The 288358-nt window shown below is 37.2% G+C and overlaps 1 protein-coding gene and 2 long non-coding RNA genes across 4 annotated transcripts; 1 reads left to right on the plus strand and 2 right to left on the minus strand.

The window, feature by feature from the left end:
- Positions 1-58370: 58370 nt before the first annotated feature.
- Positions 58371-221843, minus strand: LOC123275683 (uncharacterized). Its single transcript, XR_011505891.1, has 4 exons — positions 220727-221843; positions 183839-183882; positions 99306-99417; positions 58371-61442 (listed from the first exon to the last, which is right to left on the minus strand). It is a non-coding gene; the product is annotated as an uncharacterized lncRNA (long non-coding RNA).
- On the plus strand, positions 220508-226927 carry LOC106833043 (uncharacterized). Of its 2 annotated transcripts, none has more exons than XR_001398544.3 (3): positions 220508-220645; positions 221143-221244; positions 224972-226927. It is a non-coding gene; the product is annotated as an uncharacterized lncRNA (long non-coding RNA). The 2 variants fall into 2 exon arrangements; XR_006511712.2 differs by lacking the exon at positions 220508-220645 and adding an exon at positions 220839-220947.
- Positions 226928-272303: 45376 nt separating this feature from the next.
- FAM170A (family with sequence similarity 170 member A) lies at positions 272304-276674 on the minus strand. Its single transcript, XM_014844078.3, has 3 exons — positions 276605-276674; positions 273901-274041; positions 272304-273076 (listed from the first exon to the last, which is right to left on the minus strand). The coding sequence occupies exons 1-3, from the start codon at positions 276672-276674 to the stop codon at positions 272304-272306; spliced, it is 984 nt and encodes a 327-aa protein (XP_014699564.2).
- Between the last annotated feature and the right edge of the window lie 11684 nt (positions 276675-288358).

The following is a 288358-nucleotide window of genomic DNA, read 5'->3' on the forward strand; positions in this document are numbered from 1 at the left end:
AGTTCATGGAAAAAACCCTGTTGTAGAGAGCAGGCAGATTCCAAACAGCCTTGTAGTTGAAATGAAGTAGGTCTCTGGGAGGAGCATGCTTAGTGCCCAACCTTGAGATAGTCCAAGAAAGATTCTGTTTCAAAAGAACAGAATTTGGGCCACTCGCTGTTGAGCCTTCACTTTTACACAGGTGAGTCTTGTTGATAAACTCAGAGAGCAGACAAGAAACTTTACCCCAACGATTTTCCCCCTAAAAAGGTACAATATATAAAATATGACCACCAATTTCCTCCTGAAGCTTAAACTCTTAATCTATTTAATATCCTGGTCCTACAAAAAGCTACAATGCCTCTGGAAAATGAGGGGAAAAGAAGAAATTGTCTTTGGAGGCAAACAACAATGACGAAGTTGACATCTACACTCTATTGCCATAGGGAACAAATTCTAAAACTTTCCACTATGGGAAACAACTTATAACATAATAGTTCTCCAGACCTGACAGATTCTAAGAGTGAAAGAACAGTGGGGTGAAGGCAGAGGACCCGGACTCTAGATCCAACATCAGCATCTTCTGTTCTCCTGAGCAAAGCACCTGACGGACCTGCTCCTCCAATTCTTCATCTGAAAACTGAGAGTGTTGAACGACATGATTTTAAGATTCTTTCAAGGTATATTATTAAATAATTCCATGTTTGATTTGTTCTTTTTAGAGAATAAAAATAATCTGGAGTGAAATTGCCCATAAAATGTATTAGTATGCACAAGTTTGGAGTGATGCTTGTGCTGCACTGCCCAGATCCCACTCTCAAGACCACGACTGAGATCTCACAGCTTTATTCTTGCAGATAGTGGGAGTGCTGGTTGCAGATGGCTCACAGCTGAGTCCCTCTCGAGGAATTATCCTCAGGTACAGGGAGTTGACTGGCAGCAAACACTTCTCCCCAAAGAACAGCTTGCCTCCAGCAAGTGATCAATGCATAGATACAAGGACTCAGCCCTCTTGCCTCAATTTGGGACAACTCTGAAACATCACTCTGGGTGTAGGGCAACCTAAGGATTTGACTGAAGCCTGTTGCAACTGCAGTACGTGCAACTTCTCTCGCACCCTAGTCCTGCTTCCCTCACTCCCATATAGGTATTGTGTCCAAGGGCATTCCCCAATATCCTCCTGCCAGCACATCTCCCTCTCAAGTCTGTGTCCCACCTAATCCAACTTCAGATAGTTGGTACTACAAGTGGTCCTAGGAAGGAAATTATAAAATGGAATTTGGGGGATCTGATAATGAGGATCCCTTCATTGGTGGTAGCTAGAATACTTATCATTCCCGGCATGCTGTAATAGTGCAATTATTAAAATGTTTACTTGTGGTAAACTGGGAGGAGACATCAATGTATCAGAAAGCACTGGCAGGTACAATGTCTTAGGTATCTGAGAGGCTTAGGGGGAAAAGTAATTATAAGAGCTATAGAGTTAGACAATTTTTTCTAGCTACTAGTGATGCACTGCAGAAATTCAGTGACACTCTGAGGGGGTTAATCTCAAATTTCAAACCAAGCATAAAGGCCAGAGGGTCTCCTTAGAAGCATGTAGAGATTCACATCTACTGAAGCCAGAGGGCAGAAAAAGTTTAAGATCGGGGCAACACTGAATTATAAGAAAAGTAGAGGGGCCAGCCCTGTGGCCGAGTGGTTAAGTAAGTTCCCCCTCTTCACTTCGGTGGTCCAGGGTTCACCAGTTCAGATCCTGGGCACGGACCTAACATGGCTCATCAAGCCATGTTGAGGCAGTGCCCCACATAGCACAACCAGAAGGACCTGCAACTAGAATATACAACTATGCACTGGGGGGCTTTAGGGAGAAGAAGAAAGAAAAGAAAAGAAAAGTAGAGATCCAGAGAAGAGAAGTTTCATTCTCAACCACAACAAGTATGTCACGCAAGGTGGGATCCTGAGACTTGGAATGGGGACATCTGGGTTGAGACACTTGAGAATCTTGACCCTTCAGATCCTACTGCACTCTCTAGCAGGGAGATCCTACTGCACTCTCTAGCCCTGCAGAAATGGCTTACTCTTCCCAAGGCTTAGTACCCTGCCCTTGTTTGAAGACGATGCAGAGCCTTGAAAGAGAACAGACATCCCACCTCCACTCCTGGCTACAGACTAATAACTAGGGTCAAATCACAGCATAACCCAGGCAAGCTCTTGGCCTCCTAGGGGAGAAGAGGGCTGCAGAAGGAGCTGCAGGCCCTGGTGAACATGATTCAGCAGGAGCCAGGAGACTATGTATGGGGCTGTATCCTGAGGGTCCTGGATCAAGGAGTGTGCAGCATGAAGTTGGATAAAGAAGAGTTTATCAATATGGGGACACTCTCCTGTGACACAGGAGTTAACAATCTGACAAGAACCCTGGAAGATGGTGCTAATACACTGCTAGGATGGTTCTTGGAAGCCTGGAAAAAGCAGTGGTCCAAACTAATAAAACTAGAAATGTTAGAACAGCTGTGACAGTGGAAAAAGGCTCAAAATTATCAGAAGAGGTAATATGTTAAGGAGGACATTCTAATATAAGGCAAAAAAAGTCCCCAAAAACAAAGAAAAACACCCACTACTCACTGGCCAACTGTGTTCCTTGGATGGGCTTGAAGGACAGCACCTTGTTTAGTGAAGTAATGGGGAGTGTGTTGGTGAAAGAAGCAGCAGAAATGGTGAGAAACTTATTGGTAGCTATTCTTTCTAAGACAGGAATAATCGTAGGAGATGCTGTACAGTATTGGCCTACTGGATAGTAATAGGAATTTTACAACCCTAAAATAATAAAGGCTAGGAAGAAATACGTTAGAAACAAAGGATATACAATTATCAAGATGAGTGGCAAGGTGGAGTTGTGAATTTCACCTTATCAGGTGCTGGTTTTTTAAAAGTATTCCTAATCTCTATTCTAGGATGCAATTAAATTGCTTTGAAATGGTTTTATCTTTGTAGGATTTATTTTAAACTTTATTAAAAGGAGCAAAAGCAGCCTTTGGTCTAGAGCTAATTTTCACTCACTAATGAGAGAATAAAGACCCTTCTGAGTACACTACCCCACCCCACCCCCATCCCCGATCTGACTGATGAGAATAAGAACAATTCTTGGCCCTCTTTGTGCTCAGGGGATTGTTTTGACTGCTCCCTTTTGGTGGTTCTTTTCCCAGCCTTGAGTAGTCAGCTGAAGACCCCAGGGGACTCTCACAGATGCCTGGAGCACTCTCTCTCTCCCTCTGTACAGCTCTCTCCTCTCCAGTACTCTTCCCTGAGAACTCTAACTATGTTGGCCCTCCCAAATTCCCAACTCTGTTTCCTCAGCTCAAAATATTTACCAGTGAGAGCACAAGACATATGAAGAAAATGTAGCAAGATGATCAAATTGACCAAGTTTATGCATCAGTCCATGCAAATTCATGTGAATTTTCTCAGATAATTACTGGTTGATGTGTTCCCCCTTCCTAGAATTTCCAGACATGTCTGAAATACAGAACAAGTACACTTCTCAGGAAGTTTTATTAAGATGCTTAATTAGCAGAAAATACTATGAAACACACACATACACACACACACACACACATAACCATTGAAATTTCTTGGGAAATTTCAGTCTGCAAAACGCAATACTCTTACACCCCAGATAAACAGCCAATACCTGAGCTCCCAGCTTTCTTCCTGTGACCTCTATATTGCATGTCACGGTAGTAAACAAAGACGGAAGACCTGGACAACAAATACCACTATTTTCAGAGGACTTGTTGCTTACCCACGGTGGTGAGTCCCTGCAGTCTTGTTGGAATCACATAACCTTGTACCTACATGGGGTAGATATACAAGTCAAGATAAGCCCAGAAAAGTCTATATCCACTAGAAATTAGGAATGGGATCTAGAGATATCAGTCAATTTCTTTGCTGCCTGAACTGAAATGATCTTTAAAAAGTGCCTGCAGCTGTCACATGGAAAAGCAAAGAAAGCTCATCAACAGAAGAGAGTGAAGATGAGATACAAAGAGAAACAGAGGCGATTTGGAAGGGAGTAAACGAGGTTGTAGATAGCTTTCCAATTCACAGTGATCTCCCCATGAGATACTTCTGTGTTTCCTGACATTAAGTTCCAATAAGAAACCGTTTTAATAAATTCTCCTTTATCACTTAAACTAGTATAATAGAAAAATTGACCTAGCATGCCTTGTGGGATGTAATCAAAATGCAACTTTATTTGTCTCCCATTGTCCCTTTAAAATTCATTCATGAAGGAAATTTTTCTCTTGCCCGTGGATGAAATTCTTTCTCCAGTAAGCCTCATAAGTTTTTGTTCACATTTAAAATATAAAATATCCTCTAGTCACTTTAAAATCCAAAAACTCTCACTTCTCTAAATTGCCCAAGCTTAAATAATAACCCAAACTCAATTTCCCTCTCAGGCTACTAGTGAAGGTTAGCCACTTGCAAATGGAAAGGGAGAGAAGTGACGGGAGCAGACCGTCTTTCCTTCTACACTTACCACGTCTCCTCCTCCACTAACTGCAATTTCTGACATCCTCAGGGTTGAATCCAGAAGGGAAAGGGGGCTTGGAGTCAAGAGCAGTCATACATGGTGGGTGCAGGTATCTCCTGGCAATGACAATGGACCTCTCTAAGTGACAGATGTACAGATGCTGACCTATCTCATCAGAACCTTTGTGAACTTTCCAGAGAAATACCCCTTCCCCCATGCTAAATCCCTCTAGTTGCCATGTAACAAATACACATATTCTTATTCTAGCCCGTTCCTCTTCAACTCCTAGATTCCCAGTAATCCTTGCCACACAAAACTCCCTCTTGGAATAGCCAAGCTCTCTGAGGGGTTCTCTTGGGCAGAATTACAAATGGATCCACCACTTCTGTCTTTCCTGTGAGGTCCATCCTTGGTGCACAGGATGAACACATTCTTTGCACAGCTGCCACTGGGAGTGGGTTATATTTCAAACAGTCCTCTGTTCTCTTTCTTTGCCCTGCTGCCACTAGCTGATAGCAACAGCCTCTCACCTAGACCAGCAGATATATGGTATGTTTTCTGAGCTGTCTTACTGAGGTAGCACCGCCCTCACCTCCTCTTTCTCAAGGAGAAGTGGGAATCAAGACAAGAGATCACAAATCCCTTCTTTTTTCTTCCCTGGATCCTTTTATACAATTGACCTGAATCATGGTCCCTGCGAGGGGTCCACAAGTTGAAAAAAGAATTTGCCCATTTACTTTGAATTTTATTTCAATAGAGCACATTTTCTTTGTGTGTAGCATCCATTGCATGTTGGTGTCATAGTCAAAAGTTTAATTTTATCATGTAACCTTAACATTAGTTGGTTTCTATTACAAGCCCTCCCACTCCTGCCAAGGAACCATTAATGAAGCACTCCCAGGATTCATAGTAAATACCTGCATTATAGGCTTTATGAATCTGAAGGTAAATCTCACTACTGAATGATTGTGAAGGCTCGTGGAATATAATAATTTGCTGAATCAAGAATTTGAATCACATTAGCTAACAAACAAATGAGCTAGCAAACCATTCAACATCCTTATCCATAGTTCATCTGGGATTTCTTTACCCATGGTGGAATAGAAAATAACTCTTGTGTAATGGCTTAAGAAAAAATCATTCTTATTTAGAAAATAGAAGTTTAAAAAAGTAAATATACAAGTATAGAAGGCTGGAGTGTAGAATATCTGTGGCTTAAATCTATGATTATTAGAACCACCAAATCATTCATTCATTGAATAAATATTAATTGAGTATCTAGCATGTGCAAGCCATCATCATGGGTGCTGAGTATCAATGCCGAATAAAATGGGCATGACTCCTGCTCTTTTGAGGCTTACTATCTATATTTGTTTCAGCTAAAAACAAGACAAAAAAATTCATGAAATTATTTCCACCATGCCCTACTTACTCATCAAGGGAGAAAGAAAATTGTGATGAAAGGTAAAATCTGCTTAATTTATGGTGTGAAAATATGCACAGGAAACATGTGCCTTTAGTCAAAAATGTGAATCTTCAGAAAACCAGGTGCCTATGTAAGTTCTTTTCACGAGGCAAACATAAATGAGCTGACCTTTAACAGAGTAAAGGTAAAGAAATATTTTTGCTGTGTATAATATGATGTTAACAGGAAAAATAGAATAAAGAAACCACATTTCTGCAGAATTCCTCTCTCCCAATCTGAACAAACTAATGGCAGATCAGGGTTGAGGCCCAGGACAAGTACTCAGTGTCTGTTGGAGGAAAGCGCCTTCTCAAACGCACACACATATGTCACGTGGACAGCAACGGGCCTCCTCATTCACCAGTGCTGCTTTCATCTTGTACCTTCAAGGAGGTTAAAGGTTAATATTATAATAATGATGAAATGTAAGACACTAGAGGGCTTATAAACTACTTTATTTACGGGGTTACTTGAACATTTCATTTACGTTTTGTTGTATTAGAGAGCTGTATATGGCATGGAGATTCTAAAGAATTATTCCTACGAATATCAAGAGACCTAACAGTTGTCCTTATATATTGCCTATAGGTACTTGTTTCAGTCAGTGCTGGTACCTAGGAACAGTCAGACAAAACTCTAAGTCCTGAATATTTAGAAACCTACTTAAAATGGCTTTACTGGAAATGAGTGCTGGTAACCTGCAGTGGTATTTTTGGGTTCTTTGCATGAACCTTGCCAGGGCCTACTATGATTTAATACTTATGGGCAATTCCTTTCTGGATTTCCTGTCTAGAAACCAAAGCAGTCTCCTGAGGAACAACTTCCTAGCAGGGCTAATTTATAATCCAGCCCAGGACACTCATGAGGCCAAAAGGGGGCGCTATAAATAAATATGCCAAAACAAGAGTTATAAACCAGCAAACAGCAGCTTACAGCCACCCTAGTTGAGTTTTCAGTCAAACTACCTGAATGCAGAATCTAGGATATTTGCTGCTCTTGAACCACAGAACAAAAATGTAAATCCAAAGGAGGGAGAAAAGATGATGTCACAATGTGAGGAGGTACAATGTGTGGAGGCTCGTGGCTGAGCCATGTGTATCCTCAACTGCTTAAATGGCTAAAGATGGTAGCAACTGAAGGGAGGCAAAAGACTTGATCTGACACCTCACCACCCACACATTGCCCGCCTCCCACAGTCACAAGTAGATAACTCATAGCCTTTCTCAGTTAATAACTAGAGTGTTTAGGATGAGTACAACATCAACTCATGAAACATGCAATCCCATAATAGGAACAACCAGACTATGTGGGAGCAACAGCAGATTCTGAAAGACCAAATTTTGCCAACTCACTTATCTAGGAACTGTGACTTTAGGGGATTGCTTTGGGGGAATTTAAACTGTATAATTTGCCAATTATTCATCTTTAAATACAATTTATTTTCTACACTACAGAACTTTTTGAGTCAGCAAGACTCTGACATTAGGGTTATTTATGTAACCCAAGGTTATCACTCTGATATACCCAGCAGGATCTTAAATCATCTCCCATACCCAGAATGCTAAAAATAAGTGAAGTTTTCTCACTAATGACCTATCAGAAATTCTTGGGTTCTGCCAAGAATATTGATGTTTATTCCTGGACAGAGAAGCATAACTGTATATGAAAAAATTATTTGGGAGGATTATCTCTCTACTGATGCACTATCAATATGGAAAATAATGAATTTATAACACATATTCTTTCTACCATTCGTTCATTCTTTCATTCATTCATTTATTCAACCAATATTTGTGCCTACTATACACTGGGCATTGTGCTTGGTTGTAAGGACACAATGATGAAGAAAGTACAGCGTGGCTTCTGCCCTTACAAAGTTTTCCACTTCGTGAAGGAAACAGATTACAAACAGCTGCAAGGCTATGGTCTGAGTCACCAGAAAATAAACTGAGGACAGGTTTAGATGGAATGGTCAAAGGAAGCCCTTGAAGAAGGTGAAATTTAAGTCAAGACCCAAAGGGAGGGAAAGTCTCCACTTGCTCCATTCTTTGTTATTCCTCTTAGATTGTCTCTCTTTTTTTTCTCATTTCTTTACATTTCTTTTTTTATTTGTAATTAATTTTTTTGAGGAAGATTAGCCGTGAGCTAACATCTGCTACCGATGCTCCTCTTTTTGCTGAGGAAGACTGGCCCTGAGCTAACATCCATGCCATCTTCCTCTACTTTATATGTGGGACACCTACCACAACATGGCTTGCCAAGCAGTGCCGTGTCTGCACTCGGGATCCAAACCGACGAATGCTGGGCCACCCCACAGCAGAACATGTGCACTTAACCACCATGCCACCAGCCTGGCCTGTAAATTTCTAATCTTAAGTGTCATACCTTTATTCACTCATTTTCTTTCTCATCCATAATTAGTTGGGTGCCTTGTTAATTTATTCTACACTCTTACTCCCTCTTATCTTGGTCACTGTGTGTGGGGCCTCTCAGCAAAGAATTCTTAAGGAAACCAACCATTTTTCTCTGGTATATGGAACTTTAAGTCAAGTCTTTGTTCATCATTAACCTTACGTTCATCACTTCATTACATTATACTAGAAAATACTGTCTAAGACATAAAACAAGGATCAAAGCATATTCTGCAACTTTTTATTTGAAATTTCTCATAAAGCCAGAATTGTTTTTGATAGAAAATATAATTGAATCAGTTGGTTAGGCAACTTGTCCCAGAAACACAACCTGGGTTTCTTTCTTTCTTCCCCTCTGGCTCAAAATTGTTATGGGAGACTTTTAAACAATGGCAAAGCATCTGAAACACCAAGTCTAGGCATAAGAAGGTATTTCAAATCATTTTATGTAACCTATTCAACAAGTTCATTAAACTGTATGTAATGGGGAATATAAACGTAGCCTTATCCCTCCGAGCTCACAGGCCACCAGAGCAGAGAAATTTGCTTTCATCACTATGTAACACAAATTCATCCAGGCTTTACTAGTCTATTGGTAATAAATGGAGTTCATATTGATATTAATAACTCTAATTTCACTAATTCTTATCTAATTGCTGAAGCATGATCTTCAACTGCTTTCTGAGACCCCACTAATATTTCTGCAGTGGTGCCTACCAGGTACTCTATTCTGTTATTCCCAGGTGGCGTTGGTGTTCTGCAGTTTCTGACCTCTATGGTGATCTCACAGAGGGAACATGGTTCCTACTGTTTTTACTTACAACCCCCTCTCTTCCTGCTACCCAGCTTTGTTACTGACCTGTGTTAGTGTGCCTGTCTCCTTGTTTCTTCAATGTGAGTCCTCTCCAAAGAGACACCTCAGGCCCCAAGCAAGCAGATGTGAGCTGTCACGTCATCTGAGCGGTTGGTTACATTTGGCTGAACACAGCATAGATGGCCTCTGTTTATTCAGACCAGGATATCCGTAGGTCTTTCATAGCTGTCATCGGGAATGAAGAGGGGCAGCACAGAGTGATGCTCAGCTTCCCCATAGCTATCAATCTTATCAAAGGGAGTAAGGTAGAGCCTCCACATTTGGTTGAAACTCATTGCTCAACTAAACGACTTGAATTAAGCCCTCTTCTAGATCTTCTACCCCCTTTATAGAGGTCAAGAGGAAGTCTGTATAACGAGACTAAGACCACATCTCAAGATGGCTTTAAATATCGTCTTGATCCTCTATCAGTGGATGCAGAATAAGAAAGCACTCCAAAATCCAACCACTCCCCATCCCCTAAACTCACACCTTTGCCACAATCTGTATTGATTCCAGTAGGACTAATCTCATTATGCCCTTTATCCCCCACAATGGGGAACCACTGGAGGATTTTGAGCAGAGTAGGTGACAGATACCATATGACTTCTGTTTTACAAGGATCATTCTAGCTACTGGGTTGAGAATAGACAGGAGGGAAGCAAAAGGAAAAGCGGAAATCCATGCTAGGAATGATACAGAATGAAACTAGAGTGGTAGCAGTGGATGAGGTCAGAAGTGGTCACATTCTAGTTATATTCTGAGGGATGTGGCAATATGACTCGGTAACATGGATTTCTGCTTTTCCTTTTGCTTCCCTACTGTCTGTTCTCAACCCAGCAACTAGAATGATGCTTTGTGAAACATAAGTCATAGAGTGTCTGTCACCCCCTCTGCTCAAAGTCCTCCAATGGTTCCTCATTTTTCTCAGAGTAAAAGCCAACATCCCTGATGATCTGTATGGCATTATATGACATGGCGCCTACTACCTCTCTGACTTCATCTCTAATTTTTCCCCCTTGTTACAAGCCAGGAACACTCAAAACTAGGGTCTTGCACTATCTGTCCCCTTTCCCTGGAAGTTCATTTCCCAGATTTTCATGTAGCTAATCCCGTCATTTCCTTCATGTTTTTGCTCAAATTATCCCCTCAATGTGGCCTGTTTTACCCATTCTATTTCTAATTTAATCTTCCTCAAAATACCACCCCAAACCTCCTGATTCCCTTTGCTCTGCTCTCATTTTTCTCTTTTCTTTAACATTTGTCATCTTCTAACATACCGTATAACTAACTGATTTATAACGTGTGTTACTTGCTATCTGTCTCCCCTGCCCCAACGGGCAGGAATTTCTGTTTTGTTCACTGCTATATTCCACGTCCTCAACACATTCCTCGCATATAGGATATGCTCAACAAATATCCGTTCAATTAAGTTAAATGTGAGATCACAAAAGAAGTACAGTAAAATGTGGTATGTGTTTTCAAACAAGGGGTAAGTAAAATATTCCAGGGACAAGGACAAAGGAGATGGTTTTTCCTCCTAGAAGCATTGTGTAAAGCTTTATGACAAGGTAGAATATGAGGTGAAGTTTGACAGGTAGGTAAGATTTTTTGTAAGTGATGATGGGAGAAGGACAGTCCAGCATAAGAAAAAAGATTCATCAAAAATTGTGCAACAAATAACACAGAATATAAGTATGAGGTGGAAAGTATTTTGGGTTGGCCAGAATGTAGACTTTTAGAGTATGAAAATCGAGACACACAGCTGGAAAAACAGGATGGGATTTTGTAGTCAATGGATTTTAATATCAAATGCAAAGTTTAGACAATTTTCTATATACAGTATGGAGCTAATAAAGGATTTTAGACACAGAAAGAGTAATATTGGATTGGGAAGATGTATTGGAGTATGGAAAAAACGGGAAGAAAAAGACTATTCTGGAAAGTTGTAATTTTCCATATGAGAGATTATGAGGTACTTAACTAGGCAATACTGTAAGAGATTTTTTAAAAGGCTATAAACTTGATATGTTCAGAGAGAGTAGAAGTAACAAGTTTTGCTAACTGAAAGAAATAATTAAGAAAGATAAGAGAAAGAAATTGAGAGGGCAAGGTTTCTATTATGAGTGACTTTAAGTATAACAGAGAACACAAGATAGAGAAGATGTATGAGAGATCTTTGATTTGGAAGTATGTTTGAGAAATCCAGGAAACATGTTAGAAATATGTGTCCCATGCTCAGGAGAGAAATTTAAGCTGGAACCATACATTTGTGATTTTGTGGTTAATGAGCACAACAATAATGTATCTAACCAAAGAGTTCAGAATTTACACAGAAAAGCAAATGATAACGGAAGGAAATATCTTGGAAATATTCAGAGAGTTGAGGGGAATGATGTCATAATGCACTTGAAGAAGAAGAGGAAGAAAACAGAAGCAGGAGAAAGATAAGAGTAGACAGGGATGAAACGTCAATGTTCCAGATCCTTGGTAGGTCAAATATGAGTGACAAACTCTACGTGCTGAATGAAGACTAGATCAAGATCATTAGAGTGGAAGATGCAAAAGATTGGTGAGCTCAGAGTGATCATGAATCATTAACATGAACGCTGAAATCTGAAAGAAGAATGACAGAGGTTCAGGCAAATACAAAGTCCTATATATGCACAATGTATTAGGGCTATGAATGCAGAAGTTACCAAACAAATTGATAGAAAAATGTGGTTTATCTTTGTGTAATTACTTAGGCAGATGATACAAAAGTATCAAAAATCGTATACATTTTTAGGTTAATGGTCTGACAAACATATTAAATGGTGGTTCCCTGAAAGGGTTGCAGGGCTCTACAATGTCAGATACATGAGAAAATAATAAATTAGATACGTGTAGAATCATAAGGAGAAATTACCATCCACTCATCTTCAGTTACCATACATTCAAAAGTCAAAGTTTTGTTTCATAGGATTTAATTTCTTATTATGTGGTGTTTCATTTATGTGAAATATTTAGCCTTTCTTAGTGGGATAGAAATAACTGATATGAACATTACTTGCTATTTAAAAAAACAATGAACTTGATAGTGATTAATGTCTTCCATTACATTCAGAACCTAGGTTCAATTGCTGGCTCTGGAGATAGAAGCATACAAAGACTACAAAAGATGACCCAAAATTTTAACATGTTTTAGAAGTCCTAGATTTGTATTATGTGAGTATTTCACTTGTACTTCACTTCTCTGTATCTATTTTAAATTATTAAGTTCTTTTCCCATAAAGAATTTTTAAAAATTCTTTCATCCTTGTTCCCTATAAAAGTCATTCCCCAAGTTGTTTTTATGTCATAAATCCATTTTCTATTTGATGTCTTGGGGTTCAACTATATGATTCCCTACACTATGAAAGATGATTTTACAGCTAAAGATTAGAACCATCTCTCCAAAAACATATCTCAACATTAAATATTAAGACATCACATTAAAAGGTAAGAGATACAAGCAGCAGCAAAGATGATTAATGTTACAAAGAAAGAACTCGTAAGGAAAATAAATGATCTAACGATTATTCTGGGCTGTCAAGAATTTTTTTAAATTTCCAAAACCAAAAAAACTCCAGGTCCTTTTGCAGTCATTTCTCTTTTCCCTTACTCTGCTGATCTAATCTGCTATCAGTCAAGGCAATCCTTGGACCTCAAATGAATGTAGTATATGGATTTTCTTTAAAACTTTTGTTTGTGATTGCTTTGCCTTCAGAACAGAGGAAATGGGAGTTGCCAGTTGTCAAGTACTTTTATGTAGCAAATGTTTTGTTTGTGAATATCTTGCCTTAAGAAAAAAAGAAATGGGAGTTTTGAGCTGTCATGCTAATTTTAGTGTTGAATATATTTCTTTAAGAAAACAGATATAAGCTTGTATTTGTCAGCAATTGCTAGCAATAAAAATGGATCTATTTCTAACGTGGCTGTACTTTATCTCAATAAGAAGTCAAAAGTTAATGAGCTGATAAAAAATAAATCTCCCACTTCTGGTGATTGAAGTAGAAAAAGACACTTGAAGAAAATCAAAAGGGTGGAACTGCACCAAAGGGCCCAGGCTGTTGGTATGAAACCTGTTGGAGATCCAACATAACTCTCCCACTTTTGGATGAATGTTAGAACCATGACCCACTAAGACAGTTCCAGTCCAGTGAAATTACTCACCATCATATCCACTACCATGATACTTAGATGCAGATCACTGGCCCCTTCCTGAAAACAGTTTCATCGTTGCAGCGGAAATAACAAACTGGATGATCCCACTTTGAATTCTGTATATTAACATCCATATTCCAATATGGATTGAATATGGATAGAAATTGAGAAAAGTGACACTTGAATTTGCCTAAGTCCCTTGGTTTTGGGAGGTTAAAAGGAGGCTTCTATGATCGGAACATTTATTGGAGTAGCATCTAAACTCCTTATCAGGACTGTAACTTAATTTTTGGTAGTACACCCCAGAGAGGTCAGCAGTGTACTTAGCTTCCTGAGTCTAACTGATGGCAAGTGACTGCAAAAGAGCCCTATGCTCCCCAAGGGGCTTCTACTAGTGCATGAGGCTCTGTACGCAACAGGGACCAACTTCAGAGGTTGCAAAAATTATTCCTATATTTGGTATGGTTCATCTGGAGACTCTCTTGGATCAGCCCCTGCCTCTTTTTTATGGGTCAGCTTCATACTCTGAGAGGGAAGCCCTCCAGTTTTCAGTATTTACTCTTGAAACCCAACCAGGTGAAGTAGCTACTCCAACAACAAACTCCTCTCAGGAACAAGAATTTTTATTAAGCCCTCCCCTCTGCTTTTACTAAAGTTAGAAATCATACTCAAGTGCGAATTTACTATTTTTTTCTAATCACAAAAATGAAAATAAACTATGTGTAAATCCACAGGATTAAAGAGCTCTTTCAAGAGTAAAGGACACAGTGTTTCAAATTGGAAAATTATTTCATTACACAGCAGTGTTATTAATCTTGCTTGCTTCCTCACCAAACTTGAGTGATCAGGCATCCTGTATGTTGCTTTCATTATAATGTATTCTTCAACAATGAGCCAAAGACGGATGTCAAGCCTGAAGTAGAGGTTCATTTACCTTCATGCACTTTGCAGGGAAAGCCTCTGATGATTATATAAGATGCCATCACAATTAATTGTCAAACGGATGAATGAATTTAAAAATGAGGTTATAATTCATTGACCAGATTCTTGTTCACCATTCTTCAATTAGGGTGGGACTATTCGATCTTGGATTAACAGTCTTCTTTCTCCTTAATTGATCTCTTGTCATCCTTGAACGAGAAGTAATTTGTTAGTGCAAAAAGCAAAGTTAAACAAGGAGCCTACTGATGTTGAAGGAATCTGTCTCATAGGAAACATGGCATGTAGAGTGTTTGCAATGGATAGAAATGGAAAAGGGTGTGCACGCACACTCACAAACACACACACAAAAGATGCCACGTTGGGATTATATTAATCAGGGTTGATATTCAAGATATTTAACAACTAGTACAGCATGGACCCAACGATCAAAATGAATGAAATGCCTAATCGTAATGAATATGGCATAACCTGCTGGTATAGCTATATTGATATATTTTGATTGAATATTAGCTTTGAAGACTATTAATGTACTTTCTTCATCTTTATTTTACTTTAAAATTAAAATATCATTTATAACCCTCAAGTAGGGAATTCTATAATTCTGTAATCTTTATTGACATTTACAGCGTAAACTGGGAGATGTGACCTTAAACGCTATGGGAGCAAAGCAGGAATAAAAAGCCAGGAAGTGCACAAGCAGCTGTGAGTGGCAAAATGTAAAACAGGAGAGTGCACTCCTCCACCAAAAATATTCAAATTCAAATAATTGTATGTTCAGACTCTCTCATTGGTTCAAACTTATGAGGATGCCTAAGTTCAATAAATATCTTCTAATGTTATAATATTTTCCAATCTAACCAGGTACTTCTGAAAGACATTTCATTCCTCATGATGGACTATGTCATTATGTCAAGAAAGTGGAATCATTTACAATAAAAATTAAAGACAAAAATTTCCCTAGGGTATTTCTTAGACTATAAACTGGGAAGTCAGGAACTTTGTCTTATGTCATCCTTATGCCTAGCATGGTGTTCTTAATTCGATATGTTATCCAATGCAAAATGAATAAAAAAAGTTTCTATTTACTTGTTCTTTTACTACTTTAACATAAGAAGGTTTTAATTTTTCTGAGTGAATGATAAATAAAGTAGAAATAGAAAACTACTTCACAAAAGCCATTATAAATTCTGAAGGGTAACAGAAAAGTGTTACATCATTACTAAAATATGGGTCAAATTACTCAATACTTGATAAAAACTATATGGAGAAAGAATAAATATGATCACAAATACCACAAACAATTTATTTACCCTCTCAGAAAACTGCCAACTCTATATGACTAAAAGCTTCTGCTAGCACCTTGAAATCTACAATGCCATCCAGATTTGACAAACCAATATGTTATTCATTTGTTCAATGGAATTTCATGAGAATGACAGCAAGTTCATTAGAATACCATGGAATCACTGCAGAAAATACTAGAGTATGCCTCAATCCCAAAAAGACTTCAAGGAAATTTTTTCCATCATGGAATGAAGGTGAAGAAACTCACAATTCAGGAAGGATCACTGGAATAGAATATAGCACCCATTTCTCCTTGGGCTTGATAATTCTCCAGCAAACCATGCACAAAGGGATCATTCCTCAAGATCATGTATTTATTAGAAAAAAATACAATGCATATTATATATACCAAGTTCTTAAAACCAAAAAGTCTGAAGATTTCTTCATTTGATCCCAATGTCCTGCTTTGTGTTCTCAAACCTCAAATCTGTAATTTTGTGGCTAACAATTAATTCAAGAATTTGAAGAAAGTAGAGTGGGAGAAATAGATGTAAAAAAAGGCAGGAGGATTAAGTTAGCATAACAGTGACATTCATGCTTGATCATTGGATAAATGTGCAGCGATGACACATCCCAAGTTTGCTGGACAACTGATAAAAATAAAATGCAGACACTAATGGGAGGTCTCTTCAAGGCAACAACAGTTAGGACGCTGACCTCAAACCAAGAAAATGTACCAAACAACGCACTTTATGAAGCTTAATGGTACAGAATTAGAAATTACGCCATATACTAGCTGTGATTCACATCTTAAAATGCATTTTGAGATAACACTGGTCCATCACACTAACTGATGACAGTTCATTTCTCACCGCTCTGGCAGCCTATATGTGAGGCAGTTGATTAAAGACCAGCGTCTCCCTGTTTTGACATTTGATGAAGTCTGAAAATATTTCTTATACAGAATGTGTAATAGCAACATTAATCAGCTTTCCAAATCAGTTGATTCTCAAGATGATAGCACAGTTTTTCATCCTTCTCTTGACTATTAATTTCTTATGGAAAAAATGCCATATAATGAGTAAAATGTATGTTTATTTAAGTTTCTACTCTTAAATAGCCACCAACTTTTAAACACATTGACATAAGAGAAACTACTAATTGCTTCAAGAAAATCTGTCTTAAAGTTTTAGCTATAGAAGACCAGTATAAACCAAAGAATAAATATATTTATTCAAAACTATTTTTAAAAATTTGCTTAGAAGCCCAGTTCCAGCCTGAAATAGGTATAAATACCTATCTTCATAAAAACAATAACTCAGATTGGTTTTTATTCATGTCAATGAACTCTTGATTAAAAAATAAAATCTTCACATGCATTCTCCATTCTATCAGAAGATATCAAGAATATAATTCCATCTCTGTAATTTAAATTAAATAACATGATAACTCTGGTATAACCAAGGATTTTACAGTCAATCCTAATTAATTTAATCTCTCAAACTTCTGTGGATTGAGTAAAGCAAAACTTTCTACAACCTAGAAAAATACAGACATTGAAAGCTACTGACTAACAAGAATAAAAATTGTCTCTTATTTTTTAGGATAGAATTCACCATTCTCATCAAATGACCAAACCCTAACATATAGAAATAGCAATACTTTGAAAAGTATTTTCTAATACATAAAAGGTGATTGAAATACACGGAAAGACATTCTATGGTCTTCTGAAGATTCAAATAACTCCAAATTAATGTGTAAATTCAATGAAATCCCAGTGAAAATTCCAGTTGGATTTTTTGTAGAACTTTAAATATTCTCCAAAATATATGCTGAGGAATAAAGTCCGGAAATAGCAAAGCCAACCATAAAAATGCACATGGCCCACTTAACTTACCGGATATTAAGAAATACTACAAAGCCACAGGCGCGAAGCTATATAGGATTGGTCCAAGCACACACAAATAAGTAAGTGGGATATAAGAGATAACTGAGAAGAAAGAAATGTTTGGATAAATGCTGGTAACAATAAAGGCAGAGAGAGATTCTGAACTGTGAAAAGAATCAAGACTGAATCTCAAAAGAGTCTATGGCACCAGAATAAGCTGAGTTGAAGCATGATCAGCCAGGAAATCCCACTGAGAGTAGGACTTAAGCCAAAAAAAAATTACACCAACAGTCCACAAGTCACAGATGTTTCTGGAGGCTAGCAAAGCTCCCAGCAGCCAGCATCCAAGTGTGGGACTGCTATAAAATTTGGAAGGCCCAGTGCAAAATGAAAATGTGGGTCTCAAAATGATGGAAAAAATGTGCCATTAAAAGTACTAAAATATAAAGCTTATCCCTCCCTTCCTTAGTCTCTCTCTCTATTTGTCATGATGTTTTTATTTGCTATATAATGTTATTCTAGTAAAGAAAAATTACAATTATTAGTATAAAGTTTGCCAATTATTAGTTAAATTTTAGTATAAATTTTACCAATTATCTTTACATTGTGCAATACCACTCTTAAATGCAAATATAAGAGCATTTAACTCATACATGGAATTACCAAAATTATAGAATTATATTTTTTTCATAGCTTGTATATGAATATGCATTAAATTCTCACCAAAACAGTGGAAAATCCATACAAAACTAACACAAACATTATTATTTCGCTTCTTGATACACGCACATTCTTTAAATATTTCTTTAAACCAACGTTCTTTACCTTTGTTTACTGATGAGTAAGAAAAGGAATTACAGGTTACACTGTCTTTCCCTTTCTTTCTCTCTTATCATTTTCAGCATAAATGGTTGCTCATCCAGGGAACTTACACAAGTAAGAAAGAACATAATAGGTTTTTGGATGTTTGTGTTTCTTAAGAGTCCACTGACAGACTTATTTTCACAATCAAAGCAAGTTCTGGTTTGTAAAGAAAATATGGCCCTTGGGGCTCTTGGGGCTCTTGGGGCTCTTGGCACGCCTGCTGTCTCATTTATAAATGGAACATGTTTACCGTGTATTCACCTTGAGTCTTGAGGAACTTCTCCAGATCATGGACTGTGGTAGGTAGAATGTTAAGATGGGCTTCCCCTTGGTGTATCCCGTACTTAAATATGGTGGGACCTCTGAGTATGATGGGATATCACTCCTATGATTATGTCACATTAAATGGAAAAGGTGAAGGGACTTTGCAGATATAATTAATGTCCCAAATCAGTTGACTCTAAGTTAATCAAAAGGGTGATTATCCTAGGTGGGCCCTACCTAATCAGACAAGCCCCTTGACAGAGGATTTAGAAGTCAGAAACTACAAACAATAATGTCTCTCCCTCTCTTCCTTCCTCTCCTTCCCTCTCTCTCTTTCCTCTCCCTCCCTCTCCCCTTCCCCCTCCCTTTCTCTCTTCCCTTCCCTCTCTTTCTCCTCCCTCTCCTTCTTCCACTCTCTCTTCCACTGCCTCTCCCCACTGCTTCGAGGCTTTGAAGGAGCAAGCTGCCATGAGCTTTACTGTCACAAAGAAATGAATTATGCCAAGAATCAGAAGGAGCTCAGAAGCAGATCCTTTCCTCATCAAGCCTCCAAGTGCGAGTGCAGCCAGCCAGCCTTGAGCACAGCCTTGTGAGCCCCTAAAGAGAAAACTCAGACGATGCCTAGACTCCTGACCTCCCGAAACTGTTAGATAACAACGTGTGTTTTAAACGACCAAGTTTGTCATAATCTATTACACAATCTACAAAACTAATATATGAATCCACTAGAATTATGTGTTCATGGAGAATTGCAGATGCCGTGTTACAGAACAGTGGCAGAAGCGCATATTGTGTACATCTTCCTTTTCTCATACATATGCTCCATTGTGCCATATGCATTTGCTTACAAAACACAAGATCAAAGACAAAATTATTAAGAAGTTCAAATTAAGAACAGCAGAGCATTAAACCAAGCATGGACCCTTCTGATCATGGGGCCCTGTGCAACTGCACACTCATGAAGCTGGCGCTGTCCAAGTAGAGAAAGACCGGGGACCAGGAAAGGTACTCCCTAGGACAACATCTCCTCCTCTGTGTGATAAAATATTTTATACTACATGCTTTTCCCTCCCCCACCCCCAATGAAAGCAACACCATCACAGGGAGAGTCGTGAGCAACTAGGATAGTAATCTAAGTCCTAAGCATTACCCAACTGAACTGTATAAACGGTGACATCAGAATTGCTTTACACTGAATTTTATACTTAATTGGTTCACTGCTTTCTCTTCTCAGTCCCAACAAATGAGCTCCAAATGGAAGACCAGCTTTCTTATAAGCAAAATTGCAAAATTGCATTTTCTCTGAGATCCAAGTTGTAGTGTGAATAATATATTCTGGCCCCATTTCACTTATATCACAGCTCTTAAACTATCTTTTAACAAATCCTTTAAAGTTATACAACACCTTGAAGAGTGAATCCCTTCAACTCACTCTCTGGGACTGCGTTCAATCATCTTTCTAAGATGCCTTTGCCTCTAGAGACTCAATAAGGACAGAGACTTTTTGAAAAGATTCATTGAAGAATTTTAAGTAAGATTACCAATCTAACTTCATAAAATCAACAATTTCTAAATGCCGGAAAGATCACAAGATGCTATCTTCTAGCTGCTCTGAGGGTAGAATTCATACAAAAGTTTTGTTCTCAAACTGCCTTGACATTTAGAAAAACGTAAGCGCTAAGCTCTAAGTTATTTTATCCTCCCAAGGGAGAGGAAACAGCTGAAGGAAAGGCATTCTGATGAAAAGTAGGCCAAAATAATTTTAGTCCCCAAACCTCTCTCAAGAGTTGCAACCCATGTGCAACAAATCCTAGGTGGCTTGAAAAGTTCTAAAAGTCCATACTTTACACTTCACTAGGAGTTAGTTCCATCTGCAATGAAAGTGAAGGGGCTCAGGATCCATCCCAAAGGGAATTCTAATGTCCTATGCCTAATTTCTCATGCCTCAAGTCTTAGAGTCAACTTTCATTTTTCCTATTTTTGACACTTTTTTCTTCCCTTGACTCAATTTCCCTGTATCAAAGCATCTCTATTTCCTCTTCTATTACCAAATTCCAGACTCTAATAACCTCACACCGGAATCACTTCTAAACGTCTTTACCTTTCCAAAGTCCTTTTTCCTTCTAGGACATTTAATAAAACACTGCCAGATTAATCTCTCTAAAATACTATCTCTAAAAATTAGCAAAACTAAATTATGCATCAAAATCTCTCTCCAGTCTGGGCTCTACCCCCCTTTTCACCCTTGATGATTTCCTATGCAGAGAACATCAGAAAATAGACCAGAAAGTCTAGCCAGTTTCTCAGAGAGATTATATTTCTTACAAGGAAATTCAATCCAGTTCCACATTTTTGGATTCGACCAAACAAACATTTTTGAGTTCACTACTATATGCCAGGCACCATGCTTGACACTGAAGAGGCAACAATGAATAAGATACAACCTTGCCTTGGAAGAGCTCCTTATGGTTCAGAGGAGAGTTTGAAGCTCCCACCACCACCACTACCACCACAAAACATGTGGTAATTACTAGAGAGGATTATGCATAAAATGCTGTAAGTATATAAATGAGAGGAATAGTGGGAATAAGATTAGAGACAACGGGGGCCAGCCTGGTGGCATGGTGGTTAAGTTTGCACATTCCACTTCAGTGGATGGGGGTTCACGGGTTTGGATCTCAGATGTGGACCTACACACCACTCATCAAGCCATGCTGTGCTGGCATCCCGCATACAAAGCAGAGGAAGACTGACACAGATGTTAGCTCAGCGACAATCTTCCTCAAGCAAAAAGAGGAAGATTAGCAACAGATGTTAGCTCAGGGCCAATCTTCCTCATAAAAAAAAAATGATTAGAGAGCATGGACCTAGAAGACCATGTAGGAGACACAACAACTGGGTCATTCATTAGTCATCCTGATCAGGAAATTGGGGCTTCCATTCCTAAATAATATTTAAAATAATAAGGGAAACAAAGGCTTCCTTATAGTGTATTCAGAGTTGTGGTTTCAATTGGAAGATGGTAGATACCTAAATTAGAGCAGAAGCAACAAAGAGGGAAAGGCCAGAGATGAACTGGTGTAACAAAGAACTTATAAGACTGTGAATAACAACATGGGAGAGAGAATGAGAGAAAGGATGAAACTGGGCTCCAAGTTTTCAGGTCTGAGTCTCCAAATCAAATACGATATCATTGGTGAAACATTCAGAACAGAACCAGGGCTGGAGAGGAGGCGGAAGTACGGCATTTGAGATATACTGATTGAAGAGACGCCTCTACTTGCACCGGGCATTTATGACTGACACCTAGAATACGGTGTTGGTGTACACTGGGGGACAAGACAAGAACATTAAAGAAGAGGTGCAAAAAGAAGAGCAGGGAGCCAAGGATTGAATTTCAGGGTTCATCGACATTTGAATGAGCAGAGTCTGGTGAAACCAAGGAAAGAGAAGAAAGAGGAGCAGCCAGAAAATTAAGAAGAGAAACATGATGTGATCTAGGAAGTGTCAGTCTTATCAGGTATTGTTTTAAAGTAAAAATTATGAATTATCCTCTGCTCTAGCAGATTCCCCCCCAAGAGAACTCTTTTGGCCATTTGTTTGTTAGTGGGCATGGAAATTGAGGTTAGCTCCTGAAAATTCATTTCAAACCATGAAGCAGGGAATCTTTATAGTCTGCACAAGGGTATGTTTTTAATTACGAAGTAGCAATATGAGACAAAATCTGATGAAATACACTATAATTCACTTATACTTTACTGAGAAAACTGGATACACATGGCTTCTCTCCAGCTGATTTGACTGCTCCCAAGTACCACACTGCTGTAAACTGCCACCAGCAAACCTTATACTTCAAAATGATCAAAATAAAAGACCATATAAAGTTCTACATAATAAATATAGGCCTGCATTTAAAGCCAATGTGTTTTATATTTTTAGTCCTAAGCACAGGTCTCTTTCTTATATTAACATTGAAATGACTTACCAATAGTTCATAAATCCAAGTTTGTAAAACTCCATGCCTCCCACTGATGCTCAATATTGGAAGTTTTTATGAGCCCTCTCTGGGGCAGAGCCCCCAACTGCACAGGCCACGAAAAGAGGTCAACTAGGACTGGCCTGTGACCAAGGGACAAACAGTTCAAATAAATTTAACTCAAAACATTAGCAATAAACTATTGAAATGTAGATTAACCAACCTATTATACATCAGACTTATAATTGTTTTTTTTCTTAAACTGGAAGCAGTAGTATTTGGAGTCAGAAAGACTGCTGTCCAAATTCTGGTTCTGCTACATAATAGTTACATGACCTCGAAAATGTTAGGGAATCTCACTTTCCATCGATGAGAAATGGATGGTTGGATATAACTTGCAGGGTCATTGGGAAGGTTAAGTGAGGTGGCATATACAAATTATCTAGAACAGGATGTGGTACATATCTGTACTATGTAATTGGGTGAGATTAGTTTTAAAGAATAACAATAATTTTGTTTTATCTCCTTTTTCTACCACAATTTTATCGACTTGTTCTAGCACGAAAGAGTAGCATTTTTGTAATCTGACATTTTCAAGATTCCACACGATTAATGCAATTTCCAGCAAACTGTATTGTTAATTTCTCTAGCTTTTATGACCATCTATGATTAATGCTCCTTAGCCAGGAATAAATGTGATAATGTTATGAATTCTGTAATGTGAAGCATTATAAGTAGGACAAAATGAGATGATTTATGCAATCAAAGACAGGTAGGACAGCACAAACTTGACCCTCATTCAAGAAATATAAAATAATTTATGATAGGAGTTCAGGACTATTTAGGAGAGAAAAATACATCATGCAAAGAAAAAGAAATTATGGTTTTAAAAGGTAGTATGACTCTTAAGGTAATTATGAAATACAGCATGATCATGAACAACCACTTTTCTTGAGTCAGATGTGCCGCAGGCAAGTCATTGCTGTTCTCTATACCTGTTTCCTCGTCTGTTAAAAGCCAATAGGAATATTTAATTCATAGAGTTTCAAGGATTAAATGAGTCAATATATATAAGACACACAACTGTCAAGAATACAGTTACTTCTCAATAATTAGTTATTGTTATTATTGTTTCTTGAATTCATTGGGGTCCTGGGAATAAACAGAAAACACACTCAGCTGGGATTATGAAGAGAATTTAATTTGCGGACTATTTTGAGAGGTTTGGGCAGGGAAAGGAACAATAAGAGATATTGAGGGACCTGAGGACTGTCAACAATCAGTAGTCATTGTCACAATCAGGTCTGTAGAGGCCAGCGAGAGGAAGACAGCGTTACTATACGCGGTAGTCATAAGGGACAGAGAACCAAAGCATGGAAAGAGGAGGGGGAAATGTCTCTCTTTTCAACTGACCAAACCCAACAGGAAACCCGAGGGCAAGGGAGTCAAGGCGCTGTAGTCCATGGTCATCAGCCCCCCAGGGCTCCAGCTAGGGCAGAGAAGGTCAGAAAATGGATCTGGAGGGATGGAGGTTAAACAGAGACTACTCAGTCCAAACAACGATTGGATAATTGAATCAAATCCCTTATTTCTCAGAAATAGTCAATCTTAGCTCAGAGCCTTTGTTTTGCTCACTGCATTCCTTCTTCAGTTCTCATCCATGCCAAGTCTGTTTTTATTTTTAGGAGAGAGACCTAGTGTGACAGCTGTGTCACATCTGATATCTTCGGGGTTTTTGACCAGTGAAGTGTATGCCTTTATTTTGAGATGCATATTTCTCTTTCACTATTTCAATTCATAGCCAAAAGGAAGAAATTTCTTTTTTAAAGATTTGCACCTGAGCTAACATCTGTTGCCAATCTTTTTTTTTTTTTCCTCTTCTCCCCAAAGCCCCCCAGTACATAGTTGTATATTCTAGTTGCGGGTTCATGTAGTTGTGGCATGTGGGATGCCGCCTCAGCATGGCCTGAGGAGTGGTGCCAGGTCCACGCCCAGGATCCCAACCGTGGAAACCCTGTGCCACCGAAGCAAAGCACGCGAACTCAACCACTCGGCCACGGGGCTGGCCCTAGGAAGAAAATTTTCGATTACTAAAAAGCCCATAGGGGCCAGCCCCGTGGCCTAGTGGTTAAGTCCGCATGCTCCGCTTCGGCAGCCCAGGGTTTCACTGGTTTGGATCCTGGGTGCGGAAACGGCACCACTCATCAGGCCATGCTGAGGCAGCGTCCCACATACCACAACTAGAAGGACCTGCAACTAAAATATGCAACTATGTACTGGGAGTATTTGGGGAGAAAAAGCAGGAAAAAAGGAAAAGATCGGCAACAGTTGTTAGCTCGGGTGCCAATCTTTAAAAATAAATAAATAAATAAATAGATGAAACAGCCTTAAGTGGCCTGGTGGCTGGGTTCATACACTCTACTTCAGTGGCCCAGGGTGCACAAGTTCAGATCCCAGGCACAGACCTATGCACCACTCATCAAGGCATGCTGTGGTGGCATCCCACGTAAACAATACAGAAAGATTGGCACAGATATTAGCTCAGGGCCAATCTTCCTCACCAAAAAAAAAAAAAAAAAAAAAAAAGCCATAAGCCTGATAAATCTAAGTTGCCAATTTGTTCACACAAAGGACAGAGGTGTCAAAATCTAATGAACCTTTGAACATTTTTGGTGACTGCTGAGCAAACAGAGCAAAGCCTCACTTTATTTTTGGTCATTTAATACGCTCTCTTCTATAGGGTGATTCATAATTCCAAGACCTACTTTTAACCAAAGATTTTACATTCAATCAGCAAACAGCATAAATGGATCAGCCTGAATCTGGATATTCGACAAAGACTCTGTCCTTAACGAAACTTTAGTCAGCCTCCTCTGAGCTCTCTTTTTGACTAGGACTTGCCATTGGGCTCCATCCTTGGTCTGTTTAATCAAGTTGTAGCAAGAATCTTGCTGGGTTAGTTTAGCTATCCCCAACCCTTGATATCTGATAACATTTCTTACCCTCTACCCTTGGTATCAGCCCACCCTCGATATCTGATCAAATTCCTTATTCTCCACCCAGAATCTCTTATCACCCTGGTCTCTCTTCAGCTATAATCCTGTCAAGTCAGCTTAGCCAGGATCCTCCCTCACCCCTGATCTTTCCTCTTACTATTTTTCCATTCACTGACACCCACCCTGCTTTTAACTATAAATCTCCACTTTTCTTTGTTGTATTCAGAGTTGAATCTGTCTCCCTCCCTTAGAAAACCCCATATAGTACTCTCCCTGAATAAAGTCTGCCTTAGCATTCTTTAGCAAGTGTCAAGAGTAGTCTTTTCTTTAACATATTAGTAGTCTGAATGAACTGATATAAATTTTTGTTTTATTTGTTAATAATTGTTTTATATTTATATAAAAACATTATGTGATTTTGCAATAAACTTCTCAATAACCTCTCAAATTATATATTTAGGAAAAAATTGTGGAAAGTTTTGAAATAGACCAAAAAAGATTGGTGGGAGTCTTCCATGGAAAACTAATCACTTTCTAGGGCACACTCTTCCTAGTTATCTAATTCTAGTAAATCTATGCCTTTCATTGACTTTGAGCTTTTCACAGCTTTGTAAGTTGTAGATAACTGATTGAAAGGGAAATTATCCTTGACCACAGACTTGCAAATGATCCTTCCAGTAGAGGGACACCTGACCACCCACATCAACTTGTGGGAAAAGCCAACAATTGCACTTTTTTATAAATTCATTAAAATATTCCTGATTTTGAATTCTCCATTGAACTTGTTGTAACATCCTTCTGATTTCCTCAATAATCAATTACTAAAAAACCTTTGGCACATGTTGATTTTATATTTGTATAAGAGTCATGATTTTACCTTCTTTTTTTGTTCAGGAAGATTAGCTCTGAGCTAATATCTGCTGCCAATCCTCCTCTTTTTGCTGAGGAAGACTGGCCCTGAGCTAACATCTGTCCCTATCTTCCTCTACTTTATGTGTGGGACGCCTACCACAGCATGGCATGCCAAGCAGTGCCACGTCTGCACCCAGGATCCAAACCAGCGAACCCCAGGCCACCAAAACAGAACGTATGCACTTGACTGCTGAGCCACTGGGCTGGCCCCTGATTTTACCTTCTTAAAAAATTATTCTTTAACAGGTATTATTATCATTCCCCTATTTTACAGATGGAGAAACTGAGGCTCAGAAAAGTTAGGTAACTAGCCCATAGCAGTACCACTAATAATCTGAACTCATAACTGTTGAAGTCAAAGTACATGCTCTTCCCATACACTATAATTTTATCAATGTAAACAAAATCACATAGAGTTTATATGCTAGAGCATTTAATAGAACACTGGATCATAATCAGCATGAAAACCCAACCAACTAATAATTACTACTGATTAGATAATTAGTGACTAGAATTGCTAATTGCATTTCAACATAGTTGCTCTATGGTAATAAAAACAAAAATAATAACTTAGTGAAGCATAAACCAAATAGCACAATGCAAATCCAGCCATCAAATATCTCAGTTAATCATTTCAATTAATGATTTATATTTTTCTTCTCTCTACTGAGTCCTAGGATTAGCAGAGACCATTAGTTGCTTTCGACTGGTTTCATGCACAGTAAAACAAAAGAATCAGAGAAGGAGGAAAAGAAAGTGGAGGAAGAAGAGGAACAGCAGGCTTCAGCATGGATAGACTAAAAATTGCATATGTGTGAGTCCAGATTTCTGTTTTGCAATTCTATGACACGGGGAAAGCTATTTAATCTGAGTCAGGTCCTTTATATATAACATGGGCATAAGACTACCTAACATTAAGCTATGTAGATAAAAATGAGATGGTGACTGTAAGCCATCTGGCACATAAGTAAGTTTTCAATATATTTTAATCCCCTTTGTTCAGCTCTACCCCTGCCTGAGGTCCTTCCATAACCCTCAAAGCACAGTGAGGCAGGACACAACAAGAATTTAGAATGCACTTTACTATTAAGTAGTGCCAGAGAGCAGATGGTGAACCTGACTGTTCAATTAGATTTTGTTTCTGCACCTGTACGATATGAACTATCAATGACACATTTACAAAACAAGTGATTCCTAGACATACATTATGAATGTGATGGGGTTCAGGGCAGGCCGGCCTAGAATGGGCCACTTGGCAGGTGTATTATTTTGAGCTGAAGAAAATCAACACCCATCAGACCCAAGAAGAGTTTGTTACTTCCCGCTTAACTGCCTAAAAGAATTTAGGCAAGGAACTGGTACTAGGAAGAGAGCTATTATCAGAGAGAGCATTTTACATCACAGTTATCTGCAAGACACAGCAGACATTTGTTTACCAGACTTTTGCTCTTCTCATCTTCCCATGAATTGTTTTCCTCCCCTTTGAAGTCCCAAACCCCTACCCCCTTCTCCTTAGTGCAGGATGGCATATAAGCATCAATTGCCTGACTGTCTTGGAGCCTCATCTTTGAGCTTCCTGTATGTACAAATTAAATTTGAGTTTTTCCTCCTGTTAATCTGTCTTATGTCAATTTAATTATTAGACCTCAGCCAAAGAACATAGAAGGGAGAAGGAAAAAGTTCTCCTCCTCTATAAATGTAATAAAAAATGTATTTGCCTTAAAAAAATATAAGACAAGCAAATGCCATATGACCGAGAAGTTCTGATCTCCATCAAATAGTGTCTGAAAGGAAGACTCCTAGTGGTAACACTGCGACATCCTGGAGGGACAACTTTTACATTATGGTTATCTTTGTACACAGCTGAAGTGACAAGCTAATATATAGTCTTAAAACTATTGAAGACGATATGATGCTCTGCATTTCCTCACTCAGCTACATTTTTTTGTGAAAGAAGGGTATTGGAGAGTGTTTGTTTTAAATCACATTCCCAATTTAGTTCATGGAGAAATGTGCTAAAACATTGAGAACATCAATTTTTATTTTCCTAGCTTCTTGTATCTTCCTCAGTGACTTCTCTAATTTCCTCTTCCCCCAACTATTCCAGAATGTTTCACCCTCCTGAATCCCTCTCTGAATAAACATACAAACTAAATATAAGCTTCCTGCAAACAAACCAAAACTATCTTCATACTCTATACTAAATAGAAAATATAAATATAAAGTACTAAGTAAAAAAATTATTATTATTTTTGAGTGGTCAATTTATAAATTAACAACTGCTATAAAGTAAATGGAGCTTTCTTTCATACAGAGGGGGAAAAAATGCCTTAAATAGAATACAAAAGGAAAGCATAGACAATGAGCCATTCCCTGGATCTCTGGCAATCGACAAGAGATTAAAAAGCCATCTTGGATATAGAGATATTAAACTTGAAGAAGTTTCTTTGAGCAGATGTCTATTTCAGGCTTGTGATTCAACTGAGTTTGAACACATAACCATGAGGCCACCAAAGGACACCTTACAGGTACATTCAGACTGCATGGCCTGTATCTATCTTTTCAGGCATTCTTGTTCATCCGAATAGTAAACAGGATCAGTTACACAGTCCCATCACCAGCAAATGACAAGGACCAAACCTCTGTCACTGGCACCTATTTTCTCAGTTACCAAATATCGCAGCACATTCACATGGGCACTTAGTCTGATGTCAGTTGTACTCATAATGCTGACGGCATCAGTTAGTTCAGATGAAACTATCCTAGCTATATCCAGTCAGAGTTAGTCCTACAGACAAAACTTAGCCCAGTAAATAACTGAGATCACAGAAATATAAAGTTCCAAGACTTGAAAAACAGCTATATCTGCTAAACGTATTGTTACTCTCAGTTAACAAAAGATATGTCAGGGGGTAATTTAATAATACATCATTCCTTTTGGGGTCCTCTGTTTCAACCCCAAATAGTCTAACATCAGCTAGTATATTGAAATTCAGTTCCAGTACTAACTATCTGGAATTAGCGTAGACCCTACAAGTTAAGGCCTCAGTACTCCCAAAACTATCCCTACTTCAGCTACCAGCCACAAATTCAGATAATCTTCATGTCACTCCCACTACTGACCAACTGGCTACAAATTTGGAGGTTTCCATGACTCCCCTCACATTCAATAATTTGCTAGAATAACTCACAGAACTCAAGAAAGCACTATACTTACAATTACAGTTTTATTATGATGGATACAACTCAGGAGCAGCCAAATGAAGAGACACATAGCACAAGGTCTTGGAATTTCCCTAACACAGAGCTTCCATGCTCTCAACCCACAGAATCAGGGCGCATCACCCTCCAAACACACTGATGGGTTCACCAATCAGGAAGCTCCATTGAGCCTCATGTCCTGAGATTTTATTGGAGTTACATTAGATCGTTGGCCACATGATTAAAATCAATCTCTAGTCCTCTTCCCCTCCCTGGAGATTGGGCTGGCTCAAAGTCTCAACCCTCTAATCATGTGATTGCCCTGTTACCAGCCTCCTTCCTGAAGCTGTCTAGGAGACTACCATGGGTCACCTCATTAGTGTAAACTCAGGAGTGATCCAAGGGACCCATGAATAACAAAGACACTCTTACTATCCAGGAAATCCCAAGGATTTAGAGTCTCCCTCCCAAGATCCAGAGATAAAAGCCTGAATCCATGGATAAAATGTTTTATTTTACAACACAGGGACAATTGTACATGTTGTAATATCAAATGAGCCAAAGATAAGTTCTGAATGTGGAACTTATGATTGAATAACGTATTGGAAAACATAAGTGACTTGTTTCTCCTGCACTGAAACCACAGATCAGCTTTGGTTCTTAATTAAAACTGTCAGCTCTCTCATAGCTTACCCCATTTTTAGAAAATAATGGGACTTGCAGCCTGAAAACTGAACCCCTCCAGGGGCATTGACACCATGTGGATGAACCCAAATAATCTACAACATTTACATTTAGCACTCTCATTTTCCCATTAGGAGGATATTTTGCAGTCTAAAAAATTCCTGATCATTAGCCAAAAGGGTTTTCTCCCTAGATACTGACAGGCTTAAATGATGCCATTCTCTTAGCGTATCCAGTATGTAATAGTGATGCTCTGTAGCAAACACCTCTGGGAAATCAGTATAGCTATGAAATCTCCAACAGAAAGGTGTCAACTCATCTGATCTCTCACTCAGGATGGACAGGACGCCAATCCTTCCAAGGTGTAATTTGTCTCAGATGCTGTCAGTACCTGTTCTGGAGATGAGCTCTGTTAAATGGTTTATCTCATCCATCCCTCCTGTTCAGATAAAGCATAAAACACTAGAGCTAGAGTTGGCAGAACTAAAGGCTAAGTACTAGCTACACCACTCATTTTGAAAATTTTACTTAACCTCTCTGAACTTCAGATTCGTCATCTGTAAAATGAAAATAACAATATTATAATTATACAGTAGTGATAATAATACATGTATGACTCTAAGGCACTGTGGAAGATGAAGTCGTTAAAACAGGGAGAATGCTGATTTGCTCTGAAGTCATCTTGTTCAAGGAAACTGCCAATGGTTTTTTTCCTGATATACTGTGTTTGGGGAACAATTTACGATTTACAAGCGCACACTCTGTATGCACTGATCTTCTCTCTTGGCTCTAACAAAAGGCTACTTGCATTCAGTTGCTATATCTCCACCCTTGGCAAGGTAGGTAGGGACAGACAATAAACCTGCAATGTTTCAAAAGACAGCCAAAAGGAATCCAAACACTATACAATGCCCGTATCTTGACACTGCCCACAGCTCCTTCAACTAATCTTCGTGCAGAGATGAATGGCTCTCTGCAGTAAGATAGGTACTTCAACTTACACCCTAAAAATGCCAAATTTGTCCCCCTGTACTCCAGATTGCTAAAGTAAAACATTCAGAAACACCAAATACATATATTTAGAGCATTCTTCAAAGATTTCAATCAAGAATTGACAACCAAGTGGTTTCAATGTAAAGACTGGATGAGACAATATTTGAGAGTGAAAGTCAACCAGTGCATTTTGATCTTCTTTAACTCATGCCTCTTTCTGTGCTTTCTCCCATAACTTCTGTGGCTTCATACAATCCAAAGACATTTAAAGAAATCTTTGCTTTCTGTTGTTTGCAAATTATAATCAATAGATATTGAATATGCTTGTTCAAAGTGCACACACTATCTCCAGCTACTCCCTCTCAGAAATAGGTTATTGTCCTTCAGCACCTCCTCTCCCACCATTTTAAATTTACCAGAATCTCCAAATTCCATCACGGTATTCCTAAAACATCTTATTTTTGCTTCTAATGAAAACGCTTCCAGAGATTTGTATTTTAATTTTGTATCCACAATTTATTTGATTCTTAAATGCATATCCTTAGTCTAATAGTCATATTTCTTTACTCTTCAAATGTTGTGTGCCTGTGAGTGACCAGCACTCCCCTAGCACTATGCTAGGCCTCAGGGTGAAGAAATGGTGAAAAAAACTGAACATGGTACCTGCCCCCATGAAGCTCACTTTCCATTGGTGAAGATACACAATAAAAAAGAAAGCAACTGATAAAATACTTTGATTTGAAATAGGTGCTACAAAGGAAACAAGTGAGGCCTGAGATACAGAACAAGGGGACAGGATAGCTATTTTAGAAATAGAGGTTCAAGGCAAGATTGTGTGAGGAGGTGAAGTTTAGGCTGAAGAATAAAGGATGAGAAGGATCTTGCTACTGGAGAGTAGCAGAGAGAACCCACCAGTGAAAGGAACTGCATATATATGTCTACGAGATAGGAAAGAGCGGAGACGGTTTAAGGAACAAAAAAAGGTTCAGTGGGGCTAGGGGATAGGGATTGAAAGCAGAGTGACAGATAACAATCTGGAAGTGACCGTGAGTAGGTAGGTGACTAATGAAACTATTTTCAAGTCCTGAGATAGGAGGATGTGAGAGGAAACCTGCCCCCACAGAGAGTACTGCAAGAAACCCAGTATCCTCTGAAGATAGTCAGGTTTCGGTTCAGACAAGGAAGTCAAAGGAAAGTTTTGTGACAACATGAGAGTGAAGACAATTTGCTGACAAACAGGAAGGGATTCCAGAGGCATTGGGAAAGTTTGGGTACAAAGACGGGGGTCAGATCAGGGCTGCGCAGAGCCTTCTAGGGGAAAGATCCTAGTGGTGAGAGACATTAACTTCTGGAGGCACTATCATGCAGAGCAACAGTCCATCCCAGGGGCAGCTCCCAAAAAGGACACTGGCCGTCGAGATTGCTGAGATGGAGGAGGCAGGAGGGCCAAGGTAATAGTGCTTGTGACCAAAGGCTCATATTTTATGTATTTTCTTTTTGTTGCAGGCCAGCTTTCAAAATTATTCCTCTAATTTGATGGTATCAATAACACATAAGGTAAAAATTACAAAGATTTTTTAACTTACGTAAAATTCTTCTACCTGTATGCTTTCCAACAAAGAAATTTAATAAATTTGGTAGGTTAGAAGGATTTACCACCTAAGAGCTATATCAGCGGTCACTTAAAAGGTTGCAAAATGGTTAAGAAATATATTCATCAATGCAAACTTCCCCATAGAAACAAAGAAAACACTCTGAAGTTAATAGGAAAAGATATAGTGAGAAACCATCATAGTTGAGGGAAATGATGAGGCTGCAGTTCTGGAAATTCCCAGTTCCATTAGAATCAAAAATGTTCAGTAGCACGTATCTCATTCAACACTTACACTATATAGGTCTCCTGAAAAACACATTCTGTTCCCATCCCCCCTGGACTTGTTTTAACATATGTTCCACACATGAATGTTTCTACCCTGATCAACACTTATCATCAGTTTTCCAAAACGGAAAAAATGCGAAAAATATGTTTTCACTCTTTAATTTGGTATATTTGTCAACTTAGGAAAGCTCTTGTGGCTTTATGCTTGTATAGGGGGACAGTCTACCTAGACAGCTAACTCATAGAACATAAATTACAGCATCATTGTGTAACTCCTATTGGCATGGTGTTTGGTGTTAAAAAGAGACCTTTTATATTACATACATAAATGAATGCAGTCGGACTTGAGCATCTGTGGATTTTGGTATCCACAGGGGTCCTGGAATCAAGCCCCCATGGATACCAAGGGATGACTATATATATATATATAAAATGAAAAATGAATATATATGGAGAGAGAAAGCACCACAAATGACTCAAATTATGAAATCTTTGTTGTCTCTCTCTGAGACCCCTGCTGGGTCAGGCTGCCCTCACCCAGGCTCCTGTTTTACCTAATATCCCATAGCACACATTGTGAGGTCAGAAAGGTGCAAAGGATGCCTCATGTAATTGAGGAAATAGGGTCTCTGCTTGTCATCCTCAGCAGCACACATTGCCTCTGCCCCATTTTCCTTATAACAACATTATGAAGCAAAACCTTCACAGCAATTACTTGACTTACAACTGTTAGGTCCCATTCCTCCCCTGTCCCATGCCCCACCCTTAAACATGGCCCTATTACCAGGGACTGAAGCAGTCAGCCTGTGCTAGCCCACACTAGAGAAGACCTACAGGCAACTGAAGAACTGTATCCACGGATGCAGGGAAAGATGCCACTGAATTCGGCTACTAAGGCTGCACACTGGCCAGATGGTGTTTGCATCCTTAAAGAGGGAGAAAACTAAAACTACCAGGCTGGCATCTCTGTAGGAAGGCTGATAGGCATAACGTGGCTCTAATGTGGCCAGAGGCATCAAGATGCACTCCAAAGTGCAGGGTTCTGGTAGTATTACTTCCTAATTACTGCTATACTGGTGGGACCAGCTGCTCCCACAGAGAAGTCTTCAAACATCAAATGGGGAAAGTAATACTTTCCCCCACACCAGACCAGCCTTGCTGAAGTGACTGGTGATTAAGGAGGAGAATCCTATCCTCTGAGCCGCTTGTGGGCCAGGGGTAAAGAGAAACAGACCACCATGGCAGTTGAGATACAATGAGACCAGAAGGTGTAATTGCAGCAGGGAGGGCAGCAGAACCGAAGCCCTGAAGCATGACTATAGGCTTGCTGGATAACCAAGTAGCCAACAGACTTGTAGCGCAGCCTGTAGAATGCGGTTGCCTCTTTTGAGCCAAGCTTCAGGTTAGTTCAGGGCCTAAGTGTTAGAGCACATGTAACAACTGACTCTTTAGGAAGTGGAACATTTTAACCACAAAATAAGCTTCAGATGCACAGAGGGAGGAAGAAAAAACAAAACTAACGGAGGAATCACTGACAGCAGCCTTGTCTTTGCAAGTGAAAGAAAGCCAAAGGATCCAAAACAATGCTGCTTTATGACAATCTGAAATTCCGCCAATACCACCATCTAATGGGGACATAAAATAACTCTCACTTTCAAAAAAGAAATAAGTAGATGATGTTGTTGAATTGAAAAGGCTATAAAATATAGTTTCCATTACACTGAAAGAAATTAGTGTTGTTAGTAGAAAGATTACAAAGTTCAGAAAAGTACGAAAAAAGAAACCCATGATTCTACCTCCCAGAGGCACTACTATTATTTTGTCACTTCTCTCTTCTATTTTCTATGCATATTTTTAGATCATTGATATACTAAATATGAAACATTAGGGGCTGGCCTCATGGCCGAGTGATTAAGTTTGAGTGTTCCGTTTCAGCGGCCCAGGGTTTCATCAGTTCAGGTCCTGGGCGCAGACCTAGCACAGCTCATCAAGCCATGCTGAGGTGGCGCCCCACGTAGCAGAACTAGAAGGACCTGCAAATAAAATATACAACTATGTACTGGGGGGCTTTGGGGAGAAGAAGAAGAAAAAAAAAAAGAAATATACCCTGCTTTTTCAGTTATTATAATAAGTATTTGCCAACTGACTTTATATTTTAATATACCTGGTTTACCTGTTACAAATTATTTCTTTTATTTAGGTCATATAAAGTGCAATGTAGCCTACCTTGTAGATGTAATACCCAGTGATAAATTACAAAACTGTTTATGAGCTCTTATTAGATTCAAATCACTGGCTAAACAGAAAACTCCAATGAGAGTGGAATTTCTGCTTCCAGCTGAGTCAGAAGGCTGGAACACCAGCGACACAACACATAAATGAAGAGTTAGGTGGAGCCTCAAGCAGCTTCCACCCTTGCTTTGTGCCAATCATTATTTTGGCTTGGCCATTTGCAAATGAAAGAAAGCAGAAGATCTAAAACAATTCTTTCCTGGTCGCCCCTTCCCTCCTCTACAATCCCCTGGTGTCTATTAAGATCCACTTTAAATAGCACATTTCTACAACTCTCCCTGATTCCTTCTCCTCTGGGAAGACCCAGTTGTTTCCCATTTGTGCTCCCATGGAGCTTTAAATAAAGCTCTATAATTTATCACACTTACTATATTATTAATTTACTGTAATTGCTTGACCCCTTCATGAGTCTATGACCTCTTTGAAGATAAAAATATTTTGCTTGTTTTTTCCTCAGAATCTAGCAATGACTAGTAGAGAGTAAGAGCTCAATAAGTACATTTTTGAGTGATTGTGATTGAACAAATTTAAAGTGAAACCCATTTTTCTTAAAATTTGGTAAAGTAATACTGCACACATTTTATTATTCACAGAGATAATATATCTGAAGCATAAAGTTGTTTTTAAACTATGTTCATGTGTGTGCTTCTGTAGAAGTCTCAAATCAATGTTTAGGATCTCATCTCTCCCATTTCCTGAAGCATGCAAAAAATGCATAATAATATTTTTGTTTCCAAAAAATGAAATGCCTATTTTTTTTCTTTTTTTTTTGAGGAAGATTAGCTCTGAGCTAACATCTGCTGCCAATCCTCCTCTTTTTGCTGAGGAAGACTGGCCCTGAGCTAACATCTGTGCCCATCTTCCTCTACTTTATATGTGGGATGCCTGCCACAGGATGGCTTGACAAGTGGTGCATAGGTCCACACCTGCGATCTGAACTGGAAAACCCGGAGCCATCGAGACACAACATGTGAACTCAACCACTGCACCACTGGGCTGGCTCCCAAAATGGCTATTATTTTTGTTAGTGTATTGGTCACTTGGTATTGTGATGGTTAAAACTACAAATAGAGTCAGGTAATGATAGAAACAACAAGACAGACAAATACTCTGCAGCTTAACAGAGATTTAAGAAGATTTCCCTTCAAATCAAGAGTGCCAAGGAGTACTCTAAAATTATTTATCATCCTTTTTCAACTGTCAAACATCTATGTCAATAAATTATAGACCCTATTCAAGGGGACAGCATAAGAGAACAGAGGACAGCTTAAATGGTTCATCCACAATCACATAACAAATCAGAAAGGAGGTGGCAATCTGTGATTTTACGACATTTCCTCTTAAGGATCTGGGACGTCTGGAGATTATTTGATAAGCTTTCTAATCCTTGGAGGGAAAATCTGCTCTAAGATTTAATAGGGAAGATTTCATGATTGTTTCCTGATTCCTTTTTTTCTTTTTTCTGATTTCATGTTCTTTTCTGTTTATTTTAAATTTATAGAAAACATAAAAATAATTTTTATGTCAACTGCCATAAACTACAAATGCATGTTTTATAAATAACATCACAATGTTGGAAAATTAAAAATATGCTCAATACGTATGACATACTGTGCAGGAATACATGAGTTTCCTCATAGACATCAATTCAATTTAAATCTTACCACATAAATTCCATTTTAATTTTGCTCAGCATTGATCCCAAGTGAAGTTAGTTCACGCTCTCTGGAGGGGAGTTATCTATTACAGCAGTCACCACTCTGGAGAGCCAAAGAAGCAATTGAATCAGAGAAACTATTTGAAAATGGCCAAACAAATTGATAATTTTAAAAGAAATGGATTCCAACACAGAAAAAGCATAAGCCCTATTTGTTTTTTTCTGCTAATAACAGTGGTTTCTCTTTAGCCAGACAGTATGAGGCTGATTTTGTTATGGCAAAGCCATTCAGAGGCTTGGCAAATGTCTTTCTGGAAATATTCTTTCATTCACCAGCCCTGGAACAGCACAGACATCCCTGTGCAACTGGTGCTGAGACAATTCTTTCAAGCTACCTACTTTCCTTAGGCAGCTTTCTGCTGGGAAGATTATGAAGACTCCCAATCTCGCAAGTCACATTTTCAGGGCTCAATAAAGACACAGCTCTCCCAGTGAGGAATGATTGCCCTAGAGCAATCACTAACGTGGGGAGGCGTTTGGGCAGGGCAAATGGAAAACAGAGTGCAGACTGCTGATTAGAAAGCCCTGAGTAACCATCCTGGCTTGGTTTAAGCACAGAAGGTCATAGCTCTACTGTTGACATTTCAGATAGAAGAAAGCATAAACCAACAAACAACTCATCCTTTTTGTTACAACTGCAGCCATTCTCATTGTCCGCTTGAAACCCAAGCTGAAAAGTACAGCAATCTGATATAAACTGTTTGAAGTTACATACCATGTTCACCACTTTTGAAAAATCAAAAAGATTTTTTTTGTCCTTATGTAGCCTTTAAAGGAACTTAATTTTTTTTTAATTTCCGATAACAGAATTTCCAGTAATGCCTCATTTAACTCTGTTTGGAAACCTATATTCAATGATTTCCAATTCTACCAGCCTTGGAAAGAAGAACACATCATTACTCCCGTTTTTGTTTATAAAAATGTTTTATCAAATACATACAGGAAAGATTTATAAGTATATATTTTAAAAGTTACAATAAAATGAGCATTGCTTACCCTCCACCCAGCTTAGAAATAAAACACTACAAATCCCTTTGAAGCCTGCTGTGTACCCATTCCCAGACCCGACGCCTTTTTTCCTTGGCACTTAAGGTAACCACCAACTTGAATTATGTATTTATCATTACCTTATTGATCTTTATAATTTTACTGCATGACTATGGATTTCTAAACAACACAGCAGTTTTGCACTTTCCAAAATGCAATAATTCTGTATGTGTATTGACAACATTTGGGGTATTTTCAGTTTTTTGGTATTATAAGCCATGCCACTTTGAGCTTGCTTCTGGTTGACAGTGGCAGTAAATTTTCAAGGATACATATCTGGAAGTAAATTTTCTAAGTCATGGAGTATGTGTCTCTTCAATTTTATTGCATAATGCCAAATATGGGTCCAGAGTGTTTGAAATAATTTATATTCCCACCAGCAGTGTATACAAGTTTACACTTTTCTACATCTTTATCAACACTTGATATTAATAAACATTTTAACTTTTGCCAATTTGGTAGATTTGAACTATTATGTGATTGTAATTATCATTTACACTTGAAGTTGATCGAATTTGTATTTGTTTAAGTTGTTGGTCATAAGTGGTTCATCTTCTTTGAAATGTCTTTTTTTTATTTTTTTGCCCATTTCTTCTTATGTTATTGGCTTTGTTATAATTTATATTTATTTCATAATGATTGTTAATTATCACATCAATTTTATATTCTAGAAAAATATTCTTTTCCTAGTTTTACATATCAGAAATATCTTCTCCCAGTTTGTGGCTTTTTTCCCTTTTTTTATTCTTTCCTTTTATAAAGTTTTTAATTTTAAAGTAAATGAATTTATCAATGATTTTCTTTACGGTTTGTGTCATTTTTGTCATCTTTAAAAAATTTCTTCTAAATCCCGAGGTCATAAACGCATTCTCCTGTATGTTCTTCTACAAATGTTTCAGCTTTTCCTTTCTCATTCAAATATTTTTCCTTCTGGAACTGACTCTTTTGAATTATATAAATTAGAGATCCAACTTTATATTGTTCATATGGATAATCAATCCAGTGCGATTTATTAAACAATCCATCCTTTACCCACTGATCAGCAAGCTACCTCCATCATAAACCAAGTTTTCCTATACATAGGAGCTGTTTCTGGACTCTTTATCCTGATTTACTATTCAATTTGGCTTTGTGTGAGTGACTATAATACTACCTAATTGAGTTTTAATAAGTCTTGGTTTACGGTAGAGAAAGGCCCCTATGTTATTTTTCATCTACATCACTATTTTAGCCAGTCTTAGCCCTTTACTCATCCATAATTATTTTTGAATGAGATTTTCAAGTTCTATAAAGTCTTTTGTGGTTTTGATTCAAGTTGTGTTGAATCTATAGGTCAATTTGGGGATGAATAATAATCTTTCCTCCATAAACATGTTATATCTCTCCATTTATTTTGACAGTCATTACTACATTTAAAGGACTTTCTGTATCATTCTACATAAAAGCTTTGCACATCTTTAGTTAGATTTGTTTTTAGGTATCTTACAGTTTTTGTTCCTACTTTAAATAGTAACTAATTTTAAATTCAATCTCTATTTCTTCCTGGTGTACACAATTAAATTTCTACATTGATTTTGCACGTGGAAGTTTTGCTAAAATTTCATTTGTTCTTCTAATTTTCTAAGCATACTTCTGTTTTTTATTGTAGACTATTGTAACACCTTTAATGATACTATTTTTGTTTCTTCTCTTCTAATATTTAAAGCCTGTATTTTTTTCTCTTGACTTCTTGTGTTATTTAGGATCTCCAGTACAATGTTGAGTGGAGATGATGGAATGAGTCATTGCCTTAATCTTAATTTTTAAGGAAATGATTTTAATATTTCAAAATTATACACGATATTTTCTTTAAAATTTTTTGTCAAATTCTCTTAGAAACTTCCTCTATTCCTATTTTTCTAAGAGCTGTTAGTGTAGCGTATTACAAATTTTATTGCAGGATTTTTCTTCATTTATTGGGAAAGTGTTTCCTCCTTAAATCTATTTAGGTAATAGAAATAGAGTTTCTAATGTTAAATAACCTTGTACTTCTGGGTTAACCCCAACTTATCACCATGAATTATCTTGTTTACACAAAACTGGATACAAGTTGCTAATAAATTATCGAAGATGTTTGCACCTTTGTTCACGTATGAGATCAGCCTGTAATTTTCTTGCCTGCTGTATTCCTTTTCTGGTGTGTATCAAGGTTATATTAGCCTTATAAAAAGAGTTGGAGAGCGTTAACTCTTTATTATTCTCTGGAAGAGTTTGTAAAAGATTATAATGAAACATTTCATGAATGTTTGATGGAATTTGCCTATAAAATCCTTTGGACCTGAGGTTTTCTTTCTGGGAAGAAGTGTTAACATTGAATTTTATCTTGTTGATAGTTATAGGACTCAAAGTTTTATCTACTTGAGTCAATTTTGGTGCCTTTTTTTGAAAAGTTATATTTTTCTAAAAATTTTCTATTTCATTTAAGTTACAAAGTTCTTCATGGAGTTGTTTATACATATGTCCTCTTTTCCATTCCTGACACTGTTGTGTATTCTTCCATTTTACTTAAGGAATTTTGCCAAAGGCTTGTCATATATCTTAGGCTTTTTAAACTACCAAAGACCTTTTTGATCTTTTCTATTATATTTTTGTTTTCTTTTCATTCATTTTGCGTTCTATATTTACAATTTGCTCTGTTTGTTCTACTATTCTTTAGCTACTTATTTTACAAATTTTCTAATTTCTTAAGTTTAATGTTTAATTTCCAGCCTTTCCTCTTTTCTAATACAAGCGTTTAAGGTAACAAATTGACCTAGAAGTATTTCTTTAAGATTTACTTTTTTTATTGATATATAATTCCACAGAATAAAATGCACAAATCTTCAGTCTTCATTTTGATAAGTTTTGACAATTGTATACGTCCCTGTAATACAATTGATATCAAGATCCAGAAGATATCCATCACACTAGAATATTCCATCATGCCCCCTTTCATCAGTCTTGCTCCCAGAGGCACTCTACATTCTGATATCTTTCACTGTATATTAGTTTTGCTTGTTCTTAAACTCCATATAAATGGAATATTAAAGTATATAGTCTCTTGTGTTCATATTGTTGTATGTATCAGTAGGTTGTTTCTTTTCATTGCTGAGTGGTAATCTATTATATAAATTATCACAACTTGTTTATCCATTCTGCTATTGATAGATATTGAGGTTGTTTCCAGTTTAGGGGTCTTATAAATAATATTTTTTGTATAACTTCTTACTTTTGTCCATTTCAAAAGTTGAGTTTATTGTCTTGGATTAATTGTTAGAATTTTTTATATTTTCTGGACACAGTTTTGTCAAACATATGCTTTGCAAATATTTTCTCATAGCCTCTGCCTTGGATTTTTATTTTCTGAATGATGTATTTTAATTAGCAAAGTATTCCATTTCAAGGAAGTCCAATTTGCCCTTTTGTTTCTTTTTGAGTTACTGTTTTTTCCAGTCTGCCAAAATATCTTTGACTACCTCCAAGGTCATGAATATATATTCATATTTTTTTCTTTTAGAAGCTTAATCATTCTAACTTCTATGTTTATGTAAATGATCCATCTTAAATTAATTTGTGCATAGAATGAGATATAGGTCAAAATTTTAACCTGTCCAGTGAATTTTTTTTTTTTTTTTTTGGTGAAGAAGATTGTCCCTGAGCTAACTTCTGTGCCAATCTTCCTCTATGTTGTATATAGGATGCTGCCACAGCATGGCTTGATGAGTGGTATGTAGTTCTCTGCCCAGGATCCAAAACCGCGAACCCCAGGCCGCCAAAGTGGAGTACACAAACTTAACCACTGCACCACTGGGTTGGCCCATATCCAGTGAAATTTCTATTTCATTATTATATCACATTTCTAAAAATTTTACTTGAAATATTTTTAATGTACTTAATGAATTTAATATCTTCATTAATATTTTTGATACACTCTTTTTTTTAATATGTAAAACAAAGTTATTTTCTATTCTGTGGCTGTTAATTTCAGTAACTGAATTATTTGAAAGCTCATTCTTCTCATTTGTTTCTGCTAGCCTTTACTCTGACTTTAAAGGGCCTTGTGTTTTGTGATTTTTTTTCTTTTTTTCTTTTCTCCCCAAAGTCCCAGTACATACTTGTATATCCTAGTTGCAGGTCATCCAGCTCTTCTATGTGGGATCCCGCCACAACGTGGCTTGATGAACAGTGCGTAGGTCGGCGCCCAGGATCCAAACTGGTGAACCCCAGGCCATAGAAGTGGAGCATGTAAACTTAACCACTCGGCCACAGGGCCAGCCCCTGATTTTTTTCCTTTTAAAATTTGAACTAGATTTTCATTTGGGAGAATTCTTGGAGCCTGTGTTGAAAGTGTGTTCCTTAAGATAGACTCTGTTCTTGTTTCTGTTGGGTGCTTAAGAGCATTACTAATCAAGTAACACCTAAAATAAAATTTTAGATGAAGATTGTTGTTCCTAGATGGATATTGTGAATTTTGACCTTAAACCCACATGAAGACAGGATTTTAGTTACAGACTTTCTCCTTTGTATATTATCATGATTGAGATAAAGGAGTTTCGTTCCTGTCTCCCTCAGTGGGTGAACTTTTCCTTTCACTGAGCATATAGCCTTTTGGGGTCTCGGGTCTGCCTAAGAGTCTCCTTTTAGATTTCCCAACACGTGCAGGCTAGACTTTACATTCTTTTCCTCAACTTTTGTAAGATTTTTTTAAATGGATCAGGGTCATCATTAATTGATAGTTGCCCCAGGATAACCAGCTGTTTTGTACTTGCTTAATTTTCTGGATTCCTTTTATACTTTGTTTTCAGCCTCTGAATTTTTTCCTTACTTGCTAGTTGGCCTAATAACGCATTTAAAATATACCTAATATTTTTCAGTGTCTTATTTTATTTTGAAGTGAAAGGTTTGTCGAGGATATCTAGTCCACTATATTGTCAGAAATTGAAAACCCATATTTTCATTCAAGGTGTTTACAGCTTCATCCGCTAACAATGATGCAATTCATATAATTGGCAACAACAGAAGACAAAACTAGGTGTATTAGATGTATACTGGGTAGATTAACCGTTCACTAATTTTGATCTAAATATCTGAGGTTCCAATTATCGTGAAAGATATATAAAAAATAAAGGATCGTTTTCTGCACTCAGTATATCTAAAGATGATATTTAAAAATGGCCCATGTACCAGTTGATTAAGCAGGAGAGAAACCACAACCAGACAATAGTCATACTGGTGCATATTTGCTGAATGACAGCCTGAGTGCATGAAGTATCATTGTGGACAAACAGTGACCAGAGATTTCTGTTGATTAAAATATTACACTCTATTTGATGCTTAACCCACCTAGAAATGAATAGGCTGCCCTTCAATATTTTAAGTTCACGGCCTCTTACCAACCTGACTGCAAGGATTTCCTAGAAAGTCAGTACATTTGTAGACTTAATGCCCACTACCAGAAAAGAAACAGAATCAAATATCCTTCAGAACTGAGCAAAAACTTGGTGAGTTTAAGATTGCAGATGATTGGTGGCAGGGATGTCTCAAAGGAAGAACTCTGGTAGAACTAATATTTCTGAATAGCTCATTGAAACAAGCCATTGACAATCAAATGGTTCACACATTTCAATTAGCCCACTTAATTTTTTTAAAAAGTGTTACCAAGTTCTCACTAGTGCTCATGTGGTAGCAATAATGTCAAACCATCACAGACTTCTCTTTATCTTCCTTTTTTTTTTTCCAAATCCTGCCTGATAGTATGTGCTTTCCAGAATTCAGTGACTTAACACATTCTATTTCAACTAAATGAGCATAAAACAGAAATATGAACAGAGTTAGCCATATATTTTTACCTTTCCTTTAGCAAAACCTCTAAGCAAATATATTTTGTTTATATCTGCTACTCAATTTTTTATATTTTCCTCCCTTGACTTAATACATTTCTTCATTATCAATATTATTCATGCTTAGGCGGCCTTCGAAGTCTGTTTTGTAGATGGTCCTTTTGGTGCACATTTCTCCTTGGAATGCTCTGCCTCTTGATGTTTTAATGGACTTTCCTCTCCCACTTGAGTGTGATCTCTCATCCAAAGGCCTACAAATGAGCAGCTTATATGTTCTGCTTTAGACCTCAAGAAGAACACTGAAAAGAGACTCTATTCCTTTGGTCTACATTCTGCGACCTTCTGAATACTAAAACTATTAAGACCAAGATTAGGATATGAATATAAAGGAAATGTGCAAAGAGGTCTGCTTTTATATGAGGTGAGAAGAAATGCTCTTGGTTCACATGCGCATTGGCCCAAGTAACCAAGGCCAGGAAAGCTGTCTAGGTCTTTTGTTTTTTTGAGGAAGATTAGCTCTGAGCTAACATCTGCTGCCAATCCTCCTCTTTTTGCTGAGGAAGACTGGCCCTGAGCTAACATCCATGCCCATGTTCCTCTACTTTATGTGTGGGACACCTGCCACCACACGACTTGACAAGCAGTGCATACGTCCGCACCCGGGATCCGAACCGGCAAACCCTGGGCTACCAAAGCAGAACGTGTGAACTTAACTGCTGTGCCACTTGGCCAGCCCCTGTCTAGGTCTTTAGACTCAAAGCCCTGTAGCAATATTTCTCCACTGGAGGAGTAGGAAAGTGGAAGGGAGGGGGCACTCTCCTGCATCCACTCCCCTCCAACTCCAGAGATTCTGACCATGTAAAGAATTTGGGTGTACACATGTGAATAAAGGTGACAGAAGAAAAGCAAATGAATAGTAATTTTGCCCAAAGCCTCATTTCTACATGCCACAGGAACCTGAACAGGACGTAGAAGACCGACGGAGGACTCGCAGCTTCAGGGTCTAGGTTTATCCCTCCCTCTCTTTCATGCATCATCTACGATGAAAAGACGAGTCCGGGTAATAACAAGAATAAAATAAAACTATCTTCACTGAATTATTACACACATAAATAGTTACTCAAATACATACCTTAATTCCCACTTTTGCATTCATTTTTGCTTAAAAACATTACCTCGAGTAATTAGGACAATTAACATTCTAAATCTAAAAGTCCCAACACTCTTAACGTTTTACGTTAAGAAACAAACAAACAAGACTCATCTTACTATGTTCTAAGATGGTCTCAAAAGACACTATCCCCAATTCTTTCTAATCGTCAACTAGCTCACTGTTGACAATCAATTAACTTTTAACTCCCAAGAAACATTTATCACCCAGATCACTTTCTGAGATATGCACATCACAGTCAGGCAATGCTCATTTCTCTCTTTGCATTATACTTCAGTTCTGCTAACAGGACAGACGTTTGGGGAGTTGCCACATTCCAATAGGAAACTGGCAAGGTTTAATGAGGATTTTTCACAGTAGCCCAAAGTCCAAGATACCACTACACCTCATCATCATGCTGAGAAGCCAACACTAATTATAAGCATGCTGCTATACTTGAAACTGCAATATAAAGATTCAAGACTGAGCACAGCATAGCGATCAGTGGACTCAAGTGCCACCTACAGGCTACACCTCTATTTAACTCTTTTCTTAGGACAAAATTCAAGTCAATGTACCAGAGGGGTGATGAATAAGTCTGCTCACCAGAAACTAAAGCTGACTCTTATACTTTGGCCCTTCTGGAGTTTAACTTTATTTTAGAGGCCCATAATTACTCCATGATGGGCATAATTTAAAATATAACAGAGACTGAAGTTTTTATATTATTATCAGAGGAAGTGAATTAATTATCTATTCTATAGTATCTGGTAAGACTACAAGCTGGTATGTTTAAAATATGACAAAATATTGAGATACTACTATACTGACACTAATATTAATATTATTTCCTTCCTGTGCTTTTTAACCTGCTTAGATCATTAACCTTTGATGCTTAATATAAAGTATCTCATTCCATGTGTAGACTATGTCTGTACAGTAGTCAGTGAGGTGCTTAGATGGTATTAGAGATAATTTTCTGTATAATAATTACCACATATCATCAAATATTCAATAAGCACCTCCTCTGAAATGGGCACTATGATAATAAAAACTCTATTCTGAAGACTTGCATTATGCAGTTTGTCTATCTAACTTAATTGAAATTACTTGCATTATAAAATTTGCCTACCTTAATTGAAATTAAATGATTAAAATTGAATGAAGAAGCAAAAATTTGTTGAGCTTCTACCATGTCCCCAACACTGAGCTAGTTAGGGGTCATATGAGGATATGAAAAGTCCTTATCCCAATCATCAGATTGTTAACAATATAATTGAGGAGAGAAGACATCCACAGATGAAAACATAAAGGAGAGTTCCAGGGAGTAGGTGGTATAAGAACAGAGAAACATAAGAGATTATAGAAGAACTAAGATTTTAATTGAGCTTAAAATGGATAGATTGACAGGGAAATTATAGGGGAAAATGGAAACAGAGGTATGGCAGCACAAATGCATGAGGTATACGGGCTCAAAAAATATTCTTTGGCATCTGCTCTGTGATATAACTTCTACATATTTCTTTAGTTCTCACAGAAATGATGTGAGGTGGCTACTATTACTATTCCTATTTTATAGATGAGGATATTGTGGGTGAGATATGTTGAGTAACTTGATCAAAATCATTGAACTGATAAGTAGTAAAATCAGGATTCGGACCAATGCTTCATCATTCCAAAGTGGGTGTTCTGAACCACTATGCCAACAATAAATAAACCATCTGTCTTTAAAGGATGCAGTGTATGACATGAGATAAATTTAGGAAGTATAACAGCCGGGCAACAGATGGCACATTCAAATTAGGTTATTCAAGTTGAGTTTGAGAGAATATGTACAAAGGTATGTGCAAGATATAGGGAAACTACAAGAATAAGGCAGGATCCCAGCACTAGTAAGACCATTTCCACCCCCCAGCCTGAAAGGTGGAGCAGAGAGTGGGAGCTACCAAACCTCAGACAGACAGAGTCTTATGGACAGGGATGCTGGACAAGATGCAAGGCTTTTAGTAGAAAGAAGGAATCTGGGGGAATAAATTCCATGACTTCATTCTTCTCTTTCCTTCCTATTTCCTACTAGGGTTCCCATTGATGGAGTTCATGTAGATCAGCCACCAGGGCCACAGAGAAGTTAAAGAAGGGTGGAGAATAGATCTGGGGAAGCAAATGGAAGATAGGAGACGTTAGGATGTTCTGAGAGGTTCTTGAGTGTTAGGCTAAATTATTTAGACTTTATTCTGTTATGAATAAAGGATCAATAAATGTTCAGGGGTGAGGAAATTGCGTATGAAAAGACTGCTTTAGGAAAACTAAATTTTCATTAATGCAGATAGAATGAAAACTGAAGCAAGAACACTTTGGAAGTCTCTGCAGAAAGTTCTGGTTGGAGACTTTATGAGCCTAAAAGTGAGTAGTGATAGCAGAAGGGAAAGGAAGAAGCTTAGTGAGCCACCTATGATATCTAAAAGGAATGGACTTGACTCTTAATCACACAGACAATGTGGTCCACTGATCAGAAGCCTATCTTCTATTTTCTATTTTGTCCATTTTGGAATTTATTTTAATGGATTCATGCATTTCAGTCCATCGTCAAAGCCCTTAAGTAACAAACTGACGTCATTCATTACAAGAGTAACATAAGCTGAGGGGTTAAGACAATAGATTTCAGAAGTGATGACAGTACTTGAGATGTTGAGGGAGAGGAAAGAGAAATGAAAGGATAACACACACTGAAATCTTATCACAAGCCAGTGACTGTGTTCAGCAATTTTACATTTAAATTTCCCCATATACCTGGGAGGTAGGTATTATTACCATTTCATAGAAAAAGAAACTGGTTGAAGTTCACATAGATAGTAATCATTATAAATGATAATAATAGTAATAATGAGCTGTTACATAAAATGCTGTAGAATATGTAAATGTTAATGCAATCTGTGTCTACATTCTTGTTTGTTTTACTTTGAGACTTACTAACCCTGATCAACACATCCTCAGCATCACAATTTATGGCTCATTTTAAAATAAAAATAATTTTTCAAAATATATCAAATTGATCCTTCAGATAATCAGTTAGGTAAGGTGATATAAATAAAAGAGGCCCAGGAGATAAAATGGCTTTCCAACAGAAGAGTACATCAGAGCCATTATCAAACTTTGCATCTTATCTGACTTCTTTTGGACCCATGCTGTTACACTCTCCTGATTTAACTTTTATATCAATATGTAAATTTTATGCATAATGAAATTTAAAAGGGATAAAAGCATTAAAACCAATGCTGTGGGTTAATGCCTAGAAAAGCAGCTTAGTTCCATAGATATTTTCTAAATTTACACCAAAAAACAACAGACTAATGATGGAAGTTGTGAAAAGAAAGGAAAGAAAAGTGAAAAGGAAAGAAAGTGAAAGGTTCATCTCCAGATGATAGCCTTCACTACTTTCCACGTCTCTGACGGATGCTACCAAACTGAAGAGGTTGCTGGAACAGCGAGTAAAACAATAGGAAAATGAGTGGGCTCAAACCAATTAGTCTGAAGTGCTATTCGTTCTAAGTTCCAGACACTTGGAAGAGTGACCTTACTAAGAAATGAACCGAAAGAAATAACACTTGAAGAGAGCACTTAGGTGGCATTTTCAGCTCAAGTTCAGCAAATTCAGCAGGTGTCAGAAAAATTTTTGTCTGTAGAGATAAAAAAGGAATGAAGTTCTCCAAGTTTCACAAAAATTGAAATCTGAGACTTACATTCGTAAAATTTCCCAGGTAATGTCCATACGGTGAGTGTACAGAGACAGAATCCCAGGCACATAGCTATACTCTCAGCTTTATCAAAGAACCTGATGCTTAAGTGTAACATTGAAAGCAGAGCTACCTAATTTCAAAGGACCGAGTGTGACCAGACAGTCGACATGTCAGGGATAACCAGTATGAAGTCAAAATGTGTATATTATTATGCATGTGACAAGATTTCAAAATAAAGCTATTTGTGACATTGGATTATAACTCAAAACATAAAGTAAATATACATGAGTTTATACTGATATAAATAAATAGTTTAATAAATAAATCAATGGGAAAGAATAAACATATCTTCCTTACAGAAGAATTGTAAATAATATACATAGATACTCCCCTGCCTAGGAAGTAATTTAAGCCCTCTTCTCAAGGGTGGGCTAGAATTAGTAATTTGCTTCCAAAGAATTATTTAGGGAAAGGGAAACATAGCAACCTTATAGTAGAGAAACATGGCAAACAGTATCTTACACAGGTGATGAATGTTAACATCACCAATGATTTCATGTGGATATCATGTACCCTGATATGATGTGACAAGGGAGGGCTTCACCTTTGTGGTATTTTTTCCAAAAACCAGCCCAAGTCTAATCATGAGAAAAATATCAGGCAATCTCAGACTGAGGGACAATTCTACAGGACACCCAGAAAGTACTCCCCAAATCTGTTAAGGCCATGAAAAACAAGAAAAGACTGAGAAGATGTCACAGAACAAAAGATACTGGGGACACGTGACAACTAAATACAGTGTGGTGTCTCAGGTTGGGACCTAGAACAGAAAGAGGACATCTCTGGAAAAACTGATGAAGTACAAATAAATTCTGGAGTCTGTTTAATATTAACATACCAATGTCAGATTCTTGGTTTTGACAAATGTACCATGGTGATGTAAGGTAATAACAATGGGGGAAATTGAATGAGGACCATTGAGAAACTCTCTGTACTATCTTTGCAAGATTTCTGTAAATCAAAACTTATTCAAAAATGAAAAGTTTTGTGTAAAAAGATCAAGTTATGGCTAAGAACCAAAAGCAACATAAATATAAAAATAAGATCACTGTCAAGAAATTGGACTCCCTAACATTAATGGGGATGGTGAAATTTTTGAAATGTCCAAAGGCATGTAGGAGTACTTGACCATCCAAGGCAAGATGTATGTGGTTATCATAATGGGCAGCCATTTACCAGGGTAACCATGCACTAAGAAAGGGAAAAACTGATACTTTTTTATATATAGCTATTGATCAAGCAAATGCTTACTTCTATACCCATCAATAGAGATGATCAAAATCAGTTTGCTTTTTCAAGCAAGGACAGTAGTAAACATTAACTTTTGTGCCACAAAACTATATTAACTCTCATGTTCTCTATCATAATACAGCCTATAGAGATCTTAATTGACTTGATGTTCCCCATAGCAGCAGGTTGACCTACTACGTTGATGATATCATGCTAATTGGTTCTGATGAGTAAAATGTAAAGTAACCCAAATGTCCTAGTGCTTACATGCTGGAGGGTCGGAGATTAAATACTATGAAGATTCATGGGCCTGACATAGTGAAGCATTTATAACTACTTGACTGAAGAACGCCAGGACAGCCCTAATAAAGAAAAGGTAAATTGTTGAATGCATGTCTCCTACTACTATAAAAGTGGCAAAGCATTTGGTAGGCTGAGTCAATTTTTGAGGTAGAATATATTGCACATTGGAATGTTGTTTTGACCCATTTATGGGATGGCCCATAAATATGCCCATTTTGAGTAGAGCAGAGAGTGAGAAAAGGCTTTGGAACAAATCTGGGCTATGGTGCAAGCTGATGCTGTGTTGGCTCTCTATCAAGACCCAATCATAGAATCCAAGTGTAAACTCAAGGACTTCTACTTCTGGCCAAAATGGAGTAATCAGGGCCAGACTTACCCTGTTGCCAGAAATCAATTAAAATATCAGACAGAATAATTGAAACAATGGCTTTTAAAACTTAGGTAGCAAGCAAAAAAACCCAGTGATCTCTAGAGATATGAAACAAATTATGAGAACACTACAATTGCCCATTTTACTGCCTGCAGATGATTTACAGACCAGGATACAAGGACAGTAAAATCAGGCAGAGGTTAACAGAGACAACTGAATCTCTCTGAATTGTGGGAATAAATATGGAAGTCTGGGGAAGCAAAACTGGCTAAAAATCATGGTCAGAGTATACAAGAGGAGAGAACTTCAAAGAGAGCGAAAGTTTTGGAGATCTTCAGAGGGTTACCCTCAAGTCTCCAGCTTATTAGTGATCAGTACATGCATGTGATGGATCTACTTGAGGAAAGAACCAACAAAAAAGGATGCAAGGGACAAATCTATGGAACTCATACAGGGCCAACAATATTTCCTATTCTCAGCAGCCAGAGTAGAAATAGTCCACGGAGCACTGAATGGAGTATACACAAGGAAGTTGCCTCAATAGTGGGGCAAAATTAGTACCAAAATAAATTGTGCTTTGGTCCCATATGACAGATTAAAAGCAAGATCCAAAATAATCAACCTATTTCCAAGTAACTTAATTGCAATAACATTTAACAAGGTCAGTTAAAAAGGGACAAGAATAAGTATAGGCATACAAAAATATCCATCTCCCAACAAGGTAAAATTCACAATTTTTGGTATCCAATAAAAAAAAAGTTGTCAGGCATGCAAAGAAGTGGGAAAATAAGACTAATCATGAAAAGAGAGATCGATCCATCAAAATGGACCCTAAAATCACATAAATGATTGAATTAGTAGATGAGGACATTATAACTGAATTATATATGTCTAAGAAGCTGCATGAAAGATTAAACATATTAAGTAAAGATGTGGAAAAAAATAAAAATACCTAAATTGAACTTCTAGAAATGGAAACTGCAATGCATAAAGTGAAAAATACAGTGGATGGGATTAACATCAAATAAAACAACGCAGAAGATAATTGGCAAACTTGAAGAAAGCAGTAGAAACTATACAAAATGAAATACAAAGGGAAAAAGACTTTAAAAATAATCAGATAATTAAAAAACCGTAGAAAAATATCAAGCAGACCAACAAAGATGTAATTGGAATCTCCAAGAAGAGGAATGAGGGGAAGACAAATAATTGAAAACATAATTGCCAAAAACATTACAAATTTGATGACAACTATAAGCCACTGGATCCTAGAAACACAACAAACCTAAAAATAGCACAAAAATATGAGCAAAAGTATACCACGGCATATAATAATCAAATTTATTGAAAGAAAAAAGCCAGAAAATCTTAAAAAGGAGAAAAAATATATATAACGTACAGATGAACAAAGATAGGAAAGACAGGAAAGGAAGAAGTAAAACTGTGTTAGCATACGTATGATCATCTAAGTACAAAATCCGGTGGAATCAAAAACAGCTGTAGAATTAATAAAGGAATTTAGCAATATTGCCAGATGTAAGATCAACATACAAAAATCAATTGTATTTCTTCATTCTAATAACGACCAATCAGAATTTGAAATTGTAAAAGTAATGCTATTTACAATGGAATTGAAAATATATACTGCTTATGGCTCAATCTGCCAAAAGATGTGCAAGCTCTGTTCCCTGAAAGTACAAAATGCTGCTGAGTGAAATTAACGAAGATCTGAATAAGCGGAGGGATATGGTGCGTTCACGGATCAAACACTAAATATTGTCACTTCTTACCACACTGATCTGTAAATTCAACACAACTCCAATTAAAAACATCAGCAGATTTCTTTGTTAAAATTGACAAGCTGATACTAAAATGGAAGTGCAAGACCAAAAATAGTCCAGTTTTGAAAAAGGAGAACAAAATTGGATTTCTTACACTATCCGATTTCACAACTCATTAAATAGTAATAGTGAAAGTAATCAGTATAGTGCGGTATTGGTGTAAAGATAAACAGATCAACAGAACAGAGTTCTGAAATAGCCACACACATACATAGTCAATTGATTTTTGACAACGTTACGAAGGAAATTCAGCAGAGAAAGAATAGTCATATTTAGGAGAGAAAGAGTTGTCTTAAACAGCGTTGGCATAATTAAATAACCATATGTAAAGTAAAAACTCTGCCCTAGGTTTCAGGAGCACAGAAGTGCCCTATTGATCAGAGAACAACTCTGGTTTTTCTAGTAGAAACTTGGTACCTGACCATGATGCATGAAGTAATTATGTCATCTGAGTGCCTGTATGACAATTCTATTGAATCATAATGTTAGAGAGTTGAAAAGGCAATCCATTTTACTATGAAATACCCAGCCTTGAACAGATCCCTGAGTTTAAGGAACCAAATTTTTTATAATGTCCTTTGTTCTTAGAGAGACACTATCTCTATCTTCCAAGATTGTTTGCTATACAAATGTGATATCCAGAAACAAAAATATGTCCAGAACAAAGGCAGTCAGTGCCTCTGCTCATAAGATGTGCAGAAATATGAGACCAATGAAGAATTATCCCCCAACACCCAGCTATGCGATGGAGAGATTCTGAAGAATTCACCAAGTGCCCTATAATGGGAAAATATTTCTTTCTACATAGAGCTAGTTTACAACTGTGCTTGTCAAATATGATTTTTCCCATTCTTCTTAACTCCCCTATCTCAAGCATCAAATCCATAAGGGATCAGTAACAGAAGCCAGAGGGAAAGAATGGTGGAGGATGTTCACGAGAAAGAGAGAATAAGCTAGCAAGATCCCACCCATTCTCCAGATCTTTCTAGGCTTACCCCACTGCAGCCTTAGCTGAAGGGAGGCAGTGTGACATCTATCTCTAAATGAACATTGAAGTATTGACTATTATATGGAACTGGGTATTCTGAATCTAGACTGATATTTATATCTTAAAATAAACCCAAAATTCATGGAATTTCCTAAGTTTCCATCCAGGAAAAGACTAATCACACCGAGCAAGTTAAAGGACCATGAGAGAAAAAATAGTTTCCTTTATACTTAGATCCCAATAAGAGTCTTGATGTTAGCATGCCACTTAATACGCACAACTTATGCATAGAAAAAGTATCTGTTAAAGAGAATTCTCCTAGAGAATTAAAATTTCACTATTTTACCTTACAAGTTTCAGCAATGCTTAACTTTTTTTTTTACAGATAACTTATGTTACCTTGTTAATTTGGAAAGAAATCAATATAAAGTTAATATAAAGAAATAAAATTGAAAATAGAAAAATTGGGGAGCCCAAAATGGATTCAGGAGTCAAACAACACCCTTTGAAAAATCACTTTAGTTCTTCAAACATCATAATCTAATATTAAAGGGTCCTTAAGTAGATCCAGGGACATATTTTCTCAGCCCTCTTCAAGAAGCTAAACTATATCCAACACACCCATCTGTTAGATACCAAAAGAATAGAGCCTGGTTCTAAGAGGGCAAAAATCAGCTTCTCCATGGTAGCACTTTGGAGAAACGGATTCTTGGAAAGAGGCAACCGAGGACCAGAACTCCATTATTAGTTGGAAAGCCATGATGCAGAATGCAGAGAATCTAGAATCACAGTATGGAAAATAGAGAAAGCAAAGCAAATGTCTTTGGAACAAGATTCCATTCTGACTGCAGCAGTCAGAAACAACTTCTCTCTGAGCAAAAGTAGAGATTCTCAGATAAATGTCTATGGGAATCTACTCATCCAGTGGGCTACTTTAAATATTATGCTAATCAACCATACTATATACTATTATTCAATCTGATTTCCTGAATTAAACTAAACCTTAATGAAGTAGTACATACTTTTGGTACCCAGATTCACTCAGTGGCATTGTATTTAAAATATCAATAAAAATTACTCACAAAAAAACAGCTTCCGAAGGATTCAATAGGACACTGATTTTTCTCCTACCTTGAAAGAAATTGATAAGAATCATCCTGTCTAATTGTATTAAATGTCATCACCTCTAGATAATCCATATACAGTAAATTGATAAGGCAAAATATTTTTCTTGCAAATGAGGCATATCTATTGAAAGTCTGATCTGAATACAAGTGTTTCACAAATGCCAGAATTTCTGAAATGTTATCAAATCAATGTAAACTGTGCTTACGATGTCTCACCCAATCAGGTTTTAACTAGTATTCAGGAAGATAAAAAAAATAAACAGGCGTTCCTGCTTTTGGGGATTTGAAAATTGTCAGTAAATTGGGTATTTAACAACATAAAAGAATAATCAAGGACATGAAAATTTCAATAACATATGTGTTAAGAAAAAAGAAAAACATTGCATCAACGTTTTCTCAAAGATTAGGAAAGTAAGTATAGTGGAACTCATAAATTGATGAGAGTTAGTTGTTTAGAAAAGCTGAAATTAAATTCCCAGTATTCATTTGGAAGCAGTCCTATCTCTTGTCACGGGAAGACTTGAGGCTGGTCTCCCAGAGGGCAGTTTGTTTCCTAGATCTAGAGATGGAAGGACTCTCTGGGTGCAGTGAATCTGATGTGTTACAATTAAAAGAAGGTGCAAATCCAAAAGCACGAAAGATATGACCCAAAAAGGCAGGAAGAGAGCCTAGAAGCCTCCCTAAATCAAAGAAAACTAAAGGCAGATCGAAAGCTCAGGCACAGTAATAAGCATCTGAGCCCAAGCTGCTGAGAACAATTGCAAAGCACTTGAGCACAAATGATGTGGGGTGGGGGTCCTGAGTAATTGCTAGAATTGTCAGACAGGGTTCGCTCTGGACATCTACTGGTGTGTGATGAAGTGTGGTGCTTTCTCTACAGCAGGCAGGGGTGTGGGATGTGGCTTCAAGAAGAATTACACACATTTACCAAAAGCTCAAAGAGGATTCTTGGCTGGTGTTTCAAGAAGTAGGTTAAAGAAGGAGCTCTCCAGCTGTTTTCACAACCTAGCACAGGATAGGTTTGAAATTGCACATAGCATAAACATTAATAGAGACTTGTGTTATCCACAGAACACAAAATATACATTTCATATGGGATATATGGTCTGATAAGGTCTTTTAATTAATAGAGCTATTTAGGCCAAATTTTCTTTCTTTTCATTCTGAGGATAAGTGGACTTTTATTTTTAACATGCACTGGTTATAGGCAAACACAAGTGAGTCACGGCCCATTGCTAAAAAGCACAATTTCTGGAAGCAGTGCATGCTAATTACAGTACTTATTGAAAATCACCATTTTGACAACTATAATTTCGCCTCCACCTTTCCAAATCCTCAATTGAACAGTATCTTGTAGCAAATATATTTTAACTAAAATATACTACATTGCAGCCGCTAAAAATCTCTGAGGCTGAGTCCCCTTTTACAAACAATGTGAGTTGTTCAGGAAAACAAAATAAATCATAGTAAGGAATATCATGGGACATTTTCAAAATACTCTGTTTAATGATGCAACTGCCCAATAATTGTTTTATTTTTAAGATGAATACTTCCCCATGGTGCATATAGTAATTATTAATAACAAACTTTATAAAACAATACCAAATTAATATTTATTGAGGGCAAATGACATGCCAGGCATTGTGCTAAGCAGTTTGCATGCATCTATGTGCTTTCCCGGCTATCTGTCCATCTATCTATCTATCTATCTATCTATCTATCTATCTATCTATCTGTCCGTCTATTTATTCTGCCTACCTAGCTATCAGACCAAGCTATATAACTCTATTCTAAATTATACTCTTTTCAACTAACATTATGAGCAATTTGAAAAGAACTAAAAATATAAACGACAGAAATTTAATTCACTATACATAAGTTAACAAACATATTACAGAAATCCACTAATAAAGACAAAGTTCAAACAATCAGATATTCAAATATGCCAAGTTACTTAGCATGATGATTACGTGATAATAAACTACACCTCATAATCAATTTAAAAGAGAAGGGTTTGCAAAACACTTGAAGTAGTCATAAAATATTACAAAATAATAGTAAACATTTCCATTGTTTATCTCCTAACAGAATATAAATAATCTTGGAGAAATGGAGGTATTTTGCATTCTTATAATTAACTAAGGGTTCATTCTAACACCTAATGGGAAAACTATTATCACTATATATAAAAACTAATTAAATAATTAACAAAAACTGAGGGAAATTAATTATTTGTTGAATGGGGTATGCCCATTAGCTATTGTTCCAAAACTCAGCGATTTAAAACAAAGAGCATTTATTAATGCGAATAAGTCTACGGCCAGTGAGGTGCTTCTGCTCAACTGAGCCAGACTCAGCTGATCTTGGCCGGGCTCATTCATGCATCTGCAGGCAGCTGGTGTGTTAGCTGGGAACTGGTGCTCTAAGAAGGCCTCAATCACATTGCAGTTATTGGCTATAGGCTGTACAACAGGGTTGTCAGGGTAATGTGTCTTTAGCATACAGCAGGATAGCTTGGGCTTTTTCACATGGCATAAACAGAGATCTAAGAAAAAGAATAAATGTGTTAGACCTCTTGAGGCCAGCCCTCAGAACTAACATAGTATCACTTCCAACGTCTTTTGGCCAAAACAAGTCACAAGGCCAGCCCAGATTCAAAAATACTCTCTTGATGAGAACTGCAAGGTCACAATACAAAGGGTGCAGATTCAAGAAGTAAAGTATGTTGCCCTCTTTGTAATCCATTTATCACATGGTGGAAGGAAAGGAAAAGAGCTTTGATGGTTTCCCCACATGTAATGTCAACATAGATCATATCGAGATGTATAACAAGGCTTTTTTCTCTGAGAACTGCCCACCCCAGTTGGGTAGAGGTTTCCTATCAACGGCAAGGACTTTTCTTCCTTTATAAAGGGAACATGGCCTGGACATATAATTCAAGTGGGCCAATCAAATTATCGCTCAATAATTTGAATTGGCTGCTTTAGAGACTAGTATTTGAGATTAAGGGCTGAGCTCTAGAATAAGGGAATATTAAACCCTCCGCTGAGATTCAAGGACCTGGTCTGGACTCCATCTTCCATAAGATCTGATTGTTAATATTTCCTTAGATGGTGTGACATAATCCAGGACCATTCAGATCAATTCCCTTTCTTGCATACGCTTGCTTATATTGGTTTATATTACCTAGAATCAAAGTAGCTTTAAAAAAAAATACATGGTGTTGAATAAGTTTTTTTCATTCTTTGGTCTTCTCTTCATTTTTAAATTTTTCTCCTATTACAAAGCATCTCCATAGACATTAACAAACAAACAAAGAGAAAGAAATATCTAGTTATTTCATCTATTTTTAATCTCTTTTAGGGATGATATTTTTTTTACCCTGGACACCATAATAGAATTCACTTATAGCATTTTGTTACTAAATAATTATAAATATTCCAAGAGTTACAGCCATAAAATGGGAGAATTTCATAAATGCATGGAACCTTAGTGATTACAGACAGGAAAATCTAAGTAATTTGCCCAGAATCACCTAAGAGATTGGTGGAAGAATTGCCTTGTATTCAACTGATGTTTCCACTATCATCTTGCAATGAAGTGGTTTTTATAAGCCACTGAAGGATTTGACAATTAATTTGGCAACTAAAAATAAACTGTGTTGTCACAACTACTCTTCACTTTCACTACATGTAAAACAAACTTAATAATAAAACCTAAATTTTGTTTGAGATATATAAATGTTTTGAGATATTTTGAGAATTATAAATGAGTTAACATATGTAAAGCTTATATAACAGCAATAGTTTACACACCAAGTGCTCAACACATGTTAATACTAGGCATTTTCACCTGTTATTTAAACATCTTATTTTTAAAATCACCTTTATTGAGTATAATTTACATACAATAAAATTCATTATGTTAAGTATAAATTTCAATGAGTTTGGACAAATTTTTACACCTGCATAAACACCACCACAATCAATACAAACTACATTTCCATCAATTCGGACCATGCCACAATATCATGCCACTTCCAAGCCATTCTCCACCACAGAAAACCATTAATCTAGTTTTTGTCACAATAGATTAGCTATCTATTTTTTAGAGTTTCATACAAATGGAATCATACAGTACTCATTTATGTCAGACTTCATTAACTTAACTTTAACGTTTTTGAGACACTCATTTTTTTTGTATGTTGAGTAGTTAACTCCATCTAATTGCTGACTTATGTTACCTTGTCTGAGCAAACCACAATTTGTTTAACCATTCACATGTTGATGTATAAGCCCTCCAACTTTGTTTCAAATTGTTTTAGCTATTCAAGCTCCTTTATGTTTTCATTTAAATTTCAGAATCAACTTGATAATTTCAGAAAAGAAAATTCTGATGGTTTTGATTGGAATTGTGTTGAAACTATACCTCAATTGGGAAGAATCGAAATCCTAACAATACTGAGTCAGTCAATACATGAACGCAGTATATCATCCTACTTATTTAGGTCTTTATAAAATTTCTCTCTGCAATATTTTCTAGCTTTCATTGTACGGGTGTGGGATACATTTGCTTTAATTTGTCTTTAAACCTTTCATACGTTTTCTGATGTTATTGTAAATGTTTTTATTTAATTTCTAATTGTTCATTGCTTGTATACAGGAATATCATTTTACATAGACCTTGTATATTTCAACCTTTCTACAATCACTTGTTAGTTCTAGCGTTTTTTTGTGAATTAAGACAATTTTATTCCATTTTCTCATTTGTATCCCTTTTTAGAATTTTTTTTACCATATGATACTAGCTAGGATCCCAGTAAAATAATGAATCACAGTGGCATTACCCATGTTAGAGTGTAAGCATTCATTATCTCACCTTTAAGTGTGATGGTTGTTGTGGGGTTTTCGTAGTGCCCCTTATCATATTCAGAAAGTTCTTTTCTGTTCCTAGTTCACTAAAAATTTTTACCATAAATAGGTGTTGAATTTTTGAGCAAAAACTCTTGACATTGGTCTTGGACATGATTTTTTGGGTATGACACCAACAGCCCAAGTAACAAAAGCAAAAATAAATAAGTGGGACTACATCAAAGAAAAAAGCTTCTGCATGGCAAAAGAAATGATCAAGAAAATGAAAAGGCAACCCATGAAATAGGAGAAAATATTTGGAAAACATATAGCTGATAAGGAGTAAATATCCAAAATATATAAGGAACTCATGCAACTCCATAGGAAAAATACAAACAATCTAATTAAAACATGGACAATGAAGTGTAGGTGAGAATGAGGAGAAAAAGGAAGACTTGTGCACTATTAGTGGGAATATAAATTGGTGCAGCCACTATAGAAAACAGTATGGAGGTTTCTCAAAAAATTAAAAATAGAACTACCATATGATCCAGCAATTCCACTTCTGGGTATTTATCCAAAGAAAATAGAAGCACTAACTTGAAAAGATATATGCACCCCTATGTTCACTGCAGCATTATTAATAATAGCCAAGACACAGAAGTAACCTGTGTCCATCAATGGATGAATGGATAAAGAAAATGTGGTATGTACACACATATATATTAGATACATACATATATGTATATGTGTATATATAAATATACACACAAAATGGAATATTATTAAGCCATAAAAATGGAAATCTTGCCATTTGCAAAATATAGGTGGACGTTGAGGGCATTATTCTAATGGAAATAAGTCAGAGAAAGACAAATACCATATGATGTCACTTATGCATGGAATCTAATAAGAAAAAAAAAGAAACCGAACTCACAGATACAGAAAACAGACTGGTGGTTGCCAAGGAGGGGGATGGGGGCGGGCAAAATAGGTGAAGGTGGTCAAATGATACAAACTTACAATTATAAAATAAGTTATGGGGATGTAACCTGCAGCACGGTGACTATAGGTAATAATACTGTATCGTATATTTGAAAGTTCCTAAAAGAGTGAACCTTAAAACTTCTCAACACAAGAAAAAAAAATTTATAAATATGTGTGATGATGGATGCTAACTAGACTTACTGTGGTGGTCATTTTGCAATATATACAAATATTGAATCATTGTTTTGTACAGCTGGAACTAATATAACGTTCTATGTCAAATATATCTCAATAAAAAAAATTAATTAGACCCCAGATATTTAATGTGTGAAGTAAGAAAAAGTAGAGGAGGAGATAAGTTAAACACGGTCTATACAATCTAAATCAGTAATCAGTTATCAAACTTCATTATGTAAAGTTTTGCTTTTTTTCTTTAAATTCAGAATTTCTCAATAATATAAGAGTGAAACAGGATGGGATCTTCTTATGCAGAATTGTGTCCTTCCAGGTCTATTTTCCATTGTTCTCAATCTCATTCACTTGCCACATGGGCTGGGATTTGGGGAAATTTTAATCTAGAAAAGAAGAGAATTTGGCATCAATGTCCTTGCAAATGCTGTTCTGAACAAGAATATGTGTAGCTGCTTTTCTGTAGACTAAAAGAACAGGAGGAGAATTCTCTGGTAAAGGCCACCGTGAAACTTAATCATAATGCTGACATACTCGGTTTCTATTGTTTTTTCTAAATCCAACATCCCCAAGTCTTTGATTCAGCTCTAAAAATAAATAAGTAGGACTGCATCAAGAAATCAAGAAGAAGATATATTGAAAGACAAAAAACCACACAGAGGAGCCGGCCCATGGCTAAGAGGTTAAGTTGGCGAGCTCCACTTGGGAGGCCCGGGGTTTCACCGGTTTGAATCCTGGGTGCGGACATGGCACCGCCCATCAGGACATGCTGAGGCGGTGGTGTCCAACATGCCACAACTAGAAGGACCCACAACTAAAATTTGGGGAGAAAAAGTAGGAAAAAAAAAGATTGGCAACAGTTGTTAGCTCAGGTGCCAATCTTTAAAACACACACACACACACACACACACACACACACACACAGAATAATCCCTGCTAAGGTGAGTGCTAGGTAGGCTAATTTGAGAAGATATTATGCCAATACATAGTGTTCTAGACAACAAATTTTAGTTTTATCAAATTGAAATGTGACTTTAATTACCAAATAAATATTTTAGTCTTTCTGAAATACACTTTATTTATAAAAATCATTTATTAAGTACCAACACTTCACAAGATTCCTTCTAATTACATATAAAAATAAAAAAGAAATCTACTTCAAGTTTATAAAACTCTTTATATCTTATTAGCAGAATATTTAATGCTAGTTATTGTAACACAGAAAAGTAATTCATAATAGGTAGTATACAGAAACATTTAATTAAATTAGAGATAGAGATAATATTTCAGAAAGTTAAATTATATATTCACCTATGGAATAAAGGAGAATATTATTATGGCAAGTAACAGTGAAACCAAGCTTTCATAGCTAATAAATTCATTTACTGTCCCTCACCTTTCTTTTTTTTTTTATTGTGAGGAAAATTAGCCCTGAGCTAACATCTGTTGCCAATCTTTCTCTATTTTATGTGGGATGCCTCCACAGCATGGCTTGACGAGTGGTACTAGGTCCACACTCAGGATCCAAACCTGCAAACCCTAGACCCCCGGAGCAGAGAGTGAGAACTTAACCACTCTGTCACCAGACCAGCCCCCCTCGCCTTTTTTTTTAATGAATAAAACTAAATTTTTAAAAATAATGTAAAAGAAAAATCAAATAGAGAGCTTCTGTTATTTTTAATGAGCCCTATGTGTGCATTTGGTTAAGCAATAAATAAAGTCAATTTCCATACTACTATCTGTGGAAACTGTTGTTAGGCCAAGGTCAAAAATAAGGAGTTTGGAAATAAGATTTCCAAAATTGTTTCAGTGCTGAAAGGTACCACGGCAGAACAAATGTGATTGTTTGCAAGATTAAAGTTGTCTTGTTGATAAAGAAATAAGCCTTTTTTTGTTCAATAAGGATGATAGGCTATTCATTCAAAAAGGGAGAAATTATGATCTTTTTAAAAAAACCTTATTCACTTAGTTTTCTTTCAAGTTATTAAAAACTATTTTTCATCTTCAATGTGTGTATTCAATGAATATTTCAACAAGTAATATTTATATTTTAAAAAGAATAAGAATATGGGCTGGCCCGGTGACGCAGCAGTTAAGTGTGCAGGTTCTGCTTCGGCGGCCGGGGAGTCCCTGGTTCGGATGCCAGGTGCGGACATGGCACTGCTTGGCAAGCCATGCTGTGGTAGGTGTCCCAAATATAAAGTTGAGGAAGATGGGCATGGATGTTAGCTCAGGGCCAGTCTTCCTCAGCAAAAACAGGAGGATTGGTGGCAGATGTTAGCTCAAGGCTAATTTTCCTTAAAAAAAAAAAAGAATAAAAAAGAGAAGAATAAATTACACATTGTTTTTATGCCATAGTTACTGAAAATGCTACAAAGAACACCACATTGAAAAACTCCTTTTTTATGTTTTATGGTCCTGAAAAATAGCAGTTAATGATGTTATTGATCAACATTAATTATTGATGAAAAGCAATTTTGGAAGACGGATGTTTATATTAGTTTTTAGTCTTAGGTCAATTTCCTTCCCAAACATATTCAATTAACATCTATCTACTCTGATAAATATAGAACTCTGGAGAAATATTTAGATAAAATTTAGCAGAGATCTGACTGAAACCAAAAGCCACTCCTACCAACATATTTTCTTCTGCAATGACTTGGAAACTGGCTGCCTATTTCAGTTGGCATACAGACCTTGAACCTTTCCCATAACCATGTGAGATATACCCTAAAATTCCAAAATTCACACTGAACTCCTTAATCTGATACAAAGTTGTGATACCCAAGAGTTGAAACACTCTTGGGCAAAACATTTGCATCAGCATGCAAAGTTAAACAATGTGAAGGCTCATAGAAACAAGGATTATCCAAGTGCTTCCCTTGAGATTTTAAGTGGGAAAACTGAGAAAACTTGAATCCAGGATGGAGAGAAAAATGCACTTTTATTACCATTCCACTCTCCTTTTTAGTAAAATGTCCATCAGATAGTACAACTTCCTCTGGCATTTTGAAGAATAGGTCTATTACCAGCAACACGTAAATGTTTCCTCCTCCCAATGAATATTTTGAAAAGCTTAGTAATTACATTACTGGAACATACCTTCCAATAATGAGAGAAAAATGGCTTTTGCAATGACAAATTGCTTAAAGCAAAACTAAAGTGTTTGTACAATATTTCTTAAACTTGATAAATATTAGGCAATTTGAATATGCAAATACAAAGTACATCTTCTGATTTTAGATTATATTTTTATGGCTAGAAGGGGGAAGTTTTAGATGAAATAATGACAATGTAAGAATGAGACTACCAATTTGATGCAAAGTACAATTTAGCCAGGGTCTAAATTTAAGAACAAGCTTTTCATAAATGCCAGTTTTGAAAATACAAATATGTGTTATTTACATTAAATTAATTCACAGCTATGTATATTTTGATGCTCCAAATTCCTAAAATTATTTAAACTATTTTATTCGTATTCTATCCATAGGGTTTACAAATTGAATCATTATATAAGTATTGAGTTTCAGTGTCTTTTGAAACTGTAACAAAAGCAGCATTCTTAATTAAACACCAATCAATCAGAAAAAAGTTAGATGTTATTAAAAGCCACTTTATCAAAGTAAAATAGTGTTAGCTTTTAACCAAGATTAATTTGTGTTGTCTCAAATCGCTTTCCTTTTCTAAGCAATTCTCCTTTTCTCACTTCTTTGAAATCATTCAGTGAATAAAAGGACAGTGTTGTAAATATGCATATTGTGACTATTTTTAAATTTTCTATGGAGTATTGTCCTAACCATTTTAACGAAGAACTACAGAAACATTAAATAATAGTTCTCTGATGACAATTACTTCTAGCTTCCCTAAGCCTACTTATTACTGGATTGAAGGTTGGTATTGGGTGATATCAGAAATGCCAACTTCTACAATTTTTCTGCTGCTAAAAATGCTAGATAAGCTAATTTTTACTATTCAACTTAAAGAGCAATATTATTTGCCTACATATAAGGGAAAATATATAGAATAGGTTTCTTTTGCTTTTTCATTTTCTCAGTGTTGGAATACCTCTTATCAATAAGTCATGACGCCAAGGGCTGAGGATGGATTCTGACTTTAAGATCTTCAAAAGCTACTAAGAAAATTAAAGAACTACACAGATAAATAAAAGATAAAGCAAAATAAAAAACACAGCCCATGAGAAACATGGGTACACAGCTATAGAAGTTTAAAGAAAAGAAAATGTTTTGCGCTAAGACGCAGGAAGAGAAAATCAGGAGACATGGCAGAAACCAGGTTGCATATGGCATTAGTAGATGAGAAGAATCTAGACATTAAGTTTAAAGATACCCAAATATTGAAGAAAATAAGAAGAAAATTTCACGGTATACATTCAAGTTATTAAAAAATGTTTATGGCTTTTCTTGTGTTTAGGAAATCATAACTTAAAATGCACATTTTCACTTTTCTCCATAAGGACAAAAACATATTTTTCATTTACGTATCTCTTACAAAGCTATGCCTTGCCTATAGTAGTTGCTCAATAAATCATTGCTAAACTAATGAATTACCTAATGTAAATCTACCTCATGGAACAATTCTTTGATGGTATAAATAAATGGTACAAACTGACCAAGAAACTGGATACTTCTACGATAGACATCAGTGTTTTATGCTACCAACTTGTATGTTAGGCAAATAAATTAGTTGTCAATGCTTTATGATACTGTAGTCCTAGTTTTTCAATATATAAAAGCTCCACATATTTATTAAGAAAACTGGCTGCTCAATTGCTCAGGCATTGTACATTTTATGTAGCATACAGTTTTATAATGAAACTGTCAACTTTTTTCCATTTTGATAAAAAGACAGCTAACTTCATTTTAAAACACATTTCCAAGTCTCTGTGTGCACCTGTGTCACAAATAGAGAAGAGCTGTGGGTAGGAGAAGAAAAAGAATGTTAGCATTAAAACATAAACAGCAATTGCAACCAGTTCAAGAGCTATAAGAGAAATTATAAGAAACTTATCCTCAATCACATTTATTACTTCCATGAAACATAAAATCTACCAAATTTGCCCTTAAGACAGCCTCCGTACTATTTCTCAAAGGGAGTAAATAAACCTTTCAGGGTGGATGCTATTTTTATTTTGAAACATCTGCAATTTCCCACTTGTTCAATATTTCAAGAGCAGCGAATAGGATATCCATTATTAACCTTAACAATAAAAGGAGAACTATAACATTTTACTAATAGTAAACTTTGGGGTGAAATAGCCCATTTAAATGGTATGTCCTTTTTCATTTTTATTATTTAAATCACTTTTTTCCCCTTAAGCTCTAGATTATTTGAGAGGCTACAATTGAGTGTTTTTGAAGAATAATCATTTCTGTATTTTCTTCCAGGATCAAATGACTCAAATGGATTTCCTTTTCAGGCTGAATTGAAGACAAGATACTATAACTGACTCTCCCACTGAAAAAAAATTTTTAATGTAGGATAATGCATTAAAAATGTGACAAAATATATTAATAACCTGGCAAAAAAAGAAGTTTGAAATGGTTAAACCCCCTCCCTAAAGGAAAAATGAATATTAATGGGACTGAGGGACAGTGAATGCAAATATTCCACAGGGGCATTTGTCATACATGGTTGCCCTTGAAATCTGGTTATCAATGACATAGTAGTCAGGGCACACAAGGGAAAAAGTAGGGCCTGCCCAAGATATAGAAGTTTAACCCAAGAAGCCCCCATAAACTCAGACCCTAGAGCAATGTTATCCAATACAGTGACTCTTAGCCACTGTGGCTATTGAGTCTGTCTAGTGAGACTGAGGAATTGTATTTTCAATTGTACTTAATTTTAATTAATTTTAATTTAAAAGTTGATACTCAATTCAGTTATTTGAAAACTTACAGCCATGTTGGGAAACACGTATTCAAATCTACTTTTCAATTGTAAATTTTTTAAAACATAAACACAGATGAAGTCTTTTAAGAAAAATTTAGTGTATGAATTGATATTTGTTCTCAGTGTAAAACAACACATTTTAAAGACTTAGTATGAGAAAAGAATGTAAAAATCTCCTTAATATTTTGTATATTGATGACCATTAAAATAACCTTAAATAAAATATATGACTAAAATTAATTTTCTCTATTTCATTTTACTTTTTAATGTGGCTACTTGAATAGTTTATATTATGAACATATGGCTCACATTACATTTCTGTTGAACAGTGCTGATCTAGAGAATTAACTTTCAATCTATAGGTAGACTGAAAATATGTCTTCCCAAAACCACCAGTAAAGAAATTGTCTGCCTTGAACTTTGATGATGGGAAGAGAAGGGGAAAAGGAAACAAAGAAAAACTTCCTACATGCAGATTTTGCAACCTGAATTCATACCACCTAGGTAGCCTAAGAAACACGAAGTCAATAATTTAATTTAAAGTTGGTCCAAATTGGTAGTGCATCCAAGAAGCTGGCAAAGATAAACACATGTCCTCTGGAGAGGACGACACATTTCATAAATAAAGTTCTAAGGAAAATGAGCTTAAATCAAGAATAACAAAACTTACCTGTAAACAAAGCACCATGAACAAGAATCAAGAGAAAGCAGGCAGGAAGTCAGACACACAAATACTTCACTGTTAGAAATATCAGACAGAGTATATTTTATCATTAATTTACCCAACAAAGAATTACCAAGTGTCTTCTATTTAGCACTCTTCTATGCTCTGAAAACTCAGCATGAGTAAAATAATCAAAACCCCCTGCCATCAAAGAGTTTGTATCAACACAGATATGTCTAATATATTTTAAAATATATTTTAAAACATGAAGTATAAAATAGTCAGACATAAAAAATAGGAACATAAAATAAATATTAAGAACAAAAGGCAGAACCAACAACATAAATAGGAAATAAGTTATAAAAATGACCAGATGGAATTTACAGAAATAAAAAATATACTAATTGAAATTTTAAAGCTGATGACAATTAAATAGTTGATTACACATTATATGCATATATATCTTTCTTTCTCTAAATATATCACTATTATTTGTGTGTGTATGATGCACACAGAGACAAAGAAATAAAAAATATAAAAATGAATTTAAGAGACATGGAAAACACAGAGAAGTTTCTGAACATAAGAGTTCTCCAGAATATGAGAAAAGATAGAATGGGAAAGAAAATTTTTGAAAAAAATAATTACTGAGATTTTTCCAAAAATTTTGAAGGATACCATTCTGCTGATTCAGGACACTCAGTGAATCCAGAACAGAATAAATAAATTTTTTAAAAAATCTGTACTACTATAACAATGTAATGAAAAAGCACACCAAAGACAAAGAGAAGGCTTTAAGAACAGTCAGGAAAATTTTTAAAAAGACAAATACCCTACATAGGAATAGCAGTGAGACTGAAAGCTGGCTTCTCAGTAGCAGGAATGAAACCCAGACAACAAATAAATGTGCTTAGAGAAAATAACTGTCAACCTAGACTTAGATTACCAGAGAAAACAACTTCCAAGCACAAGGTTAAAATATACGCGTCTTTCTGAACACCCAAAAACTTAAGAGTTTGCCACTAGTAGAGCCAAGAAATTCTAAAGTTTTCAAACAGAAAGGAAGTAATCCAAAATGGACATCTGAAATGAAGGAGTACTGACCTGAAACAAGATAAATATGTAGGTTAATCTAAACAAACATTGCCTTTATGAAATATCAGTAATGCTGTTAGGCAAAGTTAAAATCAAATGGGATAGAAATAAAAGTCACATGTGAGAGGGAAGAAGCATGATGAGCATTAACCTTCTAAGATCTTCAACTTGTTCAGGAAGAATGAAAAGCTGTTAATTGACTTTTGATTTTGAAATGTTAAGTACAGATATTAAAATGTCTAGGATAACAATAAATTAAAAGCACATTGAATATATATCCTCTACATAAATAGAGGTTTAAAAATTGAAGAAAAAAATACAAACTAAAATAAAATAGAAAAGGAAAAATAGAAAAGCAAAGAAAACATAGAAAAGGTAGAATGAATAGAAAGCTAGAAATAAGATGAAAGAAACAAATCCAAAATTGGAGTGATAACAATAAATGTAAATGGAGAAAAATGCTGCATTTAAAGACAACCTTATTAAATTGAAGTAAAAAAAAATCCAACTATTGTCATCCATTTGAAATATAATGATAAAGAAAGAAAATAAAGAGCGTACATCAGGCAAAAGTTAATCAAATAAAGCTTGTGTGCTTTTATTAATAGAAAATATAAACTTTATGGCCAAAACATCCCATTTCAAGAAATAATGTAGGTCAGGAAGATTTAGCATGTCTAAACTTAGATGCATAAGAGGCAGCTCCAAAATATATGAAGCAAACTGACAGAAATTTAAAAAATGAAATCAAGAAAACACCCATCATGGTTAGATTTTCATACACATCTCCCTTTAACTTATAAATCAAGCAACGCAGTAAAAGTCAGTCAGAGAACAAACAACATAACTTACAAATTTGAACTAAAAGCACGTGATAGACAGAAAACATGTTCTTTCAAGGATGCCTAGAATGTTATGAAAATTGATCACTGGGTCATGAAGCAAGTTTCAAGAGATTGAGAAGATTTGTATTATAAAGATCAGCTGTTTTCCTCTGTCCATAAGAAAACCAATTTAAAAATCAAATAATTCAAACATCACACTCTTCTAAAAATTTATGAATCATGGAAAAATCATAATTAAAAATAGAAGGGCTGGCCCTGTTGTGTAGTGGTTAAGTTTGCACACTCTGCTTCAGCAGCCTGGGGCTCACAGGTTCGGCTCCCAGGCACAGACCTACAGACTGCTCATCAAGCCATGCTGTGGTGGTGTCCCACATAGAAAAAGTAGAGGAAGATTGGCACAGATGTTAGTTTAGGACCAATATTCCTCAAGCAAAAAGCAGAAGAATGGCAAAAGATGTTAGTTCAGGGTCAATCTTCCTCACAAAAAAAAAAGGAAAAAATTTTAGAATTGGGTTATAATGACAAGACTACATAAAAAATTTATAGGATGCAACTATGATGAATATGCACAAAAATGTACAGTTTCAAACGCTTCTATTAGGAAAGGAGAGAGACAGAAAATTACACATTAAACATCCACATAAAGAGATTAACAATTAAACAACTGATAAAGAATAGCCCAAAGAAAATAAGAAGAAATGAAACAATAAACATAAGAGGAAAATTGAACAAAATGCAATATGCATATTATAAAAGATAAACAAAATGAATAATTAGCTCTTTGAAATCTGCAATGAATATGACTAACTTCTGCCAAAACATACCATGACAGAAAGAAAACAAGGCATAAATAAACAACATTAGTAATGAAAAAGAAAAGTCCACATAATTATAAATGCAGCCAGTATTACACAGATATAAAAGGATGTTATGACTACTTTATCTCCATAAACATAAAAAAATTTAGGTGAAATTGACAAGTTCATAAAAAAATTTAATTTTCCAAAATTTACTCAAAAATAAATAGAAACCCCCAAAATCCTATTAACATTAAGGAAAATGAACTAATAGTTTAATATTTTTCCAGATAGTTTTACTGGTGAACCCTAAATCCCCAAACCAACTTAACGGCATTTTTATATATACCATGACAAAATATAGAAAAAAAGTAAACAGTCTTCAGCTCATTGTAAGGAACTATATAACCTTGATAACAAAGCTTAATAAGAGCCTGAAAGGAAAAATACAGGGAATATCACTCATGAACATGATGTGAAAATCCTAAAAATACAATAATGAACCTAATTTAGCAATGAAAGAAAAAGATACTATATTGTGACTTAATTGGGATTTTCCCAGGAATGCAAAATTGGCTTAACATTAAACAAGCAATTAATGTAGTTTACCACATTAAAAGACTAAAAGAGAAAAAATAGTGATGAGTTGTATAGATACTAAGAAACACTTAACATTCATTCATTATAAAAAAGAAAAGAAAGCTTACTTAGATAAAGAATATTTATAAAAAGCTACGGCAAGCAACACAATGTTTAAATGTTGAAATTTTTTCTTTTGTCATCAAAAACAATATATGCACTACTACCACTGCTGTTATCCCACTATTCTTAGCAATATGTTAAGGTCAAACATTTTGGGGCTGGCCTGGTGGCGTAGCAGTTAAGTTTGCTCGTTCTGCTTTGGTGGCCCAGGGTTAGCTGGTTTGGATCCAGTGCGCAGACCTACACATCATCTGTCAAGCCATGCTGTGGCAGCCTTCCCACATATAAAGTAGAGGAAGATGGGAATGGATGTTAGCCCAGGGGGCCAGTCTTACTCAGCAAAAAAGAGGAGGATTGGCGGCAGATGTTAGCTCAGGGCTAATCTTCCTCAAAAAATAAATAAATAAATAAAAATCATTAAAATTATTGAAAGTTACAAAAAATTAAAAGGAAGAAATAAAATTTAATTTTTCACATATGACAGTATTGTCTATGCAGAACCCCAAAGAATCTACTGATAAACTCCTAGATAAACTATAATAACATTGTTGGAATTAAAATTATTATAAAAGGTATTTTCAATACGTTAGTAAGACTCAGAAAAATGTAATTAAAAATAACTGTTGGGGGAAAGAGAAATGAGGAGGTATTAGCCAAAGGGTACAAAGTTTCAGTCATGCAAAATGAATAAGTTCTAGAGATCTACTGTACTGCACAGTGCCTAGAGTTAATAATACCGGATTGTATACTTAAAAGTTTGCTAAGAGGGTAGATCTTACATTAAGTGTTCTTACCACATGCACACAAATAATAATAATAATAGTTGATAATAATAATAATTAGGACGGTGGGAGGAAACCTTTAGAGGTGATGGATGTGCTTATGGCACAGATTGTGGTGATGGTTTCACAGGTGTATACTTATTTCCAAACTCATTAAGTTATATACGTTAAATATGTACAGCTTTTTATGTGTCAATCATACCTCAATAAGTGGTTTAAAAAAATAAATAAAAGCCATTGCTAGAGGCAGCATTTAGTATTCAACTAACCCTCTCACAGATAATAACTGTGAACTCTGTTAAAATTTTTTTTAAAAACTATTTGAAGGTACTGGAGAGTAACTAAAAGCAGAGAGACACTGGAGAGAAACTGACCTTTGAAGGAAGTGAAGTATCCTCAGCCAAATGAATTTTTATGTAAACATGGGCTTTACTCCAAAGACACTCATCAATTCTCATGTTGCAGAGGTTAGAACTTAAGCTTGAGATATCAGAGGATGTATCTGAGACTGCAAATTGAGCAGGAGAATGTCAGAAAACATGCAAGCACAGAAAATCTGCATATGCACAGGGGAGACTCTAAAAGGATCAGTGGAAAACGTCAACTGGCAAGCTGAAAGAAGTCAGTAGAGATGTCAGCTGCTATTCACCACAGGGGAGACAGTTTGGAGTACGAGTTTCCCAGCTTTGAGGGGCTTGGTAAACACTTCAGGCTTCCCCAGACTCACCTTAGCAAATCAATGTGTGATTCATTGTCAAGAAAAAATCACTAGGAAGGGAATCTGAGATGACCAGATGATAAAATTAGCAGGAAAAGAAATTTTAAAACATCAAAACAGCAATATGCTCAAAGGATTAGTGGGAAAAAAAATGGTCATAAAGATTAAACAAATAAGGAATCTCAAAAGAGAATTGGAAATTATGAAAAACACCAAACGGAAATTCTAGAAATGAAAAGTACAATAATTGAGAATGAAAATTTCGCTGGAGAGGATTAATAGAAGTTATGAATGGCAGTAGAAAAGATCAATACATTTGAAGTTCAAGCAATTGAAATGATCCACTTTGAAGGACAGAGAAAAAATAGATTGAAATAAATTAACAGAGCCTCAGTGAAACTCTGGATAATATTAAAAAGTCTATCATACACGTAATTGAAGTGTCAAGAGGAGATGAGTGAGAGAATGGAGCAGAAAAGTATTTGAAGAAAAATAAACACACAATTTCCACCATGTGGTGAAAAACATAAGCATATAAAAGCAAGAAGCTTAGCAAGAAGGTAAATACAGGGAAACACTTACCTAGACATATCATAGTCAAACTGCTGAACAGCAAAGATAAAAAGTGTTGAAGTAACTTTCTAGGCCCAAGACGGAGTCGCTCCTGCCAGAGGTGCCACATCAGCAAAACAAAACTTAGATAGTTTTTGTGTCCCTATAAATGCTGTGCTCCACCAGAAACACAGTATGTATAGTCAGCCAATCCCCAAACACAGAGCCAACTCTGGGACTTCTCACCCCAGACAAGCCTGACTATACGGCCTGAGCCAATCAGATATTTCTATTTGTCTCTTCCTTGTTCTTTATTCTTTATCCTATGATAGCTTCTTGCTTTTGACCCCATTTTGCAGTTCTCTGAAAGGAGACAGTTCACTTCATGAAGCATTAAACAAAGTTTGTTTGTATTATCTAATTCATCTTCTTTAATCATTTTTTTAACAAGAGAAACCTTGAAAACCCACAGTTTTCAAAAGAACCACAGAGAATCAATGACATGACGATCGACTTCTCATCAAAAAATAATGAAGGACCAAAGACAAGGGAATAATACCTTTAAAGTGTCCAGCACAATGAACAAAAAAACACCCACAAGTCAGGTCATCATGAAATTTCAGAACCCTGGAAACAAAGACATGTCTCCAAAAGCCCTCATAAAACAAAGAACAAACAAAACAACAAATGCCTTACCCTAAATCAGAAATCTATTTGAATGTATGGTTCCAGACATGATGGAGTAACCGGTATTGGACTTACCATCCTGCTGTAAACGATATAAAATTGAACAAAATACACAAAGTCACTATTTTCAGGCTTTAAGCAATAGTAATATAAAGCTATGATCCTTGAGAGAAGGGAAAAACATGAGGTGAAATCCACATTCCCCCAGGGGGCACTTTCCGTACCACCCTACAGAGAAATGGAGCCCAGAGTGGTGGTCTTGCTGGGAAAAGAGTTTGGAGTTCATCGTTGCTGTAACAGATTACCAAAGTCAGTGACTTTAAACAATGCCCATTTTTTATATTCCAGTTTCCTTGGATCAGAAATCTGGGCACAGTGTGGATCAGCCAATTCTCTGCTTAGGATCTCACAAGCCAAAATCAAGGTGTTGGCAGGGACAATTTCCTTTCTCTAGGCTCTGGGAAGAAGGCACTTCCAAGCTCATTCAGGTTGTTGGCAAAATTTAGTTCCTTGAGGTTAAAGAGCTAAGGTCCCTGTTTCCTGGTTGGACAGCTAGGAGCTTCTCTAAGATTCTTAAAGTCATCTGAATTCCTGGTCACATTGCCCTCCTTCCATCTTAAAAGGCTGCAAGGGTATGTCAAGTACTTTTCACACTCAAATCTCTCTGACTTCTGTCACATCTACCTGATTCTAGCTGGAGAAAGTGCTCTGTTTTTAATGGCTCACGTGATTAGATTGGATATACTTGTATAATCCAGAATATTCTCCCTCTTTTAAGTCTGTCACCTTATCTGCATCTGCAAAATATCTTTTGCCACGTAACGTCACATATTCACAGTTTCCGGGTATTAGGGCATGAGCATCTGTGAGGAATTATTCTGCTCAGGTGGCTAGAATTTGAAGAGCTGGCTACTGGAAAGGAAAGAGAAATTCCGAGAAGGAGCCCAGAAAAACCATATCTGTTTCCCTTGAATTGTTGACCAAATAGTAAGCTGCTCATGTTTAGGAAAAGACTTTGCAAGGTATGGCAGAGAATATCTACCAAGGAACTGTGAGCAGAATGGACACTAACAGAGGTTGCAAAACATGGACAGAACTCACTGGAAACTCATCTCCTTCTTCTATCAGACTTTTCATACTGGGCTTCTCATTGTATGTGCCACAGTCTGTCTTCATGTGTACTGTTCAAGTCCTTCCTGTACACCAAGCTAAAATCCTCTTCATTCTCTTCTAGATATTTCCTATTGTCTAGATAGTTCCCATTCATTCTTCAAGCAATGTGGCAAAAAGAATAATGATCTCCCCCGAAGATGTCCATGTCCTAACCCCTAGAACCTGTGAATATGTTACATCACATGGCAAGAGGAAGTAAAGATGCAGGTGGAATTAAGATTATTAATCACCTGACCTTAATAAATTTATCCTGCATTACACAGATGGGTCCTATGTAATCACGAGCATCCTTTTTCACGTGAAAAAGAGGCAGACAAACCAGAGGCAGAGTAATGCAATGTGAAATGGACCTGACTACCCATCATTGGCTTTGAAGATGGAAGGGGATCATGAGTCAACGAATGCAGGAGGTCTCTAGAAACTGGAAAAGGCAAGAAAATAGATTCTCCCCTATAGCCTCCAGAAAGGAGCACAGCCCTGCTGACACTTGATTTTAGTCCATTAAGACCTATTTTGGACTTCCGACCTCCAGAACTGTAAGATAATAAATTTATTTCAGACACCGAGTTTGTTGTAATTTGTTACAGCAGCAGTAGGAAATTAATACAAGTATCAAAAGCATTATCCCACAGAAGAGCTCTCCCTGACAACCCGGAATCAGGATGGAGTCTTCTCCTCTGGATTCCCAGTTGACCTTTAACATACTCGTTGCATTCAGAATTTCTTGTCCATTAGCTCCATTCCCCAACAGATCTGTCATATTCACCTTTCTATTCCTATAATCTATTGCTAAACCTCGATGATTGGGGTGCTTAAAACATCATTGAATGAACTAATTAACAAAATGAATGAAAGAATGACAAAACTTATCTTCTTCCAACTACCACATGCTATTTTCAAAAGAGATGATTCTAAGTTACTGTTGAGCTTTTAAAAATTGAAATAAAAAAGAACATCTGAAAAAGTACATGAGGCATCTGTAATCTTTCAGTAAGAATCTGTTGTGCTTCATTTATTTCCTGATGAAAGCTTTAAGTTATTTGAAGAATAAGTGGAACTCTTTCTTTGAAAGTGAAGTGAGTGTGGTGTGAGAGAGCTGGGAAGTCACAGACTTTAGATCTTGTCTTAAAAATCCATAGTTGGTCCTTCCCTTCATATATTCTTGTGGACCTTGTTAAAAGGTATTATATGTAAACACCATACTGGCACAAAACAACCTTATTATTATACTAATATATTATTATAAATGCTACTTTTCTGTTAGTTAAGTTGGAAAATATAGTATATATAATAAATTATATTCTCATTGAAGAAGCAGCAAGAAAATAATAGTGAAGAAAGGCCCTATTATTAGAAAAATAGCATAGGCATTAGCCGTGGGTCTATCTAGGGTCAGATTTATTAGAAGTGCATTTGGTGGCAAGTAACAGAATGCCCATGTATAAACAGTGAGCTGCAAGTAATAATGGGATAAGCAACAAAAACATTTAATTATCTCACCTAAGAAAACAATCTGGAGATATGCAGTCTTTGATGATATCGTCAAATACACAGGCTCATCTATCTTTATGTCCTACCATCCTTTCAAGAATTTGCTCCCCCCATCATTATAATAAAATAGCTGCTGAAGCCCCAGGAATTAAGCCCATGTTCACTGCAAAAATAAGAGGGAAGTGGAAAGCACCAGATGCAAATGTCCATTTTATCAAGAAGATACTGTTTTCCAGAACCTCCACCAAGAGTTCTGCTTATATCTCATTAACACAAAATGTGTCATATGCCCACTCCTAGCTGCAATAGAGACTGGGGCATCAGGCACTGAGCTGTATAAGACTCGTGTGGAGGGAGAAACACGTGTAGAACACTTCCATCTTCACTTTGGGTAGTTTAACAGCCCAAGCCTCAATCTCCACATATGGAAAATATCTTCCTCTCCACTCTGTTGGGACCCTTAAATAATAAGATATATGAAAGCATTTAGAATAATGTTTGGTACAGTTAGCACTCAAAAGATATTACTTTTCCCTCTTTTCAAGACTAAAATTCTTCTTTATTACTTATTAGCTTGGGTACATAGTTGTTTGTTATATTTTTCTCTTTTCTAACTTAAAAGATAAATATTCTCTTCACGTCTTGTTACAGTTTGAAACCTGAACTAAATGAGCCCCCATGGACAATTATAGCCCAGACTCTTGTGTGTCTGGAGTGGGTAGAGCTACTTACGTAATGTGGCCTTAAACGGGTTTATTACACATTTTTTCTTTTTCATTCCTTCCTCTCAAAACTCCCTCAGATCTCAGTATTCCATTATTAGAATCCAAGTTAAATACATATGCATTGGTCACGACATCTCAGCCATATGTGACAGGAACCCAATTCAAAGTGGCTTAAATAATTTAAGTTTAAAAACAGAGATTGAATGACTCATGTAACTTAAAATTCCCAAAGGATATCAGCTTCACATAACGTGGTGGGATCTGTCTATATCTTGTCTCTGTTATTCTATGTTATGTCAATCTCAACAGCCTCTCCATTCAGGTAGATGGCAAGATGGCTACTAGCATCTCTAGGTCTGCATCCTAGCAACAAAGCAACCCCACAAATAAAGACAACCTCTCCTTTCCAATAACTCCAGCACAATTTCTAGAATTAGACTACTCAGGAAACACACCATTGGGTTAAGATCAGAGACTCTACAGCTAGATAGAAGCAAGTTCATATCATGATTCAGGACTCAGTAATTGTGTGTCTTTAATGAAGCTCTTTAACCTCTTTGAGCTTTAATCTTATCACCTGTAAAGTAGTACCTACTTCCTGAATTAACTGGGGGATTAAATTATTTATATCGTATGTAAAAAATTATCTACTTCCTGAACCATTTGAAGAATTAACTTAGTTAATACATCTAAAGCACTTAGAAAAGTGTTTGGCACCCGATAAGCACTATCTAAATATTAGTTTCTGAGGCTATCTCTAAAACAATTTCTAAGTCTAAGGGAATGAGAGTAAAATATGTTCAGTGTTGTGCCCATCCTGGAGGAGATGTGTTTTCCCATGGACTCACAGTTCAAGAGGAATGGTGTCCCCAGTGAAAAACTGAGGGACCATTATTAGAAGAGTGAGAAATGGATGCCCTTTAAGCAAATACAAGAGATTGACTACAGTCTAAAAAGTTTCTATATGGCCTCGAAAGAACTCATAGATCTCTACATTAGTTTCAGTAACTGTTCCTTAGAGCACATTCAAATTTTGTATTTCAAAGTGGGCCTTGGCAAGTATATATCTGTCCACTTCTATCATATTCACATATTAGGGAGCACCATTAAGAGACATTAGCTATTAAGGGGAAGCAAGTAGTAGGAGCCATTTTAGGGTCTTGGGCAGAGAGAATCTTGAGAAACCTGCTTTCCTCAAGAACTCTTGAAGAATGTTGAACTCCTTTGAATAATTCTGCAAAATTTAATATCATTGTCATAAGCTTAAAATCACACTCGGTATATCCGAACCATGAAAGACATTGTTCCTTCCACTCAGGCATATTTCAGAAATGGTTTCATTGCTTTTTTGTGAAGGGACAAGAATCCATATTTACAGTGCTGATCCCTGGACATCAGTAGTGACAGACTCATGTTGCATGTTTTCTCAACAGGCAGTCAGCAATTCCTCAGCTCTTCATCTGGCTCCCCAGGTGCCTCTTCCCATCCCACCCCCACCAAACACACACACACACACACACACACACACCATCATGCACACATATGTGTACAGAAAATACTCAATAACAATTTAAGGTGAATGCTCTTGGTCATTGCATGGGCTCTATGGTCTGTGATCTTTGTGATTGGTGAATACTTTCAAGGGAATTTTATATTAGGATTTCATTGGGTGCTCATATTTTGTGGGGAGCATAATATAGAGAGGCTACGTGTGTGATACGTGGTGTGGGTTGGCAGTAATATTCTTAACTAGAGGAATATGTGTTATGGTAAGTTATTTGAAAAGTGTGGATGTAGTATATGAGTAGTGTTTGAAAGAGGTGGGTTTGTGCACGAGGGTGATAGTCAAAATGTTTAATAAATAATACAACCCATTCACTGACCATCAGAATGAACCACTGACAAACTGAAGGAACAGAAGCCGTAAATACCCTATACAGTCTTATCCAATCACACTGGTTAAGTACCAATCATGAGTGTGTGCACATACTTCATGGTAGACATACAGTAAGAATTCGGTTATATGCTGGCATTTATTGATGGGCTTCCACACATTAGGCCCCGTTTTGATACTAAGTTGTGGAAAAACAAGCAGCCGTTTTTGAATGGACAGTCATCTATGGCTTACACATATATGTGCCCCAATCTGTTCTCCACTCTTCCTGGCAAAAGACCAGGTCAGTGTGTGGTCCCAGAGCTCACAGGGAAGTCCCGTAATTACCAAGTTCACACACATAGGTTATTTATTTTTTGCTCATTTGTCTTTGCTTATATCTCTAAAACTGTCTAACATATTTGTTATTTCCAGTTTCTTTCTCTCTCCTTTCTTCAGGGCACTGTAAGCTATATTTAGAGAAATGTATGTGTAATTGAAAAAATGAAGCCTTATAATCAGATTTCAGCTGTTTTCTCAATTTGTCATGCTTCTATATCCATCAAAATTTTGTCACAAACTGTAAGCTTCAATTGTTATCTAGTTTTATTAGAACGGCAATCTTTCTCTGTTTCTTATATTTAATAGTTGAGTTTCAGGGAAGGGAGTTAATTAACTCTACATGCACTCTCACACCTAAGACTTTCAAATAAACAGGGAAATTTTAAGTACTTTAGGACTCCAATATAATATGCAGTCATCACGACTTGTCCCCGAGGATAGTCTTGTTCAAGACTAAACATAAAGGAACCATCTTAAGGATCTAGTATTATTGATGTTTGTAATCAAAATATCATCATTTCCCTTCTTTCTGGTGCAAAATTAGGGGACTTCAGTAGTATTCTTATGTGAATACTTGAATATCACAAGCTGTGGTTTTGAGACCAATGAGTAGCCCATCTAAAGGTCTGCATGGGGACCCTCCATAAAGACTTGAAGTTTTTCTCACAACAGTATTGTAAATAGGCTCTATTATTTTCACAACCAAAAGTCCCACTAAAGTGCGTGTAACGAACTCTGAATACCTGAGAAAGTCAAAAGTGGCCAGTGGTTTAACTATGAGATTGATCGGAAAATGCTTCAGAGTGAGGGAAAGACGTGCAGTTGACCAGAAAGGGAGGAAGAATTTATGTAAGTAAAAGGTGAGGGGGAAGAGATTCCTGTGGGTTAAACAGCACATGCAAATGTGTAGTGGTAAAATGTTAATGATAGGTGAAGAGAATAGTGGCATGACTCAATTTCATCAGCAGTTGCTGGAAGAACTAATGGATAAGATAAGCACAAAATGACAAACCTATCAAAATGGCAAACCCACTAACAGGCACCAAGGCCTGTGAGCCATTTTATGTTCTCGGGCAGGGAGAATCTTGACGAAGGTGCTTCAGTCCAGCAGATCCTGCAAGATGTATTAGAGGTAATGAGGCAGGAACCAGGAGGCATGTTGAGAAACAAATTAGATAACAATGACAACAAGCCACTGAAGCCTTGATTGATTCAACAAAACCTGAATTAAATGCTGATCTCATTGCAGGCCTTCAAGAAACCCTGAAGATGATGAATGCAGCTTTTATTCTGCAAATTTGACAGAAAACTTCAGCTCTGAAATCTTTTCTTCAACCAAATCTTTTTTCAAATAAATATTGGCTTCGGTTTACCTTTCAATTAAGGGCCTTAGTCTCACCACAAGCTCAAGACCAGATAGAAGGTGACAATGATGGCTTCACAGAGTGGCAGTGTTGGAGTGAAGGTACAGATCTTTAACTGTGAGAATTTCAGAGAAGCGAGAGTCCTTGGCCTTGGATGGAGTGGAGGGTAACACTTGGGATGCTCTATAGACCAGATTCTCAAGTCTATCAAGCTTTTTAAGCAATGGTAATCCGATTTCTCTGCAATAAAACAGAGGTAAGTCTTCAATATTTTTCTAGTAGACTTTATGTTCTAAGGCGGAGATTCAACTCAAGCTATTAGAAAAGGAAATATCTTTGAAAGACATGTGAAATCTCATGGAAATATGAAAATAGTAATAAGGTACTGCCAATCCACAAAGAAACTGGACCCGAAAGTTCTTTCATTTCCTCCAGGGATGTCTGTTCATCTCTGCTTCTCTCTGAGCTGCTGTTCTGTTATCTCCTCACTGCCTACGCACTTTCTTTCTACGCTTCTTTGGGATGCCTCTGCTCCCCTCCACAACTTACGAGGCATGACTTTAGTCTTCCATTTTGCTGAATCTGTTTAGGTTTCATGGCCTTTTAATTCCAGTGCCTACTATCTTCGATTCCTTTTATTTTTATCTCATTTCAAACATTTTTTAAATAATGACTCTATAAATAATTTATTCTCATTGTTAAAAAAATCATATAACATAGACACATCTAAGGAAAAAAGTACAAAATTAACTAAAATGTTGAGGTAGCTCACATCAACAATTTGATCACAATATTAGTTTTCAAGAGCTGCCATAACAAAATACTACAGACTGGGTGTCTTAAAGAACAGGAATTTATTTCTCACAGTTCTGGAGGCTAGAAGTCAAGATCAAGGTGTTGGCAGGTTTGGTTTCTCCTGAGGCCTGTCTCTTTGGCTTGCAGATGGCTACCTTCTTGCTGCGTCCTCACATGGCTCTGTAAGCACGTATCCCTGATATCTCTCCCGCTTCTTGGATGAGGGCCTACCTTTGTGACCTCATTTAACCTTAATTACCTCTTTAAATGCCCTATTTCCAAATACAGTCACTTTGGGGGTTAGGACTTCGACATACCAATTTGGAGGAAATACAGTTTAACGTAACAGTGACCATAATTTAAAACACCTCTTTCTCACACGTACATGCATGTACTTATACTTTTGCATGAGCTGAATCATACAACACATGCTTTTTTTTTTTATCTCGGAACTTCCTGTTTCTTATAGTCTTATTTTTGACCTCTCTCTTCTTTTCTTTGTTTGATCAACAAACATCAAATAACCAGTGCAAATAATCCTATGTTTTTATTGCCATATTCTTCCATGAATATATAATAGGATCAACAGGCTTTTTGACATTGTTTATTTTTAATGTGATCGTATTTTATATACATTTCTGCAACTCGCATTTCTCACATAACACTACATCAAGGAAATTTATGCTAGTCAATGGGGAAAGCTATAACCCACTCCTTATAATGGATGTACATCATTCTGTGCAATACTAGCACAATTTAGTCAATCGTTCTCCTCCTTAATTGGCATTAATTTTATTTCCGATTTGTTACCATCGCCAACTGTATAGCACTAGACACACATCCACAAATCCTTATATGCTAGTGTTATAATTTTCTTAGAATAGATTCCCAAGAGTTTTATTGCTGGGTCAAAGTTAATGTGTATATTTAAATTTTACAGATATTTCCAGATTGCTCACTTAAAAGCGTATAATAATTCATATTTATACCACAATTATATGAGTGTACACTTTTCCCCAGAATCTATGCCAGCAGAAGGAATTATCACTAACTTAACTATCTGCCAATCTGACGGAGGTAAAATCAGAGCTCACTGTTGCTTTAATTTTCATTTCCCTAAATACAATGAGACGGAACGTAGGTTTACGAGCCATTGTCTTTTCTATAAATTGTTTTTTTATACTCATTGCTCAATTTTCATGGGATTATTTATCTTTTTTTTTTTACTTTTTTGTAAGAATGGTTTGTACTTTATTGACATTGCCCATTCGCCTCTTGTATATTACACAAATGTACCTCCCAATTTATTCCTTGAATTTTGATGTTGTTTATGATAAATTTGGCATGGAAAAAGAATTATACAATGTATATAATCACATATATCTATCTTTTCCTTCATAGCTTCTGAGTTGCCAGGTTTTGTAAAAGGTCTCCTCAAATATTCAATTACAATATATTGTCTGCTCTTCCTCAATTAACCAAACCAAACCATACTCTATAAATAATTTATTGTCATTTATTCTCTCATAGAGAGAAATTTAGTCCTCTGCCAACTCTTAGCCCTCTCACAAGACCGGGAAGCCCTGTATCTAAACAGTCTTATCAAAGCATTCACCCAAGAAATCCAGGCAATTCCCTGGGAGTTATTCTGCTACTTAGATAATTTTTGAACAATTTTTTTTTTTGAGGAAGATTAGCCCTGAGCTAACATCTGCTGCCAATCCTCCTTTTTTTGCTGAGGAAGACTGGCCCTGAGCTAACATCCATGCCCATCTTCCTCTGCTTTCTATGAGGGATACCTATCACAGCATGGTTGCCAAGTGGTGCCATGTCCACACCCAGGATTGGAACCGGGGAACCCCAGGCCACCAAAGCGGAACGTGCATACTTAACTGCTGTGCCACCGGGCCGGCCCCTATTTTCAACAACTTATTTTACTTCTAATTGAGTTTATCTGTTAGAAAATTTTATTGAGTGTTAACCTTATAGTTGAAAAAACCCTTGGGCAAGAAATTCAATATAAATTTTGGCCTTATAAGTAAACCTTGTAAATTATTCGTAATCAAGTTAAAGTGCTTTCTCTTATGTTAAAATATTCTAAATCGTCTTTTCAAATTATAGTTAAAATGGCATATTTCCAACTCAACTTCCCCTGAAAGGGCCACATGAATATCAGTGACCACAACACCATTGGAAAGAATGGGAAGTATGAGGGAGGGGAAGTTTCAGTAGAAAGGGACAGTGATCTCAATCAAATGCACTTAAACTAGTCTGCTATTTCAAACTTCGCAAAAGTATATGACCATCTAAATACATTGCTGGGCATCTCCAAGGGACCATGTAAGCATAAGCTTCACTGGCTTCATGATAAGCCATCCTTTGGTGATCCACCACGTGGTTTCTTTCTACACATGTATTCCAAGAGAATAAAAACTGCCCACCAGAGTGACTAATTACACTAGAAGGATATCTCCGGATCAACCTCTTACTACCATGACCTCCTCTTCCTGTGGAGTCCAGAAACCCCTGATCCAGATGTCCTCCTATCCTAGACTTTTCCCTGCAATCAGTGTCTCAGGGGTTTCTTCTCTTCACAGATCTCTCCATCTCAGCACCAACCATGGGATTTGGACCATTTCATGTGAGTTTTTATGAGAGATTCTTTTTTTCCTGAATTGTGTAAGGTACATATCTTTAAACTTCCATCTGGGGAGAGCAACAGATGTTCTGCATAAAATTGATCAGGTGCTATAGGTGCACGTGTGTCTAAAGATAGACGTATGTGTTCCCAAAGATAAGCACTTTGGTGTGTCCAGAGGCGACTGAAGTAATTCATCTTCCTCAGAAAACTCAGCCTTCATTATCCTTTTCCTTTTAGGAAGCTAAATCCACCAGCTTAGGCATTGGCTCCAAGGTCTCCATATGTCAGGGTCTTTTGTTGATGGCTGCTGGCCCATCAACATCTTGAACTTTGTACTCCCCTGGGCTATTTTACTCTCCTGAAATGGTTGGTATCTATTGGGAGCCTACTCTCACTCTGTGGTACACATACTCCAGTAGTTCTCTAGGGGAATAGACCAGGTGACTAGCCAGACATCTGAAGAAAATCTCCAGGGTCACAAGTCAGTTGGCAGCATTGGCTACGGGGTCTCTCTGCCTTGCCTAGTAAAACATTTGTGTCTTTTCCCTCAGTCTGATAGCAGAACACCAAATAACTATAGTGACCTGATAGAGTAGTATAAATGACTGACCCTGGCAAGCTGTAAGAAAGAAAAATCAACCACCAGAAATATTTTTGGTAAAGTATCTAGGGATGTGCTGGTGAAGTAGCTCTCTGAAAAAAAGAAGTCTTGACTTCTAGTGTTTTCCAATTTCCATGGTGCAAATATTCCTACCATTGGCTATTTCAGGCTACCAATGGTTTAACAACCAGTGCAAGACATTATGCTAAGTGAAATAAGCCAGTCACAGGACAAATACTGCACTCTTTCAGCTATATAAGGTATATAAAATAGACCAGCTCATAGAAACAGAAAGTTAAATGGTGGTTCCCAGGGGCTGGGAGGAGATGGAAATGGAAAGTTGCTGTTCAATGAGAACAAAGTTTCAGTTATGCAAGATGAGTAAGTTCTAGAGATCTTCTCTACAACATTGTACCTGTAGTTAATAAGACTGTATTGTACACTTAAAAATTTGTTAAGGGGCTAGTCTGGTGGCATAGTGGTTAAGTTCACTGTGCTCCACTTCGGTGGCCCAGGGTTTGCTGGTTCAGATTCCGGGCACAGACCTGCACACCACTTATCAAGCCATACTGTGGCAGCATCTCACATACGAAATAGAAGAGGATTGGCACAGATGTTAGCTCAGCAACAATCTTCCTCAAGCAAAAAGAGGAAGATTGGCAACAGATGTTAGCTCAGGGCCAATCTTCCTCACATACACAAAAAAAATTGTTAAAAGGGTTGATGTCATATTAAGTGTTCTTAACATGATTTCAAAAAGTTCTAAATATTTAAAAATTGGCCCTCAAGAGACAGTATGAATTGACCCTAGCATATCATTGAAAATATGGTTTTAGCACATAAAATAATAATATACAGTATATATAAAAATCTTAGATTATATTGTTAAATATAAATTTAAAAATAAATGTTGGAAAGTGTAAAAATTGTCTATCAATTATTTTTTGTTATTGGTTATTGTTGCCTGTATATTTGAAAAATAAAATCTATCTTTTTTGTGCTAAGATGGTGACATCTAGTCTTATATTTCACAACATGATGCATAGCACCCAATTCATTCTTAAATCCTCTAAATGGAGCAATATTTAACTTTACTCAGTTTCATAACAATAAACTATGTCTGTTTACACATATACTTCTAACCTTGAACATATTATTTGTATAATAGTTTTAACATTTAGGATAACTTCTCTTGAAAAAAAATTTTTTTAAAGATTGACACCTGGGCTAACATCTTCTGCCAATCTTCATTTTTCTTTTCCTATTTTTTAGATTTTTTTTAAATTTTTTTCCTTTTTCTCCCCAAAGCCCCCCAGTACATAGTTGTATGCTCTTCGTTGTGGGTCCTTCTTGTTGTAGCATGTGGGACGCTGCCTCAGCATGGTTTGAAGAGCAGTGCCATGTCCGCGCCCAGGATTCGAACCAAGGAAACACTGGGCCGCCTGCAGCGGAGTGCACGAACTTAACTACTCGGCCACGGGGCCAGCCCCTGCCAATCTTCATTTTTTTTTTTTCTTCCTCTTCTTCTCCCCAAAGCCCCTCAGTACATACTTGTATATTCTAGTTGTGAGTGCCTCTGGTTGTGCTACGTGGGACACTGCCTCAGCACGGCCGGATGAGCAATGCCACGTCCACGCCCAGGATCTGAACCGGTGAAACCCTGGGTCACCAAAGAGGAGCACACCATCTTAGCCACTTGGCCATGGGGCCAGCTCCCTCTTGAAAAATTTATAAATGCTTAAATTCGATTTCAGTATCAAATTTCAGTGCAGTTCAATAACTTCCATATATGTCTTCCTTTACCCAAATACCACAAATTGAAACAGGCTAACTGAACAATGTAGTTCATTTTCGTAAGTGTAGATATCCGGGAACACTTTTGGGAATCTATGCGTAACTTTCAAATTTTGCAAATTTAGTGCAGGTTGTTACTTTCATTGCTGGTTACCAGCAGCATGGTAAAGGGGCAAAACTCTCTGTTGCCAAACTATTTCCCTAATGATAGTTTCATTAATAGTAAGTAAATTGGATCCTTTCTTTGATTAATAAATAATAAACTATTTATTAGAGAAGTTTTAGGTTCATAGCAAAATTGAGCAAAAAGTGCAAAGAGTTCCCATATACCCCCTTTCCCTATACACTCACAACCTCCCCTTTTGACATCCTTCACTACAATGGTACATTTGTTTCAATTGATGAACTTGCACTGACACATTTTACATATTTTGTATAACTATTTTTGAACACATTTTCAGAGAAATGTAGAACTTGTCGAGACAAGATTTTAATATATACCTAAAAGGCCAGCTTTTTCTTTCAATCTTCAGTGTAAGCTGAGGTAAGAATGTACTCTTAGATGACATGAATAAGTTCATTTCTCCAATGGGACAAAGACTCTCTTGATCACAACACAGATAAATCATGACTGCCATATTTAACAGCTAACTCATCAGCATAGATGCTAAAATATCTATGTCTTGGGCATCAAAAGTGCATGAAGTTTACAGTGTTCCACTGCCAATTTTCAGCACAAAAAGATTCCTGTGAAACACTGCAAAAATTAACTTAGTTCTGGGGGCTGGCCCAGTAGCCAAGTGGTTAAAGTTCTGTGTACTTGCTTGGGTGGCCTGGGGTTCAGGAGTTCAGCTCCTGGGTAGGGATCTACTCCACTCATCAGCCACGCTGTGGAGGCATCCCACATACAAAGTAGAGGAAGATTAGCACAGACATTAGCTCAGGGCTAATCTTCCTCAAGCAAAAAAAGAAGATTGGCAATGGCTGTTAGCTCAAGGAAAATCTTCTTCACACACACACAAAAAGTAACTTAGTTCTACATCCTTGCACAATGTTACCATCTTGGAGTTAAGTTTTGAATTAAGTTAGGTGTTATCACTAATTATCACAGGAAAACCATGTCTAACATTCTTGCTAACTTTGAGGATTTTTTCTAAATATAAAAATAATAAATTTGTGCTGTTGGGTGTTATATGAGCTTCAATGTGCAGAAGTATTTTACTCACATCAAAATTCTCATTTAAGACAGCAAATGATTGTAGCTAAAGTGTAGATGATATAGAGATAGAGATATTAACAAGTTGCAATTATCTATCAATAATAACCAGAGCAAATTATCTAATTCTTTTATGGCATTTGTCACATAGATTTCTTCCTTAGTGACCAACAATAGTTCTGATTAGACTTATAATCATAAATTATTTTACCAGTTAGGACATGCAACTTCTGCCCTACTAACAGAAAACCTTGTATATAATCAAAATCTATAAAATAATTTGATGTCCACAATATATTTTTTTCAGTGAATCTGTGAATTCCAGTTCTGCCCAAGATGAGATAACAGGGATCAGATTCATAGTTTCATCTAAAGAAGATAAAAATCTAAACAAAATATATAAAACAAAGGTTTTAAAGACATTGGACATAAGGCTGTGAAGAAGAGATGTGGAACAAGAGTCTCTTTGCGATTGTCCCAATTGATATCCTTGAGAGAGTTTCCAGAATGAAGCCCAGGGAAGAGAACCTGGGGAAGCCCAAAACACTTCCTGAGATGAAGAGACATGTGTGACGGACCAAGAACACCAAGACACTAAATTGCACAGGGCAGAGTATCAAAGAGAAGATGTATGCAGAGAAAAAATTCCAGAGACTTGCATGAAGATTCTATTCAGTATTAAGCAATGTATGATAAACTCCATGTGATGAAACTCCATGAAGGTGGGGAGAAAACAGAAGGGTTAAAGGGAACAAGAACAGGCATTCACACAGACTGAGAATAATACCTGATACCAGAGCCAGACTGGAAAACTTCATAATTCATAGGGACATTGTGTAGAGGAATCAGAACAGTCTTGCCTCAGATGTGGAAAATAATTACCCCTTGACTAAATGCTGCTCTGCTACTGCCTAATAAATGTTAAAGACAAGATGAAAAAGCATCAAGCTGTTTCCAAATAATTTAGCCACATTTCAGAACAAAATTCAACTGTATTTATAAGAATACAAAATTTTCAAGCACCCAACAAGGTAAAAAAATCACAGTGTCTGGCATCCAATCAAAAATTAGCAGGCATAAGAAGAAGTGAGAAAATACTACACATAATGAGAAGAAAAATCAATCAATCAAAACAGACTCAGAACTGACACAGATGATGGAATTAGCAGACAAGAACATTAAAATGAATGTTATAACTGCATTCCATGTGTTCAAAAAGCTGGAAGAAATATTGAACATGTTAAGCAAACCTTGAAGATATAAAAAAGACCAAATTGAACATAAGGTAAAAGCTACAATGAGATAAGTGAGGTGAGATAAAAACTACAATATCTGAGAGGAAATACACACTTAATAGGATTAATGGCACATTAAACATTGCAGAATAAAATATTAGTGAACCTAAAGATATAGCAATATCAATGACCCCAAATGAAAGCCAGAGAGATTTTTAAAAAGACTTAAAAACAAAAATAAACCGAACACCAGTGAGCTGCAGGACAATATTAAGTGGCACAATACATGTGCAACTAGAGTTTCCAAAGAAAAGGGGAAGAGGACAAAAAAGATGTTTGAAATAAAAATAGCTTAAAGTTCCCCAAATTTGACAAAACCTTCAGATCCAAAGCTCAACAAAAACCTAAGCACAAGAAATATGAAGAAAACTACATGAAGATACATCATGATCTAACTGCTCAAAAATAGTGATAAAGAGAAAATCTTAAAAGCAGTAGGAGAAAAAGACATATTACATAGAGAAGAACAAGGTAAGAATAAAAACAAATTTCTTGTCAGAGAGAGTGCAATATCTCTAAAGTATTTTAAGAAATACTTTAAAGTATTTTAGTACTGTTAACCTAGAATTTTACACCTAGAAAAAGTATCTCTCAAAAGGGAAATGAAATATATGTTTTCATTCGTACAAAGCTGAAATACAAAACATACAAAAACTGAAATCATTCATTTGCAACAGACTTGCACTGCAAGAAATATTAAATGAAGTCCTTCAAGCATTGGAAAATTACATCAAGTGGAAATATATAACTACTCTTAGGAATGTAAAGGCCCAGAAATAGTAACTTTGTGAGTATTTATAAGATTTGTCCTACTATGATTTAAATAATTTTAAAAGAAAATTGATTGTTTAAACAAAAACAGTAAGAGTGTAGTGATGGCTTTATAACATTTATATATAAATGAAACGTATGACAACAATAGTACAAATGTCAAAAGGGAGAAATAGAAAAATATTGTTGTCATTCATTTTTTAAGGTATGTTTTTTTTTCCTTGGTGAGGAAGATTGGCCCTGAGCTAATGTCCATTGCCAATCTTCTTTTTTTTCCCTCCCCAAAGCCCTGGTACATAGTTGTATATCCCAGTTCTGGGTCATTCTAGATTTTTCTATGTGGGATACTGACACAGTATGGCTTGATGAGCAGTGTGTAGGTCTGTACCCAGAATCCAAACCAGTGAACCCTGGGCCCCCAAAGCAGAGCACACAAATTTAACCACTCGGCCACAGGGCCAGCCCCAGTTGTAGTGTTCTTATGCTATATGTAAAGTGAAATAACTATCCCCTGAAGGTAGACTATGATAGTTTTAGATGTATACTATAGAATATAAAGCAATCTCTACAATAGTACAGTAAAGAATTATAGCTATTAAGACAACAAAGGAGATAAAAAAGAAAGATAAAAATAATCAATTAGTCTAACAAAAAGGCAGAAAAGAAGAAATGATGTGGGTAAGAAGAACAGACAGGAAAAATAAAAAACAAATAGCAAGGAGCAAGGTTGCAGATTTAAACCTAACTATATCAAAAATCACATTTAATGTAAATGGTTTAAATGACCCAAATTAAAGGCAGATTTATAGGTTTGATAAAAAGCAAGATTCAACCATAAGTTACCTATAGGAAACTCACTTTAAATATAAAGACACAAATATGTTAAAAGGAAAGCATCAGGAAAAGATACACCATAGTAACAGTGGTAACAAGAAGGCTGGCATGGCCTAACATTAGGTAAAGTAAATTTCAGAGAGAAATATTTTACCAGGGATAATGAAGTTCTTTCCATCATGACAAAGTGTCAATTCACTTAGAGGACCTAATAATAGAGTCTCAAAATACTTGAAGCAGAAACTGACAAACAACAAGGAAAAATAGGCAAAACTACAAAATCATACTCAGAGATTTCAATATTCCTTTCTCAATACTTGATGGAAAACACACAGAAATTCATTACGTATAAAGAGCTAAGAAACAATACCAACCAGTTTGACTTAATTGATATTTATAGTATTCCTCACCCAATAAGAGAAGAATACACATTTTATTCAGATTCACGTGGAATATTTAGCAAGATAGATCACATTCCTGGAGATGACACATTTGAATAAATTGAAAATGACTGGAGTCACACAAAATACGTTGTCTGACCAAATGGAATTGAATAAGCCATGAAGAACAGAATTATATCTGGAAAATACCAAATATATGGAAACTAAATAACATATATCTAAATAATCTCTGCATCAAAAAATAAATAAAAGAGGAAAAAGGGAGATGGAAAAGTTTTTCTTTTTCCCCCTAGTTTTATTGAGATATACTTGAAATATAGCCCCACGTAAGTTTAAGGTGTAAAGCATAATGATTTGACAAAAAAAGTTTTCTTGAACTGAATAAAACTATAAACGTAATATACAGTGTGTGAGATGCCACTAAAGAAGTAATTAGAGGGAAACTTATAGAACTAAATTTCTACATTACAAAGGAATAAAGGTCGCAAAACAACGATTTCCGTTTCTATATTAGGAACTAAAAAATAAGAGTTAATAAACTTAAATAGGCAAAAGAAAGACTGTAACAAAGGCCAGATGGAAATCAATAAAAAACTTAAATACAGAAAAATCAATACAACCAAAAGCTGGTTTTTGAGAAGATGAATAAATTTATAAACTTATGGCTGAACTGATCAGAAAAAAAGAATAACTTACCAAAATTGAGAGAAACAAAGTTACTACAGATTCTACAGATATCAAAAGAATAATAAAGGAATATTATGAACAACTATTTCTCAATAAATTTGACAATTTAGGTGGAATGGATAAATTCCTTGTAAAACACAAACTACCAAAGCTCACCCAAGAAAAAAAATAGAAAACCTTAATAGCTTGATATTGATTAAAGATATTGAATTAATAGTTAAAAATTTACCCACAAGGAAAACTCCAGACGCAGATCACTTCACTGGTGAATTCTATCAAGCATTTAAAGAGAAATAATAGCAATTCTACACAGACACAGATAAATCGTTGAAGAGGAAATATTTCCTAACTCATTTTATGAGGACAGCATTACTCTGAATCCAAAACTAAACAATTACCAAAAAAGAAAACTACAGAACAATTTTCCTGATGAATATAGATGCAAAAATTCCTTATAAAATTTTAGCAAATTGAATCCAGGTTATTTTTAAAAAGACAATATTATTACAGCCAAGTAGGGTTTATGCTAAGAATGCAATCTTAGTTTAACATTCAAATATCAATCTATGTAATTTACTATATCAGTACATTAAGATTAAAAACATACTCTCACTTCAATATATGCAGAAAAAGCATTTAACAAAATGCCAGATGCATTAATGGTAAAAGACTATCAACAAATTATGAACAGTAGGTAACATCCTCAAACTGATGAAGTGCATCTTTAAAGAAAAAATGCAGCGTTAGTGTCATACTTAAAGGTGAAAGTCTAGTGTTTTCACCTTAAGATTGAGAATGAGTTAAGGATGTTCATGATCATCACTTCTGTTCAACACTGTACTGGAGGCCAGAACCAATGTAATAAATGAAAAGAGAAACAAAAAGCATATTGATAAAGATAGAAGAAGTAAAACTGCCTCTGCTTAGAGATGATACATATTTATGTAGAAATTAACAGGGAATCTACAAAACAACTACTAAATGTAATAAGTGAGTTTAGCAAGATCATGGAATACAAGTTTAATATTTAAAAAATAATTGGATCTTTATATATTAATAACAAAAAAATTGGAAAATGAAATTAAAAAGTCAATTCTATACACAGTTGCAACAAAAACCATGGACTACTTATTATATCAAACAGAAGATATCCAAAATCTATACACTAAAAATTAAAAAATATTGTTGGACAAAAATAAAGATGACCTAAATAAATGGAGTGATCTATCATGCTCATGTGTTGCAAGACTTGATATTGTTAAAGGCAATCTTCACCAAGTTGATCTATAAATTCAGTACAATCCAAATCAAAATTTTAGCAGCAGTATTATTTTTTTTGTAGCAAATGATAAACTGGTTCTAAAATTTTCATGGACTTGCAAGGAATCTACAATAACAAAAGATATTTTAAGGGAAAAAAACAAAGCTTAAGGACTTACCCTCCCTGATTTCATGACTAACTATAAAACTACAGCAATCAATTCATTTGGTTACTGACAAAGAGATAGACATATACATTAATGAAACAGAACAGAGAGTTCAGAAACAGACCCACAATATACTGTTCAAATGATGTTAAATAAATGTATCAGTGCAATTCAATGGGGAAAGAAAAGTTTTTCAACAAATGGTACTGGATCAACTGGGTGTCTAATGATTACCATTATGGATACTGGAAAAACTAAAATTAGAAAGACTGACTATAACAAGTGTTGGCAATGATTTAGAGCAACTAGAACCTTCATACACTGCTGGTGGGAATTTAAAATTGTACAACTACTGTTATGGACTGAATGTCTGTTTCCCCGCAAGATTCATATTTTGAAATCCTAACCTCCAATTTGATGGTATTAGGATGTGAGGCTTTTGGGGAGTGATTAGGTCATGAGAGTGGAGCTCTCATAAATGGATATAGTGCCTTATAAAAGGGACCCCAGAGAGCTTTCACCTGCTGTTTCTAAAACGTGAGGCTACAAGGAGAAATATGCAGTCTGCAACCCAGAAGAGGGCTGACACTAGAACCCAACCACACTGCACCCTGATCTCAGACTTCTGGCCTCTAGACTGTAAGAAATAAATATCTGTTGTTTATAAGTCACCCAGTCTATGGTACTTTGTTACAGCAGCCCAAACTGACTAAGTCAACTACTTTGGAAAGTCTGAGTTTCTCAAACAGTGAAATATTGCCCAACCATTCCACATCTCAGTATTTACTAAAGAGACAGGAAAGCAGAACCATCCATACAAAGACTTATATGTGAATGTTTATACCAGCTTTATTGGAATAGCCAAAAACCAGCAACAAATCAAATGTTCATCAGCAAGAATGGATAAACATATTGTGATATATAGGCATACGGTGAAACACTACTCAACAAGAAAAAGAGAACTGTTGATGCAATATGTATATATCTCAAAATAATTACACTTAGTGAAAGCAGCCAACAAAGAGTGTATACCATACGATTCCATGTATACAAAATTCTAGAAAATGAATACTCATTTACAGTGACATAAAGGAAATGTGTGGTTACCTGAAGACAGGTATAGAGGACAGAATGGATTACAAATGGACACAAGGAAACTTTTGTAGTGATAGATATGTTCATTATCTCAATTGTCATGTTGTTTTCACAAGTATACACATATGCCAAAATTTATCAAATTATATAATTTAAAAATGTGTAGTTTATTGAACATAATTTAAAAATGTGTGGTTTATATTTTAATAAAGTTGTGAAGGAGTAAAAATTAAAATTTAAAGAATAACTTTCAGCCTAGATTTCCGTGTCAAGCCAAATATTCAGGCAAGTGTAAAGGTATAAAAATAGTCAATATTAGGGAAGTTTTAAAGGAGTAATGATATTGATTCATTGTCTAGGTATGCATAGCATTTGCTGCTAATGCTACTGATAGCTAGCTAACATCTGATGGGGCTTTCAGAAAATATCAAAATAGTATGCAAAGTATATATACACAATTTACCTACCTTACTATTAGAAGACATCACTTCTATCATGTAAAGAGAATGATTTATTTATACACCTGTCTCCCAAAATGTGAATTCATCTGCAGGTAATGGTGGTGAGAGATATGAACCCATAAACCACTGCTCAGGTTCATATCTCATTTGTCTTGAGTGTCTCCATTATTGAGAATCTCCACACTTCACTCACAACCATGTATTGCTACACAGGTAATCATTGACCTTCCCTTGCTCCAAACGCAACAAACTGATTGAATTTTGCATTTTTTTCTTGTTATTTTGATATTTGTTTGTTTGGGAGAGATGCCTCCAGTTTCCCTTTGCCTAAATTTATTAACTGTTGCATTTTTCAAGAGAAATATTTTAAATGAATGAATGAATGAATATAAAAGAACTTGTTACTTTTATTGCATAGGCTATTTGTCACTTAAGTTTCCCAATATTATCCAGCAACTTTGAATAGTCGCAAATGAATTTCAACAATTTACTTTAACGTTTTCCAGTAAAATTACTACATACTTATTTTTAAAATTGTAGACACATCAAAAGCTTATCTTTATTAGCTTTGAGCTGTAAAAGACATTAATTTATTCTTTGCCAGAGAAAGGGAAATATGTGCTAAGTGGACAGTTGTTACCCACCTACTACATTGTTGTAGAGTATCAAATTACTACACTGATTAACAGTAATTAAGTTATTTAAAAAACTGACTGCAGTTATTTATTCTAACATCAGCATCGTCCTAAGCCGTTAATTATTTCCACTATGGTTGACAGCATTTCCAAAGGCTCCAACTGCAAAGAGCATATGTAATAAACTTGCCAAAGACATACTTTTATGATGCATGTTAAATGCAATGAAAACATGAGAGAGTTGGAAACTTAAAAAAAATAACAGAGGAAACATTGCAAGTTAAGGGTCCCCACATTATTGCCGATCTCTACATTACAAGTACATCAGATTAAAGGAATGAAATGAATATTGCTTAGCTATGCAGCAAATGAGGAACTTGGTATGAATGCAAAAATCTGTGAAGGGCACAAAATTCAATAAAAAGCATTATTGAGTATTATTATGAGATGAGTTATAGTTAGAAACATTAAGAGAGCACTTACAAAAACTGATGGATGAGTGCAAAGTTCTAGACTTTTCTTAAGAGCTGTCAGCAAACCCATATTCTTTCCATGCTTCTAATAAGCCCAGAAATCATGTAGACAGGTCATAGGCTCAAAGGAAGAGCACAGGATTTGGAGTCACAGAACACTGGAAGTTCCAGCCTGGCTCTACCATTTACTTACTGTGTGGCATTAGGCAAGTTACCTAGCCTCTCAGAGCCTCAGTTCTTTCACCCAAACAAAATAGGAATAATAATAGAACCTATCCTCGTAGGATTATAATAAAGATTGAATGAAATAATATGCATGTAAAGTACTTAACACAATGCTTGACACACAGAGCTCAATAAATGGCACCTGTCATTATTAAGGTTACATTGTTGTATTTTTTTCAGATTGCAGAAGCACAACATTGAGCCAAATCAGGAAGATACCTGAACCTTCTAGACCCACCATATATTCTACATTGCTAAAATATTTAAGATACAGGTGGCCAAATAAACAAACTTTTATCATTTAAGCTCATGAAAGAAAATACTATTTCTTACACTTTTCTGTAGTCCAATAGCAGGACACTTTGCACAAATTAATTTCTTAGTAAATTTTGGTGGATTCTTTTCCAAACAAATCATAACTTGTCAATTGTCTATAAACAAATATTACTCCACAATCTTACAAATTTTCTATAAGGAATATATGCATACAATACTTCAAGAACATATTTCACAGTTTCCTCAAGAATTTACTGGAAATTCAGATATGCAAAGATAAGTTGGGAATTCTATAATTCTCTTTAAGTATAAATACATGGTTTAAATATTATAAAACATTCTTTATTCTCCATTTCTCCACCCTCAACATCCAATCCATTAGAAGTTCATAAATATCTCAGACTCCACCCACTGCTCTCCAATTCCACTGCCACCTCCCAGGTCAGGAGCCATGGTTTCTCAGCTAGATTTCTATAGTAGCTTCCTAGTTAGTCTTCCCTCCCCCCTTCTCTCTCTCATATCAATTTTATATATGGTAGCTGGTGTGATCTTTGTAAAACGCATGTCACCTCTCTCCTTAAACCCTGAGGGGCAGCCATTTCCCTCAGATAAAATTCCAAAGATATCAGCCTTCACAGTGAGCAGCTCTGTACTTACATCTTCAATCATATTCATTGCCACGCCCCACCCCCACTCCCTGTCCCAAATACAAATTACACTCCAGTTAGAATAAACCGCTTGAATTCCTCAAACACACCATTCTTTCTAGCACACTCATTTTCCTCCATCTGAAAGACTCTTTTTCTTCTTCAGCTGATTAACTCTTGCTCATCTCTTAGGTCTAGGCTTAGAAATCGCTTCTTTTTAAAAAATTTCTCCAGATCCCCTTAGTTTGGATTAGGTACTCTCTTAGAAGCAATTATAGCAAAATCTATATTTCATTTATTCACTCAAGATATGTTTGTGGATTGCCTACTCCTCACAGGCTCTGTTCTAGGCACTGGGATTCAGCAACACAAATACACCCCCGGCTCTCCGAGAATTTATGTCATAATGGAGCATTCAGAAAGTTAAAAAATAAACAACTAATTTATATCAGATGGTATTAAGTGCCTTGGAAAAAAAAGAAATTAGAATAAAGGGAACAGGATCTGTCAAGTTGATGTGTGATGTTCTCTGATAGGCTGTCAAGGAAAGGGTCAGAGAGGAGATGACATTTGAACAGAGACCTAAAAGATATGAGGGAGGGAGCAAGGTGAATTTTGAGGAAAGGGAGTTGCAGGCAATGGGAAGAGCACATGGTACGGCCCTCACTCAGATGGTGAAGTGCTTGGCTGCTTACCTTGTTTGAGGAACAGCAAGAAAGCCAGTGAGGCTAGATCAGAGTAAGAAAGAGAGAAGAAATTAGGTCAGAGAGATAACGGGAGAAAGGCAGATCATTTCAGGCCTTGTAGACACTGTAAGGCCTTTGGACACTTTCCTAGACGGAAAACCAAAGGAGGGTTCGAGAAATGCCCATAAAAGGAGCATGTCACCTGACTTATGTGGTAAGAGTAGAGCACAGTGGCAGCCGTAGAAGCAAGGGGACCTGTTAGGTTGTTGTAATACATGTGATGCAAGATGATGGTGGTTCAGAACTGACTGCAAGGAGCAAGGAATGGTCAAATTCTGGATGTACTCTGAGGATGTACTCTGGATGTACCCACAGAATTTACTGATAGATGGGGCCTGAGAGATGAAAATCAAAGGTCTCCAAGTTTTTTGATCTGAGTAACTGGAAGGAAGCAATTCCCATCACTGAAACGGGAAATACTGCCAATGAAGGAGGAAGCATGGGAAAGGCATAGAAGGCAAACTGAGGTACCTAATAGTAATTCAAATGATGACATCAAGTAAGCAGCTGTATAAACAAATCTGCAGTTTGGTGGGGAATCAGAATAGAGATACTCATTAGCGAGCCTTCGGCAATCCTAGATGAGATCACCTAGAGGAGTGGAAATACAAAAGAGATGAAGCCCAGGGCGTGAGCCTTCATTTAGGAAGATGCAAAGAAACTAACAAAGGAGACTGAAAAGACCTGACTGGTGAAATAAACATAAAGAGAGAGGGATATCCTGAAAGCTAAATGAAGAAAGCCTTCTAAGTAGGAGTGATCACTGTGTCAAATGAAGCTGACACGTCAAGTAAGATGAAGACTAAGAAATAACCATTTAATTTGGCAACATGGAGGTCACTGGTGATATTTATAAGACCTATTCTGTTGGAGCTGTAGGGTGAAAACTTGATTATATAGAGTTCAGGAAAGAACAGAAGGACTGGAAGTGGAGTCGTTGAGTATTGAGGAAATTTTCAGAGGAATTTTTCTATAAAGAGACATAGAGCAAAAGAGCATGGCTAGAGGAAAATATGGGCTCAAGAGAAGTTTTCTTTTTAAATAAGAGAATTAAAAAATGTTTGTGAGCTAAAGGGAATAAATTAAAGAATATTCTGTAGTAACAGAATCATTTACAACATTTACCAAAGAACTTACTAATATCCAACATTTGTGGTATGCCAAAAATATAAGAATATTCTGCAATCAACTTTTAAGTACAAAAGGTTTTATTTGCAAAACAGTAATAGTAAGACAAAAGACAACAACAAAGAGACCACAACTTATAAGTAGTTTCAAATATTTGTATCTGTTTTATTAACATAACGGTTAAATAGTTCATTTTTTAATATTAAGGCAATATATTCATAGATTTCACTTCTACCACCATTCTCTTTAAAACTGAATGAGGAATGGAATCTGTGTATTCCCTTTTGTCTTACATAGTGAATTTTTTATTATCTACATCAATGACTTGGGGAGAGAAAGAGATCAACGGACAGGAGAACAGAGATATGAATATTCATTTACCTTTGGGTTTTATGGTACTTTATTCTTCCTAGAGATTTCTCTATGATTACCTTCAAATTTGGGTATGAAGATCAGTAGAAACATTTTTCTGAGAATCCACATGCTTCTTCTCCTAGGGGTAAGAGTGAGAAGCATTAAGGAACATCTGGGACTAGTAAGAACTTAGCTAATAGAACAACAGAATGACAACCATACCCTAACAACAACTACCAGTTACCAAATATCTGGTGTCTGTTCCTTGCTGCGCTTGGTGCTTTCCAAGCATTGTCTCTACTTCTCACAAAACCTCTGACTCCATGTTATTATCCTCATATAAAAGATGAGGAAACTGATACTTGGAGAGAATATATAACTTGACTAATGCCTTCAATTTAGTAAGATATAGAGCTGGAGATTCAAACTGAGAACACACCAGTTCCAAAACACACCTCTTTCCAACATGCCATGCTGCTTCTCTACTACCAATTTTCTGCAATTAAGTAGGTTCAATCTATGTACCATTCTAAAAGAACTCTCTTCCTCTTCATATTGTTTCCTAGTATCCATATTCCCCTGAAAACTATTTTATCATTATTGCAGATAAATACTAAACAAATATACCAGCCCCTAATAATAAGCATCCGTCCTTCTAGCTTTCCATTGCCTTGGAGAGTGTAGACTACAGGCAACTTTGTCTTACACTTGACCCAAACAAAACTGTGATGCCTAGACAAGGTATTTAAATTAGAATTCTTATCGGTATACTATGTACCCTTTGTTTAACTATTCTGAATTTTTTCTTCTTACATAATTGCACTCTGAGAAAATGCTAACAAGCATCACATTGCTGTGACAATAAAAGGCATTTTTTTATATTGGTAACAATGAGAGAAGTTGCAAAGTGGGAAAAGGAAGGTCTGAGTGGAGTCTTTTACAGGCATATAAAATTTAAATGACAGAGCCCTTTATAATCCTGCCAAATGTAAATTCCTGAGTATATTAAAGACTAAAAGCTTCGTCTGTATAAAACTGACAAAATACATCAGACTTTAATTGGCAATAGAGTGATAATGGAAAGGAGATGTGGCTTAATTGGAGTTCTCTCCCTGAAAAGACAGAGCTTAGTAGCGTCATTTTAATTATTCCTAGCCATTAATTCTGCAATCATCTATTACTGTCTCCATATATTACATCAGGAAGCACTCCCTGCTGCAAATGCTATGATATTTAAAAAGCAAATGTCCGGTGAAAACAAAAAGACCCAGACTAGATTCATGCCTCAGCAACTGCTCTGGAGAACCACAAACTGACCTTTAAACCATGAATGATCAGGACAGAGAAAATGGCTAATTTAATTATTAACAATAAACATTCTTGATTCCCACATCCATTTAATCATTACTCAAATCTGTTGCATTAATTAATTATTTAAGTAGTTAATGTGATACTTAAGATGTTTCCCTTTAATGTGAGTCTTTGATTATTCCTACACTGATTTTACACAGCTGGATAAACATATCACCAAAAACAGCTACAATAATGGCCACTTGTGGCCATTGTTGTAACTGACAGTCTTCCTCAAAATAGGAAGTACTATAAGAGGAGAACATGGTCTTAAGGCTTACACGAATCATTTCCTGTATAAGTCCAAGTAATTACTTTGTCTTTCCTGTTGCTTTTTCAAGGACCCATGGACTCATTCGTGTAGTAGATTCTTTTTTGTTTTAATTTTTACTACATATAAATATAAGCTGTGTAAGATTCTAATGCTCTCTAATCAGACTAAGCAATTAATCCACACTAAAGTCCCTGCTTTTATCTAACTTCAGGATTCCCATTTTATTCACCCATTTTTCAGAGGCTTAATTTAATTTTAATTTACTTAAATTTATATGCTTAGTCATTTTTAAAGGTAAATTTGCATAATTAGCATTTAAATTATAATCATAATTTCTAAGTACTGTGCTTTATAAACTTAAAATGAAAAAAGGCACTACAATCTAGCCCAGAAATATGCCAAAAAATATATTTTAATTGGAGTCGAATCTAACCTCAAAATTGTAATTATCTTAATTTTTCAAGTTCCCTTTCATTCCTCTAGTGCATTTGTAGAGATTTCCAGATTACATCAAGACTATGATATTAATTTAAAAGTTAGTTTATTGAGTTGCATAGATTTGACTGATTTTCCTAAGTGCTTCCAAAGCAAAAATGTATTCCATTGTCTTCACGCTGTAGCAGATTACCAAATGTGAAATGTTGATGGTCATTTGAGATCCTTTTAGGACTAGAGAGTACATAACATTAAATTGAAAACACACCATCTAGAATCTATCTAAATAGGACTATCCTCAAATAGTAATGTTTTCTAAAAATTCTTCTTTCAGGAGAAAAGTATTAGGAATTTATTTTAATAGTCAATTTTCAAGATAGCTCCTGGCATAACTACAAATTCAATGTAATTTCCTGTATGTGTGGTCTTCTAGAAGAACAGATGCCTAGATGTGAACTTTATACATGAAGAAATCTTCAATGGAGGCAAAATTGAGTGTATCAAAGAATTAAGGCACAAAAGTGAAAACATCTTACATAAATTTCCAACCACCAGGACCAAAGATATATAGGATTCTGGCCAACTAATCACAAGCAAGAAATAGAGTAGTAATTAAGAGTGTGTATTCTGGAGTTTGAACACCTGAGTTCAAAGTCAGACACACCACTTGCCAGCTGTTTAAACTTGGTAGGATAATAAACCTCCCTCTGCAGCAATTTCTTTATCTGTGAAAGAGGATAATAATTATCTCTATTTCATAGGATTAGTGCAGGGATTAAATGGGATAACAAATGTACAGCACCTACAACAGTTCCTAGCATATAAAAAATTTTCAATAAATGTTGATATTTATAATAATTATTATTATGTAATTTTCTTTTACCCAAACGCTTCATTCTGAATCTATTCTGATTCAGTCTGTGTGTGTGATACTTTGCCGGTCTATACACAATTCTTATACTTCATACTTCTGGAAATGTTAACCCATAACACATAACGTCTCTTTTACATTCCAAAAGTAGCTTATGAACATTGGAAGTAAAAAGAAAGAATTTTCCCATCCTGTCTCCATTTCTATTCTTCAGATGTAATCAATATAAAAAATATTTTTCTATGTTCTCCATTGTCCTTAAATACCTTCTCTAGGCCCTGGTTTGCTCTACAAATAACGAACAACTAAGAGAATGCTAGATAATACATGTTGGCATAGTTTACATTCTCACAGCTTGACTTTTTCTAATCTTTAGTCATTTTTTTTCATCTCTTCCTGTAACATATATGAGATAGTCTAATTGATCATGAGAAGAAGTTAACTGGATTGGGGGTATGGAGAAAGGCAGGGGAAAAGTAAGACTGTATTATACATAATATACATACATATACATTTTTATATATATAACTAAAAATAGATGCATATTACAAAGTGAGAGCCAAACTATAAAAACCAGAAATTCTATAAATAGATGATGTGCTTGTGAAAGGAACATAAGCTCACAATCACTCCAACACACTTCATCAGACATTTAATAAACATTCAACTGTTCTGTTGGTACCAGAACAAGGAACAGGAAGAAAATAGGCACCAAGGAGTACTCACTCCCACGAAATGAAATTACCAGCATAAACTTAATGATTAAAAGAAGAAATACTGCAGCACAGTGCTGTATAAATACTATAGCATAATGCTCATAATAGATTATTGTGTGGCCTGGAAAATTCATTCTCTGTAAGAAAGCGAACTGGAAGTTGGGTACTTAAATTGACAGTCACTTGTATTATTTCAAACTTCTTCATCAAAAGAAACTGGACCATAAAAACACTCTTTAAATATCCCAAGCTACAAGCGCTTACAGAACAGAAAGCAACTTTAGAGTTTGCCTTTATTTTAGCAAAGGGAAAAAATTACATTTGATGCTCAAAGTAACTCTCATTTTAAATGAATAAACAAATAGTTTAAACTATATTCTAGATATATATATATAGAGAGATTATATTATATATATCTATATATATAGATATTATACTATACATATAGTATAAACTATATTCATATTTGCTTTTAGTGAAATGCAATATCTATGACCTATTTCAATTAGTTACATAACATAGTATTTGTTCTAGAAAAATTAAATGAGCCTTTTGAGTGTCTACTTTTCATTCTTTTCCTTTAGGGTTTAGTTCAAATATGGTCCTTTTATAAACCCCAGAACCCCAGGGTTCTAATTAGCTTAGGAAGAGAAATCCTGAGAAGGTATACCAGCATTTCTTAAAGTTAAATATTTTTAAATAATGGATTCACATATAGTTTCATGAATTATGATAGTTAAAATAAATGATGGAAAAGCATTTCTCAATGTCAGCAAGTTTTTTTAGGGAGTTTTGATAAATTGGTTGAATTAAGCAGTTTTAAAGTGTTATGAAATGAGGATCTTACCAAATCTCTTCTAAGAGTTCTCTTTATGCTGTACTTATAAGGCTGACATGCCCAAACTTTGAAAGTCAGTGGAACGAACACAAATAACAGTATTAAATCTGTTAGTTCCAACAAAGCAAGTGACCCCCACAAGGCCTTATGCAGTCAATTAAAACAAAAAACAATTGATTATCCTTCAACATGCTGCATCTTGCCTTGGAATTGCCCCAAGATGCCAGCTGTTCCTCTGAGCCACTGATCCAGTGCACACTGTGCCTTTGCTATGCTGTTTGCATGGCATGAAATGCAGTTGCTTCTTTCTCCACTTTTTTGTATTGTGCTTCTTCTGGATGGCTCCGCTCAAAATGCCATCTTCTCCAGGAGGTCTTCTCACATTTCCTTCTTTGCCTCCTGGCTGAGCATAAAAGTTCATTCATTACTTTCTCTATGACTCCACAGCACTTTTGCTCATGATCGTCTTCAGGCATACCAAGGGTTTCTTTGCACAAAGACCTATAATAAAATATTTTTTGATCTTTTTGAATGAAGGGAATAAAGACTGGTCATGACATAGTCACCAGTTTTTCTGCTTTGAGTTGCATGAAATTTGAGCCAAGGTAGGTTACAGATTGGACGGGTATGTGGCAGAGAAAGAAAAAGAAAGCTAAAATTTCTTGAGCATGACCTTGTGCCACAATATGAGCCAGCTATTTTATGTCTATTCCAACTTTGTCTCTAAAAATAAGCCTATTTTAGACATCATTATATACATTTTCCAGAGGAGGAAATTGAAACTCAGAAAGTCATCTGCTTTGCTTAACCCAGTGGTGAATCTGGCTTGCTGGTTAAAGGAGTTCAATTGTAATTCACCCTAGTGAAGGCTGATAGGCAGTACGGCATAGCAGTCAAAAGCATATATGACTTTGAAAGTAAACAAACTTAGGTTTGAGTCCCAATTCTGCCACTTATGAGCCAAGAAGCCTTAGACAAGATATATATTCCCCTCAACCTCAGCTGCTCCAACAGCACTATGGGAGCAGTAGTAGTACCAGTCTCTCAGGAGTTTTGTGTAGGGTGTCAAATACTGGTGAGACTATTGGCAAAACACAAGCAATATAAGGTCAAATCCATTCTCTTGAAATTATACTATTTCCTTGTTGTAAAACTCCAAAGGAGACATTTCTGTCCTAAAGTGTGATTGTTTAAGTATGAGGGATTTTAAAGGATTGTGGTTTATAAAGTTATGGGAAGTGAGACCCAAATTAATTTTAACAAAATAAAAACTTACAGGTGTCATTACAAATTAAAAACAGTACTTTTAAGAAGCAAGGGGGAAAAATGCCCTACCTAAGGAAGTATATAAAATAAAGAAGGACTGAACTTACAATGTCTTGGCTCTATCTTTGTAACACTTAAAGAAATATTTTTATGGAGAAGATAGTTGGACTTATTTACTCATATCTATTTAACCGTGGTCAAAGTCTCTCTTTCACTCTCCACCGTTCAGCATTCATTTCTCCAAGCTCCATTTGAAACATAAACCATGACTGGGCTAATGCATCTCCCTACAATTCTTTGTAACATTTAAAGAAATATTTTTATGGAGAAGATAGTTGGATTTATTTACTCATATCTATTTAACCGTGGTCAAAGTCTCTCTTTCACTCTCCACCGTTCAGCATTCATTTCTCCAAGCTCCATTTGAAACATAAACCATGACTGGGCTAATGCATCTCCCTACAATTATCTCTTATATCCAAGTTTAAGTTATTCACAAGCTATCACATTAATTATGTCTATCTGTTAAATTATTCCCATACGTCCTACAGACATTCTTTGAAATAGAGCATTCATTTTGTATTTATGCATATTTCATTATGTTACAAAACATTTTATTAAGAAAACCAATCATAAGGATTGACTTTTATGATAAATAACCTAATATTCACAGTCCTTCCTTTATGCTTGCTTAGTCATGCTCATTTTCATAATGCTCTGGGTTGGAGAATAGGAAAAGTGCTGCTAATCCAGATTGCTAATCTTCTGCTACCACTGCCAAATTTTACTGCCATTGATTCCCATATGAACTCTCACTTGAAGCTGTAATGAGGTTGATAGATATAACTGTTTAAAAATACTATTTAGCTACTTACAACATAGAATTAAATTATTTAAAAGTCTAAAAAGACCAAGTGATTCTAATTTTTGGAGCATTTTAGACATATGATGCTTTTTGTATATTTCTTCAATGGCAGAAATGGTAAAAATATATATTTTATATATATATAATACATATATACACTATATAATATATATAATGTATAATATATGTATGTGTATACACATTTATTAATGTACTTATTTATGTACACATGTGCTCTCACATGATTAGATCAAGCATATTTGAAGTGAAAAGATGGAGAGCTTTCATTCTTTTAACCAGTATTCACTTAACTCTTACTATTTGCCAAACATTGTTCCAAGATCCAAGCAGAGGAGTTACAAAGTTGAAGAAGACACAGTACAATGACACAGATGTGCATATGATATTTGGAGAAACAAACTGAGAATTCATTTACCAAGTAAGTAAAAGAAGTTTTCTATGGCCCTTAAACTGAGATTTAAAGTTTACATAGGAACTGGACAAAGAAGTCCAGGAAAGACGTTTAAGTCAAGGAATTGTTTTTAGCCTCAAAGTTGTCAATAGTAATTTGGCAAACTCAAATTCAGTGTGAAAGTGGAGGCAGAAATCAGAAGGACAACAGTAGGAAAGTGAGGAAAAGGGGACAACAAATGAAGACTACTTCAGTTGACGCTTGGATATAAAAAATATGGATAAAGAAGACAAAAGAATGAGAAGTTTTGTGTTTGTTCGTTGAAGATGTGTATTGCTTCGGTATTTTCCTACACTGAGAGAAAAGAACCAGTAGAAAACGAGAAGTTAAAGAAGTTGTTAATTGATAAAGTTCCCAAGGATAAAAAAAGAATAGAGGGGATTGAATAATTTGCTTTTGAATTTGGAGGGGAGAAATAGAAGTAAATGCAAATAAATGAACTCATGCACATAAAGTTAAGAAACTGAACAGCTCATTTTTCATTTTAAAAAGAGGCAAAGTTATCTGCTGAGATAGAAGGAAGTTTGAATGTTTAACCAGTTTTGTGATAGGAAACAGATAAGAAACCAGAAGAATAAAAGATTGCCAGCTAGCACTAGGGAACCAAATCAACAGAGATTGTAAACCATGAATTCAAAGGGGCACTAACTTTCGCATTTGGCTGATTTCTTCAAGTCAAGTTATACTTCAACAGATGATTCATAGGGAAGATGCTTTGAAAAACTTGCGGGGCTCAAAGTTAAGGCTATTGGTAACTCACTGGTTGAAGTCATCATGGAGACATGGGTAGATGAGAAATAAGGGAAGTCGTGAAGAAACCATGGCTCTGGAGAAGAAAAAGTCCAACAAGGGACATCTTGATGAGGTTTAATGACAGAGCTGAAGAAATAAAAGTTTATGGTGAGAATATGGTTTGTCAGAATAGAAGACTTCAGAGGTGATATAACATGAGTGTTATGGACCGAGCTGTGTTTATATGTTGAACTCATAACCCCAAGCACCTCAAAATGTAACTGTTCTTGGAGATAAGGCAATTAAGTTAAAATGAGGTCATTAGAAAATGGGCCCTAATGTAACAGGACTGCCCTCCTTTTAAGAAAAGGAGACTAGGACACAGACATGCACAAAGGAAGACCATGTCTAGACACAGGGAGAAGACTGCCATTTACTAAGCCGAGGAGAGAGGCCTCAGAAGAAACCAATGCTGGACATCTTGATCTCAGATTTCTCACCTCCAGATCTATAAGAAAATTAATTTCTGTTGTTTCAGGCACTAAGTCAGCGGCACTTTGTTATGGCAGCCCTAGCAAACTATTACAATGAACAACAGGAATGCCTGCAGCAGCAATGAGGAAGTCATCCAGAAAGATCCTCCTTGTCTCCTGCCACCATGAGCAAGATGAGAGACATTCACAAAAGCAGGGATGTTATAATAAGGATGTATCAGCTGCATACTCTAATCATCAATTAAATGTAGTAAAAATGTGTTTTAGGCTATACGTAGGCAAATTAAATGTGTTAATACCACTTTGGGCCTACATGCTATTTTTGTTTGTTTATATATCTGTCTTGGTTATAAGGGTATAAGCTCCTTGAAAGCAAAGACTAGGTGCTACTATCTTAGTATTTCTGGCGTCTTCATAGGGACTGCATATAAAAAGTGTTTTGCAAATATTAGTTAAGTTAAACTAAAAGATATACTCCTAGGAAAATAAAAGATCATGTACTTTATTTGAATATATAATCCCAGAAATAATAAATGCAATAATATATGCTGAAGTGCTTATAAATTTTTTTGTCTAAGTTCTTCTTGGCAGCAAGTGTAGGCAACAGAGGTTGTAAACACACAATTTGATATTACAAACTACAATAAGAGAAATTTTAAAAAAGGTGAGTTAGCTTTTAAAACCATAACGAGTATACGTGTATTTCTTCATTCCTTTCGATGGTTAAGAGAGGAAGAAGGACAGAACGATAAAGTGGTATTTTCATTTGTGGCATGTTTCTAGGCATTCTGGATAATATGCCAAAGTAACAAGGGGTGAGTTGCTATTAAAGACATGCAGGATAATGTCAGAGTAGAATTGTTCATTAGCTAGATAGTTCGAAGACCATGTAGCTTTCTGAAGAATCATATATAATACCTTTGATCTCAAAATTTATGGCCAAAAAGTCCTTGATCATATTAATGTCATTGCTTTTTGTCTGTGTTTCACTGTAATCGTGATGGATTTTTTTAAGATGTACACTTTTCAGGGCTGGCCCCGTGGCCAAGTGGTTATGTTCGCACACTCTGACTTCGGTGGCCCAGGGTTTCGCCAGTGTGGATCCTGGGCGAGGACTTAGCACCACTCATCAAGCCATGCTGAGGCAGCATCCCACATGCCACAACCAGAAGGACCTACGACTAGAATATACAACTATGTACTGGGGAGCTTTGGGAAGAAGAAGAAGAAAGATTGGCAATAGATGTTAGCTCAGGGCTCATCTTTTTATAAAAAAAAAAAAGATGTACACCTTTCATGTTCAGGTACAAATAGTCTAAGATATGATTAATACTTGGCACTAAATTGGTCTTCTTTTCCATACACAGGAAAACAATCATAACGCACGAGTAGCCCCATTAACATTCACAAGAGAGTTTCATTTTCAAGGAATCAACATAAAGTAAAAACACTGAAAATCCAGTGCAGTGTCAAGTTATTCAGGGGAATTAGAAAGTAGCTGTCTCAGCCTAAGTCTCATGGCTTTAAAATTGTACTGCCGCTGACTCAGAAAGCTAGAGATGTATGGGAGAGGCCGGACCTCTAGATGAGAGGCAGGGCCCCTGGAGACCCTCGGAAACACTCATTTACCATCTGATCCCTGTATTTAAGGTAAAGATGCCCACAATGAACTGTTTGCTCCTAATAATTCTGCGAAACCACTGAGCTAATCAAAAACAAGAACAACCACTTTAGGGTGCTTTTCCCTCCTAAACTTGATTCAAACTTAAATATAGGAGAATAAACAAAGTTACTTTGGAAATGGAAGTTGCAGGAATTTTCATATGATTGTGGGATTTCAGCATTAGAAGACATGTTAAAAGGCATTTAGACCGCACCCTCACTGAGATCAGTGGTTCTCAAACTTTAAGATGTCTCAGAACCACCTGGAGGGTTTGTTAAAACACAGATTGCTGGTCCCCACCCCTAGAGTTTGTTATTGAGTAAGTCTGGAGTGGGATTGGAGAATTTGTATTTCTAACAAGTTCCCAGGTGACACTGATGGTGCCGGTCTGGGGATCACACTTGGAGAACTTCTGCCCTAGATCATGATTTTAGTCTTTGATCACCTTTAGTGGTAAGAAATCAGCTCAACTCAGTTCAACAAATAGTAATCAAGCGCCTGCTCTCTGATTGGCATTGTGCTAGAGTATACAAATAATAGAAAAGGTTACTAATCTTGAAGAGTTTTAGTTTAGTGGGAGAAACAGATAAATATAGGATTTCAATATAATATATTAAACAATAAGATAAACATAGACACAGGGTTTTAAGAAAGTATAAAAGAGGGTCATCTTCCCAACTAGGGCTCAGAGATGCCTTCCTGGAAGATATGTCATGTGAAAATGACCTTGAAAAGGGGAAACTGGATAAGGAACTCTAGGCAGAGGGAATAGCCTGGAGAAAGGTACAGAAACATGAAATAGCTAGGTATATGAATTGTAGGCAACAGAGGTTACAAACATACAGTTTTACATTACAAATTATGATAAAAAATTTTTAATGAGCTGCCTACCATAACCATAAAGGATCTATATGTATTTTCTTAATTCTTTTTAATAGTATTTAAAATGTCAAATATGACAGAAGGTTCTACACATCTCTATTAATAACTCTACATATGTCTAAAATCTCATTTGAAAAATTATCTGATTATGAGAATAAACTTACCATGCATATATAGCATCTATTGTATGAATGTCCCAATGGCCTAGAATATTCCTTTCTATTTAAAGGGACATGAAAGTTGTTTTTATATTGCTTTCCAAAGTAAGGCAAAAGCATTTTTTTTAAGGAAGATTAGCCCTGAGCTAACATCTTCTGCCAATCCTCCTCTTTTTGCCGAGGAAGCCTGGCCCTGAGCTAACATCCGTGCCCATCTTCCTCTACTTTATATGCGGGACGCCTACCACAGCATGACGTGCCAAGTGGTGTCATGTCCACACCAGGATCCGAACCGGCAAACCCCAGGCCTCCGAAGCTGAATGTGCGCACTTAACCGCTGTGCCACTGGGCCGGCCCCTCACCTTGTTTTGTTTTTTTTTTTTTAAAGATTTTTTTTTCCTTTTTCTTCCCAAAGCCCCCCAGTACATAGTTGTATATTCTTCGTTGTGGGTCCTTCTAGTTGTGGCATGTGGGACGCTGCCTCAGCGTGGTTTGATGAGCAGTGCCATGTCCGCGCCCAGGATTCGAACCAACGAAACACTGGGCCTCTTGCAGCGGAGGGCGCGAACTTAACCACTCGGCCACGGGGCCAGCCCCCCCTCACCTTGTTTTTAAGTGAAAACAAAATGAAGGAGCCTTCCCAGGGGCACCTGTAACAAGACATAATTATAGCTGGGTCAGGCCACTGGGACCCTTAGAAGTTAAGTAATGAGGGTCAGCTATCCTCTTTGTGAAAGTTTTTAGAAGGTAGAAGCTCTGCAGTGGGAAGCAGGTCACAGAACCTTAGCATCCTCAACATCCTCCATCAAGCTGCCTCCCACCCTACTGGAATCCCAGGGGAAGAAAAAATGGCCTCTTTATCTATGAATTTCAGTGCCATGGTGGAATTTGCTATGACAGAGAATAAAAAAAGAGCAGAAAACTATTAAATGAGTAGGATGTTCTTAGGGCCTGAGGGAAGGCAAACGCTTAACCCAATTCACACCTAAATTGAGCATGATGGTATGACAAGGAAAGAACTTGTAAAGCATACAACATAACATTGAGTAGAAGACTCTACATATAACACACTGTATGATTCCACTTATACGAAGCTCAAAAATAGGCATAACTAAACTATAGAGGTAGACGTCAGAATAATGGGTTACCTCGGGGGAGGAAGAAAGGATTGTAATTGAGATGAGGCAGAGAAAAGCTTCTGGACTGTGGCAACATTCTATTCTTTCACGGGAGTGGTAGCTACATGAGTATTATCTTTTGATAGTTCATTGAGCTGCAAATTTGTTCTGTACACTTTTTCTAAATGTGGGTTATACTTCATAATAAAAGTTTAAAAAAAAATAAAAACAGCTTGTGTAAACTTCCCTTCCTCTTACTCGGTCAGAAGCCTCTCTGCTAAGTGCACGTGTGAACTTCAATTCTCACAACTCACAGCAACCTGGGCCACAGTGCATATTATATTTGGGGTAAATATTCTGTTTTCCATGTGAAACAGAAAGCTGTTGTTTTAATTCAGAGAAGAGACTATTAGAGCTGGAATTGAGGCAGAGAGGTGGAAATCGTGAAATAGGATAAATTCAAGAGAGTTTTCAAAATAGCCCTACTAGGACTTAGTGACCAATTAAAAAGAGTTTAGGGTAGAATTTTCAAATAATCCAAGACTTCAGGCTTGAGTGACCATGTAGCTGGTGATGCTTTTAACCAGGATAGAGAAAAGCTGGCATGCCAGGTCTCCTTTCTAGGCCTTATTACCTGCTCAGCTAGAAATGCATGTAGGAAAGATTTTTCAAGGAAAGATCCCATTTTGCTGTGTTCCTGCCTTAGTTGGAAAAAAAAATTGACTGCCATCTATACAGAACCTGCAAATGTTATAGCAATGGCTAAGGAGTGTGCTGCTCAGAGGAATTTGCTCTGTTTTTCACCCTCACGTATTCCAGAGGGACGTGCTAATACTAAAACATGAGACTAATTCAAATACGAAACTAAGGAAAGACAGATGAGAGATGGCCAGGGATTGAAGAAGGAGAAGAGAAGGAGGCAGTGGACAAATAATGGCACTGAGATTGGATGTGAAGTCCCTCCCCCTAAAAATATTGCTCTACTGGATGCCTGAAGTTCCATTAGGAGAGATTCTTTCTATGCTCAAGAATTTCCTTCTTCTTAATGTTTTCTTTGAAAGTTCAAATTTTCATGACTGTGATGTGATGAGTCTATCATATGACTTTCATTTTTCATTGGCAAATTGGAATTAACATACACAAAAATTTGTGGAAATTAAAATTAATTTAAATATTTTATTTAGCATAATACCAGGGATATAGCAAATGCTATTATCTCCAGCCCAGAGGCCAGAAAGCAGCAATTACAACAATTTTACAATATTAAACTCTTAATTTACTGCCAAGATTGTTTGAATGACTTCTTCCCTGAAGAATTTAAGTTAAAGAGTAAAACAACTGCCATCCTCTGAGATTATCTGAATAATGGATTATTTGAATCTGGATTATTTGAGCAAATGGCTGGGAACACTAATCATTTATTCTAAGTTTCCACTCATAAAAATATGCAGTAAACCCTTAGCTAATTGCAAATAACTATTGAGTAGTCACATTGGGCTGATATAAAGATAACAACTAAATAAACACCAAACTAGTTTGTACACTGGCAAACTGAAATATATTGGCAAAATCTCTACAGGGATCTTTTATGCCTGCAGAGACAAAGTATAGTGTATACCAAAAGTTTGGAGAGTAAAGTAGTGGTTCTAAAACTTTGCTGCACATTAGAACTACCTCAGGAGCTTTTGAAAATCCCAAAGCCAGGTAACAGCTAATACCAATTAAGTTGAAATGTCTGGGCATGGGAGCTAGGCATCAATATTTTTTTTATGACACCCAGCTGATTCCAACGTGCAGCAAAATTTGGGAACCACTGCTGTAAGGCAACAGTTTTATATCTACCACATCTGTTTAAAAAGCATTAGAAGTTGTTCATTAAAAGTTTAGTTTGAGAAGGGAATGGGAATAATTTCTTGATCCCTTTCTGCCACTAATCTACGACCACCATGCTCCTCAGACTATTCCCTTGACTATCTAACATTATCTGGCTTTCAAGAGGAGAAGAGAAGTGAAGAAAACCAGAGAAATATCAAAGTTTGCCGTCGTTCAGCATTAGGAGGATCTGAGTATTTCAACTCTGATTCTTTTGTTATCTCATCCACAGATTATTCACCTTGTGTTCAACACTCTGATTGGGCATTGGTTCCATCTCTTCTTGCCTCTAGACCCTGGCAACCAGATTAAGGTCAAGATAAGAGACTCTAAGGCACTAATGGCTGCCCACAGGCTCAGCCTGGACTCTGAGCAGTGGGAGAGACAAGATTAACAGTAAGTACAATGAGCCATTCCTTCCCTCTTGGTACATCTCAAGGGTCCAGCTCTCCCTCTGGGTTATCACTTTCTCAGAATCTTGAGTACCATTTAGTCTTCTGCCGTCTTCATTGTGCCATCGAGTTCATTTTGCTCTCATTAACAGCTGACAGAAGCTTCCCAGGAGATGCAGAGTGAGATTCCAGTTTCTTCATTTCTGAAATCTCTTCCTTAGTTAACTACGGTTAACTCTTGAAGTGCCAGCATGTATAAACCTGGATATTTAACAATAAAATGCATGTGTCTCTCACATATGTTCACCTTGACCTTTAAAATAAAACTTTACCCATAGGATCTGGTGATACCCTATGTATCTATCCTATGTTGCATCTGAGATTTCAGCAAAGTAATTCAACCCTCAAAAAGCAGACCCTGGTTGAAAAGTTGATGAGTAAACATTAAGCATCCAGGTCAAGCAAAGGCAAATAAGTACACACAACGCTGCACAGAAACACTGAATAAAATAAAACCATCCATATTTTCAATAATTTAAAAATATTACAGCTACCATTGCCAAGTAGTATGTTCCACTTCTACTGCTTATTGGAAGAAGGGCAACAACACATATGCAGCCAGGTTAATAAAAATTTCTCTTTAGAGATGGCTGATAAATACATATCACTGCAAACTATACTGAGCAATTCACATAACTGACTTATAGAAAGTTTCTGTTCTGATTCCAGCATTATATTTAATTCTAGTAAATTCTGCTTGGCGTCCTCATATATAAAATGATAATGGTTCCTACTCCTTACCTTAAAGTCCAAAAACTTTAACTGGATTTTGGTTACTTTGCTAACTTACATAGCCAGACTCAAAACTGTTCTAGAGGGGGCCGGTCCCGTGGCCGAGTGGTTAAGTTCTCACACTCCACTTCAGCAGCCCAGGGTTCAGATCCTGGGCACGGACCTGGCACCGCTCATTGGGCCACATTGAGGCAGCGTCCCACATTCCACAACTAGAAGGACCCACAACTAAAAAAAATATAAACTATGTACTGGGGGGACTTGGGGAGAAAAAAGCAGGAAAAAAAATAAGATTGGCAATAGCTGTTAGCTCAGGTGCCTATCTTTAAAAAAAAAAAACTGTTCTAGAATCATGTGGATCTCAAGTCCATGAAATTAATGATGCAAACACTTAAAAACTTATTTGACCTCTTGGTGTCTCTACTTTTTTTAGATTAAAATTGTGAAAGACATAACACCATGCCATTTTCCACCAGGAAAGTAACATGATCCTTTAAGAGGGAATGTCTAAAACTACTTTGAAAACCACACATGAAAGTTATCGGAGGGGTCCAACATGGATATATTTGTAACTACACCTCAGATTTTATCTCAAAATATCACAAAAGTTGCATTATTGTTCTAAGAAAACAGCTTTAATAGTTATTGATACGATGTAATGTAGGGAATCAGTGTCTCTAGATCATGTTTGTTAACAAGGATATTCTTTTATGGCCATAAAAGTTCAATCAAATATAACTACCAAGTACAAAAGATGTTTATTCCAACAAATATTTAAAATAAGCAGGTTTATGACTTCTGTTTTTTGTAGCATACCTAGATTATGTTAAAATTTGGTTTGAAATATATTAAAATGTATATCTGAAAGTTATATAATGGTATAATCCAATGTTACTGCTATAAAAACAAAAATTAAAATTAAAAAAATTAATAATAACAAAACTAAAATTTGGAGGAGGACTTCTAGTTTTCTCTCTGATATATAGAAAACCTGGAAGTTGTGACTCCTATCCTTACAACAAGAAAAAGCTGAACACATTGAAAATCAATGACTTTTCTTGGATATCAGAGAAACTGAGGTCATAGAGCAAACCACTACCAGGAAATCTGGAGAGACAGGAGCATTTAAAGAGACACAGCCAAGATCTGCTCACCTGGAGAAGAAGCCAGGAACTGATAGGAATATTTGAATGTTAATTTATCAAATTGCTGGGGGCTGAGTGTGGACTACCTTAGGATAAGAAACTGCTAGGGGCTGCAATCTTGGGGTTGCAATTGTGTGGGCCTTCTCTATAGGAACCCAACAGATTCTCACAGTGAAGATCCTGGAAAGATCCTTTTGTGGCTCTGACAGAGGAAGGGGAAAAGTAAACTTGTGAAATATGCCCAGAGCTTACTCCATAACCAAGGCCTACTCTCCAGGGGAGAAGACATTGCCATAGTCTTATCCCAGCTGGAAGAAGAGAATTTCTCCCACTCCACCCCCTTCTGGTCTTCCTGTCTCCCCAAAGAAAAAAAATGTCAACAAGGGTCAGGGCTTCAAGGAAATATGTTGGGAATACTGCATGCATGGAAAGGAGTAGAGAGCCAGTGAGGGAAAGTCACACCACTGGAGAAACAATTGTGAAGATCGCAGCCCTGAGACACAGGCCAACTAAAACTCTGAGATTTCATCAGAGAGTAATAGAACACTCTCCCTCCCCAACAACTTTCTATAACATAGGGCTCTAGTATAATACTGTGATTACAACTCAGAGAGCTGCAAAACACAGAATCTCTATGAGGAGGAGTACTTAGGGAAGCCCACAGACAAGAGGGGAGACAAAAACAAGGGTAGTGGAGGAATTTGAATTCACTGGTACATATAGCTAAAGAAAATATTAAACATGAACCAAATCACAGCTATATTAACATATGTCCCCTCACTAAAGGCCAAGTTACCTCAGTTCCTATTACCCTATCCAACAAGTCTGGTTTTCAAAAAAGATTACAGGGCATGACAAAAAGCAAGAGAAAACACAGTCTATAGAGACAAAGCAATCATCAGACTGACTCAGATGTGACACAATTGTTGAAATTATCAGAAAGAGAATTTAAAATAACTATAATTAATATGTTAAGGATTCTAATGCTAAAAGGAGACAACATGAAACATAATGCAACATGCAAGGTAACATAAGAAGTGAGATGAACACTCTAAAAAAAACAAACAGAAATGCCAGAAATCAAAAACACCATGACAGAAATAAATAGTGCCTTTGAGGGACTAATCAGTAGACTTAATATGGTTGAGGAAATAATCAGTGAACTCAAAGACAGATTAATAGAAAGTTCCCAAACTGAAATGCAAGCATAAACAAGAACAAAAAAAAACCCCAGAAATTCAAGAACTGTGGGACAATATCAAAAGGTGTAATACACATAACTGGAATACCAGAAGGTGAAAAGAGAGAGAACAGAAAGATAACTGGAAAAATCTCCAAATATTTGGAAATTAAATAATACAACTCTAAATAAGGCATGCATCAAAGAAGTCTCAAAAGAATTTTAAGTATTGCTTAACTGAATGAAAATGAAATGCGTATGTTAGAAAATGGGAAAGATACAAAATCAATAACGTAAGCTTCCACTTTAGAAAACTAGAGAGAGAAGAGAAATTTAAGCCTAAAGTGAGAAGAAAATAGTAATAATAAAAAGAGCAGAAAGCAAAGAAAATGCAATCAAGAAAATAAAAGAGAAAAATCAGTGAAACCAAAAGGCACATCTTGAGAAGATCAATAAAATTGACAAAAAGGAGGAAATCTTGCCATTTGAGACAACATGTATGAACCTATAGGGTATTATGCTAAGTGAAATGAGTCAGAGAAAAACAAATATATGATTTCACTTATATGTGGAATCTAAAAATAAAAAACAAATGAACAAATAGGACTAAACATAAACAGACTCATAAATACAGAAAACAAACTAGTGGATACCAGAGTGGGGAGAGCTTGGGGGCTGGGCAAAATAGGTGAAAGGGATTGAGGGGTACAAACTTCCAGTTATAAAATAAGTCATGGGAATGTAATATACAGCATAGTGAATATAGTCAATAATACGTAATAATTTGGTATGGTGACAGATGGTAACAAGACTTATCATGGTGATCATTTTATAATGCATATAAACATCAAAATTAATTGATTTTGGAAGGTAACTAACTTTGCATTTCTGGGATAAATCTCACTCAGTCTTTTTATGCATTCTAGGCATCAATTTGCTAACATTTTGTTGAAGAGTTTTGCATCTACCTTCATAAGATATTGGTCTGTAGTTTTCTTGTAATGTGTTATCTTTTTTGGATATTATGGTAATTATGGCCTCATAGAATGATTAGGAGGTGCTCCCTCTGCTTGTGTTTTCTGGAAGAGATTGTGAAAAGTTGAAATGTAAGATATAAAAAAGGTCCAAATCAAACTAATAGAAATGAAAACTATAATATCTGAGATGAAAAATACAATGAATAGGAACACCAGCGCTGGCAACCATAAATCTGTTTACTATCTATAGTTTTGTCTTTTCCAGAATGTCATATAAATGGAATCATACACTATGTAGCCTTTTGAGTCTGGCCTTTTTCATTTAGCATAATACATTAAATATTCATCAATATTGTTACTTGTATCAGTAGTTCATCCATTTTATTGTTTAGTTATATTCAATTTTACAGACGTACCTAAATTTTGTGTAAACATTCATCAGTTAAAAGACATTTAAGTTGTTTCCAGTTTGCACAATTATGAATGAAGCTATAAACATTTACACAGAGATTTTTGTGTAGACTTTATGTAGATTTTGTGCAGAGATGTAGACCTTCAATTCTAATGGTTAAATATACACGGATGGAATTGCTGGATCATTTCGTATGTGTATACCAAGTTGTCTTCCAAAGTGGTTGTACTATTTTACATTTTCAACCTTAATGAATGATAGTTCTAGTTGTTCTGCTTACTAATCAGTATTTTTGTTTGTTTTAGTTATTCTAATATATATAATAATCTAATATAATAATTCTATAGTTTTCTCCTTGTTGTTTTAATTTGCATTTCCCTAATGCATCTGATTCTGAATATGTTGAAATGATGTTGAATAATGATGTTAAAAATCTTCTCACGTGCTCGTTTGCCATCCATATCTCTTCTTTGGTCAATTGTCTATTCAAGTCTTTTACTCATTTTAATTGAGTTTTTTGTTTCCTTATTTTGAGTTGTGAGAGTTCTTTATATATACTTATTAAAAGTCTTTTATCAAATATAAGTTCTGCAAATATTCTCTCCAAGTCTGTTCCTTTTTATTTTAGTAACATTTTATATCACAGAGGAAAAGTGTTTTTTTTATTTTGCTAAAGCCCAATTTATCAATATTTTTTGTAGTTTATTAATTTTGACTCCCGCTTTTGAAAGCTTTGTCTCACTCAATGTCACAAAGGCTTTATCCTACTAGAAGTTTTATAACTTTAGTACTTACATACAGATCTATATCCATTTTGAGATAATATTTCTATGTGGAGTGAGATACTTGTCAGAGTTCACTGCTTTGTATATTGATGTTCAATTAGTTGAGCATTATTCATTAAAAGACTATCATCACTCCATTGAGTACCTTGCATCTTTGTAAGAGAATTAGTCACCCATATATGCGCAGATCTATAGTCATGACTTGCTTAACAATCGGGATGTGTTCTGAAAAATGCATCATTTGGCAACTTTGTTGTTGTATGAACATCACAGAGTGTACGTACACAAACCTAGATGGTATAGTCTACTACACCTCTAGGCTTTATGGTACTCATGCTATAGGACCACCATCGTATATGTGGTCTGTCATTGACCAAAACATAAATATGTGGCATGACTGTATTTCTATATTCTCTATTCCAATTCAGTAATTCATGTGTCTATCCTTGAAACAATGACACATTGCCTTCATTATTGTCACTTTAGCATAAGAATTGAAATCAGGAAATACGAGTCTTCCACCTTTGCTCTTCTTAAAAAAAATCTTGAATAATCTAAGTTCTATCCTTTCCATAAAATATTAAAATCAGCTGATCAATCTCTACCCAAAAGAAGCTTGCTGGGATTCTAATTAGAATTTTATTGAACCTTTAGAAAAATTTTTGAGAAAATTGACATTTTTAACAACATTGAGACTTCCAATCCATGAAGATGGTTTATCTTTCCATTTTTATGTCTCCTTTGACTTATACAGTTGGAAATAATGTTCTGTAGTTTTCAAAATACAAATACTTTACATATTTTGCTAGAATTATTCCTATTTTTTATGTTTTTAGTGGTAGTAAAAATTATATCATATTTAAATCTGAATTTCCAAATATTCATTCCTAGTATATAGAAATATAATTGATTTTTTCATTTTTTACTTGAGATATAATTAACATAACATTGTATTAGTTTCTGATGTACAGTGTAATGATTCACCATTTGTATATATTGAAAAATGATCATCACAAGTCTAGTTAACATCCGTCACCACACATGATTACAAAATGTTTTTTCTTGTGATGAGAACTTTCCAGATCCTCTCTCCTAGCTACTTGCAAATATGCAATACAGTATTATTCACTATAGTCATCATACTGTACATTACATCCCCCATGACTTATTCATTTTATAACTGGAAATTTGTACGTTTTGACCACTTCATCATTTCACCCACCCCTCACCTACTGCCTCAGGCAACCATCAGTCTGTTCTCTGCATCCACGAGCTCAGTTTTTTTGTTTGTTTGACTTTTGTTTATTTTGGTGTTTTGGGTTTTGTTTTGTTTTCTTTTATATTTCATATATAAATGAGGTCTATGATGTTTATTTTTTTCTATCTTACTTATTTCACTTAACATAATGCCTTCAAGGTCCATCCATGTTGTCACAAATGGCAAGATTTCATTCCTTTTCATGGTTGAATAATATTCCATTGTATGTATATATACATCTGCTTCATCCATTCATCCATTGATGGACATTTAAGCTGTTTCCATGTCTTGGCTATTGTAAATAATGCTGCAATTAACATGGAGTTTTTTACACTTATACATATTAATCATGTTTGATGTGACCTTGATAAACTCATTTATTAGTTTTAATAGGTTTTTTGTACAGTATTTTTTAAGTAATTAGTCATGCCATCTCCAAATAGAGATGATTTTATTTTTTCCTTTCCCATAGGTATGCCTTTTTTTTTCCTACCTTGGTGTACTATCAAAGACCTATATTATAATGCTGAATAGGAGTAGTGATAGTAGACATTTTGGCTTTGCTCTTGATCCCATAGAGCATGCAAACAGCCTTTACTATTAAGTGTGATGTTGGAAGTAAAGTTTTCTGTAGATTCCTTTGGTGATTTGAAGAAGTTCCCATTAATTCCTAGTACACTGGGAATTTTGTTTTATTTTTATGAGTATGAATGTGTATGAAACTTTTTCAAATACCTTTTCTGCATCTACTAAGATGATTACATGATCTTTAGTTTATTTATATGGTACATTTCATTGACTGATTCTTTTAAAGCTAAACCAGCCTTCTATTCTTGTGATAAACCCCATTTTATCATGGTGTATTATCATTTCTGAATTTTATTTGATAATATTTATTAAGCATTTTTTAAAATATGTTTATGAAGTATATTTGCCTGTAGTTTTCTTGTAACGTCTTTGGTCTTGGTATTAGGGTAATGCTGAACTCATAAAATGAGTTGGCAAACACTCTATCTTCTTTTACTTCTAGAACAGTTTATGTAAAATTAGTATTAATTCTTCCTTAAATGTTTGGTAGAATTTTCAGTGAAACTAACTGGGCCTGCAGTTTTCTTTGTTGGAAGTTTCCTAAAAGTTAATTCATTTCATTTAATAGATGTAGCACTGGAGCAGGTAAGGTCCTAAGATGGCCCCCAAAATTTCCTTCCCCTAGTTAAAATGCCCTATGTATTCCCCTTAAGCATGAGTGAAACCTGTGCATATAATCAGATGCAATATGAGTGATTATGTTAGATTACATGCCAAAAGAGAGTTATCTTGAGTGAACCTAATTAATTTGATGAGCTCTTTATAGCCAGAGAGTTTTCTCCAGCTGGCGACAAAGGAGGAAGGTAGAGAGACACAATGCAACTAGTCTGCAGGGAAGCAAACATCCATACTGTATGGGAGACATATGCACCATCTAGGAGCTGAGAGCAGTCCCCAGCGAATAGCTAGTAGAAAAATGGAGACCTCAGTCTTACCACTACAAGAAAATAGTGGGGGCTGCTTTAGTTAGAGTAGTCAGGATGTTCACTCTGAGGACATGACATTTGAAATAATACCTAAGTTATGAAATAGAGGCACCCAAGGAAAGAACAGGAAGAAATCTTTCCAAACAAAATTAATGAGTTTGGCACTTTTCTGGCACTGTGGCCATAGTACACTGAATAAAAGGGAGGATAAAGATTGACGATGTCGTAAAGATAAGCAGAAGACCAGAAAACACAGGTCAGGGTAAGAAGTTTTTCACGTGTTTTTCAGGTTGCAATGGGAAGCCACTGGAGGGTTTTCAGAAGGGAAATGCCATGATTCTATTTATACATTAGAAAGATCACTTGAGCTGTTATGTTTCTTATGATCTTTGTAGGAAAGTAAAATTTAAAGCAGAGAGGTTAATTAGGAGGGTACTTAAATATTACAACTGAGAAATGATGGAGACTTGTAATTAGGATATGTTTGATGGAGGTAATAAATATTCAGCTACAAGAAATATTTTTAAAATTAGAACCAATAGAACTTATTTATGGACTGGATTTGGGATTTGAGGAAAGAAGATAAATCATGCCTAGGATGATGTCTAGAATTTTATCCTGGACCACTGAGTGCACAATAGTGGTATTGGGAGGTTGGGAAAACTTGGAGGGAAGCAGATGAGGTGGGAAGTAAACCAATAGTTCTAGGTTGAACATGTTGACTTTGAGTTGTCAATAAAACATCAAAATATAGATGTCAAAAAGGCAGGAGGATATAAAAGTCTAAAGTTCAGGGCAGAGGTTACTATTGGTGATGTAACTTAGATGAACCCCAACCTACAGATAATATTTATCACCGTGAATATAGACATGACCATTTAGGGAGACAATTAGATAAGGAAAAAAGAAGGATAAGGACAAATTCAAAAGGTGCTTTAGTATTTAATGGTCTGGTAGAGAAGGGTGAATTAGAAAAGAGGACTGAAAGAAGTGACTATTGAAATAGAAACAAAACTGAGTGTGATGTTACATAAGCCTTGATAGGCAAGTGTTTTCATAAGGAGGAAGTGGTGACTCCTGCCAAATGATACTGAGAAGTCAAGTAAGATGATGGCCTGTCTTGATAAGGGATCCCTCAAGCAAATACAATGCAGGGAAACTTTCTTTCCTTGATCATCAGATTATGTACTAATATAGTTAAAGCTTGTAGATCTTGGATAATAAAGCTGGTAGATAAAAATCCATAATAGTAAAGTTGTTGGAAGTTAGGAGCTGCTGCTACATTTGAAATGTAAATATTTGATTGGCTTTTAGCTATATGTTGAAAAAGGTTTGGTGGGTTAAATTTGTCTACACCAAAGCAATGGTACAAGCAAAGCAGATGGCATAATGTTAACAGATGGCAGAGAGAACACAGAACTTAAGTCCCATTTTTCTTTTGTCCTTTCTATCAAAGTATCCTTAAAACTGAAAATGGAAGAACAAACAAGATAATGAGGTGATTGAAGCCCAAAAGAAGGCTGGGATGTGTGATTCAGTGAATAATGTGTGGGAAGTGTTGGGTATGAGTCATTAGTGGCCAAAAAGGAAATCTATTGTTATGCAGTAGAGGAAGTTATTAGGCAAGTCATAAGTATATACCATGTGTTGGAAAAGAAACTTTGAATTCATGTTTGGAAATATTTGGTGTTACAGTACGTTAGTATGTTAATAAAAAGTAAAAACCACTGAGAATAACATGAATGAATCAACAAAAAAGCCTCAATTGTAATTGAAGACTAAGTCCTATTAATAAGGACACTACATAATTTTGACATCCTTATCACCACAAGAAAGGAGGATAAATGGGGAGTAGTTTATACAGAGGGGTAATTGAGATCAGATAAGTGAAGGTATGAGTTATTGATAAAAATAAGTTGTTTTGAGCTTCAGAACTTCTTAGTCATCGTACTTGCCTTTAATTTCTGTACAAGTGGGCTTACAACTAATGTAAATAAACTTTGGGTTTTTCAGTCCATGATGCCTTGCTGTCGTACTGTCAGTGCTTGCTTTCCTGGAAGCTAACATAATGGATTTGCATTGCTACCACCATGGCAATTTTGCCTTGTTTGTTTGCCCAGCTGGTTGCTACTGCAACAGATCAAACCCATCCAGAAGGGGAACACAGATCTTCCAGGAACTCAATGCTGTGAAATTTAAATCTTTGTACAAACATGAGCTCTTGTTGTCTTCATTAAAAGAACACATAGGGGCCGGCCCGGTGGCACAACAGTTAAGTGCTCACGTTCTGCTTTGGCGGCCCGGGGGTCACAGATTTGGGTCCCGGGTGCAGACATGGCACTGCTTGGCAAACTATGCTGTGGTAGGCGTCCCACATATAAAATAGAGGAAGATGGGCACGGATGTTAGCTCAGGGCCAGTCTTCCTCAGCAAAAAGAGAAGGATTGACAGCAGATGTTAGCTCAGGGCTAGTCTTCCTCAAAAAAAAAAAAAAAAGAACACATAGTTCAGATCACTAACCCGGATCAATTATACCCCCAAGATATTACAAGAACTTAGAGACATTGTCATAGAATTGTTTTAGATAATATTTGAAGAATAATCAAGCACACCATCAGAGTAGGGGTAGAACATTGGAAAAACCCATTCTGAAACTACTGTTGCTTAAGCTACCTATGATCTCCTAACTGCCAAGTCAAAATGCTTATTTTCAGGCCTCCACCAAATGACTATTCCATTTCCCTAAATTCCTTCCTTTCTTGGCTTACTGCATGCCTCATACTCCTCATTCTCCTACCTTTCAACTTCCTTATCCTAAGGAATAATCTTATTAAATGTTGGGATCTACTGAGTCTATATCTTTGGTTTTCTTTTCATTCATCATACTTAGCCAGTCCTCATTTAGCCTCTGAGTGGCTCTGCCTCTCCTGTAGTGAGTCCCAAAGCTTCTTCTTTCTAGACGAATTCCTTCTGAGCTACAGATCTCTGTTTCCAAGTATACCTCCTTACCCATGAACATCACAAATGTAATGTGTCCTCTAATATCTTCTCAGAAATTGCCTCTCCACCTGCGTAAATGGCATCTATTTTCCCACTAGAAATTTCAATTATTCTTGACTTCTTTTATTCCTCCCCAAATTATTGCACTTACACCTCATAAATGTATCTTGAATCTAATCTCTTCTCTCCATCTCCAGTTTTATTGCCCCAATTCAAGCCTGCAGCATCTCCCATTTATATCAACTCTCTTACCTGGTCCCTCTGCCACCGATCCTTCCTTGCTCTAGTCTATATTCCCAACCATCAGCAGTGTTCTCCTCCTCAAGTAATCTTATAATATTACCTCCTAGATTAAACTTCTTGAGGATAGGACTGTGCCATTAGTGTATTGTTTTCCCAGCATATAGAACAATGCCTATCATACACTAGGTTCTCAACAGACATTGGAAAATGAATAATTAGATGGAGTCTCCACTGTCTGTTCACCACTATCATGAAAGGTCAAAAACCTTCAAGAGTCATTGTTTCAAGCACACTATTATTCTGCATGGGGCAGGATAGTTAAGTGGGTTTGGAATCCATGCTTTAACTCCATCCAGTGCCTGGAATATGGTAAATATAAATAATTATAAACACTGTCATTGTTTTATTGTTATTATTGAATTATTCTCCTCAACGTTTTTGCCTAATACATTCATATTTATCCCCAACTCCCCCAAGCAGTGTTCAATCCTCCTTTTTTATAGTGTAATAGCACTTTCAGAACAGCACTGTAATTAATCTCTTTTCATATCAATCACATACACTGCAAAGGCTGAGTTTTCTTTATCTTTGTGTCCCTATCATCTAACATAATGCCCAGTACATAGTAATCATCCAGAAGACATTTTTTGCTACCTGAAAGTAATATCAAAGGAGCCAGAGAAGTAGAGAGTTTACAAAGGGAGGTGTTAATACTAAATAATTCTATAAATGTATCAAGAGGAATGACGATTAACAGGAGCCGTTAGATTTGGTACTAAGGAAGTCACTAAGTCATTTAGGTTAAATGCAGTACGTTGAACATTCTGGTTTACTCTTCTGCAAGCCTGCACTAAAATGAAACTACAGGAAAACATTAAAGAGATCAATAGATAAAATGTACACAAGCATAACTCAGAGGTGTTGCAGGTTCAGTTCCAGATCACCACAATAAAGCGAATATCAAAATAAGTGAGTCATACAAATTTTTTGGTTTCTCAGTGCAAATACAAGTTGTATTTATACTATACTGTAGTCTATTAAGCTTGCAATAGCATTATATCTAAAAATACAATGTATATACCCTAATGAAAAAGTACTTTATTGCTAGAAAATGCTAACCATCATCTGAGCCTTCAGTGAGTTGTAAATTTTTTTGCTGGTGGAGGGTCCTGCCTCGATGTTGTTGGCTGCTGACCAGAGATCAGGGTGGTGGTTGCTGAAGGTTGGGGTGGCTGTGGCAATTTCTTAAAACAAGACAACAATTAAGTTTGCTACGTTGATTGACTCTTCTTTTCAGGAACAATTTCTCTGTAGAATGTATGATGCTGTTTGATAGCATTTTACCCACAGTAGAACTTCTTTAAAAATTGGAGTCAACCCTCTCAAATTCTGCCACTGCTTTATCAACTGAGTTTATATAATATTCTAATTCTTTTGTTGTCATTTCAGCAATCTTCACAGCATCTTCACCAGGAGTAGATTCCATCTCAAGAAACCACTTTCTTTGCTCATCCATAAGAAGCAGCTCCTCATCTGTTAAAGTTTTATCATGAGATTGCAGCAATTCAGTCACATCTTCAGTCTCCACTTCTAATTCTAGTTCTCTTGCTATTTCCATAACATCTGCAGTTACTGCCTCCACTGAAGTCTTGAACCCCTCAAGTCATCCATAAGGGTTAGAATCAACTTCTTCCAAACTCTTTTTAATGCTTATATATTGATCCCTTTCCATGAATCATAAATGTTCTTAATGGCATCTAGAATGATAAATCATTTCCAGAAGTTTTTCAATTTACTTTGCCCAGATCCATCAGAGGAATCACTCTCTACAGCAGTTACAGCCTTATGAAATGTATTTCTTAAATAATAAGACTTGAAATTTAGAATTACTCCTTGACCCATGGGCTGAAAAATGGATGTGGTTTTAGCAGGCATGAAAACAACATTCATCTCATTATACACCTCTGTCAGAGCTCTGGGGTGACCAGGTGCATTGTTAATGACCAGTAATATTTTGAGAGGAATCTTTTTTTCTGAATAGTAGGTCTCAACAGTGGGCTTAAAATATTCAGCAAATCATGTTGTAAAAAAATGTGCTGTCATCCATGCTTTGTTGTTCTAGTTATAGAGCACAGGCAGAGTACATTAACGTCATTCTTAAGGACCCTAGGATTTTTGGAATAACAAGTGAGCATTGGCTTCAAATTAAAGTCATCACCTGCAAACAAGAGGTTTAACCCCAAACAAGAGAGTCAGCCTGTCCTTTGACACTTTGAAGCCAGGCATTGACTTCTCCTCTCCAGCTATGAAAGTCCTAGATGGCATCTTCTTCCAGTAGAAGGCTGATTCATCTACATTGAAAATCTGTTGTTTAGTATAGCCACTTTCGTTAATTATCTTAGCTAGATCTTCTGGATAACTTGCTGCAGCTTCTACATCAGCACTTGCTACTTCACATTGCATTTTTATACTATGGAGATGGCTTCCTTCCTTAAACTTCATGAACCAACCTCTATTAGCCTCAAACTTTTCTGCAGCTTCCTCACCTCTCACAGCCTTCATAGAATTGAAGAGCATTAAGGCCTTGCTCTGGATTAGGCTTTGGCTCAAGGGAATGTTGTGGTTGGTTTTGTCTTCTATCCAACCACTAAAACTTTCTCCTTATCTGCAATAAGGATGTTCCACTTTCTTATCATTTGTGTGTTGACTGGAGTAGCACTTTTAATTTCCTTCAAGAACTTTCCCTTTGCATTCACACCTTAGCTAGGTCTCTTAGCTCAAGAGGCCTAGCTTTCAGCCTATTTTGGCTTTTTACATGCCTTCCTCACTAAGCTTAATCATTTATAGCTTTTGATTTAAGTGAGAGATGTGTGGCTCTTCCTTTCTCTTGAACACTTAGAAGCCAATGTAGGGTTATGAATTGACCTAATTTCAATACTCCTGTGTCTCAGGGAATAGGGAGGCCCAAGGAGAGGGAGAGAGACAGGGAACAGTCAATCAGTGGAATAGTCAGAACACACACACAACATTTATCAATTAAGTTCACTGCTATATATGAGTGCAGTTCATGACAACCCAAAACAATTACAATAGTAACATCAAATATCACTGATCACAGATCACCATAAAAAACATAATAATAAAGAAAATCTGAGAGAAGATCGTGCATTAATTTTAAGTGGCAAGATAAAGACACAGCAATGGATGGAGATAAATGTTGGTATACAACGTAACTGAGAGAATGCAAAGGTAAAGTAAGGAAAATGTAATTCTGTAGATACAAACAGTTAAAAACTGAAATTTGTGAATATTAGTCATATGAAATCACCACACTTTAAAATAGGGAGCAGGATGAATTATCAGACATGGAACGATGGTGGAATAAAATTGAGGGAGCTCATGCTTGATCCTTTCTAATTCTTCAGAGAAGAACAACTGTAGAATTCTGCAAACATAGAGAAAAGATTAGGTGGAGCTTAAAGGAGAATAATGCAGATTAGGAACCTCTACTGTAGGTAAAGAGGAAGGAACAATTGGAGAGTGAGTAAATTCTGACGAAGCCAGCCCTTGAGGGTTCAGTTAAGTGTAAGTAATTTAAGAATATGTGAAAAAAAAACAAAAGAAGAAGTTGTAGGATTTTTTTCTATTGGCCACTTAAAGTAACAAAGAATGTACTTAACCTCATACCCTAAACAACTATGAACTGGGCAAAATACATGTAACAATTTTTTTCAGACACTGCACAATAGACAGTACTGGCATATGATTCTGAGAGTAGGAAAACAAATGAGTGAGGCTCAAAGTCTTTCTGTCTGGTAGAACATTCTGAATCATGAAGCTGGGAAGAGAATCTGAAGCAGGGCACAGAAAGTTTTGAATTTGAGGAGACAAAAATCAGAATCTGAGGACAATAAAGTAGCTGGAAGTTGTGAAGCAGAGAAGGAAGCTATGAAGGAAGAAGGAGAAGGGAGCGAGGGAGAGGCAAGGCGGGTGGGGAGGTCAGAGACGAAGGAGAAAAATAAGAAAAAGGTGAGCCTGACGAAGGAGAAGAAGTTGTCCAGAAACTTGTATAAATTCCTTTAACCATGAGCTGAGTTCTAGTTTGTGCATGTATAGATGTGTACAGGATTGCCAGGGAAAGAGAAAAGAGATTTTGGGATGATAGAATTGTTCTATACCTCAACTGTGGGGATGGTTACCTGAATGTATACACTGTCAAAACTCATCAAACTGTTCAATTAAAATGTATGTTTTTTATTTATGTAAATTATACTCCAGGAAAGTTGATTTAAAAAAAAAAGGTGAAATTCTATGAGGCACATAAAAAACAATCAAGGAGTTATAAGATGACCAATTTCCAGAACTCACACACAACAGAAGAACATTAAAATTCCAATAATCCAGAAGGCAGAGCACTTGGGTATCATCTGAGGTATCAAGGAAGATCCCAGATGGGTGAGGCCATCTCTTTCTCTCCCTCAACACAAGTAAATAGATGTCAGTGATAGATAGGTAGATAGATAGCTAGATAGATAGATAGATAGATAGATAGTAGATAGAATTAAAAATGACCTGTAAGCACTTGAAAAAATGGTCTATATCATTAGTCATCAAGGAATAAATATGAAAATCAAACTAAGATACGACTACGCACCCATTCGATTGGCTAAATTAAAAGCAGTGATATACCAAATGTTGACAAAAATATGAAGCAATAGAACTATCATACAATTCTGATGAGAAGGTAACATTTGTCGACCGTCACTTCAGAAAATGCTTTGGCATTTTCATAGAGTTGAATATATGCCTATCCTATAACCCAGCCATTTCACTTCTAGGATTTACCCTAGAGGATGAAAATCTATATCTATTCAAAGACTTTTACAGAAATTTTTATAGCAACTTCATCACGGCCAACACCCAGAAACAATCCAAAAGAAACGAATTTTGGCATATCCATGCAATAGAGTTCTATTCATGTATAAAAAGGAATAAAATTGCTTGTATACCCAACAATATGGATGAAACTTACAGACATTCTGAGAAAAAAAAGTCAGTCATAAAAGAGTACATACTATATCATTCCATTTTTACGAAACTTTGAAGTGTCTATATGAAGTTTTAATCTATAGTCACAGAAAGTAGATCACGAGTTGCTTGGAACCAAGGAGAGGGAATTGCTCAGGAAGGGGATGAGGGATTAGGGGACAATAGAATTCTTCTGCACCTCGATGGCAGGGATGATTACACGAATGCATACAGTTGTCAAAACTCATCAAACTGTTCAATTAAAATGTATTTCTTATTACAAATTATACTCCAAGAAAGTTGATTTTAAAAATAAAGAGAGGGTTTAATCGTGCTGAAAATGAGAAGATGGCCCTGCCAATATAATCAGTATCCTACCAAAAGCTTCATGTATCCCCGTTGTCAAGAACAGATCTCAGGTGTTCAAAGCATTAGAAAGTGGGAGGAGGGAGTGGTAGAGACAAGCAGACATCACGTGCCTACTGGTGAACATACACAATATCACCTATGAAGTGTTCTTGCCAAAAATAAATAAATAAATAAGATTCAATCTGACCAAACTTCTAAATCTAATCAGCAATTGGCAGGCAATGCAATGAACAATGAAGTCTGTTGAACAGACACCACGGAGACGCACAGCAACATCTAACCTATGGAAAACTCTCCAGGACAAATGACATAGTTTTTAGAACTAAAGGGGGAAATATCTAGATTAATCTCTAGATTAACAAGGAATTCAAAGATGTATCAAGCAATCACAATTATAAACTCTGTTTAGATCCCATTTGAACAAATAAATAGTAAAATAAATTTCCCTATACGACAATTGAAATGTGAAAACTATTTGATGATACTAAGGAATTATTGTTAACTTTTTAGCTGTGACAATAGTATTATGGTTAAGTTAAAAATATTTTTTATCTTAAAGAGACATATACTTAAATATTTACACATGAAATTATGTGATGTCTGGGATTCGATTAAATATAATCTTGGTGGGGAGAGGAGGATTGGAGTAGAAATGAACAGGATTAGTCATACATTGATGAGTACATTGAGTTATCATTCTCTCTGGTTTTGTATACATAATATTTTTCCATAATATAATAAAAATAAAGTTAGAGGTGAAAGTGATGACCACCACAGCTCTGAGAGAGTCAGTGGAAAAAGGCTCTGTGGAAGAGTGTGACAGATCCAGCTAGCTGCCTGGCTCATAACTATTAACCCCTTTTTTTTTTAGTATATTCATCAGAACAGATTAGGTTATGGTGCCATAACATACCTGAAATCTCAGCTTACCAAAATTTCCTTCCTTGCTCATGCCATTTGTCCCACATGAGTTGGCAAAGGGGACCTTTGAGTGTAGCGCTGATAAAGGCTCTACTCTCTTGTAAGTGTACTGTCTGAAACACACCATCTCTGGGTTACCAGAGCAGGTGAGGGAAGACTGAAGAAACTTCAATGGACTTTTGACTTCTTCATTTAGAAGTGACATATATCACTTTTGCTCACATTTAATTTGCCAAAACTGGTCACATTACCTCACTTAGTAGAAAGGAGGCTGAGGAGTACAGGCTTTGTTGCACCAAGAAGGGCAGAAGAATCATATATGGTAAGCAAATGGCAATATTTACCATGTTTACCAATGGAATCATGTTTTTTCTGACTGTGATTATGCCCAACTTTAAATATTCAGCTTTCAAGACTTCCAGGCATCTAGGATTGGCCATGTGACATGAATCTGGCAAATGAGATGTAAATAGAAGTTTCCTCCAGGAAAGCTTGATAAAGGAGGAAGATTCTGTCAGCATTTTCCTTTGTGCTCCACACACTCCTATTTTTCTAACCAGGAACACAGGCACAACTCCTGAGGACAGTGCAATCATCAGGACAAAATCATATATTAAAGATGGTGAAACAGAAGCTGGAAGGAGCTTTAAGTCATTGATGACTTTTTGAATAGCCAAAACATCACTGAACTGATCACCTCCAGATTATATTACAGACTTCTTGCTATAAACAGACAGTCAGACAAATACATAGATAGATACATAGATACACAGATAGATAATAGATAGATAAATAGCTGATAGATAGACAGGTAAATAAACAGATGGATGATTGATAGATAGAGTTTGATCCAGCCTTTATTAAGTCATTATAGCCAGGTTTTTGCTATATGCGATCAAGCTCAATCTTAAAGAATACACAGATTCTTCTAGATTCAAGAGAGGATATAAGAGAACAAAAGACTCTCACTTTTTTCCCTTTTAATTAAATAACTTAGTAACCCTCATGGAAAAACAAGTAATCACAATTTAACAGGAAATTAGTCACACAAATATTTGGAGAGAAAGAACTATACGGTCATGTGAAGGCAAGGTCTACTGCAGCTTTTGAAGGGAGGGAGAAAGTATAGGATGCACAGAACATTCTGCCTACTGAGGGAATGACAGGGCAATGGAAGCAGGCAGGTCATGGGACTGTCACAAAGAGATTGTTCACACAAGGTCACAGTCACATCTCAGTTACCATGAAAGGTGACAGGTTTTCATCACACTCTGGACTGTTGAATGATAGCCTTGTGTATGGGGCCCTCAGGGGTCACAGCCTGTTGATGAATGGGTATCCTGTTCAATAGCCTCTCTGGTTTATCATCCTGATCAAGGCTGGGCGATGCTTATCAAGCTAAACAAATTGATTGCTAACTCTCCTGGTGAGAAGGCAATTTTCATATATAATACTTACATATTCTGAAAACAGATAACTCAGATTCGTATCAATATTCAGTGATCTTGGGAAAATGTTTACAAGGCAGTTTAATGGGGAGAGAAAGCCCAGAACATAAGCTCAGGCTTTTTCCATCATCCTCCCTTGACAACTAAAAACAACTAGCAACACAAATTAATTTTAAAAGAAGACTGAGCTGTATTTCCACATACTAGCAACAAACAACTGGAAATTGGAATCAAGAAAATAATTTCCTTCATAAAAGCATCAAAAAGAATAAAATATTGAGTAATACATTTAACAATGGAAATTTAAGACCTGTACACTGAAATTTCATCTTTAACTGCAAGAAGTTAATGATGATCTAAATAAATTGAAAGACATTTCATGTTTATAGATTAGAGATCTGTCAATTCTCCTCAAATTAATCTATAGATTCAATGCTACATCTATTGAATTCCCATTAGATTTCTTTGTAGAAGTTGATAAGCTGACCCTAAAATTTATGTGAAAATACCAAGGACTTAGAATAGCCAAGACAATTTTTTTTTCTTTTTTTGCTGAGGAGGATTCACCCTAAGCTAACATCCACTGTCAATCTTCCTCTTTTTGTATTACAGCTGCCACCACAGCATGGTCACTGACAGATGAATGGTTAGGTCCACACTCAGGAACCAAACCTAGGCCACCAAAGCAGAGAGTGCCAAACTTAACCTCTAGGCCACTGGGGCTGGGCCCTAGACAAAACAAATCTTAAAGAGCAAAAGAAAGTTGGAAGATTTACACTACTCAGTTTCAAAACTTACCACAGTCATGTGTTGCTTAATGACAGGGATACATTCTGAGAAACGTGTCATTAGGTGATTTCATCATTGTGCAAACATCATAGAGTGTATTTTCACAAACCTAGATGGTATAGCCTACTACACACCTAGGCTATATGGTACTTGTATCTTACGGGACCACCATTGTATACGCGGTCCATCATTGACTAGGGAATGACGTCATTCAGCATTTGAAATGTTATTTGGCACATGACTATATAAAGCCACCTTTACCTAGACAGTGTGATATTGGTATAAGAATATGAATACAGATCAGTGGAATAAAATAGGATGTACAGAAATAAACACTTACATTTTATAGTCAATTCATTGTCAGAAAAGATGCCAAAGCAATCCCATGCAGAAAGAATACTCTTTTCAACAAACAGAGTTAGGATATCCAGATGGAAATTCATGTCCCTTACACCATACACAGAAATTAACCTCAAAATTACCATAGTCCCATAAATAATAAACCCCTATATTATGGTAAATTGATTTCTGATTAAGGTAGAAAGGTAATTAGGGGGAGGGAGGAGATAATGGCTTGTCAATTGAATATCTATTTAAAAAAGAAGAAAACTTTGAACCTTACCTTTCACTACACACATACACAAAAATTTTAATTTAAAATTTATCATATACCAAAAAGTAAGAGCTAAAACTATGAAGCTTCTAGAAGAAAACATAGGAGAAAATTTTGTGAGCATAGCATAGGCAAAGACCTTTACTTATTTTTTTATTATATTTTTACTATATGTTAAAAGTTTATTTTTCATTTTTTTGTTTTTTTATTTTTATTTTTTATTTTTTATTGCAGTAACATTGTGTTCTAACATCATATAACTTTCAGGTGTACATCGTAATATATTTCAAATTCTGCGTGGATTACATCATGTTCACCACCCAAAGACTAATTATAATCCATCACTACACATGTGTGCCTAGTCACTCCTTTCCCCCTCTTCTCTCCCCTCTTCCCCTCTGGTAACCACCAATCCAGTCTCTGTTGCTATGTGTTTGCTTGTCGCTGTTTTTATCTTCTACTTATGAGTGAGATCATATGGTATTTCACTTTCTCCCTCTGACTTATTTCACTTAGCATAATACCCTCAAGTTCCAGTCATGTTGTCACAAATGACCAGATTTCATCATTTCTTATGGCTGAGTAGTATTCCACTGTGTATATAGACCACATCTTCTTTATCCATTCATCCCTCAATGGGCACCAAGGTTGCTTCCAAGTCCTACCTATTGTGAATAAGGCTGTGATGAACATAGGGATGCATGTATCTTTATGCATTTTCAAGTTCTTTGGATAAATACCCAGCATTGGGCTAGCTGGATCATACAGTAGATCTATTCTTAATTTTCTGAGGAAACTCCATACTGCTTTCCATAGTGGCTACACAAGTTTGCACACCCACCAGCAGGGTACAAGAGTTCCCTTCTCTCCACATCCTCTGCAACACTTGTTGTTTCCTGTCTTGTTAATTATAGCCGTTCTGACAGGAGTGAGGTGATATCTCATTGTAGTTTTGCTTTGCATTTCCCTGATAGCTAATGATGTTGAACATCTTTTCATATGCCTGTTGACCATCCATATATCTTCTTTGGACAAATCTCTGTTCAGATCTTTTGCCCATTTTTTAATTGGGTTGTTGGATTTTTGTTGTTGAGACCTATGAGTTCTTTGTATATTTTGGATATTAACCCCTTATCTGATAAATGGTTTGCAAATATCTTCTCCCAGTTGTTAAGTTGTCTTTTCATTTTGTTGATGGTTTCCTTTGCTGTGCAGAAGCTTTTTAGTTTGATGTTGTCCCATTTGTTTATTTTTTTATTTTGTTTCCCTTGCCAGGTCAGACATGGTACTTGAAAATATGCTGCTAAGACCAATGTCAGAGAGCGTACTGCCTATGTTTTCTTCTAGAAGCTTCATGGTTTCAGGCATTACATTCAAGTCTTTAATCCATTTTGAGTTAATTTTTGTGCACAGTGTAAGATAACAGTCTACTTTCATTCTTTTGCATGTGGTTGTACAGTTTTCCCAACACCATTTGTTGAAGAGACTTTCCTTTCTCTGTTGTATGTTCTTGGCTCCCTTGTTCAAAATTAGCTGTTCATAAATGTGTGGGTTAATTTCTGGGCTCTTGATTCTGTTCCATTGATCCATGTGTCTGTTTTTGTACCAGCTCCATGTTGTTTTGGTTACCATAGCTTTGCAGTATATTTTCAAATCAGGGAGTGTGATATCTCCAGCTTTGGTTTTTTTTTTTTTTTTTCCGTCAGGATTGCTTTGGCTATTCAGGGTCTTTTGTAGTTCCATATAAATTTTAGGATTCTTTGCTCTATTTCTCTGAAAAATGTTGTTGTAACTCTGATCGAGATTACATTGAATCTATAGATTGCCTCAGGAAGTATGGATATTTTTACTACGTTAATTCTTCTAATCCAAGAGCATGGAATATCTTTTCATTTCTTTTTGTATTCTTCAATTTCTTTCAACAACGTTTTATAGTTTTCAGTGTACAGAACTTTCACCTCTTTGGTTAAGTTTATTCTTAGGTATTTTATTCTTTTTGTTGCAATTGTAAATGGGATTGTATTCTTAATTTCTCTTTCTGCTACTTCATTGTTAGTGTACAGAAACACAACTCATTTTTGTATGTTGATTTTGTATCCTGTGACTTGACTGTATTGGTTTATTATTTCTAAAAGTTTTTAGTGGATTCTTTAGGATTTTCTATATATAAAATCATGGCAACTGCAAAGAGCAACAGTTTCACTTCTTCTTTTCTAATTCGGATCCTGTTTATTTCTTTTTCTTGCCTGATTGCTCTGGCTTGGACTTCCAATATTATGTTAAATAAGAGTGGTGAAAGTGGGCATTCTTGTCTAGTTCCTGTTCTTGGATAGTTTTCAGTTTTTCTCCGTTGAAAATTATATTAGCTGTGAGTTCATCATGGCCTTTATTATGTAGAGGTATTTTCCTTCTATACCCATTTTATTTAATTTTTTCATAAATGGATACTGTATCTTGCCAAATGGTTTCTCTGCATCTGTTGAGATGATCATGTGATTTTTATTCTTCATTTTGTTAATGTGGTGTATCACGTTGATAGACTTGTGGATGTTGAACCATCCCTGCATCCCTGGAATAAAACCCACTTGATCATGGTGAACGATCTTTTTAATGTATTCTTGTATTAGATTTGCTAGTATTTTGTTGAGGATTTTTGCATTGATGTTCATCAGTGATATTGGCCTGTAATTTTCTTTTTTTGTCTTGTCCTTGTCTGGTTTTGGTATCAAGATAATGTTGGTTTCATAGAATGAGTTAGGAAGACTACCCTCCTCTTCAATTTTTTGGAACAGTTTGAGAAGGATAGGTATTAATTCTTCTTTAAAGGTTTGGTAGAAGTCACCAGGAAAGCTATCTGGTCCTATACTTTTTTCTGAGAGGAGGTTTTTGATTACTGTTTCGATCTCCTTACTGGTGATTGGCCTGTTCAAATTCTCTACTTCTTCTTGGTCCAGTTTGGAAGGTTGTATGATTCTAAGAATTTATCTATTTCTCCTAGATTATGCAATTTTTTGGCATATAGCTTTTCATAGTATTCTCATAATCTTCTGTATTTCTGAGGTGTCCATGGTAATTTCTCCTTTTTCATTTCTGATTTTATTTATTTGAGCCTTCTCTCTTTTTTTATTGGTGAGTCTAGCTAAAGGTTTGTCAATTTTGTTTACCTTTTCAAAGAATCAGCTCTTGGTTTCATTAATTTTTTATATTTTCATTTTAGTCTCTATTTCATTTATTTCTGCTCTGATTTTTATTATTTCCTTCCTTCTGCTGATTTGGGGCCTTGTTTGTTCTTTTTCCAGTTCCTTTATATGCACTGTTAGATTATTTATTTGGGATTTTTCTTGTTTGTTGAGGTAGGCCTGAATTACCATAAACTTCCCTCTTAGAACCACTTTTGTTGCATCCCATAGTTTTTGGCATATCGTATTTTCATTTTCATTTGTCTCCAAGTAATTTTTGATTTCTCCTTTGATTTCTTAATTGACCCAATTGTTGTTCAGTGGTATTTTGTTTAATCTCCACATTTTTGTGGGTTTTCTGATTCTCTTCCTATAGTTGATTTCTAGTGTCAAACCTTTTTGGTCAGAAAATATGCTTGGCAATATTTCAATCTTCTTAAATTTATTGAGACTTGTTTTGTGGCCTAATATGTGATCAATCCTAGAGAATGTTCCATGTGCATTTGAAAAAAATGTGTATTCTGTGGTTTTTGGACGGAATGTTTTATATATATCTACTAAGTCCATCTGGTCTAATGTGTCCTTTAAGGCCAGTGTTTCCTTATTGATCTTCTGTTTGGATGATCTATCCATTGGTGTAAGTGGAGTGTTAAAGTCCTCTACTATTATTGTGTTACTGTCTATTTCTACTTTTATGTCTGTTAATAATTGCTTTATATATTTATGTGCTCCTATGTTGGGTGCATAGATATTTACAAGTGTTATACCCTCTTGTTGGATTGTTCCCTTTATCATTATGTAGTGCCCTTCTTTGTCTCATTACAGTCTCTATTTTAAAGTCCATTTTGTCTGGTATAAGTGTTGCCACCCCAGCTTTCTTTTCTTTGCTATTTGCATGGAGTAGCTTTTTCCATCCTTTCACTTCCAGTTTGTGAGTGTCTTTAGGTCTGAAGTGTGTCTCTTGCATGCAGCATATAGATGGGTTTTGTTTTTTTATCCAATTAGCCACCCTATGCTTTTTGATTGGAGCTTTTAGTCCATTGACATTTAAAGTAGCTATTGATAAATATGTATTTATTGCTATTTTATTACTTTTCTTTTTTTTGGTGTTTTAGTAATTCTTCTTTGTTCCTTTCTTCTTCTCTTGCTCTCTTTGCTTGTGGTTTGATGGATTTCTTTAGTAATATGTTTGATTTCTTATTTGTTTACTTATTATAGGTTTCTGGTTTGTGATTACCATGAGGTTCCTATATAATATTCTACATATATAGCAGTCTATATTGAGTTGGTAGTGTCTTTAGCTTGACTACTTTCTAAAAGCTCTACTCATTTACTCCCCTCCTCCCACATTTTGTTTTTGAAATCATATCTAATCTCTTGTTTTGTATGTATTTATCCATTACCCTCTTATCATTGAAATAGGTAATTTTAGTACTTTTGTCTTATAACCTTCATATTATCTTCATAGCTGGTTCATCTGCTACCATTACTATATTTTTGCCTTTACCAGTGATTTTATTGCCTGTTTTTTTTTTGGGGGGGGGGGTTGGATAATTTTCTTATCCCTATTTTTGGTCTTCTCTTTCCCACTTAAATAAGTCCCTTCAGCATTTCTCGTAGAATTGGTTTCTTGGTGATAAACTTCTTTAATTTTTGCTTGTCTGGGAAGTTGTTTAGCTCTCCTTCCATTCTGAATGATAACCTTGCTGGATAGAGTATTCTTGGCTGCAGATTTTTTCCTTTCAGCACTTTAAATATGTCATGCCACTCTCTTCTAGCATGTAGAGTTTTGTACACATATTTTCTTCTACCCTGTGGTTTGCTACTTCAATTTCCTAGTGCTGTCTTTTTTATGGGGGCAGGGTAAGGAAGATTGGCCCTGAGCTAACATGTGTTGCCAGTCTTCCTCTTTTTACTTGAGGAAGATTGTCACTGAGCTAACATCTGTGCCGATTTTCCTCTATTTTGTATGTGGAATGCCACCTCAGCAATACACAAAGAACTCTTAACAACTAAATTATAAGGAAAAAACACAATTTAAAGATAGGCAATACATTTCACCAAAAAAGATACAGAAATTACTAGACATTTATCCAAGGAAGATATATAAATGACTAATAAACACATGAAAAGATGTTCAACATCATTTGTCATTAGAGAAATGCAAACTGAAACCACAGTAAGAAAACTATGATAAAAAAGACTGACAGTTCCAAGTGTTGGCAAAGAGATGGAGAAACTATAACACTCATAACACTCTGGTTGGATGTATAAGGATACATGGCAAAAATGATAACATTTTCAGATTCTTGGAAAGTTAATCACATACTTACCACACAATGCAGTAATTTGATTCCTAGGCATCTACCCAAGAGAAATGAAAATATATGTCCACATAAAAACTTGTACATGAATATTCATAGAAGTATTATTCAAAATAACCAAAAACTGGAAACAATCCAAATGTCCATCAATGAATAAATGGATAAAAGGAATGTGAAATATGTATACAATAGAATAGCATTCAGCATTAAAAACCAACAAACTACAGATACATGTGACAACATGAATGAATCTCAAAAACATTATGTTAATTGAAAGAAGCCAGACACAAAAGACTTTACAGTGTTTGGTACCATTTATATGAAATTTCTTGAAAGGCAAATCTATATAGAGAGAATATCAGCGATTACTGAGGGCTGGGGACTGACTACAAACAAGCACGGGGATCTTTTCGGGTGGTAGAAATATTCTAAAACTGAATTTGCAATAAGAAGACACATTGAAAGTTTTCGTGGAGGAAGAATTAAGTTTATTTTGTGCTGTCCCAAAGGGAAGTATTAGAACTGATGAACAAAAGTGAAAAAAGGTAGATTTTATTTGACATATGGAAAAATTTGCTCATCACCCTCTTCAAAAGAAACAGCCTGCATTATAAGATTGTTCCTTTTCCCTGGAAGGTTGGTACTCCTCTGTAAAGAATGTTATAAAGTCAAATTACAAAGAAAATGGAAGTAAACTAACACTGTGATGCCTTCCAAAGTTACGATGATACTATACATCTGAACCTTAATAATTAACAGTTCCTGATTTGGGTGTCCTAAAACTGCTGTATATGTAAATAAAAACTGATTTTAGAGGAAACTTCCTACGCTTCTCAAAGGACTGTGTTAAATCTGGCTGCTTCCCTGCCTTAATCCAACCTGACTTTATGCTAAACTGATTCCTTCGTAGAACAAGCTGGGCGATTCCAGTTTGTTTTACAGGTAAGGGAAGACATTCCTCCATTGTTAAATCACAGGTGATGGTGAGAGTTGATGAGTCTTAAACAGTGAAACCAGCTAAATAATTGATCTATTGATACCTGTTCTCTGAATTTCAAGAGAGCTCGAACTAGCACTAATGAAGAAAATTTCCTGAGTATCCAGTATAAGAAAGTCCTTGTATTAAGTATTACAAGGGCCTCTCAAGAATCTCACAGTCTGAAGAAAAACAGAAAATACAAGCATAACACAGAACAAATGTGATTTTGTTAAATGAGATTAAAAGTTACAAATAAAGTGTAAGGAGTTTAGCAGAAGGATCCTATCAATGGGAAAAATAAAAGATCCGAACAGCTCCAGACTGAAGGAAATATTTTCAAATGTTTGTTCAATGATTGTGGATAAAATTCAGACTTAGCCAGATAAAAATAAAAGTCCTCTAATCTCACAGAACATTTATAATTAGAAGTTACATGATGAAATATTTAGTCATTTCAAGTTCAAGTTAGAAGAAATGTTTTTCGATTGAGTTTCTGGAACATAAACCACTCTGCTTTCTGGTGGGAAACATAAATGACTATATAAGTTGAATATAAAATTCATGAACATCTGGAATCCTGCTAATTGCAGGCAGAATGTCACATAAAACAAGAAATCAAAGAACTTCTTTCTGGCTCATATGTCTTTAGGAGGGAGAAATCACTTTCCTTGGCACAAGTACACTGGCATAATTGACAAAACGTTGAGATGGCACATTTTGCCATATGTGCTGCCTTGGATCTAATCAAGTCCTATGAACACTGGAGTCATAATCTCTGCAATTGGTCTAGGGCAGTATATGGTAAATTCTTAAGTCAGCGGTAATAAAAGAGGTAGAGCAGAAGTTTAAATACAGCAAACAGACAGGAAGCTGAACTGCCTTGGCCAATTGGGATAAAGTAAATTCCTGATAAAGAAACTCAAATCCAAGTGCATTGGGGGGCAGGTCTCCAACATTTGAGATAAATATCAGGTCCATTAGTACAGTGCACAAACCACATCCAGTCTACAGACCTGTTTTAATTGTCCAAGAACAGTTTTTCCCCTAAATTTAAGCCAACATTTAAAAATTGGGAAATTTTCTATAGAAATACTTATTTCTGCTTTCCCTTAAAAATAGAAGATCTGATCATTCCTCCATAGCTACAGCCTGCTGGTGTGAGCAACGGCTTTCACTTCTTTGGGGGGGCAGGGGTACATGCTCTGCTATTCACAAAATCCCTCAACCCCGCAACTGTCACCACCACTCCCACGATGAACTCGTGCATCCAGCCCTTTGTTACTCTTTCATTTCACCTACCTGACCCTTGTAGCCAATTGAGATCATACTCCCTACATCAGAAAAGAGAGGTCGTAAGTCATAAGTCATCATTTTTATTCTGCTTTTGAAGACCTAAATCTTCCTTGTCACTGAATGCCTGAAGCACAGTGAAAGGCTTTCCCTGCTCACTGAACTGCTATCACATACACCCGCATCAGTTGGTACTTCTTTATAGCTGTCAGAGTTTTAGGATGGTAATCACATTTTTGTGTCTGCAGCCTCCCTGAGTTGAAACATAGACTAGGGAGTCAGGGGAATGAATACAGAAATTCAGCTTTATTATTGATAACATTGAACTGAAGAACATGGTTTGGATCAGTGTCTGAATGGGCCTCCTAATACATTCACCTTCATTTGAACTTAACTCCATCCAAAGCTGCAGAACTCTCTGGGGAGGGACAGAACCTGCACTGGTAAATTTCCCTCTAGTGTGTGTTTCAAGCTGCCAGCAAAAATATGAAAACAGAGAATGAGCAAAACTGATCACACCTTTTCCCAAATTCAATTCCACAAGTCATCACTTGAACCTTGGTTAGGCTTAAGGGTGTAGGGAAGGAAATTTTCCCATATTTTGTTTCCTGGGGGTTAGAATACATACTCTGTATTTCCCTTTCTTGGAAATATAAGGAATAGGGAATAAGTACCCCATACAGGTATACACATTCCCATTTTCTGTTCTCTTCACTTATTTTGTTTAACAATCAAAGAAATATCAATGAAGGGTTTGCCTCATCCCTTAGGGAAGGAGGTGAGCTTCAGGACAGTCCTCTCACTTGTTCATGAGGCTCTTCTCCATAGTTCAACTAATGCTCCACTGTGGCCAATTTAGCTTTTCCTCATGAAGGAAATGAACTGGATAAGAATATTACACTAAGTAAACATTCCAAAATTCTTTGTATCTGAGGCTAAAAATTTACTCCCTATTTTGTTTCCCATTCTAAGTTGGGTCCAGTTCCACTGTCCATCATAGCTCACTAGAGGTCACACAATGAAATCAAAAGGAAGCATAACTATTCTCCAACAGTACAGTGTCAATAACATAAAAATGACCCAAATTTGAATCTAAATACTCTCCCATTATCAAGTTCTTAGGAAGAACTTACAGCCCAAGTGTTAGGTCATCCTGGCTTTTAAATTAAAATCCAAAAATAAATAAATAAATAAATATTAGAATCTATTTTTCTCAAGAACTTTCTGTATTCTCCAGAAAAGTCCTGACTAGCTGAGTTGTAGTCTGAGTTGTATTCCAAAGAAACGGCCCCTTTACAACATCAGAAGTTAAATTCTTTTGTCCTTGGGCTCCACTATTAAGAAAGTAGAAAGAGTTAATGGGACACATAAAATTATTAAAAATCCCAGTTAAAAAACAACCTAATCCTAGCTCCAAAGTGATTATCCCCAAGAAAAAATAAAAAAGGGTGTCCCCAGAAACCTGTATTTAGTGTTCCCAAAGACCATAGCAGAGGCTCAGTGGTATCTGAGGAAAGGAGAATGAATGCAGAAAAACTTAACTTCTGCTACACCAGACTCCCAGCGCATCTGAGTCACTTGTCCATGGTCCAAAATCAGTGAATTGTAAAGTCTTCCATAAGGAGATTAATTATTTTTAACAAGTATAGAGGGGAGGGGAATCCACGTTTGCATTCTCTATTCTTAATTAGAGAGTAGAAGAAACTCCTGACAAAGTTTTGAAATTGGCAGTGGTCACAGACCCAGTCATCAGGTCTTAAAGAAGTTATTTCAATTCCACTCAGCATGTTCAAAACTTTTTAATTTCATTTGCCCTTTGAGTCAATTTCCTGCCTCTACAGCCATCCTTAGTGCTTCCTTTAAGGATAAGAATTGTCCAAGAGGCAGACCTGTCCCACAGGGACTATTGTCACTTGCTCTGGAATGTCCTGGATCTCTGAGACTTGCCTATTAGGGAAGCTTCCCATTATTACCCCCAAATAGGTTTCTGCAGGAGAATCACCCTCTATAGGCTCTGCCTTTCATTAGCTTTTGAATGTTCTAGACTTTGATCAACACTTCTTTCTGCTACATATTTTTCCACAACAGGGAAGAAGGCTCTAATGTTTTATTTCTCTCTCCTGTTCTCCTACTCCAAGAAGCCTCAAAATAGTTTAACTTGATTCTTAAATTGATTCCTTTCCTTCTCTACCACATGTATGGCTATTCACAAGATCTGAGTATCTGCTTTGCTTCTCATTCCTCTTTGTTTTTAAGCCTAATTATCTGCTTTCCTGACATAATTTACTCCAGGTTTTGTCTTGTAAGGTGTCCTATCATAAGAGAAATATAGTCAGTGAGTTCTGGTGCTGCCAAAAACATCCACTGTTCAAACAAATCTTGTCCACCTTCACCTCCTGAGTGAAACCATCCCAATCACTATCCCATCACACAAGTGTCCAACTGAGGCTGGCTTAGATCTATTATGTCTTTCCCTTTCAAGGTATACTATTTCCCGTGCATTTTCCCTTCAAGCCCTTTTTTCAAAACTTCTTTCCCTTAGGAGAGAGGCAATGTCTTTATTCCCATGTACAAGAAGTGTATCACCTTGAAAGTCAGTACTTCTTTTTCTTTCCTTAGGGTAATTTTTCAATCATTCCCTTTTAAATCGGTCCAAGTATTCTGTACCCATATGGTTAGTTCTCATTAGAGATTCCCTATTTACTACTTTAAGAGGACATCTTTCAACAGTTTGTTAGATCTGGGATCCTTCAGCATAACAATTTCAATATATTCTCTGTGATCCTACTACTATGCTACAGCTACAGTTCTTTAGGCCCCAATAACACTCTCTAATCCTAGAATAACTGAAAAAAATCCCCTCTTTATAGTCCCACTTTCAAGAACAATTAAGTAGGGCTTAGTTTCTTTAATTTATCATATCTAGTTAGTCATACCTCTAAGATTTCAATCATCTCCTAAGAATATGTCTCTCCCCCTACAATTTAATTTGCCTGTTCTACTTTATTTTTCTTTTCTTTCATTCTTCCCAAAATTCCTGTTCTCATAATAAAACCAAAGTATATTTTTAAACCAAGATATTCTTTTTGAATTCCAAATAAAGCCATTCCATAAAGAGAGTGTATAAGGTACAATCTATTTTAATTTCCTCTTTAGATTTAGGATTACACAATAATTTTGTTGCCTTTTTGCACTGTTCACTATATACTAAGAGTATCCCTCCTTTTTGTTCTTTAGTAAATTTCTCTAATCTTCTAAGGGTAAAACCAGAATCTAGGTCTCTGAAATCAAAAACCATTGTCAGAGTTGTTATAATTAGCACTTTCAGAGCCCATATGAGTCCATGAAGTGGGATGGGAGTAGAAAACTCTCAGTACACAATCCACGTGAGTCTAAGCAGTTAGCTCCTCCACAGTTCCCTCCCTTGGTGCTGAATGCAGTTCACATAAATAGGAATGGAATTTGGGGCAGCTGATCAAGCGCTGCATTTGTATGCCAGGCATAAAATTCATACTAGTTATTTGTAGCCCACATGGACTTAACTGCCTTTGCAAGCCAACTATAGACCTGACTAAGAAATACAATAAAAGCAGCACAATTATTCCACCCACCAATGACTATTAAGAATATAAGCTAAAGCTCTGCCTATTTTGACGTGAGCTTAACAAAGAGTAAAAGTTCTCTTATTCTTGGATAGGAATAAGTAATGGACCTGAGATGCCTGGAATGTTAACCTCTATTCAACTAGCTTAGCAATAAACACTTGAGAAGATTTATGGGTTAGTTTGTACCCATTTCTGAAAACGTCAGAATGAAAATGAATGTTGCAGAGAAAGATATACTAGTGCTTCATAACCCTCTAATATCCAAGTGATAAGTGGCTTTAACCAGTGAGCTAGACATATTATTCATTCACAAAAGTAAATTTCATATCCTATAAGGATTATCTTAAAATAAGAATTTTTTATCAAATTGCATCATAAGAAAGTAAAAATATTAGGTATACATTGGGGAAAATATTTGCAAACATAAAACTCAAGGATTAGTGTCAAGGATACATATTAGAACTCCAGCAAAACAATATGAAAAGAGCAAATAACCCAATGGGAAAAAGCAGGCAAAGGACATGAACAGGATTCCATAGAAGTGGAAACACATATGGCCAGTGAATTGAAGAGTTGCCCAATCTCATTAACAATCACAGATTGCAAACTTAAACCACAATAAGCTATCATTTTATATACACTAAGCAAAAATCAAGAAACCTAAGAGAACAGGTATTAGAGATTATGGGAATCAATAAGATTTCTTATGGAGTGATGTCAGCAACATGGCAGAACAGGAGGTCCCCAACCCATGTCCTCCCACAGAAACAAATACTTGGCAGCTATCCCACAGACAAAAGTGCCTTTTTGGGAGCTTTGGGATCTAAGTAGGAGATTGTAAAACCCCGATGGAGCTCAAGACTGAGAGGGTTGCTTTGAGAAGGCAGGCCCATACATCAGTGGCAGACCCATTGACTGTGGCCCTGGCTGCAGACCAGACTACCCCATATGCCTGTAGACTCGACTCTAGCCCCACTTGTCCACAGTCCTGCCACTAGCTCCTTCTGCCAAGGAACCTAGGAGGAGTCACACCCATATGTGCCACCAGTAACAGGTAACAGGTCTGCTGGCCCTGGACCCTCCTGCTGTCCCTAAAGCAGTTCTGTGACCCGGCTCCAGCCATGCTCCACCATGATACAGAGGCAGTTCTACCCACCTAGGGACCAGCCCAGTGACACAACAAGAGTACACTCAGGGACCCAGTAGAAGCCACACCCGTCCAGACCATGGTAATAGACCTGCCAAACAGAGAGTCATATTTCTAAAATATGAATATTTACATACTATAAATCCAGAAATTCTATTTCTATGAATATAACCAATGAAGATCTTATAAATATATACCAGGTAGGACGTCAAGAATTTTCATAGAGGAATTGTTCATTACATTACAAAACAAAAAACATGTTAAATGCTCACAACAGATGAATATACAAATTGTAGTAAATTCACAGTAGAACATTATGCAGTGGTGAAAACAGGTGAGCTCCAGCTTATGCAAAAATAAGAATATTAGTAGAATAACATTGAGTGAATTGAGTCCCAGAGGACTATGGACAGCATACTTTCAAGACGTCAAGGGTCTAGAAAAAATTTTAAAATAACTAAAATTAAGTAATATACTGTTTAGGTATATATAGTAAACACAAGTTCAGTGAAGTGATTACATCAAGAGGGAAGAAAGGTTAGGGGAGTAACAAATAGGTATTTAGTAGTTATAGTTAATGTTCTAATTTTCAGGTCAGATGGTGGAAATAAATAACAATTATGAAACAAATAAAAGAGGACCATGATAAGTTAATAATAAAAGTGCACCGTGGACCATGGGTCCTAAATAATTCAATTCTGTGAAACTAAAGTACAATAAAAGAAATATATACCTATCTATGTATATGTAATGTTCATATACAATAATAAATTATTTATGATAGCAGATTTTTGCTTTCATTTGTAATTTTCTGAAAATTAGAAATGAGATGTTTTAATTATGCAAAAGTTAATTTTCAACAGGCTTTTCATTAACAGTATGTTAGCAACAGAAAAACTCTATAATTACCAATAATGTTCCACAATACAAATATTTAATTGGGAAATAAAAATGATATCACTTGATCTTCCAGAAATAATGTATGTGATATCACCTGAAACAATCCAGGTATTAAATGAATCATTGAAAAGATATTGCATATTATATTTCCCTCACTCTCAAGAAATTCTACTGAATTTCTACCTGCAAACTTTGAAAGAAACATATTAAAAATACTGTTAAATTTTTGTTTGCTATGTTGTAGCTCTATATCACTAGAAAAAAAAGAAAAAAAATATGCACAGTAGCTCTGATCTCCAAAAATTTTGATGTTAGAAAAACGAAAACTTCCCAAGTACATAAAAATGGGACAAATTTCAAAGATAAACTTTGGAAGGTTCACTTCTAATAATGGAAGACTAGATAATTTGGACCAGTTTTCTTGCTTAAAAAAATAGAAACTTTGGACAAAATAAAACAAAACCTGTGTAACAGCATCAAATATCTCCTAAGGCAGTGAAGATCTATGGGGATAAGATCTAAGAAAAGAAGAAACCCCACAGTGATAACTTGGACTTTGAGAGCTACTTGTCTCCCAAAGGTGATTGCCCAGTTTGATAGAGAAGCCTGAGATGCTGAGCAGAACTTTCATTGTATTCATGAGGCTAAGAGGACGAAAATTGGAAATCAAGAATCAACCGAGGACAGAAAGGGGAGGGTTATATGATAAACCGTTCAGACTTTGCTCAAGACTGCAAAGTTTGACATCCTAGGAATTAGAAACAAAACAATTTTCATACAAACTGAAGCCAAGTTTTGAATTATTTCAACCCTTGTTTCTATTAAAGTGACGGAATTTCTAGTGTCCTTAACTACCTGCCAGAAACAAATATAAATTCTCTCTTGAAGAAGGTAATAATCATAATTATCATAATCCTCAAATTATATCAATAATTTTTGATTCATAGTATCCAGCCCTAGATCAAAAATAAACAGGCAACAGAGGAGATATTGTGTGTCTAAGCAACTTTAGGCAACATAGTATGTCTAAGATCCAAGAGAAACAATATTTTATGGGGATAGTCACTCACAATCCTGAGACAAGAGTGCTGAGATAAATATGCCTAATATAATCAAGTAGATAGAACAAACAACAAAGCCATAACAAGGCTTTAAAAAATGGAAATTTTAGTAGTGGTTTCAACAATACTAAATATAGCTATAGAGAGAATTAGTCACCTGGAAGAAAGATCAGAACAAAATAGCCAACTACAGTCTAGGGGAAAAAAAAGATGAAAGATACAGAAACAAATGTTTAATTAACAATTGGCATATTGTGGAAAGGTATTACATACATATATTTGGAGGCCCAGAATGAGAAAGAGAAAATGAAGTAGAAAAAATATTTGAAGATTTGAAGAGATATTGGCTGAGATGTGTCCAAAACTCATAAAACGTATAAAGTCACAAATTTGAAAAGCACTATGAACGCTAAGCACGATAATTACAAAGAAAATCACACATGGGCACATACTAGTAAACCTGCTAAAAACTAAACGCAGTAAGAAAATCTTAAAAACAGACAGAGTAAAAAGAATACGCAGTCTTTTCAAGTGCATAAGATTATTAACCAAAATTGACCATTGATAAGCAGCACTCGATCAATTTTTTTTTTTACTACCTTGGCCAGACTATAAATACCCTTCTATGAGTTATAGATATTCACCAAGTGAGTCTACTTGACAATGCCAGTCAAGAGGTTGATGTTTGCAGAGACAAGCCAGGTAAGAATGTCATCTTAGCCAGGGTTTGTCTGTGCAATATTTTGTAATATGAATGCACAGCAGAAAGCATAATCTTTGGCTTATTTTCACTTTGTCTCCAGCCAAAGCTTACCAATTTTCATAATTTTGACTATCAAAATCTATTTGGACTATTATATTTCCTTTATTTTTTATAGCTTTTTATTCCTTGATATATCATCAAGGCCTATTAAGAATTCCTATATGTTTCTCCAAAAAAATATCTTTTTTTTTACTTATTGCATTCTTTTCTTTCCTCCAACAAGGAGTGACTTAAATAACATCCAAAATGGTATGTGGAGCTGACATTTCAGTTGAAGATCAGTGGTGCTAATAGTTGAGAAAGAATTATAGGAGAGGAATGGTAACCCAAGTTCTTTAAGCCAACAATATCATGGAAACAGCACTGAACTGGGAATCAGGAAATTCACTTCTATTTCTGGCTTTGTTCCTAAGTCACTTTAGGCAAATTTTTTAGCCTTTCTTGGCATATTTACTCCTCTGTTGAACAATCTCTTCAGTACTTTCAAAGTCAAATATTCTATGATATAATGTAGATTAATACATACTTTTTAGCAAAATATATATGATATATATTCCAGGATATCTTCCTCCAAACTTTTCATTCAAGTTTATATCCTCCAATTCTAAAAAGATAAATTTAAAATAGATAGCAAGCAAGTACTAAAGATAGAAGTCTGAGACCATCCTAGGCTCCAACTATTATTTTCTAACATAGTTGCCTGAACACTTGAATAATATATACTTGCTGTTTCATGGTACTTCCTATTAAGTTCCTAAGGTCTTGGAAATTTATACCTTCCCAGGTAATCATTGCCTTCTTTCTCTCCCTCATATACTCTGTTAACATAGAAATAGAGGAACAGTTTTATCTATTAATTCTTCTAAGAACCTATGTCATTTTCATCTTCAAGATTTCATTGAAATTTAATATGTATAACATGAGAATCAGACATTATATCATTTTTAAATATCCTCCTGATTAGATCTTTGCACTGTATTAGTGATGTCTAGTTATTTAAACTTCAAATTCAAAAACATCTATATTTGATAGATATTTCTAGAGCTATACCATTACATAGACTGCTTATAAATTATTTGCTTAAGTTGAATTGCTTGTAAATTATAATTTCACACCATCTTGCAATAGAAATATCATTTTGAAAGATTTTCCTCAAAGAGACATTCTTTTATGTAACAGTTTCAGTGTGTTTCCTTGACAACATTGTTGCTAAGAATGTCTCTTTGAGGCAACAAAAAATCTGCGGTAAGTGATTGATGTCTGTCTTAAAAATAGAAAATGTGAATATGCCATGTGTAGTTAAACATGTCACTATAATCATACAACCAAGTATAGGTTGCCAACATACTAGTTAAAGCTGAATTAAATGTTGTTTATTTAAAAAAAATAAAATTCAACAAATATGACACTTTGAAAATTAGATAAAACAGTAAATTCCAGAATAAACAGATGTACTAATGCCACAGGTGCTTAAAGTGTAACTGATGTATACCCCAACATTTTCCAGATGGTGACATAATTGTCTAAACTGAACTTATCATTCACTGAGGCATTCATTCATTATTGAGCTGTGAAATATACTAGGTGTTGAACTTTAATTGGTAAAAACCTCCTTGGAAAACAATAACTGAAGAGAGAAAGCAGCATCTACTCTGAGCGGTAACTAGAATAAACATTCTGCCTTCATCTCATATTTAACATATTAAGACAGGGAGACATTTCAAAAGATTGCTTAGTCCCTTCTCCTGCCACAGGGTGGGACTAACAACCATCTGCTTTCTAGATAATTTTCCAAGAAGAATTGTTCTGATGCTATAAACTAATATTTAATGTATGTGGTTAATGTTCCATTTTGGAGTCATGAAAAATAAAAAACAGCTGAACTTTCCAAATGTGGGAGGAAACATAGTAATAATATATTTTTTCTTTAGATAATTTTTTAAAGCATATGCATGCTTAATCCACTACAGCTGGATGTTAACATCAAAATGACTACTCTTTAGCACACTTTCCTACCACTAGGCCTAATCAGCTGATCCAACAATTACAATGGTCAAAGACTATCACACCAAATTAGGAAGCAGAACTGCTGATGTGTATTATAAAATGGGTTAAGAGATGACACTGGCCTAAAAGCGCAGCTCTAAAATCACCTCAAAGTCTAAATTGGTCAAGATGATGCAGTGACTTCACACTTCATTAACCCTTTCTAATTCAAAGAGAGATGATGGGTAAAACATAAAAAGAGAAAGAACATAGATTTAATACATTGTAGACGTCTCTATCAACTTGAAATGGAACAAAAGCCAAAATGGCAAGCAGGAGTCAAAGTGGATTTTCTGTGCTCCAAATTTTGAAGCAAGCAATAGATGCTGGCAGTAAGAGGAATTTTAAAAATCCTCCACAAAAAAATAGAGTGCTGGATCACTAGCCCTAGCTTCGACCCAACTGTGAGAGAGAGCTGTAAAAAAATTGCTACCAAATGTTGCCAGGAGTATAGCTCATGCTGTGCTCCAGGCTTAGTGTGGCTGAACCAAATCTTTCAATGGCTTTTCAACTGGCAACTAAAGAACTGGGTTTGGAATGGAGTCAAAAGAATTGTTTGAGGTAACCACAAATCCTCTAACCAGGAAGATGGAGTCCAGAAGACCATTCTTCAGCAGCCATGAAACTGGCTAAGTTGTCAGCTTGAAGATAGGGTAAGATGCCAGTCTCTTCACAGTTCTGGACAGTCACCCCTTCATTTAGCTTATATTCTACAATATTGATTTTTATTTACTAATATGTTCCTTCCTAGTGCCCCTCAACTGAAACATCAAGGAATTTTTCAATCTGCCCCCAAGCCCTATTATATCATAAGGACATTTTTTTTAAGAAATACTTTTATTTATTGTTTTATTTAACAGTACCTATTAAATGTTTACAATGTATCAAGTACTCTTTTTACAACTTTATAAATATTCACTCTTTTAAGTAATAAAGGCCTTAAGGCAAGATGCAGGCATCACCGGATACATCCTGTGGGTAGCCAGAGTAGGATACACAAAAGGACCCCAAGTATTTGGAAGGTGGATGATTGATGGTCTCCACAAGTGTTTGGTAGGTATCTGCTATGTGCCAAGAATCCTATCAGGAAGTGGTCAAAACTATTTCCTTGTCTACATGGACAAAGAGTTATGACCAGAACCAAAGAGAGAAGGAACTCCAATCTTATACTATAACTCTCTACATATCCTATACTTTCATCTATAATGAATTGTGCATAGGTCTCATTATTGGCTCAGTCATTCTCAAAAAACTCTTGGTAAGGTTCTGAGTTCAAGAATCCCTTTAGGGATTTTTACATATACATGTAGATAAACAGATTGGTAGCCCTACATAGCTAGAGGGAGAGAGACATATAGAGACATATATATAAAATATTAATATATTAACCTGACTTTAGGTCAAGACGCTCATGGAAAAAACAAAGTAAAAAACTACCTTACAGAAGACACGAAATTAGGCTTGTTTTTGTTTGGTTTGCCTCATGTTGTAAAATTTGCATTCCATTTGAAAAGCAAGATGTGATTCTGAGAGCATTCTATAAGAATTCTACGAAGGAAGGCATTGTATGGCAACATAAAAGGAATCTTTAGTTTTATCATAAGTAATATTGTGTATCTTTTGTGCTACTATTTCACATTTTATGCTTTTCTGAACAATGAAATCTTAAGTTGCATAAAGGATAAATCATTGTCATCAGTTTTACAAGTAATTCTTCAATATAAATTGTCTTACATAGTAATTTTCCCTTGATCATTAAAATAGATTATTGACTAACACAATTCTTCATAAATACATCTATTTCACAAAGCAATGTACTTGTACACAAACCATCTTGAGAATCTTTTCGTCAGCCTGTACTTGACATCAATAGGAATGAATTTTTCTTCAGTTCAATCACTGTAGATAAGTTATATTCTATTGCTGTGCCTTGTTTTTTCCCTCCTCTGTCTAATATGGTTGGAAGGACCCTATATTTTACGTCTGCATAGCAGATTACAGGAAGCTGAGCGTTCAGCAAGTACGCTCAATAATTGTCTTCATTCCACATGCCATCTACTAAATAATACTAGTCAGTAGTCTGTCATTATTTCTTATTCATTCAACTATGCAGACAACATTTATCAACCACATAGTATGTCCCAGGCTATGGAGAGTCATCGATGAACAAAACAGTCATGGCCCCTGCCCTCATTGAGTGTGCAGACTAGTTCTTAGGAAGAAAATGACCCAAGATAAATCTGTAATTGATTTCCTTGAATTAGTCCACTCTATCAAACAGCTGCAATTATAAATTGTTTTCCCATAATACATATGCTCTTTTCAAAAACAAAACTACACAATTATTAATACAAATTGCTTTTATGATTTAGTAGAAAAGGCAAGCAATAATCAAACATTACAAAACTGCCATTTTATTGCAAAAATATACATAGACCTTGTTGCGTTCTTCTGGAGCCCATGCAATAATGTTTCCAAAATCTTTTGATCACAATATATCTCCATTGTCATCAAACTTGAGGAATAATTGCCAAAATCTCCTGAGAGTTAAGATGAGTTATCAAGACATCTTAATAAAACATGCCATCGTTTGACAAGTTTTACAATAATGTCAAGACTTCCCAATGGTTGTACCTTTTACCTGAATATAAAGCTATCTTCCCAGATAGAAAAGATTCTTTTGCTTGAAGCTACCAGCAGAAACTGAGGGAAAGATGACAGTGCATTAGTTCTATGGTGTGGCTCTCAGAATACAATGGAAAGATAAGATCAAAACTTGCGGTTTCAGTCAGTGACTTTATTCCTGGTAAAGTCAGTGACCTCTGCAACTCTCTTGTTAGTGTATAGGCTCAGGATACAAAACTCCTCAGAGGCACTTGCTGCTGCAGAGTAGCTACGGGGAACCACACATATTCTAATTCAAAGGTCATGGTCAAAAAACACACCAACATTACTAAAATCATTAATTATTCTCAGTTGTGGAAGAGGATAAAGAGAAAGGAAAACACAGATGTTTGAAATCCTATAGACCACTCTTGCCTAAAAGATACAAATTGATCTTTAAAAATAAATTCAGTTTTGAAGAACTAATGTGTGCATTTCCCTTCAAACTTTTGAATCTGTGTCCTTCCTAATTATATGTTCATGCACAGTGTCAAATTCCTCCAAAGTCTTTTGTTGGTAACAATCTATGCTGTGTCTCCTCTTAATTATTGTTCATGCACCCCTCAGTGTGAGTAATGCCTAAAGCAGATGGCATCTCCCCCATGAAGCAAGCATTTGGCCAAACAGCACGACAGAGTCAATTTCTTAAGTTTAACAGGGACTCTTCAGCCTGGTTGCATCTCTGTATCATAATTTCTTAGGTACATGGCATCTTTGAGACCATTTTGTCAGATTTCAATCTGTCTCTCACCCTCAAACAGCGCCGTCTTATAAATGCAGAAATATACTCTAAGAATTAAGAAATTTCAGAAGTTTTAACCATATTCATACAATCTTCCATATATGTTATATATGTTTAATATTGAACTCAATAAAATTCAATATACATCAAAGAAACTATTTCTAAGACTCAAATACAGGGAAATGTCATTTAAACCCTACCCTTCTGTTTTCCACCTTTCAAGGCTTTATCCTTGGAGAGTATATTGTATAATCATTTTCCATTGTTACTCTTTTCTATATTACCATGAACTATCTTTTCTTGGGTCAATGCAAAACATTACTATTCTTAGTGATTATCTTTTGAGTTGATTGTCAATAGTATTAGTCACAGTATATATTATAGTAAAAAGTTAAAAAACTATTTGATGTACTTTGTCATTTTCTAATATAGCAAGTGGAGAATTGAATGTAATCATGTCATAACAAGGTATATATATTGGACAATAGAAATTCTAATGAAATTAAATGTCCATTTTGTAAAGATAATATACAAGCCGAGTTTGGAGAAATGAATGTTTAGAAACCATAAATAATCCTTTCAAACCATGACAGGTAATTTTACTTGCACACAAATGGATGATTTTTAAATGAACAGAGATTCACTTTTTGGCAAGTACTTTACAAAAGATCTAGTTTAAACCATCAAAAACTATTCAACTGAATATAGAAATGGCCTTTAAGTGCTCCCATCCTAGGAAAATCTTCCCAACCAACGAGAATATTTTTTTATCAAGCAAAGCTTCTATATTTCAATTCTCACAATTAACTATTTCCTGTAAGTGCCCTCTCAAGCCCAAACCTAGCCCATGAAGAGAAATGCAAAACAGAATAGAAATGTTCAAAGAAGCAATACTACCAGGTGCTCTTAATCTCACTCTCTCTAACATTTCCAGTGCCAACTCATTAGACAGAGAAGGTACTCATCCTCACCAGGAGGAATCACAGGCAAATAATGAAGAAGATAAAGATCATTTGCCCTTTGCTTGCCTATATCTCACTACCTTCCCACTCTTCCAACACCCAACTTTATTGCCTTTCTTTGTTCTTCATTTATTCCAGATCTATTTATTAAGTACAAGGTATATGCCAGGGATTTTCCTAAAAAGTGAGGACTCAGGTGAACAAAAGCAAACATGGTCTGGGTACCCTTTGTGGAAATGTATGGTCTGGCAGAGAAGATAGACCTACAGAAATAGAGGTGAAACTATTACCATGATTAGGTGCCATGAAAGAAAAGCATATGGTGCCATGTTAGCTCATCACAGGAGTGCTTGCTATAATCAGGGAGCAAAGGCAAAGTTTCCCTAAAGCAATTATCCTCGAGTGAACATTGGAACTTGTCGGGAGTAGGCAAATGTGGAAGGATGGGGGCAGAGAAAAGATGAAGCATCTCAGGCAGAAGGAACAGTATGTACTGAGAGCGGACAATCAGGATGAGCTTAGTGAGCAAGTAGGCGGAAGTAGGCAGTGGGACGCAGCCTTATTGGGAAGAAGTGGGGTCTGATCATGCAGGTTCTTAAACTTTACATTAAGAATTTGGATCTTTATCATAAGAGCAATAAGAAGCCATCAAAAGATTTTCAAGCAAGAGGGTGAGGTAGTAACATTTGAAATGAACACTCTTACTAAGATTAAACAACAGAATGGAAAAAGGAGAGTAAAGAGAGAAGAAAAATAGGGAGAGGCTCACATAGAAGCCATTGAAGTGGTTCAGGAAAGAAAATGGTAACTTGAACAGAAAAATGGAAATAATAATGATCCAGAGGTAGAGAGCTATCTGTGGGAAATATTTGAGTGGTAAGAATTACAAAACTTGGGGATGAATTTGATATAGGATATAAGGGGTACAGTGGTAACTCTAGGTTTCTAGCTTTGGCAATGTGTGGAATACGGCAACACTAAGAAAGAAAATAGGAGGAAAGGACTAGGTCTGACGAGGGAGTGAGGAAGTAGGGAGGAAGACAATTCAAGAGTTGATTTGGACATGACTTTCAGATGTCACTGAGGTTAAGTTGTCCAGAAGACAATTGGGAAGATAAGTCTAGAGTCTAGGAAAGAGGTTTGGTGGGAACAGCTTATTTGCAAGTCTTCTGCACACAGGTGAGAATTAAAACTTGAATGTGGAATAGATAGTCCAGGGCAAGAGTCCAGAGGGAAAAAAAAGGGCCTAGAAGCCAGCTTAGAGAAGTCTCAAGATTTAGTGGCTTGACAGATGAGGATCAGCCTGCAAGGTCACTTCTGTCTCTTTAGCTGCCATCTTGAAACCATATGACTTAAAAGGCCAACCAGGACAGTAGGAAGCCAAGGGAAAAGAGTAGGTAAAGAATGGTGGAGAGGTAATACACATTGAAAGCCAGTGAAAAGTCAGGTAAGATAAGTCTTGATAAATGTCTCCTGGGGAAGGTCATTACTGAATATACGAGAGCTGTATCGGTAGGGTAATATGGGATCAGTGAAAGCCAAACCCAAGTGCATGGAAGAGCGAATGGGAGGTGGACAAATTGAGACTCTTCACAAGTCTGCTGTTAATGAGTGGCCTTCTGGACTCAAAGTTGAGCCTGCTCCTCACAGCCCTGGTCTTCCTAAACCTGAACGGGACTCTGACAAGACTCTACCTTTACCGTATGGCAGTGTTTCTCCACCACAAGTACTTTAAGAAGTCACACCAAGCCTACTGATTCAGACTCTCCAGCTGCACAAATGTGGCCTTGGTTGATGTACCACTAGAATTAGAAGCCAATGCTAACCTTATGCTGTAACCCAATGTGCCTCAAATTTTAGGCCTTCATATGCCACTGCCGCAATTACTATCACGCACAAGTACCTCCTGTGCTATCATTTATTTATTGTGTTTTTTCAAATTGTCCCACGTTAAAACATAAATTAATTTGTCATTAAAGGAAAATTTATGTTAAGACCATAGATAGAAAACTGTCATTTATCATAAACGGAACGTTATTGTACATAAATAAAAAATAGTGAAAGCAAAATGTTAAGCTCCAGCTAGATACTTTAGCTTGTTGAAGACTCTGAAACTGATATATGTTTTAAAATAAACAAACAAAAGGTGAGGGGGTGCTGGTTAGCAAGACACATTAAAAATACACTTACCCCAAAACACAGCTGAATGTTTTCATTAAGTGATGTGCTTATTCCTTGCACAAATTCTAAAACTGTGGTGTTTTCAGTCCACAAATTCAGAGACGTGAAAAAACAAAAGTGACTTTCTTTCCTAGCTTGCTTTACACTGTCCTATCTCATAATTGTCATGAGAACTACTTAAAGTCTCCCCCCATAAGGTCATTCATAGAATAATATTTGCCACGGCTTGCAGTTAGTTATCCATAGGGGTCAAATCTAAAGAATTTAGCAGCATATTAGAAAGCATCAATTCATTCAAGGATCATTTAGTAAGGCGTGCCCTGTCCCAGGTACTGGGGTTCAGGCAAGAATAAGAAAAGGTCCCTATAATCGAGTTTAATACCAAGAAGGGAGATGGACATGTAAACAAATCATAATTCAAACTCAAAACCACAACGATAAAGTTTAGAAAAAGGGGGAGTTGACCATTTAACTATCTGGGCTGGGTGGGAGGAGAGAGGCGGGCAGATTGTCAGGAAAGTCTTCCTGGAAGAGATTTACACACACTCTCCAGACTGCCTCTTCTTATTACGTACTGAGAATTTTTAACCGTGCATGTGCTAGAGTCACTGGACATATTTCTCATAACTTATTATTATGACTTATATGAGGTTCATTTTATTCAAGTTTAAAGGATATTTCACATGTATTAGTAGTTTAATTTTTCTCCTAAAGGAGGTGGGGTTCTCAGTTATCAGGAAAGTATGACCCGGCTAAAAGGGCACTGCCCATAAGTCGGGAAACCCAGGAGCTCTCTTCCAGACCTACTTATTATCCATGTGAACTTGGAAAGACATATTTCCGAGGTTCAGTTTCTTCTTTTATAAAAAAAGGATAATAAAAGCTGAAATACTTTGATTTAAAGTAGCCTACTAGAATTTCTATTTTTTGTGCAATTCATTGTGAAAAATGCTTAAGAAGGATAATTCAATTAAAAGTAAGTAGATTGTAATTTACAAAATGATTATCAGATAATTATGAAATGATATCAGACACATGACATCCAATATAACTATCTTGAGCGAAAGAATTAATCCAAATTTATTTAGTTAATATTGGGGGAGAAATTTATTTAACTATGACTAGAGATTAAAAACATATTGTTTCAGGGGCTGGCTCCGTGGCCGAGTGGTGAAGTTCGCGCGCTCCGCTGCGGCGGCCCAGGGTTCAAATCCTGGGCGCGGACATGGCACTGCTCGTCAGGCCACATTGAGGCTGTGTCCCACATCCCACAACTAGAAGGACCTGCAACTAGATATACAACTGTTCACAGGAGGAGTTTGGGGAAAAACAGAAAAGCAGGAAAAAAAAAAAAGATTGGCAACAGTTGTTAGCCCAAGTGCCAATCTTAAAAAAAAAAAAAAATTAAAAAACATAGTGTTTCATAGTCTTTCCAAAAATCAAGCTACATAAATAATATATGGAATATAATCCAGTTTATTATAAAATGAAACAAACCTTTATAATTATATTTGATTAAAAACACATTGAAAAAAGTCCACTAAGCTATATACCAAACTATTAACAGTGGTTATATATGAGGAGGTCAGTGGGTGGGAAAAGGGGGATACATATGGCAAAGGTCAGCTGATGAGGAAGTGATGAGGAAGCAAGAGATAGAAGCCCATATTAACTTTTTGTTCTGTGTAATTGCATGTTGCTTGAATTTTTATTTTTATTTATTTATTTTTTTTGCTGAGGAAGATTCACCCTGAGCTAACATCTGTTGCCAATCCTCCTCGGCTTTTTTCTTGCTTGAGGAAGACCAGCCCTGAGCTAACCTCCACAGTATGGCTAGTGAGTGGAGTAGGTCCATGCCCAGGATCCAAACCTGCGAACCCAGGCCGCCAAAGCTGAGCATGCAGAACTTTAACTGCTCGGCCATGGGGCTCGGCCCTCGAATTTTCATAAGAATTATTCCTATTTCATTTAGATAAATGAGACAAACTTTAAATAACCAGGATTCTGGGTTCAAGGAGACAGACTAATAATCATCCACATTCCACCCAAGACTCTCTTGAAATAACATCATAAACATACAAAATGAATAGAATAAGAACAATGCAAAGAATGGGGCATGGTCATCAGCCCAACAAGGATTTCAACAGACTTCTAGGAGACAGAAAGCAGATTCAAGTAAGTTGACAGTATAAGTTCCATCTCAGTGCAAGTCTGAAGGCAGGAGAAGATGGATGTCCCAGCACAAAAGCTCAAAGAGGGAAAGAATTCTTTCTAACTCAGCCTTTTATTCTATTCAGTCCTTCAATGGATTGGATGAGGCCCACCCACATTGGAGAAGGCAATCTGTTTTACTCAGTTTACAGACTAAAATGCTAACCTCACTTGGAAACACCCTCACAGACACACCCAGAAATAATGTTTAACTGACTATTTGGACACTCCATGTCCAGTCAAGTTGATACATAAAATCAACCATCACACTATTTAAGGAATCTCTTGGAAAACCCAAAGGCAACAGGGAAGACAAAAGCAAGGACACCAAAGGAAATTTTAGCCTCTGACACCACAGCCACAGCAAACAGTAAACATGGCCTAACGCCTAGAGAGAGAAACATAAAACATCCCACTGAAGGCCTATATACCTCAGTTCTTTTACCAATACATCATGTCTGACTTTCATAAAAAAAATTACAAAGCATGATAAAAGGAAAACACACACATACAGCTTTTAAAAGTCAGCAAGCATCAGAACCAGAATCAGATATGGCAGAGATTTTGGAATTATCCAACTGGGAATTTAAAATAACCATGATTAATACGCTATGGGCTCTAGTGAAAAAATGGACAACATGCAGGCAGAGATGGGTAACATAAGCAGAGAGATGAAAACAGTAAGAAAGAACGAAAAGAAAACGCTAGAAATAAAAAAACACTGTAACAGAAATGAAAAATGTCTTTCCTGGGTTCATCAGTAGATCTGACACAGCCAGGGAAACAAATCAGTGAACTTGAAGATATGTCAGCAGAAACTTCTAAACTTAAATGCAAAGAGAAAAAACAAATTGTAAAAGATGGAACAGAATATCCAGAAACTGTGGTACAATTACAAAAGATGTAACATACGCATAATGGGAATTTCAGAAAACAAAGAGAAGTGAAAGGAACAGAAGAAATATTTGAAGTAATAACGGCCAAGAATTTTCCAAAATTAATGACAGACACGAAAGCACAAACCCAGCTCAGAGAACAACAAGCAGGATAAATACCAAAAAACCACACCTCGGCATATCATATTTAAATTGTAAAAAAGTCAAAGACAAAAAGAAAATCTTGAAGAAAGGAAAATTAAAAAAATCCTAGGAAAATAAAACACTATACAAAAGAGTCACATGTTCAAAATGCAGCAAACTCAAATATGCATGATTTTAAGAAACTGCTGAAGTATGAGAAAAGATACTCGATTTGGCTTGGATGCTACCTTCTCCCTCAAGTGGTGTGGGGCAACGGCATTAGACCCACAGAGAGGGAAATGGAAAATACTGATATAGCCATATGATGAACAGGCTTTTCATTGGTTTTCATATTTAAGAATTAACCAATAGAAATGAACAAGATTAATTACAGTTACAGAATAAATTGTAAATGTTTCCAATTTGAAAAATGTAAAGATAGAGGTATAGCTTTCAGAAATTGAGCAATGGAAAATCGCTAAGTAAAAAATGTAGCAGCTTGAAAACATTCATTTTACAGAGCAGGAGTCAAAAGAGACTATTGAAAGCAGATAAAAAAATATATATATGGATATGATTGGAAGTTAGAAGAAGGACCAATAGAATGTATTTATTTATTTATTTATTTGTTTATTTATTTATTTATTTTGTGAGGAAGATTCATCCTGAGCTAACATCTGTTGTCAATCTTGCTCTTTTTACTTGAGGAAGAGGGTCTGTGCTGATCTTCCTCTATTTTGTGTGTGGGACACCGCCACAGCATGGCTTGATGAGTGGTGTGTAGGTCCACACCTGGGATCCAAATCCCCGAAGCCTGGGCCACCAAAGGCAAGCACATGAACCCAACCACCACACCACTGGGCCAGCCACTAGAATTTTTTAAATATTATAATTTAGAAGAAATGGAAAGGAGAAAAGGAGCAAGGACAGGAATTGTGCAAGGGAGATAAATTTTCATCGTTAGGAATGTAAGTAACGTCAGCAGCTAATCTCTAATGATCATAAATCAAAAGACAAAGGAAGAAGAATATTATTTAGAAATATGGAGGTAATCAGTAGAAGAACTAAAAACAGAAACAATTAAAATAAGATAGTTGCCTCTGCTGAATAGGCCTGGGGATAGGGTGGAGGAAGGGCAATAAACTTATTTATTATAAACTGGTCTATATTTTTTATTTTTTAACATAGACATATATTTCTCTGATAAAAATAAAACTTTAATGACTTTAAAAAGAAAGTTTTAAAATAAATTTTTAAACCTTCAATATTATAAGAATCTTTTCATGAGAAGCCCAGTAAAGGTGCTTTCAAATGGTCCTCATTCATCTGAGCCAGCAGCACAGAACCCCACCAGAGAGAGTGATGCCTCCAGGTAGTTGGTCTTTTTACTAGAACTTCAAATACCCAAAGAAGATTAAATAAACTTGACACATCCCTAGCACAGTGTGCTCACTACTGAGAAAAAAGAAGCTACCTATAAAGCAGTAAGAAAAGATGTCCCACAGTGAAAACACTTCTCAACAAAGGACACTAAGAGAGAAAGATTAACACTGGATTTTGCCCATCAGGATGAATAAAAACTAAGAAGGAAAAAAGAAACCTAGAGATACTCAGGATAAGATTGTATTGTAGATTGTGCTACAACTGAAGTAGCTATTTGGGCATCAGGAAGGGGAACATAATCATCATGCTTTAACTCCTTAAAACCTGAAGAATGTTCAAATTTGTAATGATCAGTGAGTTGCAGTAAGGAGAATAGTTCTAAGCAAGCCGTTAGTGGGCACTTGGGTGTGCCAATAGAACAGAAAAGAAAAAAAGATTTAGAGTTCAAGGATCCAGATTCAAGTCCATGCAATTTACTGAGTATGGGATACTGGCCAAGTAATGTAACTTTTCTGAAACTTAGCTTCCTTTTCTCTCTATCTCTATTTCTAGCTCTATTAGAGATAATAAATAATAAGAATAACAATAGAAACAGTAACAACAAAAAGAACAACTATCCCAACATATCTGTTAGGTTTATTCTAGAGATACTATGGTGTGCTGGTTAATTTTATATGTCAAGTTGACTGGCCACAGGGTGTCCAGGTTAAACATTATTTCTGGGTGTGTCTGTAAAGGTATTTCCAAATGAGATTAACATTTGAACTAGTGGACTCAGTGAAGCAGGTTGCCCACCCCTACGTAGTTGGGCATTATCCAATCCTTTGAGGGCCTGAATAGAACAAAAGGCCAAGGAACAAGGAATTTGCCCCCTTCTCCTGCCTCATTGATTGAACTGGGACATCTCAGCTCATCTTCTGTGGCTCTTGCACCGGGATTTACACCGTCAGCTCCCCTGGTTCTCAGGCCTTTGGACTGAATTACACCACTAGTTTTCCTGAGTCTCCAACTTGCAGATGGCAGATCTTGGGACTTCTCAGCCTCCATAATCACGTGAACCAATTCCTTATAATAAATCTCATATCCTACAGTTTATGTTTCTCTAGAATCCTGACTAATACATATGGGATAGGTACCTTAAACTTAGCAAAAGTTATGCAAATATCAGTCATGATAATTGTCTTCCAGAAGCAAGTTCCCTCTTCTGAGCCTTGGTTGACTTCTGTGCTTCTATCCCTACTGGTAGTTGAATCAAATTGAGGTGGGGAGGACGATGAACGGAAGGAGGTCGTGACAATAGCAGCCAGCGTGAATACCACCATATTGACCAATCAACATCTGTTAGAAAGTTCTGACCTATAGAATGTAAATCTCACCTATCATTTGCTGCTTAGATGTGCAGGGTACTATGAAAATTACAAAAAAACATGAATGATACAACTAATCCATCATTTTAGCTTAGAAACATAACTGACAAAACACTTTCTCATGTATCCTTGAAGAATTTATAATTTTAGAAATGGGTAAGTAATTTTAATTAAAAGAAAAATCTATTGGGGCTGGCCCCATGCGTAGTGGTTTAGTTTGGCGTACTCTGCTTCAGCAGCCTAGGTTCACCAGTTGAATCCCAGGTGCAGACCTACACCACACATCAACCATGCAGTGGTGGCAGCCCACATACAAAACAGGAAGACTGGCACAGATGTTAGCTCAGGGTTAACCTTCCTCAAGCAAAAAAAAGAGGAAGATTGGCAACAGATGCTAGCTCAGGGTGAATCTTCCCCAGCAAAAAAAAAAAAAGAAGAAGAAGAAAGAAAAAAAAAATCTATTGCATAGAAGGAAGAAACAGATGAGATTATGAAATAAGTTTGTAACGTAGTTTGTAACAGCTTTTGTAGAAGAAAAGTTATGGCCATGATTTTTTGTTTATGTTTATTTAGCAGAAACAAAATGTGTTGTCTATTGTTTCTGGAAAATATGTGCCTTCAACAGGGCACTTGGAATACAAACAAGATAGAGAAACATGCTATATGAAGATGATTTGTAGTCCTGTGCCCTTAAGCATTCAGTGAGTCAAGAAGACAATTTCAAGTTTAACTCATTAGGGTAGAAGTTTCGATGTAACGGCAAGGACAGACAAGGTTATGCTGCAGGAATGAATAAATCCCATCATCTCAGTGGTATAACATAATAGGGGCTTAGTTCTCACGTAAAGTCTTCTGTAGGTCCAGGTGAATTTCCAAGGATCTATCTTCTGTGGTGGCTCAGCAATCAGGCTCCTTTCATCTTGTGTCTTCATGATAACATGGCAGGGGAAAGGAGAGCTGGAGACTCTTGCTTACACAATTCAATTTTTTGGCCCAAAAGCAACTCAAATCATCTCCACTCACAGTCCATCTGCCATAACTAATTATACAGCCCTGTGCAACCTAAAGGAAGCTGAGAAGGGTACTTTGCAATGGTTCTGGAAGGACCGAAGAACCGGATATTCATGAACACGAGTAAAGCTTAAGTGAACAGGCGCCCTACTACTTTGCTTATAGACTACTCTCTCCCTTTAATGATATTATTATGCAAATTAAGTAAATATATATAAGTGGCAAAACATGAGGTCTAGCTAAATGTGGAGGAAGTTCTGGGGAAGAGTCTGGATTAGAGAATCCAATGTATTAAGGAAATCTTGAAAATAAAAATCTAGTGCTCTCTCATGGATGTGACTGTTATCAGTGTAGGTAATTCAAATGTTCCTGAACCTAAGTTGCATCTCCTCTTCATCACTGCCTTGAAGGAACTCATTCCTCAGTTGCTGACAACCAAGGAAGCCTGTGCTTTGAGCACTCACTCAGCACCTTGCTTCCACCAAGGAAGATCTAGCCCACCCAGAGGGAATGAGAAACCATCACTTAAAAGTCGCAAAAAGAAAAAGTAAACAAGGACAAAATGAGAAGTTGAAATGGAGGGTGACATTACTTTTTACAAGCAAAGTTTGAGGGCAAAAAAGGATTAAACTACAAAAAAAATGAAAACAAGAATTTATAGAATTTTTTCAAAGACAATTCTTTCTGTATCTTACCAGCTGCCTCTAGGCTCCCACGTAAGGCTCCCTGGATGACATTTCAAGGAAGAAATTCAAATAATTTAGGTAACCGCACTTGGTTTGTGTGTGTTTGTTTTTGAACGTATGGCTAGAAGTTTGCCTCAGTTTGTGTAGCTGATGAAGAAGAGAAGAATTTGAGGTTTGAGGGGGGCATTTTCTTTGCTATGTTTGTAAATACTGCACTTACGTGCTGGTATCTTTTATGGTAGCTTTTGATTCAAGGGTATTTATTTATTTTGATATCTGTAGCATTTGAGCTATGGGGATATACAAAAACGGTTAGTTTACACCACAAATTCCCTTCTGACTCTAAGGCATAAGTGTGTTCCCTTTAGGCTTGGTTTTTAACGTCTTCTGCAAAGGCAGAAATTCCTCTTTTTAAAAGCCCTTTCTTTTTTTAAAAAAAGTAGCCAATTTCATAGAAGTGGGCTTTTTCAGTAACAGAAGACTGTTTTCCTCACATTCGGAAAGTCATCCCTTGGCCCCCAGTGACAATTCTCCTGTCTGGTATGGAAGGACTGACAGAACTTGACATGAGGGGGACAAATCTAGTGAAACCTGAAAAATCCTTACAGTCAATGTCTCGCCGAGCCCAGTTCCTTCCTTTCCTATATTCAATAGGGAAGAAGAAGTTACAAATTGATTCCTATCATATTCTGCCTTCTACCTGCTTTATAATTAAGGAAATTACTTGGTCTGCAGTAGGCCTCAATTTCCTTACCAGTGAATTAAAATGAATAAATAAGATGTTCCCTGTGGATGCTTCCTGTAGCAAAAATCTATAATTCCATGATGTGGGACTGCCTAAAGAAGCATGTGGATCAATTGCCAGCAGCCTCCTTTTCCTGTAAGTTAAACTACCACTTCCAAATGAGTTCCCTCATTTTGTGTGATAATGGTGGTCTTATGGGATCTGGGGAGACACGACGCTCTTAGGAAGTCCGCTGCCTTTCATGAGTCTAGTAAATGACATCTAGCTTTGTCCGAGAAGAAATACAAAGAGAGTACTAGGAAGAAGGGTCAAGGCCATTGAACCATGAGAGCATATGATACTTCAAGGAACCCTCAGTCTTCTCCATCCTTCTGAAGGCAATACTCAGACCGGAGCTAACCCCAAACAGAGGCAAAAGTTGAGGTTACTATCACACACTGTGCTTGCCATTTATTTCCTCACTCTGCTTTTTTTCTTCTGTTTACTATCACCAAACATGATTTTCCAAGGGCTTCCATGCTCATTTATCCCCCAAACTAGATTGTCTCAGTGAATATAGGTCCTGCCATGCTAAGATTAAAAAAGATATAAAGCACATTCTATTTCTATTGTCATCCTCTGTTCATCCTTAAACTCACTCAGGAAGCTCCAGCAGCGTTATGACTCTCAATTAAAGAACTGCTGTTACTAACAAACTCCAAATCACTTACTATATTCAGCAAGAGCTCATTAACAAGTAAACTCAAAGTCTGACAGATTATTGCCTTCATACAAATGACCTTATTAACCAGCATAGTTAACAATATATTTGCTAGGCACTGAGCGTTTCCTTAAGGAAGGTTCTATATAACTTGATGATCTAAATTAATAGATTCCTACTGAACTGTTTACATGTTATTACTGGTAAATCTCATTAGCCAGTCAATGAACATGTTAAATCATCAAAACAAATAACCCGAACCAAACATAATATTTATACGTTGCATAGATGCTCTCTTTGTTATAACTGAATATTTTCAGTTACCAAATATTTTTCATGCTATGCCTTGCTAATCTGTAACAAATTACTGCTTTATTCTCTGTATTGGATTTGCTCATCAAATTTCACAGAACTCCCTCCACATACTCTTATTTTTGCTTTATTATTGCTTAAAAGACACATCAGTATTAACTTTGGCATTGGCTACTTCATTCATTCACCAACATTTATCAAACGCTTCTTTGGGCTAAGCACTACATAGTTCTTCCGCTCAACAACTGTAACCACCTGCTGACTTGTCCAACCACAGTAACTTGAATCTTCCAAACTATTTTACACACTGAAGCCTGAGGCTGAGGCTTCCTGAGGCTCTTAGGACAAAGACCAAAATGCTTATCTTGGCCACAAGGCTCTTCGTGGTCAGGCTTCTATCTTTTGATCGTTTAGAACCACATTTTCCCTCACTCTTTATACTCCACCTTCTTTCAAATCCTCATACTTGCCAAGTGTCCTCCTGCCCCCCAGTATTTGACAATGTTATCTGCTCTGCCTGAAACACCCTTCTATCTGAATCAGCTAGTTGAATCAACTCCAGAATCAACTCCTAAACATTTTCAAATCTCAGATTAAGTACCACTTCACTAGAAAACACTCAGCTCACCTTTCTGAGTGGGTCAATTATCCCAAGTATAAGTTCCCAACACACCGCTCTCTCTCTCTATCTAAATGATCACATTTATAATGCTACATTTATTTCTGTGATAATTTAATGTCTGTCTCTCCCACCAGACTCAAAACTCTGGGAAGTCAGGATCACCATTTTATCTCCATTCAAAAGCATAGTTAACTGGCCCAAAATGGGCTCTCAATAAATACGTAGAAAATGAATGAATAAACAATAAATATTGGAATGTTTGAAATGTTTGAAACTTCTATATGATTAAGAAAACAAAAACAAAGCTCTACACAAAATGGCAGATTGGGTGTGGTGGAAATCTGTCATCTGTGGCCATCTAGAGACCTTTGCACATTCTCCATTTTGGTAGTTCTCCATATTGTTGATCCTCACCTTTCCCAGGTTGAATCCAAAATTCACATTTCCCAGCATCCCTTTCTTCTAGCGTGTAGACTTGTGACTAGTTCCATCAAACAGACACACCAACAAGAGACTTGGAAGGCAGATTTGAAGACCATGAGGGTTCTGGGTTCTTCTGGTAAGAACAGTTGTGGAGGCATTTGATATCCTACAGCATCTCTAGCGGCTGTTTCATACTGAGTCCTGGCTTTGCTGGGATTGAGGAACAGGCAGAGGCAACAGAGAGATTTCTACAAGACTGAGCTCAGAGGAGTTTGGGCATTTCTCTTAGCTGTATCACTTCCAACTGTATGGTCTTCACTGAAGATGGTTTGCTGGCACTCCCAGAAACTGTGTAAGCTAATTAATTCCCTTTCAGCTTCAGGTAGCTAGAACAGATTCTTTTGATGCCCAGAAACCCTAACCTGATACCCTTGAAGAAAATATTTGCCATGTCTGCATAGCAAATGAAAGATTTCCATATAAAGAGCTTGCACAAATCTAATTTATAAATATAAACAATGCAAAAGAAAATGAATAGGCAACTCACAGAAGCATGCAGGCCAATAAACACATGAATATATGCTCAATCTTATGTATGATCAGGGAAATACAAATTAAAACAACAATGGGATACTGTTTTTTATTTTTGAGACTGACAAATATGTAAAATATTTAAATATCCAGCATAAACAAGGATACAGAGAAATGAGTGCTTTCATTAATTGTTAGGAAAGAGAGAGGGTCTACAGTCACATATTTAGGCATCTTCATTAAGGTACAAACGCAATAAAGATACACACTGTCATTGATATTATTCAAAATTGTTCTGGAAGTCCTAGACAATGTGATAAGACTATAAAAAAAAGAGTAAGAAGTATCAATATTGGGCACAAATAATTTTAATATGTTTAACTTGCATATAATTTTCTACCTAGAAAAGTCAGGACAATTAAGTACTCTAATTAATAACAGTTTAGCGAGGTAGCCATATATAAAGCGAATATGCAAAAAAAATCACTTTCTTATAATTCATAATTAGAAATTATAATGAAAAACACCACACCAAAAATATGTCACTATAATACATTAAAAAGTTACAAAAAATATACAAAAACAAACATGAAAAACACGTTTACATTTTGAATAACACGTATTTGTGCCTCATGAAAAACAAACTATTAAAATGCACTGATAGACATTAAGAAGAAAATCTAGATAAATAACACAAAGGTAAAGACATGCTCAAGGAAGTTTATTATGTCAATGTTTACAGGACAGAACAAAAGTGTAAACAAATGTCCGTCTATAGGAAATATGATTTTATTGAATTGTGAGACATCAACACAATGGATCCTTTCAAAAAAAATTGTTAAAAAAAAGAGATAGGAACTCATAGAAACAGAGAGTAGAATGGTGGTACCAAGGAAGGGCTGAGGGCTGGGGAAAATAGAGAGATCTTGATCAAAGGGTACAAACTTGCAGTTATAAGATGAATAAGTTCTGGGGATCTACTGTACAACATGGTGATTGTATCTAATATACCATATTGTATAGTTGAAAGTTGCTAAAGAGAGTAGATAGTAAATGTTCTCACCACAAAAAAGAAATGGTAATTACGTGACATGATGGAGGTGTTAGCTAGCACTACAGTGGTAATCATATTGCAACATGTAAGCATGTCAAATCAACACGTCATACACCTTACACTTAGACAATGTTAAATGTCAATTATATCTCAGTAAAGCTGAGGGGAAAAAAGGATGAAGTCGTTCTTTAAGTACAGACATGAAAAGTTGCCAGCCAAATTTTTGTTATTTTTTTAAGATGTAGAACAAAGTATGTGATCCCGTTTTTTGTTTAAAAGAAACTGTATGATTGTATACGTACAGAATACAGATAAAATTCTCTAAGAATATTGTATGAGACACCTCTTGTGCACACCTTCAGTCCCCTTAGCACCACCTCCTCCTACAGCCATTGCTGCCTCAGCCAGTTCCACACAGGCTTTAACCAGCCTTGCACAGGGGCAAGGTGACCAGACCTCGCTTCAGCCCACACGAGGTACGCCTGAGCTTCCTGCCCTGGGGCATGAAGTCCTGAGACCCCTTTCAAATAGCTCCTTAGAATCTCAGGGAGCGAAGTGGCAAGCCAGAAACTTTCACTTTTTGCTTTACCCACTGCGTATGGTTTACATTTGTTATTCTTTTAAAAAAGCATTCACTCTTGTAATTTTTAAAGTGTTAAGTGTAGAGAATCAATAGGACTTGTTAAATTACGAATTCAACAGAGCGGTGTGAGAAAGGAAAGAGTCTAGCCAGATGGACGGCTAGGATGAATAGAAAGATTTTGGAGCTATTTATAAAGACTGAAAACACAGGAGTAGCAGGATTAGTGAGGATGATGGAGTTCAATTTTAGACATAACGAGTTTGAGGCCCCTTCATCCAGGTAGTAATGCAATGGTCTGAAGATCGTTCTACTGACTAGCCATGGAAAAGGAGGGCCTAGGCTATTTGATCACACAAAAGAAGCTGCAGGCATTCTGATCATCTGCTTAAGTAAGATTTACTCAAAACATGAGTTTTTCAGCAATAAGCAAAATTAACTATATCATAAGATTTTGAAGGTAAAGTTACTGTTTGCTCCAGTTTTACAATTCTGACTTTATGGAAATAGGCTTATTGTTTCATTCTTAAGCATGATTGTCACTTGAATAGTGTCTGAAACCATCGTACATTGTGTGGTTTAAATACAACGTTATTCTACTCAATTGTTGAAGCAGGTCTTCCAAAGCCGAACTCAAAATGGGTTTTAGGAGCTGAGATACGTATCCACTCACTTTGACCTCAAACACCTATTCTGTTTACTCCAAATACTCCAGATGTTATCACTTTCTATGTGTGCCATGAAAAGTGTAGGACTCATTGGATTAAGTATTCATCATAAATAAATAAACAAAATTTTTTATCATTTTATAAACTTGCTCAAGATTTTTGTCCATTAATTTGTTTGAATAGCACATCAAAAACACTATTTAAGGGGGCTGGTCCAGTGGGGCAATGTGGTTAAATTCTCACATTCCACTTTTGGCCCAGGGTTCACCAGGTCAGATCCCAGGCAGAGAACAACACACTGCTTGTCAAGTCATGCTGTGGCAGGCGTCCCACATATAAAATAGAGGAAGATGGGCACAGATGTTAGCTCGGGGTTAATCTTCCTCAAAAATAATTCTATGTAAGTACTAATAAATATGAAGTATATATCCCACTTCCCACCTAATGCTCTTTTCATCTATTCTTTAGTAGAAGAAAATAGGAATGAATATTTTTCCAACATAGTGCCCCACAGGATCATGGGACAGATAATATGCAAAAGGTCCCCCTTTCTGATCTTTCCTTTGCCAACATTTATTGGAGGCTAAACTAAAATTAACTTTTTCCTTCCCATCTATGTGTGGAAAGCTGGGTCTATGATCTAGACTTGGAAGTGAGGAAAAATGTAGTAGGAGTCACATTGTGTCTTGGGATCCAAATTGCATGCTGCATTCCAACTTGAATGCTAATACAGCTGCTGCTGCTGCTGCTGCTCTTTCACTTGGCTAAGAGATGAATAATTATGTTCTCCAACACACTTCTAAACTCAAGTAAATAAAGGATAATTCAAGCTTTCAGTTTTGCACTTTAGATTCCCTAATCATTACATTTTTTGAAAAGACAGTCTTCAAAATGTCATCAAATGTTTTAAGCTATAAAAATAGGTCCAGAGTTTCCAGTTCTGGGACCAGGCTTATTCAACATGCAGGAGTATCTGCTAAGCTAGGAGGCTGCCCTCCCCTAAGCTCAGCAATGATGCAAAACATATCTGTGGGTCACTAAAGCTACTTTTGAATTGAACTGCCTGATGTCTGTAAAGAAAAATGCCATTAAAATGTCATAAAAGCTATAAAAATCCGGAGAAGAGAAAACTACTTATTCCAAACAAATGTTTCACTTGGTCCACAGTGAAGGTTTCTAAGATAAGACCCTGAATTAAAACAGCACACAGGCCAAAGTTACTGCCCATGTAATAAAACGTCAGGTTAAAAAAAGAGAATAATCAGGGAGCTTCAGTTGAACTTTAATTCCATAAATCAGTCACTGAACTCAACAACCTCATTGCATCTTAGTGGAATCAAAAAGCAGATAATCTCCTAAATCTAAAAATAAGAAATGAGGGCAAAAAGAATGTCAAATGTTAAGGCCCCCAACATCCTGCCTATCACCCCCACCCCTCCTACCACCCTACCACCGCCCCCCCCACCTCCTTCTCATCATCATCATCACCACCATACTGAGACTGTCTGGTCCCCATCTTTAGCCCGAGGCTCCTATCAAGCACGTAAAGGGAATTCTTCACAGGATTTACTCCCTCTGCTTTTTCTTTGTTTCAGATCATTTAGTTGATCTAACATTCATAGTTGGTGAGAACATTTGAAAAATCCCTAATAGGGTAAAATACTACCAACCTGATTCTGGTTAACAATTAAATATTTCTAACATCAGGCTGCTTTAACACAGTAAATGGTCTGTATATTGAAAGAATTAATGAGCAATTCTCTTTAAATTAAAATAGGCAGGAGTTTCTCCTCAATGTTCTTATAATAAAAGCAGAGTATTAACCAATACAAAAGGTTATCTGGAGTTTTCTCATTTCTTTTCAAAGATATTCCTTAAGTACCATATTTTAACAATGCAAGAAAGGAAAAATTAAATCAGATCTTCCCTATCATTGCCAATTTAAAAATTACATAAAATCCTAGTTTTAAGCATCAACTGTTGATTAGATCATTGATTTATCTTTCCCTCAGCAGCTCATCTATAAAATGGGGCTTGACCTTGTGCAGGTGATGCACGTCAGGTGCATGTGTAAGGACAAATGTAAAAATAAGAGGCTTAATTCTTCCTTTTGCAAATAAGAGAAGAAATTTCCCTTACTCCCTTTTTCTCTCAGCATTTAATTTAGAAAACTTATTGTAAGTACTTTCTTCTTTCTTTGAAATGTATACAAATCCTTCTGAAAACTAGATAGGCTTTTTGTCAGCTTTCTGACCTAGGAATATCTTTCTCAAGGACCTGGGAGACATCTCTTTAAGATGCAAACATCAAGAGAGATAGCCCCCTTATATCACAGTTTCTGTGGGTGCCTTGCTCCAATTGCAAAACTATCTCCTGTAATAAAGACATGAGAAGTTTAGATTGCCTCTGGATAAAGCTAATTAGCTAACACAGATGGTCATCTCAATTATTAGGTGAATGAAATAAGGATAAACTCTGTGTGACAAATGGTGCTTTCAAGTCCTCTTACTTGAGGACTAGTTATTGTTTATCTTGAAAATGTGTAAGTAATGAGTTGTCTCTGCTCAGCTATAAAAGGGGTGAAATGTCTTTCCGCCTTTTGTAATCTGTTAGTAGACTACCTGTGATGTGCCTCACATTCTTGTTTGATAAAAGTGCTTCTTCTACTATCTTTGTGGAAAGGATTCCTGGGTTGGGAAAAGATTTTGTTTTTAATTATATTTCCCCCAACACACGGAAAGCCATGGACAAACCTTCCAGGTGTCAAGTGGTTATGGCCAGTTTGGGACCCCAAAAAAGAGTGAGATGACCCACATGAGCAACTGAATTGATCATTTTGGCTTCATTGCTTCATTTGACTAATTAACCCAATTAAATATTAGGTACATATTCAATACTCAATAAATGTCTATTGATTGATAAGACACGCTACTTTAAGGGTGCCACTATTCCTAAATTTACTGGCTCTTGTTTTATTTGTCTTTAATTGAACAACCATCTCCTATAATGGTTCTCCATTAATTTTGTACGTCTATCCTTAATGGAAGTCATAAACTAGTTAGGTCATAAACATTGACGAATACACTTTCACAGAAGTGTCTACTTTACTTCTACTGTATCTTAAAAAAACATTTGAACTTGAATGCCTTTTGGTTTATGACCCCTGCTTTAGAACATCAGCCTCCTCCTTACTGTCATCAAGATATTAGCTAGTACCGCCTCGCTGACTTTGTATCAGGCACTCTTAGTACTTCTCCTTCATTAATTTCCTTAATTCTCACAACTACCCTTGCATAGGTCGTATTATAATCCCCATTTTACAGATGAGTTGCTGAGGCACAGAGAAGTTCATTATCTAAGGTCATAGGGTTTGTAAAATATGGAACCAGAATTCAAACCCAGTCACCTGACTCTCGAGCCAATAACTTCAACAATAATTCCATAATTTCACTCATGACCAAAAGCTAAAAGTTTATCACCCCAACTAAGGGATGCACACTTTTCCTAATTGTTTCTGGTATATCTAATTCTGATTCTGTTCCTACCAGGTAAAGTGGTACGGGGTTCTCCTCTGGTATATTTCTGGCTTCTAAGTACTACTAACACAAGCACAGATTTTGAACCCTTAGGATATTAACTGCAGTCCCAGAAGTGAGGAAGAAATTACAAAGTCAGAGAAACTCATGCGTAACTGTCTCATACTTTAATATCTTGCTGCCCAGATATAAAATTCTCAGACAACCATTGAGATCCCACACTAGTTTAGATAAACGGGGTGATCATCTCTCCAGTGTAGCTAAAGAGATCTTGTATTTTATTCATAATGTTTCAAAGAGTAAAATAATAGATCTACATTGCACGGTAATACTTCTCCCTGAAATTCCCTGTATCAGAATACTCAGGGATATCTTCCACTCCCAGAGAGAGATTAAACCCAATGGTCACTAAGGGCTGAGTGTTAACATCTATGCAGTGCAGAATGAAGAGATGAAGACATGAAGAGGACTATTGCAACTGATATCACGGCTATAATCAGGATGCACCAAGAACTATCCTCGCCATGAAAGGGGGACTAGAAGAGCTCCAACCAAGCAGACTAAGGAGATATGGCCTTTTCTCTGGGAAAGAGAAAGCAAGACATTGGTGGGAAATGGAAAGTTCAGGCCTGTATCTCATGCCAGTTTACAGCCCAAATATACAGTTGCTTAGACAGGAAGAAAACTCGAAGCTGAAAATTTCATGTAAGCCTGGCACTATCCCTGAGGTGTTTGGCAGAAGCAAATGTAGGACCTTTCTGGAGAGAAGCTCCCAAAATCCAGACCAAAAGAAATTTTCACAGAGAAGAAAACAAGTCACACTAAAAATAATCTCACATTTTAAAATTATAAAGCTCATGAGGAAACAATTCCCAAAGACATGTGAATCCTCAGACTAAAGACTAAAAATCTTCAGAGACAATTATCACTATAGAAAACATTATTTTGAAGTCTGAATTCTTTGATGGACTTTTAAAAACATGCCTTATAAAAAAAAATTGGAGTACCTCTCCCTGTGTTACGTTTTCCCATCCCTGGAACTAATTCAAGTTGAACTTGAAGCTTTTTCATCATAGTTAGAAATGTCTGACTCTAATCAAAATGGGGTGTTCAATTTCAGTTGGCACTTAAATCAACATGATATGAGCGAGAAAAGCATAAATGTCAAGACAAAGAAAATCCCCTTTGTCTTTTCCTCTGAGGAAGTTGACAGAGAAATTTTTTTTTAATTTATAATATAATTCTTTTAAGCCTTCTCAGCTTAGGCACTAGAAATTACCATTCTTACAAACATGTATATGAAAGTTCACGCTGTCTCCCTTTATATTCACTCAGTAATACTCAGTGCTTATTTACTGTGTGTTTCTTTGTGCTAGATGTTGTAGACCTGCTGCCCAGGTTAGAGTGCAGGACTGAAGATACTTATTAGGAGTTAAACTCAGCATAGAAATAACCTTCAGTCAAGCCCATCAGTAAGTTCTCCAAAGGGTGAGCATACACAGAGAAAAGCAGAGTCCCGGGGCATAAGATAGTGATTACAATTCAGGAGCGGTAGGAAAAATCTAAGCCAAAGAGAAGGAGTAAGTTCTATTTCAAAGAAAAAAAATGAGCGTAAGTTTTGACAGATTCAAGAAAACGAAAAATTCAATGTCAGAACGAAGGGAGGCCAGGGTCATTGAATACGGTGATTGAAAAATCACTGGAGATGCTCATTAAACAACAAAAATTAAAACACCTACAAAAAAGAAAATAAATTAGTGGTAAGGAAATGGAGGCGATTAGTAGAAATCATTCATTCAAGAAATTTACAAGTAAATAAATATGATGGCAGCTGTGGGGAGAGCTATAGGTCACAGGAAGGTGGCTTAGAAAGAAAATTGTCTTTTTGAAAGAATGGAGGGGCAGGCCCGGTGACGCAGCGGTTAAGTGCACATATTCCACTTCGTAGGCCCAGGGTTTGCTGGTTCGGATCCCGGGTGCGGACATGGCACTGCTTGTCAAGCCACACTGTGGTAGGCGTCCCACATATAAAGTAGAGGAAGATGGGCATGGATGTTAGCTCAGGGCCAGTCTTCCTCAGCAAAAAGAGGAGGATTGGCAGCAGATGTAAGCTCAGGTCTAATCTTCCTCAAAAAAAAAATAAATAAATAAAATACTTGAAAAAAAGAAAGAATGGAGAAAAATTAAATCAGTAAAAACTGATGACATTAATTCAGGAGGAAATATCTAAGGTAACTTGCTTCAGATATTAGAATCAAAGATGTAGGTAAACTGTTAACACTAAGGAGAAGGCCCAGCTCTTCACTAGGAAAGTTCTCACAGCTGTTAAGATGTCATCTGAGGAGAACACAGAAGCTCCTGTGAGAGGGGCTCAATCATCATCGCAGCTCATGCTCCTCTGTGGGGGATGGAGGAGACGTGGGAGTTCCGTGGGAAGTCCATAAGGCCCCAGTGAAGAGAGACAACAATCAGTATGATAGACCACAGATGTATACCTCTGGTGGACTCTAGCTGCCCTCTGGATATTTAAGAATAAATAAATAAAACTAAAGTAATAAATAAAACTAAAGTGAAAAATAAAACACCAGCTGGAGAGAGTGATTCAGGTCCATTAAATTGGCTAGCAGGGTGCTGTCCTAAAATTAACTTTCCCCATTGATAATAAGGCCCTCTCATTATTTACAAAGCAAGCGTGGGGGACTGGAATTGGCCACCCCAATATACGTCTCTTTGGTATGAGGAACTTTTTGGGGGGGGCTGGTCACTTTTAATAAAAGCAACTCTGAGGAGTGGAGTTTGCTTGCCCTTTCTTGGGAAACATTTACATTGTAAAGGAAATCTCCATCTGTAAAGATATCTCCCTCTCTACCAGGAAGAAGGGGGGATGACCTTATCTCTAGAAACTCTTAATCAATGGGGAAGGCAAGGACTTAAATCTGCATTCGTTTATTGTGCTTGTCTGGTAACCTCCTGTAACTGATTCCCCCCACCCCCAACATCCTCCTTTGTCTTTAGCTGGATATGATATTTAAGTGGGGACTTCAGACATTTTGGCGAGTTGCTCAGCTTGCCTGAGCCTCCCATGTATACATGTTATAAAGCTTTGTTTAATTTTCTCCTGCTATTCTGTCTCATGTGAATATAATTCATTCTCCGGCCAGATGAACCCAGAGAGGGTAGAGAAAATGTCTTCCTCTCCTACACAAGAAAGCCTAAGACAGAGAAAAGTTAGCTAGAACTACTCCCACCCAAACAAACAAACAAGAAAAAATCTCTGAAAAGCAATTATACAACACATAAGTAAATACAGCATTTCTTTTTGTATATTCTTTGAAAAGTGTTATCACAAGAAGCTTCACATTTTCTTTTTCATAGAAGAAAGACCCTCAGTTTAAAATAGTTCTACAAAGTTCAGATGCAATGAAAGGGTAAGAAGAGGGAGCACGGGAGTGTGTGTTTGTGCAAAAAAACTTAAATCTGCAAGAATGACATGAAACACAATGAGAGGCACTTCATACACGGCCTTGAACGAAAGCAAAGCTTCAGAGTCTGTTAGCACTGAGGATTCAGTTGCAAAATTTAGTAAAATATGCAAAAGGATGTCAATGATTAAACTGATGATTTTTGTAGGACCAATATGAGATTCATTGCTGTTTTTAAATATGACTATATTGCAGATTTTAAAAACTAAAGTATATCAGACCTTTATCTCTCTTTTTCTTTTTTAATTTTTAACTCAGGCTAGTTTTTCCTGCACACTGAGACATTTCAAAACCATTGGCTATGATTAAGAGTCTTTTACCATCTTGGAAGAGCTCTGTCTATGACTGATACCTACACAATAATATTTTGTGCCAGGGTATGCATGTTTAAATTTATTTGTTTGATTTGTTTTGTTTTTTAGTGGTTGTTTTGAAATACAAATACAAGTTTTTCAAGAAATAGTCACCTAAGAACAAACCAATGCTTCCTAAAAATGACAAAAAACCTGGGTTGCTCTGTAAGGGCAGTGACTTATGTATTTTGTCCACATTTTGCCAGCTCGCAGTTGAATATTTTATATCAATTTGCACAGGTGAAAAATCAAAATGCAGCAACAGCTCACCCATTGAAACTAAGAGATAAAACGCAATTTGATGTTTCCATATGCTCATCCCCTCTTTTCAGCTCTGTTTGGTATTATTATTGGAAAGTGTGATATGCTTATTAGTAAAGCACAACACAAATTCAACAATACCCCAGACTGTCTTTACGATTTTTTGTTCTTTATTTATTTATTCAATGAACTTCCATAACTGTGCCCATTCCTGAAGCTTTAAGGCACACACACACAAAGGTTTCCAGCAAAATATTTAAAACAGCAAATCACTGCAACAACATCAAAGAGAAAAACTAACAGAATTTTAAAAGCATTCTTGCATTGTCTTTCTATCTGGATAAACTCTATAGAAAACGTAGGATGTCAGGTTCAATTGGAATCTGATGGACATGGCCTTAGGATTCTATTATTGCACAGAAAAAGAGGTCTTCTCTAAAAAGAGTAAACTAGACTCAAGGGTTCCCTCTTGGGGAAGTCTTTCCTAACCATACTGTATCAACTAACCATTAGGACTTAGGGAATTACCAAGGGTCACCTCATCTGGGGAGCCTTCGTTAGTTTAATGATCCTTGGAACTTCATTTAAATATCTGTAATTCATTAAGATACTAATTTTTCTTTTGGTTTCACTATTATTACTGGTATAGAAATTCTGGGAAATATTAAAAAGTAATTTTTCTTATTCCTCCCTGTGTAGGGGGTTCCCAAGATACTGTCAGTTTGAGTGATTCACTAGGAAGTCTCACAGGACTCAGCAGATAGTTGGATGCATGCCTAATATATATTCAAGCAAAAGGATGCAAAGAAAAATCAAAAAAGGGAAGAAGCACATGCAGCAAAGTCCAAAGGAAACCAGGTACAAGCTTCCAAGAGTTCTTTCCCAGTGCAGTCACACAGGACTTACTTCCCCTAGCAGTGAATTGTGACAACACATGTGCAGTGCTGTCTAAGAGCAAAGCTCATGAGAGACTCAGTGCCCAAAGTTTTGATTGGAGACTGGTCACATAGACACTCTGTACCTCTGCCAAAATTCCAGACTCCCAGAAGTAAAGCATGTGTTCCGCATCAACCATATTGTTTGCACAAACAGATTAGGCACAGTGAGGCACTCTTTTATTAGTTAGGGAATGGTAGGAATATTCGAGAAATCCAAGTTCCTAAACACCAGCCAAGAGCCAATCATGCAAACAGGCCTTTCTAAGGATAGCAGTCTCAGGCCTGCTATGTTTAACTCTTTTCTGCACGTATCCTTAGAGATGGGACAGCCAAACTTTTGTGCGTAAATCTGGAACCCTGAAGAAAATTTCAAGCTTTAGGGGGAATGTTGATTCATGAAAGAGTATACAGATAAATTTTCCTTGAGGAGGAAGGGATGACAGTGTTGAGTTGAAGAGGAATGATAGCCTCATCCCTGGTGTGCCTTCTCTGAGATGGAGAAAGAAGACGAGGATGGCCTTTTAGCAAATGGCAGGGTTCAAAGCTCATCTCTAACACAGCAGGTTTGGATATGGCAGGACTTCTCTTGGGAGCAGGTGACACGTATGGATACCTTCGGATCTAAACATTAAGGGTCACAACTTTGAAAACCAAATCGAAAGAAACTTGAGTATATTATCGGCAAGAGAGGTATAGAAATACTTCATGCCATTGTGGGCTTGAAAGTTGAAGACCCCAGTGGCAGCCTTGATATACTGAAGACCCATTCCATTTTCAAAACCATATCATCTTTCTGGGATTCTTTAAAAGAAAAAGGAGTTGATATTGGGCACCTAACCAGATTTAACTTTTTATATATATTTTAGAAATACAATAATGTGATTCTTTTTGAATCTCCTGTGATAGAGAAAATTCATTCCAGTTAAATGTTTAATTTTGAATCTCCTGTGATAGAGAAAATTCATTCCAGTTAAATGTTTAATTTCATGGAAACCTCATGAGTGGGTACTATCAACTTAGTTACTGATGAAAAGACTGAAGCTTAGAAAGACTAAGCAACTTGCTTGAGGTCATAGAACTAGGTATTCCTAGATACAGAGCTCAATCCAATTTTTTCTGCCATCAGAAGCTAGTCATGTAGCAAGTGAACTATACTATCTTTTTTTTAATATATGCCCCAAGAGAATTTAGAACAATTATGTATTCCCTCACACATTTATAAGATGACATCTATTTTTCATCATAAAATTAAGTAATTACAAAGGAAGAAATGTCCTGCGTATTATAAATATTGATACTTCACATACATTATTGAATTATTTAAAATATATCCAATGGAATCTAAATACCATTGCAATTTGATAATCATCATCCATTTGAAGAATAAATGAATACTTTTTTTAACAGTTGGAAATTTTGAATCATTCCTCTTTATCTTTGACTTGTATTCCATTCAACATTACCAAGAGAATTTTATCCTAATGTAATAATCTTTAAGCTTAAACATTTTTCATGGATCACTCTATCCAACTCTGCAATAAAAATATAAGGCTCCAGTAATGAATAGTTGTAACCTCTGTGGAATGCTAGGAGGAAAAAGAAAATATTCCTGAATGGCCATGTTGCTGTTTAGAATGACTTTTCTCAGATAAAATTATCGCTCTTTTAAGGGGGCATTACCATTACTCACTTTCTCAACACCAATGCCAAGAATTCAAATCATCCTTTTGCTTGGAAGCCTAGAGGCTTTCACACCCAGGACACTGCAATGCTGTAGGATTGCAGTGGGTTAGAGGTTTACCTTTCTCCAAAGTGGAAGAAAAGGCTATTGCGAAAGGTGCAGAAGATAAGAGGCCACACCCCCACCCACGCACCTTGACCACACTCTTGCCAATTTAGGGCAGACTGATTGAAAGATAAAGTACAAATGAGAGTTGAGAAGCGGGAAGTGAATTGCCTTAAAATAATCTGAGAGCCGAGGCACCCCTGAGAAAATCTTCACAAACCTCTAGAAGTACATTTGCCCTTGTTTGAAAAAAGACCCTCCCTGTATTCTGCCCTGTTCTACCTCCTAATACATTACATTGTGGTTACTGATCTAATTGTATTTGCTCCACCTTGAGCGTAAATCGTTTCAGGCAGGAGCTATGTCTTCTTTAGCAATGTCTTCTGGTACCTAGTTTGGTATTTGCTATGTAGGACATGCTGAGTAAATATTTGTTTGATGAATAAACGAATGCTATTACAAAGTAAAAAAAAACTTAGTTGAATGTCATACATTAGTGAGTTAAAGTAGATCATAAATAGTATTTTTAATATGACCTCACGTTGGTCAAAAGAAGTATGTGTAAATATGTGTATATCTGTATCAGCATATATTTCCAGGTGGATGAATTTTTGGCCACTTTCTTTTTGGCAATCTCTATTTTCTGGTTTATCCACAAACTTCTTAGGTGAGTTGTATAACATTTTATAAAATATACAAACAAAGCAATAAGTAGAAGAGACAGAACATCTGTTTAAGGAGTAACGTCCTTGAAACAGCTGCAAGCTGGCCTCAGCCCAAACTAAGGGAAACTGTTGGTTAACAAGGAATATTATGTGTTCTCCTCTTGATTTTCAGCAAACCACCATGGTCATGCATGACAGGGGTCTGGGCAAGTAATTCAATGACACCCCACACACAAACACCCAGAAACTCTGGCAGACATTTTACCCACATTCAAGAAGTAGCTTATTTAAAGAATAGCTGCCCTATTGGTTTAAAACACTGAGGAACTTGGTATTTCTCAGTTAACAAATCCAGGATCCCTATGTGTAATTTTCCACAAACACTTGACTACAACAAAGAAAATACTTTAAGTTAGAAATGTTCCCATGATACTGATCAGGAGGGAAAATGGATTTATCCTTAGATGCACTGTGACCCAACATTCTCAACTTCACATTATTGTAGTCTTTTCAATAAACTTGTTAAACTTATAACTAAACGTTATTTAACGTTGATGACTTTGAAAGTTTTCATAGAAATGAATTCACAAATCAAAACAAATTTTTAACTGAATCAAGCATAGTCATGTATATAAGGTAAACATGACTTGGTAATAACGTTTCTCTCATTTCAAACTACTTCTAAATTTACATTATTTTAGACATAGCAAATTAAAGCTAAAAATGTTCTTACATAGCTCAAAACTGATTGGGTTTTTGCTGCTGCTGTTGTTTTAGATTTTCCACTTTAAGCAGATGAATTCTTCAATGAACTGGATGTTTACAACCCCCTAAAATTCATGCGTTGAAACCTAATCCACAATGTGATTGTGACAAAGAATATGACATCTCCTAACCCCCTCAATCCACAAAGTGAGAAATAGAATATAAAAATAGGAAAATAAAGCATAAGGAATGGAAATTACAGAAGGATGTCATCTACATGTCAAAACTTTCTGGACTTTCAACTAGAATTTCTACTAGATATATCATAGATGGGACTATGGAAGAAGGACTAAATCATGTCCTCCCTGATGTCCTGGTGAAGGAAGACTAATAAGTCCAGGGGGTGGGAGAATGAGACCCTAGGATAACCACCCTACTGCCCCTACAAGGAGAGGTGAAGCAGTTGAAATGAAAAGGGCAACCAGAGTTTATTAGAAGCTGTGAAAGAACTTCTTGGCCTTAGGGCTAAACTGGGAGGGGCATCTGAGCCGCACAATCTCCAGGCATATATTTGACTACATGTTCCTAACTACTGGTTGCCAAGCAAAACGGAGAGAAACTCTTCTAGACAGAGAAAAGGCTCTCTACTGAACTATACCTGACTACTCTGGCTCCAATGTCTTATCTCCCTGCATCATGCACACACCTCAACTGCTGGATTTCTGACTTATAAAATTAATCGTCAGTTTGAAATTTCACCTTCGTTTTCATCTGGGCATGAAATATTCAGAAACATGGATTTCTTACCAAACTCACTTCATCTTCCAGTACGTACCAATGTAGACTTCTTCCTTTAAGGACAAATAAAGAAATAAAAAACTGATGGGTATTTAATACAGTTCAAATGAGAGATCACTCTACAGAATCAGAACTAATGACTTCCTGGCTAAGGAATTCAAGGAACTATTTGACTTAGTATAGATAATATATTTTTAAAACGTTTTGAGTTTTCAACAAGATTCAAGAAAACATTGTGTCCATGAAACCATATCAGATGGTCATTACAAAAGACATACCTATATCTGAAATCACATAAAACTGCACATACATGGAACGATTTAGTGGAAAATTTAAAACTGCATGAAAGCAGAAAATATAAAATCGACCACCATAAATAAAGCAAATTAGTGAAGTAAGAGACAAGTTCAAAATTTGCTTAAAAGTTTAAAAAAAGGTAAGAGAATACAGTGATGAAAGAAAAGATAATGTTATAGAGAATAAAGTTGCCAAGAGAGAAATCTTAAAGCTCTTACCACACACACAAATAAATTGTAACTATGGGGATGGATGTGTTCACTAATCTTATTGTGGTAACAATTTTGCAATATATATGTATTTCAAATCATCATGTTTACACCCTAAACTCAGAATTTATATCTCAACTTTATCTCAATACAGTTGGAAAAAAATAACAAATGACTACCTATTAATCCATCGTTTAACTATGTCGTGATTTATTTTACCTTCTTCCTCAAGAGACTTTACATTTTTTCAGATTCTCACTATGGCAAATAGTCCTGTAATAAATAATTTTGTACCTAAATTTCTGTATACATGTATCTCTGACTATTTTATTAAAGTAAATTCCTGCCTGAGTCAGAAGAAAAATTTTAAAATAATTAATTAAAAATTGTTTTCTAGAAATGCTTTAACTTTTTATATTTAACCTTTGTGAATAATTTTGTATATGTACATATGATATATATATATAAAATAACAGGGTCTTTAGTTGGGTGAGGCAACCGCCCATGCTCTGAGGTTGGGGAGTGCCTCTGGCTGGGCTCCAAACTTGTGTGGGTCTGCTGACTGGGCTCCAGGCTCAAGTGGGGCGCACAGTGAGCTCCCTGGTCAGGTGGGGTTGCTGGCTGTGTTCTGAAGACAAGTAGGGCCACTAGCTGGGCTCTGCAATCACCTCTGGTTGGACCGGGTCACAGGCTGTGTTCCCTGGCAGGAGGGTACCACTGGTTGGACTCCGTGATTGGGCAGGGCTATGAGCTGGGTTCCACAATCACTGCTGGCCGGGTGGGTTCTCAGGCTGTGTTCCCTGACCAAATGGTGCTGCAGGCTGAACTCCAGATTCATGTGGGGCCACAGGCAGGGCCTCAGGCTGTGCTGTGCAATCAGGTGGGGCTACAGGCTATACCCAGGAGTTGGACTGAGCCGTAGGTGAGGGTTCAAGGTCCTATAGACCCCTGCCTGTGCTCTGCTGCTGGGCAAGTTCTCTGGCCTGGCTCACCAGTCCAGAGGAGCCTCCAGCTGTATCTGGAAGTTGGGCTGGAGACTGTGCCCTATGGTCTCGTGGGGTCGCTGTCCAGGCTCCTTTTTTGGGTTTAGCCACAGGCTAAGCTCCACGATTGGGCAAGGTCACTGGCTGGCCTCCCTGCCTGGTGAGGCCTCAGACTATTCAGCAATCCAGCAGGCGGTAAACTGCTCTGCTGCTGGTCAGGGCTGTAGGCTGGGCTCCCCAGCTCTGTGGTGCCCTGGGCTGGGCTCTGAGTTTGCCCAGGGTTACTGTTCAGGCTCCCTGGTTATGCGAGGCCAGAAACTATGCTCAACAGTTGGGGCAGGGCTGCTGGCTTGGCTCCCTGCCCAAGCGGGGCTGCAGAATGGGCTCCAGGGCTGCCCTAGTTCCCTGGCCAGGCTCCTGGAATCGACGTCACTGGAACCTATGCTCCACAGTTGGACGGGGCTGGGAATTTGCCTCCCTTCCCGGGCGGGGTGGTAGAACAGGCTCCACTGGCGAGTATAGCCCATTTTATGGGAACCCAAATCTGGCAGAACTGCCAACCGAGCAGCCTGGCCAGATGGGGTCACTGACTTGGCTCTGCGGATGGGCAGAGCCACTGGCTGGAATCTCTGCCTGCCGCCACTACAATCAGGCACGCGGTCCCCCGAGTTCTGAGTACTGGCTGTTGTAAGCCCCGCCTCCTTCTCTGTCTCCGTTTGATTCCCGGTGGTAGAACCCCACAGAGTCCCACAGCGATACTCATTAGGCGAGACTCTAGTGACCCTCCTGGGAAGCATCCCTCAAGACTGGGGAAGCTCGATGTTCACCTTGTCTCTTTTCCCACTGGAGAAACCCTAGGTCTCCAGTGGATTTTGTGCAGCCCCGAGGGCAGAAGGTGCGGTCAGTGTAGGCGCTCTTCTTACAGTTCTATTGTGGTCCTCCTCAGTATCTGTGGTCCAGGAGGGTGCTTCGGCCGCATTCCCAGGTTCTGAGATCATCACAATGCTGTCTTGTCTACGGATAGTGCTAGTCTTGTGAGGAGAACTGAAGTCAGGGACGACCTATGTCGCCATTTGATGACGTCATCTTGACGCCTTAGGTAGTCGCTTAAAATATATCATCCCTCAGTATCCGCAGCGGTTTTGTTCCAGGAATCCTGGTGGATACCAAAATCCACGGATGGTCAAGTTTCTTATATAAAATGGTGTAGTACAATGAATACAATCGGCCCTCCACATCCTTGGATTCAACCAACCCGTGATCAAAATCGCTTCCATTGAAACATCGAAATAATGTTTTTAAATGTTTTGAATTATATTTATGTCATTTGGTAATGCCACTATATAATATTAAATGGAAAAAGACTTCTAAACTGAAAAAATAGACAGGGATAATTCACTAAAATGTTTGCAATACTTCTATCTGGATATTGATTTCAAGATGTTTTTTATTTTCTTATAGTCATTCAGTATTTTCTAAATTTCATGGAAAAAAACTTTTCTATAATCCAAATTTATATATATATATTTTTGCATAGTCATAAAATATCTTTTCAATTTGGAGCAGCTTCTGTCTGTATCTACTATATCTAAAAATTCTCCTATAGAGCACCTTTAAAATCATATTAAATGCTCTTTTTTCCTCATACCTACAGATAGAATTACATGTTGTACACTTGTAAATATTTTATGATCTTTTAATATATTATCTGTAAGCTCTAAGAATAAAATAGTGTCTGAGCTGCATGGTTCATCTTAAAGGACAAAGAAAAAGATCTCATAAGTTCAGTTGCACAGAATAATATGTAATAGACAAGGATTACACCATGCTATGAATCTGGTGAGTTGAGTTTGGGATGAATCACAGAATTTCCCTTCTCACAAAGCAATTTTTACCAAACCTATTTTTTATTGATATCTATGCTGTTCTTATTTTCTGTTCATTTAATGGTAAATTACCAGGTTATCTGAAAGCAATAATAAATTAATTTCTCTTTTGATTCTTCTTGGGCCAATGTTTTTTAAATTACAGTTGGAAAATAAATGGAAGGAGTGCCCCTCTGCCTCTCTGGAGGAGTAGCTTCCCCTGTTTTCATTCTTCCAATCAAAGCAGTGACCTCGTCTTCCCGTTAACCATCACCACTTTAACAGCATCTCCTTTACTTCCATGAATACAGTGGGCACCAATTATAGCGAGATGTCAGTGAACAACAAAAACGTTAGGCCTTTAACGCTGATGAAAAGGGCACTTAGTGTCAAAATTATGATAAATTTCAAATTGGAAGCAAGCGTTCTCCATCCCATACAGCACTTTACCTGCTCTGGATCCTGCTTAAATTTAAAATCAGCATCAGAACTGAGATGGACCTGATTCTGATATATAACAAACCAGACCCTCTCAAGGAGATTAAAGACATGAGAAGGCATGTGTACACCACAATCAAACCACTATTTCACAAAGCTGTTGAGCAGAGAGAGCACTGATTTTTTTAGAAAAGGTCTGTGTATGTCCCAGTAGGGCCTCAGTAGGTGGCCACCTGAGCCAGGGATACTGCAGGATCAGGATAAAAGGTCAACTGAAGGTGATCTTCATAAGGAGAATCCATTGATGCTGACTAATATATTAAGCAGAATACCCATTTGTCAGTCTGTAACTAGAAACCTAGCAGCCTAATACCTATCTGCAGCTTCTCTCCCCAACAAGAACATCTACATGGGGAAACAACCACTACAATAAGAATATTCTCAGTGAGCATATAGTCAGTGCAACAGGAGCTAGGTGGATGGGATGGTCACTGGAAAATCAAAATCATCAGTCTATGCTTCCATCTCCACTACAAAGAAATATCCACAAAGTCAATTAGAGAATGGTCTCTTTCTGTGGGATCTCAGCTAAAGGAAAATTTGAGAACTCCTTGCCCATTGTACTTGCTTATCCAGACTGCACAGTTTTAAATCCTTTTTTAAAAATTGAGTTATAATTTACAAACAGTGATTTGTATTTATTTTAAGCATACAGTTCAATGGGTTTTGAGAATTTTATAAGCCCATATAATCTCCACTTCAATCAAGAGAACGATTCCATCATTCTGAAAGTTTCCTCATACTCTTTCCAAGTCTATTGCCCTTCCCACACAGAGACAATCGTTATTCCCATCTCTATCACCATAGATTTATTTTGCCAGCTCTTGAAATTCACATATATGGACTCATACTTATGTTCTTTTTGTGTCTGACTTCTTTTGCTCAATTTAGTATTTTTGAGATTCATCCAGTTTGTTGCTTTTATCAGTAGATCATTTCCTTTTACTGTTGAATAATATTCTATTTTATGGATACATATCACAAGTTGTTCATCCATTTTCCTGTTGGTGAGCATTTGCTATGCTTCCAGTTTTGGGTTATTATGAGTAAAGTTTCTAAGAATATTCTTGTACATGTCTTTTTGTAGACATATGATTTTGTTTCTCTTCAGTAATTTTTAGGAATGGAGTTGCTGGATCATAGAGGAGATATATATTTAGATTTATAAGCAACTGTCAGTTTTCCAAAATAGTTGTACAATTTTATACTCTTACCAACAGTGTATGAGAGTTCTACTAGTTCTATATCTTTGTCAGTATTTGGCATTATCATTCATTTTAATTTTAGCCACTCCAGTGGGTGTATAGTGGCATCTCATTGTGGTTATAACTTGCATTTCCCTGATGACTACTGATGTAGAGCCCCTTCTCAGGTGTGTATTGGCCATTCCTAGATCTTCTTTTAAGAAGTGTCAAGTCTTTTGCCTATTTTTTATTGTTGGTTTTCTTTTCATTATTGAGTTGTAGCAATTGTCAGATATATGTATTGTGGTTATTTTCTCCCAGTCTATGGTTTGCCTTTTTATTTTTCTAACAACTTTTATTTTAAGGAGAGTGAGAGTAATGTCTTGATTTTGATGAAGTCCAATTTACTACTTTTCTCTCTTATGGGTAGTGCTTTTTGTGTTCTGTGTGTGTCCTTTTATTTTTTAACAACCTTATATCACAAGACTATTCCCAGCTCATTAAAATATGATTGTTAATAGCTGCATAGTATTTCACCACATAAATATTTTGTGGAAATATAAGTTGTTTCTAATTTTCCATCAATATAAATAACAAGTATGAACATTCCTTCAGAGATTTCTTTGCATGCATCTCCAATCATTTGTTTTGGACAAAATGCTATTATTGGAGATACTGGATCAAAGAAGACATGTTTTGATACCCATTGCTAAATTGGTTTGACCAATTTGTACTCCCGCCTGCAGAGTAGAAAATGCTTACTCCTAAGTTTAAACATATTTTCATATATTTATTGCTTTCTTATATTTCTTCTTTTGTGAATCAACTTTGGCTGTCTTTTGAACATTTCAAGGGAGGTTTATTAAAGATACTAACCTTTCAGTTTTCTTATGTTGCAATTTCATATTGCATATGATTCATCATTGATACTGACTTTCAGAGTTTTACATTTTTGTGTGCCCAGGGCTGTCAGAATTTTCTTTTATGTTTTCTCTATTAGATTCTGTCTTTAAAAAGACATTTCCCAGGGGCTGGCCCTGTGGCCGAGTGGTTAAGTTCGCGCGCTCCGCTGCAGGCAGCCCAGTGTTTCGTTGGTTCGAATCCTGGGCGCGGACATGGCACTGCTCATCAGACCACGCTGAGGCAGCGTCCCACATGCCACAACTAGAAGAACCCACAACGAAGAATATACAACTATGTACCGGGGGCTTTGGGGAGAAAAAAGAAATAATAAAATCTTTAAAAAAAAAAAAAAAAGACATTTCCCAGAACTAAATCAGGTATACTTACAGATATGAGTGCCAGGGTCCTTCACTACCAATAGTCAATGATGTCACCAAAGTAAGGTATAGATGTATAGATAGATGATAGATAGATAGATAGATTGACTGATTCAACAGGAAACAACTTGTATCCACTGAAACCTTTTCTATTCACTTTACTGGTAGCTCCAATGAGACTCTCACCTGAAGTCCCTGGCTTCCCAAATCAAGGGGGACCATATTAGGTTCTCACAGGATCTATCTCCCTGTACTCTGTGTTGATCGCTTGGCTGCATAGGGGCTCTGTGACTTTTGTAGCTCCATTTCTCCTCCTGGAATACACCCCCATGCTCTATGAGTAGTTTGCTCAAGTCCTCTACTCACCCAGCTTGAGGTGAGCAGAAGTACACCTCCAGTAACCCTCCTGTTATGGGCTAACTTATGTCCTCCCCAAATTCATAATTTAAAGCCCTAACCCCCAATTTGATGGTATTTGGAGATGGGGACTTTGGGAAGGTAATTAAGGTTAAACGAGGTCATAAGTGGGGGGGGGGTCCTAATCTAATAATATTGGTGTCCCAAGAAGAGGAAAAGACACCAGAGAGCTTTCTCTCTCCACATGCACAGAGAGAGGCCATGTGGAGAGACAGCAGGAAGGCAGCCATCTACAAGCCAGGAAGAGAGACCTCACCCCAAATCAACCCTGCTAGCACCTTTATCTTGGACTTTTAGCCTCCAGAACTGTGAGAAAAGAAAATCCTGTTGCTTAAGCCACCTAGTCTGTGCTCTATAGTTATGGTAGCCCTAGAAGACTAATACACTTCAATAAAACTTCTCTCTGAACGTATCCTTACTTCTTCTTACATACTCTTGATGTGGGTATGGATTCAGAGTCACCGGATTTGTCTTCAATACCAGTCATTTGAAATTCTTCGTAGGTGATCTACAACCTCTCTTCAGAATATATTGTCCCTGCACACTCTTTGTCCTCAGTTTTAGAACCTGAGTTAAATCATGAAACTCATGGAAAAAAATAGTACTTAGCATCCTGCTACACCTCTGTTACCTTCTTAAACTAATCGAAATTCACCCCTGGTGCCAGGAAAGGCCAGCCCTTCCAAAAGCCCCTGGCCACCAATACTGGAACAAAATGAGTGTTAGCCAGGAAGAAGTATGGGAATGATGTTGCATAGGCAGCCAGGAGTGTCTACCACAGTGAAGGAGTTTACTAGTGGCTTTAAAAGAAAGGTTTCCTCTAGTCAATCTTAACTACAATACAGAACTCCCCAAGCAAAATTCTTAATCATATCTAATAGTTAAATTCTTAGTCATATATAGTATCAGCTTTTTGTGCACAGACGTAAAAAGAAGCCTCCTAGGAAAATGAAAAGGGAGAAGCTTTTGACAAGTCCTTAGTGCCTTTGAAACACCCATTCTTCTCTATTAGAGATCGTTAAAAGCAAGAAGCCACTGTCTAAGCAGTACAAGCAAGAGTAAAGTAACGTGACCTTATCAGAAGCCAGGAAGTTTAGTGTAGTGGGTTTTGCCGTCTGCCCTTCCAGACATACTCTCCACCCTTCTGTACCCTGCTTTTTTCCCCAGCAAGCTGACCTCTACTGATGGCACCACCTGGGCTCCCCTGCCCTCTGGCTTCCACATTGGTTTGACGATGGTTGGCACTGAGAGGAGATGGAGAAGGGGAGAAGGGAAAGGTCAGGGAATTTACCTTCCCCCGCCTCCCCACATCCCTCCCTAAGGATGCTTGGCTGTGACTATGTTCATCTCCCCAAGGTGGCGATTCCCGTCACACGGACCCCCTCCCATGGCTGCAACTCTCCCCACTTCTCATAGCTACCAACTACCTTTGTCCCTTTCTTAAGCCTTCCGTGATCACCTCTAGACAGAATAATGCAAGTCTTTCTCTAACCTAAACATTACTCTTCAGTTACAGCCCCAACTGCTTGGATATTCCCCAGCCATTTAAAATTAATTCATCCCAAACTTATATCTTCATTCTCTCACAGTAATTAGAAACTCCTCTTGACTTGCCTAGACTGTTAATGGTATCAGCTGTCTCCCATTCCACCACGCTCACTACTTCAGGCATTTTTACTATCTTCTCCTTCAACCCCCATATCTAACTTAGTTGCCAGAGAATCTAAATTGTGAATCATTATGGATTTTCTCATGTGGGCTTCAGTCTTCCTCTCCAGCCTCTTCTCACACTCTTCTCTGCATGATCTTCATCCTATTCTTGGAAATAGAATGCATGCCTTGCCTCTACATTATTTACTCTGATAGAAAAACCTTTTGTGAAACAATCCTACCTGTTGAAAAAAATCTCAACTTTTAGGACAAGTGGCAAGTACCACTTCCTTCACAAACTCTTCCTTCTCTTCCCTTTCCCCCAACTGAATGTTCTCCCTTCTTCTAAATATTTGACTTATTCCACTCTTATAGTTTTGTACTCTGTTATATATTGTAATCATGTATTATACATTATAATCATGTACTACTATTATGTATTATACTATTATGTATAATACTATTATATATTATATTAATGTATTATGATTATGACTAGAAAACATAGAAATTTTTTCTATGCTAAATTTCAAATTACTTGAAAGCAGGAAAGGTTCTGTTTGTTTTATCCTCCGCAGCACCTATCTTCAATAAATAATTTCTAAATTGTATTTTGTTGCATTTTATTCTCTGACATGCGTATCAAATTTACAATCAAAATTATTCCTAAAATTAAACAAAGATAACCAAAAATCGAAAAGCTGTTTGTTATATATCCTTCTATACCTTGGCACAAAATTCCATTTTTTATCATTTAGAAAATAATTGAAGAAAACTAGAATAACTGCAAACAATATTTAACTTTGAAATGTTAACCAAGTCAATCCCTATAAGAGTGATGTTTGTGTCTATAGTTCAAGTTAAAGGGATTTGTAACAATACATTTTTCTCTCCTAGACAAATTAAGTTATTCTGGACAAGCATGCAGTATTTTGCTAGCAAAATGAAGCCACTTGTGCCTGCATTGCAATTTTACTGATTGGCACATATATGAAGTAGAGACTGAAAAACAAATGTTATTTTACAAGAATGTTTTCTATTTTCACAAAAACACCCACTCTTGCTAAGAATGAATAATTTGGACCTAAAAGTTTCCCCTAGAAAATTTTGAAAGTCCTTTAGTTCGATCAATCTTCCTACATATTTTTCTAATTATTTGGAACATCTGTATGAAAATGTGTTCTTTGATTTAGCTATTCATTCTCTTAATAACCATAACTGAGTATTAGCATTATAATTTCCTGAACCACATTCATTAAATTCTCCCATAATGACATCAATGCCTGTTTTATATTTTTCCTGAAGCCCTCTGTCCCTTAAGGACCATTCTCATTCCTGATGTTATTTGTAACCATATGCAGTGGACCTCTTAATTTTGCTTGCTTTTCTGTTTTGTTTTGTTTGCCTCGCCTATTCATAACCCATTCTTCTATCAGCCCCCAGTTTTCTTCTGAGGTACCTCCCTTTCCCACACCCTCAGTCCTTGTGGTCTGAGTTGGCGGGACTGACTCCATCCTAAGCTCTAAAAATGAGCATACAACTCCAGCCCGTGAAGTCAAATCATTCTATCTCCTGACTATAGTGTTTAGTTTACAAGGAATAATGAATCACATTGAATTCACAAGAATCAGTCCAGATCCTGGTGGGAAAGCTTAGAAAAGATGTTCTCTTTCCATTAGGGTTGTTCAACAGGAAGGCTATAGCTCAGAAGCTTCCAGGGAGAGCCTCACTGAGGAGGAAACTAACAAAGGAAAGCAGAGCCAAGGGGTGGAGGAAGAGTGCTGGCACAATTACTTGTGCAGCTAGACTCAGAGATGCCTTCCCTGGATTTTTAATTATGTAAGCCAATAATTGTTTTTAATTAAGCCAGTTTGTAAGTCAATAAATTTTTCTTTTATAAATGAAATCAGTTTGAATTGATTTTCTGTTTTTTGCGAATGTAAAGATTTGTATCTGTTATACCGTGGAGTATCACACATTCTTCAACTGCCCTCAGCTCTGAGCAAAGACCAGCGTTAGCCTAGCCTTCTCCCCCTCTGCAACCATTGTAATCACTTCTCTTTCCATTGCCCGATATATAACCTTCATCCACAAACTCAAGAAACTCTTTTGGACTTTATTCTAATTATCCTCTTCTTCTCTCTACACACCAGTGCATTGTGCAATGTCATTTTTTCAAATGTTGATTTACAGATACATCTCTGAACATGTTTCAAGTCCTTCTGCTTCTTTTATATTTCCCAAAATATGCTTTAAATATTTAAAAGACTTTAAATAGTTGGAAACACAATAAAACATATAGAAATAATTCATGGTAAACATATAAATTAATAAGGTCACCAATGAGAGCTTTGAAATATGTATTCAAAAAATTGGTGATTCCAAAGTAGGCAAAGCAAGTAGGTAATACGGACTGAGGAGCATTGGAAGGGCTTCACATTACTCCCAAACTGTACTGCCTCGGTCCCTACCCTACCTCCTGTGAAACCACCATTAATAATTCTATCATTTAAGTTAAAAAAAGAAAAAAGTGAGCTGGGTAGTAAACATGTTGAGCATGTTTTGCACACTAAAAATCCAGATACATGGCATGACATCCATGAGTATATCCATGGGAAAAACAGAAAAGAAAATATGAAAGTATAAGTATCTTAGAAAATCCACTTACACATGGACTTTGAAAGATACCACCATTCAGCTCCATGTTGGACATGAATAAAATTTTCATTATGAATAACTGGTATACCTTCAGAATATCCTGATTTTTCAAGTAGATGGTATAAAAAACTGGACTAGGACTTAAAATAAATTACTCTGCCTTGCCCAAAAAAAAAAAAAATTGAGATGTGTAAATTTTCCAAGCTTTGTTTTCTTCATCAAGCCTGTTGACAGGGACGTTATATTATTTCTGACTTTTATCTCACTATTCAGCTAGGATGATCGAAGCTGCCTTAATAATAGATCAGTCTCCTTAATAAAGCCTCTGCTCTACTCCAATTTACATGAGCTTCATTATGAAAAGTAATTGGCCACGCTGAATTTACTGTGGGAGTCAGCTAATGCTGAATACGAAAGCACAGGGAGATTTAGGAGGAAGGCCTGATGCAAGGTCAGAATTGTTCAAAAGAAAGCTGAGTGTTCCTCAGAGGGAAAAAAAAGACATTGGGTCTACTTAAAAAACACTCGACCTGAAATTAAGCTTTAAATTTTGAATAAATAAATGTCTTGCTGGTCAGAAAAATCTAATGCCCCAAACCTGATAGGCACAAAGAGATGATTTTGTGACCTTGTCACTGTCTGACATCAATGTTGTAATCATTGAAACCTGGTTCCTGGCTGATTTTACTGTCCCTCCTCTTGTATCACCATGCTCCAATCATCCGAGGTTAACTGTCAGGGCTGGGGAGTGCTGACAATGGTCCCAGTTGCATCTCTGATACACAGTTAATTTTAAAATCTTTTAATTTCACATGCAATACCAAACAGATTTTTTAAGTGAATAAGATCACTGGTACTCTCAATTCCAATACGCTATTCCTGCCAGCTACTTCAAAATGCACATGGAAGAGGAGGCTGGGCTACAAATTTTTAAATAGCAAATGATAAAGTTATAAGATAACACTAGCATTCCTTCTTCCTCAATCACATTATTTAAAAGTGATAGTGAACAACCTTTAGAGTTGCCTCCAGTTGAGAGTGTATAAATCAGAAAAATGTAGGCATTCCTTTGCTTGTATTCAGAAGTAATACTCAACGATGCATGTATGGCCCTCATCTTGGAAACTGGAAATTGAAAAATTGGCATATATCACGTATAATACATATTGGTGTATATTAGGAGAGATTCTAAAGGTATTAAGAAGGTCTAGGAACCCAGATGGTTCCACAGGTACATATGTATATATATATATATTTTTACATACACACAGGTTATTCAAATCTGACCAAAAACAACGCTTTGCAGAAGGCTCCCTCCTCCAGCAATCCAAATTCTATCCAATCCTGAATCGCTGTTCAAGTTCTACCTTCTCTGTGGTCTTCCTTAACAAATCCAACCCACATCCTCCCTCCTTTCTCAAACGTGATTTCTACTTCACCACCACCATCACACATTTACTGAGTACTTACTAAAGTGTAGGACCTTATCCCAGAAGTCAACAGGCTGTTCCTAAACCCAAACCAGTTTAAAACTAGTTGTGAAGACAGGATGCAGATGCAAAAAGTATAAACAACAGCCCACAGTAACTTCCGATGGCAGGAGGTGAACACAGGAATGCGGAGGAGGATGGGCTCACAGAGGCTGGGTTGGTCAGAGGTAGGAAGGATTTATGGAGGAGGTGGAGTTCAAGCTTGTCCTTGAAGAAAGGGGCCTCTCATAGCCAGAATGGAAGAGAGAAGCCTGGCAGCATGAACAAGATGCAGAGGCAGAGATGGCCCAATACAGGACAGTCAGGAAGGCATGACATGGGCTGCACCTAGGAGCCTCCCTTAAGGGAAGCTCACATGTTCTCTTCATCTGGGGATTTATGCATCCCTAAATGTGATGTCACTTGTGCTTAGGGTAAATCTCAGAGCGAAAGAAATGCAATAGCAGGTACTTCTAAAATTATTGAGTTTAGATAGCATTAAAAGGCAGAAAACGATGCCAAACTATTGCCCACACAAATGGGCTTGGGTCCGTTTATCCTGGTTATCTAAATTTGGGCCACAAGCTCAATAATTGCAAATGAGTCCAGTTAACTCTCATATTTGAGGTAGGAGCCTTTTGATTACAAGCCATAATACAGATAGTAAAAGGGGAATAAAATTTCCTTAAACATCACAATTGAATTTGAAATCCCCAGTGTGTGAGTTGAACTAAACTAAAGCAACATAAAAAATAAATAAATGAGGCTTATTCCCAAATGCTAGTTATGGCCCTTTAACATCTATGGAAAACATGCACAGATTCACAAAGATTTCTGCCTTGCTCTGCAGAAACCCAAGCTCCCCTTCGGACAGCACAGTGAGTCTCAATCTTGGTTGATATGAAAGGCACCTGGAGATCTTTTAAAACCCAGAACTGAAGACAGGGCCCAACCTGTTCCACTAGATCAGAATCTTCAGGGGTAGAGCCCAGGCAGGTGATTTTCACATGCAGCAGAATCCAGAACTACTGACATCTCCCCTCTTAGAACCATCAATGGCCTTACCAGTTTACGAAGGACTCGGCCATCAGCCTGTTCACCATCACTTTGTGAAAACAGGGAGACACTCACAGCATAGCATATATAAACTTTTAAACTTCTCAAAGCTTTTGTCTTAGCTATCAATGCTTGCCATAATTCACTCAGCAATTAGAAAAAGAATCAGAAAAAAATCAAGCAAAGTAGGCACAGCTTTTAAGGAAAGCGGTGAAAGAAAACAGAGACAAGGAAAAATGAAAATAATAAACATTTTTATAAATAAAATGTCCTGAAATTTACAAGTGTGGCCAATACTAACTCAGTTAATATTTATGATGATGTATGTATTAACTACCACGGCAAGAGTAATATCTACCAGTTTTTAATTCTTACTAGAGGCCCCTCAGAGTACTAAGTGCTTTATATACTAAACTCATTTAATCTTACAATTCTATGATATAGAATACCCCATTTTATAAGTGAGGAAATAAGGCTCATAATGATTAAGTGATTTTGCCTGATGTAATGTAGCTAGTGACTGAATTAGGTTTCAAACAGATTTACTGATCCCTAAAGTGTCTCGAAGGCAATTTGATTCATTTATCATAAGTCATTGTTATCCAAGGATTCAGTCTACAGCCCCAAGCTGTAGTTGGGGAGGCGGGGCGTGGGGAACATGGATATGAATTGCTACAAACAACTTTTGAGTCTATTCAGTCCTAATTTAGGGCAAAAATCACTTACTATTTATTCGATGAGCCCAGCTTAATTTCTGACTTATTGGGTGGGCTGTTTAAATATCATTCCTGAATGTTTCAAACTGCTCTTTCTATAGGTACCTTTCATTCATGGGCCCAGTTTGCCAAGAATTCCCAATATTTTGGGGTCATAAAAGACTGAAACCTGATTTTGGGAGCCAATTCTTTCCATGGCACTAGCCTTTAAAACATTGTTCTTTTTTCAAATAGATGGGTACTGGTTATGAGCCAGGCCATCCAAGAGTCAATACTGATCTTAAGGTAAAGGATAATGCTTCAAAGTTTCATGTAATTACTTCAATAAGTTCTTGAAAGTGTTTACAGCATTAACAAAGCTCTGCAAATGAGTAGTGCATTCTGTTTATAGAATGAAGAACTAAGGGACACGGTCCTGCCCAACTCATCCAAAAAGGGCCAAAGTAGAGAATAAAAACAGTTCCCTATGCGTAGCACTAGACTCCCATCCCGCAAGTACTCTGCTGTTTAATTTAAAGCCTGGCTCACTCTACTTTCCCATCCAAATACCAAGAGAAAACAAACCAAACAATTCCAGCTTGGAGATTAGAATGGGTGTCCCACAGAGACTGAAGAAAAACCCACTCCTACACTGAAGATAGGCCCTTAAAACCCTAATTTAGTTTTCTTATTTGTTGCTTGGCATGTCAGCCTGCTCCTCATAATTTATTTCAGCTGTTTCTCCTGGAAGTATGGCATTTGCAATTCGCTGTGGGCCTCAAAAAGCACAAAGAAATGGTAAATCATCAAATTCTGATCACCAAGTCAAAGGAACGAATATTGTCTGTACTGGGGGAAGATACAGAAATGACTAGTAGGTATTTGTAGTTTTAAATAATAGATAAAGATTTCCTTTTTATACATAAAAACCTGACAATGTCATGATAATATACTCAAAATGTATTACATGTCCAAGTATTAAAATATGAAGGATATAATCTCAGGATATGTCATTTTCTGAATATGCTAATCTTAATTACCATCAAATTTGCATGTCATATAATTTTAAGTCTGAATAGGAGCAAATTTGATATGAATCCAGTATCACTCACAATTTTTCTTTATTTTGCTATCCTTATCCTTGATTTTAAAAAAGACAGAAATCTCTAAAGCTAACATAATGATTCTAAAATTAAAGTCATGAATTAAAATTCTATCAGCCTACCAATCTTTCAGACTTAAGAATAGATTAGTACATTTTAGCAAAATTGGATTAAAATACAATGAAGTTTGAACTTTTATATATTTTTCTATTTAAATGTCCACCTTCTTTATAGACTTAGAGGTTAAGTCATTTCTACCTCTTCTTAAAGCAAAAATACAGAGAACAAGAAAGAAAAAATGTCAATGCTTTCAGCAATACAGATGCAATGAAAATAACAGAAACAGAGCAAAATAAAACAATTTCATGCACATGTTTCAGGCTAATACCTTTTCCAAGACAAACATTTTTTAAAAAACCGATAAACCACACATTGCCTTCTAGGTATATCTTCTCTATTAAAATGACTTTTAAAAAAGGAACAGAGATGGGATGGATCATGACAAAATAAAAGTTGTCCCTCGTCGCATTACAGTCTGTCAAAAAATTTTTAAAGTCTGTTCCTCATTCTTCTTTGTCCTCATTTATTATTCAATAAATGGTTATTGAAATCACTGATAGAGTAGGATGGCAGATAAAAAGTAGCACCTGCAACTATGATAGTATGCACATAAACAAACCAATTAACTCTTTATAGGATTGCTGGGTACATCAAACCAAACTGCCAAACTAATTCAAGCTTTAAGTTATTTTATTTAATTTCTTTGGAGATTAACTAACCTCTCAAACTTGTTTGTTTGTATAGATACAACTGGTAACATTACTGAGTTAGGAACCAGTAACTGAAAAGTTGGCAGCGTGTTGTGACCACAGCAGCCCAGTTCAACTCACCAACATGATAAGGGAGCAAACTCCACCACATCCTAGTCTAAGCATGAACCTCGAAGGTCTACTAACTGGTAGACTGGTCAAAACAACAAGGAATTGCTAACACTAGTTGATTAACCTGACAAGGAAGTCGATATGCAACAGCCCAAAAAGTCCTCAAAAAGGCACACTTAGATTTATATATTTACATAAAACAGAACCCCCTCCTTTCCTGTTCCCTTCTTGGACTTTATCATTGTTCTCTAGCACTACCTCCCTTTGGGTAGTAATACTACCCCCTTATTTCCATGGGCAAATTTGCGTACATATCCATCTTTTGTATTATCACACCCATATGGAGGAAGGAATTTTGGCATTTGGCTTACCATGTTTGGTGACTGACTTGTCCTTCCAGGTTGGTAACCCAGGCCTAGTGGGTTTTTTCCAATAACAGGAAAACGAAATTTGCTTCTTGCACAATTGTACAAAGAGTAAATTATACTTCCTGATATACCTTATAGACACCAGCTGCTGTAAATAAATCTTTCTGACTTATGTTTTGCTTGTATTTTGGGGTCTGTTTCTTATGGCAAGTCAATTTTCATTAGGTTGTTAAAAGTCTACTTATTTCTAGAATGTTCTTTAAATTAAACATACCATTATATTTATTGTCACTTAAATTCAGAACTTTGCTCATCAACCCCAAGTATGTTGGATTCAGTTCGATAATGTTTTAAATGATGAAGGTATTAAAGATCTTATTTTCTGTAATATTGCTTCTTTAATATTTAACACAACTGGGATTTTACTTTAGTTTATGATATCCAGAAGATAGTCTTGAAATACTAATATGAAATTTTAGGAGACATCATGGATAAATGTAATCTAATTCAATTCTAAACATACTTATTGAGCACCTACTATGTGCCAGGAACAGTTTTAATCTCTGCAACTACAGCAGAAAACACAACTGATAATGATCCTGTCCCGATGGAGCTGTACATTCCAGTAGGGTTATCACATAAAATGAGTAAATATATAAGTCATAATAAGTGTTTTAAGAATAAAAGAGTAGGGTAAAGGGGATAGGTGAGGTTGAAGAAAATAGTTTTTACATATGGAGATGAGAAAAGCCTCTTGGTTAGAAAGATACTTAAACTGAGATCTAAAAGAAAGAAGGAAGCAAACTAAACAGATACCTGGGGGAGAAAATTCCAGACATGGGAAGAGGCAGCGTAAAGCTCCTGACGGGTGAATGAGTATGCCCAGTGTGCAAGGAATAGCAAGGAGGCCAGTGTGATGGAATGGAGTGGAGTGGTGTAAGGGGAGATGGCAGAAGTTGAGGGCAGAGATTTTGCAGGAGTGGAAAATGAACAGGGAATGAATCAGGTTGGGTATTATAGGCCAGAGTAAGAGTTTTAGAAATGTGAAACTATCTGGAGATTTTGTAAAGAGAACTGACAACACCTGTCTCCCATTTTTTAATGCTCTATAGGAAATACATTATAAGGGCAGGGTTAGAGCAGAGAGATGAATTAAGATGCTATTGAAGTTCTGGGCAATAGATGAGGGTCCCTCAGACCAGCATAGTAGTAGCAGAGGAGAAATAGTTTGATCCAAGAGATACTTTGAAGGGAGAACGAGGAAGCTTGTACATGGATTGTTGCATGTGAGGTATGAGAGAAAGAGAAGTTCAAGGATGACTCCAAATTTTCACCTGATCAACTGGAAGAGTAGAATTGCCAGATACCAAGAAAGAGAAGAAAATAGAGAAAAAAGTGTAGGGAAATTCAGAATTTGGTTTTATAGTATAGAGGTTCATCAAAATATTAAAAGTAGAACTGCCATATGATCCAGCAATCCCCATCTTGGGTATATATCTGAAGGAGATGAAATCACTATCTTGAAAAGATGTCTGCACTCCCATGTTCATTGCAGCATTATTCACAATGGTCAAGACGTGGAAATAACCAAAGTGTCTGTCAATGAATGAACAGATAAAGAAAATGTTATATATATATATATATATATATATATATATATATATATAAACAATAGAATATTATTCAATCATAAAAATAAAAAATTCTGCCATTTGCAACAATATGGATAGACCTTGAGGGCATTACACTAAGTCAAATAAGTCAGACAGAGAAAGGCAAATACTGTATGATCCCACTTTTATGCGGAATCTGAAAACATTGAACTCGTACAAGCAGAGAGTAGGATGGTAGTTGCCAAGAAGCTGAGGGATGGGGAAAATAAGGAGATATAGGTCAAAGGGCACAAACTTTCAGTTATAAAATGAATAAGTTCCAGGGATCAAAGGTACAGCATAGTGACTATAATTAGCAATACTGCACTGTGTACTTGAAAGTTGCTATGAGAGTAGAGTTTCAATGTCCTCACCATAACAACAACAACAAAATGGTAATTTTGTGAGGTGAAGGATGTGGTAACTAACCTTATTGTGGTAAACATTTCTTAATACACATGTGTATCAAATCATCATATTGTACACCTTAAACTTACACAATGTTATATGTCAATTATACCAATGAAGCTGGAAAAAAATTAATTAAAAAAATGTTTTAATCTAAAAAATGAATTTGCTTTTGGGCAAATAAAATCAGGATTCCCATTAGTTATTCAAGGGTAGATGTCAATAGGCAGTTGGCTATTCAAGGCTGGTATTTTGTAAGAGAAATCTGGACTAGAAATACAAATATGGCAACATCAGTCTATAGATGGTATTTGACTAGGATAGAGTAAATGACTCTGGGGGTGAGGGATTACAGAGAAGACAGAGGGCTAAAGACTGCATTGAAGACTCCTGTTTTCTACACCCAAAAAAGGCAAAAAGTGGAGAGGAGAACAATATTAAATAATTCAGACAGTCACGCTTCTTAATGTCAGAGGGCTCTTTTATAGCTATGTACATTTGGCAGTTACCATAAGTCCTCTCATTTTCAGAAGAATCAGTACTAATGAAGGTAACTTCTGATTTATCTGCTTGCTAAGCATCAGCTACTAGTCTCAGCTGATCTGAATCTGGACCAAATTAGTTCCAGTAATGACAGAGTTGGACTTCCCTGAAGGGCATTCATTATGACTTTGAGTAACACCCTCTAAGATAACCCAAAGGCTCTGCCCAACCACCTGGTGTTTGGGAAATTGATAAGGCTCCTCTACAAAATATTTTAATTCTGATAAACCTCCTCAAGGGAGCCACAAGCCTGGGTTTCCATCATTCAGCCTACCAGGCATCCACCCTTGAAATGAGGACAAATCATTCATTTCACTTTTGTCCTGTTGTAGTAGCCAAGATAGACCCAATGACTCCAAACTCCTTGCATTAAGACTTTTGTAGTCCCCTCTCACATAGAATAGGGCTGAACTGTATAACCAATAGGCTATTGTGGAAATGACGGTGTGTGCCTTCAGAGGCTAGGTCATGAAAGACATCAGAACTTCCATCTTGCTCTTTCTTGAATTACTGGGAGATGCCAGCTGCCATGTTTCAAGGACACTCATGCAGCTCTAAAGAGAAAACTACTTGGCAACGGGATGATGCCTCCTGCCAACAGCCAGGAAGGAACTGAGACTTCCTATCAACAGAGTGAGCCATCTTGAAAGCAGATCCTCCAGCCCCATTAAAGCCTTCAGATCACTACAGCCTTGGCCAACACCTTGACTGTACCTGCATGAAAGAACCTTAGCCATAAGGACCTAGCTAAGCTGTTCCTAGATGCCTGATCCACAGAATCAGGAATAATAAAGGTTTATTGTTGTCCTAAGCTGCTAAACTGTGGGGTAACTTGTTAATAGCAACAACTAATGAATACCTCCATAGTCTTTACTTTCCTATGCCTTTTCCCCCCTTGTCTACACATTTGATTTGGGGTTTGCTTCACTCACGGGAGGATAGGGGTTAGAACAGTTGTTCTCAACACGGGCTGCATAATAGAATTTACTTGGGAAGCTTTAAAAATATTTGCACTTGGTTTCCAGCCCCAGAGATTCTGATTTCACTGGTCTGGGATACAGCCTGAACATCAGGATTGAGTCAGAGTTATTATGTTGAAACAATATACTATCTGATTTTACATGAGATATAGGACCAAATTGACCTGCCAAACATTCACTTCTTTCCAAAAGTGAAGGGCAGGGTAAGTGTTTTATGAGTCAGAGTATTCTAGACAGGGACACTCTGCAAAAAGGGTCAGTGTTGAAGGTACCTCTCCCCTCATTTGCTGGTGATCAACACAGAACAAATAAACTTATGGCAGCAGGTACAGAGGACAAACTAGGTAGATGTGGACTATTTTCCACCTCACCTCAGCTTATTACCACTTAACACTTAATGCTTCCATGTGCCTACAGTTTCATGAAGGATAATGTGAACTATTTTCTTCTTTTCATCCAAACTTCTACTACATTCAGTTCTCCTCGCGCTCCCACACACATACATACCACATCTATATCTCAGTTAGGATATTTTCAACAGCAAGTAAAAGAAAACCCAACCCATCAGCTTAAATGTAAAAATGTAATCTCTCTCAAATGATACAAAGCCCAGAGGTAGGACAGTTACAGAGTTGGTTAATTGAGTGGTTCACTGACATCATCCAGGTTCATTCTCTCTCTGCTCTACTCAAGTGTTTCCCAGTGGACGGAGACATGCAAAGTGTTCAGTCTTCTCTTCAGACATGAAGAGAAAAAGAACAGAAGAGAGAACTTCTCTTCCAATGTATGCCTTTCATTAGGAAGGGAAAATCCTTTTGAACACACACATGCACACACAGAAGACTTTCCACACATCTCAATTGTGTGAAAACTAAGTTATGTGCTCATTCCAGCCAATCAACAGGAAAGAGAATAGGAAATCATGATTGTTAGGGCTAGACAGAATTTACTTCACCAAACTAAAGATACAATCACACGTACACACACGCTTCTTTCATATTATTGACATCAATATATTATATTTAATCAATTGAAATACTTTAATTTTATGTAATAGATATGTATCAGTTAGCTATTGTGTGCTGCAAAATACATAAACACAAAATTTCAGTGAAATAAAACAAAAACCACGTATTTCTCAGAAATCTGCAGGTTAGCATTAGATGTTTGGTTCTGTTAATCCCAGCTGGACCCACTCTGACATCTGTGGTTTTGAAGGTCAGCTAATCCAGGCTGGGCTTAACTAGGTGGTGCTGCTTCCAATTGTGTGTCCTGCTGGACTTTGCTCTTCACCGCAGGTTGGGCTGAGGTCTCTTCCATATGTATTCATTCTGAGGCACAAGCAAGGGAGCAGAAGTTACCCAAGGAAATTCTCTCATGGCAATAGCAGAAGCACAAGAAGGCAGAAAGAAATGTGATGCTTCCTAAGGTCTAGACTCAGAACTGACACATTATTACTTCTATCCACATTCCATTGAACAAAGCAAGTTTATAGCCAAGCCCAGTCAAGACATGAGGACCTATGCATCATTTCTATTGGGAAGGACTGTAAAGTCACATGGCAAGGAGTTTGAATATAAGGAAAAGTTAAGAATCAACACCAGTATTTCTATCTGCCACAGATACTAAACCTAGTTTTGTTTGCCAAAAATAAAATTATTAGAAAAGTATTGAGGACTTGCAAAATTGGTGGAAATAATGATCAGGCTTAGAAAATAAATATCTCTGAAAAATCAAGAAACTGAAAGCATAACAATCATTTTTAGCTGTAAAAATCTGCCATGACATCACCACTACTGTCACTGCCACTTCTGTGAAGGAACCCCAGCTGTCCCTTCTTTTATTTACTCATTCAAAATTTAAAATCTTTGGCAAATGCATTCAATCAGCAGAGCATAGGTCATGCCCAAGTGGTACTATCAGGATCAAGGAAGAGGGAACCTAACCCTTTGCATTTCCATATTGGGATGTGAACCCTGCCTCCACCATGACTACTCATAATTAGGGGTTCTCCCAAGATATAAGAGGACTTAGATGTCAGAGAGAAAAAGGTACAATGTTAAGTGGCTGCTCTAAACTGGAATGTGATAGAGATTCTGTGAATGGATAAAAGACTTTCCATTATAACATCAAAACATCCCTTACAAAAGGAGGTACTTTGTGCTCAATAGCAGGAGAGAGAATCCTTAGACCATTCAGGATAAATCGTCTGAGGCCTAGCTGGCATTTGCTAGCAATACACATTCAAACAACAGTTTCTTTTGGATCATAGAGGAAAGAGATCTGTGGACCTTGCAAAGCTTTTTTTTAATTGTTTTGTGCTACTGAATATACTTAAGGAAATTAAATATGTTTCCAATTTTAGATTCAGCATTTAAATAATCTAATATACATGCAAAAGATGTATGGTTACCTCATGTTCAAACATGCTCAGGAAAAACCATTGGGCCTTGAAATGTCCTAACTCAAATGGCTTTTTTATGCTGAGAGATCTACACTAATGTGATAGGTCTTCAATCCTACTCGTGGCTTTAGGAGATCTATAAATTCAAGTCACTGTTATTATGCTTATATAACGTAATTGCACTCAAGGGACATAGACTGTGGTATCAGATTAGGTCATGAAATTAATAGATTTGAAGGGTCCTTTTTTTTCTCCCCAACTCACTTTTGGATATTACAGCAACAACAAATGAACTAAAGAGAGTTGGTTTAATAAATGACAAGTTTTATTAAATGTTTATAGTAAATCAAGTCTCTATCATAAAACAGCCATTTGGTTAGTGAAGAGGAGAGGGAGCAGAAAGGAAAGTTAGGAAGGGGAGGAGAGTGTCAGGAAAGGAGGGAGGCAGGGAGAGAGGGAAAGGAAACAGGGAGCGGCTCCTGTCCATCACCTCACTGCTCTTTGCGTGCAGTGGTTCTCTGGGTTATTCATGCCTTATTTAGGGTCAGAAAGTTGTGCAGTATGTGCAGAGAAGGTCAAGTGTGTCCTCTTAAGCAATTTTCTTCTTAAGCATTTGGGGCCACTGCTGTCGAGTGAAACATATGGCTCTCAGTTAACCACACCAACAGTTGTAGCTCAGGCTCCTGTGATCCCAGCCTACTCTTTTTTCTTTTCTTTTCTTTTTCCTGAAAATAGGCAGAGGAAAAATAATCTCATCACAAGTGCCCACTCAAATAAACTAATAGCAGTAAGAAGAAAGGAATGCAAAGGTAGGACATTGTTCTTAAGACTATGGCTTGTCTAAACAACCTTCTGGGCAGCTGTGGTTTTGTTCTCATCACTGCCCTCTTATAGGCAGACTGTCTCCACATAACCTCTTTGCCCTTTTAGTTACTCCTGAGAATATTTAGCAGATCTCCACTTTCTCTTCCAGACTCTTCCACTAGATAGAGTGCCTGGAAAAGAGAAATGAACCACTATTTTCTATACTGAAACTGATGACAGACTCAGGCATCTCAAGTCACATAATGAAGACGTTTGCCCAACAATGCCGCCAAAAGGTCATACCGTCATACTGTGTAGGAAGGAGAATGAAGTAAACTGATCCCATTCAGTTGTATGATCTGATCAAGTCATGGCCCAGTTTGGAGTCTTCATCAGTAAAGTAAAATGGCTTCCTAGCTATTGTTAAGTTTCCCCATGAAATATAAGTATTTTTGCATGTATACATTTAAATAGGCCATATAGTTCTAATTGGATCTAAAATGAGAGTGGAGAAAATAGCTGAAATGTCCACAATTTGTGCTCAATAAACTACAGTAATTGAATTGTCTCAATGGGTCCTTGTCTAGAAGAAAACGTTCTCTTAAAATCGATGTAAACTCTCTTTATCTAAAGTGATCCAAAGATTCCAAATAACTAGTTAGAGCATCATTTTTTCTCTATTCTTGACTGAAATTGGACAGCCAGGGTTTGAAAAAATTTCACTTCTAGCCTGGACAACTGACTACAAATTATGGTTTTCAATACCAATGATGGATTTTAGTTCTCAATTGCACTGGTGCTAAAAAGTCCTGCTTTCAAAAGAAAAAGAAAAGGTAACCTTCCTTCTTTTTAATTCCAGAAAAAACACTGAATAAGTATAAAATTCTTACTTTCTTGCTTTTCTGTACTTAGAGCCTCCAAAGAATCTTTGTCATCGTACTATTCTTTAATTTATTCCAGTCAATGTTCCTATAAGATCCAAGTTTACTCAATTATTTGCGTGCTTTACCTCTATTATTCAAATTCCTGCCAAAATCCAAATTAATTCTATTCAGCATTATTTTCTATAGTCAAACAATGAAAGAATATTGTCTAAATGCTAATCTGCTGTTTATTCATTTTCCTCATACAGCTTTAGTCCCCCAGAGTTTGACATTTCAATAAATCCTTAAAAGGGATTCTAAGGCTGTCTTGCTGTATTTTGGTCTCCTCAAGAAAACAAATTGAAAAACCTTCCCACCTGTAACTCTCCAAAAAATTAGAGAGAAGCGTATCCTTCTTCCTCTAGAAAACGGATTTTGAATGTGGAATTACTTCCAAGCATCTGGAATTTTTAAAAGTCTCCAAGTACCAGAAGATGATTTCAACGGATTCTGGCAAAAGCTTTCCTGTCATTTGTTTCCTTCAAAACACTCTGATCACCCTCATTCTCACAGGATGCTAAAGCAGAGAATCCCATATGTGCTTATGCAATATTCAAAAGACCCTTGGATTTTTTTTTCTGCAGCTCTAACTACGGCTCGTGGGTTTACCTGTCGTTGAAGGAAATCTGTGCATAGTGGATTGTAAATGCAATCCGTGATGTGATTCTTCTTAACAATATAAATTGAGAAGATTGGTTGAAATTTTAGTCATGACTGGAGGAAATAAAACTTAATATGTAGGAGCTAATTAATATGAAAACAACTAATTGAATTACACACAGCTGACTTGCTAAAATACAGCAGGTTATGTGGAAGAACCCATATCAACTGTATTCTTCTCATGTCCTCATCACCAAATACTCACACTGAGCAAGCAAAGCCTGAGTGTTGGGCATGGCCTCCAACTGCCTTTGCTTTAAAGTTTATTCCTTCAAGTAGTTCATACTCATCACACAGGTAAAATTTACTTTACAGCTGCCCCAAATCAGAAGGGCCTCATTGCCTCTGGCCCAGATGTTCACAGAGCTTGGTCAGTCTTACCAAGGCAACAGACTCCTATGTCCAAGGTGTTTCTACAATTTTAAAATCTGCATTGGTCCGTGTAGTTGGTGAGCACTAAGAAACTTAGGATTTACAGAAGGAATGAAATTTACTCCCAGAGGACAGCTGTTGGCTCAGCAAGAAAATGTTTCACTTCAATCAAATGATGCACACCAAAGCCAGTGTAAACCACCCTTTCTAGAGCCATGCGAGTCAGTTCAGGGATTCAAAATCTAGAAAAATGTTCAAAGCGGAAATCAATTTGCATCTCCAGCTTCATGGTGGACTGCCCATATGCTAAGTGCTTACTGGATGACTGAATATCTTGCTACCACATCCAATTCAATTTGTGTCAGGTCATGTCCTAGGGACAATGAGGTGATGAAGCCAGAAGATACTAGGAAACCACAAGTCTAGTTAGGGAAGAAGAGAGTAGCACATGCAGATTTAAAACCATCTGTAAAGTCGGACAGGAATCGGGGTGCAAGGGCTGACTGCAGTCTAGAGAAGAGAGAGGATGCACAGTATCACATGAAAGGTGTTTTAAGGGGTAGGATGGGTATGGAGTGCATCACTTCTACCAACATTTCAAGGCTCCACCTAAGTCAGAAATATAGTCTAGCCAGGTGCCCAGGATGGGAAACAAGTAGATTAGGAAATTGGAGTTCATGATCACATGACAGTCTTTTACACATCAGCCTAGAATTTAAATAATTTTAAGTCTATCCATCCATCAAGACTTCACTCAAATCCAACCCTCTTATGAAAGTTTTTGATTTCGCCTCCATTGGAGGAAGATCTGCCCAGCTTCTGAACACAAACACTAATCCCTCATTTGGCAAATAACTCCACCTCGTGATATATCTTTATTTTTATCCTATTAATATCTAATTATCATGTTGTTTTAATATTCTAATAATAGAAGTTTTGTTTTCCAAATAGATAATGAGCCACTTCTAGGCAGGAAGTATGCTGTATTTCTAGTTCAAACACACATACATACACACCTGTGCACACATACTGCCTCTGTCCCTTACTCAGATTAGGTGTTCACAGGAATATGTGAGTAAGAGCATGAGGATCATGATGTGTAAAACTAACCAAACAATGATAAACACTATTGGGCTCATGATGCAAAGGTCAATGGTTGTGGAACTAGAGAACCCAATAGATGTCAACCACAGTCTACATCCTCAATGGACTTTGTGAATAATGAATATATGCATAAAGTCATTTTTTTAATAGTTGATAGGAAGTTCCACATAAAATGGTGGTTTTACTCATGGATTTATTTCCTGAAATAACTTTAGTGGGATATAAAGGAATAAAAACAGTACAAACCCCAAAGGGCAATGAAAATGGGAAGAGACAATGGCAAACAAGATATTTTCATTAAAACTTAAGAAGATGGAAAGTGGATTGGGAAGTGGTAAATGACTTGAAGCATGAAGAAAGTTAAACCCAGAGAGAGGCATACTGATGAGAAGCAGACTGAGAGAGTCTTTAGAACCTTGGAAAGCTCTCAGGAATTGGAGGTACCAGGTACCTTGGGAGGCAGAGACAAGGATGGGACTGTATAAGGATTCATTAAGCACTAAATGCCTCTTTTACCCTGTGCCAGGTAAGCTCCCCTCCTCCTCCCTTCAAGAGAAGAGAACATGTACTCTCTAGAGAAATTCAGTCCAGAAAAACTTTGGACTCAGAGACACCAGGCTCAGCAGAGTGAGAAAAAGTGCTGTGTTGAAAACATGGGATAAAAAGAATGGCTGTCATTAAAGGAAAAATTATTCTGGCACTTGTTAAAGACAGTAAGGCAGATTTCATTCAAGGAGAGTATTACAATGGGGTTTCATAGTAGTGGAGAGAGATTGGAATCAACTCTGAATATAACAATGAAAAGTGGGAATTTATAGCCAAGGAGCAAGGTGGGAACCAATGGATGGAAAATTACTAAAAGGAAACATCAAGAGTAAGGAGAGATTCTGGTTAAACCAGCTTGACATGATTATTACTGAAGCCAGGCCAGGGTAACAAGATATCAAGGGTGGGGGATAAAAATTTGATCAGATATCAAGGGTGAGGGATTTTCATTAAACTGACTTGGCAGGATTCTTGTCAAAATTCAATTATGTGAACCAATGGCAGAGCCTAAGGGTCAGGCCTAGTCAAAAAGAACACTCAGAAGAGCCTGACTTCAGTTTGGTCTTTGTCACTACGAATGGTGGGAGATGGGGTGTTGGGTATAGGTCAAATGCCAAGGATTAGGTATAAGAATGGCATTACATTTCTCAGCAGCATGAATGAAAGAAGATAATGGAATAATGTCTCCAAAATTATAAAAGGCAATTATTTTCAATCCAGAATCCTATATCCAGCTAACTTGATTCAAACGTGAGAGTATACTCAAGACATTTTTAGATTACTCTCAAAAAATCACTTCCCATGTTCTTTTTCTTTTTTTCATGAACATACCTAGGATGTGCCCCAAGTAAAGCTGTAAGTCCAGAAAACTCCAACATGAGATCTTCTTGCCTGTAGACAGTTATTCAGCCTTCCACAGTTTAGGGAAAGTAAACTATAACCAATTATTTTACAAAGGATCTTGAAATAAGAGTTAAAAGAGGAGAGGAGAGCTCTGGAAAGGTGGGAAATAATACTTTCCTCATGTTCAAATTAAAAAGAAACAACGTTTTTATTAAACTTGTTTTGCAAAAGCAATATCCCATAAATGCTCTTGTCACGACCCTCTTCAGATGTTTTAGTTTCATTTTTGCTGGCACGAACATTTAACACAATCATACACTTGCGTAAACTTTCCAGTTTCTGAGTCATGGTAACCAGATCATTTTTCTTTTAGTTTTTCCATTCAAACACTACATTGTGTTCAAGGGGGCATGAGAATAGGAGCCTGTTTTTGATTCAATTACCATATTAATTAAGTCACCTTTTGTTACATAATAGACTCCTTGCTCAGACTAATTTGGCAAATAAAGGAATTTATTGGGTCACATGGATTAAAAATTCATATACAACTTGAGCCCAGGGCTCAAACAGTGTCAGCAAAACCAGGCTCTCTCCTTCTCTCTGTCCTGTTCCCTAACTTGATGGGTTAATCTCAGGTTCCATTAAGTGTCAAGGTAGATAATCCACACCCTCTGTGTTCAAGTCTAACAGAAAATAAAGAGCATCACTTTTACAAAACTCAATTTAAAACCCAACGAATTCATTTGGATTGGCCCACTTAGGTCAGGTGACTTTCCCTCAGACAAACCTTACATTTTGGGAAATCAGGGTCACATTCTTCATGCTGTAGAGCCCCATCTGGACACTTGGCCAGAGACTAATGAATCTAGTTCCCCAAAGGAAAGTTGGGATACTTTTTCCAGTAGACAGGAGATGGACGCTTGGCAATGGATGCAATATATCCACTACAGCTTTTAATACATTCAAAAAGCCATTGTTCCACTGTCTCCGATAAGCAGAATTCCCAGAGAAGGACCTACCCTCAGGCCAACTTAATGTTTCTCTTAGTAAAAAAATACAAAAAATAAACACATAATTTCCTTTTAGACTTATGATCAAATCACACACAAACGCATGTTTTCAAGTTCTATATAATCACTTGGAGTCTTTATAGAGTCTTTGCTCAATGTTTGTGGTAGCTTGAAGTTATGAAAGAAACTAACTGTAATTGTGCTGATAACTTGTCACTTTCTTTCCCCAGAGGATATGCATTTCTACCTGCAGCTTTCCCTTGAATATCATCACATTCCACCCTCAGCTCTGAAGATGAAATATAAGAATTTTCCTTCACATCCACGCCCCCAGGGCTGCTAGCCTTAATCAGCCTCAGCAGGAAGCTGGGTATTTTGGTGAGCCGTGTTGTGTGTCTCTGAGATCAGACGAGGGGAGCAGCTCTATGTAAGCCTCCTGCCTGTTCCAGTAAATGGCTAAAGTAATGTGGTTTTCTCTTTCCAAATAAAAAAATTAATTTTCAAAAACCAGCATAAGGCTCTGCTATTCCTATGTTTGTCTGAGATAAACCACTCTTGTCATGTTCAGCTCCACATCTGCCTCTGGAGCACTGGGGTAAATTATCCCTGGCATTGCCACCTATGAAGGCCTGATGAGATCTTCAGGGCTTTATTTCTACAGAAACGACCCATTCTCTGCTGTTTCAGAGAAGGGCTCTTCTATTTTCAAATCTTACGTTTTCTTTTCCAAATGGAAACATATCACATTTGTTTATTGAGTACCTACTAGAGTCAAGGGATCTCTGTCCTTAAGGGACAGTCTAGTAGAAATTCTAATATGTTATTGGTTATATGATGACTGAGAAATGTACTCTAGAATCTTAGAAACCACCTCTGATATGCATAGCTAATCTCCTAGATAAAAAGTTGTCTTTGATATCAAACACTAAAAAAAATATGTATTCATGGCTATACTGTGACAACTAATTCTAAGGGAGAGGAAAAAAAATATATATACACACATGCATTTACATATTTACATATATATACATTTATTTATTTGATATATCAAAGACAACTGTTTAATATATTTACTTACTAGAAACATTTTTTTCTCTTCTTGAACAAATCCCTGTTCTTTGGTCTCATCAAATCATAATTATTCTAATAATTTGGAAATTTAAAAAGTAAAGATATATTTTAAACTTCCTTTGGGTGTAAACAGTTTGATAGCTCTTTATATACCTTTAGATGCTATTACCAAGCTCTCAGAACTCTTCCCCGGTAAAAGTGATTTGGGGATGAACAGAAAGGACTACACTGGAAGAGAAGACTTTGTTTTGTTTTGTTTTCTGGTTATTTTTTTAAATGGGATTTTCTATGTACAGTTTGGATCCAGCAGCTAAAGAGAGATTATGCCTGGAAGAAGATATTTAAGAGCTAATTAATTTGTATAAGACAAATAAGTCCAAGGCAAGAAGAAAGCTTTAGGATCATAAGTTATAGGATTTTTTCCCTGTTATAGATCCAACCATAATAAATACAAATAGCGATATGTTTCCCCAGGGTTTAAAAGCACCAGAGAAGAATTTTCCATGTAGAACTTGCTTTTACGCACAGCATCAGATTTCTTCCTTGATTTGTAAAGCAAGAAATGACGGGAAAAAATCCCAGCTGAACAAAACCACAAGTATCTCTGATGCCCTGGCCCTAACGGCTTTTATTCTTCTTGCAAAAGCATTTTAGCCCTATAACCAAAATAATTGTCTGGGCATTGTCTGTGATCCTTTGCAAGTTTATTTAAATACTTTCATTTATTAAATACTTTTCATATTTGGTTTAACTCACCAAAGAAGCAGCAGGTCAGATTAGATTTTGAGTCCACAATAGTAACTACATATTTACTTCTGGTTGCTTAACACATAAGAAATTGTATAGAGAAGGCTTGTGTTAGAGTAAATTAAATTACAAGATAAACTCGTTGAAGAAGTCTACTTGCGCTAAACTTTTGAAAAAGAGTCAAAATGATGAAAACATCATCCACCATCATTTGTTCCACCAACTCCCAAAATCTTCACTGAAATATTAGGATCAGTTATATATTTATCAACTTGTGTGTGCTCTGAAACACTAAACCAATGCATAAGGAATAGACAGTGTAAGCTGGGACTGTAAATTACATATTAGGGAAACCATGTTAGTCTTTGAGGATCTACCCTGAAGATAGAATTTAAAACTTTCACTGAATTTAAAACTAAGACTAAAAAAGCCCTAGGAAATAAAGCACTAATAAATGAGGAAGTACTAATATACATTGAAATGCAACTACTTTGAGGGTTTGTGTGACAGAATAAGGAAACAAACATCATGCTTAAAAAGAATAAAAGACATGCTTGAAAAGCCTAAATGTAGCTGCATTCTAAAATGAGACTAAATATTCAGGTTTAAGAGATATCCCTTTACATTTTTTTTCCCAGCTCTGTCCACTGAAAGGAACTAAAACCCCAGAAACAATTATACTCCAGGAGCAATTAACATACCTGGTAGCCAGATCTTTATTTTTAAATACCATTCTCTATTAAAATGAATCAGATATCCTTGGAGAAATGGCAGATTCCAGGCTAGAGTAGGGAAAGTACAAGGTGAACCTGAACATTTTGTGCCAGAAAGTAAAGAACTGCTAAAAACAAACCAAAACTTAAAAAATAAATAAATAAATAATCCATGAAGACATGTCAAAAGGATACATGGAGCCAACTTAAAGGGATTCTCACTGGACAAGTCAGAGACAATTTGAGCATCAAAATAAGTAAGGACTTTAACACATTATAATCCACTGAATAAAATAAGAATCCATGAATCCATATGGTCAATAAATAGATGATTGATGAATAGATCAATAGATAGATGATATAGATCTTTCTAACTGTAGAATGCTGACTAACAAATCTGGAAAGATCTCATTAGAGAATCATGATAAAAATTTATTTAGGCAAGACCAGTAGATTAGTCTGGGGACAGTAGGGGTAGAGGATGAGTTTGGTGAGAAACAGGACATTTTTATAGTCCCACCCCATAAATTATCACAAGTATCACCCCAACCCCAGAGCACAACCAATGGCCTACATGACAGTGAAGCTCAGGCTGCAGCCCTGCCCAACTTCAGGGTACAGCCTACAGTCCCACCTGATCACGTAACACAGCCTGAGGCCCTGTACCAACTCAATGCCCTGCCTATGGCCCCACCCGAATGCAGAGTTCAGCCGGCAGCACTAACTGGTCAAGGAGCACAGCTTGAGGCCCCAGCCAATCAGGAGCAACTGCAAGACACCACCTGCAGCCCTGTCCAATAGCAGAATCCAACCAGTAGCACTACCCTGCCAGGAAACACAGCTTGTGACCCTATCCAACCAGAGGTGATTGCAGAGGCCAGCTAGTGGCTCCACCTGACAGTGGAACACAGCCAGTAGCCCTGCCAGACTAGGGAACCCACCCAGCAGCCCTGCTTGAACATGGAGCCCAGGCAGCAAACCCACTGAACCATGGAGCCCAACCAGCAGATTCCCCTGACCTCAAAGCATGAGCAGTGGCTTAGCTCAAATTTTTCAGAGGAGGTGAAATAGCTATACGCTGAAAACTGTAAGACACAGGTAAAAGAAATTGAAGTAGATACAAATGAATGGAAAGATATTTCATGTTCATGGATCAGAATTAATATTGTTAAAATATCCATACTACCCAAAGCTATCTATAGATTCAATGTAATCCCTATCAAGATTCCAATGGCATGTTTCACAGAAATAGTAAAAGTAATTCTAAAATTCATATAGAACCACACATATCCTAAATAGCCAAAGCAATCTTGAGAAAGAAGAACAAAGGTGGAGGCATCCTGATCTCAAACTATATTTGCATTACATAGACCAATGGAACAGAATTGAGAGTTCAGAAATAAACTCCCATGTATATGGTCAACTCTTGTTTGACAAGGGAGCCAAGAACACTCAATGGGGAAAAGAGTGTCTCTTCAATAAATGGTTTTGGGAAAACTGGATATTCATATGCAAAAGAATGAAAATGGACCCCTATCTTACACCACTCACAATAGTTAACTCGAAGTGGATTAAAGACTTAAATGTAATACCTAAAACTATAAAACTCCTAGAAGAAAGCATAGAGGGTAAGCTCCTTGACATTGGTCTTAGAAATGATTTTTTTGGATATAACACCAAAAGCACAAGCAACAAAAGCAAAAATAAGGAAAAAGGACTACATCAAACTGAAAAGCTTCTGCACATCAAAAGAAAACATTAACAAAATGAAAAGACAACCTATGGAACAGAAAAAATATTTGCAAATCACGTATCTGATAAGAGGCCAATATCCAAAGTACATCAGGAACCCATACAACTCAATAGCAAAAAACTAATAATAATAATCCAATTAAAAAATGGGCAGAGGACCTGAATAGACATTTTTCCAAAGAAGACATACAAATGGCCAACAGGTACATGAAAAGGTGCTCAACATCACTAATCAACAGGGAAATGCAAATCAAAAACCACAATTAGACATGACCTCACACCTGTTAGAATGGCTATTATCAAAAAGATAAGAGATAACAATCATGGGGAAAGATGTAGAGAAAGGGGAGCATTGTTGGTGGGAATGTAAACTGGAGCAGCCACTGTGAAAAATAGTATGCAGCTTCCTCAAAAAAACGAAAATAGAACAACCCTATGACCCAGCAATTCCACTTCTGGTTATATGTTTGAAGGAAATGCAATCACTATCTCAAAGATAGATCTGCACCCCTGTGTTCATTGCAGTATTATTCACAATAGCCAAGACATGGAAATAAGTGACCATCAACAAATGAATGGATAAAGAAAATGTAATCTTTATATATTTACATTCCCACTAACAATGAACAAGAGTTCTCCTTTTTCCACATCCTTGCTTGCAATTATCTCTTGTCTTTATACACACGATGGAATAGATTATTCAGTCATTAAAAAGAAGGAAATCCTGTCATAACATGGATGAAACTTGAGGGCATTATGCTTAGTGAAATAAGTCAGAGAATAATGAATACTGTCTGATTTCATTTACATGTAGAATCTGAAAAAACTAAACTCATATAAGTAGAGTGTACATTGGTGGTTGCCAGGGGCAGAGGAAATGAGTGAAGGTGGTCAAAGGATACAAACTTTCAGTGATAAGATAAATAAGTTCTTGGGACGTAATGCACAGCATGGTGCTTATGGTTAGCAATACTGTATTGTGCACTTGAAAGTTACTAAGAGAGTAAATCTTAAAAGTTATCAGGGGCTGGCCTGGTGGCATAGTGGTTAAGTTCTCATGCTCCTCTTAGGTGGCTCCAGGTTCACAGGTTCCAATCCCTGGCATGGAATTATGCACCCCACATCAAGCTATGCTGTGGCAGCATCCCATATACAAAATAGAGGAAGATGGGCACAGATGTTAGCTAGGGGCTAATTTTTCCCAGCAAATACAGGAAGATTGGCAAGAGATGTTAACTCAGGGCCAATCTTCCTCCAAAAAAAAAGTTCTCCTCACAAAAAAAAAGGTAGCTGTGAGATGCTGGATGTGTTAACTAACCTTATTGTGGTCATCATTTTGCAATACATCAAATCATTACATTGTATGCCGTAAACTTAGACAATGTTATAGGTGAATTATATCTCAATAAAGCCAGGGGAAAAAATTTCAAAACACAAGGAGAATTTCTTTTCTCTCTCCCTCTTTCTCTTTCTCTCGCTTTCACACACACACACACACACTCCTCAGCGCTGTTTCTAAGGCCTTTCAACTGTTTTAATCAGATCCTAGATTATCCAGGATTATCTCCCATAGTTAAAGCCAACTGAATAAGGATTTCAATTATATCTGCAAATTCCCTTCAGAGCAATACCTAGATTAGTGTTTGAATAACTGAGGATGTAGCTTAGCCAGGCAGACACATTAAAAAGAAAAAAGAAACCATCACATTATGAAAATCCATATATATGAACAAGGAAGTTAGAAAAGATTATTCAAATTTAGAAACTGCAGCCATTCATTCACTACCTCTGCCATTGTAATGAAAGTTCAATGATGAAAGCCAAAGAAATCTCAGATTTCTTTCTTGTAAAGAAATAAAGATGTTTCAGGGCTGGCCTGGTGGCACAGTGGTTAAGTTCACACGTTCCGCTTCAGCGGCCCAGGGTTCGCTGGTTCGGATCCTGGATGCGGACCTATGCACCTCTCATCAAGCCATGCTGTGGCAGGCATCCCACATATAAAGTAGAGGAAGAAGGACATGGATGTTAGCTCAGGGCCAGTCTTCCTCAGCCAAAAGAGGAGGATTGGCAGCAGATGTCAGCTCAGGGCTAATCTTCCTCAAAAAAACTAAATAAAAATAAAGACGTTTCAATAGGCACAAAATCAACATTTATGATGAATGTCATTTTTCTTGAGACAAAAGTAAGAAGTTATCAAAAATTAGTCAAATATAGCCATTTACAGTATATTGTTTCTGCTTTCAGAAGAAAAGCATTAGCTTCATTATAGCTCATAAGTCAAGTTCATCATGATAAAGGATCAGAACTTGGAAAATATTGGGCATCATAAATGAACAGTGGCTGAGAAACTAGAAGTTGCCATATTTTATCATGATTCAAAACAAAACAATTTTCAATCCCACGCCTTGAAGGGAGCAGAGGTTAGAAAAGCATTAACAATTGTTTTATGACCTTCCAGCTTTGGAAAGAGAGGCCCCTTAGGATAAGCAAATCCCCCTTTTCCCATGATTTGAGCACTGACAGCATTTTATCATGGTGTGAGAGGCAGATTCTAGTGGTTTGATGGCACATGTCCTTCAATTTACCGAGTTGAAGGCAGTGCTTCTCCAGGGCCATGACTCTTTTCCTCCTCTACCCCGAGCCTGCAGTGGCTCAGTCCTCTTCCCTCAAGTGGCCACTCTCTACAAGCCATAGTCCATCTTCTTTTCTTTTTTAAACACTTCACATTGGAAAAGAAAGCTTCAGAGCAGCTTTGTATGAGTCTCTATTATCAGAGCAAAAGGAGCAAGAGCGTGCATCAGTTGTCCTTCCATATGAGTAATTTTATGGAATGAATGTTCTAGTTGGGAAGTTAAAGAAGTCACTTAGAAGTTCATTATGCAGGCAGAAAATTCAAGATGGCTTCTGCCACTATGTAATTTTTTTTCCATTAGATTGCTAAAGTAGTTCTCCTCGCCTTGGTGTGGACAATGCTTAATAAAACCCTATAAGTGATAACACTATTCTCTCAGATTATTATCATCAGGACGTCTCTGTATACCATGTATACAGTAATCCTAAGTATTACTTCCTGCAACAAAGCCAGCAGAGGACAAGGAGACCCCGGTGAGATGGAGATATTATTACGTAGTCAATTTGTTCACTAACAAAGAGGTTCAATCCTACCCACTGGCCTCCTTAGTGAGAGCAGACTCAGCTTCAGGGCCCATGTGTCAGAAGGGAGGAAAGACTCTCATAGAGCTGAAGGCTGAACTTCAGTTTATCCAAACCAGTCCTCTCACAGCGGAGGACAAGTAAGCCTAAAAAAATGATATTACTAAGGAATTAAGACTCACGCAATAGATTCCTCTACTACCACCACTAAAAATAAGAAGCAGGACACAACAGGGGATAAGTATTTCCTATCGGCCAGATAAAGGAGTGGGCATGCGAGATTCATATGAAAGATGGTGAAGAGCTCATAGTCCTGGCTTTGTAGAGAGAAGAGGCCACAGGGAGTTTGAGAGATCAAGGGTGAGTCAAGGGCACTAGATGGGTAACCAGGACAGAGTGCTGGTGGCACAGCAGGCCAGTGCAGACAACAGCAGCAGGACATGTTTTATACAACGTTCTGGAGAGATGACAGGAGCAGCAGCCACAGCAGACAGAAGCAGAGGCACAAAGAGTGGCAGGTATATTATGTACAATAACCTTCCTCTTGGGGTGTCCCAGGGAGATCGAAAAGGGGAAGACTAAGGTCCAGATATAGGCACCTGTTGAGTTCCTTGAGCTCGCTGCTTCCTTGCTGCATCTGGAGGTAATGGATAATTCCTTCTCAGATCCTGGCTCCGTAGTTATTGTGTTACAAGTTTTCAGACTTTATCTGAGACTTTTTTATTCCACACTGTATCTGGAAACCGGCAGAGTCAGACTGGGTCTGGGAACAGGCTGAGTTTGTCTTGGAAACCAGAGTGGGTCCAGTGGGAGACCTCAGGTGAATAAAATTTTGTTTCAAGGCTGAGCAAGTAGGTTAACCTCACCAAAGTTAATCATGCATTACAGTGGCCACAGTAGAGAACTTCTAACTTGGATAAGTTTATTCATCTACAAGTTGCCCTAGAGAAAAATGGGTCTCAGCCAAGTACTCGCCATAAAGGGTGGAAGGAAACTTATTTTTCCTCTTCTACAGATTCTGGTGACTTGGTGACCAGGATGGGACCTGACAGAACACTCCACTTGCTCCAGAGCCTTCAGCCGGGATCTTGGGGAAACTGCCAAAAGCAGGTAAAAGGTGAGAATTCTGACCAAAGTCGGCTCTCCCAGATCCCTATTAGTGGTGCCTGGTCAAGAGAGGAAGGTAAAACTTCACCTTTTCCCTTCCTTTCCAAATGCAGATTGGTAGGCAAAAGACCTCTGTAAGTATTAGATCTTTGAATTGTGACTCAAGAATTTGCTTTCAAGTATCCATTGGTTGTTGACCCCTTCTTTCCCAGGCACAGTTATTGCCTTCTTGTTTGTCTCATTTTGTGCCCTGAGAACTTGAATTGGCAACTATTAAGTTGGAGGCCCCAAAAATATGGTGGGAGAGAAATGTGGGTTGTACTCCAGTTGTAGCTAGAGTCCAACTGACTGTTGCCACGTCTCGGAGGGAATTGTCTAAGTTTTTGTTCCTTTTGGTTACCTTTGGGAGTGGCTCTGGATCTTGGGAGGATAGTAACTTTTGTACCTCTTTGGTGGTGTCTCTTGGATCCATAGGGTTGTTCAATACTGCCAAGAATATTTAGTGTTTGTCCCAGCTGAAACCTGACAAGATATTGATAAGAAATTTTCACATACTGAGGTATACGGAGCGGGTTGTCTGGTTTAAACCTGATTCAGCCTGAACTAAACAAACCTTATTTACAGCCTATCAAATATGCATTGTACATCTGCTTTAACCATTAAAGAATGCGTTAAACAATATCCCAAAGTAAAGAATGCACTCTTTGAAGATAGGGATGATCGCCTCCCCTTCCCCTGACGTCAATACCAGTGCTCCTTTGAAGATAAGTTATTCTTCCCAAAAACCAGAGGCGGGTTGACCTGCTGTGTACATGCCAAACTGCAGCAAAATATCTCCTTTTGACTTTGAGGAAAAAAACGTATCTCTGTTATGCTTGATGTATGTTCTTTATTCTAAAATGGTATATAATCATGCTGCAAATCACACTTCTCCAGAATGCTTTCTTCTTTTGTGGAGACTGCATTCCCGGATTATAGTCCTCAGCCTGGATCAAGTAAAATTCACCTTATCTCTCCTATCTACATTGGTTATTGGTTATTTGCAGTGACAACATGAAAGGATTTTTTTTTAAGTAGGTCTATGGTCAGAAGTTGGCCAAATTGGAAGCTGATATTCAGAGGTTTATAGAAACATTTTTGATGCCTCCTCCTCTAAGCTAAATGAAACTATGCACCCAGAGGGAATGAAAAATATTCTAGACACAAACAGTTCTAAATCTAGAACACAGGACTCTTTTGACCTCCACCTTAGTTGAAGATCTTCTCCTTGTAAAGAAGCAAATTGAAGATGACATATTTGGATGGGTGAGTTAGCCTCCCTATCATTCAGGTTGCAACTCAATTCTTCGAGGAATTAAAAACAACTGTACTTGTCTTACAAAGTGAGTCTTTACAAGAACAGATATTTGGCTCTATATCCAATTGATAATTGTCTTACATTGCTTCTGCCTTTCTCTGTAAAAGCCCCTCTCCAAGCTCCTGTCAGTGGAGCATTCCTAACCACTTCTGGTTTGGCACTGCTCAATTGGAATTGGTTTCCATTCAAATGAACTCTTGAAAGTTTGAATATGGCTCAGTTTACCTTTTACCAGCATACGTGCTCCAGTCCTTCACAGCCCTCATCACTCTCATTTGTCTTTTAGCAGCTGTGTTTCACATTTTTGTGTCTCAACAACATTTGAGCTTGAAAGCCTCTGCTTTGTGAGGGCTAGGCGGGTCCAGCGGTAGACAGTTCAAGGAAGGCAAGTTAAACTGTTAGGTCACTGCACCTGTTACCCCGATTAACACATTTAATAAAAAGCAAGCTATATTGTATTTCATGCTCTTCCAGGTCTTTCATCCATGATCTCAAAGTTCATTACCAGAAAAATATGGTGTCATGATTGCTCTCTTCTTATAGGATACAGGTATTCACAAAATCTTTTCCGTGTGATTCACAGAATCAAAGTACACATACCTCTTTTTTTCTATTTATTTGCTTAATTTGAAATATCTTCTTTCAGCATAGAATAACAGATAAAGTACTTACAAATCCTAACACGAAAGTATCTAATATTTTTCTTTCAGCTTAGCAATGTACAGTAAAACACCAAACAGAAAGCATTAGAGCTGAATTATTTTCAAACTGGTCACACAGAATCCAAACTCCTTGTCAGAAGATTTTAAGCAATAGATATTAGGAAGGCAATGCATATATTTACAAGAATTTAAGAACATTTTTGTAGCCTACTACTGTTGAAATACTGGGCCATAACATTCCTCTAAATAACACTCAGCTCATTTCTATAATTTAAGTCCTTTTTGCAATAACTTCATAGAAAAGCATAGACATGAGAACATCCACTTTGTGTTGGCAGCAGAGATTCCATTATTCATTCATTCATTTTGAGATTCATAATTTCAAACTAAGGAAACCATTCTGGCTCATTAAAGCTTCAGTGTGTAAGTTCTATTTTAATCAGTTTTTCCATATCTGTTATTTTGCAAAATTGAATTACATACATGCTTAAAACTTTTCTGATTTTGAGAAGTTTAATACCATAAATATTCCTTTTTTGGAGACTGAATCTTGGGTGTAGCCGCCCCTGATGCAGGAAGGGTTAATAATCACTGGAAAAGGCTTGCCAACAAACTGTGATCCGGAGGTGAGAAGGCCGATTAGCCAATGACGGGTAAGACCTCCAGGGGGAGGCAACCTAAGCCAGGCATCGGTCGCCCGGGGGCACAGATGGAGACACGACATCGATGTCGGGAGCAGGAGGAGCCATTGCCTAGGAGGCCTTGCCTGCTCCGAGATAAAAATATATGAGCACAGCAAAAACATGATAATATCAAAACAGAGGCCGAGGGAGGGCTCCTTGAGAAATCACTAAGAATTCTCGGCATTTGCTAATTACTTCATCCAGAACACCTGTGTATGTTTAACAGATGTAAGCTATGTATATATTGAAACGCTGGTTACAATAAACTCAGAGTGGCCATCAGCCCTCTCCGCATCTATCCTGATGTGTACATTGGATTGAGACACCGACATTGGGTGACACTACAGAGTATTTGCAATTCATAGCCTAACGCATTTGGACATGTTGAAATTCCTTGAAATTCGGAATTTATTATAAAATGCATTATGGTTTCCAAACAGGAGTGGATGGCCAGGGAATTATATTATTTATCACTGCTTTTCAGACTTCCACCTGAAAATTGCCTTTCCCTGGTTGTCATCTCTACTGACTCTTCACCAATTAATTCTTAGTTAATTTCTGCATAAATGGTAATGGAAAGTTCTCTAACAATTCATTAATTTTTTCTTCAATTACTTGAAATTCTATTAGGACTGAAGATTTCTTTGCATTAAAGCAGCCTGAAGTATTAGATAAAAAAGTGGAGTTAGAAGCCAGAAAACCTGATATTAAGTTCTGTTTCTATCAATTCCAAGACATAAGCTGTTTTGAAAGTTATTTGATCTCTCTCAGCCTTTGTTTTCTCAACTGTGATAGAAGCATGGGACGGCCTCCAGTTGAGTTGTAGTGAAGATTAAATAAGAGAATGTTTCACCAAAGTGATTTGTCACCAAACCTGAAAATAATTTAGTAAGTAAATGGAGGGATGGGGAATGCAGAAACACTGGGGTTCTTGCTAGCAAAGCCAATATCCTAAATTTTTGCAGCATTTTAACAATATGCACAGAAGTAGAGACCAAGAACTGTTTTGATTGTGCCTGTGTTCCTTCTTTCCAGGTTTCACTTACTGATCTCTGACCTCAGAGCGTGTGAAAACTCTGAATCAGCCCACAGCAGCCTCCCAGATGGGCTATACCTCTGACGGCAATCATGGTGTCAAATCTAAACAGAGGCAAGGAGCAAGCAAGGCGTACTTCTTCAATAGCAATGAATACTAAGGTTCCTCAAGTGCACTGTGATGTTTCATTTTATTTTATTTGTTCACCAGATATACATGACTGCATTAATAATACTTCTCAGTTCAAGGCACATTATTATCATGTGAGGCTCTCTAGTTTTGATATTATTTATTCCGTCTTATCCTCATCTCCAAGGTAACCATTCTGTTGTGTTTATTCCTTTTTATTTTAAAGTGCTTAAAAAAATGTGTGATTTTGTTGGCATTTATTTTAAACTATGAAAATCCTTACAGATCTCTTTCAGTTTCTACTTTTTTGGACTAAGCACTATTTTTTTAAGATCCAATCTTATTTCTATGTACACATCAGATGTACTCCTTCTAATGCTGGTTAATAATCCATGGTATGTAGTCTCCAAGTCTTGCCAATTAACCCAAAATCCTACCAATTCCCATCATTGTAAACAACACTGCAACAAGTATCTTTATATATTTCAGGCTATGAACATGTTTGAAATTTTCTTTGGTATAAATTCTCAGGAGCAGAATTGCCAGGTATATATGCACATATATACATATATGCCAGGCAATGGTATATATGTATACTTAATTTGCCCACATCATGCCGGATTGTTCTTCAGAATGGCTATACCAGTCTACCCCTGAGAAGCTTTCTACATACCTGCTTCCCTGACAACACTCAGCATTATCAACTTTCCAGTTTTTGCCAATTTAATATTGTTAATTTAACCTGTATTTCTCTGACTATTATCTTCTGCATGTCTTCAGGTACTTGTTGGTTTCAAGAGTTTTCTTTCTTGTAAATTACTTGTTCATATTCTTTACCTGTTTTCCTACTGCAGTAAATGACTTGTCAATTTACAGAAATTCCTTGCTAATTCTTAATCCCTTGCCAGTTTTAGACGCTGAAAATAACTTCTCTCATTTAGTCATTTACTACTTTGGCTTATAGTATTCTTCATGAATGGGAAGGCTTAATTTTGATATAATTATATGTACCTATCTTTTGCTTTATTGTTTTTCCTTTTGAAAATTTTTGGAGTGTTTCCCCCTTCCTAGATTATAAAGATCATCACATACATTCTTGTCTATCACCTGTATGTTTTTTCCTTTTCAATTTAGAGCTTTATCTGTAAGTCACTCTTCATGTGGGGTTAAGTAGGTATCCAATTTAATTTTTCTCCATACAGTCATACGGTGAGCCAATTTTCCTGAAAAACTTCAAGTAAACAATATGCATTTATTTGTGGTAATTCTGTAAAGTTTATTAAATTTTCATGGATATGCGTCTTTTTCTGAGTGCATTTTCTTCCACTTAGCTATTTATCCAGTCTTACACCAATAGCACATTGCTTTTATTACTCTGGCCGTGTAGTGTGTCTTAACATCTGACAGGACAAGCTCTCCATCTTTATGACTTCTCTAAAAGCAACAGACAACCACAGACTTTTATTCATCTCTACAAATTTTTACTGAAAGTTTAGTAGTTTCTCTAAAACATCTAACCAGAATTTTGATTGAAATTACATTGCATGTATATACTGAATTGAAGAAAATCTACGTCTTAGTAATATGAATTCATCCCATTCAAGAGCATGGAATGCCACTCCATTTATTCAGATCATCTTTTATGTCCTTTACCAGAATTTTAAAGTATGTCAGGAAAATTATTTGAAACTTGAAAATAAAGCCAAAAGGTGGATGGCACATCCCTTCAATATCACACAGGAGAAAAGACAAAAAGTATTGCTATGGAATGTACTTAGTTTGTCTCATTGTTTGCTATTAATAAAGGTCTCAGGCTTAGTGAGTTTACATGTTGACCTCCAGAATTTTGTCCAGTAGATGAAAATAATTTTGTGACTGATGAAACATAACTCCAAAGATTTATGGTCTGTGGGACATTCGTTTTATAACTAATTCAGCAAACTTATCCTAATATTTCTCTGTTAAATTGCCCATAAATCCCTGACTTCTTAAGTGCTCTTTGAACCGACCGTAACATCTTACTGGTTCCCTCATTAATTAATGAGTTTAAAATCTTGAAACATGTTCATTTCATATTTTCATGAAAGTTATGATTTTATCTTTTTGAAAATTACAATTTGACAAGTTTCTCCATAAAGGTCTTACATATTTTAGGTTACTTTAGCTCCCAGATACTTTATAGTTTTATTGCAATTATGAGTGGAATATTACTTTTCTGGTTGATCATTGCTGGCATGGAGAAATGTTTTTGATTTTTGTAGGTTGATATTGTATTCAACGATTTTGTAAAACTCATATTGGTTCTAATAGCTTCTCTCTGGATTCTATTAGTTCTTTTAGGTAGACAATCATAATATCAGCAATTAATGAACAGCTAGATATTGCATACTAATAAATTTTTAGAGGTAGATGAAATGGATAAATTCCTAGAAATTTTTAAATGCCAAAATTAGGCCTAATTTTACAAGAACTTCTCTTGAATATGATCCTAATTTTAGCTTCTGACTTTGAATATGATCCTAATTTTAGCTTCTGACTTTTAATAAGAACTCACATTTATAATGTGTTTTTACTTAAATAACCTCATTTTATATCAGCTAAAATCCTATGAGGTAAATGTTATGCCCATTATATATTGAAGAGAATAAATGTATAAGGGATAAGTGCATTGTGAAAAGTCACAATACTAATTGTGATGGATCCTTGTGAAAAATGCAGCTCTTGTGCCATGAAATCTGGTGCAATTTTCTGCAGCAGAAACTTTTCTGTGTTCCCCTACTCCTATCCTCCAGGTCATTTTACTACCTAGAAGATTCATAAAAAATAAATTTGATCATAGTAAAGAAATGCTCATCAGCTAATAGGGTAACTGTATTCACACAAGGTTTTGTTTTTGCAACCCTTAGATCTAGAAAGGAAGAACAATTTGTTTTGGGGAAAAGTGGGAAAAACAAAATGATGACTGCTCATCAGAGGTCTTGTTTTCTCTTTGGACTCTGGAGGACATAGCCAGGTTCCTGTAACTGACTTAAGCGGCTTTTCAGATCTGCTTGTCATAGGGTTGCCAGATTTAGCAAATAAATACATGGGATGCCCAGTTAAATCTGAATTTCAAATAAGCAGTGGATATTATTTTAGTATAAGCCTGTCTCATGCAATATTTGGGACACGCTTATAATGAAAAAGAATGCATTGTTTATCTGTAATTCAAATTGGACTGAATATCTTGTATTTTATCTGGCAGTCCTAGCTTGAGATGAATGCTTATTAGCTAAGAGTCAAGTGGCCCAATTTGCAGGAACTTTTTTGTGTTAACATATCCCTGTTCCAAAAGGTATAAAAACCTATACCTGATTCCTTATCGATAGATATTCTTCCAAAACATTGTTAGACTGTTGTTCCAAAAGATGTGAAAGAATCAAGACTTTCACTTCAAATATCTTTTACAACCAGTGTAAATGAAATGCTTCGAACATTTAATTCTTCAAACAGAAAATTCAACCCCTTAGAATACGTACTCTCTTAAATCAATTAAACTTAAACTCCCCCCACTAATACATGATTCGGATCATCACTTTAAATAATTTGTTTCAACTATCAAACCTGCTTTTATGAAGACTCAGTACTACTCCTTGAAGGAGCCACCACAAAGATTCCTGTCTGGAGCACATCAGCCAAAAGGGAAGCTTCCAAGATTACCTCATGACAGTTGTCAATAACGTCCATCTTTTCTTTTGGTCTTTGGGATTTTCTGTCTCCCTTATGAAGTTTTTCTCCACTCTTTCTAATATTGTTGTTTAATTTTATGCATTTAAATCTCTAATAGAAGGTTAACTCATTATGTATTGTATCATTGCCAAGTGGTCATCACAACAGAAATGTAATTTTTAAAAACTCTTTTGTCAGTAATTATAATTCATTACATAGTTGCAATGTACAAGACACTGGAGAGATATATACATACGTATGTGTGTCTATGTATACATATGCAGTCATGTGCCACATAATGAAGTCTCGGTCAACAACGAACGGCATATACTACAGTGGTCCCATAAGCTTAATACCATATGGCCTAGATGTGTAGTAGGTTATACCATTTGGATTTGTGTAAGTACACTCTATGATGTTCACACAATGACAAAATTGCGTAATGACACTTTTCTCAGAATATATCTGTCGTTAAGCAATGCATGACTGTATATATATCCAGTATATATGTGTATACTGTATATGCAGTTTATAGAATACATATAATACATAATATGTATGTATTATATACACAATATATATCATAATCTTTACAGCAACCCCGAAAGATGATTAACTCCTTAATATGGGTAAGGAAGCTGAGACTCAGAGACTTTAAGTAAACCATTTAAGGTCACCAGATGGTAACTGGCAAAGCTGATCAAAGCCATCTAAACCCCATGCTCTTATACTGCCTCCCTATTTCCTCAAATAGCTCCACGTGGCAGGCACGATTTTTCAGTTAACCCCAACCCTATCCGCAACCCTCTCCTCCCTTGCCCCTCTCCAATAGAGCTGGGAAAGCAAAACATTCCCTTTCCATCTTTCGTCACAGCCAAATCAGGCCACGTGATACAGTTCTGGCCAGAGAGGTGGAAGTCAACTGGAGCTTCTGGGAAATCTCTGGTTTCATGATTAAAGGGACAAACATGAGTCACTGCTCTTTCACTCCTCTTCTGCCAAGAATACAGATTTGATGACAGGAGATGTAGCCCTCATTGGGTGATGACCATTAAGGAAAGGCCAGGTAATCTACAGAGATGCCGCCCAACCCTGATGTTATTGAATCTCTGAACCAAGAAGAGCAGTATTACCTCCAGACTTTCTGTTAGGTAAAGATAAGACTGTTTAGCTACAGTTTGTCAGGATGTGAATTTCCTTTCCAAACTAGTTACTTGGCTATTAGGGATTCTCAATAGATTCAAAGTCAACCAACATGTGTTGGATGCCTAATATTTCCAGGCTCATCGATAACCCTCATCATAATTTACCCTTACAATATCCCTGTGTGGTGGGGATTATTGTACCCATTTCAAAAACCTGTAGTTCAAAGAAGCATGGCAGTTTGTTCAAAGGCTACACATAGCTGGTGGCAAAGTCAGGATTCAAACCTGTATCCTCTGAATCTGATTTTAGGTTTCTCTCTTAGATATCTGAAAACACTCATATGATATTGAGATAACGGTTTGGTTTCATTTTGAAAGTATGCATTCAACAGGAATTTTCCAGTTTTCAGAGACAAATAATTATTTTATAAGGAAGTTTTACTTTTACCAAAACTCATATTCCTTAAATTCATTGAGTACAATAAACTGGCTTCTGAGTTTTCGTTGTATGTAGAACAAGCTGTGTCTCTACCATGCAGAAATGATTTGTGGCAAAACAAAGACTGGAATCCAAGGAACATTAAAAAAAAAAAAAACAAACAAGCAAGTACAAAAAATGCTATGTTATAAATGTGAAAAAACATAGAATATGATTGTAATAGTTGCATCTCACATGGGCCAAGGATGGAATATGTAACGCTGGAGTATTCTGCTACAATTGTGTTTTGTCCTGAGTTCATAATACTGCACCGACTGACAATCCCTCTTCATACAGAGAGTCTTTTAGCAGAGGAGAAGAAAAATAAGTTGTCATCTCAGAAAAAAAAAAAAGGACTACAGAAAGGGAAAAAGATATGGTAAAGGGCAACACAATCACAAGTTGTGGAAAGGCATTACAAAGTCAAAGAGAGCTAGGAAACTACTCATTTGCCCACAGTCTTAACAGGATAAATTCCTCCAGGTTCTTAAAAGATAATGAGCTCACCAATTATTTTCTCAGGGCACAGGATCAGGCGAGGAATTACTGCTGTTTTCAGATGTAATAACGCAAGCTGAACAAGCCAGAAATGTCATCCTCAAGCAGTCCTTCTTATTTGAGCAAAGAAATGTTAATCGCAGGTGAGTCTTGCCAGTGGCTCTCCAATTGCAAAAGTCAGGGTTCATTTGCCGTTCAAGCATGATGCTCTCAAATCAAATCTGATATTAACGAGGTACCACAATAAGGAGATTTGCAACCACCATAAATCTTTTGATTTCCAAGTCAGTTGTCTATTTGTCCTTGTTGGCAGAGAGTACATATTTACTCTGCTTTCAGGCAACGTAATTCAAATAGATGCCAGAGACAGAGGAAGATAACATTGATTCATGAACATGTGTCGCTGTGCAGTAGATCTTTTGACATAATAATAATTACTATTTATTTTATGCATTAAGAATAACTTCCCAATACAAATACTACATTCTGTTCAAATCTATTAAGCTTTCAGAGGAAATAAGACAGGAATTTTGGTAGTAACAGAACTCATGTGACGTTCCTTTGTTGTTTCTATTGCTGTTCATTCTGAGATTTACCTTGACTTTTTTATTTAAAAATCTTAAAACCTGGAAAAAAGTTGAAAGAAGAGAACAATAAATACCATTCATCAAAATATTAACATTTTGTCCCACTAGTTTTAATTTCTTTTTCCTTCCTTCCTTTCTTTCTTTCTATATCTGGGCTAATCCTCTATGCCTTTACATAAGAATATATAGACTTTTTTTTTTTGGCAGGGAAAAATTCACCCTGAGTTAACATCTGTTGAGCTAACAGCTTCCTCTTTTTTTTTCTCCCCAAAGTCCCAGTGCATGGTCGTATATCCTAGTTATAAGTCCTTTTAGTTCTTCTATGTGAGCCACTGAGCCATGTCAGCATGGCAAATGACAGACGGATGGTGTGGTTCCATGATGGGGAAATGAACCCAGGCCACCGAAGCAGTGAGAGCGCCAAACTTTAACCATTAGACCATCAGGGCTGGCTCAGAATATATATAGTTTTTTGCTGAAACATTTGAAAATAAGTTCCAGGCACCATGACAGTTCATGGCTAAATACCACACATCTGCTATGAACAAGAGCATTCTCCTAAATAACCACAACTTCACTTTCATATATCCACATTCAAATTTTCCCAATTGACCAAAATTGTCTTTTAGAATTGTTTTACTTTTTCAATCTAGGATCAAATCAAGATTCATACATTGTATTTGGTTATGTCTCTTTAATATCTTTAATCCCTTCCAGAAGAGCACTCTGCTTTATATTTTTATTTTTGTCTTCACGAAATTGATAAATTCAGGACAGTTGTCTTATGTTATTGCCTATATTCTGTATTTAATTGTTCTTCACCATTAGATTCAGGTTAAATATTTTGGCATAAATACTATATAGTACCTAGGTGATGTTGTATACCTCTTATTGTATCGCATATCTATTATAAATGTTAATTTTACTTGGCAATTAAAACACATAATCCAGGGGCTGGCCCTGTGGCCTAGTGGTTAAGTTCAGCACACTCCACTTCAGTGGCCTGGGTTCAGTTCCTAAGCACAGACCTATACCACTCATCAGCTGCCATGCTGTGGCAGCAACCCACATACAAGATAGAGGAATGTTGGCACAGATGTTAGTTCACAGATAATCTTCCTCAAGCAAAAAGAGGAAATTGGCAACATATGTTAGCTCAGGGTGAATCTTCCACAGCAAAAAAAAAAAAAAAAAAACCCATAATCCATAGGATAATACTTTGAGTCCATGTGAACAGCCTGTTACCCCAACAACATTTTACATTAGTATTCTTTGATGATTGCTGATGGAATCACATTTGACTGCAAAATGGTAACTTTTAAAAATTCCCTCCTTTTTTCTACCTTTATTAGTGAATAATCTATAAGGAAGAGCTTTCCCCCTTTATTTCTCCTCTCTCTCTCTCTCTCTTTCCCTATTCCTCTCTGTATCAATTATAGATTTATATTCAATGTGATATGATCTATCGGCATCATTATTCTTTTCAGTGCTCAAATTGTCCCCTTTTGGCAAGTGGAAGTTCCTTCATCCTGGCTTCTGTCATTCTTTTGACATGACCCCATTAGTCTTTGAGCACTTCCTTGCTTTAGGGCACGACAAATATCCCAGACTTACCTTATATTTCCCTTGCGCCAAACCTGGACTTTGCCATTTCTCCAAGGAATCTTGGTTCCATTCAATTCAAGCCAATATTTGCGTGTTGTAGCCACTCTGAAGAAACAGGATGGGCCCCACCCCCCGCCCCAAAATTCAGTTGGAACGTGAAAACTGATGACACACAGCAAAAGAGTATGAAAAGATTTATTACTTATATAATGAGGCTTTCTGGAAAGAGCAGGGCAGGCCTCTCAAGTTGGTCTGAAAAAAGCAGAGAAAAGAGGCTTGTGTGGAGTTTACATGGCGGTTAGAGGGTGAGGTTGGCATGAGGGCTCCTGTGCACAGACAGGGGCTTGTGTGGTTTGAACTTCCCAGCAGCACCAAAGGAGGGAGCACCCAGACTTTCTTATCAGCTTGTCCAGAAATGAGGCAGAAGGGAAAGAAGGAAGGGTGAGGCTTAAGATTTCAGCAAATATCAAAAAACGGAGTCAGACTCTATTCCACTGGGCTAGATTTACATCCTTTTAGATAAATCTGTGATACAGAGATCTGTTAACACAGATACTACGTGTGCCCAAACCTCCTTCACAGGATGCAGGTGAAGTACATAGAATAAACACACAAGGCACTTCAAGCTCTTTTTTGGAAGAGACAACTTTTATAAACACACAGCATTATCATCGAAATCATTCCTCCTTTCCAAGGTACTTGACATTTTCAAATTGTTTCTAAACCAGATATGGACAGGGCTATCAATTTTCTGTTTAGAAAATCAACTTTAGAAAGGCTATGTGCTTTCATGATGTCAGAGGGCTCCTCAGAGGGTCAAAAGATTTTAAATTTATCCCTCAGTCACGACATCAAGACTATTCTCAGAGCCTTTATATTTCATATGAAATGTTAGATTAGCACAGCTCATCATTAAATTGGATTAATAGAAATAACCATTACACTTAAACACTCAGAAAATAAAGCTACAGATCTTTGTCAAAACAAATAATGATAATAGCAGTTAAGATGTATTGAATGCCTTTATGTTCCAGGAACTCTTCCAAACACATTACAGTTATCCTCATAGCAGTTCATTGGATTAAATATTAATGTTATCCCAATTTTGCAGTGAGGAAATTGAAGCTCAGAGAAGTTAAATAATGTGACCAACATCCCATAGTGAGTAAGTGAAAGAGTGAGGATTCAAACGTAAAGCAAGAAAATGAAATCAAAATTAAACATTTCAAAACTGTGTTTTAGTTCTGAAAGTAAGAGCACAGATTGATTTCCACTAAATATAGGAAGTGCCAAACTGGCTCATATTTTAACCTAGTCAGGATGAACTTTTATTCTGTTCTATTTAATTTTGACCTCAGAAGATTAGGGTTACAGCATCCAAGATAGCAAGTAACCAAATGACTGAGCCTTGGGCAGATGAATTGCATAGACTTGTCCAATCCAAAGGGTCACATTAACAATCAATTTGGAATTTTGTCATGTCTGCCCTGTTGGTTTCCCAAGGTGATTTTCCTCTGCTGAAATCTGGATACAGTTATATTGTGAAATGATAGAGGCATTGATTTCAAAACTAGCCATAGAGTGATGAGTTAAAAAAATTATTCAATCATTGTTTGACCTTTACCTTTGGAGATCTCAGCATAGATGTATAGTGTTATACTCTGCATGATTTGTATTTTTCAGTTTCATTTTGTATTTTGCACTTTCACACACATCTCACTTAATCTCCTCAATAACCCAGTGCTGATGACAGAAAATTTACATACCCAATCATAGAGCAAATATCTTATGTAATGAATGTATATACTGAAGTAAGGAAAACGTGTCGAATACCTTTTACAACCCCTTGGTTCACCACTTTGCTCAAATGGCTGTGGCAATCAGCTGTGCCACGGATACAACTTTTGAGAAAATGACACACTTCCGTGGTACTTCCTTTCACTTGCTTTCTCCTCCGGGCTTCTCTGTCCACTGAGATTCTGGGCTATGCTTTGTCGTGTGCAAAGCTGGAAGTTCAAGGGTGTTAACACCTCTAGAGTAACCCTTGCTCAACAGGGGATGGGAACTGGTAAATAAACACTCCCCTTTCCCCATCCCTGGTGGAGGATTCTGAGGCACATTCTGTACAACTTCAGTAGGGCCTGGCAGCATTGAGCCCCAGCTGCCCCCAGTCATCTTATTAAAAATGCATCTTTGGATCGGCTTCCTTCTTTCTGTCCCAAGTCGTCATGTCTATTCTGCTTTATTGGATTTGGTTACAGTAGTTAACAAATAAATAGCTAATATATGTATCAAAAAAAGTTGTATTCCCAGGGAGCAATTCATGCAGCCCTTATCATAGAGTCTGCTTTAGGGTGGAATCTAAGAGAAATCAGAGTTTAAGTAACTTATGAAAAGAGTCAGTTAATGTTGGACTTGCAAACTAGGTCTTCTATCTCTTTATGGGATATGGATTAAAAGCATGGCTTCTCAGGTCAGATTTGCCTGGGTTTGAAACTAGCTGAGACATCTTGAGAATGAGCCTTGACCTTTCTGAGCCTCAACTATTAAATTGAGATATTAATAAAAATTATAACAAAGGCCAACCTTTATTGAGTGCTTCCATGTGAAGACCCTGTTCTAAATGCTTTGCATATGTTAACCTACTAATCCTCGCCGTAACCTTATGAGATATATGCTAGTATTACCTCCATTTTACAGGTGAAGAACCTGGGTTACAGAAAGGTTACTATGCCCAAGATGACAGAGCCACTAAGTGGCACTTCGGTGTCTCCAACCCCAGACAACTGAGCTCTTGGGCTCATACATTTAAACACCATTTATTAGCTTCCTGCTTCCTCACAGGGTTGTAATAATAAAATGTAATAATAAAATACTAAAAAATAAAGCAATTAGTACAGTGCTGGATACACAGAAAGTGCCTACAAATAGCAGCTTAAAAAGAAAAAGAGAAAAGTACTTTTTAAAAAGTTTAAAACCTGATGAAAAAAATGACAACAAATATTCCTTTTCTGTCCACGTATCTTCGTTTCTCTAATTTCTTCTTTTCTCAGACGCTCTTCTGTTAAAATGTTACTGCCCTTCCATCACCCCGACTTGTTGGTGTTTTATCTTTCCCTTGTTCCAGGTCCCCAGTCACTTTCTCCAGCTTCTCCCATTTCTTCTTTTCAAAGCTCATTTCTCTCAATTTCAAGGCCACTGGCAGATCAGCATGAGAAACAAAAGAGACAGTCTATTTTCATGATGTTCCCTTCAGAATGTCACCAGCATAAATGTTTTTGTGGTATTTGCAACAAAGCACCCCAAAATACAGACACACACAGAATCAGTATTTGTCAGACCCTTTAATATGTAAATGGAGGCTTCAGGAATCTAAAGGGATCTACAAAAAGGACCTGCCGGCCATGTGGTCTGCCTACAGTCTGAGGTACAAGCCAAAACAGCAAATAAACTAAATAAACACTTTATGGGATTCATTGGCAAGATCTTCCCTTTCTTTTTAATTAATAGTCTAAATGCCAACTCACCTTAACCTTTCCTCACAAATGATACCACTGAGGATAATTTGCATATGCAAAAGAGTCACACTGGGAGCTTTAATTAAGGCACCTGACAACTTCTCTGATTACTATATTTTTCACAACTGCCAGGAAATGTTGAACTACAGCCTGGACTTCTTTCTCCTTGTAGAATAATATTGCTTATAGAAATTTGAATTATTCCAGTGATCGCTAGTAAAATGGCAGCAGATGACAAATAGATCATTCTACAATGGGTTCACTTTCCCTCCTTAGGCAACCGTGAACTATCATAAGTTTTAGGAAAGCAATATCTATAGTGGCTTGACTCTTCTTTGGAACTAAGTAGAATAAGAATTAATTAAATTTAGGGGCCAGCCGGGTGGCACAGCAGTTAAGTTCACACATTCTGTGTTGGCGGCCCAGGGTTCTCCGGTTCAGATCCTGCATGTGGACCTAAACATGGCTTGGCAAGCCATGCTGTGGCAGGTGTCCCACATCTGAAGTAGGGGAAGATGGGCATGAATGTTAGCTCAGGGCCAATCTTCCTCAGCAAAAAGGAGGATTGGTGGCAGATGTTAGCTCAGAGCTAATCTTCCTCAAAAAAAAAATTAATTAATTAAATTTAGTTACTTAGTTTAATTGTGTAAAGTATTTCCAAATGAAGAAACATTCTCAGGTATTGTAAGTAAACTTTAATATCTTCCATTGAACAGTCTTTTCAAGATGGTTGGCATGGTGACATTTCCAAGGTTGCAGGAGTTCCTCTAGTCCTGTGGCAAGCACTGCTTGCTCTGATTTTTGCCCAATGGTTAATTAATAAAAAATTAATCTACACATCAAGACACCTTAATGTATTCACACCTCACAGTGAAATATTCCCCCAGCTGAAGAGCTTACACCTTGTTTACTCTTTTGGTGATCTTTTGTTTTGAATGAGTAATTAAAGGAAAAGCAAAATTCTCAGGGCTGGCAGGACCCACATTGTAAACGGTACATGTGTTTGTCTAATGTCAAGGATGTACATTTTCTTGTATCTTAGGTAATTCTATTCTCATGCTAAATATCAGTATGCCTCAGTGGTAATCATATAAATGTCTATAAATTTCAATCTTGTGTGGGTTTTTTTGTTTAGTTAACTCAAAAGCAGATCCTCATATTAAACATTCTGCAACCCTTGTCTTCTATAGCTTTACCACTTGAAGAAATTGTACTGTACTTTAAAATATAATGAAATAAGATGTTTGTAAGAGGGGAGTTTTTAGCATCGCTTTGATAGAGCACTCTTGATATAGGAATCAAAGTTATTAGCAATGCCTTTTTTGCTAGTTTTAAGAGATCCTTCATTTTCCGCTGATGGTTACATCTCTAAAAAGATTCACACTTCCTGTTTAGAGGTAGAAAAGCACACACAGCTCTCTCAACATTCAAATAACCATCTCTCCATTCAGCATCACCAAAGTCCAACATCTATCCCAGAACGTACTACATTAACTACAAAATTTTTGCTGGTTTCTCACAGAAAAAGCATGTCTGTGAGGGCATTTTACTCATTTCATCCCACTATTCCACAGAATGTTCTTACATTCCAGGATGTACCTAAAAGGATTTTTTAAATGATTGTAAAATACTTCCCTGTGATGCTGTGCGTTAATCATGATGACTGCTCTCAATGACAAAAGAAAGTCCTATAAGAGGAGAGATCTGAGTGTAAAGAACTACCTCTGGGTAAAAGCCCCAGCTTAGAGATATATCATCACTTAGCCATGGGAAGTTCAAGTTACTATAGTTCAAAGGCAAGAAAGGGGTTACTTGCAAAACACTAATAACGATGGTAACAGTTCAAGAGAAAATTCAGCCCAAGAGAGGCACTGGCATGAAAGCTAAGTGCGGATTTAAGAAAGTAGCCAACATTTGAGGTCAGAAACCAGGTCGTAAAGCAAGGATATCAAGAATGGATGCAGCAGCACTCAGCTCAGAGGACACCTGCTCACCAGGTGTGACACATCCCCACTGGTTATTAAAGACCTACCCTGGCAACAGTGCCTGGCAGGAAATATTCAGGAGAGATTAAAGCCATCCTTTCTGAAGCATTGATGGCTATCCATACCACACACTATCCAGAATCATCTTGTGCTGCTGGAAGGCATGCAGTTAACAAGAGGGAACAGCATTTTTATAAACTTTTCTCTCAATTCTAGAATGCTATCATTTTGAAAGAACATTCTAAATAGACCTTACAGTTGCCTCAAAGCAGGGGGACCTATTAGATGCCAATATGTTATTCTCACATATATTTATTTAGTGCCACCTCTTTCTATATCACCTTCCCCTCAACACCATCATCACTACAGTCATATCAGTAGGAACTATCAGCAATATTACCAAAAGTCGCCAAAATTTTACTTTAAATCTAGAATGGTTTCAGAGGGTGTCAAAGTTGCTGATGCTGAGTGATCTAAGGCAGCACTTCTCAATCTTTAATGTGCATACAAATCTCCTGAAGGCTCTTATTAAAATTCTCTACTTCTTGGATGAGATCTGAAATTCTGCATTTCTAACCAACCAGGTGATGTCAGAGTTGCTGATCTATGAACCACACCATTGAGTCCCTTGGTGACTCAGAACCCTCACAATTTTCCAATATTCCTGATGCTTCTTCAGATTAGAATTCAGTCTAGAACCAAATCAAATTCTCCAAAGCAAGAGTTCTCAAGGTGGAGTCCATGGGTCTCTGGTTCTGGCATCAGACTGCCTCTGTTCTAGTCCCAGCTCCCCTGCTTACTTTCTGTGTGATCCAGCTACTGAATCTCTCTATGGCTCATTACGCCATCTTTTAGAACGAGTATAACCTCGAACCTGTCTCATCAGGTCATTGTAGGGATTAACTGAGATGACTCAGGTAACATGCGTCACATAGTGCTTAGCATGGCAATCAAACAACAAATGTTAGTTGTCCTTAGAAGACCCTAAGATGACCTTCAGGGCAGTCTCTGAAGGCATTGTCATTACTTCTAAAATGTTACATGTGCTTTTAAGTTTATTTCCCCTAGAGAGAGTCCATTCTTTCATTAGATTCTCAGTGCGATTCATAACCCCAAAAAGTTTAAGAATCATTAATCAAAAGTGACTATGGGATCCAGAGCTTCCCTAGTGTCCAGAATATGGGTCTAAGGAAAAGACACATTGTGGCCTAGCACTGCCATGAGCTACCCCACTGGGTTGCGGGGATAGGCACAGGAGGACAGGACAGTACACTAACTTTTTGTTACGTTTTATTACTTAGTGTCATTATCACCACAATCTTATTAACAGGTGCTTATCCAAAGGGGTAAAGTTCTCCCTGGAACTCAGGCGCTCCTAGGACATAAAATGACGTAGTGAGAGAGCTCTCTCAGGCCACAATGACTTCACATAGGTGACACACTCAGTTTTTGGTTTTTTTTTTTTTAGACTTTATTTTTTTTTTCCTTTTTCTCCCCAAAGCCCCCCAGTACATAGTTGTATATTCTTCGTTGTGGGTCCCTCTAGCTGTAGCATGTGGGACGCCGCCTCAGCGTGGTTTGATGAGCAGTGCCATGTCCGCGCCCAGGATTCGAACCAACTAAACACTGGGCCACCTGCAGCGGAGCGCGCGAACTTAACCACTCGGCCACAGGGCCAGCCCCGACACACTCAGTTTTTAAACAGCATCACCTACATGGTCAGCATGCTCCACCCAACAGACCCCAATAATAGGCACAGTTCTGTCACAGCATGACACGGAGCTGGGCACTGTGGAAGGAGGATAGCACCATACCAAACATGCCCTGACTGCTTATTAGGACAGAGTCAGCTGTGAGCAAGGTAGGCAGAAGGAACAATTTCGTTGTTCCTGAAGAACTTAAACATTTACAAAGACTTACGGCACATATCAAAGAGTATAGCAAAAGAAAATTGGAGAAAAATTAAAACACACCATGAACAAATTTGTGAACAATAATCAGAGTTGGGAGAACAGTGTGAGCCAAAGTTGAGTTGAAGGAAAACAATACTGAAAAACCTGCTTTATCGATCTTCTTGCTTACTGTTTAGTGGGCAAAAAGAAGCCCAGTGTCAGAAGAGATAGAAGAGAAATTTTTAAATGTTTGTATTATGGGGAAGGTATTAAGGCATTAAATTAAGACTCAAAATATTCCTTTTATTGCTAAAACTAGTTTAAAGCAATGCATATGAGTACACAGAATATTAAAACGTAACATATAGGAGGAGATTCGATTTTTAAGATTGTGAAGTAGGCTTATGAGGGTAAATAGATATGCAAAATAGAAGCTCTTAGCACTGAAAGAAAATATATTCATTGAATGTAGTTATGAAATCTCAAGTTGAAAAACCATTGGGCAAGCCCGTTGGCGCAGCAGTTAAGTTTGCACATTCCGCTTCAGGGGCCCTGGGTCCACTGGGTCTGATTCCGGGTTCAGACATGGCACTGCTTGGCAAGCCATGCTGTGGCAGGCGTCCCACATACAAAGTAGAGGAAGATGGGCACGGATGTTAGCTCAGGACCAGTCTTCCTCAGCAAAAAGAGGAGGATTGGCAGCAGATGTTAGCTCAGGGCTAATCTTCCTCAAAAAAAAAAATAATAATAACGTGGTTTTCACAGATACATATCCAAATACCCATACCTGAATTTAACTTAAAATTATATAAATAAACACTATGTCATAAAAGGTCACTAAAAAGTGTACAAAATACAGCCATTTTTGTCAGGATTTCCACAACCCACAGCATTACTCCAGGATACATATGGATGGAGGCCATAAAAGTAATTTCTATTTTCAGTTATAATACCCAACTTTAATTTTTACAAGAATGGCTAAGAAATCTTTCTAATAGCTGATGCAACATACTAATTTAGATAATTTTCTGAATTTGCAATAGCATTTAAGTCACTATGCATACCATAATCTGAATAGTTAATACTAAACCCCAAGGTTATATTCATTTTTGTGTAAGAAATAATTACACTAAATAAGGTTATTTTATAAATTTTGATAATGATACTTTTTCTTCTTATTCATAAACTATTTCTATTTTATATTTCATCTGGCTATAAAAAACATATCAAAGGGCTTTAAAAGACAGTTTGTTGCAAAGTGAGATGATTATGTAACGTTTCAATAATGCAAAGTAGAGGCCAAACAAGTTTTTAACAACATTAGAATAAAGAAGAAACTGACACAATTTTGTTAAAGTGCTAAAAACATCTGGTTTTCTTCCATATAAATCTGTACTGGATATGTCTTGAGGCATCCATCCATTTCACCTCTCCCTTATATCCTTTTTTGAGAAAATCTGCTCTGTCAACTTAGCCCTGGAGAAGTAGCTGGACCTTAAAGATGCTTAGAACTCAAATATCCTTCTAATTCTTATAATGTGTAGTCTTAGAGTAAACCCCACTTTCTTATGCTTGTCTGAGGGATCCCTGGTCTCTTGTTGCAAAAGGCCTTTGAGCTAGCTAGGAAGAATGAATATTGGCTTACCCAGATCCTTCCAGATGAATTGACATGGACTAATATCAATGCAGACTATCTGCCTGAAGTCCGTCTGATATCAATGAACACTCTTTAAAACCAGAAACTTCGTGATGTTCGACCATGACCTGACACAGCAGGAATCTCAACTTCTATTTGTTGTTCAAAGGATATAGTCAAAGAAGCTGAGTCTACTTTTAAAGCATCATCTAAATTAGGAGGACATTCATTGCTGCAGCTCCACAACAGAGCTAGAAATCAGTGCTCTTGAAGTGTACCATCCCTTTTCCTGGAAAGAATGAAGAAAGAAATTAAGGATAGAAAGCGTGGGATGGAAGGAAAGAAGGGAGGAAATATACGACGCAAATATTGAAAGAACTGAAGGGAAAAACAGACAGCAACACAATATTAGTACAAGACTTCAATATCCCATTTTCAGTTATGGATAGAACAACCAGATGGTAAATCAATAAGTAAATTAAGACTTGAACAACACTATAGGACAACACTATACAGATATATACAGAATGCTCCATTCAATAATAGTCAAATAAACATTCTTATCAAGTGCTCGTGCAACCTTCTCTAAGATAAACCACATGTTACATCACAAAACTTTTAATAAAATTGAAATCATACAAAGTATCTTCTCTGACTGCAATAGAATGAAAGTAGAAATTAAAAGCAGAAGAAAAACAGGAAAATTCACAAATATGCATAAATTGAACAACTCACTCTTAAACAACCAATAGGTCAAAGAAGAAATCAAGGGAATTCAGAAAATATCTGGAGACAAATGAAAACAAAAACAGAACATGTCAAAACATATGTAATATGGCAAAAGCAGTACTTAGAGGGAGGTTTATAAAGTAAACACTTACATTAAAGAATAGAAAAAAATCTCAACAAACCTAACTTTACACCTCAAGAAACTAGAAAAAGAACAAACTAAACCAAACGTTGGCAGAAGGAAAGAAATAATAAAGATTAGAGCAGAGATAAACAAAATAGAGAATAGAAAAGCAATAGAAAAAAATCAACAAAAGTAAGCCTTGGTTTATTGAAAAGATTAACAAAGTTGACAAACCCTTAGCTAGACTAAGAAAAAAAGAGAGAAGACTCAGACAACTAAAATTAGAATGAAAGAGCACATTATAACTGATATCACAGGAAAAAAAGCATTATAAAAGACTACTATGAACAATTATACATCAAAAAATTGGATAACATAGAAGAGATGGAAATTCTTAGAAACATAAAATCTCCCAAGATTGAATCATGAAATAAAAATCTGAACAGACTGATAATGAATAAGGAGATTGAAGCAGTAATCAGAAACCGCCCAGCAAAGAAGAGCTCAGGACTAGATAGCTTCATTGGCTAGCTTCACTAGTAAACAATTAAAGAAAAATTAATATTAATATTTCTCAAAGGTTTTCAAAGAATTGAAGAGAAGGGAGCACTTCCAAACTCACTCTGTGAGGCCACCATTATTTTGATACCAAAACCAGACAAAAATGTAACAGGAAAACTACGGACTAATATCCCTGATAAATATTGATGCAAAAATCCTCAACAAAATACTAGCAAACTGAATTCAATACCACATTAAAAGGATTATACACCATGACCAAGTAAAATGCAAAGATAGTTTAACATACCAAAATCAATATAATACACCACATTAACAGAATGAAGGGCAAAAACCATGTGATCATCTCAACTGAAATAGAAAAAGCACTTGACAAAATTGAATAGCCATTCATGATTAAAAAAACACTCAGTAAACTATTAATATAAAGAAACTACTTCAACATAATAAAAGCCATATATGAGGCCAATAGGCACCTGAAAAGATGCTCATTATCACTGATCATCAGGGAAATGCAAATCAAAACTAAGCTAAGATATTGCCTTACACTCATTAGAATGACAAAAATAACCAAAACAAAAAGTAACAAATGTTGGAGAGGTTGTGGAGAAAAAGGAACCCTCATATACTGCCAGAGGCAATGCAAACTGGTGCAGCCACTATGGAAAACAGTATGGAGATTTCTCAACAAATTAGAAATAGAAATACCATAGGACCCAACCATCCCACTACTGGGTATCTATCCAAAGAGCTTGAAGTCAGCAATTCCAAAAGTCCCATGCACCCCTATGTTCATTGCAGCATTATTTACAATAGCCAAGATGTGGAAGCAACCTAAGTGCCCATCAGCTGATGACTGGATAAAGAAGATATGGTGTATATCTACAGTGGAATACTACTCAGCCATAAAAAAGGATAAAATCATCCCATTCACAACAACATGGATGGACCCTGAGGGTATTATGTTGAGTGAAATAAGCCAGATAGAGAAAGACAATCTCTGTATGACTCCATTCATATGTGGAAGTTAAACATGTAGTCGAAGAGAACAGATTAGTGGTTACCAGAGGAAAGGGGGGGTGGGAGGTGGGCAAAAAAGGTGAAGTGGTGCACCTACAACATGACTGACAAACAATAACATACAACTGAAATTTCACAAGGTTGTAAACTATCATAATCTCAATAAAAAGTTTAAAAAAACAAATAAAAATAATAAAAGCCATATATGAAAAGCCCACAGCTAACATCATACTCAACAGTGAGAAACTGAAAGCTTTTCCCCTAAAATCAGGAAGAAGGCAAAGATAGCCACTCTCACCACCACTACTCAACACAGTGGTGGAAGTCTTAGAGCCATTAGACAAGAAAAAGAAATAAAAGTCATCCAAACTGAAAAGGAAGAAGTAAAATTATCTCTGTTTGCAGATGACACAATTTTACACATAGAAAGCTCTAAAGACTCCATACACCAAAAAAACTGTTAAACCAAGTAAACAATTTCAGCAAAGTTGCAGGATACAAAATCAACACACAAAATCAGTTGCATTTCTACACGCTAATAATGACCAATCTGAAAAGGAAATTAAGGAAACAATTCCATTTACCCTAGCCTCAAAAAGGATAAAATACATAAGAATAAATTTCATCAAGGAGGCGAAAGACTTTTACACTGAAAACTACAAAACACTGCTAAAAGATATCAAAGAAGATACAAATAAATGGAAAGATATCCCATCCTCATGGGTTGGAAGACTTAATATTGTTAAAATGGCCAAACTAATCAAAGCAATCTACAGATTCAATGCAATCCCTATCAAAATCCCACGAGCATTTTTTGCAGAAGTAGAAGAAATATCTGAAGATTCATGTAGAATCTCAAGTAGCCAAAACAATCTTGGAGAAGGAAGAACAAAGTTGGAGGCCTCACACTTCCTGATTTCAAAACCTAACACAAAGCAATGGTAATGAAGACAGTGTGGTACTGGCATAAAGAAAGACATATAGGCCAATGAAACAGAATAGAGAGCCTAGAAATAAACCTTGCTTATATGGCCAAGTGATTTTTGACAAGGCGACCAAGAATACACAATGGGGAAAAGATAGTCTCTAAACAAATGAATGGTATCGGAAAACTGGGTACCACTTGCAAAAGAATGAATTTGGACCCTTATCTTACACCATATACAAAAATTAAGTCAAAATCGATTAAAGACCAAACGTGTAAAACCAAAACCTTTAAGACAGCTCGAATAAAACATAGGGGAAAAGCTTTAGGACACTGGGTTTAGCAATGCTTTCTTGGAAATGACACCAAAAACACATTCAACGTGTAAAAATAGACAAATTAGACTACATCAAATTTAAAAACTTCTGCACAGCAAAGGAAACAATCAACAGAGTGAAATGGTAACCTATGGAGTAGGAGAAAATATTCGAAAATTATATACTTGATATGGTGTTAGTATCCAGAATATCTGAGGAACTTCTACAACTCAACATCAAAGAAACAAATAATCTATTAAAAAATGGGCAAAGGACTTGAATAGACAAATTTTCCAAACAAGATATACAAATGGCCAGCAAGCATATGAAAAGATGCTCAAATCACTAAACATAAGAGAAGCGCAAATTGAGACCACAATGAGATATTATCTCTCACCCATTAGGATGGCCACTACCAAAAGAATGGAGAATAGCAAGTGTTGGCAAGGATGCAGAGAAATTGGAACACTTGTGCACTCTTGGTGGGAATATAAAATGAGGCAGCCATTATAGAACATAGTACAGAGTTTCCTCAAAATATTAAAAATGAAATTACCATATGATCTAGCAATCCCACTTCTAAGTATGTAACCAAAAGAATTGAAAGCAGGATCTCAAAGAGATATTTGAATACCCATGTTCATAGCAGCACTATTCACGATAACCAACGCAACCCATTGAATATCCATTGACAGATGAATGGATAAACAAAATGCGGTATATACATACAAAGAAATACTATGCAGCCTTAAAAAAGAAAGAGATTCTATCACATGAGTGTAGAGTTTCCATTTTGCAAGATAAAAAAGTTCTAGAGTTCTGTTGCACAACAATGTGAATATACTTAGTACTGAACTGTACACTTAAAATGATTAAGATGGTAAATTAAATGTCATGTGCTTCTATTACAATTTTTAAATTGTATACTGATGTCAGGGTACTAACTGCAGAGAATATCATTTAATCTGTCTCGGATACAGACTGGACATTGGAATTTTTTAAAGCCCTGTGGTGATTCATCACTGCCATTCAGGACCATGAGCCTAGTATTGTCATATCTTCTATTCTTTTCAAAAGAAGGTAGAATCAGGATTTTTATATAAAAATTTTTGATTTTTTTAGTGCTGGCAACTAATTTTTAAAATGTGATGCAAACCAAACACACCATTCGCAGGCTCTGAGCTAGTGATCTCTGAGTTCCCTTCTAGTTTAAATTTTCTATGGATCAAACTTTCCTGTATCTCAGTAGCTGGCCTCCTTACCAAGTGACTCTCCTCTGGCTTTTGAATCTTCCCTACGTGAAGTACTCATCAATAAACTGGGTCAGTATCCACTTTGGGGTGTCACAAGAAGTGTCTCAGTGTCACAAGTCCTTAGCTCGGTGTGAGTTATCGTTTGGCTAGTAAACTAGATTGGGGATCTTTGAATAGCTATTTCAGGCAGAGAACCCTGTTGCTGAAGTTGAATATTACGTGGACTCCTAAATACATTTAACTTACAAAGGCTGAATTGCTTTGATGTAAGCAGGATCGGGGCAGGGGAAGGGAATGACGGTGTTCCATTTCCCACCCCATCAGCAGGCTTTTCTGTCCTGAGTAGACTCCACAAAGCCTGCATCCAGGTTCAGAGGAAAAGCTTCAGGAGCAGGAGGAGGGAAAGCAGCCACGGAACCTCTTCATCTCCTGCTCCAAACAGAGCAGTTGCTGCCCTTTCCAGCTGTACTGAGCTTCCTCATGGGCTTTTGTTCGAAAAGGGGCTTCACTGGCTTTAAAGAAGGCATTAAAAATCCCTGACCTAGATGACGGTATCTAGTATGCTCATCAATTTTTCAGATGACACCAACAGAAATAAAACTAACTGCACAGATAGAAAATATAAGCACCCATGAAGTGTGAATAAACAGATGGAAAAGAAGGTGGAATTCTGAGGCTTAAATTAAACAAACCAAATAAAATGCTATTGTTTAGAACAGAACTCCAATTTCTAGGAAAGTATAGAAAAGTCAGCATGGGGATGTAAGGCCACTCAGCCCCATAGCCTGTTCACTGACTTTCCATATGGAGCAACACTCCAGGCTGGATTTCAGCATCTGTGGGAGTGAAAACCACGTTTAGCAGTAATGTTAATTAAAGGTCTATAACATGAAGCTTGAGGAAAGTGGAAAGCAAACAAGATTATCCCATCAGGATAAAAACACCATGAAGAGATTTAATATAGAAAGAGAAAGCCTACAGAGGCAGCAAAAAAAAAATAGATAAATTAGAATATATCAAAATTAAAAACTTTTGTGCATCAAAGGACCCTATCAACAGAGTGAAAAGGCAACCCGTGGAACAGGAAAAAAATTTGTAAATTATATATGTATATATACACATTACACAAGGGGTTAATATCCAGAATATATAAAGAACTCCTACAACTCAATAACAAAAAACCAAAACAACCTGACTAGAAAATGGGCAAAGGACTTGAATAGGCATTTCTCCAAATAAGATACACAAATAGCCAATAAAGACATGAAAAGATGTTCAACATGACTAATTATTAGGGTAATGCAAATCAAAACCACAATGAGATACTACTTCACATGCATTAGAATAGTTATTATCAAAAAAACAGAAAATAAGCATTGCTGAAGATGTGGAGAAATTTAAACTCTTGTGCACTGCTGATGGGAATGTAAAATGCTGCGGTTGCTGTAGAAAACAGTATGGCAGTGCCTCAAAAAGTTAAAAATAGAATTATAATATGATCTAACAATTCCATTTCTGTATATTTACCTAAAAGAATTGAAAGCAAGGACTTGCAAAGTTATTTGTCCACCCATGTTCGTAGCAGCTTTGTTCACAATAGCCAAAAATTGGAATCAACTTAAGTGTCTATCAATGGACGAATGGATAAACACAATGTGATATATAAATCCAACAGGATATTATGCAGCCTTAAAAAGGAAGGAAATTCTCACATATGCTACGGATGAATCTTGAAGACATTATGTTAAGTGAAATAAGCTAGTCACAAAAGGACAAATATTGTATGATTCCACTTGTATGAGATATGTAAAGTAGTCAAATTCATAGAGACAGAAAGCAGAATGGTAGTTGCCAAGGGTTGGGAAGAGGAAGGAAGGAGGAGTTATTATTTAATGGACACAGATTTTCCATTTTTCAAGCTGAAAAAGTTCTGGAGATGGATAGTGGTGACGGTTGCACAGTAATGTGAATGCCACTGAACTGTATACCTCTTTATAAAATGGCTAAAATGGTGAATTATATGTTGTGTACATTTCACCACAATTTAAAAAAGTATTTTTAAAAGACGATGACTATGAGATTCATGACAGCATATTGGCCCATATGCCAAGTGAGTCTCATGATATGCCAGCCAGATGAACTTAACATATTTCCTTTTCACAATATCTTCCCACTTCGTCTGGTAGACTTGAGACTCTGTGACTCATCAGGGTGAACTCTGAGTGCACCTGCTATAGCAAGACTGATCATAGGGACTCTGACTTAGACGGGAAATCAATGGAAACAAGAAGGAAAGCCTAAAAGGGCTGGTTCAGCACAATGAGGTGAGTAGGATCCATGAAAACATTTCGGGTCGAAAGGATTTTAGTGAACCCAATGATTCTAGAACATTATTTGCAAGACTACTTCTAATGGACACCAAACTACTCATCATAACAGGGTAGATAAAAGTCAAGTGGTGCAGTTCGTGAGAGTGAAGTCCTTAGACTACTAACAGGACAAAATAATCTTGGGATTGTTTATCAGACACTGAAAGTAATACAGAGAGAAATTAAAGGAACTGCTTCCGAAACAAAGAAATTGCCTCGTGGATACTTAATCTTGTGGTTTGGGAAAGGAATAATTTTACACATTTTAGAATACTAGAAGGTCTGGCCTCACTTCATCTGAAAAGCAAAGTTTCTGATTTTTTTTATCCTCCCTGCTTCAGAGGGCTCTGAAAACCTCAGACTCACTTGGCATGACCAGTGCCACTATTAAACATGCTTAAAGGAGTTTAAATATCAATGAATAGTGAGTAACGTAAAACTAATGATTAACAAAAGACATACCAAATTTTATTTGCAAGTATTTCATACTTGCATCAATTGAGAATTAATAGCAAATTCACAACAAATGAGAAAATTCCAACACAACAAGCCGGATAAAGCTCAAAAAATTTTTTTAGTTACAAAAGTAAAGAAGAAATTTCAAGAAAACATTGTGCCAATTAAGCTTTTGGCAAGATTGAAGTACATAAATTTTCAACCCTTGAAACAATCAGCTTTGAGAGCAGATGCAAAGCTCCCAAGCTCATGGTGGTGCCAGAGGATACAAGTCCGTTGTGTGCCCGAGGTGAGTCGTGCAGGAGGAAGATAAAGGCCTCATGGTGGATGAGAACAGCAGGAAGACACCTGGAGCTGCCAAAGAGCTCCACCAGCAAGCAGCCCCTCTAATCCACTGGCAGCACAGTGATAACCAAGCATGTGCCCACGATGCCTGAAGCACACACCTGAAGGATGTGCTGTGTTCAAAAACAAGCCAAGCCTCAGAGGCAAAAGCCTATCCGGGTGTGCAAAACATAATTGACCTACGTGCTTTTCCTCTTTTCACTGAGACTCCTCTCGGCCTCAAGTTTCTGAATATTCACCTCGTAAAAGCCAGTTCCATTTCGTAGAGATAGCCATGTCTGTGTTTGGGGTTTAAAGAAATCCCTACCTGCATAAGGATGATCTACTTCCCAACAACCATCCTTGAGAGCCACGCAACTGTTGTTTCTAGCATTCAGCCTTCCTAAGCCCTCCTAGACAACCGCTGCATTTTATCCGAAAGACATCTAGTAACGCACAGGAGCAGTGCTTCTCGGGTGAACAATCGCTCACACTGCTTGGGATTCACCAACCACGTTTCTTTTGACTACACGTCACCACACCCTCACACACTTTCTGTTTAGAATATGCAGAGGAATAAAATCACATTTTGTAATCAGACCTGTTTGCCCTTATGACATACCCATAGAGGAGAATAAAACACTCACTGACTGTCAAGCCTCAAAAGATGACTTTAAATTGTCCAGCTTTGTTTCAGTGATCTTTTTTCATCGAAAAATAAAGCAATTCATATTTGATGAAACAGACTCAAGATTATGGGAATAGCAACTATTCTAATCCCTGAGAAGGCCTGGACTTCTCGTTGTTTATTTCATTAATTTAAAAGTGTTTTGAGATTCAGGCCTATGAAATTCCTTTTTAACCCAAGTCAAGGACTTGTTCTCTCCTTCTCCAAACTTTTTTAAAGAAAACATGGATTCAAAGTATATGCAGATCAGTCACGTGGGAGTTGGACAGCTTTTGTAATGAGACATTGATCTGAATCTCAGCTGTATCACTAACTTATGTGACGTGACACGAGTTTCTTTACCTCTCCGAGCCTGTTTCTGGTCTGTAAAATGGTGTTGATAAGGCTTACTTCTGCTGCTTGTTGAGAGTATTAAATGAGGTAATGAAGGCCACATGCTTGGTGCAGAGCCAGGCATATAGTAAGTGTTTTATTTATTTTTTGTTTTTTTGAGGAAGATTAGCCCTGAGCTAACATCTGCTGCCAATCCTCCTCTTTTTGCTGAGGAAGACTGGCCCTGAGCTAATATCCGTGCCCATCTTCCTCTTTATGTGGGACGCCTACCACAGCATGGCTTGACAAGCAGTGCCATGTCCTCACCCAGGATCAGAACCAGCGGACCCCGGGCCGCCCACGCGGAACGTCCAAACTTAACCGCTGCGCCACCAGGCTGGCCCCTAAGTGTTTTAAATATTGAAGGTAAAAGGAGATTAGGAAATTTCTTCCTTCTATATTTTTGGAAGAGGAAGAGGCAGATGGGGAGAGAAAAAATAAAGAAGAGGACTATCACAGCACAAGGCACTGACATACCGTAAGTCCCTGAGATATGCAGCTATCTTAACATCCTTTCTGAAGGAAACACAGAATAGATTAAAAGACCCACCTTATGCAGCCATCTCACAAAGCAGGTATAGGACTTCCCCCTAACAGCAGAAGTCCAATAGGTTCCATTGTATTTAACTTGGACCTGTGTTCAGACACATTCAAATGTGAGGATGAAATCATTTCTTAAACAAATTAAAACCAATTTAAAGATGTCCCTTTACCTCCTGTCTCTACAAGGAGGGCTGAAGGATCTCCATATTTGTCTCCCTTTCCCGCTCACTTTAGACAAGCCATGCCCCGCTGGGATGACGTATTTATCCTATCGGCCTCTCTTCCAACTGTGTTTGGGTAAAACTTCATCCATTCATGTGTTGGTCTAGTCTTTTGGACCATTTCTAATCAATTTGCTTCACATCACATCACAGAATGGCAACTTCAGGCAAGCCTTGAAGAGTAAACTGCAGCCAACTAGCAAATTCAAAACAAGCCCAAGGTCAGCAACAAACCAGTGAGACCAGTGTTTATTACTTAGACATTAGAAATGTTTGACATGAAAATGAAAAGGAGGGTTGATCAGTTAACGAATCTGGCATGGCAACATCTGGAGGAGCAGGGGAGGACAAGACACTGAGTGAGTTCAGAAAGCAAGGAGACGTTATGAACAAACGGGGTCATTGCCTATTTCCTGTTTCTCTCCATAATATTTGAACTTCCTTTGAATCCTATCATTTAAGAGTACAACCCTTTCCAGCTCTGGGAGGCTTGAACGCCTCTAGTGAAATGCCAGCATAAATGAAAATTTAATAGCTTTCCATCTGCGGCACCTGTGCAGACAAATTGTACCAGACTTAGACAAGTTGAAGAGCCTCAGTGTGTTACAGATGGAACAGCTGGACCAGTCAGTGTTCATTTGCTGAATGGCTTCCGTAATCCCAGCTTGAGCTGGAAAGGAACATCTAGAAAGGTAGTTAACTCAGAGCTTCCATGCGAGAAGCATCTGTCATCTAAACAACTTTGTAGGAGAGGCCTTTCCTCTTGGCTGTGGCAAATGATGAGAAAGACTGGCACCAGAAAGAGTGACGATGTTAGTTAACACATTCTTTCTGAAGTGATACAGCAAGTCTTTGTCGCCACTAGCTCAGGTTGTTAAACAACACCTGGCCCAGAACCAGAGTCATTTACCCAACACCCTCCTTGGAATAAAATGAATGCTTGGTTTTTCACAATACATTTTGGTCCTATTCCATTAAGATGTACTTTAGCTACCTATTTATTTTATCTATTGAGAATATATATTCCAGGTTATTGTATCTACTCTACAAAGTCTGTGAGTATTCTTATCAAAAAGAAAAATGAAAGTCTTTTCAGGGCCAGAGTGGTAGAAACCTTACGACAACATTGCTAAGTGCAAAGTACGTTCTTACTCCCAGAATTATCCCCGGTGTGTGCCGAATTATCCCCGGTGTGTGCAAGCATATATTATGGATGTAGCATATTTTTTACATACAATGTTTCCTTTGTTTGTATGAATGGGCTGAAAGATGCCCTATCTTCTCATGCAATTATTAGTTAGCTATTAAAGTCCTTTAAACAACTGTTTCTTGAGATCTGTTCCTTCGTTGATTCATATCCACTAACCGTCACTGATCCCAATCCCACCTTATACCAGAGATTTTTCAGTAAAAGGAAACAAGATGGCACACACAAAAAGTCACAAGTTCACACTTACCCTCCAAAACTGATAAAACACACACTTGAAAATCAATAAAGATAAAAAGAGATCCTTCCATGCTCCACGTCCATCTCATCTCATATTGTCCCACTTCTACTCTTGGCTTTGTCTTCCATTTCTGGATCCTTTCCCATCCTTTGGGAAAACCTAAGCTTATCTTCTGAATGAGCAAACTATATGCCTTTAGTGAATACTCACCCCCGTGTCTTTCTCCACTACATGAACCTTCTCATGCATTTCCAAGGTAAGCACTTTGTTTGGACTCCCCCCCATGATGAGGAGAGGAGAATGTTCAAAATTTCCCACGAGAATGAGACTGGCTGCAAAAAGCCACCCAGACCTTCAGTCTAGAGCAGATTGTTCTGAATTTTACTCTTTGAGGGAAAAGATTTCTTTAAATTATGGTCATTTAAAATTGTAATGTATTGTAAAATGGCAATAAGCCAAATTCTCCAAGTCAGGGACCTCATTTTAGGATTTGTTTTTAAGCCATGTTTCTAGAAGCCTTAAAATCCTGCATAGCTTTCTCAAGTGTTGCATACAAATAATTTGGTCCAAAGTTTTTATTTTTAATGTATATTTTAAAGCCATGGGAACATACCAGGAATCACTATCTCACGTGTTGTATATATCAGATTTTAGCACATTTTGGTGAGCTTTCTTCCAAGATATTGCCTAGTTAACTCATTGTTGTGTGCAAACCTCACACATTGTATATTGTATACAAAGCTACATTTACCAAACCCGTGCATATAAATGCCCTTCCTTTAAGTTTGTTATTTATTAGTAAAGGGTATAGATTAGCCCTGGTCTTCTTTTTTTTTAAGACCAGTACCTGGTTTACTCTCATTTCTAAAGATTTGTAATGAAGTTCCCGCATATGTAAAAGGCTTTGTCCAGGGCTACGTGCTAAGCCGGTCCACGTTGGGCATGTGCAATACCTGGTCTTATTGTGTAACCTGTGGGCAATGTAGCAAGATGATGCTAGTGGTATAGTAAGAAACCAGTAAAGCCAGGTTACAAGGCTGGTTGGTTAATGGCAGATTTTGCGATCATGTTGGGGAAGCATGCTGGATTTTCAGGGTGACAAATTTGGATTATAAAATGTTAGTTGAGGCCCCACTCTGGGTTTCCTGCAACCAGATAGGATCTCAGACAGGTAGAACTGAGGAGAATGGAGAATACAAATTCCCTGAACATCCGCCAGCCTGACGTCTCCTGATGTAATTTGTTAAGTGTATATCCTTTGAGCTTATTTCAGTAAACTGTACCTTCTGTAAGGCACATATGATAAGAGAACTCAGTTTTTCCTATACCAATAATCCAGTTCTACAACAACTTGCCCCTCCCATTTATACACCATGTAAGATTCAGACTCATCTGCCTAGAACATAATCTTATCACATAATAGTCAGTTGTTCAAGAAAAAATTAATTTCTAATAGATAACATCTTAATATTATTGAACCATAAATCTTTTAGTACTTATTGGAAGTTTAGTGTGCTTGTTGTCTAACTTTGATGTTTGTGTGATAAGAAACACAAGCAGTAGTTAGATATTGTTGGTGATTCATTCTGAAGTGAAATTTCCCACTCTACCTTCCTTGAGTTTCTGGATAAATAGTGATTGCAGTGTCCTGAGAGCATACAACAGGCCATTTTCAACTACCTGTCTGTTGAATCAGTGTTTCCATAATATGTATGATACTTTTGAGTTCTACAGAATATTCTTGTTGAAAATAGGATTGAATTGCTGAAAAAAAGTTTGAAAACTATTTTGAAGATACAACCACTAATATCATCTGCAAACCATCCTGGTAGGTAGAGCCAAAACATCAAATGTGTAGTCCAAACTGTATTTTGTCTAAGCTGTGAGAAGGCATCACCAGTAAGAGAGGGAGACATCTTACCTTATGTCACCCTGGCACAAAATGGAACAGCTCTCCAAAATCAAATGTTGGTCAATGCATGAAACTAGAAAAGTAAAGCTGGAGAGACAAGAAATTTGGACTTTGCATCAAAAAGAATGCAAACAGGTCTCATGTTATCAATATTTATTATAAATTTTGGATGCTTCTAGCCTGGCTTTTATATTTATAATAAGGAATTGAAGCAGTTGTTACATGTTGTTGAGCTGTGATGACACATGGCTTCCAGCTATGCTCTTAGCTTTCCTGTCCCATTCGATCCCTTCCTTTTGACTCTATTCATTTGCCTCCCAGAGGTGGGCTCCAAATTCAAAATCAAGCTACTCCTGTATGTTATGCAGTTATGACTTCCCAATTAAAGTTGACTTTAAGAATGTCGATAAAGTGTCATTCATTAAGAAAGAGCTTACACTTTGTTTCCATTTTTCTCCTTTTATTCCTCAAATAAGAAAATAATGTGAGAAGAGAAGAGAGGGGGAATTTTATTATGTATTTTCAGTAACTAAGAGGTAAAGGAATATGAATGGCCACCCACACCCCTCTCATATTCATTCTTCTAAACTTGGTCAATAGCTATTAACTTAATCTTATATTCCTATGATGCCGGTCAATATCGTGCACAGATGGTTAACTTCAGCAGGACTCGATTATTGCAAATGACAATGTAATTATTCCTAAATCATTAATCGTTTTAGGTTATTTTAGCATTTCACAGAACTGATGCCTACTCTCTAATAATTAAAGTGAATGCATTTAATTATAAACTCAATAGTGCCCTTATGCTTTTTGTATCACTTCCACCTTACATAATTATCTAAACAATACTGTAGCCAAATAATGCGTGTAGGGAATATGAGTCAACCATAAAGATAACTATAACTCTTCTTTCATTTAATATCTTTTGATAGAAGACAACTTGACAACTTTTTTTCTCAAGAAAATGGGTTCTTCCAGAATCAAACTCAGTAATAAATATTCCAGTTCAAATAGTTAATTTGAAAAATGGAAGAAACGCCAATAAGAAAGCAAGAAAGTGAGATAGGGAAGAGAAGACAGGCATTAAAAAATGCGTTATTAGCCAGGTAATAGTGTGGGCAACTGGAGGTAATCTATGGAGAAGCTCTGGGAAACACAATTATCCTACCTGAAGGGCAAGGGAGCTGGAGCATTTATGTAGCCACTCTCATTAGTCATTGGATGAAGGCTGCTCCTGGGGAGCCATTAATTCCTCTTACTTCCTCCCTGCCATCCTCACAGACAGAGCAGACTTCTACAGCTTCAGAAGAAGCTCCTGGGCTGGAAAATGGCAGCTACTAGCTGTAGGAAATCTGCCAAGTACATAGAATGGTAGGATCTAAGAGACATCGGAGGGACATTGAATGAATTGCCAATAGGAGACAAGTTGCAAAAGCAAATCCAGAGGGTCTCACTAGGGATTTCAGCAATCGAATAAAGATAATAAGAAATCTCTCTCAAAAAAAGCTTAAGATGCACTATTCTTTATCACTTAAGCAATGATTGAGTAAATGATTGACATTTATTAAACAGTTCTTATTGGCCAGGTACTGCACCAAGTGCCCGGTGTCCATGATCTCATTTAATGTTCACAACAATCCTATTTTTATGAGGAAACTGGGCTTAGAGGGATTAGGTAATTTACTGAAGTAACAGACACCAGCCCAGGTCTCTCGGATGCCAGAATATATGCTCTTTCTGCCTCCCATCGCTTTCAAAGTTCCCTAGATTGACAGATATATTTTCCTCAGCTTGAGTATGTAATTAGCTCTGGAAATTCTGTCTAAGAAACATCACAGTCCACCACTTTCAGAGAAAGATCTGTATCTTCACATCTTTGAAATTCCAGCCTGTGTACCAAAAATGGAAAGACTCCCCACCCTGAGGGCCCTGCCATTCCTGCAGTGTGGGCTTTCACAGGAAGCTCTTATTTAGCACTCTGCACCTGCCCCTTAGCACTTTCAAAGAGCTGCATGCTCCATGAGTTACAAAACTGTCTCTGCTTCTGTTTCCTTTCCCATCTGACTTCCATTCACACTGTCTGGTCATGGATGGGGAAGTTTCTTTTTTGCAGCATCCTTCCAAGTCTGGCTCTTCTTTCACCTCTCCACATTCTACATTCCACCAAGTGGCAATTTTATTCTAAGATCTTGAGCTAGAACTTTAAAATAGATTTTCAAAGAACATCTGAGTGTTAGAACTTCAAAGAGCTAAAGTATGACCATTGTCTGTAATAAACCTAACTTCTAATCTATTTTAAATAGCATTTGGGGCAAAATAATATTTCATACTCACTTGTATTAGTCCTTTTTTACTCCTAATTCCCCAAATCATTCTTAAAACCTTCAAACTTTAAGTCCTCTAATGCTGTCATAGCCCATTTTAAATTATTTGTATCAAAGGAAGGGACTGTCATGGGGGTAAAGACTTCCGTGTTATTTACTACCTTAATTTTTAGACAAAAGCTTTGAAGTGGTCCACAGACAGAAGAAATGGAGCCCAAAGAAGCCACAAACTGGGAAGACAGTCCAAGAATTAGGAATGAAGATCAAATCCTAGTACAACAAATTCCGTGGAGAATACTGATATGTTTTGTTGTAATGACATTTCATAGTAATTGGTAGTTTGTTAAAGATTATATTTCCAAGGTCAAAAGGAAGAGCCATGAAACACACTCAGAAATGAAAAGCAAGAAGCCTCTAAAAACAGTAGCTGTTTGGAACTTATAAATGGTACCAAGTGACTAACAAGGAAGGTAAGCCACATATCACTGTTACCTGTGAAACAAACAAAATTGTTGGGGCAGGGGTTGGGGGGAGGTCCGCCATGATTAGGCTTCCTTCTTGCACTTCAACTGCCACACAATTAAGTGTTAATCCAAATGTAGAACCAGGCACATACGTAGGCACATACTGAGAAAAGGAAACCTTTCATAATGTCTGTGCTTGAAAGAACCAAAGGTCTTTCGTCAATGTGACTAGAGGCTTCCTTCACATCCTGGAACTACTTCCACAGAACGATTTTACCCTCCTCAAAAGTGAAGCTAAAGAGGCTTCCAGGAGCCTTCCCTGAGCCAGGCTTAAGTTTTCTTCTTTTAAAATAAACAATAGGGTAAGTATTTTAGGTTACTAAGAGACTCAGACCAGTCTACACATAAACATGTATTGAACTTAATTCATCTTTCTGATTTTAAGATCAGCTCTTAAATATCTGAGCAGAGTAGATCTGGATCACACATACACGTGCACACACACGCCCACACACTTCGGTGGAAGAAGGGGTCTTGGATAAATAAGGCATTCAGCAACCACTTTTAAGGAGAGAGAGAAGTTCTGACTTTTTTATAATTTCTTCTGAAGCAAAAATGGTTACCTGTGGTAAGGTCCAGTCATAACTCTATTGCCTCATTTGAGGCAAGCCCAAAAGTCATGGCCCTCTCTGTTCTAGGGGAACAGCAAGCACTACATATGGTGCTGGAATGGGTTCAGACCAGAGAGATTTCTTTGAAGAAATTTACAGGTAGTGCAGATTCCCCATCTCTTACAACCTATGGCATACATCTCCTCAGGTGGTACAACTCATCCAATCATCATGGTTGTTAATTTAATCTTTTTCTCAAGAGAAAAAAAAAAGCCATTAATTGTATAAGAAGTATCCATAAAAAGGAATTTGACCAAAGGTCTCTAGAATACCCTTTCTTCCTCAGGAGTTTGGGGGTCAGGAAGAGGAGAAGGTAAAGAGGACCAGAAGTTATAAAGCTTGAGTTGGAAAGGGCTTAAGCTGTTACATACTTCTGGCACCCTGTCCCAGAATTCCTCAACTTCCATTTTTGTCATATCAGTTCTTATTTCCATTCAGATGTTACATGTGGCAGATCCCTTTTCTATAGCAATGGCCCTTTCATATCCTGAAGTAATTAAACAAAAATACTAAGAAAGATGTGCCTGGAAGAATCTTAGGAGATTTCACTGATTTCACGTTGCTCCTAATGGAACTAGGGTGTGGCGCCCTTTGCTCTAGTCTCATAAAAAAGAGGGGAAAAAAGTCACTGCCCCACTTGACTCCAGTGACCTACTAGTCCCATATGTGACACTGGTCCACAAACAGAAGAATTTGAGCTTACTCTCCCTGTTAATGCCCAATTAAATCCACCCTGTGCATAGTCACCTAAGAGACTTTTTCTAAAACACACATCTGATAGAGTCATTCCTCTGCCTAATACCTTCAGTAAATCCCCATTGCCCACAGAACAAAGTTTAAACTTGTTAGCATGGCCTGCAGAGCCCTGCCTCTCTTTCCAGACGCATCTCCTGTCACTCTCCTCCCTTGGATGTCATGCCTCAGCCATGCCCAAGAACATGCAATATCCTCCTGATCTTAAGGATTCTGTACAGTCTGGTCCCTCTGCCTGAAACTTTCTTCCTTCCTTTCATGTTTGCCTGGGAAGGTCCTGGAAAATTTCCACTCACCTTGCAGATCTTCCATATCACTTCCTTTGAGAAGTTCTTCTGGGTCCTCCATCATCTACCCATACCACTGGGCTTAGTTCATTGACCCTCCTGTTTGCACCCACAGGGACCCTGCTTCCTCTATCAAATGACTTACTTCCTATATTGTAATTGCCTGTTTATCAGTCTCTCTGACTAAACTATAAACTTCTTAAAGACTGAGAATTTGTTTTCTTCACTATTGTATTTCAAAACCTAACGCAGTACCTGATGCATAATAGTTTAGCTCAATAGATACCTATTGGATGAATGAATGAATGAATGAATGAATGACAAGCTGGCCAGTTGTACAAGGTCAATTCCTATTCCATCCCTCACTCTCTTACTTGCAACCCAAATTACGGCTTTGTGCTTCTGCTTGTCCTCCTTAGCCCTGTAGCATTTGTGAAACTACAGCAATATCCTCCCCATCCTAGACATCTCCACTTCTGATAATTTGTTCTCTTTGGTTCTAGAAATACAAGTATTACCTAAATTTGAACAGTCTTCTCCCATCATATCTGAAATCCTCTGATCCAGGTGCAGCAACTTCCTTTCACAATGCCATGACAGGCCACAAAACAGATGAAAATTCCTTTGCACACTTCAAAGAGCAACACCAAGTCTTTGGAGCTTGGGAAATGCCATGGTAAGTCCAGAAAATTCAGGGCATTTCTACAGCCTCGACCCTGCTCTTTCTCTGGGAGTGAAAGTCCAAAGAGCACATCAGAGATTTCTCTGGACCTCCATAGTTATAAACAAGCTCCACCTTTGAAACACAATCCAGATAGAACCAAATATAAAAGCCTTCATAGTTCATGACGTCAAGGCTTCCTCTGTGATTTCTCTTCTGGGGACTATGTGTATTTCATGGTTGTCTCTACAAGCCATAAAAGGTGAACTTGAAACTCAAGCCTTTGCCTCATCCCCATAAACATCCAAGCTTGGATCTGTCTTTCTCAGACCAGATCTTTGCTCTCTGAACCACTAGAGCCTGGTCACGCATCCAGAAGTATAACAGGAGTACTTCTGTGTATCTAGGAACCTGGAATCTTTCACATTGCTCCTATTAAATCTCCCAGGACAGCAACAATTTACCTGTAAAGGTAAAAGCTATGTTAATCCCAAATTTCACAAACTTCATTTTTTGTGAGTCACGTGCAGCTAATTCCAGGAAGATTCCACTTTGAATTGGAAACATGGTTGTGAGGATGAGACTGACTTTGGGGCTTGTTTTGGATATGGGCTTCCAGATTTACTAAAGGGCCATTAAGAGGCAGGTCCACTCCACCTCAGGGAAGTCCAAGGAAGTACTTGCAGCCAAGGACTGGCCTTGGCTTCTGAGCTGCGGCCAAAGGATTTCATACTGTACCTAGATGTCCTCAAGCAACTGTGTCTGTCCAAGAGCCAGTGTGTGCCATCCCTTAGCTGCCTCCACTGTGGCTCACCAGCAAGGGTGTCAGATTTAGTCAATAAAAATACAACACCCAGTTAAATTAGAATTTCAGATAAACAATATTTTTAGTATAAGTGTATCCTATGTAATATTTGGGGCAAATTTATACTAAAAATATGTTCATTGTCTTTCTGACATTCAAATTTAACTGAATAGTCTATATTTTACCTGTCAACTCTACTCATCAGAAATGGTAGAGGCTCATAAGGATTCCGAAGATGCCCCACAGAATACTTTACTTTTATTTATACACCCTGAACAGTGAGCATGAACTTTCCACTCCAATTAATTGACTATAATGAAGTGTATCCTCAATTTTAGGGCTTATTTTACTTGTCATTGTCACTGTCTTCTTTAAAGAGATGTTATTTTTTTCCAAACTTAATAGCTCATCAAAAAGTATTTGAAAGTTCATTAGAGAAAGGAAAAATAACACAAATCTGAAAAATGAGGGAAACCACCTGGGGTTTAGTAAAAAAAGTATTAGGAAGATTGAAAAAGTCAAACTTAATAAGCAAATTTCTCCAAGGATATTTTCATAGCTTGATACTCTCCCACACTCTGAAAATATTATTGTGTCAAGAATATAGAACTGCTAACCAAATGTAAAGATTCCCTAGGATTTCATCAAACTCGGGATACTTCTGTACTAAGACATGAGCTGAGTAACTGCCCAGGGACCTCGGCAGTTGGTGGAGCTCTTCCGAAGGCCTGGGATGGAAGCAGCGAGTTTTTCTATAGGGCCTCCACCTTGGCTCCAATAACACTGCTCTTCTGGTACTCGTCAACATTAAGTACTTTTCTACATATCTTCATTTTTCTGTTACTATTTGGACTACATCCTAGACTTGACATTACATAAATTGCTTTCAAGAAGCTGTTTTAAACAGTTGGTAGAAAATCTTGAGTCTATAGTTTATAGTCCCTGGCTTACCTTTATCCAGCTGCATAAGAGTTTTTAAAAATAAAGTCACCTTAGTTACTCCATATAACAACCCTGTGCTTGTTTGAGAGATGTGAAAACGTAACATGACATTTAAAGGTTTTAGTGGAAAAATCAAGTCTCCAGATGGAGGCAATAGAGCAAAGTGATTAAAGGTGTGGATTTTGACTTCCTCCACTGTCTTCGGCAAATCACGTGGCCTTTATGTATTTATCTGTAGTTATCTGCGCATACCTGTCACATGGGTTCATAATTCTACCTTTCCCATGGGTATGTTGTGAAAATTACATTTTATCATTACATACAAAGTAGTTAGAAAAGTATATGACACAGAGTGAGCACTCAGTGGTTATTCACTATTAGCTGTTGGAAATATGTCTCCATGAAAAGGACAAGTTCTTCAGTGGATGACTCAGTGGGAGAGAGTGAATTATAGAATCATAGCATGTTGGAGGTGACCCAGTTCATCCTCTATGTGAAAAAAGAAAAGAGTGTGTAGAAAAATGTCTGAAAGTTTACATATCAAATGGTCAATCATGTTAATTTTGAGGACTGGAATAAGTTGGGGAAGGAGTAAAGAAAAACTTGGTTTACTCAATTTCTATATCATTTGATTTTTCACACTGAGACTTTTAATATACTGTTTGAGTAATTTTCTAAAGTGTGACAGGATAAATGTTTTGAAGTGTTCCTGGTATGTCTGTAATCTTATTTTGGAATTGCTGGCATTTCTTGTTATCTTTGGATTTATACTCATTGAGTCAGCAGGCCACTCTGGAGGGAAAAGATGATGGGAGAATAAGACAAACGTCCTACCCTTGTGATGAAAAGGATTCCTTGGACTGAGGAAGGAAGGAGGTTGGAGGTCGCTGGACAAGGGAACCTACCAAAAGGGAACACACGCACAAGTACAGAGCAAGCACCCTGAGACCACTCTGCTCATCTCCATGCAAGCATGTGTCTCCAGAGCCAGCACTTCACGCATGTCTCCCAAGCAAGAGGGGTACCCAGGAGAGCTCCATCCAACTTATCCTGTGTCCACTACGCCAGGGCATTCACAAACACTTGAATTGCAGGATGGCCCAGACACCTAAAGTGGTAGTGGTGGTATGGAGGGGGAGCCCCTGCACCTGCAATTGGTGGGAACAAATAGAACCAGCTCAGAACTCCCGTAGGCCAGAGGTTTTCTGCACATAGAACAGTCTGGATATCTGGGCCAGGTGCACCTCATTAATCTTGGAATTTCTTAGTACCTGATATGACTGCGGTGTACAGTAACTTCAGGTATAACGTATTCTTCATCCAACCCCTCATCTGTTCCAGGCTAGTTAGTGTAATCTGGTCCCAGCTGAACTCAGGCCTAGAGGACAAGAACAAAGTTCCAGATGACTCTAAGAGTTGTGCCCACATTCCTTCAGACCAGATAGGGCTCATCTTATGATATGATAATGGCATCTGCTTCATAGAGTCATTCTACAGACTAATTAAATAGTCCATACCAATGCTTAGAAGAGTGCCTGGCTCATGGGCTTTCTCAGTAATTGTTAGCTGATTTTATTATCATACTTCCGCTTTTATTACAAAGGTTTAAAGATTAAATTCTCATGACCTCTCAGAAAATGTAAACTTGTTTCTCTACTGATAATCATGCTTCTCACCATATTCTGAGCACAATCTGACTCTAGGTTTAATAAGCCATCAAAATATACTGTTAAAGCTTCGAAGAAAAAAGTAGAGTGCCCTGGCGAGGGAAGAGCTTAGCCAAGAGACTAGGAAAAATACTCCCCAGGAATGAGAAGAAGAGAGAAGTGTGGGACCCAGAGCAGCAGAGTGCTCAGATCAGATTCTTTAATGAAGCCAGGAAATCGCAGAGTGAAATGTCAGTGGAGAAACCTGTGAAGGGAACCCCAGCCCTCTGCACTTACAGGTTGCTCCAAAAAGCAGGGCAGAAACAATAGGAGTCTGTCAGGCTTGATGCAGCTATCGCAGACAGGTCCCTGGGCATCTCCACTGAACCTGTCTGGATAAGCACATAAAACTCATAGGGCCCTTTCAACCTTATCCCTACCTCCAACATACCACAATCATACTCACACACACACACACGCACACACACATACGTGCTCACATACACCTTGGTATTGATTAAAAACAGGGAAACTTTATAGTATGAAATAGATATTCTTCATAGCTTGTGAAATGAAACCACTCCCTAATTTGTTTGTGTGTGATTTCCTTCCTTTTCTTTTTGGTTTTCCATTTAAGTGGATCTTAGCACACATTTACCCCACGACTTTTATCTAAATCATTTTAACTGGATGTGAATTCAAAGCTGGACTTGGGCAGTTGTCCGGGGACTCTAATTTGCTGGGAGGTATTCTCGGTGTAAGCCTTGTTCTTAGAAGGGTTTGGAACTCCGCTGTGGGTCTCCATTGGCCTGATTTTATAGGTTAGAAGACAGAGTAGCTTCCATAATTGCAAGAACACCAGTGAGGTTATTGCTTTTCGACAATCAAATATTCTCTAATTTGTGAGGAATAGTGCATGTGAGGAAATTAGGGAAGGAGGTTGAAAGTTTACTGAAATAGAAAAAAAAAAGAGTCAGGATGGTAGACAGACAAGAAAAGGACCTTAAAAGATAGAAAGGATTTGTCAAAGAAGAGAGAGAAAAAGAAAAATTTCCTAATGGGTTAAGCTACAGCTACAAAGTTAAGGAGGATATTGATGTGTGAAGACAGGCATATGGTGGATAAAATTTATCAGAAGTTGCTGAGAATATGGTGAGAAGCATGATTATCAAATTATAAATTCACTGCAATGGCACTTTAGGGAGACGTTGGGGAGGGACAGTAAATGCTCATGAGATGACAGTAACAGGTAGAAAGTTGTTTCAGGGGAAGATCAGTCCTGCAGAGTGTGTATCAGAGGTGGACAAGTGTGAGCAAACAATAAAATAATGGGGGTACGTGGTTCCTTCATTGAGTGAACTCAGCCGCAAGGCCAGCCTTGAAAACAACCAGGACTTCAGGAAATTCTTGAGGCACTGGAGCTAAATTTAATTCTTCAAGACTTGAGAAAACACCCTCCACTCATATCTCCTCTTTAAACATCTTCTTTACTTCTTGAGCTTTCTTTGGCCTCTTACCTCCTCCTCAAGCTGTCATTAACACTGCATGGCACGATGGGTCATTTGTGTCCACTAGCTACTGTGGTTCACGTCAGTGGAGTACCAAAGGCAGCAACCAAATAATGGTTAACAAGAGTGTGTGAACAAGAAGAGATACTAATAAAGCAGTAGATTTCTGTGACAATGTGGCTCAAGTCACTGTGTGTGCCTGGCATCACCTTAAATACAAACATCCTTATGAGAGAAGTTCTCAAAAGGCGGACACTGGCTATCTGGATGCTCTGCACCCTCACGGTCCATTCAGAGATCTCAGTGATACCTTCAGCCCCCAACATCTCTCCCTGTGTCTCCTCACAGTTTTTAGATTCTCCTTTCTTCCACATTTCTCTGGGGTTGGCCGGGGCAGAGTGTGAGGAGGATCAGGCCAGTCCAGACTCCCTTGGGGTCACAACAGGATGCCTAGCATTAACCTCCTACCTTCTGGGAAGCTCGTTAGATCTTCCCACTTGGGGGAATTTTCGTTTCACTGGTGCTTCAAATTGCTGGCTTGAGGTGACCTGTCAGAAGGTGGCTAAAGGCAAGCAGTAATCTTTCAGACTGCCTGGCCCTTCTTGACTAACAGGAGAAGTTTTCTGGGATGTTCTAGGAAATACTGTTTGTTCTAGAGAAAGGTTGGAAACAATCCAATTGTCCAATAATGCTTGAATGGAAAATAAATGGTGCTACATGCATATGATAGAATAACATCAACCAGTTAAAAATAAAAGACCTATATCTATATGAATTGATGTGAGTAAATCTTGAAATCTTACATATATAAGAAAATAGTTAAAATAGAGACTGGATTTATGCAAATCTTTGATGTTGGTTACCTCTGGGGAGGGGGAAATCTAAAAAGAGGTATAGGAAAGGTTATTATATGTTTTAAAAGTATCTACAAAATGTGTTATAATGAGCTAATGTTATCCACAGAATACATTATTTACAGTTAATATCATCATTTATATAGGAAACTCAAAAGAATCCACAGATAAACTAGCAAGAACTAGTAAGATTTTTCAACAAGGCAGATGGAGACAAGACCAACAAATTTTTTTAAATCAATCAGGTTCCTCTACATGAGCAATAACAAATTAGAAAATGTAAGAGAAAGTAAGAAAAAAAGAAGATATTGTTTAAAATAGTAACAAGAGCTATATAAAGTATTTATATGAGGCTACGCTTATGTAAAAGTGAATATAACTAACAAACAGAGTATGACCAATTAAGCTCTGCCCAATCCAAGGTTTAAAAAAAAAACCCCATTCAACAAATGTTAACTATCTGGAGCTCTTATTTGGTGAGAAAAGACCCTCTTCTCAAGTAGCAGCTCAGTGAGCGAGAGTGAATCAAAGACACACAGCCTTTTAAAGGTCAGCTAGTCCAAGCCTCTTGATTAAGCTAAAGAAACTGAAGCCCAGGCAGGTTAGGTTACTTGGTCAAGGGTCCAACATCCTGACTCGAAGACCAGCATTTTTCACTAATTCATAAAACACAATCAAATTTGGTACCTTGGAAAGAGAAAGAAAAAAAACAAAGAAATCAATCGTGTGGTTACTCATCCTTTAATGGAGAAATAGCCACAACAAAATTCCCCAGATTCTGAGGGGAGATTGAAGAGTAGAGTTTAAAATGTCAATAATCCAGAGGGTAACTGGATTTAAAATATTGTCATACATTAATGATAACCACTGAATACTTAGAAGAAATGTAATCTGGTAAACAGGCAAAGTCACAAGACAATTGCAGGAGAAAGGGGGCATCTTTCTGAAAATGTCCATCAGTAAGGGAATTGTTAATTATATTATGATTTGTTACTAGAAGTAAATAAATTACAGTTGCCTAAAAAAGGGATAGATCTATACTAAAAATTCATATTAAATATCTATATTAAAATATCTCCAGTCAAAAATGTGAATTTTAGAATAGATAAGTATAATACAATTTATGAATCAAAAACCTCTATAAAGCTATATATCACCTTAAAACACCTACTGTGTATGTAAATGCGTGGACCAAAGGTCTTGAAATCAAACAGCTAATAATCAAAATCTCTAGAGAAGGACGTAGGCTTGGGAGTGGACTTGGGGTTTCGTGAAGGGGGGCTTTTATTTTAGTTTTATATATTGAATAATTTAATATCACTTGAGATTTTTATAAAGAGAATATTCCTATAATACTTTTAAATTTTAGAAATATATAGCTGTATAATACTATAAAAAATTAATTGAAATGTTTTTTATTATTTCTCTTTGCACCTGGATTTTTTTCCCATGCAGTCAGCTAGGCACTCTGAGTTCATTGCATTAAGAAGGTAAAGATCCAGCAGAAATAAGTGGGAAAAAAAGGAAAACCCTTTGGAGTATTAAAAGCAGAAGCCACAGTAGAATAGGAGAGATTTCTGTGAGCAAATAATAAATCTCACCTCAATTGTAAAAAGCACTCCCTAAACTGGGAGGCAGAGGAGGGAGGGAAGCGTCAAGGGAGAGAGGTCATTGTGGCCGGGGACAGGGTAACTGTGCTTTGAGGACGATATGCCCAGGAACGGAATCAGTATCTAGAGACTGAGAAATCCTCAACTATTTTCACTTTCTGTTCTAGCTCATTTAAGTGGATTTCAGGCAGGGCAGTTTATTTACATCAACTTTATTGAAATCTTAACTGACAGTTTAAAAGATGGGCTCAAGTATGGCTTCAAACTGCTTTAAGGTTACCTTACTCTGAGCAGGGCTTCAGAGCCTTACTCAAAATGTGTTTTGTCAGTGGCCCCACAGAGAAAAGATCTGATGTGACCAATATGTGTGCTCATCTTAGTCAGAAAAGTGTTCAAGTTGCAGGTCTCAATTCCCCACTTCGTGATCAGTGCAGTTCTTATGAGGATCTGTGAGCACAGCAACACTCTGAATCCTGCCTACAGGCCCTCACGTTACCCTCTCCAAGCTTTACAGGGAAGTCTCTATCCCAGTAGGAACACTCATTTTATAGCCAATATCCTACCAATTTATGTGGAAAAAACCCTAGGTGTTTGAAGCAGTCAGTGGAAGAGAGAAGTCAAAAAACATTCCAAAGAAAGGAAAAGAATTGATGTAGATGGAGGAAAAGATGCAGAAAGGGATAATTCCTGGTGGGTTCAATAGCAGGTAAAAAGGAACAAAGGTGAAGATTGCAGAGTATGCAAAGTTGTCAGAGAGTAAGTGGAATCTCCCAGATGTTGGTAAGCATAGAAGGGTAGGATAAGGCTCAAAGTCTGCATTCGTTGGAATGACAGTTAAAGGAAGCCCTCACCATCTTGGGGCAAGGGATGCAAATATGCAGATGCTAACCCGGATGGAGAGGCTGGGAAACATGAAATCAGTTAGGAAACTGGTTTATAATGATTATTGAAATAATGACAACACCAGATCACAGGAACAATTGTTGATTCAGTAAAGCCCCATGGAAGACTCCTTACACATCCTGAAAAAACCCATGGGACTTTGGAATTAGACTTTATTCTCTTTAAACTGACAAAAATCTCTGAAGGAGCTATCTCCTTCTAATCCCATCAGTCGTTCTAAGGCCTGGCTTTGACCCCTATTCAAATAAGGAAGACACATTATTACCCCCTCACCATTAAGACAATGGACAGCCTCATGCATCAAAATAAGTCTTAAGCCCAGAAATAAACCATTAATCTACGGACAGCTAATATTCAACAAGGGGGTCAAGAGCATACAATGGTGAAATGAGAGTCTCTTCAATAAATGGTGTTGGGAAAACTGGACAGCCATGTGCAAAAGAATGAAAATCTTACACCATGCACAAAAATCAGCTCAAAATGGATTAAAGACTTGAATGTAAGACCTGAAATCACATAACTTCTAGAAGAAAACATAAGCAGTACACTCTTTGACATCAATCTTAGCAGCATATTTTCAAGTACCATGTCTGACTGGGTGAGGGAAACAAAAGAAAAAAATGAACAAATGGGACTACGTCAAACTAAAAAGCTTCTGCACAGCAAACATTGATATTGTTTCCATCAACAAAAGAAAAAGACAACCTAACAATTGGGAGAAGATATTTGCAAGCCATATATCCAATGAAGGGTTAATATCCAAAATATACAAAGAACTTATACATCTCAACAACAAAAAAACCAACAACCCAATTAAAAAATAGGCAAAAGATCTGAACAGAGATTTCTCCAAAGAAGATATATGGATGGCCAACAGGCACATGAAAAGATGTTCAACATCATTAGCTATCAGGGAAATGCAAAGCAAAACTACAGCAAGATATCACCTCACTCCAGTCAGAATGGCTATAATTGACAAGACAGGAAACAACAAATGTGGGAGAGGATGTGGAGAGAAAGGAATCCTCATACTCTGCTGCTGGGAGTGCAAACTGGTGCAGCCACTATGGAAAGCAGTATGGAATATTCTCAGAAAATTAAGAATAGATCTACCATATCATCCAGCTATTCCACTGCTGGGTATTTATCCAAAGAACTTGAAAACACGAATGCATAAAGATGCATGCATCCCTATGTTCATTGCAGCCTTAGTCACAATAGCCAAGACTTGGAAGCAACCTAAGTAAGTGTCCATCAAGGGACTAACGAATAAAGAAGATGTGGTCTATATACACAATGGAATGCTACTCAGACATAAGAAATGATGAAATCCGGCCATTTGTGACAACATAGATGGAACTTGAGGGTATTATGCTGAGTGAAATAAGTCAGAGGGAGAAAGTCAAATACCATATGATCTCACTCATAAATAGAACATAAAAACAATGACAAACAAACACATAGCAACAGGGATTGGATTGGTGGTTACCATAGGGGAAGGGGGAAGGATAGAGGGCAAAGGGGTGATTAAGCTCACATGTGTGGTGATGGATTATAATTAGTTTTTGGGTGGTGAATATGATGTAATCTACACAGAATTTGAAACATATTATGATGTACATCTGAAAGTTATATAATGTTACAATCCAATGTTACTGCAATAAAAAATAAAAATTAAAAAAAACAAACAAAACAAAAAAAACAAAATAAGTCTTCAGTGCCTCCTAGATGCCTTTAGTTCCAGTGGGTGGTAGCAGTGGCTAAATAAGGATTTATTTAGAAATTGAAATAAAGTCAGAACAGGAAACATCAGAGTTCATTGGCTCAAACTCCAAATACAGCGATCTCTTTCCCAAATTCCTGTTTGTGGTCATCTGGCCTCTTTTTGAGCACTGTAACAAAGCTTCACCATCTCCAGAGGCATCGACTCCGTGGGCAGTTTCAAGACTGAGAAATTTCTCCTCTGTCCTGGTGTTTCCTTGTGAAGCTGCAACTACCTGTCCTTCTTCCACACCAGACCTGGGGAGACGTGGAAACCACCCTCCAGGCCTCTGAAGTTTCCCCACACAGGGCTTTCAATGGTGATCCACTGACGTGGTTTCCACAGCACCTGCTACTTCCCAATCACTTCCTCTGAACTCAGTGGAGTTTGTCATGGTCTCGTGTGAACTGTGGCATCCAGCCTTGGGAACATAGTCACCAGAAGCCTAATCAATCCCAGGAGCTTGAGTACTGCTGCTTCTGGAAAAGGCTGGTCAATGTCTTTGGTGCTTATGTGAAACCTCCTTCACAAACCACAAACCACAAACCACAGAGAGACAGATGTAGGTGGTAGGTAGAAAGATAGATAGATAGATAAATTTAATTAAAGAGTATGTCCAGGAAAGGTTTGGAAAACAGTCTTTATTGCATATGGTATTTATATTGTCATGTGATGTTAGACTGAGTGCTGGTCTCTTCATCCTCCTCTGTACCGTTGGCATTCCGTCTGCTACTATCCCCAGGGTTCTGTCTTCTCCCTGGAAGTGATAAAACAAATGAGGCAGAACAGGAAGAGACAAAAAGCGAGATGAGCTCTGCTAGTCAGAGTTACCCTTCACCTTTGTCTTAAAGCTCAGAGCCACTCACACCACAGTGAGTTTGTTTCCAGATCAATTACAGAAAAATGAAGTTTCCAGAACATTTCCAGATCTCCTGGGACCTCAATTCCATGTTTCTCCCTCTACGCATTCCCCTTTCTCCCTAAAGGCTATGTCCGTGGATCAGGGTGAGATCCCAGCTCAAGCTGAAGGCTCTCAGGCCTCAAACCTCTGGTCTTGCTAGGCCCTTTGTCCTCTCTTCAGACCTCTTCTGGCCCTTGAGGCTGTGCTGTGTTCTCACATCTGCCTAGAAGGGCCGCTGTCAGTATTTCCTCTTAGAGTTAAGTTTAATCATGGAGACACTGAGAAAACTCCCAGTCAAAACTCTCCACTTTCTAGTTTAAGTAAACGGAGGTCAATTCCCCAAAAACATTGGGTATGCCACAAGTTGATGCAGCTGCAGAGCCACCAGGTAACCCAGTGCAGCCCTGCAGCCCCTTCCCTTCGAGTCCTCTGGGCCCTGGTGACGTAGGCTCAGAAAACGATGCTGACCTCAGGCCTTACCTCTCCTAAGAGAAGGCCACACAATCTTCCAGAATCTTCTGGCCCATGAATCTCAGTTGCTGTGTGGAAACCAAAACAGAGAAAGACACTTCTTAGTTAAAGAGGAAAAGTGCTCTGTTAGCCCTTAGAAATTTTCAGAACTTCCTGTGGGAGCTAAAAAGCTCAGGATAAATTTCCACCTACAGTCATGACTTTATTAAATGCCTGGGCAAGAAGCAAGGGGCCCACTTATCCCCCCTTCAGTTGTCCCTGAGCTGATAAAGCTTCAACTCTCCAATATGGAGGCATGAGCCTGGATTGGAGAGAGAGTACTGGCTTGGAGAAGGCACAGCTCCCTCAGCAGACCCAGCCCCTGCTCACTTCCTGTCCTTTGGAGAATGAAACACATAGCCTGGACGTTGGCTCCAGGGTCTCCTCATGCCAGGGTCTTCCCCTGTGGGCTGCTCCTCTTCATTTTCCTTTTCTTCTTCCTCCTCTTTCTCTTTCTCCTTCTTCTCCTCCTTCTTCTCCTGGGTGCTCTCTGATTCCACTGTGCCTGTCAGCTGAGCCATGGTGAGATGAAAGACGTGGCAGCTGAAGCCCTCCCTGATCCCAAACTGCACGTGCTCCTGGAGGCTCTCCAAGGTGGAGAAGACCCGGCAGCAGGCCATGCACCTGAAGCCCATGTCCATGGTCACCAGCCAGTCAGGTGTCTTGGCCCTGGGTCTCTCCTCCACTGCAGGTGACCCTGGCGGGCTGTTTGACTCTGTCCTTTCCTCATGCTCTTTCTCCTCCCCGCTGGGCTCGCTGTCAGACAGGAGGTTTCTGGTGGAAATATCAGAGGGGGGAGTACCTACCCGCACGTCCTCAGGAAGGGTCATTTCTTCCATCCTCGGCTGCTTTTCTAGTGACTCTGAGGTTTCCTCTGTCTCCCAGGAGACAGCCACACCCTTTTTCATTTGTACCTGCATGTAGTATATTTTCATGCCCCTTTCCTCTTTGTTTATACACAGAGAGGACACACAGGTCTTATAGGATGAAGGGGACGAGAAGGAGACATGTGGTGAGGGGGGAGCAGTCTCCCCTTGTTCCTGAACCTGGGCTAGGGGTGTTGTAGGCTGGGGACTGTCTCGATGTAATCCCCGGATTCCTGGGAAAGGAAATTAGAAACATAAGAACATGCACGGGTATGACCCATGCTGGGGCATGACAGAAACTGAGGGAACATGTGAGAATATGTCTGGTATAGGAGAGAGGGACTGTGGTGTGATGTAGTTGTGTGATGAGCTCGGTGGTGGTGTTCATATTATGGGGTAGTGTATCTGGTATCGTCCGTGGGTTTTTCATTTGTGTGTGGAGGGATACTGAGGGGCGTCTGCATAGAGGAGTGTGGAGGATGGTGGTGAGGGCTGTGGTATGTGGGATGCTGTGGGGGGTGTGCTATGAGAAGGATGTGAGTTTGTGATATCATTGGCATGTTATTGGTGGAATGTGGGCTAGAGTGCAGGAGAATGACATTGTGGGTCATGTGTTTGGGTTTTGTGTGTGTGTTGAGAATGGATACGTGTAGAGTGTGGTTGTATGTGTGAGGTGTGTGGGCCTGAGCTGGATGGTCCCACTCCCATGCAGGAGGCCTGTGCTAAAGAATTCGGTCCTTCTCGGGGAGCAGAGGAAAAGGCAAAGCTTACGTACTCCTCTGAAGGTGCTTAATCAGGTCCCTCTGCCTTGCACCTCGAGCCCAGATCTTTCTGGCCCCTGCTCCTTAACTTCCCTACCGTGGTTCCACCAGGGCTCATGCTCTCCCATACTGAGTTCATATCCACACTCTCCTAACAGCTCTGCCCTCCTGCCCAGGCTCCTCCACAGAGCCCTGGTCACTTGATTGCCTTGGGTTTCCTCTCACCTCCCTTGGATCTGTGTGCTTTGCGCCCCACACCCAATGAGTCCCGCACCCGAGGAGCCCTGCACCCTTACCACCACGGATGAGCTTGCGTGGAGAAGAAAAACAGGAGAAGTATTCGGAGGCAGAGGAGGCCTCCCCTACCCTTAGGCCTGAGTCTTTGGCCACCCCAGTGGATCCAAGCTGAGGGGCATCCTCTTGTGACTTCGAGATTCCTGAGGAAGGTATGAAAGCCTCAGAGATACGGTGGGTTGGACATATTTGTCCATCATTCATCTGCCCAAATATTTAGGGAGTGTCTGACATATGTCAGGTGCAGTGAATACTCATGGTTTAGAGTCTGGTTCCTGGTGGATACTCCAGTATTTAATTAAAATCAACAATTACTCTGTTAGTGTCTTGTTAGGAAGGTAGGCCTGTGTGCTGACCGTGAATATGTCTGTGAAAGTGATGTGTATCAGCTAAGTCTTGGATAAGTATGGAGTTGGTGTGGTGAGTAGGGAGGAAATGTGTGTATCTGTGCCTGTGGAGAGTTTGTGTGCATGATTTGTGTTCACAACTCAGAAATTACAGGACATATAATTTTCATGATTATATGGTATGGCTTGCATTTATGGTGTGTATTCATTCATTCATTCATTCATTTGACAATATTCAGTGAGCAGGTAATATGCACCAGGCACTATTCCACTATTGTAGGCTCTGGTAATGTTGAATATTCTAGTAGAGGAAGGTGTACACTAAACAGAAATACAATAAGTATATAATATGTCAGCTGGTGGTAAGTATATAACGGTTAGCAGATTTAGCAAACAGAAATAAAAGACACCTAGTTAAATTTAAGTTTCAGATAAACCATGAATAATTTTTTAATGTAAGTATTCCTACTCAATTTTGGGGTCTTCTTTTTTTTTTTTTTTTTTTTGGTGAGGAAGATTGTCCCTGAGCTAACATCTGTGCCAATCTTCCTCTATTTTATATATGGAATGCTGCCACAGCATGCCTTGATACAGAGTGTGTAGGTCCACACCTGGGATCCAAACCCATGAACCCCGGGCCACGGAAGCAGAATGCACAAACCTAACCACTATGCCACTGGACTGGGCCTGGGTCATACTTATTTTTAATGTAAGTATGTCCCATACAATATTTGGGACATATGCATACTAAAAAATTATTCATTGTTCATCTGAAATTCAAATTTAACTGGACATCCTTTGTTTTGTCTGGCAACGCTGATAACAGTTGGTGAATCTGTTTTATTGTGGTTGTGCAAAGTGAGTCTGGCATTATTACACAATGTGTCATGAGTGCAGAATATATGACAAGTGACTGGTTCTTATAGAGGTCCTTAGAGATAGTTGAAGGTAGCTGTTTGTTGAGTTGAGAGTTGAGGAGATACATATACATTGTGCACATGCATATATATGTATATAATCTTCAGAGTTTGGTGTAGGAGGAGAGGACGGTAATACACACGTATTGTATGTGAACGTAGTATAGGAGTGATGTACATATATACCTATACACTCTGTGTGTGGTTTAATAAAGAAGTTGCATGTGGAGATGTGCAGGTTTTCTCTGTATCAGAGTGTATATGGGTTACTGTCTCGTGGAAGACCCCTAACAAGAATTCTCTTTACACTTGTACACGTATTGAGCGTCACGTATTGAGGTTCAGGCATGGTGATGGGAACCTTACCACTCCGACTTCCTATCTGATGAGCGCTCTATGCCCATTCTCCCTATTGCTCCCCAGCCACCACACACACACATAGACAAAAATATTCTCAAGAGGAAGGGGCAGGAGCAATCGCTGCCTTCCCCGTCCTGCCACAGCTGTTGCTTAAAACTCTGCCTACTGTCCCAGCCTCCATCCCAGTGCTTATCCTACAGTTGTCTGGACCCTGGGCCTCGTGGAAGCTGCTGGGCTCTAATTTGGGGTGGAAGCCTCCCACAGGATCTCTGGGGTGGCCTCCATTCTGCCTTCCTCCTATCTGTGACACCCTCTTTCTCAGGGTAAGCTACTTGTTTAATGCATGCAGTCACCATGTGGCCTGGGAGTAAATCCACGGCTCTCAGAGCACCCCTCAGGGCCCTGACAATATTTCTCACCCCTATGCATGTGGTCTCAGTCTCCAGAAGGCCCCTCCCTTCCCCGATCTCCTCTAGGACGCCCACCCCTGTGGATTCCCATGCATGAACTGGTAAACTCTTCCTGCTGAAGGAACAAAATCTCCAAGCTTTCCATATGACACCATCCCTAGACAAACTCTTCATCTCCTTCCTAACAGGCGTTTCACTTCTCAAGATATTTTTCAACAAGGCCTTTAACTCATTGGGCTTCTCTTTCCTCTTTGGTAAATGGAACAGTGCTACTCGTGAATCTCTATCAGCTCCCTTCACACCCTCCACCCAGAGATCCCAGGGAAAGATCAAATAAAGAGAATAGGAGAGAATGTGGGGATGGAGAAAAGCTGCCCCTCTGAGCAAGTGGGATCCCAGCCTGCTATCAGTCCGACATAGCTCCAGCCACAGGCAGCCCCAGGAGAGAAGTCCTCAGACCAGCAGGGCTGACCTTCTGTCTTAGGGGCATCTGAACTTTCCATGCCATCTCATACCACGATTGCCCACAGGATGGACACGGCAGCCTCAGCCGATACCAGGACTCTCCCTCCCTACTGCGTAGGTGACACGTTTTCCTCAATCCCACTTTCCAAGAGAAGGCCCAGACCGGCCAGCCACCCTAGAGCCACAGACAAGTTGCCAAGCACATACCTCCTCCCTTCTCAGCAGTTTCCTGGGACTCTTCATCTTCCAGATGTTTCCTCTTTTGTCGACGTTTCATAGTAGCAGTTTGAAGAGTCTCTTAGGAGAAGATGCCTAATGTCCAGCTTCTCCTTCTCCCTACAGGTTGGCCTTCAGGAAATCCGTTGAAATGATTCAATACTAATAAAAATAATCGAGTCTCCGAAATAGGTGAAGAACTCAGGCCACCTGGTGAACCAGAAGCACTGCCCAGGGCTCACTACAGCGCAGGGCTGTTAAGGTTCAAAGGTTGCCAGGCCCACAGCAGTGACCTCAACGATGACATCAGAGCATTCTGTGGACCTGCATCCAACACAGTCTGTGCAACTGCGGAGACCACATTTTCAAGAACAATTCCTTTTTCCCCAATGGAACCTCTCCCATGAATTCAACTCTCACATCTTTCAAATGTGGCAGGATATTTTGAGATGTTAATCTATTCCTGTTTAATTTTTTTCTTTTCTCCCTTTATTTCACCCTTTCCCTTCTGCATTCAAAAGGGTAGCAGACTTGGTGTTCATTGGCCAGAGGAGGGGCATGGCAGGGCTGAAAGCAACAGTAGCATGCTGATAATCTTGGCTTTTATTTCTAAAATCCCAAACGCCATAGAAAAGAGAGGATACTTGAGGAGAAACATAACAGAAGCAGAATTTTTTTAAATTAGGAATTCCCTTCTTACCCTACTAGAGTGTTGTGAGATGCTAAGTCAGAGAGATGTCTGTGGATCATAGGGGAGAAGGGGCCTCTCAAATGTGGCTGGAGAGGTAAGTGTGGCAAAAACTCCAAGAGGAGATGGCTGTATTGGGCGTACAAGCAGAATCATGGCAACAAGTCCCTTACAAGGCACAGAAGCCACCAAACCTGAAGGAGGCATGGCAACTGAGCTGATGGACATCTAACCTACAACTCTGTGCTCCAATAACCAGAGACGATGCTCTTACCCAATCCTCAAAACCTTGGCCCTGTATGATTTCCAAAGAGGGATGGGTGGAACTCCAAACTGGACACCAGTAGGATTAAGGTTTAAAATACAAATTAAGTGGAGTTATAAAAAAAAAAGTCGTACTATTTCTTGCATACCTCTCCTTGTGGGCTGAAATTTATACTGGTTATAAGTGGCAACCCATCTGGATCCTCCTGATTCTGATCTAAAATCAGAGAACCTCATTTTGAGGCCATGGCCATGATCCAGTGGGAGGGCTGGGGTGCAGCGATGAGGGAGACTCCCAGGAGTCACTACTGACGTTAGGAATGCCAGTGGACTAAGGTGGGAACAAATCTGAAAGGGTACTAAAGAATGCCTAAAGCCTTGGGCAGAGGGAGAGTGAAGATACCATAAATGCAGCCTTATGAGGATTTGCTGATGAGATTAAATCTTCCCGTCTCTCAGAGAATCTTCAGAAAAGAAGCGGCAAAGAGGATTTTTTTTTAACTTTTTGCAGTAGAAAGTTTCAAACATACACAAAGTAAAGAGAATTGTGTAATGGAAGGGCCGCTCCCCGTATGCATCACCCACTTTCAACAATTACCAATATTCTGTCGTTATATTCTGTCCACGCCCCTACACACGCACACACAAACATACTCTTTTAGCTTTTTGTTCATTTATTTTATTTTAGGTATGTTTTGGGTGGGGGGGGCGTTGGGAGAGGTGCTGTATTTTAAAGCATATCTCAGACTTTGGGTTATTTCTCCTTAAATGCAGCAATATTTATCTCCAACAGATAAGAACTTTTTCTTTCTCTTTTTTTTAAAGTTATACTTTTTGGTGAGGAAGATTGGCCCTGAGTGAACATCTGTGGCCATTCTTCCCTTTTTTTTCCTCCCCAAAGCTCGAGTACATAGCTGTACATCCTAGGTGCAAGTCATTCCAGTCCTTCAAGGTGGTATGCCACCACAGCATGGCTTGATGAGAGATGTGTAAGTCCACACCCAGGATCTGTGCCAGCAAAACCTGGGCCCCTCAAGTGGAGCACAGGGACTTAACCCCTTGGCCACAGGGCAGCCCAGAGAACTTTTTTTTAACATAACAGTAATATCGTTATTTCACCCAACAAATTTAACCATAATTCCTTCCTATCACTTAATAACCAAGCCACACTCAATCTCCTCTAACCATGTTAAAATGCCTTTTTTTATACCTGGTTCACTGAAATCAAGATCCAAATAAGGTCCACACATTGCAATTGGTTGAAATGTCTTTTGGTCTACAACAGTTTTCCTTCCCTTTTTTTTTCTATTTTTTTTTTTTTAAGAAACTACATTGTTTATCCTATAGAATTTTCCACCGTTTGGAGTTGGTTGATTGTATTCCTGTGATGTCATTTAAGATGTTCCCCTATTACCTGTATTTCCTTGCAAACAGGTGGTTAGAGCTAGAGAATTTATTAGATTTAGATTCACTTTCTTGTTATCCTAAGATTATCTTATAAGTGATGCTGTGTACCTTCCTATTACATCACAACAAGCACATAAAGTTGTCCCAGTTTTAATGATGCTAAGATTGATCAGTGTATTCGAGTGCTGTCAACTTGATCCCTCAACTACAATGTTCTCCATCAGCCTTTCAACAAATAGCATTAGTAACTACTGATGATCATTATTTCATGAGGAATTGAAATTTCATTAGAAGTTCTAATTCCATTCTTCCAAAGAGGATAATTCTTAAGCCATCTTTCTTAGACCCTGAATTTCTGAAAGAACTGAACATCTTTTCAGAAAAGGAAAGTTGATTCCAATGGCACCAGCTCAGGTTCTCTAAGTTGGGACCAACGGGGTTTATCACAGCAAGTCCAAGCTAGGGTGGGACATACTTAGTCGATCCTTCATTTCTTCATTCTATAAATATTTACTTATTTATTTATTTTTAAATGATAGTTATGTGATGTGATGCAGGTGTTAGCTCATGCTGTGGTGGTGATCATATTGCAATATATGTGTATCAAATGGACATGTTGTACACCTTAAACTTACACAATGTTATACATCAATTATATCTCCATTTTTAAAAGAATTTAATAATTTATAACTGAAGAACTAGACCTGACAAGTATAGATGTAGAGTTACATTCCTTTTTACTTTTTTTCTTTTTTTTTATTGAGTTCATAATAGTTTACATCATTGTGAAATTTCATTCGTACATATTTCTTGCCTGTCACCACGCAAGTGCTCCCCTTCACCCCCTGTGCCCACCTCGAACCCCCTCCCCCTGTAACAACTGAACTGTTTTCTTTGTCCATGTGTTTGTTTATATTCCACATAAGAGTGAAATCATATGGTGTTTGTCTTTCTTGTCTGGCTGATTTTGCTTAGCATAAGTCCCTCCAGATCCATCCATGTTGTTGCAAATGGGATGATTTTGTCTTTTTTATGGCTGAGTAGTATTCCATTGTATATATATACTATATCTTCTTTATCCAATCATCAGACAATGGGTACTTGGATTGTTTCCATGTCTTGGCTGTTGTGAATAGTGCTGCAATGAACACAGGGATACATATGTTACTTTGGATTGTTGATTTCAAGTTGTTTGGGTAGATACCAATAGTAGGATAGCTGGATCATATGGTATTTCTATTTTTAGTTTTTTGAGGAATCTCCATCCTGTTTTCCATAGTGGCTGCCCCAGTTTGCATTCCCACCAGCAGTGTATGAGTGTTCCCTTTTTGCCACATCCTCTCCAACATTTGTTGTTTTTTGTCTGGTAATTCTATAAATATTTATTGAGTCTCTACTGTGTACCAGGCTCTCTAGACACTGTAGTCGAACATTTATGAACAAAAGAGATAAAAGGATTTTCTCTCAAAGAGCTTAATTCTAGAGGAGAAAATAGAAAATTTTTAAAAATAAGTAAAATGTGTAGTAGGTTGGATACCGACAAGTATCATGCAGAAAAATAAAGCAAGAGTCTGAGCTTGGGACTATAAGAAATGGGGGCATTTCTATGTTAAATGAGAGGTCATGGAAGTCTTCACTAAACAAGCCCAGTTTCAGTAAGACCTGAGGGCACTAAGAGAGCTTAGAGCCAACACTATATTTTCCAGGCAAAAAGAAGAGGCTAGAGTCCTGGATCAGGGGTTGCTTGACTTATTTGAATATCATCAAGGAAGCCAGTGTGGCCAGAGCCGAGGGAGAGAGAGTAGTGGGAAACGAGGTCACAGAGATAATGAGGGACCAGATTATGTAGGGTCTTATAGGCTAATGTCAGGACTTTGGCTTTTACTCTGAGTGACATGGAAAGCTTGCAGAGGTTTGAGTGAGAAATTACATTTGAAAAGATCACTCTGCTCCGGTAAAAATAGATGATTGGGAGGCACAGGCAGAATCGGAGAGAACAGTGGATCTATTGCAACAATCCAGGAGAGAGATAATCCATAAAAGGAAAAATAGATAAACTAGACCTCATCAAAATTAAAACCATTTGCTATGGAAAAGATCCTCTTAAGAGTACCAGAGGACAAGCTACAGACAGGGAGAAAATATTTGCAAACCACATATCCAACAGAGGAGTAATATATAAAGAATATATAAAGAACTCTCAGGCTCAGCAGTAAAAAAATAAACAATCCCAATTAGAAATGGACAAAAGACATGGAAAATGTTTCACTGAAGAGAACAACAGGTGGCAAATAAATACGTAAATGATGTTTAATACTGTTAACCATTAGGAAAACGCAAATGAAAACCACAGCAAGCTATCACTACACACCTATCAGAACAGCTATGGGATTCAGGTAAAGAATGAGCTTGCTTCTCTCAACAAGTTTTTCTTAGCATCTCTGCAAGTCTCCTTGGAAGGCACAGTAGATAAAACCCCTTGCTATCTACAGGAGAGCAAATAAGTTAACACTGGAGAAAACATTTCATAAATCACATCTGCTGCATAAATGTGAGGAGAAACAGTTACCCTCAGGAGCTGCTGAATACTTTTAAACTAGAATGGTCCTTGAAATTCTCTAATCCAACTTAAGGTTCTAGTACCAATTCCAATGTGGGAGGTCAGCGGGTTCCTCGTGCCACTAAGAAATTCCTGGACACCAGCAGGTGTCTTAAAGTGCAACTCAATTCTGACACTTACTACCCAGGGATAGCATAAGATTCCACAGGGTAAGAGCTCAGTGCTACAACACTGGTCCCCTGACACACAAACACACTTCAGACACCAGTCACAAATCCAGTTTGTCACCTGTGCTTCTGACTGACCAGCTACATAGATCAGAGGTTCCAACAACCTCTGCTTGGGGTTTGACTAATTTGCTCAGATGAAGCAGCTCACTGAACTCAAAGAAACATTCTACTTACTGGATAACCAGTTTATTACAAAAGGTTATAACTCAAGAACAGTCAGATGAAAGAGATGCATAGGACAAGATATGTGGAAATGGCGTGGAGCTTCCGCACTCTCTGAGCGTGCCACTCTCCCTGAATCTTCACGTGTTCACCAGCCCAGAAGTTCTCTGAACTCCCTCTTTTTGGATTTTCATGGAGGCTTCATTACATAGGCATGATTGATTAAATCATTGGCCATGGGTTATTGATTCAACTTTTAGTCCCTCTGCCCTCCCCAGAGGTCCAGGGGTGGAACTGAAAGTTCCAACCTTCTAATCACATGGTTGGCTCCTCTGGCAACCAACGCCCATCCTTAGGTGCTTTCCAAAAGTCACCTCATTAACGTTACCAGACACCTTTACCACTCTCATCACTTAGGAAATCCAAGAGTTTTAGGAGCTCTCTGGCAGAAATGGGTTGAAGACCAAATATATATTTCTTATTGTATCACATGACCTCCTTCAATTTCTCCAGCAGCACCTTCGAGACGTTCCGTGGTCTATATTTCAGTATTCCCAATGATGGGAAACTTACTGCCCCTCAAAGCAGTTCTAACATCTATCTATAGAAAACTCAGTAAAATTTTAATTTAAGAAAAGAAAGGATCTTCTTGGGGCTTCCCCCCATTCATCACAGTTATACTTTTCAGAGACCATATAAATCAAGAATAAGCTTGATTATTTTACCGTAAAAAATAACCGCCCAAAATCTCAGTGGCTTAAAACAAGAAAGGCTCAGTTCTGGCTCAGTACATGCCCCTTGTGGGCTAGCTAGTTCTGCTCTTCATTGACCTCATTCCTGGAGCCAGGTTGACAAAGCCACCATTATCTGGAAAAGTGTCAATCATCACTACAGAGAGAAAGGATTCTGCAAAGTCTCACACTGGCATTAAATGTTCTGGCTCAAAAGTAACACACATCATTTCCACCCAAAATCATTGACCACAATCTTATCGTGTGTCTCCCCATTTTCTAGACTCCTTAGGAAAAATGTGAACAGTACTACTGAATGGCACAGAGACCATATAGAAAAATCCTAATCCCTTCCCATTAAATATGGGACTTGACAAAAACCATCAAGCTGTAACTTCACAACACAAGGGCTAGAACTCAGATTTCTTAGGTCACAATTCAGAACGTTTTTCCACCATGCAATGTTAGGATTTTCACACCAGGACAATGTAGTTGGCATTGTATGGCATTTACTTAGTTTTTTGTTTTGTTTCTTTTTTATACATAGATTCAGGAGGGGGGGGCGGTTAGAAGCCCTTAAAACACTTGCCTTAAACTGAAAAGCAACTGGAAAACAATTTCACTGTCCTTTGAAATGTTTGACCTAGTAAAGATTAGATGTCTAGGAGGCTTGTATACTCTGAATGTAAAGAATACAAAGGAAATGATCTTCCTAAGACTTCTAGAAACAGGCAGAAAAACTTTTGACTCCCATTTTGTTATTTCGATTATCTTGCTGACATGCCAGGTCTTTGAGGAATAGTGGTGGCAACAGCTAGAGTTTAGCCAAGAAAAAAGTATATATAATAGCATGGCAGCCCCTGCACAACCACATTCTGTGGTAAATGCTTTAGCTCAATCCTATTTGCTCATAGGTTTGTGCAAAGTAACAAATGGTTCTGAAACATTTATTCCAAATAGCTTTTGCTCTTATTACTTTAAAGATTATTTGGCTGCCAAATATTTGCTCCAGGTTGAAAAAGAATGCCTATATGGGAGGAAGATTTAGGCGTTAAGATATGCTGCCTATTTGCTCCTGCAAATACAACGCACATCTAATGAGTTAGAGGCAATCTTCTACTCTCCCCAAAATTATGGACAAATGAGTATGTTATTCCCCTTTAATCCATCTAGGTCATAGCTATTAAAGAATATTATTCCCCTGCTCAAATCTTAAATGGTTTTCTAATATGAACAGAATAAAATCTAAAATATTCAACCAAACATCCAAAGTCCTGCAGGGTTGAGGCCTATATTGAGTTTTCCAGATTACAGCACAACGCTCAACCTTGAGCCTCCACTCCACTAAGCCATACTTCCCTCTCTCAAACAGAGCACAGGTTCTTGCTCAAGTCATTTCTTTCAAAAATACAAATTTTCAAAGTGTAATTTGTTTTTAAGTTCAACTAAAGTCCCACTTACTACAAGAAGCCTTTGCAGATATCCCAGTGAGAATGGATCACACATTTTCATAGCCTGTTGTTGTACCTCTGTGATAGCTCTTTTCATATTCTGCATTCGGGCCAGCCTATTAATGAACATGTCTGATTTCCCCATGACACAGGATACGAACCCTTGGAGAGGAGAGGCCATGATTCCTTATTTCTGGATTCTCCACAGCTCCTTCCACTTAATATGAGCTCTCCTACTTACTCTCCCACCCACTAAAAGACAAAAGCTTAAATAAATAAATTGCCAAACTACTGGATCTTCTTTCTCCCCAAGCTAAATGATGCTTTGACCAGTTGTCTCTTTTATTTTTCCCCATACCAGCACAGAAGTGCCATCTCTGAATTTATCCCAGTCCGTCACCATAACCATGCATCTGAACCACAGTGAGAGCCTTGTTTGTCCTGTGTCCCATGTAATCAACCAACTCCCTTCATCTCCATCTAAAACTATTTTTTCCCACTGACTAAAATTTAACTATAGAGATTCAGTACTTCAAATATTTAACCTTCAAAGATTTTTATTAAAATACAAATAACCTTATGAGAAAACCTTCACTTAAACCCATCATTAGCCACTGTTTTAGCAAGGACTAGAGGAAAACAGGCCAAGAATTGGACCATTTTTTAGGAGATAAAGCAAGGACCCAATGGTATCTGGTAGGGAGTTAGATGTTGGGATGCTGATGAGAAAGTACCAAAAATAAATATTCAAATTCCTCATAAATTTGTAACAGAGTAGATATTCCTGAGATGGTACAACTGTGTGAAGCAATGTATTAAGAATATATGACATATATACATTGCAAATTAGTAATGTTAACAACTGAGTTGAGACTCATGGAATTCAAATAACTACAGAGTCATCAAAGTTTAATTATAAAAGAGCCCAGAGATTGGGGTAAAACCCACAACTATAAAGGACACCTTCCCATTAGGGACTTGGCTGATGAGCATAAATTGTCAGCAAGGGAAGCAAGTCTTATGAAGCAGGCTCAGATGATTACTGGTGCTTAGGAAAAACCTTGGTCCAAAAGATTAATCTGAACTGAGCCACATCTTTCTTTAAACCCATTTAGTAGGATTTTGAAAATCTCCACCATGAACCTAATACCTATGACGTCAATTCATGGAAGTAAATGAGATTAATGGATTCTGATCAAGGTCTCGGTGTCCCTTCCAAAAGGTGGTCAGTGTCTCCTCAGTAAGGAGGGGAATACGAAGTGCCCGCAAATCCCATGCTTAAAATCCAGCTTGGTCTATAAATCATGCTTCCCCTGCTGTTTATAGCTCTGTAAAGGATTAGAGAGAAACCAGCTTCTAGGTGTGACAAGTGAGGTCACTGAAGATTAGATGTTGTCATGAGCCCACAGTGTCTGCCCTGAGGAAAGCAATAAAATGGTCAACCTCCCACTCCTTTTGCTGGAATATTTACTGTTGACTTTACAAGAGTTCAGCTGTAGGCTCTGAGCCAAAACCTTCTATCAATCACTTTCAGTCCTTAAATGGGAAAAAAATGTTAGAGACTGAAAACAGTTGAAGATTCCTACCTGACAGAGGTGGGAGCTAGCATATGGGTAATTTTTAAGGCTACTTTTAAGTGTGTGTGAAACCCTTTGACTAGTCCGCTGTCTCTTGGGTGCCCCAAAATTTCCATCTCATTGAAATTAGGAAAGGAATTCAACTTTTGTCTTCCCCCAGAGAGAAGAGGCAGCCACAAGTTTTACAAACCTAAGGTTAGAGTTTGTACATGTAGCCAAGTTAGACTGTCTTACTGTTGGAGCCAGATAATACTTGATACCCGATAAAATCATTGTCAAAAAAAACATTTATAAGACCCCTATTGCATAAGATGGCATGCTAAGTTGAGGATCACAAATTACACATGTGCACCTACAGGCCTCTGGGTACCTACAGTTTAAGGCAAGTATGTGAGGTACATAGGAAAGGCAAAATAAAAAATGGCAGACCAAATTAGAATGAACAAAGTAACTGCTCTGCCATTGTGGATTCTTCCCATCCCCTGTCATCTACCCATCCATCCATACCCCAAAAGCGTGTCGCAATCCTGGTGACCAAGGTGAAGGCAAAACCTGGAAAGATAGTCCAGCAGCCGCTGAGATGCTCAGACTTGGGAAGGACTTTGAGGCTTGTGAAACCCAATCCTCATGGTACCCTTGAATTTCCTCTACAATGGCTCACCAAGTAGTTACTTGGCCCATGTTCCAATGCTTTCAGGGACCAGGAATCCACCGCTTTCTAAAAAATAAAAGAAAGAAAAAGAAAAAGCTCTACATATTTGAGCAAGTATAACAGAAAATTCTTTCTTATAAGGACAATCTACTCCCCTAGAGCCTGTTTCTAGTTGCATCTCTCAGGACCACAGAGAACAAATCTACATTCTTCTTCCCAAAGAGAGTCCTAATTTCTGAAGACTGTTATCTCAGCCCTCCAAGTCTTTTCTTTAGCTACACAGCCCTATTCCTCCAAACATCCAGATTTAATTTCCCTGTTACCATCCAACTTTCTCCTGAATGTGTCCTAGTTGCTTTACATTTGTTTTAATGCATATTCTGCAGAACTGAACACAGCATTCCAAATAAGGTCTGTCCAAGGAAAGGAGAGTGGGGTTCCTAATTCTCCATCACAGATATTTCTCCTAAGACTGGTTTTTTGGTAGCCACATGAAACTGTTAACTCCTGCTCAGCTGATACAGCCATTTTGAAGTAGCCAAGTCAAAATTCAAAACCATTATTTATTACCAAGTAATATAGCCAAATGATATCCAAGCCTCTTCTATCCCGCCCAAAGACCACCCATAACCCTTCTCCCAAAACATAAAAGCACAAGAAATGGATAAAGTTTTCTATTTTGCACATTCCTTTTAAAAAACTCAAAATTATTTGATTTGCCCAAGATTCCTCAAAATACCCCAAGTCAAAAATTGTCATCTCAAATGTTATGCAACTTTGTGACCTAATTACATAAACCTTTAAATCCTATGAAGGGATATCTAGTGAATTAAACCATTAAATGTTAAATGGTATCCTGCCTAATTCATAGTAGCATGTAGGAGAAAGAGTGCAGGTGTGTCATCAGAACCACCTGAGTTTGAATCTCAGCTGCATTAATAAAGATCTATTGGCCCAGGACAACTTATTCTGATCTTCACTTTCTTCCCCTCGAAACAGGGATAATACTCCCATCTTGCCATGTCCTTAAGTAGAGCACTTGACACAATGCCTGGGCTATGGTAGATGGGCAGTAAATGGTATGCTTCCCCTCATAGCACAGATTATTACAGTTGACATCTCATTTCCCTTAACAGATTACTAGCTCTGAGAGAAAGAGTCTGAGACTTGCTTGTCTTCATATCCCTCAAATCCTCGACAGCTAGCTTAAGTAGAAACACACATTCTTCTGGATATAAAGGTGAGCATCTGGCTTCACATTCAGCTGTATATCATATAGAAATAATCAAATTTCTCTTCTAGCCTCTCAGTTTCACAGGAATATTTCAAAATTCTCAGGGAGTATCTAAGATTACCTATTACTTTTTTATAAAAAAAAAAAAAAAAAGACTCTCCTCAAGTCTCAGGTAGTTGTGTTCAAATGATGCACTAGGTCTCATCTATTTGTGAAACAAGTTGGCATTGATATTTCTAACATTTTTAATGTGGATCCAATTTTAAGCTCTATTTCTCTCCTAAAGTAATGGTGTTCCAAGACATGGCTAAAACAGGAGAGGAAAGAAGAGGCTGATGGGGAAAGCCAACATCTGATAGACCCAATTCCTGACCCATGGCTCAGCAACCTAAAGGAGAGCTTTGTTGGACTCCAGGATCTACCCTGAGCAATAAAATGAGAGGATTCACTCCCACCCTCCCTCAGCCAGGCTGAGGTCATTGTTACCATACGGCTTTAGCAATTTGAGTGGGAGAAGATGAGAATTCTGAAAGAGACTTATTTACTGCAAAGCATTCCAAATACCTCATTATCTGCTTTTCATTTGGCAAACTTTTCTTTCATTAAAAGTGCCATGCTCTGCAGTTTATGACAAAGCAAAAATGTCTCTAGGAGCACTAAGCAGCAGAGTGGAAAGAATGTGGGCTCTGGAATGAGCTGGACCTCAGTTAGATTTCCAGGTGTGCTACTTACTTGCTCTTGCTGGTGGGCAGTTCCCCTTAGCCTCTTAGAACCCCAACCTCCTCCTCC

This window comes from Equus asinus, chromosome 9, assembly GCF_041296235.1.
Source record: "Equus asinus isolate D_3611 breed Donkey chromosome 9, EquAss-T2T_v2, whole genome shotgun sequence".
Lineage (NCBI taxonomy): Eukaryota > Metazoa > Chordata > Mammalia > Perissodactyla > Equidae > Equus > Equus asinus.

Coding starts and splice junctions, on each gene's coding strand:
- FAM170A (XM_014844078.3), bottom strand. CDS start 276,674: ATGAAACGTCGACAAAAGAGGAAACATCTGGAAGATGAAGAGTCCCAG. Junction 274,042..276,604: donor AACTGCTGAGAAGGGAGGAG/GTATGTGCTTGG, acceptor TACCTTCCTCAG/GAATCTCGAAGTCACAAGAG. Junction 273,077..273,900: donor ACGCAAGCTCATCCGTGGTG/GTAAGGGTGCAG, acceptor TTCCTTTCCCAG/GAATCCGGGGATTACATCGA.